The following is a 270,126-nucleotide window of genomic DNA, read 5'->3' as shown; positions in this document are numbered from 1 at the left end:
TGTTAGCCCCTAGCAGGAGGTACAGAAGACTGAAGTCTCACACCACCAGGTTCAGGAACAACTGCTTCCCTTCAACCATTCAGTTCTTGAACCAACCTGCACAACCTTAATCACTACAGTTTAGCAACACTGTGACCACTATGATCACTTCTCACTTAAATGGAGCTTGTTTTTTGTTCTAATTGTGTTCTTTCATATAAAAATTGTTTACTTTATGCTTAATTTATGTTTTTCTTGTGAATGCTGCTTATATAATCCTATGTGCCTGTGATGCTGCTGCAAGTAAGTTTTTCATTGCACCCGTGCACACATGTACTTGTGTGTCTGACAATAAATTCGACTTTGACTTTGACTACACCCTGTGTGAAATCCCGTGAGAAAGGGCAGAGAGAGAGAGAGAGAGAGAGAGAGAGAGAGAGAGAGAGAGAGAGAGAGAGAGAGAGTAGATCACAGAGATGAGCCAGACAGGAACAAGTTAAAACAGTCCCCAAGAACTGGGGCAAAGAGCTTGTGTATATCTTCTTGATTGGAAGGTCACAGCTACAACCTCCTGGAAGATTACAACACTGTGCGTATCTTTGTGAGTTGGTACAAAGTCCGGCACTCACCGAAGTTGATCGAGAAGCTCAGGAGCAGCAGAAGGACTGGAGGGTGAGCAGTGAGCAGGAACCTGGTGAGTATTGCCTGCACGCAGTCAGATTGAAATATTGCATCAAAGGGACAAAAGTCAGTCAAGTCAATTTGTGGTATGTCACAGAACAATTCAGGGGCACGCTTTCTTATTTATGGTTTAAATGGTTTATAGTTTAAAGAGATATGTTTATAAAGTAAATCTATTGTACCATGAGATTTTGATGGTGGGGGTTAAATTTCCAGTTTCCCCTCCAAAGACATAGACTGATGCACGGTTCAGCTCCCTGGGTAAACCTCACCGAGCACATGGCTGAGCAGAGTCAAAGGTTACTGTTTAATCAGGCAAGACATTGAAGGAGGGGTGGGGTGGGGTGGTGGTTAAGACCACAACACAGCTCCGTCCTGGTGTCATTACAGTTCAAATTCTTTCCACCAGTGGTCACAGGATAGTGAGCAGCAGCAAGAACGTGGGATCAAGTTTTCATATTATTCTAGGTGGCTCCTCCTCCAAATGCTCACAAGACTTCCTGCCTCGGTTTCAGCTCCTGTTCACGCCAGATGTGTGTGTGTCGGACCCTGTACACCTCGTGTGTGTCCCAGTGTGGGACCCTGTACACCTCGTGTGTGTGTTTCGCAGTGTTGGACCCTGTACACCTCGTGTGTGTGTTTCCCAGTACTGGACCCTGTACAACCCGTGCGTGTCCCAGCGTCAGTTCCTGTACACCCTGTGTGTGTCCCAGTACAGTCCAGATGAAATGTCTCGACCCATAATGTCGACCATCCATTTCCCTCCACAGATGCTGCCCGACCCGCTGAGTTCCTGCAGCAGTTTGTTTTTTGCTCCAGATCCCACCATCTGCAGTCCCTTGTGTCTCCATCCTGGGGAATCTCCTCTGCACCCTCTCTAGTACAAACACATCCTTCCTACAGTGTTGTGACCAGAACTGTGCACAGTTCACCAGATGTGGCCTAACCAATGTTTTATAATGTTGTACCAGATCTCCCTGCTCTTATATTCCATGCCCTGGCTAATGAAGGCCAGCATCCTGGATGTCTTCTAAGCCAACTTATCTCTGGCTGCTGCCCCCTTCAGGTATCCTTGGATATGTACACCAAGGTCCCTCTGTTCCACAGTACTTCCTACCATCCTACCATCCATTGTCTCCAGCCTAGCCTTAATAGTCCTCCCAAAAAAGAGAGATTTCAGGATTAAGTTCCATCTGCCACTTCTCTGCCCATCTTAGCAACTGATCAACATCACCCTGCAGCCAAAACCGACCTTCCTCACCGTCAACACCAGCACAGGTCTTTGTTTCAGCTGCGAACTTACCTGAAACATTCGCGTCCAGATTGTTTATCCATAATACAAACAGCATAGTCCCAGCACCGATACCCGGTGTACACCACTGGTCACAAGCTGGCAATTTTAAAAACCAACCCTCCACTATCATCCTCTGACTCCTACCACCAGGCTCATTTCACATCCAGTTTGTCAAATTTTCCTTGTCCCCGTATGTGTGTGTGTGTCCCAGTGTCGGACCCTGTACACCCCATATGTGTGTCCCAGTGTCGGACCCTGTACACCCCATGTGTGTGTCCCAGTGTCGGACCCTATACACCCCGTGTGTGTTCCAGTGTCAGACCCTATACACCCTGTATGTGTCCCAATATCAGACACTGTACATCCTGTGTGTGTCCGTGTCAGACCAATACACCATGTGTATGTGTCTTGGTGTTGGCTTCTGTATATGCGTAGCACAAGTAAAAGGAAATGATTGTCTCCCATCTGAGTGGACATGGATCATTGAGAAAAGTTATTTTAGGGTGTGATTGAGAGGTCTCATTATTTTGAGCCTTACAAACTGATTGCAAACAGCCAATATCTGTATGGTTCTCTTCCCCACCTCCCAATCTTCTGCATTACTTATTCCACCAGGAGTTCAGGGACAATTCCATGCCAGAATCCCATTAATCAATCCCGGACCAATAACTCAATCTGTTTTCACGTCTGAAACTCTTGGACCATTCATTTATTGTGGTATCTCCAGTTCCACCCTTGTTACCTCAAACTGCCAACGCATCAAGTGAAACCTTCCCTTCTGCCTCAGGTTCTCTCAGTTCTTCTTTCCAATTAAATCAGATAACGTCTGCACAGAAATTTCATCATCACAGAGCTTTCTGATTTTCTGAACTTGTTCTCAAGTGATTAAAGTTCTGTGAAGTATCTGACTCAGCATCCCTGGCATGTCTTTTAATTATGGTTAATGGAGAACGAACTGACCATTGCTTTACAGTCGGTCCTGACTAATTAGCACAGAGATGCTTCAAATTAACTTTCAGTTCTCTGCTGTAAAGGCAAAGGCTGAAGGTTAATATTACTATGATATATAAAAATCAATACCAGTGTAATAATAGCAGATTTCAGGGAGACTAATTAACCCTTTCCTTTCATATTGACTTTGCCATTGTTGAAATGTGATAGCATTTCAGTATCTGATCTCGACTCAGGTGAAGGAATAGGAACCTGATAGTCACCGAACTCATGATCAAACTGTTTTATGTTCTGGTGTCTCCCACCGTGAGCACTGGATCCAGCTCTGGTCTCTCCCACCATGAGCACTGGGTCCAGTTCTGGTGTCTCCCACCATGTGCACTGGCTCCAGTTCTGGTGTCTCCCACCATGAGCATTGGCTCCAGTTCTGCCCCCCCCCCCCCCCACTGTAATCACTGGATCCAGTTCTGGTCTCTCCCACCGTGAGCCCTGGCTCCAGTTCTGGTCTCTCCTACTGTGAGCAATGGATCCAGTTCTGGTGTCTCCCACCGTGAGCACTGGATCCAGTTCTGAGATGAACACTTTGGATCATCTGGTCAAACAACCCACCACCTCCCTCTCCTCTCTGAGACACACCTCCATTTTGGCTCCACGATTGCACCTTCATCAAACAACAGATTTTTAAAAAAAGAATTTCTTTGTCATTTATGAAGAGAAAAGATTTGCAACCTAATAACATTCTTCGATGGAGAAGGCATTAATATACATTGAAAATCGATTCTTTCAGGAGAGGCTTCACTGAGAAGGTGTTCGTGTTTGGAGCAGTTTATCAGGAATGATGGTCGTAAATGTTTTCAAGGGAAAACTAGAGAGAAGAACATTATCTGGAACAACTGGAAGCAGATAGTTGGACTAAATTAATTTATGGCTGCTGAGCTTTATCTACAGGGCAAAGTCAGTAGTAATTGATTAGGGATAGGATTCAATTCCCCCCTTGGACTACAATCCTCTGGCTTAAACCTATTTCTATAACCATTCACAGGACGGTGGGCAGATTCCTACCAGGGATAAAGTGAGAGGTGAGAGACAAAACCGTATGTCAAATTAGAAGGAGTTGGTGGGAAAAAAAGGCGACTTAAAATCCTGAAAGCTTTCCGGGAGCATCAAGAGGACTGTAAGCAGCCTTTTCTGAAGCTGGAGAGAGCAGAAGATAAAGAAAAGCCAGGCAGAACTGAAAGGGAAAGAGCACTGACATGCTCATCAGTGCTGCCCACTCGGGTTCCTGGACTTGGTGCTTGTCAGAATGGTTCTCCTCAGTACCATCCCACAGCACCATCCTCAGGAGCAAGCCTGGGAGGAGATGCAGCCACAACTTTAGGCCACAACTGACCATTACTGTCCTGCGATGTACCAACCTAGCAAATGAGGCTCCATCAACCAATTTACCATGTGACGGGTGTGCTATTTAGTGTAGGACTGTGGGAATGCATTGTGAGATCAGAGAAATGCAAGAGAAAATGATATTTTTAATATTTTCAAATGAGAAGCAGCAAGAAACAGATACAACTCAGTGGAAACAACTGCATTTATTGATATATTTCCTGTAAAGTAACCCAGGCTGTTGGTTTACAGTTAACTATGGGCTTTTCAGAAAGAAAAAATTCCTCATAAGTAATGCTCATAATACCTCCCGCACACAATCCCATCTCATGCACCTTAATATTGGACAGTGAAATGTTTGTTCCAGAGTGCAAGGGAATGAGGCCCATAAAGTAATAATAAGTCACACAGACTGTGAGAAGTTGTCCCCAGTAGATCCATTGCTTTAGTGTATCTCCACAGAAAGAGTTTGCTGTGTTGCGAGAGGAAATTTTTATCCTCCCAGCTTTGCTCATGTGAGTTTGTGAATAGTTAGGCAAATAAACTAGTGACCAAAGAGCCAGAAGACAGCAGGATCCAGTCAGGAAACCAAATATATTGCTATTTGCTTCTGGCATGTTTGGGAGTTCACTGAGGATGAATCTCAGGGACACGAGATCAGGCCGGCTTACACTGGGTAAATACAAACGGTCCCCACTCACCTTTGGTTCATGGCCAGGGGACACAGATTCAACATGATGGATAACAGGGGGGAGGAGCAAGTTGTTTTCTGCTGAGGGTAATTATAATCCGGAGCTCAAGGACAGCCAGGGCTTGCAAAATTTGATAGGAACTTGAGGGAAAATAATTTACAGGGCTACTGAGAAACAGTCGGGGAAGGGGACTGACTGGATTTCTCTACAAGGAGCTGGCATGGACATGACGGGCCAATTGCTTCCTTCTGTATTGTAGTGATTCTACAACTTATGATTCTACACAAGTCGTAGAGTCATAGGGCAATACAGCACGGAAACACACCCTTCGGCCCAACTGGTCCACGCCGACCTGTCTAAGCCAGTCCCACTTGCCCGTGTTTGGCCCATATCCTTCTCAACCTTTCCTGTCCACGTACCTGTCCAAATGTCTCTTAGAACTGTCCAAGAAGGAGTATGGATATCGTGAAATGTGTGTTGGGAACAGCTTATATAACGGCTCACAGTATGAGCTGTTGACAGCACGCATTTCACGATACAGTGTCACACCCAGATCACAGGTCATGTCAACCACATTACAGGTAAGTGGTATATGTAACTTACAGCAGATGCACAAAATGGTACGAACAACATATGGTATATGCAGCATACTGCACAGGCAGTGTGCGGGTTGGTAGGTTAATTAGCTACTGTAAATTGTCCATTGTGCCAGCAGGTTGTAGAACTGATGAGAATATGGGAAGAATAGGTTACAGAGAATGAGGTTGCTCTAAGAGCCAGTACACACTTGATGGGCTGAATGGTTTCCCTCTCTGTCATAAGGAAATATGGGAATCTGGTCCATGCCACTCAAGGTGCCTGCAGCAGATAGCAGAGCACACGTGATCACACAGCACCACATAAGTACAGTGCAGGAAGACACGGCCACACTGTGTAGTGTGGACATACCACACGGCACAGCTTATGCTTGCTTCTTTCAGAATAAATCGATTTTTATGTGTTTTCTCAGAATTCCAATAAACATGAACGACTGCTTGGAAGAATCCGAAGTGCGAGAGAGAAGGAAACAATCCAAAGAAAACACCGCACAAAACGCTGTAGCAAATGGTAAGAATCTTCCTTAGATATGGGTCATGAAAGCAACATCACAGAGCATTAACCAAGTGCAGTAAACATAACTACTGTGGCTACAAGACCAAGTCAGAGGCTGGGGACCCTGTGGTGAGTGACTCACCTCCCGACACCCCAAGGCCTTTCTACCATCTACAAGGCACAAGTGAGGAGTGTGATGGGACACCCTCCACTTGCCTGGGTGAGTGTGGCTCCAACAGCTCTCAGGAAGCTCGATACCATCCAGGACAAAGCAGCCCACTCGATTGACACACCATCCACCACCCTAAACACTCTCTCACCAACACTGGCGCACAGTGGCTGCAGTGTGCACCATTAACAAACTGCACTGCAGTTACTCGCCCAGGTTACTCTGACAGCACTTCCCAAACCTGTGACCTCTACCATCTGGAGGAGAAAGGGCAATAGGTTTATGAGACGCCACCACCTGCAGGTTCCCTCCTGGCTGCACTCCTCTCCAACAACCCCTTCCCAATCACCCCTCTCTCACTCCTCTTTGCCCCCCTCCTTAATGTCAACCTCCCTCCCCTACAGCTGCCCCTCTCCCAATGCCCCCATCCCTTTCAGTCTTACACATCTCCCACGTGATTTCCACTTTGTTTTCCTTTCAGGGCATAGCTGAAGGCAATGACAGGGACTCGACTGTTTGAAGACCCTTCTCCCGGGACACTTCTGACGGCAATGAAGCTTAAAGTCCAACATAAAGTCCACCTCGGTTGACCCATTGTTTAATCATTCTCGCCCATAAATAATTCTTCTCCCTTTGCACCTTGATTTGGTGAGAGTTTTTATTCACACACTGGCACGTGATAACACCTGATAGCTGATGCACAGGGGAAAGATTCTCTGTCATGTTCTCTGCGTCCCATTGTTGCTGATTAGATAATGCACACTCCCGATTATGAGGTCCACTCACTGGAAAAGCCACTGATATGAAGGATAATTGCCAATACTTGTCAGGACCCTTAGAGCCATTGGGGGAGGAGCCTCTTACTCTGTCAGTCAGAGCTGAGTCTGATCCCAGGTCCCTGAGATGAAACCCCAATGAGGTGTAACCTGAAAGGGAACTTTCTTAAGCTGATTTTATTAACTTTTATTCACCCAGTTTTCCTTTCTTTGAAGGTTCTGCCGATCATGGTAATGACTTTGATCATCTAATGGCCTGGAAGAAACGCATTGAGGTAGGAATATAAGGCTACTATGGCTTTGCCCTCCTTAATTTAGGATTTCACGACAGAATTTGTAACATCCAGACTCCATACGGACTCCATATCAGCTTAAACTGGCAGGAATTGGCCATTGGAAGGATTTATTTGTTGCTTTTACATTGCCAGACTTAGGCCAGTATTATTGAGTCAGAGGTCTGCAATGCAAAGTGCGCTGAAATATGCTTATTGAACTGCTAGACTCACAATTAACATCGCAATATACTTGTGGCGCAAATTGCTGGAAATGCAAAGACTGACGATGCTGCAGTCGGAAACATTCTGCCCTGTGGTCGACATCTTAGTGAAATTTAAGAAAAGAGAAAGGAACAAGTTTGAATGGCAGTGAAAGAATTAAAACCAAATTAGTAGTAAAAAGAGAAATAAGGAGAGAGAAACAAAAAGAGTGGATTAAGAGAGAAGGAAAAGAGACAAAAAAGGAAAATTGCATTGATACAATGATAATGAAGTTGATTAATTAAAGCAATCATTATTCACAGCCCCAAAACAGAGGTGAGGAAAGTCCCCAGTGAAACTCAAATGCTGCTGTCATCTGTCCCTCCCAAGCATTGACACTCAGCACATTTTATGTCTTAAGTTACTAATAAACCATGCTACAACTAGATCCACCAAATAAAAGACAGCAGTTCTGCTTCGAACCACCTGCTTTTGCCTATGTAACTGGGCAGAAGTTCGGGAATCCCGAGCAAAGGCGGAAGTCTCAGACCTTTGCTCAGCTGAAGGCCCTAGGATAGGTGGAGTCCAGCACAAACTTCCACAGGCTGGGAAATCTCCCCGCCAGTCCCAAGCCAGGTTAACCTGGTGCAAGTCCAGTAGACCCATTGATTCTAAAGGGAAGGAACCGTTAGAGAGAGAAAGGATCAGTGTCAGCTAATTTCCTATTTTTGCTCTTGGAGTTAATTTAAATATATTTGATTGCTTTATCTAATTATTTCACAATGTCTTAATTGCCCTTTTTAAGAATTTTGATTCTTGGCTTTGATAATATTTTACATTTTTGTTGAGGTTTTGAATGTTTCTGAGTATCAGAGACATTCATATTCCTTGGCAATGTTGACAGCTGGTTAGCCTGCCTGTTTCATTCTGAAATGCCTTGCAATACACAGGGCCTTGCCAGTCAGCTGGGCACTGGCTTCCCAGCGGAAGAATCCACCCGGAAGCTTGCTCCAAGTAAGAGTGAGGCTCAGGCAGCTCACTGGTCAGCGGAAGATCTGGGCTGTGATTTTCTGAAAGGAATCTACCTCATCTGCATTTGAATGAGGGAGCCTCTTTTGAGTGTCACAACAGCGCCGTGAAAGCAATTGTCTTCCGACAATGGCAGGGGTGTGGACAGTGAGACTGGATGGAAAGACAATGGAAGGATAGAAAGGTTCTTAAAACCTCTTGTAACCTAAATGACCATGGCGGGAATCATTTGCAATTAGGTCGCAGATCCAGTGACTATGTGATTGCCACTACATTCAAGATGTTCAAAAAAATCTCAATTTCCCTCTACTTACCGTTCTCCCTTCCAGCTGATTCTCTCCGTTCAAGGGTCTAACCTGGCACCGGTTCAGTGAGCAGGTTCTGCACCATAGCTGTCGGGGAAGTGCAGTAAGGCTGGGTTCCTCTGCTGGACCTCATGTGGAACCCAGTGTTGGGAGACCAGCCAGGAAGTCATCTGCAACTGTGGGACTTCTGCATTCCCAGAAAGTCTGAGTCCTGGTGAATTTCTTTTAATCCTCCATGAATTGGCGGGATCTTTATGGATTGTTAATGATAGGGACAATTAAAGCATCATTCTGATCCGAGCAATTTCTAGTTTTTGCCTTTTCCTCTTCATTCCCATCTTGCCAACAAGTCGTCCATTACCTGTACATTACTTGCCCATTACCTACACATTACATGTACATTACATGCACATTACCTGTACATCACTTGTCCATTACCACTCAGTCGACCAGCCTCACAAGCTGTGAAACAGCATGTACTTGCTTGTTCCCATCTCATGCTCATCCTTCAGCCATCTACTTGTGATACCAAAAAGGCCAAGCCAGGCCAAAAGATGTTGTAGAGAAGAGGGTTAAATTGCAATGTGTTTATGTGTGGGTGAAGGCCTGTGTCAAGGACGTACAACTCAGAGTCCTCATAAAGGTAGATAACTTGCTTATCAGTCCATGAAACGCAAGGTCATGTTTGGAATCCAGATAAGGATTTATCACTCCTTGCAGCAGGAGTTTTCTGATCTCAGTGGTCTCCTCCACAGATTGTGTTGGTCACTCACTGGGTAATGGGAGGGTAAAGCTATCAATGATTGACAGCCCTGCATCATGTGACCTGGTACACTCTGGATCACAGGAAATGTGATGCCTTTGTGCCATGAATGTCTTCTAATGACATGTCTGCCCATATTTGGGTGAAAGAATTACCCTGCTCATGTCTATTCCCTAGCTGGGGTTTCTAGAACCAGGGGTCACCATCTTGGAAAAAGTGGTTGGCCATTTTCAGGACAGAGATGAGGAGAAATTTCTTCACCCAGAGGGTGGTGGATCTTTGGGATTCTTGATTCTAGAGGACTGTGGAGGCTCAGTCATTCAAGACAGAGACTGATAGATTTTTGGTTACCGTGGGAATTGAGGGTTAGTGCAAGAAAGTGGCGCTGAGGTAGAAGACCAGCCAAGGTCTTACTGAATAACAGAGCCGACACGAGGGGCTGAATGGCCTTCTCCTATTTCTTATGTAGATCCAACACCATTTTGGCTCCTTCCCACCAGGTGACCACCTTCTCCTGCTCCTGCCCCGATGGCAGACTGACCCACACAGAAGGCAGCCAATTCCAATGATATTTAAGTGGATGACTGCTGTCCAATTCAGTCAAGCCAAGCTGCTGGAGACAGTTTTCTGTAGAAGCATCTCTGGAATTTCCACCTGAGCTGAAACCTTGTGCCTCTTTTATTGCAGAATCAGCATTCAATTCCCTCATTCTATAAATCGTTCTGTCTTTCTGATCTCCTTGGGAAGACGGGATTACTTCCTTCTGTTAGGACCAGCTCCTCTGTGTGAGGACCATGCTGCTCCTTTGCTCCGTATTTAGGCCAAAATGGCAGCAGCTGAGTCAACCATGCATCGCAAAACAATTAACAACACCGTCACGTGCCGAATACATCTCGGATGTCTCTGTATTACTCACATGGAACTGTGCAATCCAAGGCTTTAGTTTGCACTATATGTGCACCGATAGATTTTACACATTTAGTCTTGTTGCATTTAAAAGGTTTAACATAATTGAATGTTTAGACCAAACAGACCCCCTACTTCTGTGAATTCAGGCAACAAATGTGTCTAAGTTAATCCTTGTAATAAGTTCAGCAAACTGTGTGACAGGAGAAACCATAACACTCATACTCCAGTGTTGACGACGTTCTGTTCAGGCAGAAAGGCCAGGCATTGTTACACGTGACTACAGCACGGACCAGAGTCGATGAAGTGAAGATGGCGCGATCCTCTGCCGGCGATCTTTCTATCTGTCCACATCACCTTTCAAAATGCCAAATGCGAGTTGTCGAACACAGTGCTGGCCACAGACAAACTGGGGATCTGGGATCCTTGGCAAATAACCTGTGACAATATTACCTGTGGCCAGGCTACCTGTGACCAGATTACCTTAACATTTAATCTCATGCTGACAGAAAAATTTTTTTGTCTCCGACCTAGGATATGAAAGTAGAATTATTGGATCAGTTCAAAGGTCACCTGACTGAGCTGCTAGACAAAACCATAGAAGAATCCATTGAGTCCTATTCACAGTATAAACAAGTGACCAAGTCCCAGGAGTCAGGACACAGAAACAGGTACAGAGAGCTTCATGCAGAGTGAGCTTTTTCCTTCTGTAGAGGCAGTGAGAGGGTATCACTATTGGTAAGCACTGATCTGACAGCTCAGATCTGACAGCTCAGATCTGACATGACTACAGCCGGTGAATGTATGAGTTGTTCACAAAACACCTTGGGCTTGAAATTCCTCTGTCACTGGGAGTGCGGTGGGACAGGACTGCCAGCTGTCAGCCGGCCCTGACCTTGACCACATCCAAGATCACAAGACAAAGGAGCAGAGGTAGGCCATTCAGCCCATCGAGTCTGCTCTGCTACCTCAACATCTGGAGATGTGGTCTTTCCCATAAAAGATATCCACAACATGGAAGGTTGTCCCTGCGAGCCCTCTCCAAGGTGAGGGGCGGGAATTTCAGGCTGCCGTCCCATCAGTTCTCTGGGGGAATGGGGCAGTGGTGGGTGATGTGAGTGGTTTTGGGAATAATCGTCCTGTCGTCCTGTTATCCTGTCTGAGTACGTGGCAGGGTCAGACCCAGCTCAGCTGTACTCTGTCACATCCCAGCCCAACAGAAATCCAGCTTTCCCCTTACGTGCCTCTCTCTGGCCCTCCCTTTTTACCTTTGATTGAAAAAGAAAAAAAGGTGTTTGTATCTGTGTAAGACCATGTGTGTATTTCTATCTGTGTGTATATATGTGAGTGCATGTGTGTGTTTCTACTTCCTTGGATCTCTTGCTCTCTTTACATACAAGGAATGATACTCCACAGAAGTCCTTATATATGTCTCTGCCTCTCTGTACGTTTGACCCTCGCTCTCTTTTGCTGCCTGTCTCATTCGCAACCATCCTTTTCACTCTCTCCACCTCTGCCCATCACATTCACTGTCTCCCTCAGCTCTCTCTCTGCCTACCTCTCTCTCTCCCTCTCTCTCTTTCTCACTCCCTCTCTCCCTTCCTCCCCTCTCTCTCCTCTCTTTCTCACCCTCTCCCTTCCTCCCTCTCTCTCCTCTCCCCCTCTCTCTCTCCTCTCTCTTTCCCCCCTCTCTCTCTCTCCCTCTTTTATAGTTCCTGCTCATTTTCCCCATGTCTTTTCTATCCATCTCTTGTTTTTCTATCCATTCACTCATGTCTCCTTGCACCATTCACTCTCCAGCTCTCTCTCATAGCTCCCCCTCCTCTCCAGCTTTTATACTACCCCTTGTACACTGTAGCAAACTCCCATAGTCTTAATAACCCCCCCTCTGTCTGTCTCTAACTCTCTCTTTCCAGCACCTCCGCCCCCCACCCCCCAGCCCTCGGTATCTTGTACAGCATTGCAGTAAGTATTGTTGATGAGGTGGGTATACTTTTAATAACATCATCTTCGTCCCAAGGGGCAAGAAAATTGCAACAGAGAAAGGAAAAGTCTTTGTGAATCGACGCTCAATCCTTGAGTAAGTATGAAAGGTATAACTGTGTGGTGTTACTGTGTGCAGTGTTACTGTGAGCGGTGTAATATTACTGTGACCAGTGTTAGAATGTACAGTATTGCTGTGAGCAGTGTTACAATGTAGTTTCACTGTGAACAGCGTTGCAATAGACAGTGCTACTGTGAGAAGTGTTACAATGTAGTGTCGCTGTAAGAAAGGTTACTATTTACAGTGTTACTGTGAGCAGCATTACAATGTACAGTGTAACTGTGAGCAATGTTACAATGTACAGTGCTGCTGTGAACAACATTACAATGTACAGTGTTACTGTGAACAACGTTACAATGTGCAGTGTAACTGTGAGCAGCGTTACAATGTACAGTGTTACTGTGAACAGCGTTACAATGTACAATGTTACTGTGAACAGCGTTACAATGTACAGTGCTGCTGCGGGCAATGCTACAATGTACGGTATAACTGTGAGCAGCATTACAATGTACAATGTTACTGTGAGCAGCGTTACAACGTACAGTGTTACTGTGAGCAGCGTTACAATGTACAGTGTTACTGTGAGCAACGTTACACTTTTGCACCAGTTTGCATTTTGTACAGCCTTTGGTGGGCAAGTGTCTTTTAACTCCCCTTGAGAGTGATAGCTGCAGCACCAAGCACACTCTTGTGTGTGATTATCACGGCAGGAGCCTCAGTAACACAGATGACAGTGGGAGAGGAGGTAAATTCTTTGCACATACACAGGGGGTTTGCAGAGATCTGGACTGAAAGGGCGGTGGAAGCAGACTTAATGATGACTTTCAAAGTGGAATTGGATAAATTCTTGGAAAAGAAAAAAAAATCTGGATCATTGTTTAGACTAATTGGAGAGCTCTTTCAAAGAACTAGCACAGGCATGATGGGCTAAATGGCCTCCTTTTGTGCTGTGTCATTCTAACTGGACACTAGGGGAATCGAGGAATATGGGGAAAGGCAGGGAAAGTGAGATGAAAGATCAGCCACGATCTATCGAATGACAGAGCAGCTTCAACGGGACAAATAGCCTGGCCTTGCTCCTAGTCTTTGTGATTCTCTTTGTGATACTCTCACTCTCTTTGTGAATAGAGAGTGAGAGTAAAGGATGGTGCATCTGACCAGCCGTCACCCCCGCCCCTCCTCACCGTGAGGTCGTCAGAGGAGATGTCAGTTGGAGCATGTGCCACCACCTGAGGACCACAGCCGTCTTGCTCAAAAGCCTGCACTACACCACATTTTATTTTTATCGTACAGGCTCATTTCAGACGGGTTCAGGGTACCTTGGCAACAGGAACTGGCACTGAGTCTGGTGTCGCACTGATTCCACAGGACACCCGACCAAATTCAGGGCAACGCCGTCGCAAAATGTGGGACCGAAAGTGCACTGGCACTGAACTCAATGAGTTCACCCTTTTCCTAATTAGTCACTGCTTCGTTAGGCTATGTCAAATTAGCTTCAGCATTTCCGAGCAGCTTGCTCCTATTTTACACTGGATTTGCAATTTTGGACAACTAGAAATGCAAACGAGAGAGCTCTTGAGGTTCTGGTATTCCTGGCTTGGCTGCGTATTGGTAATCCCAGGATATGCCGGAGTGGACATCACCACTCCTCACCCAGGAGATACCTGGCTGAGCCTGTCCCCAGGACTCTGAGCTGCAGGCAGTTGAAGATAGAAAAGCATTGATCCCATCAGGGGACCGTCAGCTCAGAGAAAACACTAAATAAAATAAAAAAACTGCAAATGCCCAAAATCTGAAATTGCAACAGAAACACTCAGCAGGTCAGGCAGCACCTGTGGAGAGAGAAACAGAGCCAACGTTTTGGACTCCAGACCCTTCATCATACTGCATAAAGCCTGCTGCGCAAATGGGGTAAGATCAAATTGCAAAAAACCAAAGGGAGGATTCTCCAGTGCTCTGTGTAAAGCAAACAGACAGCGAAAGGTAGGCAGAACTGCCTGTCCTTTTCAGACAGGCAGGTCAGGAACCTCTGACCCCAGGTTGAGTGGGTTACTTTGAGTGACGTCCTATTCTCATTGCTGCAAATTGGAACAAGGGTCAAGTTACTTCATTGCTGCATTTGCCTGGAACAGGCCCCAGTCCTTTGACATTATGTTCTTCCAATCCTGGCCTCTTGTGCTCCCCTGATTTTAATCGCTCCACCATTAGTGGCTGTGCCTTCTGTAGTGGAGACCCTCAGCTCTGGAACTCCCTGCCCAGATCTCCTCTCTTTGTTTTAAGGATTTCCATAAAGCCTTCCTCTTCGACCAAGCTTTCAGCCTAGTTTCATGTTCTCTTTGGCTTAGATGTCGGTCTCCTTCTGATTCTCCTTTTGCAAAATGCGCTGCGATGCCTTTCTATAATGAGCGCATCATATAAATTGTTCCCACCTCCTGCCGGGCTCTGTAGAAGTTTGGGCACTGGGTGTCCGTAAGGGGACCTATCCCATCAGCTTCTAGCTCCCGAGGTAGGATCTCTGCAGCTTCTTCACTACTTGACGTACTTGGCCAGGTTGTCTGATGTACTTGCCCAGGAAGTAACACAGCATGATCAGGGGGATCCCAGACATGGGTGGTTCAAGTTCAAGTTTATTGTTACGGGCATATGTACTCAGGATATAAATGCCATGAAAATGAGTTTTTTGCAGCAGCAGCGCAGTACGTTACAAGAAGAGGACAAACATAAGTTAAATAAACTTCAATTAACATAAACTATACATAACAAAATGAATATAACAACATTAGTGCAGGTTAAGAAAGAAGAAAAGATACAGTCCGAGGCAGTGTTGGGGTTTTCAAGTGGGTTCAAGAACCTGACGGCAGTGGGGAAGAAGATGTTGTTGAACCTTGAGGTGTGGGGTCTTCAGGCTCCTGTACCTCCCGCCTGACGGCAGCATCGAGAAGAGGGCACGGCCCGGATGGTGGGGGTCCCTGATGGTGGATGTTGCCTTCCTGAGACATCGCCTCTTGTAGATGTTCCTCGATGGTGGGGAGAGCTGTACCTGACCATTCCCGATACAAGGTGCAGAAAACCTGGGAAAAGCCATGTGGGTAATTTGCCAGCCAGCAGGCTGCAGCCCTGGGCATCCCAGCAGTCTCTGCCCACCTGACTGATGTGCATTGAATTGCCAGCACCTCGGTGGAAAGCAGGTGAAGCCAGGGTTACAGCAATTCCAGGCACAGTTCAGCGTCCCCCAGTAAACAGTCTCTGCACTCTCAGGATGTCCCAAACATGTGACGGCATTGAGGTGTACTCACTGTGGTAACATGGCTGGCAACCAGTGCACAGAAAGATCCCACAAACAGCAATGCATCAATGACCAGATAGCATGTTTTTTTTTGTCAATATTGTTTGTGAGTTAAATATTGGCCGACAGTGAAGAGAAATCCAAGGTGTGCCATATCTACCCTGGCTTCAGTGGGTAGATTAACACCTCATTTGAAGGATGGCCCCTCCAACAGTGCAGCACCGTATCAGCACTGCCCCTCCAACAGTGCAGCACAACACTCCTGTAGTATTCCCCTTCCAGAAGGGCAGCACACCCTGACATCTGACAGTGCAGCACTCCCTCAGTACCACCCCTCCCACAGAACCCACTCCCCCAGTACCACCCCTCCCACAGAACCCACTCCCCCAGTACCACCCCTCCCACAGAACCCACTCCCCCAGTACCACCCCTCCCACAGAACCCACTCCCTCAGTACTGCACTGAAATGTCAGCCCAAATTTGTCGCTCAAACCTTGCGAGCAGGATAGGAAGCAGACAACCTTCAAGCTCAGCAGTGGGAATGCTGTCTGTGAGCCACGCCTAGCACTGGGCAGTTTCCCATCCAGGAGAGGTTGATAGTGAACCGAACAGAACGCAGATCAGAAGCCTCTGGACATCCTTAGTTAGAGAAGAGCCCAGATAGTCCTGTGATTATTTGGGTTTGGTGGGAACACTCTTGTCTGGTGCATGGATGTGCTGACTGGGTCTCCTCTCTTCCAGCGAACTGTTCGAGAGTCCTCACATTCAGACGATTTATCACATGTTCATCGCCATGTTGATCGTTTTTGCCGTCAGTACAATGGCGGTTGAATTCATTGATGAGGGCAGGTGAGAGTGCCAACCTGTGGAGCCAATTGCTGTGACGGGCATCCCAGATACACAGGCCTGAAACGGGCTGCCCACACTCCATGCCAGTGTGCCTCGGCTGAGCACGGTCTGGGATTACTCGCCTTCTCCAAGTCAGAACAGGCGGGCAAAGGGCAGGGCAATCCTCTGGCATTGTTGGGGAGTTTGGCATGACCAGAAACAGCGTCAGAGATGCCTCAGAGTAGTGCCTCAGCCTGGCGCAGCTGCACTGCTGTAAGCCCGCTGACCCCCTAGGGGGAGCGCCCATGGAGGGCTGGGTGGGAACTGGAGGGCAACTTGTGCCCTTCAAGAAACGGCAGGTAACTTAATCATGGGTCGGTGAGGATGGGGGGGGATGGTTTATATATAGAATAAAAGATCCCTGGGAGTGGGTTACAGGCTGGGATTAAATCCAGTGGTTCGTGGTGTTTATATATAGAATAACAGGTCCCCGGGAGTGGGTTACAGGCTGGGACCTGACCCAGGGGTTTGGAGGGTTTATATATAGAATAAGGGGTCCCAGGGAGTAGGTTACAGGCTGGGATCTGATCCAGAGGTGCGGGGGGTTTATATATAGAATAACAGGTCCCCGGGAGTGGGTTACAGGCTGGGATCTGATCCAGAGGTTCGGGGGGTTTATATATAGAATAACAGGTCCCCGGGAGTGGGTTACAGGCTGGGATCTGATCCAGGGGTTCGGGGGGTTTATATATAGAATAACTGGTTCCCGGGAGTGGGTTACAGGCTGGGATCTGATCCAGGGGTTCGGGGATCTATATAGAGAACAACACAGCATAAGTCTTGCTGAGTTTGACAGCACCTTCCCTGGGATTCTGTGACCTGAGTTGTTCGGGATGGGAGGATAACTTGTTTATATTCCTCTTTCAGGCTAGTCCTTGAATTTGACCTGCTGGTTTATGCTTTTGGAAAGTCGCACAGGGTGATTTTTGCCTGGATTTGCCTCTTCCTGTACACGCTGATTGTGCCGTACAAAGCCCTGGATATGTGGGGAAGCTCATATCATCTGGTCAGATATCCTCGCCTCTCCACTCTGGCCCTTGGGTTGGTGCTTACGCTGTGCCAAGTCTGTGTCCTTGGATTCTATCCCATCTACACTGTCATTTGTTATGAGCTGCCTCCGGCGTCAAGGTTTATTGTGATACTGGAGCAGGTACAGCCAGAAGCCTCACTGCCGCTGCACACTGCTTGTCTGTGTTGTTGTCGGGTCTGGCGGTTTAAGGTCCACCAGTAAATGAGGCTTGCGTGACAACGGTGCACACACCATTAAAACAGGAGAATGTGAATTCAATGAACTAATACATAAGGTGAATGGCATAGATAAGGGTGAATGCACACAATCAAAAACCAGAGCGCACGGGTTTAAGGTGAGAGGAGAAAGATTTAAAGGGGACCTGAGGGGCAACTTCTTCACGCAGAGGGTGGTGTGTACATGGAACGGGCTGCCAGAAGTGGTTGAGGCAGGTACATTAACAACATTTCAAAGGCATTTGGACAGGTACATGGATAGGAAAGGCTGAGAGGAATACGAGCCAAACGTGGGCAGATGGGACTACATTAGGTGGGCACCTTGGTTGGGATGGACCAAAGGGACTGTTCCCGTGGTATGACTCAAAAAACCTGGAATAAGAAGTCGGTCTCAGTAATGGTGAGTATGGAACTACTGAACGGTCTTAAAGAGCCCACATCGGGATCACTAATGTCCCCTTAAGAAGCTGACCTGCTATCCTTACCTGGTCTGGGCTCTATGTGACTCCAGACCCATTGCAATATAGCTGACTCCCAACTGCCCAACAAGCCCCTGTCCCAGTAATTCCTCACACAGCTCTGCTGTTTTCTCAGGGTGTCCCCGAACTGGCCCCCACAGCCCTGTGTGTTAATCCCCCTTGGTTTGGAGGGGAACCTGCAGGTAGTGGTGCTCCCCTGCGCTTTCTGCCACTATACAGGTTGCAGATTTAGGAGGCGCTGCCAGTGTAGCCTTGGTAGGTTGCTGCGGTAACCGACAGCCGGTGGTGAAGATGGTGAATGGTGAGCCTTGTAGATGGTGGAGAGGCTTTGGGGGAGTCAGGAGGTGAGTCACTCACTGTAGGATACCCAGCCTCTGACCTGCTCTGGGAGCCATGGTGTTCATGTTGTTGGTCCAACTGAGTCTCTGGTCAGTGGTGAACCCCTGGATGGTGAAAATCAAAAAAAAACTGCAGATGCTCAAAATCTAGTAATTAGTAATTGGTTTATTATAGAACATAGAACCTAGAACAGTACAGCACAGGAACAGGCCCTTCGGCCCACAATGTTGTGCTGAACTAATTAAACACCTAACTAAACTAATCTCTTCTGCCTACACAATGTCCATCTCCCTCCGTTCTCTGCATATTCATAAGACCCTCTTAAACGCCTCTATCGTATCTCCTTCCACCGCCACCCTTGGCAGCGCATTCCAGGCACCCACCACCCTGTGTGTAAAAAACTTGCCCTGCACATCCCCTTTAAAATCAGCCCCTCTCACCTTAAATGTATGCCCTCTAGTATTAGAAATTTCGACCCTGGGAAAGAAATACTGGCTGTCTACTCTACCTATGCGTCTCATAATCTTATACACTTCTATCAGGTCTCCGCTCAGCCTCTGTTGCTTCAGAGAAAACAAACCAAGTTTGTCCAACTTTTTCACCCAGAGTGTGGTTCGTATATGGAACGAGCTGCCAGAGGAAGTGGTTGAGGCAGGTACATTAACAACATTTAAAAGACACTGAGACAGGTACATGGATAGGAAAGGTTCAGAGGGATATGGGCCAAACACAGGCAAGTGGGACTAGCTTTGTTGGGAATCTTGGTCAGCATGGACCAGTTGGGCCAAAGGGCCTGTTTCCGTGCTATGTGACTCTATGACCCTATGACTCTGTCACTCCAAGTATCCCTCACCCTGAACCCAGTGGTCAACCCTCTGCTTCTGTCACCTGAACTGAGCTGAAGCTAAGGCCTGGTTAAGTGCATGCTACTGTCCTGGAGGAAGTGTTGTGTTTAGTCACCAAGTCAGCAGAGAGATTTGACCAGCTTTTTATTGATGACTATTCAAGCACAATTTGAGTGGATTTTCTTTTGCACAGATTCGTTTAATCATGAAGAGTTACTCTTACATACGGGAAAATGTTCCAAAAGTACTGAAGGCAAAACTGTCAGAAGGTAAGAATCCAACTTACAGTGATCTCTGTCAACAAATGCAACTCACTGTCGGCTTAAACCCAGCTCAGGCTGTGGGGGCAGCCCGTGTGTGACCCGCTCGCTCACAGGGTGCCTAATGGTGCCAGTCCCAGGGCTACAATGAAGTTGGAAAATGCTGTTCCTGCCTTGGAAGTGTGTGATGGAACGGCACGGAGGGAGCTTCACCCTGTGTCTGACCCCAGGAGTGTGTGATGGGATGGTGTGGAGGGAGCTTCACTCTGTGTCTAACCCCAGGAGCGTGTGATGGGACGGTGTAGCGGGAGCTTCACTCTGTGTCTAACCCCGGGAGTGTGTGATGGGACAGTGTAGAGGGAGTTTCACTCTGTGTCTAACCCCAGGAGTGTGTGATGGGACGGTGTAGTGGGAGATTTACCCTGTGTCTAACTCATACCCTGGGAGTGTGCAACAGGATAGTGTAGAGGGAGCTTTGCTCTGTGTCTAACCTTGATATTGGACCATGTTTTTTTCCATAAAACAGTGTCAAGTTTATTGGCCTTATTTCTTTTGAAGGAGCAGATTGAGTTTGTATATGTTCAAAACCGTGATCGATTTTCTGTGTTATTTTTCCTCTTTCTGTTCAAACGTAATGTTTGCCTATAGATGTGTAGAGATCTTCCATCCTCTGTGTAAGCAATTAGCAGTTGAGTTTGTACAGGGATAATCTTTTGGTTAAACTCTGCCCTTTTGTTTGTACAGTGTGAACTCCCAGTAAACCCCCGAAAGTTCAAATTCCAGCTCATTCAAAGATGGTCCTTCCCTTCACTTCCACTCTGCCTGAACTCAATGACTTCACTTTCAGTAATGCATCAGCAATAGTCTCTCAACCCAGCCGAGACCTTGGATATGCTGTGTAACCCAGTAATTTCCCACTGTGAGCAGCTTTCTCTGCCCCCAGCCTGTCCTCTTCCCTTGAACGTTAATCGGTGTGTGACTGGGAGAGTCTCTCTGTGGTATCTAACACCACCTGTAGGCATCAGAAGGTATTATCTTATTTATGAACCTCTTCCTCCTTGTTCTGGTTCACTTTTCATAGTGTTCGATAAAAAAACGCTTCTCCTCACTCCTCAGTCTACACTTTTCTCGCACCTATTCCTGAGATATCTACCACTGGTATCCCCCCCCCTGTGTGAACCCAGACGTCAACTCCGATATTGTCCTCAGCCAGTGTCCATTCCTCACCTCTGACCCCGATATTGTCCTCAGCCAGTGTGGATACATCAGTTCATTCCAGACGCAGCTGACAGATGGAAAGTAGGGGCGTGTGGGGCCTGCTGGATCTTTCCTTTCCCTCCCCTGGAGCATTGACACAACATCTGCCACCACTCAATCAGAAAAAAGTGTGATAAATGTGGAGAATACCTCCAGGTAATACACCCCAGGCTTGCTAATGGGGAAAATCCTCATTAGAGTGACCAATATGAATGAAGTTGCAAGACTGAGACTCCATGTTAAGAAAGATGAAGGCAGTGTACCAACAAACGCAAGCTAAATGAAGTGCTGGTTTGTGACCTGATTTTTTTTCTTCTTTTTATTTGTAGGCAAAGTGCTTCAGATGCCAACGTTCTCCTGTTACCTTTACTTCTTGTTCTGCCCTACTCTCATCTACCGAGACTCATATCCCAGGTATGACTCGCCCTCTCACTAAAGGTGACTTTGCTCCTTCCCCAGCTTCCTTCCCTCCTCTTTTGTTGGGGCAAAGGGTGTCCTCCCCTGTGCTCATCCTTATGTTGTGGGCTCAAATCAGGAACTGTCTACTGTCATCCATTCCTCTCCTTCCTGCTTCTAATGAGTGCTTATCCAACTGGTCAGACACTCACCTCCCCCTGCGTAAAGAGATTTAAGTTTGAACAGCCTCTTTATCCTTCCTCCTCCAACTTCGGGGTGGGTGCCTCCTGTGCAGTCGGTGTTAAACATTTTCATTTACTTTGTCTGTGTCCCGTTTATGATAGTCCAGAGTCCCTTCTCCTTTGTGAATGCTCCCTGTTTATTCTGCCTCTCCTGGTAACCCAGGGGCTAATCCCAGCTCTGTTTGGTTGCATTCTGCTGCACCCTTGCCAGAACCTGGGTGACCTTCTCATGGTAAGGAGCTCAGAACTGTACTCAGTGCTCCAGATAGGACAGGACCAGGGCACTGTACAAAATCTCAAATTGTCTCTGTTCCTGATTATAGTGCCCAAGACCTAGTTGTTCTCTCTACTCTTCCCACACCGCTTTAGGTTTTTATCCATAATTATGCCACAGAATGGTTATAGCATGAAAGGAGGCCGTTTAGCCCATCATTTCTGTTCTAGCTCTGTGTAAGAGCAATCTAGCCAGCCCCACTCTCCCACTCTCTCCCCACAGCCCTGCAAGTTCTTTTTAGATACTTATCCAGCTCACTACTGAGCCTCTACTCCTCCCCTGACAATGCATTCCAGACCCCAATCACTCGCTGCGGAGACACAGTTTTCCTCGTGTCATTTCTGGTTGGTTCTTTTGCCAATCACCTTCACTCTACATGGCCTGGTTCGTAACCCCCTCCACCAATAAGAACAGTTTCTCTCTATCTTCTCTGTCCATTCAATAGCTTGATCAGTTCCCTCACAACCTCCTTGTGAAACTGACTGGGGTCTACATTTACTTACCAGAGCTCTCTTGCCTGTTTCCTGCCCAGCTTTCACTCACTGGGATTCTGTACTCCTTTGACTCACTGAAAATGTGTTTCCCATGTTCCTTTTAGTCCCCAGGACTCCGTTTCTAGAGATTCTTTTCAGTTCCCCAATACCCACCAGAGTTCAGTTTCCCACATCGCTTTCCTCCCTGGAAATCTGATTGCAATGTTTCTTTAACACATTATAACTCTGTATCTCACGGGCGTTTTGAACTCCATTTGCCATGCCCCTGATAGATCAGCAGACCAGAGGTTTCCCATGTCCCTGTTACTTACCAGGACAGATAAAACCATAGAACCATAGAACACTGCAGCACAGAAAACAGGCCATCCAGCCCTTCTAGTCTGTGTCGAAACTTTATTCCGCTAGTCCCATTTACCTGCACCCAGTCCATAACCCTCCAGACCTCTCCCATCCGTGTAGCTATCCAATTTATTCTTAAAACTTAAGAGTGAGCCCACATTTACCACATCAGATGGCAGCCCGTTCCACGCTCCCACCACTCTCTGAGTGAAGAAGTCCCCCTAATGTTCCCCCTAAACCTTTCCCCTTTCACCCTAAAGCCATGTCCTCTCGTACTTATCTCTCCTAATCTAGGTGGAAAGAGCCTACTCGCATTTACTCTGTCTACACCCCTCATCATTTTGTAAACCTCTATCATATCTCCCCTCATTCTTCTCCACTCCAAGGAATAAAGTCCTAACCTGCTCAATCTTTCCCTGTAACTCAACTCCTGAAGACCCGGCAACATTCTAGTAAATCTTCTCTGCAGATGTTTCCTATGTCCCTCTTACTCACCAGGACAGATGTTTCCCATGTCCCTCTTACTCACCAGGACAGATGTTTCCCATGTCCCTCTTACTCACCAGGACAGATGTTTCCCATGTTCCTCTTACTCACCAGGACAGATGTTTCCCATGTCCCTCTTACTCACCAGGACAGATGTTTCCCATGTCCCTCTTACTCACCAGGACAGATGTTTCCCATGTCCCTGGTACTCACAGGGACAGATGTTTCCCATGTCCTTGGTACTCACAGGGACAGATGTTACCCATGATCCTGTTACTCACAGGGACAGATATTCTCAGGCCCTCTGAGAAGTGTCAGGGTCCGGTTTCCCCACACTGCTCTAAAACTCACCTAAACTCTGTTACATGCAGTGGTGTTGCTGACAGAGACAGCCGGCTGCTTTCCTCCGCTAGGACACTGTTCCCCAAGTTCCATCTAAGCTCAGCCAGATTGTATTCCAAAGCTCCCGTCAAATGTAGGGGGACAAGTATCCTGCACGGCTTTTAAAGACACCAAACCTCCATAGCGTAATCTCCCTTTACACACCAGAGCTCCCTTTCCCACGCACGTTTACCCACAGGGCTCTGTGTCCCAGACTCCCAGTAAACTTGCTGGGACTCTGTTTCCCATTCTCAGCTGGGCTCTGCTTTCTCGCCAGGATGATCCCACACACTTCTGTTAAACTCACTGCAGCTGCTTCCCGCAGTCCTGTTGCTCACCAGGACTTTGTTCCCTGCACTCCTTTTACACACTGGCTCTACTTCCTGCCCCCTCTTTGCTGAATGGAGGTCTGTTTCTCATGTGCCTTTTAAACTCACTGGGACTGTTCCCTGTGCTGGGTTAACTCACCTGTTTCTGGCAGTCCTCTTACTCACTGGGGCTCCATTTCCTCGCCAGAGTTCTGTTTCCCACACTCCTCAAAAACACACTGGTGTTCGACTTCTGCCACATCTTTTACTCACCGTGAGACTGTTCAATTCACTCATTTAAACTCATTGACGCTGTTCAGTGCTCCTTTAACTGACAGAGACTCTAATTAATGAACGCATTAAACTCACTGAAACTTTGCTTTGCACATTCCTATTATGCACCAGACTTAATCCTGCGCTCCTTTTACTCGCAAGAAGACTTATTCCAGCACTCTGTTTACTCACCAGAACACTTATTCCTGCAGACTTTTTACTCACTAGGCTTATTCCTGCACTCCATTTACTCACCTGATTTATTCCTGCGCTCCATTTACTCACCTGATTTATTCCTGCGCTCCTTTTACTCACCTGATTTATTCCTGCGCTCCTTTTACTCACCTGATTTATTCCTGCACTCCATTTACTCACCTGATTTATTCCTGCGCTCCTTTTACTCACCTGATTTATTCTTGCGCTCCTTTTGCTCACCAGAGAACTTATTCCCACACTTCTTTTACTCATCCAATTTTTTCCCACACTCCTTTTACTCACCCACCTTATTCCCGTGCTCCTTTTATTCACCAGAACACTTATTGCTGTGCTTCTTTTGCTCACCTGCCTTATTCCTGCACACCTTTTACCCACCTGATTTATTTCCGTGCTCCTTTTGCTCACTAGCACATTTATTTCCATGCCATTTTTACTCACCCAATTTATTCCCGTGCTCCGTTTAATTAGCAGACCACTTTTTCCTGCACTGCTTTTACTCTCCTGCACTCCCTTTACTCACCCATCTTATTCCCGTGCTTTGTTTACTCACCAGAGTACTTATTCCCACACTCCGTTTACTGACCCGCCTTGTTCCCGCGCTCCATTTACTGACCCGCCTTATTCCCGCGCTCCATTTACTCACTCGCCTTATTCCCGCGCTCCATTTACTGACCCGCCTTATTCCCGCGCTCCATTTACTCACTCGCCTTATTCCCGCGCTCCATTTACTGACCCGCCTTATTCCCGCTCTCCATTTACTCACTCGCCTTATTCCCGCGCTCCATTTACTCACTCGCCTTATTCCCGCGCTCCATTTACTCACTCGCCTTATTCCCGCGCTCCATTTACTCACCCGCCTTATTCCCGCGCTCCATTTACTGACCCGCCTTATTCCCGCGCTCCATTTACTGACTCGCCTTATTCCCGCGCTCCATTTACTCACTCGCCTTATTCCCGCGCTCCGTTTACTGACCCGCCTTATTCCCGCGCTCCGTTTACTCACCCGCCTTATTCCCGTGCTCCTTTTATTCACCAGAACACTTATTGCTGTGCTTCTTTTGCTCACCTGCCTTATTCCTGCACACCTTTTACCCACCTGATTTATTTCCGTGCTCCTTTTGCTCACTAGCACATTTATTTCCATGCCATTTTTACTCACCCAATTTATTCCCGTGCTCCGTTTAATTAGCAGACCACTTTTTCCTGCACTGCTTTTACTCTCCTGCACTCCCTTTACTCACCCATCTTATTCCCGTGCTTTGTTTACTCACCAGAGTACTTATTCCCACACTCCGTTTACTGACCCGCCTTGTTCCCGCGCTCCATTTACTGACCCGCCTTATTCCCGCGCTCCATTTACTCACTCGCCTTATTCCCGCGCTCCATTTACTGACCCGCCTTATTCCCGCGCTCCATTTACTCACTCGCCTTATTCCCGTGCTCCATTTACTGACCCGCCTTATTCCCGCACTCCATTTACTCACTCGCCTTATTCCCGCGCTCCATTTACTCACTCGCCTTATTCCCGCGCTCCATTTACTTACTCGCCTTATTCCCGCGCTCCATTTACTCACCCGCCTTATTCCCGCGCTCCATTTACTGACCCGCCTTATTCCCGCGCTCCATTTACTGACTCGCCTTATTCCCGCGCTCCATTTACTCACTCGCCTTATTCCCGCGCTCCGTTTACTGACCCGCCTTATTCCCGCGCTCCGTTTACTCACCCGCCTTATTCCCGCGCTCCATTTACTCACCCGCCTTATTCCCGCGCTCCATTTACTCACTCGCCTTATTCCCGCGCTCCATTTACTCACTCGCCTTATTCCCGCGCTCCATTTACTGACCCGCCTTATTCCCGCGCTCCATTTACTCACTCGCCTTATTCCCGCGCTCCATTTACTCACTCGCCTTATTCCCGCGCTCCATTTACTCACCCGCCTTATTCCCGCGCTCCATTTACTCACCCGCCTTATTCCCGCGCTCCATTTACTGACTCGCCTTATTCCCGCGCTCCATTTACTCACTCGCCTTATTCCCGCGCTCCGTTTACTGACCCGCCTTATTCCCGCGCTCCGTTTACTCACCCGCCTTATTCCCGCGCTCCATTTACTCACTCGCCTTATTCCCGCGCTCCATTTACTCACTCGCCTTATTCCCGCGCTCCGTTTACTGACCCGCCTTATTCCCGCGCTCCATTTACTCACTCGCCTTATTCCCACACTCCGTTTACTGACCCGCCTTGTTCCCGCGCTCCATTTACTGACCCGCCTTATTCCCGCGCTCCATTTACTCACTCGCCTTATTCCCGCGCTCCATTTACTGACCCGCCTTATTCCCGCGCTCCATTTACTCACTCGCCTTATTCCCGCGCTCCATTTACTGACCCGCCTTATTCCCGCACTCCATTTACTCACTCGCCTTATTCCCGCGCTCCATTTACTCACTCGCCTTATTCCCGCGCTCCATTTACTCACTCGCCTTATTCCCGCGCTCCATTTACTCACCCGCCTTATTCCCGCGCTCCATTTACTCACTCGCCTTATTCCCGCGCTCCATTTACTCACCCGCCTTATTCCCGCGCTCCATTTACTCACCCGCCTTATTCCCGCGCTCCATTTACTGACCCGCCTTATTCCCGCGCTCCATTTACTGACTCGCCTTATTCCCGCGCTCCATTTACTCACTCGCCTTATTCCCGCGCTCCGTTTACTGACCCGCCTTATTCCCGCGCTCCGTTTACTCACCCGCCTTATTCCCGCGCTCCATTTACTCACCCGCCTTATTCCCGCGCTCCATTTACTCACTCGCCTTATTCCCGCGCTCCATTTACTCACCCGCCTTATTCCCGCGCTCCATTTACTCACTCGCCTTATTCCCGCGCTCCATTTACTCACTCGCCTTATTCCCGCGCTCCATTTACTGACCCGCCTTATTCCCGCGCTCCATTTACTGACTCGCCTTATTCCCGCGCTCCATTTACTCACTCGCCTTATTCCCGCGCTCCATTTACTGACCCGCCTTATTCCCGCGCTCCATTTACTCACCCGCCTTGTTCCCGCGCTCCATTTACTGACCCGCCTTGTTCCCGCGCTCCGTTTACTGACCCGCCTTATTCCTGCGATCCATTTACTGACTCGCCTTATTCCCGCACTCCATTTACTCACTCGCCTTATTCCCGCGCTCCGTTTACTGACCCGCCTTGTTCCCGCGCTCCGTTTACTGACCCGCCTTATTCCTGCGCTCCATTTACTGACCCGCCTTATTCCCGCGATCCATTTACTGACCCGCCTTACTCCCGCGATCCTTTCACTCACCTGCCTTATTCCTGCACTATGTTTGCTCACCAGACTTAGTCCCGCACTACATTTACTCACACACCTTATTCCCGCGCCCGCTTTACCCACCTGCCTTACCCCCACTCACCTTTTACACAGAAGACTTATTACAAAACTCCTTTTACTTACAAGAACACTTAATCCCGCGCTGCGTTTGCTCATCAGGGCACTTGTTCCCACGCTCCATTTACTCACCCGCCTTATTCCCGCGCTCCTTTTACTCACCAGAACACTTGTTCGCACACTCTGTTTACTTACCTGATGTATTCCAGCGCTGCGTTTACTCACCAGAGCACTTGTTCCCATGCTCCTTTTACTCACCCGCCTTATTCCCGCGCTCCATTTGCTCACCAGAACACTGATTCCCGCGCTGTTTTTACTCACCAGACTTATTCCAAAGCGCAACTTTACACTGCAGACTTAATTCCACACTCCGTTTATTCACCAGAACGCTTATCCTCACACTCTGCCTACATACCCGTCTTATTCCCGCGCTCCTTTTACTCACCCGCCTTATTCCCACACTCTTTTTACACACCAGACTTAATCCCCCGCTCCTTTTTCTCACAGAACTGTTGTTCCATTGCTCCATTTACTCACACACCTTATTCCTGTGCTGCGTTTACTCACCAGGACAATTATTCACGGGCTCCATTTACACAGTAGACTTCTGCTGACACCTTTTTACACTGGAGACATATACCTACACTCCTTTTACTCACCTGCCTTATGCCAGCGCTCTGTTTACTCACTCATCTTACTCCCACACTTCATTTGCTGACCCGCCTTATTCCCGTGCTCCATTTACTCAGCATACTTAATCCTGCACTCCATTTCCTCACCCGATTTACCCACACGCTCATTTTACCCACCTGCCTTACTCCCACACACCTTTTACACAGCAGGCTTAATCCTGCACTCCTTTTAATCACCAGAAACTTATTCCCGTGCTCCTTTTACTCATCCGCCTTATTCCCGCGCTCCGTTTACTTACCAGAACACTTATTCTCACGCTCTATTTACTCATCTTCCTTATTCTCGCGCTCCTGTTGTTCACCACAACACTTATTCCCGCGCTCCTTTTACTCACCCGATTTATTCCCGCGCTCCTTTTACTCACCCGATTTATTCCCGCGCTCCTTTTACTCACCCGATTTATTCCCGCGCTCCTTTTACTCACCCGATTTATTCCCGCGCTCCTTTTACTCACCCGATTTATTCCCGCGCTCCTTTTACTCACCAGAACACTTATTCCCAACTCTGTTTACTCACCCACCTTATTCCCATGCTCTGTTTGCTCATCAGAACACTTACTCTCATGCTTCATTTACTCACACGTCCTATTCTGCGCTCCTTTTACTCACTGGACTTATTTCTGTGCTCATTTCTGACACCTAATTTATCCTTGCGCTCATTTTACTCATTGTAATACTTATTCCCGTGCTTCATTTACTCACACATCCTATTCCCGCGCTTGTTTTACTCACCCACCTTATTTCCGCGCTGCGTTTACTCACCAGAACACTGATTTCCGTGCTGTTTTTACTCACCAGGCTTATTCCAATGCACCATTTTGCACAGCAGACTTAATTCCACACTCCGTTTACTCACCAGAACGCTTATTCTCGCACTCCATTTACTTACCCGCCTTATTCCCGCGCTCCTTTTACTCACCAGAACACTTGTTCCCACTCTCCATTTACTTATCTGATGTATTCCCGCGCTGCGTTTACTCACCAGAGCACTTATTCCACGCTCCTTTCACTCACCTGCCTTATTCCTGTGCTCTTTTTTGTCACCTAGTTTATTCTTGTGCTCATTTTACTCATCACAACACTTAATCCTGCGCTCCATTTACTCACACATCCTACTCCCGTGCTCGTTTCACTCACCAGAACACTTATCCCCATGCTCCATTTACTCGCTGGAAGACTTATTCACACACTCCATTCACGCGACAGATTTATTCCCGCGCTCCTTTTACTCCACAACTCTTATTCCCACGCACTGTTTACTCACCAGAACATTTATTTCTGTGCTCTTTTAACTCACCCGTCCCATTCCCATGCACCTTTAACACACTAGGATACTTATTCCCGCCCTCCTTCTGCTGACAAGAGGTATTCCTGCATTTCTTTTACTCAACACATTTGTTCCCGCGCTCCCTTTACTCACCAGAAGACTTATTCCCACGCTCTATTTACTCACCAGATTTATTCCCGCGCTACTTTTACTCACCTAATTTATTCCCACGCCCCTTTAAGCTCACCAGAACTGATATTCCCGTGCTCCTTTTATTCACCTGATTTGTTCCTTGCATTCCTTTTCCTCACTGGACTTATTCCCATGCCCCATTTACTCATCAGATTTATTCCCACACACCATTTAGTTACCCAATTTATTCCTGCTCTCCTTTTACTCACCAGACTTATTCCCGCGCTCCGTTTACTCACCTGAACACTTATTACTGCACTGGTTTTACTCATCAGACTTATTCCCTCACACGTTTTACTGAGCACAACACTTATTCCCGTGCTCCGTTTACTCACCAGAAGACTTATTCCCGTGCACACTTTACTCACCAGAACATTTATTCCTGTGCTTCTTTTACTCAACTGATTTGTTCCCATGCTCCTTTTACTCACGAGACTTATTTCTGTGCTCCATTTACTCATCAGGTCTATTCTCATGCACATTTTACTCACCTGAATTATTCCCTCACTGATTTTACTCACCAGATCACTCATGCCCGCGCTCCATTTACTCAGCAGAACACTTCCGGGATAAGCAGGGAGTGTAGGACATGACCAATACTGCAGATTACATTGAGTTCAAATAACTTTGTTATGATTGGATGCTTCGAAGACTTTCTCCCCTCAATAAACTTGAACACCAGATGAACCTGTCGCTGCAGAGGCGAAGTGAGAGAACACTGTACTGTCAGCGGTGCTGTCTGTTTGCACGAGATTTTAAACTGAAATGAGTTTAAACATCAATGGTGATATTATAAGGAGCAGGTGAGATCTCCCTGCTCTCCTGGGGCAAGCAATTATTCCTCAGTCATGGGTGACCTCATTTCTGTTCATGGGGGCTTGCTGTGCGCAGTTTGGCTGCTGTGATTCCTACACTGCAGCTGCAGCTACACTTCAGAAGTACTTCATTGGCTGTTAAATGGCTTGAGGACTTCACAGGGTCATGAACTGGGAGCCTTTCCTCTACATTTCTTGAGCAATCTGTTTTATTGTAGGACTCCAAAGATCAGCTGGAAGTATGTGGCACTGAACTTTGCTCAGGTGAGAATGATATGAGGTGCTTTTACTTTGCGTGTCTTCTGTCGCAGAGGGTGAAGAGCTGGTCACAGCTCAGATGCCCAGCTTCACTCACAAGGATGGTTCACTTTGTATGGTTGAGGTTGGAGGGGGTGGAGACTGGTGTTGCTCCACCAGCTCCCCCCACTCCTGAGGTCCCCAGCGACTGCCCTAAGAAGTGGCATTGGGGCCTGTAATATTGATGGAAACATGGCTGGGTGTCAACTCATGGCACACAACACTGCATAAGGGACACATGTGGCTTTCTGATGTCCAGGGTTGTTACAGGGAAATGTGGCTGTAAACCCCACTGAGGTGATTACAGGGTGACTAGTTATGGCGGGATGATTCATTAATTAATTGCAGGCCAATTAAGTACACTGAGTTTGTGATTTTTTTCTGATTTTTGGGATTTGGGTGTCAGTGGCAAGACCAGCATTTATTGCCCATCCCTAGTTGCCCGTGAGAGGGTGGGGGTGAGCTGTCAACTGCTGCAGTCCCTCTGGTGAAGGTGCACCCGCAGTGCTGTTGGGCAGGGAGTTCCGGGGTTTAGACCCAGTGGCGGTGAAGGAACGGGGATAAATTTCCCCGTCAGGATGGCGTGTGATTTGAAGGGGAACCTGCAATTGGTGGTGTTCGCCTCCACTTCCTGCCCTCGTACTTCAGTGAAGAAGAATTTGTGTGTTTGGGAGGTGCTGTAGAGTAGCCTGGGCAGGTAACTGCACTACATTTTGTAGACAGTGCTCACTGCAGCCACTGTGGTGGATGGAGGTTAGGGGACTGTAATAATCAAGAAATGATTGATTGCATGTTGATTGATTGACATTGTTTGATCGACTGCAGAGTGATGTATTGATTGCAAAGGGATAAATCTATTGCTGTGTGATTGAATTGGATGCAACTAATTGATTTAGGGTAATTGATTTCAGAGTGAAAGATGAATTGGGGAGTGATGGTTTTGCAGGGTGCAAGTTGCAAGTTGACTAGTTTCCAAGTCAAAGTCAAAGTCAAGTTTATTGTCAGACGCACGAGTCCATGTGTGCGCAGGTGCAATGAAAAACTTACTTGCAGCAGCATCAGAGGTACAGAGCATCAGATACACAACGTGCACAAGAAAAACATACGTTATACATATTGTTTACAAGAAAGAACACAATTGGAACAAAGAAAGTCCATTGTAGTGCAAAGTGGTCATAGTGTTGCTGTACTGAGGTAGTGATCAGGGTTGTGCAGATTTCTGGATTAATGAGTGATTGCAGAGGGTGTGCAGGCTGAATGATTGAGTTAAAGGAAGCAATGGCTGGTTGGGAAATCCATTCATTGAGGGGGACGCGTCCCGAGGAATCCAGCTGCTCGGAAGTGAAGGAAAGGGGAATGGCGGCATTGAAAGGAGTGCCAGTCTCTCTCACTCTGCTGTAAACTCCTGATGCACTGGACTGTAGTCACTGTGTTCTTTGCTCACAGGTCCTCGGCTGCCTCTTCTATTTTTACTTCATCTTAGTGAGGCTCTGTATCCCAGTGTTCACCAACATGAGCAAACAGCCATTCAGTACCAAGACGCTTGTCCTGTCCATATTCAACGCGACATTACCAGGTACGGACAGTGGGTCTGCTCAGGTACAGTGAGCACCCCACCCAATGGACCTTGTGTCAACGTGGATCAGCGAACGAGGAGGAGCCTGGTTGTAAGATGGTTTCAAGCTGGGCTTGAGAATTGAGTGTTAGTTGGCTGGCACTGCCAATTAGCATGGCTTGGATTGTGGGGAATGGCCAGTTATTGACAGAAATGTAACGATGGTAAAACGTCCCACAGTGACAGTTCAGTCAGACCCATAAACCGCCAGAGAGCAAGGTTGGAAACACAAGAGATGCTGGAAATCTGGAGCAAAGGCTTCAAGGAGGGAGAGGTGAAGAGCCCAAACAGAACAGTGGCCGTCACAGCCCAGTCCCATTGAGTCCTACCCTTCCCTTTGAGCCTTTGAGTGTCCAGTTGCTGGTGTAATGGTGGGGAGGGGGGGGTGGTTGTAGGGTGGCTCAGGATGTGGCCTCCGTGTTTGGGAGGTCAAAGCCCAGGTCTCAGCCTTGTCTGTGGTGGAGGTGAGGTTCTCTTCCTTCAGGCCCAGAACATGGCCTCTTTCCCCCCATCTCCAAGTGTGTTACAGCCACTGAAGTCACTTTGGAAGTGTTATAATTCAGGAAACACAGCAGCCCACTGCTGTGTGATAACGGCCAGGGAAAGTTTTACCCTATTTGTGTTGAGTGAGGAATAAACATTGGCCAGCGCACTGTGGAGAACTGTCCCACTCTCCCTCAAAGAAATGACATGAGACCTTTTTCACTGGAGCATAGAGGACACAAGAGGAGGACATTCAGCCCATTGAGTTACTATTGTCGGTCTCTGACCCCACCCAGCCCTGGGAACATGGCGTTCCCTTAGTACGGTGTGGGAGTGTCACCCTAATTACTGCCACATTCAGGTTTGATCGGAACCTGTTCCGCACGTCCCAAAGCAAAGGCACAGACTACCAGCTGGCTATTCCGGCAATTAAAGTGACACCACCCACGTCTCAGTGGGTAAATCCCCCACCCGTGGGCTACGAAAGTCGTTGGGTGTGTTCTGGCAGCTGATCTCATCTGTATTAACAGGAGGCGGTAACGTCAGGCATGGTACCGTGAGTTAGGCCCACTATCCTCCTGCATGAGTGTCAGGTAAGGACAGGATCTGACTCTGGTGTGACGCATCATGCAGTCAAATAGCCAGCAGTCATAAGACACACTGCACTAAAGTCAACAGTCAGAGCCTTCAGAGCAGAGGGAACTTAGGAGAAGGGTTGAGCCCGTGGGTTCACTCTTTGAATCGGTCTCATCTGCTCCAGGCATCTTCCTGCTGCTCCTGTTTTTCTACGCCTTCCTCCACTGCTGGCTGAATGCCTTTGCTGAGATGCTCCGTTTTGGAGACAGAATGTTCTACAAGGTAACGGGGTGACGGGAGGGTGGAGGGCAGGGGACAGTGGGCAGTGAGCAGTGGGCAGTAGAGAGTGGGCAGGGGCAGTGGGCAGTGGACAGTGGGTAGTGGGCAGAGGGTAGGGGGATGGTGGGTAGGGGACAGTGGACAGTGGGTAGTGGGCAGTGAGCAGTGGACAGTGGGCAGAGAGCAGTGGACAATAGGCAGTGGGCAGTGAGCAGTGGACAGTGGACAGTGGGCAGTAAGCAGTGGGCAGTGAGCAGTGGACAGTGGGCAGTGAGCAGTGGACAGTGGACAGTGGGCAGTGAGCAGTGGACAGTGGGCAGTGGACAGTGGGCAGTGAGCAGTGGACAGTGGGCAGTGAGCAGTGGGCAGTGGACAGTGGGCAGTGAGCAGTGGACAGTGGGCAGTGGGCAGTGAGCAGTGGACAGTGGGCAGTGAGCAGTGGGCAGTGGGCAGTGGGCAGTGAGCAGTGGACAGCTGGACAAAGGGAACTGATCCGGAGGAACAATTGGGCTGGTGGAGAGTGTGGGGGGTGTGGAAGGGTGTGAGGGAGCAAGGTGAGGGTGTGGGGGTGGGACAGGGAGCTGGACGGGTGTGTGGACTGCATGGAGGGTAGGATATGAGGGAGGAGGAGGGTGGGGGACCATGTGAGTGGAGGGAGGGGAGGGCGAGGGGAGGGTGTGAGGGAGAGTGGATAGAGGGGATGGATATGAGGGGGAGAGGGAAGGGGATGGAGATGGAGGGTGTAGTGAGGGTGGAGGGGAGGGAGTGGGTGGGTCTGGGACGCTGTGAGGTAGTGTGAGGGACAGTGGAGGAGAGAGGAGGGTTTGAGGGGAGGGTGGAGGGGAGGGTATGGGGGAAGGGCAGGGAGCGGGTGGGTGTGAGGGAGGGTTGGGCGACGGAGGGAGGGGAAGGGAGTGAACGCTTTCTCCGTCTCTTGTGGAGGAGGGCTGTTCAGGTGGAGGTTGAGGGATGACCTGACCTCTGATACGTTTCCCCCACCCCCCTAAAAGCCCCATGTGGTTACCATGGTGATTCACTCTCCTCTCCTTGCCGCAGGATTGGTGGAACTCCACCTCCTTTGCCAACTACTACCGGACCTGGAATGTGGTGGTTCACGACTGGCTCTACTGCTACATCTACACGGATTTCCTCTGGGTAAGGAGCACACCGAGTAAACAGCAAGGAAGTTCAATGGAGCAAACCCTGTGCTTCCCCTCTCCCCCGCCTCCCACTCTGCACAGGTTCACCAGGGCATCCCTGGGAATCCACGCAGACATCTCCATTTAGCTCCACATCGGGACTTCACATTAATAGACACGTAGCCTGTGGATTTACAGATGTCTTAAATAACACTCACCATGATTTACACGTGTGTGCAGATTCACACAGACTCAGGCTGCGCCACAGAATAAGGCGCACACATGTGAATGCGTGCACACACGCACACACAAGCCTGCACAACACACTTGCATACACACCCTGGTAGTGAATCTCAGCAGGCTATTTGACTATAAGAGGCGGCACCAGCAAACCTGATGGTCCCACTGCAGCAGAGTGACCAGACAACAAGCGATGGTGTGGACTGGCCGCTGTAGTCCTGGCCATCGAGACCAACGTGCCGGCTGTGATCTGCTGAGTTAGGCCCGGCTGTGATCTGCTGAGTCAGGCCCGGCTGGATACAGAACAAGGCACCCTCCTGCCTGAGCATTCCACCACTCAGCCGCCAGGATGCAGCCACGTATCGTTTCCAAATAAGCACGCACCTGTATTTCTGTGCAGTTAGAACACTAACAAAGATCGGGGTCGTGCATATTCTGTTGCAGATATTTGGCAGGAGGTTTCGAGCGGCTGGAATGCTCTCAGTCTTCATCCTGTCCGCGGTGGTTCATGAGTACGTCCTGACCCTGTGCCTGGGCTATTTCTACCCAGTTATGTTCTGCCTCTTTGCCATCTTCGGAGGTAGGTGATAACATGCAGGATTGCGAGCGGTAACATCACCTACGATGTGAATCCTAACCAAGGCCAAGCTGTGCAGTCTCCTTCGGCTCACGTTCAGTGTGCTAGCAGGGAGCTGGTGGCAAGTGCTGGTGTGTAACTGACTTCAAGTGGAACACCACACAGATGCAGATGGTGCCTGTTGTGGTGCTGAGCTGTGCAGATCTGAGGTTCTCAGATACCACTCCTTGCCTGGCATTACTAAGCTGACCCCGGGAGTTGAGGTGGGGGTGGGTGGGCGCTGACAAAATGACTCAGTGCCCCGGGGTAAGAAGGAGGACAATCCGCCAGGGTTCCTGTTCCTTATCAGTATCGAGATTGGGCAGAGTCAGGACCTCCAAGCGAGGTGGGGAGAACGGAGGTGGCTGCTTCATGGAGGCTGGAATGGAGGATTAGTCACCTGGTGATAAACTGGTCAGAACAGATTCTGAGGGGGGAGCATCCTGACTGATCAACTGGCTGGACACCCTAGGGCAAGTGACATTGCTGCGGCATACAGAAGGCATGTGGCTATGTCCCACACAATGGGCTTTTGTTAAACCAGACGAGAGCCTCAGGGGTGTCAGCCTGGGGGGAGGGGTTCTTGTCACCTTAGACTTGACAGGCACAGTTCGCATTCAGCTGAAGTTTATTCAATTCATCTCAGGAACACAGAACACAGAACAGTACAACACAGGAACAGGCCCTTCAGCCCGCAACGTCTGTGCCGACCACGATGCCGATCCAAACCAATCCCATCTGCCTGGACACGGTCCACATCCCTCCATTCCCTGCCTGCTCACGTGTCTGTCTAAATGCCTCTTAAATGTTGCTATTGTATCTGCTTCCATCACCTCCCCTGGCGGTGGGGAGTTCCAAGCACCCACCACTGTGTAAAATACCTACCTTGCAAATCTCCTTTCAATTTCCCCCCTCTCACCTTAAAGCTATGCCCTCTAGAATCTGATATCTCCACTCTGGGAACAAGACTCTGATTGTCTTCTCTATCAAAAGCAAATTAAACATCACTCCGGCCATTTTTTGAATAGCTTCTAGGGATGTGTTTTGGATGGGTGACTTGGCACCAAGGAAAAATGAGTGACCACCTCACTTACGTACATTTAGATTTGGCCGTCATGTATGCTACCAACTGAGAAGAGTAATCAGACCCACCGTGAGCACTGGCTCCAGTTCTGGTCTCTCCCACCCTGAGCACTGGGTCCAGTTCTGGTCTCTCCCACCGTGAGCACTGGCTCCAGTTCTGGTCTCTCCCACCCTGAGCACTGGGTCCAGGTCTGGTTTCTCCCACTGTGAGCACTGGGTCAAGTTCTAGTCTCTCCCACCGTGAGCACTGGCTCCAGTTCTGGTCTCTCCCACTGTGAGCACTGGCTCCAGTTCTGGTCTCTCCCACTGTGTGGTTCGGAGTGATGTTGACACATCGCTGGATACGTGCAGAGGCAAAACCCAGAATCACACGTGAGGTAATTGGATGCTTTAATCGAGGGGAAAGAAATGCCTTTCTGGGTGAATGAGTGGCCACTACTTCCATTACTTGTAGTTTTCTCTTCCCCACAGTATTCTTCAATTTCATTTTCAATGACAACAGAACGAGTCCTGGATGGAACATCATGATGTGGGTTTTCCTGTTCATTGGTCAGGGGATCCAAGTGTGTCTGTACTGCCAGGAATGGTACGCTCAGATACACTGTCCTGTCAAAGAGGTGAGTCTGGGCACAGCAAAGGACACAAGTCCTGTACACACACAGAGACAGACAGGCAGACACATTCAGGCACACACAGACAGACAGACGCACACGCGCGCGTGTGCGCGCGCACACACACACACAAACACCACATGCACAAACACCACACACACAGACACACCACAAACATACACACCACACACACAGACACACCACACACGCACAACACACAACACACACACAAACATCACACACAGACACACAACACACACAGACACACAGACACACACAACATACACACATGCGCACACACACAAACACCACACACACAACACACACACAAACATCACACACAGACACACAACACACACAGACACACACAACATACACACATGCACACACACAAACACCACACACAGACACACCCACACACACACACACCCACACCCACACACACACACCCACACACACCCACCCCCACACACACACACACACACACACACACACACACACACACACACACACACACACACACACACACATACACTTCACACTCTAACAGTTTATCTTCTTTTATTCAGAGAACCTTCTGGGAGCTGGTAACACCACGATCCTGGTATTGTCAGTTGGAAGCCTAACCACATGTCTGAACATGGCATTCAACAATAAATCTGTTGTTCTTTGATCACCCTGTGAGGGAGAGGGTGGGGTTATTGACTTTTGATTCTCTGACATTGTTCTGTGTTATTTATGTAAATCAATAATTTCCATCGTCTGTTGCGCTGTGTACCGTCCCTGCTCTTCGCCGATGGCGAAGGTGTCTCCTTCAGAGCAGCACCACCCCTTCTGCTTCCGTCAGTTTACAGTGAGCTCAGTTGCCACGATGACCACACAGTTGCCCATCCTCAGTGTCCTGAACAAGGGAGGGTCCCCAAAAAACAAAGTCAACCAGGGCTTCTGCTGTCGGGTGTGATCCAGGGTATTCTCCACAGGACTGAGATCAGTTATGATTCCCATGTGGTCAAATAGCCAACTGACTTGCACAAGGATGGCTACTTAGAGTCATAGAGCAATCCAGCACAGATACAGGCCCTTTGGCCCACCCAGTCCATGCCAACCACAGTGCCCACGCAGCTAGTCCCAATTTCCTGCGTTCGGCCCAAATGTCTCCAAGCCCCACCCCTCTATGTACCTACTTAGTGAGGCAATGGAGTGTTGAAAGCCTGTAAAAGGTGGTAAAGCCCAAACCCAAGCAAAAGGGAGAGAAAGAAGCCTTTCACCGTCATTCCTTCCCCAGGCCAGAGAGAGACAACTCCCATCTTTGGCATCTCGCTGAAGGTCCCATGGAATAGCTCTGGCAGGATGGCGTGATGAAAGGTTACCCAGTCTGTCACACGAGGCCATACGAGGATGAGCTCGGCAGACGTTTGGACTGTAAGCCGATCACAAGGGGGTCAGTCGCTAAGATGGGTGAGGCGCAGAATCAGCCATGATTGTGTTGAATGGGCTGGGGCAGACTTGAAGGGCCAAATGGCCTCCCCTTGCTTCTTACATTATTATCAAAAGCTGCTCCTCCCACGTGGGTCCACGCCATGGAACTGACTGGGTTCTGTGTGAACTGGAGGTACCCTGGGGAACAGTGACGTGCGTAAATGAGAAGTGGGGATTGGATGCAGCACAATACCACAATATTTCTTGAGTTAAGGTCTGATGGATGCATCATTAATGATAATACTACGGATTTTCAATAGTATGAACAATAATCTAATGCATATCAGTTTCTGTACTTTGATCAAAGGATATCAGTATGTTGTGAATGTGCCCTTGAAAATGTTTTTCTTGTTATCACAGGATATTCTGTGAATATAAATTCTCCAGATCTCACACTTCTTGTGTTTTGTTTTCTGGAAAGAAGGAGCAGGAATAAACACAGAAAACACTGGAAATACTCAGCAGGTCAGGTAGCATCTGTGGAGAGAGAGAGAGAGAGAGAGATTAGAGAGAGAGAGAGAGACAGAGAGAGAGAGAGACAGAGAGAGAGAGAGAGAGAGAGAGAGAGAGAGAGAGAGAGAGAGAGAGAGAGAGAGAGAGAGAGAGAGAGAGATATTGTTTGGGTCAGGGTTCAGGGTTCAGGATCAGGGTTGTGGTGTGAGGGCTCCTTCTGCTGGCAGCTGCCCAAACTCATTCACAAAGCCAACGAAGACTCTGGCAACCGGCACAAGGCCCAGTCTCACCCACAGCTCCAGCCCGTCTCTCACTACGTGTCACGAGCTCTCCCAAGGGCAAGAGGTGGATGGTCAGCAGGGAGTAGCCACAGATAGAGAAAGAGAGAGAGAGAGAGGGGGGGGGAGGGGAGACAAAGAGAGGTAGAGATAGATAGGTAGATAGAGAGAGAAGGAGACAGGACAGGTAGGGGGAGAGAGAGGTGGACAGAGATAGAGAGAGAAAGAGTGAGAGAGAGGGGGGAGAGAGATAGATAGAGGGATAGATAGAGAGAGGTAGAGGGAGAGAGGAGTACAGTGAGATAGATAGAGAAGGAGGGAGAGAGAGGTGGGAGAGAGAGAGCTAGATTGAGATAGAGAGAGAGAGGGGTAAGTGAGTGGATGGGATGCAGGGCTCTGTTCTGGATGGGCCTTCACATCGAGTTGATGAGCTGATTGGCTTCAAAGGTGGAATAAAGATTTGAATAATTCACAGATTGCCCCATGAGCAATAGATTTTGTTGCTGGCACACTGTACATGGAGATCACACTGTACACAGAGGTCACACTGTACATGGAGATCACACTTTATACAGAGGGAACACTGTACACAGAGGTCACACTGTACATGCAGGTCACACTGTATACAGAGGGCACACTGTACACAGAGGTCACACTGAGGCACCAGAAGGCCAGAGGCTGGTGTTCCTATTTCACCAGGTGCGGCAGGGGAAGGCAATGCTTCCTCAGCTTGTTACAAGCTTGCAGTTGTTTTACTTTTCACAAAAGACATTGAAGCAAACTGGTCGAGTTTTTAGAACTCTTCTTTCAACCGAGTGATGAATGTAAAGCATTTATAGTGCATTATAAGCTCATCACTGAATAGCAGCAACTCTTCCCATTGGCTGTGGGTCTTCGGTTCGAAGAGCAAACATCAGTCATTTTGCCTGCGAGATCATGGGCAGATCGTGCTGAACTGGAACCCGGATGCAACCCTAATAAAACGGTGATACCGGTCAGTGATACCGGACAGGCACAGTGGGCACACAGTGGTGCAGTGTCACAGCTTCAGCGACCCAGGTTCAATCCTGACCCGGGAGCTGTTTCTGCGGAGTTCTGAATGTCAGAGGAGTCTAGCACTGGGGAAGGACTGAGATGAGGAGAAATTTCTTTGCTCAGAGGCTGGTGAATCATTAACGTTCTGTACCCCGGTGCACTCAGTCATTGAGTTCATTCAAAACAAAGGTCAACACATTTCTAGTTATTAAAGGAATCATGGGTTAGAGGGTGAATGGTGGTAAAATAGGACATAGAACATAGGACAGTACAGCACTGGCAGGTTGTGCTGATCTTGTTGCCAATTTATACTAAATGTCCTCCTCCTGTGTACCATCCATGTCTCTCCATTCCCTTCATATTCATGTGTCTGTCTAAAAGCCTCTTAAACTCCACCAAACTGCCTGCTTCCACTGCTACCCCTGGTAACCCATTCCAGGCACCTACCACTCTCTGCGTAAAAAACTTGCCCCTCACGTTGCCTTTAAACCTCCTCCCTCTCACCTCAAAAACACATCCTCTGGTGTTTGACATTTCTACCCTGGGGAACAGACTCTGACTGTCTACCCTATCTATGTCTCTCATAATTTAAAACAAACCTCTATCAGGTCTCCCCTCAGCCTCCAACACTCCAGGGAGAACAGCTCAATTTTGTCCAACCTTTCGGAGATCAACCATGATCTGGTTGAATGGCAAAGCAGCCATGAGGGGCCAAATAGTCTCCTGCTCCTATATCGTATGTTCTAATGAATCTCTGAGCCCCACAGATTTGGTCCCCAGATCTATTGGTGCGTACATGTCCATTCAGTTAAATCTCTCCCGGCCCATGTTTGAGGTTGAGGAAGCTGCACCACACCCACCCCACCCTACATTACCCCCCCAAGAAACGGGTCAATTCAGAGCTCTGTGCCCCTACCAGCCACGAATGGCGGTGGACAGTTAAGCAACAGGAGGAGGGAGCTCCAAGGACCTCCCCTTTCCCAGTAGTGGTGGGGGCCAAGCATCTGAGCGGGGGAGACAAGACCAAAGTAGTTGTGCCCATGGTGCGTAGTGAATCATCCATTAAGTCTACGTGTCTGTGTCAACTTGATATGGTGTAATGTGTCGGAGGCGCAGGTTATTGTTGCTTTGGGTTACTGAAAACAACGGTAAAAGCAGTGAAATGACCCCTACCATGTCAGACTTCAAGTTGTTAAATTGGTTTATTATTGTCACATGTACTGAGGTACAGTGAAAAGCTTTGTTTTGCATGCCATCCATACAGATCATTTCACCACATCAGTTCACTGAGGTAGTACAAGGGAGAAACAATAACAGAATGCAGAATATAGTGTTACAGTTACAGAGAAAGTACAGTGCAGGCAGACAATAAGGTGCAAGGGCCACGACAAGGTAGATTGTGAGGTCAGGAATCCATCTTATCGTACTAGGGGACCATTCAATAGTCTTATACCAGTGGGATAGAAGCTGTCCTTGACCCTGGTGGTACATGCTTTCAGATTTTTGTATCTTCTGCCCGACGCGAGAGGGGAGAAGAGAGATTGTCCGGCGGGTGGGGTCTTTGATTATGTTGGCTGTTTTACCGAGGCAGCGAGAAGTGTAGACAGAGAGTCCATGGAGGGGAGGCTGGTTTCCGTGATGTGCTGAGCTGTGTCCACAACTCTCTGCAGTTTCTTGCGCTCACGGACAGAGCAGTTGCTGTACCAAGCTGTGATGCATCAGAATAGGATGCTTTCTACGGTGAACTGCCCCAGTTAAACAAGTGTGTGCAATATAGGTAGTGAGAAGTGTGTGCAATGGTTTGGATTACTGAGTTTTCAGAGGTACAATGCTTCACATTCATAACAAGGGAATGCTGAACAGAGAGCCTCAACACTAATCCTGTAAGTTCACAGCTTTAATTAATGTTTGTTAAGAACTCAGCATAACGTAACAATGTGATCGTGGGGTTGCTTGGCCAAATGCGTGTTGTGATTATTTGAATGTAATTGCTATGTAATACACAGCGGGGGGAAAGGGAGCTCCTGTTTGCTCAAGTGGTTGTGATAATGTCAACTATAAGGCACGTCAATTAGCTCACTGGGCTCCCAGCTTCCAGCCCTAACAGGCATTCCACTTTCCCACTAAAAATGGACCCGTTATCCACTGTTTATTCATGCAGTTGCTTTAAGTTTCTGGTGACCAATTATTAACTCTTATCAGTCTGTTTACCTCTCTCTGTCCCTCTTGGGGATCGAATAATCTGCTCCCGTTGCCCTGACGTGTTTGCTGTGCAATCAGTGTGAGTGAAAGGTGTGTTCCAATTTCCTGAGAGGTATTTAATCTGTTATTTGTGTTGAAGCTGCAGTGTTCTCTGATTTGTTAACTCAAGCTGTGCTGCCCCTCTCTTCGGTTAACATGTCCTTGATGCAAGTTGTCCTTGTATAGTTAGAACTAGCAGAACATACAAAATAGAGTGGAGGAAAACACCTTTATATTTTACTGTTATATTCCAATATATTCACTCCCATGTGGGTGAGCAGCAGACTTTTCTGTTATGCTGTGGTGCCTGACTTTCTTTTGACTGCTGGTGTGTTTCACTGTTGGCTTCTGCTTGGATCAGTGGCACCACTGGAAGTCATAGAAATGGGTTCAAGCCCCTCTGAGTGCTTCAGTATTTAACTTAAGCTGTTACCGAGGGAGTCCTGCATTACAGAAGTGCTCTCTTTCAGGTGAGATCTTAAACTGAAAGCACATCAGCCTGCTCTGGTTCAGAGTATTGATTTTCACTTTTTTAGGTATTTCCAAGGCTATTTTGTCTCCATCGATATTTTTCTGGTTTATACCTCCTAGTTGCATTCTCAGGTCCCTCAAAGCTAATTTTCTTTTCTATTTATTTGTTAAAATTTTCTCTTAATTCTTTTGAAAACATTATTATAATTATGTTGTAATCCTAACTGCCCAAATACTCCCTTCTTTAGCTTCTGACTATGACTTGGTCAGGATGACTTTGCAGTATTTCCCAATAGATCCAGCAATGCTTTCTCTCTTGTTGGACGTTTGATGTATCAGGTAAGCAGTGTGTCCTGTGCACACAGTAAAAACTTTCTTCCCTGGACCCACTTTTGCTGCCTTTTCATTGCAGCTTATTTGAGGATGGTTAGAACTCCCATGTTTATTATTCTTCATTTTCTATTCATTTCACACATTTGATTACATATTTCTTCCCCAGCCCCCCCCCCCCCACCGCCCCCACTTTCTTTCAGCTGTTAGGCAGTGTTTGGTTTACACTGACGAGCTTGGTCTCTCCCATCCTATTTGATTTTAATCTATTTCTAACCTTCCATTAGCTGTGTCCCTCTACTGATATTACGTTACCTCTGATCACTGCAGCTTTCCTCTCCCCATCTTCTTTTCCTTTCTGATTATATGTTGAGATTCTGTGTTTAGATTTATTTTTAGAACATTTTTAGAACATAGCACAGTACAGCACAGGAACAGGCCCTTCAGCCCACGATATTAAACTAATGACACCTAATCCCTTCTGCCTGCACATGGTCCATATCCCTCCATCCTCTGCACAGTCATGTGACTATCTAAGAGCCTCTTAAATGCCTCTGAACATACCTTTATTAGTCACACGTACATCGAAACACACAGTGAAATATATCTTTTGTGTAGAGTGTTCTGGGGGCAGCCCGCAAGTGTCGCCACGCTTCCGGTGCCAACACAGCATGCCCACAACTTCCTAACCCGTACGTCCTTGGAATGTGGGAGGAAACCAGAGCACCCGGAGGAAACCCACGCAGACACGGGGAGAATGTACAAACTCCTTACAGACAGCGGCCGGAATTGAACCCGGGTCGCTGGCGCTGTAATAGCGTTACGCTAACCGCTACACTACCATCTAAACATATAAACCTGCAGTGTTTAAATTCAATCCTGCTCGTGGCGATGTTGTTTCAGTTACTTTGTTACAACTGGTTCCTCGCTATGTGATGTTGCCTTCAATTCCATAGTCTTCTTCTGAATGCAATGTATATTTGCTGAACAGATAGTTTAATATTTGCTGTTGTTACTTCATTCTGAGAACCTTTATACTTGTTTTCTAAGTATGTTTGTTCCCTGCCTTTTTATGTGGCTATTAGTGTTTACCTTTGTCTGAGTTTCAGTCTCATTTCTGCATTCCTGTGTCATTTTACCACATCCATCTGCCTACACTGCCTTACTTGCTTAAAGTCCTATCCAAAACCCACATAACATCCTTTCTGCCAGGGCAGAGCTGCATAATTTTTTTTGCAGAGAGGGTCAGGTTGACAATCCAAATCACTTCTGAGGATCAGTTATGTGAATTGTCTTTTACTTTAACCATGCAGATATTGATATTTTTAATCAGGTACATTAATACACAGACTCTAAAGTGTATTAACCATTCCTTTTCTGGTTGCAACTGAACAGCAACAGGACAATAATGGTTTCTTCATTTTAAATGCATTGAATTATTACTTTTTTGTGTTTTGACAGCATAATTTGATTGAATTCATTTTGAAATCCTTCGCTAATCCTGAAGACTAAATAAGACTCTAGATTTTTGATCCTACCAATATCTCAACGTAGCTCTTAATATATCCACTCTTTTACAAATTAAACAGCGCTTTGAAAAGTATACTTAACAAGTTGGAATTATTTATTTTCATTTTACTATCAAAAACTTTCCTGCAGCTTTCTTTCCTTACCTCCTCTCCAAATTTTATCTTTGTTTGTTCTTTGCTAGGTCACCATCCAGCTCTTCAAGTGAGTCAAAATTAACTTCCTTTCATGGAAGTCTGTTCCATTTATTTATGTTTATAAACTGGCAAATAAATTTTGATAATCTTCTGTTTCTGCAAAGCTATAAAACATAATGATAAAAGTATTTCTCTCTTTTATTACCTACTGTTAGAACCTAAATGTAACTTGTATGTCGTGGAATGTGTTCACAATTACAGTACTTTTTTTATGAAACAGGAAAAGGTTTACAATAAACGCAAATTATGTTACAGATTTTGTGGTACCATTATCCAAGGTGAATGTGAATTATGGTTCTGAAAGAAAAAAAATACTTTGGTTTTCAATCACCCCAAGGCCTGGTGCTCAACATTAATTTGTTCTGTTTTGACTTTTGTTTGCCACCATCCTCCCTAAGCATTTTCAAATCAAGATACTGAAAGAGGTGGAACTTGTAGAACTCATGATTACCCATACAAAAAAAATTTCCACGTAAGTCTTGCCTCCTGAACTTACTGATACACAGAACAGTCCAGCAGAGGAACAGGCCCTTCAGCCCACAATGTTGTGCTGAACTAATTAAACTAATGACACCCAATCCCTTCTGCCTGCATATGGTCCATATCCCTCCATTCCCTGCTCGTGTGCCCATCTAAGAGCCTCTTAAACCCCTCTATCGTATCTACCTCCACCCCCACCCCTGGTAGCACATTCCAGGCACCCACCGCTCTCTGTGTGAAAAAACTTGCCCCGCACATCTCCTTTAAACTTTCTCCCCTCTCACCTTACATGCATTGCCCTCTAGTATTAGACTTTTCGACCCCTGGGATAAAGATTCTGACTCTCTACTCTATCTGTGCCTCTCATGATTTTATAAACCTCTATCAGGTCTCCCCTCAGCCTCCGCCGCTCCAGAGCAAACAACCCTGGTTTGTCCAAACTCTCCTTATAGCTCAAACCCTCTAAACCATCAACAAAAGCAAAATACTGTGAATGCTGAAAATCTGAAATAAAAACAGAAGCTTCTAGGAAGCCTTTTCAAGGCAGGCAGCATCTGTGGAAATTCAGAGCTAACGTTTCACATCAATGAACCTGTGACAAAAAGTCCTCGACCTGAAACATTACCTCTGTATCTCTCCCCACAGATGCCACCTGACCTGCTGAGTGTTTCCAGCAGATTCTGTTTTTACTATAGTTAATTTTTCTGAAGGTTGTTTAGCAAGTTTATGTATATGTTGACAGAGGAACCAGAGATCACCAAATTTACACAGAGTTTAACTAATTAAACCAAACATCTTATGACAGAAGAGCAGGAGTGCACTTACCACCAGTAAACCGCTGGGCCACTGAACTCTCTAGCCCTTGTTGCATTGGGGACCTAAGGGCCGGGTTTGTGCTGGGACACTGGTCCCACTCTGGCACAGGTTGAGTCTGTCCCGAGCTAATTTTCCATCCTACTGGTGCCAGTGTCCCATAAAATGGAGCCATTCCTTCCCACAGCCACCTTCCTGTTTTGTTTATCTCTGAGTTAATTAGACCTTCATTCAAGGAGTGTTATTGAACAGCGAGACCTTGGGTACAAGTACATAGTTCTTTGAAAGTGCCGACACAGGTAAGACATCTTTTATTAGTCACATCGAAACACACAGCAAAATGCATCTTTGCGGAGAGTGATCTGGGGGCAGCCCGAAAGTGTCGCCAGGCTTCCGGCACCAACATAGCATGCCCACAACTTCCTAACCTGTACATCTTTGGAACGTGGGAGGAAACCGGAGCACCCGGAGGAAACCCACGCAGACACGGGGAGAACGTACAAACTCCTTACAGACAGCAGCCAGAATTGAACCCAGGTCGCTGGCACTGTAAAGCGTTACGCTAACTGCTACACTACCGTGCAGAGTGGTGAAGAAGGTGTACGGCATGCTTGCCTTCATCGGCCGAGGCACTGAGTGAAGGAGTTGGGACGTCGTGTTACAGTTGTACAAATACGTGGTTAGGTCGCACTTGGAGTATTGAGTGCAGTTTTGGTCGCCACGCTACAGGAAGGATATGATTAAGTGAGAAAGGGCACAGAAAAGATACGTAAAGATGTTGCCTGGACTAGAGGGCTTGAATTATCAGGAGAGGCTAGATAGGCTGAGACTTTTCTCCCTGGAGCATAGGAAGTTGAGGGGCGACCTTACAGAGGTTTATAAAATCACGAGGGGCATCGATAAGGTGGATGGTCACAGTCTTTTCCCCAGGGTAGGGGAGTCTAAAACCAGAGGGCACAGTTTTAAATTGAGAGGGAAAAGATTTAAAGGGGATCTGAAGGGCAAGTTTTTGACACAGAGGGCAGTATGTGGGACGAGCTGCCCGAGGAAGTGGTAGAGGAGGGTACAATTACAATGTTCAAAAAAACGTTTGGACAGGTACATGGATAGGAAAGGTTTGGAGGGGCATGGGCCAAATGCAGGCAAATGGGATTAGCTTAGATAGGCATCTGTGCTGTATAACTTTGAATCTATGAGTTACAGTCCCCTTTTTACCTGCACTGTCATATTTTTAACCTATCCTACCACCCACTCTAGGCTTTCCTTTCTTCCAGGCCCTGTATTTGCTTCAAACCTGCTCTCCACTAACACCTTCTGCTTCCAATGGGTAGTGATCGACCAGAAACATTCACTTTATCCCTCCTCCACAGATGCTGCCTGACCCCCTGAGTGTTTCCAGCAGTCTCTGTTTCTACAGCATTTCAGATTTGTAACACCTTTGACTACTTTGATTGGAAAAAGAGAAACAAAGGACTCGCAGATGCTGGAATCTAGATGAAAAACACGATGATGCTGAAGGAACTCAGCAGGCCAGGCAACATCTGAGGAGAAAAGCAGGCGGTCAACGTTTCTTGAAGAAGGGTCCTGACCCGAAATTTTGACCGCCTGCTTTTCTTCACAGATGCAGCCTGGCCTGCTGAGTTCCTCCAGCATCGTTGTGTTTTTCATTTACTTTGATTGGAAGCTGATTTTCCCCTGTAGGTATCATTGTTATATTTTCTGTGAATCAAGGCTGGGGCCTTTAGAAACTTTGGAGGTGAAATGTGCTTTCACATTCCAAGTGAGCTGGGCTGTCTGTTTGTGAAGCCACACATTCTCGTGTGTCAAATTTTTTGTGCAGATGTAAAACATAACAAGGTCAGCAGGAGTAGGTGTAATCCTCATGTTAAACACGTTACTGAAGACAAATAATTTATGCAAATTGTGAATCTCTAATCTCTAATTTCTGATCTCTAATGCCATGTGCCTGTGATGCTGCTGCAAGTAAGTTTTTCATTGCACCTGTGCACACTTGTACTTGTGCATGTGACAATAAACTCGACTTTGACTTTGATCCTAGTGGATATAAGCTATATTCCAATGGATTCCACAGTTCTGCACACACAGATCATCAAAATTAATAAAACCACCTATAGAAGCTAAATGTGTGGCCTTCTTTACTGTTGTAACAATAACATACGTTTATAATATTATAAAATTATGAGAGGCATAGATAGGGTTGACAGTCAGAATCTATTTCACGGGGTAGAAATGTCAAGTACTAGAGGGCATAGCTTTAAGGTGAGAGGTAAAAATTTAAAGGAGATGTGTGGGGCAAGTTTTTACACAGAGAGCGGTGGGTGCCTGGAATGTGCTGCCAGGGGTGGTGGTGGAGGCAGATACGATTGTGGTGTTTAAGAGGCTTTTAGACAGACACATGAATATGTAGGGAACGGAGGGATGTGGATCATGTACAGGCAGGAGAGAATTAGTTTAGTAATTGGCATTGTGTTTGGCACAGACATTGTCGGCTGAGGGGCCTGTTCCTGTGATGTACTGTTCTATGTTCTGTTCTCATGCCTAACCTAAACCTGAAGAACAACACCTCTTCTTCCATCTGGGCACCTTGCAGCCTTCCAGACTCAATGGCGAACTTTCCAGCTTCAGGTAACTCTCTTTCTCTGTCTGTATCAGGACTGACCATTTCTGCTGCAAGTCATTCGTCTGTGATGTTGGCTCAGTGTGTTCCTCTGCGTTAGTACTGCCTGACCTGCTCAGTGTGTTCCACAGCCCTGCTATTAGCAACACATCCCTGTCTGTGTTATCACCTTCTCACAACCCCCATTAGCCCAATTGACTGTATGACCCCTACAACTTATCCCCCCCGGCAACCCTAGTCTCACCCCATCACATACATTCCCTTTGTCCTATCCGCCTCTCCTGCCACCTTCTCTGCAACTTAAAACTTCCTTTTTATTTCTCTTTCTCATCCTGATGAAGGGCCTTCAACCTGAAACATTAATTGCTTCTATCTCCACAGATGCTGCCTGACCTGCTGAGTGTTTCCAGCATTTTCTGCTTTTATTGGCCTGAATGAAATGTTGTCCTTTGATGCTGGAACTTCTATATCTAAATCTAACAATGCATCTTGCGTAAGCAAAAGATAATCACAAATAAATCCAACATGAATTCAGGAAATATTTCTTTATACCGAGTCAGGGAACCAGGTGGTGAGATGGACCTTATAAGGGCTCAGTTATAAGAATGAATAGTTTTTAATCAACACTTATAATAATGTGGCAAATGTGTGTTTTGGGTGGTCTGACAAAAGAGTTTGGGGAGCCCTGGAGATCCATTTAAAGGAAGGTAGGTCTAGGATATGGAGGATAAAGGAATGGAAGGTTATGCTGATAAGTTGAGCTGAAATCAGGCAGGAGGATTGGTTGGTCAAAATAGCCTGTTTTTACTCCTTGACTAATAACAACCACACCATGAGAGAAAGCCAAAACACCAGTGGACCAAAAGTGAAAGGAAGTCACATTAAACTGTCTTAAGAGAAACATTTCCACCAATTTTGACACCGCACTTCTTGGCAGGGTGTAGAGTTGACACTTTTCCAGCAGAGGGCACAACAGTATAAGGATGGAGAATACTGTCCTGCTGCCGCTTGTGGTTTGAGACTGACACAGGGCTGCAGACAGGGGAACCGTCTGCCCAGAGCTCGCCGTGACAGTGGTGCTGTCTCTCCTCGGCTGGTCAACAATGAACCAATGGCACCAGTAGATAACTCGCTCAGCATTAAAAAGATATTGCGTCCTGATCCAGTGCATCAGTAGGAAAGTGTTTTACTTCACACTGGTTACAGTCAGACTGCAGCCTTGCTTGAAGCTAAAGGAACAAGGAAATTTTGACCTGGTTTATCACTATCTGACAACCTCCCGCCCTAACACCATGATATTACAATTGAACTGGCCTGATGCAATTTTGCTTCAAGCTCCCATTCTTTCAGTTAAATCTATTTAAAACCCACTGAAATTTGCAGAATGTGAACTGTGAACATTTCCACTGTCAACAGTATGATAGAGATGGTTTTCTTCAGGTAGATTAATGGGACGTGCTTGCATAGACCTCCACTCAGGATCCACTCTGACACTGCCCAGTACAGAATAATTGGAATTGCATAGAAATCTTGGCGGGTTACAGAGAAGGAGGAGGGAGCCTGGCACTGTCTACAGTGCTGTTGTTTGGATGAGATGTTACATCAAGGCCCTGTCCCCCATCTGTACTCTCAGGTGCATGTTATAATATTTCTTTATTAGTCACATGTACTTTGAAACACACAGTGAAATGCATCTTTTGCGTAGAGTGTTCAGGGGGCAGCCCGCAAGTGTCGCCACGCTTCCAGCGCCAACATAGCGTGCCCACAACTTCCTCACCCGTACGTCTTTGGAATGTGGGAGGAAACCGGAGCACCCGGAGGAAACCCACGCAGGCATGGGGAGAACGTACAAACTCCTTACAGACAGCGGCCGGAATTGAACCCGGGTCGCTGGCGCTGTAAAGCGTTATGCTAACCGCTACACTACAGTGCCATATTCAGAGCTTTCACCTTTGTTTCCAAATCTCTCTATGGCTCTCCCCTCACTATTCCTGCCGTCTTCTCTAGTCCTCCAAGATATCTGCCTCCCTCCAATTCCGACCTCTTGTACATCCCCAAATTAAATCATCCCACCATTAGTGGCCATGCCTTCAGCTGCCAAGCTCTAACTTCTGAAACTCCCTCCTTAAACCTCTTTACCTTTTCCTCTGCTCTTTTAAGACACTCCTTAAATTCTGATTATTTGACCATCTGCCCTTGTATCGCCTTTTATCAACAATCATCTTCTGGGGCTTGCTAAATACTTACCAAAGCTGAAATTATTTAAATATTACTCAGGGACTGTGATTTATAAAGAAAAATAACAATATTGTTAAGGGGAAAAAAAAAGGTAAACTTAAATCAAATCAAATTGCTATGCCAAGAATCAATGGCTTACTCCAATCTCATTGGGTCTCAATGGTCATGGAAACCTTGAACCTGATATCAGACTCGGTATTCATTTTTGTTTGTAATGCTCTTGTGAAATGTCTTAGAAGTTTTCTTTGTTATGTCAAAGATGCGAGCTGAATGGATGTTGTTGTTGTTGATGGGACTATTTTAAAGAAGTGCAAGGGAATCATTGACAGTGAGCTGCCTGATAGTTCTCTCCCATTCAACAGCACGAGATGCAACACCCGTCCTTTCACCTCTTCTCTTTCCACCATCCAGGGACCCAAACACTTCCTCCAGGTGAAGCAGTAATTCACTGGCACTTCCAATCTACTCCACTGTATTTGGTGTTCACAATGTGGTCTCCTCTACCTTGGAGAAGCCAAATGCAAGTTGGGTGACCGCTTCACAGAGCACCTGTGTTCAGTCCACGGGAGTGACGCTGAGCTACCTGTTGCCTGCCATTTTAATTCACCATCCCACTCCCAACTCTGACCTTTCTGTCTGTGGCTTCCTGCCCTGTTATAATGAGGCTCAACATAAGGCTGAGGAACAGCATCTCATCTTCTGCCTGGGCACACTTCAGCCTTCCAGATGGTATTAAATTCTACAACTTCAGGTAACTCACTTTCTGTGTCTGTATCAGAATGGGCCAGGATATTCATCTGTGAAACTGGCTCAGTGTTTCTCTGTTCATTAGCAAAACCTGACCTGCTGAGCATGTCCTATAGCCCTGCATTTCACAGCCTTTACATTCCTCTAATTTGTTGAGTATTTCCAGAACTTGTCTTTTATTTCAGATTTCAGCAACTGCTGTTGTGTATCTGACAGTTTCAGCATGGTGGTTCCCCCATCTCCTACTACTTACACCTCCTACAGACAGATCAGGTGCCCACCCTATCACAGACATTGTTCCTTCCACCCCGCCACCCTTCTCTGCAACTTAAATTAGCTGTATTTCTAACTTCTGATCCAGAGGAAAGGTCTTCGACCTGAAACGTTAACCCCGTTTCTCTCTCCACAGATGCTGCCCGACCTGCTGAGTGTTTCCAGCATGTTCTGTTTCTACTTCCATTGTGAATCCTTTCTCACGTGCCTCGCCCAGCATTTCCTTTCCTCCATTTGATCTATGCTGGTGTCATTATTAGTCACGTTAACGTCCTGCTGTAAGTACAGGCTCAATGATCAATGTCAGAGTTACCCTAATCATGAACACACTGGTACATATGTCACGTTGTACAGGTTCAGCAGTTGTCTTCGGGTTAAGAGTTATCAGAGGCGGCACCTTCCCACCACCCCAGCCGGCCACGTGTCTTCCAGTCTTCCGCTCTCCTGGGCAGAACCTCACACCCCAGGGGAGTGGAGAGTGGGGCAGGTGGGTCGGAAAGTAGTGCCATGTGAGACATGAGGTTAAAACCATATAATCCTGCAGTCAGAGTACAGAACCATCATTTTGAAAGCAGGGATACAGCCGGCCGGTGACTGCAGCTACCCTTCCGCCAGTAGAGTTGGATTGAACCCCTCTCCATTAAACAAATGGTTTAACCCAAACTAGTATAAAATCCCTTGGAAGTCAGTGAAACTGACAAGGCGATAGGTTTCATTGGTTGAAACTGACAAGGCGATAGGTTTCATTGGTTGGCTCAGCCCAAGAAAACACACTTGTTGATTTTGTCTTCACTGGCGAGAATCCCGAAGTAACGCCGAGTAAACAACGCCTCCTCAGCAGTTCGGCGCCTGCGAAGAATGAATTCTACTTGGCCGATGAACGATTCCTACCCGGCGAAGGCTGCCGCTGCCCGGGCGGTCCTCGCCTGCTGTAATTACACCTGGCTTGTGAGCGATGCCGCGGTCGGGGCAGCCGCGCGGGACGAGCGCAGCCTCTACATCATGAAAGTGGTCCAGATCGCTGTCCTCTGCGTCCTCTCCCTCACTGTCATCTTCGGTATTTTCTTCCTGGGCTGCAACCTCCTCATCAAGTCGGAGAGTATGATTAACCTCCTGGCGAAGGAGCGGAGACCGTCTAAAGAGGTGGAGGCTATAATCATAGGCTCCTTCTAAGGTTCGGAGCAAAAGCCAAGACCAGGACCACAAATCATGGTCCTTGCTAAAGAGGACGATGGAACTTTAGACTCTAAGGAGGACTATTAACTTGCCTTGTAGAGTGTTTAAATCCACAGGAACGAGACAGCTTTGTAAGAGCGAGACTGAGTTTTAAAAAGTTTGTTCGCGGTGTTGCGGTGTGTGTTTGGGGTGTGGGGAAGATACGGACAATGTATCTGTTGGCCGTGAAGTGCCCCAGTGGCTTAGAAAATGAAATAAAGATTGTGGAAAGGATTACCAGGCGCTCTCAGATGGTCGCGTTGAATCAAAATGTACCATACTCTAGCGCGCCTGTTTCCGTGCAGAGTTCTGAAGATAAGTACTCGGTTTAAGACAAATGTTGACATGATTCATGCCACGGTATATATTTAGCTGCTTTGAAAGCTTTCTCCTGGTATTGAGTTGTGAATCATATCCCAAAGTTAGAATGCCTGCAATCCTCCGTATATAATGGGCTGTCTGGCTCAAACGAAGGCCATTCAGCCGTCGCACCCGTGCTAGCTCTTTGAAAGTGTACACCATTTAACCCCAAAATCCTGCAGATGCCCCTTCCCACCGCCTTCCAGTCTCTACCCCATTCCCATTGGATCACCTCGCATGGGTCGCGCCGTTCTCGCAAACCGAGAAAGCTCAGGCAAGAGCGGAAACCTTTCAAGAACCGGGCAGGAGTTGAAGTTACGTTTCAAGTGAAGCTTGAACCACGGGAAGGAGCAAGGTGTAAACTTGGCAGACACTCTGTCCTGAACAGATAACTTCTCCCAAGTTTAAAGGTCTCTGCAGCCGTGAAAAGGAGACGTTAGGGTTGGGAGGACTGCTGCTGCCATTGCTGGGCAGATGCTTGACATCCTTCCAGACTCTATTTGTTAACCTGCTTAAAATCCAATTGGTTCGCGGCACCGTAGGAAGTGGTAGATTGTTAAGTGAACGCGGTGCTCCGTCAGATACCGCGGGCGTTTATATTTTAACTCGCTCAGTCCGCTTTTTAAGGTGACGATTATTGTATTCTGTTGTGTGTTTCTTAAATAGTACTACTGATTTTCAAAAATCATCAGCATATTACAATTCCCCTGTATTTTGTGTTGAAACCACTGACAATAAATTGATCTGTCGATTTTGAATTATCTGGCATATTTATTTGAATAATTCTTTTCATAATTGTTTGAATTATCTTTCTCTGTGTGTCTGTCTCTCACTGGAACCCTGACATCGCCTTTAATAAAGTTGGACCTGAAAACGATGTCGATTTCCCTCCGCTGGCAGTGACCTTTATAGATCACTGCTCAATACTGAGCCACTCAAAGTGACATAAAATTAACACATGAATAACTGGTGCAATGTCGCTGTTGATTGGTGATGGTCATAAGTTTCTATTCTGGATTCATAAACAAGTTTATGGGGTGAAAATGGATTCTCGGGATCGAGGGATCAGTTGCTTCCCATCCGGGAGATGGATCGAAGTCAACAAGCACAAAACCGGCTCAAAAACTATCACATTAAAAAATATAAAACTTTTGTATAATTTCTAGCACGTCGAAGAGAAAGAGGAGACTTCCTTTGTGTAAAAAGGACGAGAAATCATCGGTCCTTTTCACAGAAGTAGGCCATCCGACCCGTCAATCCTATGCTGGCTCTCTGGAAGCAGAATCCAGTCAGTTCAATTTTCCAGCTCTGTCCCCAAACCCCTCCAATGTTATTTTCTCTGGTGAATCTACTCAATACCTAAGAACGGATACAGTAGCATTGGAGACAGTCCAAGGGAGATTTACTGGCTAACTCCTGGGATAGAACATAGAACAGCACAGCACAGGAGCAGGTCCTCCGTCCCACCATGTCTGCGCCAAACATGATGCCAAATTAAACTAAATATCTTCTGCCTGCACGTGAATCATGTCCCTCCATTCCCTGCATATTCATGTGTCTAACAGCCTCTTAAACCCCTCTATCAGATCTGCCTCCAACACCACCCCGGCAGTGCATTCCAGACACCCACCACTCTCTGTGTAAAAACTTGCTCCGCACATCTCCTTTAAACTTTCCCGCTCTCACCTTAAATGGATGTCCTCTAGTACTTGACATTTCTACCCTGGGAAAAATATACCGGCTGTCTACTCTATCTATGCCTCTCATAACCTTATAAACCTCTATCAGGTCTGCCCTCAGCCTCCGCCTCTCCAGAGAGAACAACCCAAGTTTGTCCAACCTCTCCTTATAGCACATAACCCTCTAATCCAGGCTTTATCCTGGTGAACCTCTTCTGCACCCACTCCAAAGCCTCCACACCCTTCCTGTAATGGAGCGACCAGAACTGCACACAATAAGATGAGAGGGTTGTCCTATCAGGAGCTGCTAAACAGATTGGGTCTGTATTCCTTAGAGTTTAGAAGACAGAGGGGTGATCTTATTCAGACATACCAGATCCCAAGGAGGCTTTGACAGGGTAGATGTCAGAATGTTTTCACTGGTGGGAGAGTCTTGAACAAGGGAACATAGTTATAAGGGGAGGTCATTTCAAATCAAGGTGTGTAGAAGTCTCTTCTCTCAGAGGGTGGTGAATCTCTGGAATTCTCTGACCCGGAGGGTTGTGGAGGCCGGATCATTGGATATGTTTAAAGTAGAGGTAGATAATTTGTCAAATGGTTGGGACATTGAGGTGTTATGGGGAACTGGCACAGAAGAGAAGTTGAGGTCTGGGGCAGATCAGTCATGACCATAGTGAACGGTGGGGCAGGTTTGAAGGGCCGAGTGGCCTCCTCCTGCCCCTATTTTGTTGTGTCCTTGTGCATTCTTGTGATTGAATTACCTTCAGGTCATGAATTCTGTATCATGGCCATCTGCACAGAATGCTTAACACTGGGTTACATATAAAACACCAAGCCTTCTGCTGTAGTTTTTAGACATTCAAAATACCAGTCCTGCAGACAGCCAAAATTAAATGGTATATGTGCGATGTGGAGATGCCACAGAAAGAGCAGCTGCAATGCTACCATCCATCACACAAAGTTATTATGCTTCACACGGCAATGCCATCATAATCAGGTGTAATAACCAGCACAGCATTACGCCAGCTGTAACTTGCAATCACACACAGCATGCAACACCAGCAAATAACCTTATGCAATGTGATTTGGCTGATCTGCTTTATGAAGTTGGCTTTTAGAGCTTAGCATCAAAAATGAAAATCAAAAGCCTGCAGATGCTGGAAATCTGAAACAAAAACAGAAAATGCTGGAAATACTCAGCAGGTCAGGCAGCATCTGTGGAAACTCTCTCTCCATTCCCCACATGTATTTGTCTTCAGCCTGAAATGTTAACTCAGTTTCTTTCTGAAATGAAGTTCGTTTGATTATTATTTTACGATCGACAGTCTTTAGGATAGGGGTGCTCATTTGTGATGCCCTCTTATGCCCACTAGCTCAGAACATTAATGTCTTCACCACTTGGATGACCAGCACGTTGTGGGAAACACCAGGTTTCCTCATTCAGGGACTAAAGACCTAGCCTGGCCAACCTCTCCCTATAACTCAGGCCCTCTAGTCCTGGCAACATCCTCGTAAATCTTCTCTGCACTCTTTCCAGTTTAACCACATCTTTCCTATAACAGAGCGACCAAGACTATACACAGTACTCAAGTGTAGCCTCACCATCGACTTGTACAACTGCAACATGATGTCCCAACTCCTGTACTTGATGCCCTGATTGATGAAGGCCAGTGTGCTAAACACCTTTTTCACCACCCTGTCTACCTGTGACGCTGCTTTCAACAAACTGTGCACTTGTACTCCGAGGTCCCTCTGTTCCATTACACTCCCTAGTGCCCTACCATTCATAGTACAAGTCCTGCACTGGTTTGACTTTCCAAAATGCATCACCTCACACTTATCTGTATTGAAGTCCATTTGCCACTCCTCGGCCCGTTTCCCTAACTGATCAAGATCCTCCTATAATCTATGGTAACCTTCTTCACTATCAATAACACCTCCTAATTCGGTGTCATCTGCAACCTTACTGATTGAGTCTTGTACATTCGCATCCAAATCATTAATACAAATAACGAATAACAAGGATCCCAACACCAACCCCTGTGGCACACTAGTCACCGGTCTCCATTCAGAGAAACAACCTCCAACCACCACCCTCTGCTTCCTAACTCCGAGCCAATTTTGAATCCACCTAAGGAGCTCTCCCTGGATTCCATGGGACCTCACCTTCCAGACCAGCCTGCCATGTGGGACCTTGTTGAAGGCCTTGCTACAGTCCAAATGGACAACATCCACTGCCCTACCCTCATCATCCTTTTTGCTTACCTCTTCAAAGAACTCTAAAAGGACTCTATAAATTCTCTGATGACACCACTGCTGTTGGCAGAATCTCAGATGGCAACGAGGACGTGTACAGGAGTGAGATAGATCGGCTGGTTGAGTGGTGTCGCAACAACAACCTTGCACTCAACGTCAGCGAGACCAAGGAACTGATCATGGACTTCAGGAAGGGGAAGTCGGGAGAACACGCACCAGTCATCATTGAGGGGTCAGCGGTAGAAAGGGTGAGCAGCTTCAAGTTCCTGGGCGTCAGCATCTCAGAAGATCTATCCTGGGCCCAACACATTGATGCAATCACAAGGAAGGCACGCCAGCAGCTCTACTTCATTAGGAGTTTGAGGAGATTTGGTCTGTCACCAAAGACTCTTGCAAATTTCTACAGATGTTTGGTGGAGAGCATTCTGACTGGTTGCATCACCGCCTGGTATAGAGGCTCCAATGTGCAGGATTGAAAGAGGCTACAGAGGGTTGTAGACTCAGCCAGCTCCATCACAGGCTCAAACCTCCCCACCATCGAGGACATCTTCAAGAGGTGGTGCCTCAAAAAGGCGGTATCCATCACTAAGGACCCTCACCATCCAGGACACACCCCCTTCACGTTACTACCATCAGGGAGGAGGTGCAGGAGCCTGAAGACCCACACTCTACGACTTAGGAACAGCTTCTTCCCCTCCACCGTCAGATTTCTGAACGGTCCATGAACACTTCCTCATTATTCCTTTTACGCACTATTTATTTATTTAGGGGTAACTTATAGTAATTTTTATGCCTTGCACTGCACTGCTGCCACAAAACAACAAATTTCACGACATTTGTCAGTGATAATAAACCTGATTCTGATTCTGAAAATGTTTGTCAAGCATGACTTTCCACACACAAAGCCATGCTGACTTCTCCTAATCAGACTCAGTCTCTCCAAATGCTGGTAGATCCTGTCCCTCAGAATTTCCTCCAGTAACTTCCCCACTACTGACATCAGACTGACCCTGGCTTGTCCTTGCTCCCCTTCTTAAACAACAGAACAACATTAACCACCTTCCAGTCTTCAGGAACTTCACCAGTGGCTAACGATGAAGTAAAAATCTCCGCAAGGGCCTCCACAATTTCTTCTCCAGCCTCCCACAATGTCGGAGGATTAGCTCGGTCAGGCCCTGGGAATTTATCCACCTTAATGCGTTGTAAGGCTGCAAGTACCTCCTCCCCGGTAATATAAACGTCCTCCAAAACATCTCTACTTATTTCCCTTATCTCTTGAGCAATGATAATTTTCTCCTCAGTAAACATCGAGAAGAAACATTTGTTAATTTGTGGTCTCAGTGGTAACACTCAGCGGGAGCACAGTTTGGAGACTTAGGATTGGAGGTTCCCATCCTGGCCTCTGTTCCTGAGCTCCCAATGCATGCTCAGATCTGGCATCATATCAGGGCAAATTCCTAAAATAGGCTGACAAGTAACTGGCATCAGGTTTAAGGTCAACCTTCAGTCTGCTGCACATCTGCCTTACTGAATTAGAACTACCAAACCCACTAGAATCACTGCCAGCCTGCATGTGCGTTAGACTTTGCAGCAACCAATACATTTTAAATATAACATTCCATCATTTGAACTGCTTGAAATTAGGATCAAACCATCAGTGCAGGGTTTAGTATGAGTTAAGATTTTAATAATTATCAAAACAGGTTGGGACTTTATTCCTTGGAGGGTCAGAAACTGAGGGGTGATCTTATAGAGGTGTACAAAATCATGAGGGGCATAGATAGGGTGGATGCACACAGTCTTTTTCCCAGGGTAGGGGAATGAAAAACTGAAGGGCATAGGTTTAGGGTGAGAGGGGAAAGATTTAAAAGGGACCTGAGGGGCAACTTCTTCATGCAGAGGGTGGTGGGTGTATGAGAAAGTAGATGAATACAGTAATGATATTTCAAAGACATTTGGATAAGTACATGGATAGGAAAGGTTTAGAAGGATACAGGCCAAACATGGGCAAATGGGACTAGCTGGGTGGGCACCTTGGTCGGCATGGACCATTTGGGCTGAAGGGCCTGTTTCCGTGCTGTATAACTCTGTGACTCTATGACTCTAAAAACAGAATTAGATTTTAATGTAGCAATCCACCTTCTCGATGTCTATTATTAGGAACACAGTGACCTGTGAATTTCAAAGTTCTTAATTGATTGAACTTTCTGCTTGTATGCAGCTGCCAGTGTGGGTTTGTGTTGTGTGGGTTAGAGCCAAAGATATTCTTTGGAAGCCTGATCACTAATTCTGCCTGTCACTGGCCAGACCTGCTCTCATCCGTCAAACCAACCACTGTTCTGGGATTGTTCTGGAAAGTGAAGATAATCCTGGAGATATCATCTCTCCTGCAAACCCTCTCCTTCCACTCCTCTACCCTCCTCTTATCTTATCTTATCTTATTTTATCTTATCTTATCTTATCTTACCCTGTCTCCTCCCCCCACACCTCCAACTTCAAAATATGAGGACATCTATGCCAGTAAGTCCCAGACTACTCCCTCCGTGACTTCACTCCCTTCCCCCAGTTCCCCAGCCCTCGTCCCAAACTCACAGCTTCCTTTGGTTTCTCTCCCATCCCCTGATGAGCCCTCCGAGCTCATCCTGTTCACAAGACCCAACTCCTGCTATTCCTGCTGAACCGCAGAGGCTTCTCCCTCTGGTCCCCCTGTTAGCGAATACAGTTAATGCTCCTGTCTCCTCAGGTAATGATGCCCTGCCCCTTCACCTCTCTCGATGACCCTTCACCCTGTCCTTTCCCTTCCACCCTCCCTTCCCTCCCTTCCCTCTCCAAAGTCCCTGAACTTTTTGTGACTTCCGAAATCCACACCCACCTTTGCCAATGCTCCTTGTTTAAGCCCCCTCCCCGCTCAACCAGGGCTCTGTCCCTGCCACATTAATCACAAAGATGATCTCTCCCTCTGCTTAGGAGTTTCAGGAGATTTGGTCTGTCACCAACGACTCTTACAAATTTCTACAGATGTACGGTAGAGAGCATTCTGACTGGCTGCATCACCGCCTGGTACGGAGGCTCCAATACGCAGGATCGAAAGAGGCTGCAGTGGGTTGTAGACTCAGCCAGCTCCATCACAGGCACAACCCTCCCCGCCACCGAGGACATCTTCAAGAGGCGGTGCCTCAAGAAGGCGGCCTCCATCATTAAAGACCCTCACCACCTGGGACATGCCCTCTTCACGTTACTACCATCGGCGGGGTGGTACAGGAGCCTGAAGACCCACACTCAACGTTTCAGGAACAGCTTCTTCCCCTCCGCCATCAGATAAGATAAGATTAGATAAGATACCTTTATGAGTCACATGTACATCGAAACACACAGTGAAATGCATCTTTTGCGCAGAGTACTCTGTGGGCAGCCCACAAGTGTCGCCACGCTTCCGGCGCCAACATAGCATGCCCACAACTTCCTCACCCGTACGTCTTTGGAATGTGGGAGGAAACCGGAGCACCCGGAGGAAACCCACGCAGACACACGGGGAGAACGTACAAACTCCTTACAGACGGCGGACAGAATTGAACCCGGGTCGCTGGCGCTGTAATAGCGTTACGCTAACCGCTACACTACCGTACACTACCGATTTCTGAATAGTCCATGAACCCATGAACACTACCTTGCTATTCCTCTTTTGCACTATTTATTTATATTTGTAACTTCTAGTAACTTTATGCCTTGCACTGGTGCTGCAAAACAACACATTGCACATTACATAAGTCAGTGAGAATAAACTGATTCTGATTCTCTGCTTCCCTCATCACCTTTGACGTGCTGACCACGCCATCCTCCTCCCCATCCTCTCCACCACTGCCCAGCCAGCTGGGATCGCACTCTGTCAGCCCCGTCTTATCTATCTAGCCGTAGCCAGAGAATCCCCAGCGATGGGTTCTCTCCCCCTGCTGTTACCTCCGGTGTCCTATCCACCCAGAAACACACTGTCAGTTTCCCCACGTGCCCTGCCTGCACCTGGCTCGACCCCACCACCCCCTCTCGCCACCCCTTCACTGTCTCCAATCTCAGACAGCTGGGGCAGCAGACGTTTGCCCCCCCCCCCCCAAATAAGTATTGGGGAACCAGAGGTTGTCACCTCAGTCCCAGTCACAGACTCTGTCCCCGAGACACCAATTCTGCCGTGTGAAATAAACGTATTTACATCAAAACCACAACACAGGACAAACGGATTAACGGAAGGAAACACAGAGGGTTCACACTTGGGGAGAATTCTTGTTCAACTTCACAGAATAAGATAGCTTTCAGTGGAAACTTTTTTGAAGGGCAGTGTCATTACTCATTCCTTCCCTACATTGCTGTAATCAAAGTACCTGTGCATAGACAACAAAATCTAGAGAAAACCAGTGGGAGATATACTCGCAATAAGCCACTGAAACAATAATTTGTCACAGAGTTGTACCGCACAGACACAGGCCCTTTGGCCCATCAAGCCCATGCCGACCTTTTTGCCCATCTACACTAATCCTATTTGCCTGCACTAGGACTGGATCCTACTGTACATTGCCTATTTAAGTGTCTGTCTAAATGTCTCTCAAATGCAGCGATTGTATCTGATTCCATCGCCTCTTCAGGCAGCACCTTCCAGATATCAGCCACTCTCTGCGTTAAAACACTTGCCCCTCAGGTCCCCTTTGAAACACCTTCCTCTCACAAACCCGTGCCCGCTTGTTTTTTGTGCCTACCACAGGAACGGGGGCCACCAAGCACTACAGGGAGAAAAGGGAATTATCACTTCTTCTGACTATGCAAGGGGACAACCCCGATCTCTCAATAACCATTTCAGACCATCAGGGAAAATGACTCTGCCCAAGATGTGGTGGTAGAAATGCAGGTTTAATTGAGAACTCAGAGAAAACTGCAGGTGCTGGAAATCGGAAATAAAAACAGAGAATGCTGGAAACACTCAGCAGGGCAGGCAGCATCTGTGGAGAGGGAAAATAGTTAATGTTTCAGGTTGAAGACCCTTTGTCTCTTCTGCCTGTTTCACTCTGTTTCTCGCTCTACAAATGCTGTCTGGTCTGCTGAGTGCTTCGAGCATTTTCAGTTTTAATTTCAGGATTAATTGAACTTGTGAGTCTTGGATTCCCTTGCTCCTTGTTTGCCTTTGTCCTGGTCCAAATACTCTTGAAATCTAAAAGCTACCGAACAACAACCAGTCTCGTTTTATCTGTTTTGAAAGCTAGATGAATTTTTGTGTTTTCCATACTTCAGTGTAGACAGTTCTTACTTAATCTTTATTTAGTCTGAGGTTTCCACACGTGACTGGAGTGCATTGGGTTGATTTTGGTACAAATCAGAAAAGCACTCAGTGTACTTTTGCAGTGACCTCTTCAGCTTTAAACTAAGTTTTACAAAAAAAAGCTGTGAATAAACGGGCATCAATAGCAATATTCCGCTGTAGACACAAAGCCATTCCCTGTAACCGTGTCCCTCACTGTTATATGTACCTGTCGTGTTCTTCATAGGCAGTCCCTTGAGGTTGAGGGGGACTTGCTTCCACTCCAGTTCTGAGAGTAGGAGATGTCTGCCTGTGAATTTGTTTAATGTGGGGTGGTCATTCCACACAGATGTGACAGATTGAGGAGGTCCAAGACAAATGGAGACCAGGCCCTGCTGTACAGACATTGCACACACACAGTGTGTGTGTGGATCAGCATGCCTGTGCTCCCACACTCACACTCCAAGTACCGACAGACACACTCTGACCACCCTGTCTGAGATCAAAGTGCGTCTCTTGATGGACTGACAACCTGCCCGGTGGTCTCAAAGGTTTTGAAAGGTTTTGTTTAGAAAGTGTGTGTGTGTGTGTGTGTGTGTGTGTGTGTGTGTGTGTGTGTGTGTGTGTGTGTGTGTGTGTGTGTGTGCTGCTCTGTGTGTGTGTGTGTGTACGTGTATGTGCGTGTGTGAGCACATGTGCAAGTACGCATGAGTATGCACATGTGCATGCATGTTTTTGTGTGTGTGCATGTGGGTGTGCACATGTGCATGTATGTTTTTGTGTGTGTGCATGTGTGTGTGCACATGTGCATGTATGCATTTGTGTGCGTGCATTTGTGTGTGTAGCACTTGTCTTTGTTTGTGCATGTGCATGTATGCACGTGTGCATTACCCTGTGGTGCACCCTGACAGATACATCACGCTCACTCATTGGTGTGCCCTCTGTAGGAAGTTCCATCTTGTGCTGTGCATAACAGAGGACTCTCTGATCTACGGACTGTTCCCGGGGACACACACCGAGACAGGCATCATGCTGCTGGAAGATCAGCAACTCAGTGAAGGACGCCCTTTGGTCTGCCCGAAACTTGTTATTCTTCCAGCACGGCGAGATGTCCGTAGGGAACGCTGCCGACTGGTACATTCCAGGCTGCAGGAGTACGTGCTGAGGGACGCACTGAAGCTCGGTGCAGCCAATGCAAAGGCTCGGTGGGGAAGGAGCACTACCGCACATGGAGGGGCCCCTCAGACAGTGAAAGGGTGTATCACGCCAGGGGGCCACATGAGTGCCAATGGTGCAATGGTTTTAAATACTAAGTTAACACTACTGAATGTAATGACCATGAATGCAAAAGTTTTGGACTGTTTCTTCTTTTTTTATTATAAATAAAGTTTATTTTTGAAACATGACCCCGTCCACCCGTTAGCTACCTGACTCCCTGCCTTTTCACCATCTGCAAGGCACAAGCCAGGAGTGCAATGGAACACAATCCACTTGCCTGGATGAGTCCAGCTCCAGGTTGCTCGACACCATCCAGGACAAAGCAGTCCACTTGACAGGCACCCCATCCATCACCCTGAACACTCCCTCCCTCCACCACCAGTGGCTGCAGTGTGCACCGTCTACAGAATGCACTGCAGTTACTCACCCAGACTACTCCGACAGCTCCTCCAGGAACGGTGACCTCCACCACGGAGGATCAGCACACCACCACCTGATGATTCCCCTCCAAGTCCACACCATCCTTCACTGTCACTGGGTCTAAACCCTGGAACTCCCTCCCCAACAGCCCTGCGGGAGCTTCACCAGAAGGACGTCAGCTGTTGAAGAAGGCGACTCACCCCCACCTTCTCACGGGGCAGTGAGGGATGGGCAATAAATGCTGGCCTTGCTCACGATGAAATGAATAAATGAAAAACGGGACAGTGGTTCCTCTCCAGAACCTCATGTTGCTCAGCTTCTTCGGTTTATCCGCACACACTGAGCTTGACACCCAAAAGCTCAGTCTGTCTGTTGGTGTGATGATCTCTGCCTCTGTCAGTCCTTCAAGCTGAGCATTAAGGGCAGGCACATTAGTGTGGCGGTCAGTGTAACGTTATTACAGCACCAGCGACCCGGGTTCAATTCCGGCCACTGACTGTAAGGAGTTTGTACGTTCTCCCCGTGTCTGCGTGGGTTTCCTCCGGGTGCTCCGGTTTCCTCCCACATTCCAAAGACGTATGGGTTAGGAAGTTGTGGGCGTGCTGTGTTGGCACAGGAAGCGTGGCAACACTTGCGGGCTGCCCCCCAGAACACTCTACACAAAAGATGCATTTCACTGTGTGTTTCGATGTACATGTGACTAATAAAGATATCTTAAAGTTAAACTTAGTTTCTGACAGCGCCCAGGAGACGCTCAGAGGTTGTACTACCCTCCATTCTCTGATCAAGCTCTCGGCAGTACTTTCCCTCCAGTAACATCAGACACACCTGCAGATTCATCCAGCAGCCACTTCTTGCTGACTGCACTCACTGTAACCACAGTGGCCTGTCTGCTGCCTGGAGTGTTATTGGTTCCATTTACTGGGTCACACGAACACCAAAGATTGGTGGTAATTTCCTTCAAGTACAACAACCTCTGCTTTGTACTTTCCAGCCTTTGAATTTTCAATTCCAGCTTACATTTGGCAGATGCTACTGCAGTCACACAACAGTACATTGTCAATACTTGTCTCTTTAAGCTCCTTTGCACTTTTTAAATTGGTGAATTGGTTTATTATTGTCACATGTACCGAGGTACAGTGCAAAGCTTCGTTGTGCATGCCATCCATACGGATCATTTCATCACATCAGTGGGATGAATGTGGGATAAAGGGAAGAACAGGTTACTGTCACAGGATTTCAGGATTTCTGTCACAAGATGCAACAGGATTTCTGACAGCAGTTTGAGGTCTGTCAAATCTGCGTTTGAATTCTGCACACAAGTCCCTCAGATCTCTGGTGACAATTTATTGGTATTAGAATTTTTTTTTAATTGTCACATGTACCGAGATACAGTGAAAAGCTATTGTTTGTGTGCCATCCAGGCAGATCATTCTGTACATAAGTACGTTGAGGTAGTAAAAGGAAAATAAAATGCAGAATATAGTGTTACACTTACAGAGAAAGTGCAGTGCAGGTAGACAGATAAAGTGCAAGGGCCACAACAAGGTAGATTGGGAGATCAAGAGTTCATCTTTAGTGTATGAGGTGTCCGTTCTAGAGTCTGATAACAGTGGGATAGAAGCTGTCCTTGAGCCTGGTGGTACGTGCTTTCAGGGAGAGGGGAGAAGAGAGAATGTCCGGAGTGTGTGGGGTCTTTGATTATGTTGGCTGATTTACTGAGGCAGTGGGAAGTGTAGACAGAGTCCATGGAGGGGAGGCTGGTTTCCATGATGTGCTGAGCTGTGTCCACAACTCTCTGCAGTTTCTTATGGTCACGGGCAGAGCAGTTGCCGTACCAAGCCATGATGTATCCAGATAGGATGCCTTCTATGGCGCATTGATAAAAGTTGGTGAGGGTCAAAGGGGACATGCCAAATTTCTTTATCCTCCTGAGGAAGTAGAGACGCTGGTGAGCTTTCTTGGCCGTGGCGTCTACGTGGTTGGACCAGGCCGGACAATTGGTGCTGCTAACTCCTTGGAACTTGAAGCTGTCAACCCTCTCGACCTCAGCACCGTTGATGTAGACAGGAGCACGTGCACCACCCCCTTTCCTGAAGTCAATGACCAGCTCTTTTGTTTTGCTGACATTGAGAGAAAGGTTGTTGTCATGACACCATTCCACTAAGCTCTCTACCTCCTTCCTGTACTCCGACTCATCGCCGTTTGAGATACGGCCTGCAACGGTGGTATCATCTGCAAACTTGTAGATGGAGTTAGAGCAGAATCTGGCCACACAGTCATGAGTGTATATGGAGTAGAGTAGAGGGCTGAGGATGCAGCCTTGAGGGGCACCAGTGTTGAGAATAACCTTGCCAGAGGTGTCACTGCCTATCCTCACTGATTGCAGTCTGTTGGTTAGAAAGTCAAGGATCTGGTTACAGAGGGAGGTGTTAAGTCTCAGGTCTTGGAATTTGGAGATGAGTTTGCTTGGAATTATAGTATTGAAGGTGGAGCTGTGGTCAATAAACAATAGTCTAACATAGGTGTCTTTACTGTCCAGATGCTCCAGGGATGAGTGTAGGGCCAGGGAGATGGCGTCCGCTGTAGACCTGTTATGGCGGTAGGCGAATTGCAATGGGTCCAGGTTGTCTGGGAGGCTGGAGTTAATGTGTGCCATGACCAGCTTCTCGAAGCACTTCATGATGGTGGATGTCAGAGCCACCAGTCAGTAGTTATTAAGGCACGTTACCTTGTTTTTCTTAGGTACCGAGATGATAGTGGTCTTCTTAAAGCAGATGGGAACCTCAGATTGAAGCAGGGAGAGGTTAAAAATGTCTGCAAATACCCCCGCCAGCTGATCCGCACAGGATCTAAGGACGTGGCCAGGGACACCATCGGGCCATCACCTTCAGTTTAGTCAAGAGTGTGTTGACTGTCTCTGACTTTGAATCTGTTCACTCTCCCATTGCATGGTGAGTTGCTGTGATTCTCAAAGGGCTTGGGAGCTTCTTGCAGCATCTCAGTGGTAGGTCTGATTGTTCAGTAGAGCTCCCATTGACCAAACACATCCAGGAACATCTTCACTTCAATAAGAATGCTGAAAACACTCAGCAGAGCAGGCAGCATCTATGGAGAGGGAAATAGGGCTATCTTTTCAGCTCACGGACCCTTCATCAGAACATCACCTCTGCTTATGCCTCTTTATTAGCTGTTGCCAACTTAATATGGAGAAAAGATTTGGCAAGTGACTTGTCTCAAAGTCCAGCTGATGAGGCAGCTTTAACTGCTCCATTCTCCAACACACAGGTGCATGGTATGTTATCTGATGGAAGGAAACTAAGTTTGGTATTTCTAGCCACAAGGCCCAAGTATCCACCAAGTGTTCTTACAATCAGGTTATTCCTATCGAGGTTTGGTCACGCGCCTGTTTTAGCAGACGGATTCACAATCTGTTTCTTTTTCATCAGCATTCCTCAAATGTAAATTAGCAAGACCACATAATGAACATAACATATTAAAACTACAGCCTAAGTTTGTGCTACATTATCCAGTAACTTATTCTTCCTTATAGGAAAGTATTCCTAGTCACATCCTATGGCGTCTTGGTGAGTCGTGTTGGAAGATGCCCTGAAGCTACTTTCAAGCCTCCAATGTGGTCATCCTCCATTCTGAAAACACCTTCTGACCTTGAAATGCTTGATGCTCACAAGGTTTGCATTACCATGAGACGGGGATGATACCATCAGACCATATTTTGCTTGTCTAGAATTTCCTTCCTACATTATCAACCACACTGCCAACCGACAAATTTCTTAATTGTGACCTCGTCACTTAAGTCCAAGTGATTTATGGAATAGAAAGCAAGGGCCCTGATACTGAGCCCTGTGGAACCCCATAGCACACAACCCTCCGGTCACTGAACTTCCCATTATCAATATCCTTTGCTTTCTCCTACTGAGCCAGTTTTTAATCCAGCTTCCCACTTGTCCTTGGATCTGGTGGGTTTTTACTTTCTTGTGCCATCTGACTTCGTCAAATGCACAGTAGTGTAGCGGTTAGTGTAATGCTATTACAGCGCCAGCAACCCGAGTTCAATTCCCGCCGCTGTCTGTAAGGAGTTTGTACGTTCTCCCCGTGCCTGCGTGGGTTTCCTCCGGGTGCTCTGGTTTCCTCCCACATTCCAAAGACGTACGGGTTAGGAAGTTGTGGGCATGCTATGTTGGTGCCGGAAGCGTGGCGACACTTGCGGGCTGCCCCCAGAACACTCTACACAAAAGATGCATTTCACTGTGTGTTTCGATGTACGTGTGACTAATAAGTAAGTATCTTATCTAAAGTCCATGTTCATCAAATCAAATGCTCTACCCTCATTGGCTCTCCTTGTTGCCTCCTCAATAAATCCAATTTAATTTAATTTGACCTTCCCTTAACAAACCCACTCTGACTGTCTGTGGTTGACCTGAGCCTCTCTGAAGGCTGATTTATGCCATCCATTAGAATTCTTCCCAACACAGGGCTCAGAAAGGCTTTAGAGTGTTCTGCTCACACAATCCATGCAGAGTGCTGCCAGCTGTCCGGAATTGCCCCAGACTCTCTGGTAATGTAGGAGGGGTGCCAGGAGCTTGGACGGCTGGTCTATGTCATAAAACTCTGGTTCGTCCGCATCTGGAGTATTGCATTCAGTTCTGGTCGCCCCATTACAGGAAGGATGTGGAGGCATTGGAGAGGCTGCAGAAGAGGTTCACCAGGATGCTGCCTGGATTAGAGGGCATGTGCTATAAGGAGAGGTTGGACAAACTTGGGTTGTTTTCTCTGGAGCGTCGGAGGCTGAGGGGAGACCTGATAGAGGTTTGTAAGATTATGAGAGGCATAGTTTGGGTAAACAAACAGTACCTTTTTCCCATGGTTGAAATGTCTAATACTAGAGGTCATGCATTTAAGGTGCGAGGGAGTAAGTTCAAAGGAGATGCGCAGGGCAAGTTTTTACACAGAGAGTGGTGGGTGCCTGGAATGTGCTGCCAGGGGTGGTGGTGGAGGCAGATACGATAGAGGGGTTTAAGAGGCTCTTAGATAGGCACATGGATATGCAGGGAATGGAGGGGTGTGGATCATGTGCAGGCAGAAGGGATTAGTTTAATTAGCTGTCATTGACTTAATTAGTTGGGCACATCAGTGGGCTGAAGGGCCTGTTCCTCTGCTGGACTGTTCTATGTTCTACGTTCTATGTCACAAGAGGTAACTGATGAAGGGGAAGGTTGAACTGATTTTTTTATATATGTAAACATTTATTAACTAAAAGCACTATAGAAGGACAACCAGTGTCAATACAACTACAACTAATACAGAAGAGAGAAAATAAACTAAGCAGCTACATAACTGCAGCAAAATAACGCTAACTAAACATCCGCTAAACGCACCACGCAACACTTCAGAGAAGAATCGCATTCTCATCGTCCACGTCCCACCGAGTGCGGAACTCAACCAGGGTGCCCACAGAGACCGCGTGCTCCCTCTCCAAGGACACCCGCAAGGTTGAGCTGATCTTTCACCGACACACACTCGGAAAGTGCAAGCACTTCCACTAACTTGAAGGCTCCTTTGTCCAAGTTACAAGGTCAGCTGAGTCCAACAGTCCCTGGCTCTGACTGTGTATTTCTGGTGTCGACCAAGTAACTGAAGATCTCACCTTCAACATTTCTCTGGCCTCAGGCAGTCAACAGTGACCAAAGCCATTTCTCAACTCACCGTATCTTTGATTTAATAGAGTGCCTTGCAGCAAGCTGAGTTACTGAGCTGTGGCAGGCATTCGTCAAAATGCTCTGTGTGCATACAGACTCTGAGGTCACTCGCTTGGTAATACGTACTGGCTTTTTATGGATCCATCCAAATGGATGGGAATTTGCAGAGGCAGTATACTTTCAATAGTATGCTACTGTCCTGGACTTGACTAATCTACCCTATTGAATACAAGTACAGAAGCACTTAGGGTCATAGAGTTAGGGAGCTACAGCAGGGAAATAGGCCATTCATCCCATCGAGTCCCTGCCAACCATCAACCATTTACACTGATCCAACCCTAACCCCATACTTTAATTCTCCCCACATTCCCATCAACTTCCCCCAGTTTCTACCCCTTACTTACACACTAGGGAGCAATTTACAGGGGAAAGTTAATCTACGTGTCTTTGGGATGTGGGTGGAAACCGGAGCACCCGGGAAAAACCCACGCAGTCACCAGGAGAACGTGCAAACTCCACACACACAGACAGCACCCGAGGTCAGGATTGAACCTGGGTCTCTGGCGGTGTGAGGCAGCGGCCCTACCCGCTGCGCCACTGAGCCGCCCTACTTCAGGGGTGAAGAGCTGACATGCATGTAGCTACGTGCAGCAGTCATTGTGGGCAATAGGGAAGAGAAGGAGATAATGGTACTGTTACTGTAGATAAATAGCTTGCCTGAAACCCTGGAAGTATTTGGACCACTGTCGATGCTCAGTCAACACAATGCCCTTGTGATTTGGCTCCATTGGCAAGCTCTCAGCCTAACCACAGGAGAGGCGACCTACTCCACTGTGTGTGGGGAGAAGCATCCCCAGTCATCACTGAGCAACCTCTTTCAATTTGACAGTGACCATGTAGCTTAAAGGTCAACTGATCTTCAACCTAATCTCTGTGCGAGCTGAAATGTCATTGTCCAGCAGAGTTTAACACTGCAGGAATTCACAAGTAGCTTCAGACCAGGGTGTCCAGGGACGTGTGGTGCAGCTTTGGGCTGAAGGCTGTGACAAATCACTTTTCATTGTTAAACTAGCACCTTAAATGTGAGCTTGGTCAGGACAGAGACTTGGTGATGGGGAAGAGGATGAGCTAACTCCTCACTCAAACATGTTGGACGAGAATTGTGCCTTGGACAATAGCTCAAAGAAGCCACTGTCACAGGGCCGGACAGTACAGACCCCCTCTGGTCTGTCCCCGGAAGGGTGAACTGAACGGGACCTACAAAAGGCAACTATTGTCCAAGATGCATTTCTACTTCCTGGTAACAGCACTGATCACACCTGGGCTGGCCAATAGGAAGGCACAGGTTGTGGGCGGGACTTGTGTGGGGGGATGTGTGGGTGGGATGAGTGGATGGGCTGTGTGGGGGGCTTGTGTGGGGGGATGTGTGGGTGGGATGAGTGGATGGGCTGTGTGGGGGGCTTGTGTGGGGGGGATGTGTGGGTGGGGCTTGTGTGGGTGGGGCTTGTGTGGGTGGGGCTTGTGGGGGGGCTTGTGTGGGTGGGGCTTGTGTGGGTGGGCTGTGTGGGTGGGCTGTGTGGGGGGGATGTGTGGGTGGGCTGTGTGGGTGGGGCTTGTGTGGGGGGATGTGTGGGTGGGCTGTGTGGGGGGATGTGTGGGTGGGCTGTGTGGGTGGGATGTGTGGGTGGGCTGTGGGGGGATGTGTGGGTGGGGCTTGTGTGGGTGGGCTGTGTGGGTGGGCTGTGTGGGGGGATGTGTGGGTGGGCTGTGTGGGTGGGCTGTGTGGGGGGATGTGTGGGTGGGGGGGGGGGGGTGCTTGTGTAGGTGGGCCCAAAAGAAGCCCCAGTTACAACAGAAGATCCCGGGAGCAGCTCAGATTCAGTGGGTCAGAGTGTCTCCTGTGAAAGTGCCGACTGAGGTTGTAGGAAATCAGATGAAGTTAGTGAACGGTGGAGAGAAAAATATTGCCCAGGATCTGTCATTTACCCATGCCTGAAATCTGACCATGACACTGCCAAGGTCATTCTGAAAAAAAACAGATAAAAGCCAAGAATGTTTTTTTCCAGAAAGCCAGCTGTTCAGGCCTTGATCCCAAAGGGTTGGAGGTCAGGGGGAGAAACAGTAAGTACAAGGAGTCATACACCACCGTTCCTGTGCCACTCTTGAGAAGAGCCCAACTAACGCCAGTGGGAGGCCTGACCTCTGGTGCCCAGTACTGGGCTGTGTCCCGCTGAAGGCCCAGGCTGTTGCCCAGTCTAAGATTGGTCTCCAGTGCCCAGGCTGGGTCCTGGTGCCCAGCCCTGACATTGGGTGGACCTGATAGCGAGGTGGTGGGGGGGAGAGGCTTCAAGTCCTTCCCTGGAGTCTTCGGCCTCAGCCTCCACGGTACTCCTCCAGGTAACCAGGGTAGTGCAGACACCAGAGACTGCAGATGCTGGACTCTGGAGCAACAAACAATCTGCTGGAGGAACTCAGAGGGTTGGGCAGCAACTGTGGAGGGGAGATGGAGTCCTTCATCGAGATCCTTTATCGAGGTGACCATGTCACTGCTCAGTCCTGGGGATTCTAGGGACCCTGTCCCAACAGGAAAATTGACATCATTAATAGAACATGGGACAGACAACTTTAGCTTCAGATGCAGCCAATCCAGGCCTGTTGGAAACCCCACCGGTGCTCCAGGGTCAGGGTTTGGAACAGTTGGTTCGTGTCGAAGCTCCCTCTGCAGTACAGGCACACTGTCAGCCCTGACCACAGAGGACAGAGGTCTTTCCAAGCCCCACCTTGCGCCTTTGGGAGGGAGGTTCACAGATAAATCAGGCGCTGTAGAGAAGGGGGTGACGGACAGATTTCGGGAAGCCGGCCGCTGACGTGCTCCCCAAGCACCAGATCCCAGGGATCCAGCATTGACGGATGAACGGGAGGAGCAGGGCAGACCAGCATAGCCAGGATTTAGTCTGGAATTCCACACAGGATTGTAATGCCAAAGCAGGAGGTTTCGTTGCCCCGGGAACTTTGTGCATCAAACCCAGCCTGAAAGTTATTGAAATGAGTGACAAACAATCTGCAAAACAATTACCAGAGCCAAGATGAACTTGACAGAAAGAGACAAGGAATCTTTGCTCTAAGCATCTCTCTTAATTAATGGATTTGATATAAATATCATGAGATGGTTCTCTTTAACGATTACTAAATCAGACAGGACAGATTGAATCTTTCAGTGTTGCTAAATATAGAATGAGTGGTACACAGGCACATTGTGTGTGTATTCAGCTATTGATAGATGTGCTTGAGAGCCATCTGAAGACTTGTAGGCTGATTGCCCAAGCCTTGCTGCCAGAGGCAGGCACAGCAGGCAGTGCTTCTTCCTCATGGTTCCAGAGACCCGGGTTCGATCCCCACCTCAGGCACTGTCTGTGTGTGGAGTTTGCACGTTTTTGCTGTGACCGTGTGGGTTTCTCCCTGGTTGCTCCGGTTCCCTTGCACATCCCAAAAGACGTGCGGGTCAGTAGGTTGGCCGCTGTAAATTGTCCCCCAGTGTGTGGAGTGGCCGGGGAATTGGTGGGAGTTGATGGGCTTCTGTGAGAGAATAGGTTACTGGGAAATAAATGGGTGGATGGGATTGCTCTGAGAGCCAACATAGACCCAATGGGCCAAATGGCCTCTTTCTATGTTTAATATGAGAAACTTCAGCTAGGCCGTCCTGTACATACCTCCATCTTGGATTGAATTGGCTCTCGTCTTTCGCTGGGTGGATCACTGCAACTTCCTCCTAGTGTGTAAGTGAGTGGTATTTTCGGGGGGGGGAAACTAGATAGTGGGGTTAGTGTAAATGGGGGCTTGATCGTTGACATGGACTCAGTGGGAAGAAGAGCGACTGTATGACTATAATTCTCTGAAAAGTAGGGAGTTGCTGATATTAGAACATAGAACATAGAACATTACAGCACAGTACAGGCCCTTCGGCCCACAATGTTGTGCCGACATTTTATCCTGCTCTAAGATCTATCTAACCCTTCCCTCCCACGTAGCCCCCTATTTTTCGATCATTTAAGAGTCTCTTAAATGCCCCTGATGTATCTGCCCCCACAACCTCTGCCGGCAGTGCGTTCCACACACCTACCACGCTGTGTGTAAAAAAACTTACCCCTGGCATCCCCCTTATACCTTCCTCCAATCACCTTAAAATTACGTCCCTTCGTGTTAGCTATTTTCGCCCTGGGAAAAAGTCTCTGACTGTCCACTCAATCTATGCCTCTTATCATCTTGTACACCTCGATCAGTTTTGCTGCTTGTAGCTGTGGTTGAAGGGAGGGAGGGCCACGGGTGTCAAGGGCTGGGGCAGGGAGGGAGGGATGGTCACATGACTTTGGCTGCTTACAGAATAGCATAGACCGAAACAAAAGTAGAACTTGAAATATAACCAGAAAATGCTGGTAACACTCAGCACGCCAGCCAGCGTCTGTGGAGAGAGAAACAGCATCTCATGTGGTGAGCTGTTTCCAGTTTCGATGAAGGGCCTTGGACTTTAATCGTTAACTGTTTCTCCCTCCACAGACGCTGCCTGACCTTCTGTGTATCTCCGCTACTTTCTGCTCAATGTGGAATGAGAACTCCCCCTCTCCCCAAGCTGGGAAAATGGAACATGACCCAGGGGGAATGAAAGATCCCATGGGATCTTTCCAAGGGAAAGGTACTTGTTGGTTAGCATGGACGTGGTGGGCCAAAGGACCTGTTTCTGTGCTGTTCGACTCTATAACAATCCAAGCCCTCAGGAGGCCCGGGATAGACTGGTAACCGTACCCCATCCACCCCTCTTGCCACAGGACTCAGAAGGGTCAACAAGGCTGTTGGATTTTCCTGGGACTTCCAGAAACTAAAGACATGGCTGGTGGCGAAAATCCAAGAGGCAAATCACCTGGGCACGAGATGGGAATTTAGACTTAGTTATCTTCTCTAAACAGGTTTTTAAACTATCAAACTTTTAGAGATGTGGGAAGAAAAATCTATTTGCCTGATTAAGAATCATCCTGAGCTGCTTCGACAGGCAAGTGTAGAAAACAGAGGGGAGGAGGGTTGGGGGTGCAGTGGGGAAATGAGGGCTGACACATTGTGCTTTAAGAATGATGGACTGGTTGTGGTTGGGGGTAGTTGTTCTGCTTGGATTTGGGTGGGGATTTATTGTGGTGGGACTTGCATGTGGGAAGGGTTTGTTCTGGGAAGGGGTTAGTGTGGGAGGGACTTGGTTTGGGCAGGATTTACTATGGGTGGGGCTTAGTTGTTGAGAGGATGTGGGCAGGGTGTTTGTGGGTGGTGCTTGTGGGTGGCTTGTGCTGGGCTGGGCTTGTAAGTGGGCAGGGTGTGGCTTGCTGTGGGTGGGGCTTGTGGTGAGTGTGGCCTGATGTGGGTGGGGCTTATCATGGGTGCAGCTAGTAGAGGGTGTGGCCTTTCGTGGGCAGGGCTTGTGGCAGATCTGGCTTATCGTGGGTGGGGCTTTTGGTGGGTGGGGCTTTTGGTGGGTGGGGCTTGTGGCAGGTATGGCTTACCATGGGCAGGGCTTGTGGTGGGTGCGGCTTGCTGTGGGTGGGGCTTGTGATGAGTACGGCTTATCATGGGTGTAGCTTGTAGTGGGTGTGGCTTATTGTAGGTGGGGCTTATCATGGGTGGGGCTTGTGGGTGTGGCTTGTGGCGGGCATGTCTCGTGGTGGGTGTGTCTTGTGGTGGGCATGGCGTGTGGTGGGTGTGTCTTGTGGGCATGGCGTGTGGTGGGTGTGTCTTGTGGTGGGCATGGCGTGTGGTGGGCGTGGCTTGTGGCGAGCATGGCTTGTGGTGGGTGTGGCTTGTGGTGGGCATGGCGTGTGGTGGGTATGGCTTGTGGCGGGCATGGCTTGTGGTGGGTGTGTCTTGTGGTGGGCATGGCGTGTGGCGTGTGCGGCTTATCACGGGCGGGGCTGTGGGTGTGTTGTGATATGGATGTGGACAGCAGTTGGTTTGGCCCTTGCTTCTGCCTCCATGGATTCCTCCCGATGTTTCTCGAATGTTGCTGTTGGCAATGGGATCTCCTCTCTCCATACTTAATTAAGCTTGTTAATGTTTGTGGTCAGTGGCAAATCTGCAGCACTCCCCATGGCCCACCACACTCTGGTCATTCCACCTCTGGAGGTTGGGTGCCCAACATGGGAAAATCGTCAACAAAATGGAGCACCCGTTGTACAGGAACCCAAGAGGAAGCACAAGTTGAACACAGTTGTGTTCTCGATCTCCAGGATGTACAGAGTGCTGAAGCAACCTCTATTTTTATTCTTTTCAAACCCTCCCCAATTTGATTAGATCTTAATGATGGAAAACGTGTCGTCAAGCCACAAATCAATAGCTGTTAGATTGCTGGAGCCCTTAGCGGCGGGGAGAGTTAGAAGCTCGTACAGATTAGACCCACATTATGTCAGTGTAAGCATGGCCTGCTGCTCAATGCTTCGTCTGGGTTGAGCTTTGATTACATAAACCTGGCAAGGGGTAGGGGTGGGAAGGGCAAGGGTGCATTAGAATGGTCTGACAGGCAGTACGCAAAAGAATGTTTCAACTAAATTACATGCAAAGTCTTGCAAAATATAATCTTCATGACTAATGCCAGTACATGTGAGGAGCAAATGAGATTAAAATAAAATTGCCTTGATCTGAATGAAAAGTCCCTCTTCGTAAATACAGAAAGAATCACTAAATCCCTTCAAATCCATTTAATTAACCTGACCTCATCCACACATGGTAATATCTGATTATTCATCTCATGTCCTATACGCTGACTTATGCCGATGTCGATGCACTTAACACGTGGGTTACATTAAGCGACTACTGAGGCATCATCATCTGTATCACCTACAGATCTGGGAGTGTGTTACTTGCCCAGGTTCTGGGACATTGCAAGATCTGAGGGTGGTTGCCTGGAGCAGAGAAGGTTAAAGGGAGTTGGAAGAGAGGGGTTCGGTTCGGTTTCAAAGGGTTTTCGTGGAATAACTAGGGACAAACTGCTTCCACTGGCTGGGGGGGGCAGTAACTAGGCACACAGTTCAAGTGGCAGACCAGAGGGGGAGTGAGGAAAACTTCCTCCAACTGAGTGAGCTCCTGTGTTGTGGGGTGAGCTGGCAGCAGGAGCAGGCCCCAAACAACTTTCAAAATTGGATAAACACTTGAAAGGGACACCTTGCAGGGTGGTGGGAGAAGGGCTGGGGTGTGGGACTAAATTGGATCGCTCTTTCAAGAAGCTGGTGCAAGCACAGTGAGCCGAACGTTCTCCGATGGTGCCGGGTCAGTCCATGCTTCACTGTATACCCTCACCTCCACAGGACTGACAGGGATCTTCCACCAGTCGATGATAATAGATGCATTTAAGAGACTCTTAGATAGACACATGAATGATAGAAAAATAGGGGGCTATGTGGGAGGGAAGGGTTAGATAGATCTTAGAGCAGGATAAAATGTCAGCACAACATCGTGGGCCGAAGGGCCTGTACTGTGCTGTAGTGTTCTATGTTCTATGCACTGGCCAGTGTCAAACCAAACTTTGGGAAGGTCTCTGTGTTATTCCCTGAGGAGACAACAGTGCTTGCCATGACTCAGTGACAGAACGCTCCCAAATGGTGCTGTATTCCTGTGACCTTTTCCCCAGGGCAGCGAAGTCTAAAACTAGAGTGCACGGGTCTAAGGTGAGAGGGGAAAGATTTAGAGAGGACCTGAGGGGCACGTTTCTCACACAGAGGGTGGTGGGTACATGGAACCAGCTGCCAGAGGAAGTGGTCGAGATGGGTACAATAACAACATTTAAAAGGCACTTAGACAGGTATGTGGATAGGAAAGGTTTAGAGGGATATGGGCCAAACGCAGGCAAATGGGAGAAACAAAGGACCGCAGATGCTGGAATCTAGATGAAAAACACCATGATGCTGGAGGAACTCAGCAGGCCAGGCAGCATCCGTGGAGAAAAGCAGGTGGTCAATGTTTTGGGTCAGGACCCTTCTTCAGGACTGAAGATAGGAAAAGGGGAAGCCCAATATATAGGAGGGAAAAGCAGAGCAGTGATAGGTACACAAAAAGAGGGGAGGCGGGGTGGGCACAAGGTGGTGATAGGTAGATGCAGGTAAGAGATAGTGATCGGCAGGTGTGGGGGAGGAGGGCAGAGCAGATCCACTGGGGGATGGGTCAAAGGTAAGGAGAGAGAGGGGAAAAAAAGGCTAGGAAAGGGAAGGAGAGAAGGATGGTGGGGGGGGGGGGGCAGGAATGTTGTGGGAAGGTGGGTGGGGTTTACCTAAAGTAGGAGAATTCAATATTCAAATGGGACTGGCTCAGGAAGGCAACTTGGGCAGCATGGATGAGTTGGGCCGAAGGGCCTGTTTCTGTGCTGTATAGCTCTATGACTTTATGATATGCCATGAAGCATTAATTGTGGGCTGGTTGAGCTTCAGACTGAGATGTACCACTATAGACGTCCACACTGCAGGAGAACAGCATAGACGTAATACTGAACTTTTACTCTTCATGGAGCAATATAGCTGTGACACCACAGGATGCAGTTTGTAATATCGCAGGGTATAGGCAGTCATGTTGCATCATGTAATATTGTAGGCTGTGATACTGCAGGGGAGGGTATCAAAAGCCGAGTTCCCGAAATTGGATTGTTGTTGGTTTGTGGCAGATCTCCTTACTGGGTCAGAGTTCAACCACTAGCAGCTGATATCTGACATTCATTGCCTGTTTGCACCTTCCCATCTTCACAAAGTCTCCAACAAGACAGAGTGTAGCCACTCACCTTGAACATTCAATAGCACTATTATTGCCAAGACATCAGGGGTCACCACTGATCAGAATCTTAACTGGACCAGCAACGTAAATACACGAGCAGGTCAGAGACTGAGTGACCTGTGGCAAGTGACTCACCTCCTGACACCCCAAGGCCTTTCCACCGTCTGCAAGGCACAAGTCGGGAGTGTGATGGAACACTCTCCACTGGCCTGGATAAACATAGTTCCAATAACTGTCAAGAAGCTCAACACCATCCAGGAAAAAAGTAGCCCGCTTGATTGGCACCCCATCTGTCTCCCAAAACACTCCCTCCCTTGACCACTGGCGCACAGTGGCTGCAGAGTGTACCATTTACAGAATGCACTGCAGATACCTGCCCAGGCTACTCCGCAGCCTCTCCCAAACCCGTGACCTCTACCTCCAAGGAGAAGGGCAGCAAAAACATTGGAACACCACCACCTGCAGGTTCCCCTCCCACTCACACACCGTCCCAACTTGGAAATATATCCCCGTTCCTTCATGGTCACTGGGTCTAAATCCTGGAACTCCCTCCCCAACAGCACTGTGGGAGCACCTTCACCAGAGGGACTGCAGCGGTTCAAGAAGGCAGCTCACCCCCACCTTCTCACGGGGTGATTAAGGATGGGCAATAAATGCTGGCATTGCCACTGACACACATATTTTTAAAAACATGTATAGAAGGGACAATTATCTCTTCTCAGATCTTTCCTTTGACTCCAGAGTCATGGATAGCTGCCTGGTGGTTCAGGGAGTGATAGAGGGCACCCTTGTGGCAGCATCGGTTCCATGGAGAAACCCTGATCAGTACTCGAAGCAAATGTCCATCAGTCCCCGAGCACATGCGCACCATCAGAGGTTCCTCACAGTCGATACAACGCACCTGGGAAGCTCACACTATTCCACGATGGTACATCTCAGCGAAAACTAAAAGTACTGGCTGGGGGCTCCCACTTGTGGTAGGACATGCTCTGGATCCATGATCCTCCATGTGGCACGATGCCACCTGTACCTGCAGTTCCCCATCACAGTGCAACTTGGCTGATGAACAGTCCGTCACTGTGCCTTTCTGGAATGAGCCATCCAATCACAGCTGATGGATTCGGAAAGGTGCTGCACCACGGATACCAGGAACCATTTTCTTGACAACAAACATACAGGAAACGTAATGCACTTTAATTAAGCTCGGCAGATTAACTGTTTTTTTTAAAGCGCCTCCTGATCGATAATAGTTCTCACCACAGCTAAACCCTGGGCAACTTTCTTTTATTGTTAATCCATGTACTGTAACAAAGAAGAACTCAGTTGTCATTAAAGGAGCATCAAACTGGCTGCAAGAGAAATCATTTGGGATTTGAAAATAGAAGTTCCTCGTTAACTGTAGAGCAAGCTTCCGATCTCCGCATTCCCAGTTGACTCCACTCCATCTATTCATACCCTAACTAGATAAGGTTATGCTCATTTTGAAAAGAGTCTCAAGTCCCACATATACCACATCTTCTGCCAATTAACAGCAGCCCTTCCACCACCAGGGGTATTGATTCTGAATCTTGCTACAGAACCAAGATTCCATTGAGAATGTCATTACCATTGATCCATCGAGGCACCTTTATGGAATGAATTACAGCGTCTGTCTGTTTGCAGCATTTGGCTACATGTCCTGACATTGAGCATTTACTGAGATTTTAAGGAATTAAAGCATTTTCACTGTCTGACAGGTAAGTAACACTGGAGGAAGTTAAAGAAATACCAACGTGAATCAGTGGAAGTCTTTTTTCTTCAATGTTGGAGACGAGCCAATAATCCAAACCAGTGACACTTTTGTTATTCAGGTACAGGCAACCCCAGCGTTACATCAGTTTGGGTAATGGAAATTTGCCCTTACGGAATTTACAAATCACTGCCAAAAAATTTGAGATATGGAATAAAATTCACTCTTTTGGAATTTATGTGGAAAAACATAAGTTAACACAAAATGGAAAGAAACAGCAGTTGTCCATTTTTATTTCTAGTCACTCAATACTGTGGGACAATAACACCTGGATATGACGTCACTGCGTCGATTGGGTCGGCAGTCACAGCCCAGTCCTTCCTCTGCCATGCCCTCTCCAGTGCGAGGTCACGTGAACAGACGTCTCAGAGTGCAGTGCCGCCACGCCCTTCATCTGCGGGGTATTTTGTCTGAGGTGCTGCTTTATGGGGAGCCGCAGTAGCCATGGCCAGCTTCTTAAAGCGACCCCTCGTCCTTTACTCCACTTCCATTAAGTCACCACGCTTTGACCTGCTGCCCCTCTGAACGCCTTTTGCGCCACCTTTCTCCCATGAACTCCGATCCTCGAATCCCATCCCTTTCCCTGGTATCCCCACTTCCTAAACCCTTTCCTAATCCATGAGCATTGTCCATCCCCCCGAGTCTTTGGTTGGGCTCAAGCTGATAAATAACGGCAGTAGGTCACTTTGACATCATTGATAAAAAGACTTAAAATGAGAAAAGCATCCCATAGGAACGCATCTAGCTTATATCATGGGATTCAATGGGAAAAGGGGGTTTGCGTTACAGAAAATTGCGACATGGACAGTTTTTAAGGAACACAATCTCTCTGTAATGTGGGGCTCGTCTCTGTAGCTTTTCCCTCTCATATTTAGAGAGCACTAAATCGTACATGGTTAAGTGGGATGATCACTCCTGGTACTGCACATGGCCGGTCTTCCCTTGTCCCAAGATACAATAGCAGAAAAGTGTAGAGGAAGAGATACCCGTGAGTGGGTTTAAAAGGTCCCAAGTCGCTACCTCAAGGGAGTGTAGGGGGTTATCCTCCATCTCCTAACCAGCATTTATTATTTGTTCAACATGAAGCACGTTATTGTTCAGTGTCAAACTATGGGATCTTGCTGTGCTGCACTTCCAGCAGCTAAAACTGGAAGTGGTAACAGAAAGGCTGCCACAGGAAATTCACTACCAAGGGACTTGAGGAGCTTGCAGTGAAAATTCCTCTCAGACAACAGGCCCCAGGGTGCCCTCAGGGCCTGATCTGTTCTGATGTCTCGGTCTCTCTCCCAGAAAACCGCTGAACGCTGCCTCTTCACCTCAGACTCCGTCAACAGAGAGGGATTCTGGAGGATCCTTCTCAAGTTTGGCTGTCCCCAAAAGTTCTTCAGGATCCTCCACTTGCTCCACGATGGCACACAAGCGGTGACTCCCACCAACGGATCTCCCAGTGACGAGGGTCAAGTAAAACAGTGTCGTCACACCAGCCCTCTTATTCATGTTCCTCGCTTCTATGCTCCATCTCCTTCCAACAACCTGCCTGTCGGAGTGGAGTTACTCCACAGGATAAGCAGGAAACTCCACCCCAGAACCAAGGTCACTTCAACCTCAGTCACAGGCGATGTATCTTGTATCAACACACAATGCTGGAGGAACTCAGTGAGTCAGGCAGCATCTATGGAGGGAAATGGACAGTTGACATTTTGGATGCCTTGTGGATGTTCACAATGAGAGGCTGAACAAACAATTGTAGGTTCATCCATGAATTATATTGGAGAAGAGGCCTTGCTATAAACATCCAGTAGTCTAAGGTCCCTCACTAAACTGTCCCTGTCACAAAACACCGTGCCCCACCAGCCATCAGCTCTCCCTGTTTACCTGTCTGCCCATCTGTCTATCCCTCTGTGTACCTGTCAACTTATCTTGCTGTCTGCACGTCAATCTGCCCACGGTTCTGTCTGTCTCGCTATCATTTATCTATGTACCTACCTGTCTGCCGACCTATCTATCTAATTATCTGTCTCAGTTCATCTATCTGACTGTGTGTCTATCTATCCATGTCAGTGAAAGGTAACTTGCACATTCAGCAGCCAGTTAGGAAGACAAATGGTACGTCGGCCTATATTGCCAGAGAATTTGAGTGCAAGAGTAAGGATGCATCGTGATTACCTGGAGCCTTGGTGAGGGACTTGGCCAAGCCCTGCTTTTTCCTTTATCTCTTTCTCTCATCTCCCTCTTTCCTTCTCTTGTACCTTCTCTCTCTTTCTATCTACCCCCCCCCCCCCACTATCTTTTTTTTCCTTTTTGTCTCCCTCTCTCCTTTCTGGATCCCAGCAGTCACACCCCTTGCCTTGATCATAGAGCTCATGCACAGAAGATAAGATTTCTTTATTAGTCACATATACATCGAAACACACACTGAAACGGACCTTTTTGCGTAGAGCGCTCTGGGGGCAGCCCGCAAGTGTCGCCACGCTTCAGGCGCCAACATAGCGCGCCCGCAACTTCCTAACCTGTACGTCTTTGGAATGTGGGAGGAAACCGGAGCACCCGGAGGAAACCCACGCAGACACGGGGAGAACGTACAAACTCCTTACACGCAGCGGCCGGGATTGAACCCGGGTCGCTGGCGCTGTAATAGCGTTACGCTAACCGCTACACTACCGTGCCTTTTAGGAGATGAGGAAACTGAAAAGCAACAGCCTTTCTAGCTGGCATTTAATTAGATTCACCAACCTGATTTGGACAACATCCTATATAATGAGGCAAAGCAGAGCAGCGAGTTGTGCTAGAAAAGGACCTTGCAGCTGTATGCTGTGTCCTATTACCCAGGAAGAAAAAATATGTTCAGGAGAAGCGCGCAAACACTGCTTTGGCCAAAAGCCTTCCACAATATAAATGACATGAGATGCCCTGATTGCTGATTTGAAGATGCACCACAGTTTGGGCCAACCATTGGAATTACCCATGTAAAGTTCTACGTACAACGGCAACAATGCGTTGAATGTTAGCTTGTGGATTAGTTGGTGAGAGTATTGTTAGAAAGGTTGAGGTTAAGATATTGTGGCCATGGAGGAGGGTATACAAGGAAAGAAGGGTGTTGAAACATCATTCTTTAAGTTAAAAGACTCAACAGATGGTTTTCAATAGAGCTGTAAATGCAACAGGGAGCCCCTGAGATCCAGGTAAGGCCAGCGTACTTTTCCTCTGGAGAAATAAAATAAACACACTATACGAGCTGGAATGTAGATAAAGGAAAGGAAAATGCTGGTGTCCACAACCTTAGTAAGGTTGGTGGAATCAGAGAGGGCTTAGCAGAAGAAGGTTGTCCCAAAATGTCTGGAGTGCTGCCAGAGATAAGGAGGTCAGGACTACACAAAGGAGGATTTGGTCAGGGTGCGTGTTAGTGACAGGCTGTGGTAGTTAAGGTAGTGATGGACAGGGGACATTTGCCAACCCCTTCAATGAGCGTATTATAGTTCCTAAAGGGTGAACATCAGGCAGCTCCATCACGCTGGGTGGCTTCACACCTTGATTTGATTAAGAAAAGGAAGACAGGGAGGTAGAACCCACCGTTGCCCAGGGCCGATGGTGAGAAACCGCGCTGTTCACTGCCTGACTGACCAACCCATCGTGAGTGAATCACCACATGTGTTAGGGGTCTTATGTCCGCTTTGTGTTCTTTTGTTGTGACGTTTACAATAACTGTCATTTCTTTATGAACCAATAAAAATACTCCATTTGGGTAACCTGTGGCATTTTGAAAGAGGTAAAATCCCACACCCGTGCCTGCTGTATTCTGCTGGGAGGCACACAGTGGATCCACCTGTCTACAGATTGCTGGGAGCTTTTATTTATATAACTGTAATGTGCCAATTGCTTTGTAAACCACGTTGATCAATGCTCAATGTTCAGTCCCGTTCAAAACTCCTCAGCAAATGAAGCAGCCCATTCCTGCCTGCGGCAAGACCCAGACAACATTCAGGCATGGGCTGATGAGTGTAAAGTGACATTTGCACCCCCAAAGGTCCATCTCCAAAGAGGGAGGGTCTATCCCCACCCAGCCGTGACATCTAATGGCATTGCCATCGCTGACTCCCCCACCGTCAACATCCTGGAACTCAACTGGCTACAGTAGCAGGTCAGAGGCTGGGTCCCTGCACTGAGTGACTCACCTTCTGACACGCCAAGGGCTTTCCCCCATCTACAAGGCACGAGACAGTGTGATGGGACACCCTCCACGTGCCTGGGTGAGCGTGGCTCCAACAGCTCTCAACAACCTCGACACCATCCAGGACAAAGCAGCCTGCTTGATTGGGACCCCACCCACCACCCCAAACACTCCCTCTCTCCACCACCGGCGCACAGTGGCTGCAGTGTGTACCGTCTACAAAATGCACTGCAGTTATTTGTGCAGGTTTTAATGAAGGTTTTAATTGAAGGTTTTAATGAGCATCTCAAAGGCAGAAAGAGGGCTGGTGAGTTCGGGGAGGGAATTCCAGAGCTTGGGACCAGGCAGCTGAAGGCACGGCTCCCAGTGGCAGAGCCATTGCAGTCAGGGGTGTGTAAGAGGCCAGAGCTGGAGAACATGGATCGCAGGGCTGGAGAGAGTTGCAGAGAACTGGAGCCAGGAGGAATTGGAGGAATTTTAAAGCAATGATGAGAAGATTAACATCGAGGCATTGTTAGACCAGGAGCAGGGCAGATCAGGAAGTATTGAGAAGTGTCGGTGGACAGGCTTTGGTGCAATGTAGGACAGTAGAGTTTTGGAAGAGGTTCATAGAGGGTGCAAGGTGCATAACTAGTCAGCAGATCATTGGAGTTGGCAAGGAGAGAGGTAACAAGTGCGTGAATGAGGCTGATGTTAGCGGGTGGAAGCCTTGGTGATGGAGGGGAGAAGGGGGTTGGTCTCTCACTATGAGACCTATCGCTTTACCTCTTCCTCTTTCATGCTCTGGCATGGTGGTACAACTGGCAGAGCCACTGACTCACGGCTCCAGTGACCTGGGTTCGCCCCCGACCTGTGTGGAGTTTGCACGTTCTCCCTGTGACCGCGTGGGTTTCACCCCGGGTGCTCCGGTTCCCTCCCACATCCCAATGACATGCGGGCTGGTGGGTTAATTGGCCGCTGTAAATTGTCCCCCAGTGTGTAGACTGGCAGGGGAATTGGTGGGAGTTGACGGGCTTCTGTGAGAGAATAGGTTACTGGGAAATAAGTGGGTGGATGGGATTGCTCTGAGAGCCAACATAGAACCAATGGGACAAATGGCCTCTTTCTATGTTGTAAGGTGATATGAGAAACTTTAGATAGGCTGTCCTGCCTGTACCTCCCTCGCCCTGCACCCTGAGATTGAGTCAGCACTCGCCTATCGCTCTCATTCCTCTGCAAGGGTCCCAAAGTATAAAAACCTCAAAAATAGGAGCAGGAGTAGGCCATTCAGCCCTTCGAGTCTGTTGTAAAATGTAAAAGTCTGAGTAAAATGCCACTCAACATGATCATGGCTGATCCCCTATCTCTATGCCATATCCCTGCTATCTCCCATGTCCGTGAAACCTTTTGTGCCGAGAAATCTATCTCTTTAAATATATTCAGCAGCCTCGACAGCCCTTAGTGATGCAGAATTGCACAGGATCCCCCTCCTACTAGGTGAAGAGATTTCTCCACCCCTCTGCCCAAAACCTCCCATCCTGTAACACGTTGAAATCCCACAGCATTCACCATCCTCCCTTCCTCCACCAGCCACGAGCTTTCAAATCAAGTTTCACCGTCACTTCCCAACGTCAATTTCTCTCCTTCCCACACTCCAAACCACGAGGTCTCCTGAAGCCGAACCTCTGTCTTTCAATTTAAAAAAAATGAGTTTTGTTGCTTCTTGAGGCAATGATGTCATGGAACATTGTAAGCCTGTGCCAAACATATGCTTTCAAGGAGGGCTAAGGAGGTAAGCTATAATTCAGATGACCCATCCCAATAGAAGGTCAAGTAATGTTTGAACTATCATTCTTCCTTTAAGAAATGATGTTGGGGCAAATGTTATCTGACCACAGGGTTATAGAATTTCTGAATACCATGTTCTTAGCCTGAAATAAAACCAATCCCAGTAACCAACTGGACTTAACTATTACAGACCAGCCTAATCTGTCTGCTAATGCTTTCCACTTGCTGTGTGTTCTAACCATAAGAGAAGCAGGCAGTTATAAATCTCTGAAAGATAGGGCCTCTGAAAGATTTCTCCTCTGTTTCTACCATGGAGAAAGAAATGAAGACTTCAGAACCAGGGAAACTTAATGGGGAGAATGGGGAGGTTCTGGGGATAGTCCGCATTACAGTAGAGGAGGTGCTGGACATCTTAAAATGTGTGAAAGTAGACAAGTCTCCAGCGCCTGACCAGGTATATCCAAGAACACTGTGGGAGGCTGGAGGGTGGTGAAGAAAGCTTTTGGCACGCTGGCTTTCATTAGTCAGGGCATTGAGTATAAAAGTTGGGAGGTCATGGTGTGGTTGTACAGGACGCTGGTGAGGCTGCACTTGGAGTATTGTGTTCAGTTTTGGTCGCCCTGCTACAGGAATGATGTTCTTAAACTGGAAAGTGTGCAGAAAAGATTTACAAGGATGTTGCCAGCACTTGAGGGACTGAAGTATAGGGAGAGGTTGGACAGGCTCGGACTTTATTCCTTGGAGTGTAGCGACTGAGAGGTGATCTTTTAGAGGTGTATAAAACCATGAGGAGCATAGATAGGGTGAAGGCACACAGTCTTTTTCCCAGGGCTGAGGAATCAAAAACTAGGTTTATGGTGACAGGGGTAAGATTTAACAGAAACTTAAGGGGCAACTTTTTTCCACAAAGGGTGGTATGTATATGGAACAAGCTGCCAGAAGAAGTGGTTAAGACAGGTACAGTAACAACATTTAAAAGACACTTGGACAGGTACATGGATAGGAAAGGTTTAGGAGGTTATGGGGCAAATGAAGGCAAATGGGGCTAGTTTGGATGGGCATCTTGGTTGGCATGGACCAGTTGGTTTGAAGGGCCTGTTTCTGTGCTGTATTACTCCATGACTCGATGGTAGAAGGCCTTAAGCTCTTTTAACCTATAACCTCTGTAAATGTGAGTGCTTATTTGTTATTGGTCTATCTGTTATCTCAGTTTATGGAGACAGGAGGACTGTTCCTGCATTAATGGTTACACGAAGTGGCTCCCTCTGCAGGATAACAAAGCTCTATCTCTCTATAGAGCAGGATTTTCAAGGCTACATTGAAAATTGCACTAACAAGCACTGGGAGGGCAAGTGATTTGTGGTCACATAGAAAGTAATATTTCTTACTGCCCTTCATACCTTGGCACCTTTGGAGTGGTGCCAAAGGAACTGGAGAGTGGTGAATGTTACTCCCTTGTTTCAAAAGGGAGTAAGGATAATCCCAGCAACTAAAGTGAGGTCAGTTTATCCCCAGTGAGATTCTGGGAATATTGATCCGGAACAGGATTAGTAGTCACCAGGAAGAAAGTGGATTAATTAAGGCAAGCCAGTACTGATTTGTCAAAGGCAAGTTGTGTTTAACCAGGTTAGTAGAATTTTTTGATGAGGTAGCACAGAGTTGATGAGGGTAATGTAGTCGATATGGGGTACATGGACTTGCAGAAGGCTTTTGATAAAGTGCCACATAACAGGCTTATCAGCGATGGTGTAAAGGGGACATGGGTACCAGAGATACGAAGCTGGCTAAGTAACAGACAACAGAGGGCCATGGTGAATGGTTGTTTCTCAGACTGAAGGAAGGTGGTAGGGCCATTGTGTTTTTTTTGTGTATTAATGACCTAGAGTTGGGAATGTGAGCCACAATTTCTAAATTTGCAGAAGACACAAAACCTGTCAGTATTGTGAACCGTGACGAGGATAGCAATGAGTTGCAGCCGGACTTAGACTGGCTGGTGGAATGGGCAAGCATGTGGCAGATGAAGTTCAATGTGGGGAAATGTGAGGTGGTGTATTTTGGTAGGGAGAGTGAGCAGAGGTGATAGAGAATAAAGGATACTGTTCTGAAAGGGTGCAGCAGGGAGCTGGGGGCATGTGTGCACATGTAGCAGGGCAGGTTGAGAAAGTGGTCAACAAGGTAGACACAATTCTGGGCTGTATCAATAGAGTATAAAAGCAGTGAAGTCATGTCAAACACTTATAAAACATTGGTCTGTTCATCTCTGGTCACCTCGTTATAGACAGGATGTGAAGGCATTAGGGAGGGTCCAGAGGAGATTTACAAGAATGGTTCCTGGGATAAAGGACGGCAGTTACAAGGATAGATTGGAGAGCCTGAGACATTGAAGAAAAGGCATTATCCCTGTGGCGGCCAATGTGAATGGGTGGTTGATGGTCAGCACAGACTTAGTGGGCCAAATGGTCTCTTGCTGTGCTGTGTGACTCCATGACCATCAGACTGAGCACTAGGGTCAGTGTTAGGAAAGCTGAAGCAATACCACACTGCAGGGAAGGCGAGTTAATACGTTTGAAAGAAAAGATTAACGATCTTGCAAGACAGCAACATTTCTGCAGCCTCTCTGGAACATCTCTGGAACACAGACAGATACCTTTGTTATGAAAAGTTGCTGTGATTCCACAAAATAAGAGCACAGTGTGGAACCCAATCCTCAACGCACCAGCGGAAAAATCCCGGAATATCATTTAATATAAACAGTAGGTGATTTATTTGGTCACTGTAACCATTCGCACAATGCAAACACCCCTGTATTTATTAAACAGTAAATCCTGCAACTCTGTGCTCAATGCCAGATGAGATGTATCAGCGTTTTTCAATTATTCCATGTTTTTTCACAAACGACATTGTGCATGAAGGTCACTGTTTGGGTTACACAGTGGGGAGGAATGTCTCAAACACAAAACTCTGCTCCATGAATGAAGTTCAGTACTAAATGTGCACATTTTCTTTTGTAAGACAGGTGAATCTTGGCATGTATGTTCAACAACAATTTGCATTTACATTGTAGCATAAAATCTTACAACGTGGTGATGAAGAGCTTCCGGGGGGACGGTAGAATGCCCTCCTCAAATTCGGCTGCCCAGAGAGGTTTGCCTCCATCTTACGGAGACACAAGAGATTGCAGATGTTGGACTCCCTGGTCTACTCTTTGTCCATCGTCATGGAAATCTGTCCCATTCAAGTACACAAACAACTCCCTCTGCACAGGTTCTCCATCAAGTCCCCACCACCTGCACAGTCCAGATAACAATAGCTCGCTGTGTGGAAGAAGATCTTGCTAATTACCGGAGATTCTTTCTGTTCGTTCCACGGAGAAATGTCCAGCCCTTCTACTCTATTGAAGTTAACACATGAAATGTGACCACTTGTTGCTGGTTCTGGAGGACTGGGCTGTGCCCTAGAAAAAGAAGAACAAAAGAAAGACACATTTCAACCTGTAAAATGACCCAATAAAGCTTCCATGTCTCATCAAATGGTATTCCTAAGTACTCCTTGATGTGGTGTACATGCACAGCAATCTCAGGCATGCACATATGCAATTGGACCTTAGTCCACACCACACGTACATCTCCTACCTCCAACGTTATTTAAATAGTTTTTTATAATTAAATAGATTGTTCCACCCCAGTGCAAGCACTTATTTTGAAAGGATATATGAGCTCCCGAATGTTTGAGTGGGGTTCACTCCAAGAACAGGTCTGGTTGATTTCCACATCTATTAAGAGTTTCCAATCTCTTATGGCGTTATTGATCCTTAATGCAACATCTGTATGGAAACAAACTCCACAGTTTCATTATGATTTGCTGCGTAAATGCAGGGATCAATATTTAATGCAGATCAATACAGCGCTGAGCTCATTTCCCCTACTTTATTTGCTGATAATTTGGGTCTTGTGATAGTAAAAACAAATAGTTCCTCTGTACAGTCTGAACTCAAAAACCAGCTCTCAGAAAAAGCTTGTGAACAGGAGCTTGGTTGGAGAACAATCAGCAGGCATATCACAGCCCTCGACTGTTTATTTCCCTCCACAGATGCTGCCTGACCTGCTGAGCTCCTCCAGCGTTTTGTGTGTTGCTCCAGATTTCCAGCATCTGCAGCCTCTTGTGTCCTCGTATCACAGTTCATCACATTCCCGGCAATCCCAGTCCTGCCCTGTTGGGGGCGCCTCCTTTCTGCCGGCACATTTAAACAATGCCCAATTACCCAGGGCACTGCCTTGAAGGAAAACTGTGGCGTTCTCCCAGTGTCCTGGCCAATACTTACCTCTCAACCGACACCCAAAACATTGCTTTGTTGGACCATTCTGTGCATAAATTGCCAGCCATGTATTCTACATTCAAATAAACAGTGATTGTACCTTAAAAGTACTTCACTGGTTGGAAGATGCATGGCACATCCCAAGGCTTTGAGAAGACACGATATAAATGCAGGTTCCTCTTTTCTGGGCCTTGATTTGACATCTGATTCACCTGCCTCAGAGTAAATTTGATGAGTGATCTACTTTCGGCAAACATCGCTGAAGGTAATTTGTGCGTTGAACTGGGTGCAGTGGGTAGAGCCACTGCCTCACAGCTCCAGAGACCCCGGTTCGATCCCAACCTCTGGCGCTGTCTGTGTGGAGTTTGCACGTTCTCCCTGTGACCGCGTGGGTTTCTCCTGGTGCTTTGGTTTCCTCCCACATCCCAAAGACGTGCGGGTCAGTTGGTTAATTGGTCGCTGTAAAGTGGCCCCCAGTGTGAGGGTGAGTAGTGGAATCTGGGAGGAGCTGATGGGACTGAGGGGAGAATAGGTTACAGGGAACATAGGAGAGGAACGGGACTGATGGAATTGCTCTGAGGTCCATCATGGACTTGATGGGCCAAATGGCTTGCTTCTATGTCATAAGGAAATATGGAAACCAAAAAAAAACTGCAGAGGCTGGAAATCTGAAATAAGAACAAAAAAACGCTGGAAAACAGATTAGTCTTCAGTAACAGAGTAAGTGAGGGAGAGATGGGTAGAACACAGGGAATATCTTGGATAGGGTGAGACCAAATGGGTTAATATTGCAGTTAGAATTAGATTAAGCCTCTTTGTCTGTGTTGCTAACAGCAGGGCTGTGGGACGTGCCCAGCAAGTCAGACTATACCAATGGAGAGCGGAAAAACTGAGCCAACGTCACAGGCAGATGACTGGCAGAAGTTGTCGGTTCTATTACAGAGAGAAAGAAAGTGTGAGTAACTTGAAGCTGGAGAATTTAGTATTGAGTCCAGAGGGCTGCAACTCTGGTGACCAAGGAGTGGGTGTGTAGATGGTATTTTTTATCTGGGAATGTTTAAATAGAGAACAGATACCTGGGAGTAAGTTGATATACATTTGGGAATGATTATAGGAAGAGCAACAAATATCAGAGAGTGAATGTACAGGCAGCCATGTGGAACTGAAAATTATCACACAGGGAATAACTTGTAAAACATAATTCCCTTGTGGATGTTAAAATAAAACTGGGTTATAATGGATCTAGGAATGACAATATTTCACATTTTCAGTCACTTCTAGGCACACAAGCTGCAGAAACATACCTGGGATTTTGAATGGGTTCTGTGGATCTTAATGGAAGCAGTCTTTTGATATTTCACTACCTCGGGGTAGTTATTTTTTCAGTCTATTTCTTTATTTGTTCATTCATTCTTCATTTATTTGATGATACAATTAGAAGTATGCTTGGCATCGATGGATGTTGTTAACAAGAGGTTACCAACAACAACCTTGCCCTCAATGTCAACAAAAGAGCTGGTCATTGCCTTCAGGAAAGGGGGCGGTGTACATGCACCTGTCTACATCAATGGTGCTGAGGTCGAGAGGATTGACAGCTTCAAGTTCCTGGGAGTGAACATCACCAACAGCCTGTCCTGGTCAAATCACGTAGATGCCATGGCCAAGAAAGCTCACCAGCACCTCTACTTCCTCAGGAGGCTAAAGAAATTTGGTTTGTCCCCTTTGACTCTCACCAACTTTTACCGATGCACCATAGAAAGCATCTTATCTGGATGTATCACAGCTTGGTACAGCAACTGCTCTGCCCAGGACCGCAAGAAACTGCAGAGAGTTGTGGACACAGCCCAGTGCATTACGGACACCAGCCTCCCCTCCTTGGACTCTGTCTTTACCCCTTGCTGTCGTGGTGAAGCAGCCAGCATAATCAAAGACCCCACCCACCCAGGACATTCTCTCTTCTCTCCTCTTCCATCGGGTAGAAGATACAGGAGCCTGAGGGCACGTACCACCAGACTTAAGGACAGCTTCTACCCCACTGTGATAAGACTATTGAACAGTTCCCTTATACGATGAGATGGACTCTGACCTCACGATCTACCTTGTTGTGACCTCACACCTTATTGCACTGCACTTTCTCTGTAGCTGTGACACTTTACTCTGTACCGTTATTGTTTTTACCTGTACTACATCAATGAACTCTGTACTGACTCAATGTAACTGCACTATGTAATGAATTGACCCGTACGATCGGTTTGTAAGACAAGTTTTTCACTGTACCTCGGTACAAGTGACAATAATAAACCAATACCAATACCAATACCAGTACCAATACCAATGCTACATCTGGCTGAAAGGAACTGAAGGCAGCATCTCAAATCACATGCATGGGTTGGCTTTTGGCTCTGATGCCAAATTAGAAAGCTGTCAGTTGACATTAGAATAAGTCAAATGGTTTCTTCCTCATTCCTCCTGATCTGGGCTCAAGTTCTGTCTTTCAAGACCACCTCATGTTTCATATTGGATGATCGCTTTGTGGAGAACTTGTGTTCAGTCTTCAGGGCTGACCCTGAGCTGCTTGATGTCTGCCACTTGAATTCACTATCCCACTCTCACTTTGGCCTCTCCACTGTTACAATGAGGCCCAACACAAGGCTGAGGAGCAACACCTCATCTTCTCTCTGGGGAGTTGCAGCCCTCTGGACTCAATACTAAATTCTCCAGCTTCAAGTTACTCACACTTTCTTTCTCTCTGTAATAGAACCGACAACTTCTGCCAGTCATCTGCCTGTGACGTTGGCTCAGTTTTTCCGCTCTCCATTGGTATAGTCTGACTTGCTGGGCACGTCCCACAGCCCTGCTGTTAGCAACACAGACAAAGAGGCTTAATCTAATTCTAACTGCAATATTAACCCATTTGGTCTCACCCTATCCAAGATATTCCCTGTGTTCTACCCATCCCTCCCCCACTTACTCTGTTACTGAAGACTAATCTGTTTTCCAGCATTTTTTTGTTCTTATTTCAGATTTCCAGCCACTGCATTTTTTTTGGTTTTCATATCTCCTTATGACATAGAAGCAAGCCATTTGGCCCATCAAGTCCATGATGGACCTCAGAGCAATTCCATTAGTCCCATTCCTCTCCTATGTTCCCTGTAACCTATTCTCCCCTCAGTCCCATCAGCTCCTCCCAGATTCCACTACTCACCCTCACACTGGGGGCCAGTTTACAGCAAACGAATTAACCTCCTGACCCGCACTTCTTTGGGATGTGGGAGGAAACCGGAGCACCCGGGGGAAACCCACACGGTCACAGGGGAGAACGTGCAAACTCCACACAGACAGCACCGGAGGTTGGGATCGAACTGGGGTCTCTGGAGCTGTGAGGGAGTGGCTCTACCTGCTGAGCCATTGTGCCATCCCTCTGCACCTCTTTCTGTGATGGAAGGAAAAGGAATGTGGCTGTAACTGAGGCTTAAAGAGTAGTGGATGGTGTTGGCATCTGGATCGGATAAAATGAGCCAAGGGCTGCTGTGTGGATTCGTCAGGAGAAACTATGAGAGTCAGACTGTGTCTGTCAGCCCTCAGTCAGACCACTGGGCCAGGCTGGTGTTTATGCTTCACACAGTCCTCCTCCCACCCGACTCTTCCCCTCACACTATCAGCACATCCTCCAATTCCTTTTTCCCTCAAGTGTTTCTCCAACTTCCCCTTGAACGTGTCGATATTACTCACCACAGCTGCATTCTCACTGCTCTCCTGCCACAGAAATTTCTCCTGAATTCCCCATTGGATTTGTCCATAACTGTGTTACATTCATGGTCTCCCGGTCGCCGTTTCCTTGCCTACCCTCAATTAGGTCTCTCATTAATAGAACAAGATGAAAGTCGCCGACAGGACATGTGAAGTGTGGGCCGCCATTCCACAGGAGACCAGAAATACCGGCTGAGCCTCCTCATGCATTTGTTCAGCATTCCTCTGTCCACCATTATAGAAACCGAAAGCCAGTTTAAAGTGAATGAGGTAGTGACTTGCTTAAAATAGTGGGCAACAGTCATTCAAAGATGTGAAGCGTTGGTCGCTAGTCGCTGCTGGCATTTAAACCATGAGAGGAAATGCCAAACCTTTATAAGTCAGTGGGTGACCCCAGGAGGAATTTTGTGTCCAATTCTGTCCAGCACAATGCAACCTTGAAGAGGCTGCAGAGAGGTTCACGGTCACAGAAATGAGGGAACACTGTCATGTGGAGAGCCTGGAGAAGATGGAGTTGTTCTCCTTAGAGCCACTGTGTCACAGCCCCAGGGACACAGGTTCGATCCTGAGCTCGGGTGCTGCCTGTGTGGAGTTTGCAGGTTCTCCCTGTGACCGTGTGGGTTTCCCCCGGGTGCTCCGGCTTCCTCCCACATCCCAAGGATGTGCAGGTCGGTGGATTAATTGGCCACTGTAAATTACCCCCGGTGTTGGTGGCTTGTAACATTAATGGGAATATGGGAAGAATTGATGGGCTTTTGCGAGAGAGTGGGTGACAGGTAAATAAGTGGGGGAATGGGATTACTCTGCGATCTGTCTTAGACTTTAATGGGCCAAATAGTCTCCCACGTTGTGAGAAAATATAAGGATGGCAGGAAGATTTAATACTATCCAAAATCATTAAGGGTTTTGATAGAGTAAATAAGGGCAAACTGCTTCCTTGCTGGCAGCAGGGTCAGTAACAAGAGGACACTGGAGTTGGGAAAACTGGGAAAAGAACCAGATTGGAGGGAAGGAGAACTGGAACACACTGCCTGAACACAGTGAGGCAGCAGACCCAGCGGGAACCTTCAAAGAAGTCATTGGGTGAGCATCTGAAAAGGAAACATTTGGAAGGCTGTGAGGAATGTAGCGTGTGCGAGACTAACTGAATCGCTTTCTCAAAGTGCTGTCACATGTATGATGGGCAGAATGGCCTGCTTCTGTACAGTACCGTTCTGTGATTCTCTGGCAGCAAAGCACAGTAACCACACCGTCGAAAAGAAAATACTAAGGATAGACCTAATTTACCTCTGGCAATTATAATTCCCTGTGTCACTCAGATTTCAGTGTCTCTCTCTCTCTCTCTCTCTCTCTCTCTCTCTCTCTCTCTCTCTAAGTCATACACAGAGCAGAAAACGATATAAATTACTTGTACATTTAAGTGGTTGATGCAGATCAAGTTATGCCTCGTCCATTCTGAACAAGACAGGTTGAAGTTAATCGGTGCTCTGTGGGGTTACATTTGTGCAGGGTCACACCATCACAGGAGTACTCTATACAGTCCAGGTTATGGCAGAATAAGGGTCAAAGCAGCCCTGGATGTGGTGAATTGAGGCTGTTTCCTGGTGCTGGTGTGGTGAAAAGCAAGGGCCGGATTGAGCTCTAAACTCGGCTAACTGCAGAGAGTTGTGCACATCATGCAAAACAGCCTCTCCTCCATTGACTCTGTCTAGACTTCATGCTGCCTCAGTAAAGCAGCCAACATAACCAAAGGCCCCTCCCTCCCCAGTCATTCTCTCTTCTCCCCCCTCCCATCGGGCAGAAGATACAAAAGCTTGAGAGCACGTACCACCAGGCTCAGGGGCAGCTTCTATCCTGCTGTTATCAGACTCTTGAACAGACCTCCTGTATGACAAAGCTGAACTCCTGACCTCACAATCTACCTCGTCATGTCTCTTGCACTTTATCTGTCTACCTGCACTGCCCTTTCTCTGTAACTGTAACACTATATTCTGCATTCTGTTATTGCTTTTCCTTTTGTACTACCTCAATGTACTTATGTACGGAATGATCTGTCTGGATGGCGCGCAAACAAAAGCTTTTCACTGTATCTCAGTACATGTGACAATAATAAACCAATTACCAATTAATGTGGGCAGTGGTTCTGTAGGGAAACCTCTGTTGTCCGCAAGGGAGGTCAAGAGCCGAAGCAGCTGAGTCTCTGCTGAATCCAGTGGCAGCTCTGATTGGTACTGACCAGAGGGGCCAGATGAGAAGTGCATCTGGCTCCTCAGCTTCATGCCAACCATTTGAATGATGCCTTCAATAAAAGGCTTGGGCTAAGATTTTTTTTTAAATTTCACTTCATATTTACATTTTAAATTAATTCACAGTAATTCAATATATTTTCAATTATATTTATTATTTTTAAATGTTTTACAATTACTTCAATCCACCAACTATTTATCAATGTCTCTGACTATCAGAGACATTTCGGAAGTGTGCTGGACAGCAGCAATGCTGGAGTGTGGCCTCAGGTTACACCACCGGAGGCCGAGGTGGCACTTGTGAAACGTTCTACCTCACGGAGGGCCACGGGATGGAGGGCTGAGGTACGGCTCATCCTGAGGTAAGAGCGGCTGCGGGGTTAGAGATGTGTGGTGGGGGGTCAGGGAGTGAGAGCAGGTGGGAGGTTAGGCAGAGCACAAACAGAGCCAACATCCAGAAAATCCCTACAGGGGGCTTAGTGATAAGACCATAAGACATAGGAGCAGAATTAGGCCATTCGGCCCATCGAGTCTGCTCTGCCATTCGATCATGGCTGATTTATTTTTCCCTCTCAACCTCATTCTCCTGCCATAAACCTTGACACCCTCACTAATCAAGAACCTATCAACCTCCGCTTTAAATATACCCAGTGACTTGGCCTCCACAGCCGTCTGTGGCAATGAATTCCACAGATTCACCACCCTCTGGCTGAAGAAATTCCTCCTGATCTCTGTTCTAAAGGGACGTCCTTCTATTCTGAGGCTGTGCCCTCTGGTCCTAGACTCTCCCACTACTGGAAACATCCTCTCCACATCCACTCTATCCAGGCCTTTCAATATTCAGTAGGTTTCAATGAGATCCCCCCTCATCCTTCTGAACTCCAGCGAGTGCAGGCCCAGAGCCATGAAATTCTCTTCATACATTAACCCTTTCATTCCTGGGATCTTTCTTGTAAACCTCCTCTGGACCCTCTCCAATGCAAACACATCCTTCCTTAGATATGGGGCTCAAAACTGCTCACAATACCCCAAATGTGGTCTGACCAATGCCTTATAAAGCCTCAGCATTACATCCTTGCTTTTATATTCTAGTCCTCTCGAAATGAATGCTAACATTGCATTTGCCTTCCTTACTACCGACTCAACCTGCAAGTTAACCTTCAGGGAATCCTGCACTCGGACTCCCAAGTCCCCTTGCACCTCCGATTCCTGAATTCTCTCCCCATTTAGAAAATAGTCTATGCCTTTATTCCTTCTACCAAAGTGCATGACACGTACACTTCCCTACGCTGTATTCCATCTGTCATTTCTTTGCCCATTCTCCCAACCTATCCAAGTCCTTCTGCAGACTCCCTGCTCCCTCAACACTACCTGCCCCTCCACCTATCTTTGCATCATCCGCAAACTTGGCCACAAAGCCCTCAATTCCGTCATCCAGATCATTAACATATAACATGAAAAGTAGCGGACCCAACACCGACCCCTGCGGAACACCACTAGTTACCGGCAGCCAACCAGAAAAGGCCCCTTTATTCCCACTCTTTGCCTTCTGCCAGTCAGCCGACCTTCTATCCATGCTGGTACCTTTCCTGTAATACCATGGGCTCCTATCTTGTTTAGCAGCCTCATGTGCGGCACCTTGTCAAAGGCCTTCGGAAAATCCAAGTAAACAACATCCACTGACTCTCCTTTGTCTATCCTGCTTGTTACTTCCTCAAAGAATTCCAACAGATTTGTCAGGCAAGATCTCCCCTTAAGGAAACCATGCTGACTTCAGCCTATGTTATCACGTGTTTCCAAGTACCCCGAAACCTCATCCTTCATAATGGACTCTGACACCTTCCCAACCACTGAAGTCAGGCTCACTGGCCTTTAATTTCCTGTCTTTTGCCTCCCTCCCTTCTTAAAAAGTGGAGTGATATTTGCAATTTTCCAGCCCTCCGGAAACATTCCTGACTCTGGTGATTCTTGAAAGATCACTTCTAATGCCTCCACAATCTCCTCAGCAACCTCTTTCAGAACCCTGGGGTGTAGTCCGTCCTGGGGTGACATCCACCTTCAGACCTTTCAGCTTCCCAAGCAACTTCTTCTTAGTAATAGCGACTGCACTCACTTCTGCCCCCAGATGATAAGGTGTGTACGCTATCCACCAGCATAGGGAAAGTAGAATCTGTGTATAAATGGTGCCTTTCATGTCCTCAAGCTGTCCTTAACACACTGTAAAAACTGGTGTATGAGTTGCATTGATGGGTATTTTTGCAAGAGGCTTGGAAGCAGATTGGGTGACTTATACGCCAGTGCGACTTATACACCAGTGAGACTTGTACACCAGTGAGACTTGTACACCAGTGAGACTTATACGTCAGTGAGACTTTTACAATTTTAATTTACAAGATACCATTGAAGTGCGGCTACTGTTGAAGTGAGTGATATGTTATAGGAGGATGGTGCACAGCAAGATCCCATAAATAGGAATGAAATAATCAAAGTGATGATTTACCACAAGAACTCCCCAACTCCTTTAAAACAGTGCTGTGACACACTCTGAGTGTGCAGACAGGGCCTCGGTTTACTGTTTTATGTGAAAGACAGTACTTCTGACAGTGGAGCACTCCCTCAGCACCATCCTGGAATGCCAGCATGGACCCTTGTCCTCATGTCTCTGGAGTGGGACTTGAACCAATAACCTCCTGGTTCTGAGCCAGGAATGCTGCCCCTGGTCTGAGAGAGGTTTCTGGCGAGTTAGCAGGCATTTTACACCACACCAACTTTTTCTGTTCCATACAAGTCATTGGCATAGAAAACCGGGCCTGATGTCAAACAACTGCTGACCTGCTGCGTGGGCTTTGCACTAAAATAAATGGGTAACTGGTTTCATTCAAATGGCACCTAAAAGAGTTTGAGTCAGCAAAGAACTGCAGATGCTGGAAATCTGAAACAAGAACTGGAAGCACTCAGGTAGCATCTGTGGAAAGAAACACACTGAGCTCATGTTTCAGGTCAGTAACTTTTCATCAGAACAGTTATGATCAGAAAGTGGGGAGAGAACATCTGTGCTCTTCTTCTGATCGGCCTGTGGGATCTTCTACATCCATGTGAGAAGCTAAACAGGGCCTTGGTTTAACATCACAGCTGAAAGATGGGTCGTCTGACAGTGCAGCACTCCTTGTGCTGACATTATATTGGCGTTGGGATTGGTTTATTATTGTCACCTGTACCGAGATGCAGTGAAAAGCTTTTGTTTTGCACGCCATCCAGACAGATCATTCCGTACATAGAACATAGAACAGCACAGCGCAGGAACAGTCCCTTCGGCCCACAATGCTGTGCCGAACTAATTAAACTAGTAATTAAATGCCTAACTAAACTAATCCCTTCTGCCTACACAAAGGGTGGCACAGTAGCATAGCGGTTATTACAGCGCCAGCGACTCAGGTTCAATTCTGGCCACTGTCTGTAAGGAGTTTGTACGTTCTCCCTGTGACTGCGTGGGTTTCCTTCGGGTGCTCCGGTTTCCTCCCACATTCCAAAGACGTACGGGTTAGTAGGTTAACATGGGTGTAATTGGGTGGTGTGGGCTCATCGGGCTGGAAGGGCCTGTTACCGTGCTGTATAAATAAAGTTTAAAGCTTAAAAATTTAATGTCCATTTCCCTCTATTCTCTGCACCTATCCAAGAGCCTCTTAAACACCTCTATTGTATCTGCCTCCACCACCACCCCTGGCAGCACATTCCAGGCATCCGCCACTCTGTGTGTAAAAACTTGCCCCGCACATCTCCTTTGAACTTTCCCCCTCTCACCTTAAAGGCATGTCCTCTGGTATTAGACATTTCAACCCTGGGAAAAAGATACCGGCTGTCTACTCTATCTGTGCCTCTCATAATCTTATATCAGGTGATAGAAGCTTCCTGATACAGGGTTTCAACCCGAAATGTCGACAGTTCCTTTCCTCCCACAGACGCTGTTTGACCCATTGAGTTCGTCCAGCAGATTGTTTGTTGCTGCAGATTATAGTGTTGCAGTTACTGAGGGAGTGCAGTGCAGGTAACAAATAAAGTGCAAGGGCCACAACGAGGTAGATTGGGAGATCAAGAGTTCATCATTTAGCGTAGGAGAGGTCCGTTCAAGAGTCTGATAACAGCGGGATAGAAACTGTCCTTGAGCCTGGTGGCACGTGCTCTCAGGCTTTTGTATCTTCTGCCTGACAGGAGGGGGAAAAGAGAGAATGACTGGGGTATATGCTCAGGAGTTGGAACATGAAGCCATGAGCTCCTGAGATGGAGAGTGCCACTCACTGTCACCGAGGTCACTAGCCTAAGGCTCAGAACGATCATATCACACTCAGTGCCTTTAGAGTAGATGGGGGTGGCAAATGAAATAAATTGGAGCAATTAAAATAAACAGAACTGCCAGAAATCTACACCCAACAGTGCACAGCAGGGTGAAATAAGTCACAGGTAGCTGCTAACTGATCAGGTAATTACAGACGAGCTGTAAGAAGAGAAGCATGTGATTTAGAAGTGACCCTTTGTGTGTCAGTCCGACGTGCATTAGTAACCTTGGGAGAATTTATCACTGCAAGATGGATGTGCATAATGTACAAAAGTCTCACTTCCCCGTCACACTTTATACATTACACCCAGCGCCTCTGCCCACTCCCAGCTCTCACTGTAAAACAGCTATGAAAAGACCAGGACAGATCAGCTGTGTCTGCTTCATTCCAGCTCTCTGAAGGAATTCTAAAGTGTAAGGAGTTAGAACATAAGAAACAGGAGCAGGAGGAGGCCATCTGGCCCGTCGAGCCTGCTCCACCATTCGATAAGATCACGGCTGATCTGGCCGTGGACTCAGATCCACCTAGCTGCCTTTTCCCCATAACCATTAATTCCCCGACTATGCAAAAATCTATCGAACTGTGTCTTAAACATATTTAATGAGGTAGCCTCCACTACTTCCCTGGGCAGAGAATTCCACAGATTCACTACTCTTTGGGAAAAGCAGTTTCACCTCATCTCCGTCCTAAATCTACTCTCCCGAATCTTGAGGCTATGTCCCCTAGTTCTAGTCTCACCTACCAGTGGAAACAACTTTATCTTATCTCGCCCTTTCATAATATTATACATTTCTATAACATCCCCTCTCATTCTTCTGAATTCCAGTGAGTATAGTCCCAGACAACTCAATCTCTCCTCATAGGCTAACCCCCTCATCTCTGGAATCAACCTGGTGAACCTCCTCTGCACCACCTCCAAAGCCAGTATATCCTTCCTCAAGAAAGGAGACCAGAATTGCACGCAGTACTCCAGGTGCAGCCTCACCAGTACCCTGTACAGTTGCAGCATAACCTCCCTGCTCTTAAATTCAATCCCTGTAGCAATGAAGGCCAACATTCCATTTGCCTTCTTGATAACCTGTTACACCTGCAAACCAACCTTTTGCGATTCACGCACACGTAAGGAATTGGGGAAAAAAATTTTTGCATTCTTTCTTTGGGTCTTTGCAGTAAAATTCCAGTTGCAAGTGTCTCCGGGAGGGCCACCACTTTAACGAGATACAGAAGAACAATCTCGGACTGAAGCAAGTTTAACTCAAGCTGGAAATTTGACCCAGTCATTGGGAGTGGATTACAAGAAGAAGAAGAAGAAGAAGAAGAAGAAGAAGCTTTGAATTTAGTAGAACATTGCCTCAAAGAGTGCAGTGAAACCAAATTTAACATCCAACCACAGAAAGTGACTTTACCATTAAAAGCTCGTTCAAAGAGATAGGTTTTAAGGAATAACTTAAAGGAGGAAGGAGAGGTGGAGAGGTTTGAGAGAAGGCCCATCCGCTAATGGTGAGCGATTAAGATTGAGTTTGAGCAAATGGCTGGACTTTGAGGACGGAGGGATCTCAGAGGGTTGGGGAGCAGAAGAGATGACGGAGGTATGGAGGGGGTGGGATCGTGGAGGGATTTGATCACAAATTTAAGTTTGTGGTGTGGTGCAGGTGGAGACAGGGATGAAGAGATGGCGACTGGGCTGCAGAGTTTTGTGTGTGTGTCAGAGGGTGGAGTCTGGGAGATGGCGGCCAGGCAGGGTGGGCTGGAATAGTCAAGTCCACAGGGAACCTACATGCAGGTTCTAGAAGCAGCAGAGGTGAGGGAAGGGTGGAATCAGCCAATGGCGTGGAGGTAGGAACAGAATGTGTCACTGAGGCTGCAAGAACATGGTCCCAAACTGAACATGAAGCCCAATATGACACCAAGGCTGTGGACAGACCGGTTCAATGTCACCGTTGTCAGGGAGAGGGATGGAGTCGGTGTCTCGGGAACAGAGTCTGTGACAGGGACTGCGGTGACGGCTTCTGCCTTCCCAGTACTTGGGGGGAAATGTCTGCTCCCGCAGCTGTCTGAGGTCGGGGACAGTGAAGGGGTGGAGAGAGGGGGTTGTGGGGTCGAGGAGGTGAGGGGGAGGGGAGAGGGGTTTGAGGAGGTGGGGGAAGGGGGAGGGCTTTGAGGAGGTGAGGGGGAGGGGGAGGGGTTTGAGGAGGTGGGGGAGTGGAGAGGGGTTTGAGGTTGGAAGGGGGGTTTGAGGAGGTGAGGGGGAGGGGGAAGGGATTTGAGGAGGTGGGGGAGTGGAGAGGGGTTTGAGGTTGGAAGGGGGGGGGTTTGAGGAGGTGAGGGGGAGGGGGAAGGGATTTGAGGAGACAGTTTGAAGGAAAGCCAGGATAATCCTTGTATCCCAGGGCGATCCTGGTACAGTTAGTGGGTTGGTTGATGAGCAGACCAGTTAGTGGGTCTTGGTCCAGCCGTGTCTCAGTGAAAGGCTGAACCAGTCGTCTGCCATTTCTGTCCGTCTGGGACCCTGGAGCAGACGTGGCGGCTGTGGTGGGAGAACAGGGCACCAGGGCACGGACGGTGGGGTCAGGCTGTGGCAAGCTGAACGGTTGCGAGGATGGGTGTCGGAGAGCTTCACTGGGGGCAGACATGGTTGGGGGGGGAGGGGGGAGTTGGGAGGGGGGAAGCAGGATGTGGTTGAGGGGGTAACGCAAGGAAGGGAGCAGAGAGGACCCCACCCACGGCTGAGCCAATGGGAGAGGTAAAGCCACCAGAGATGGCAAGGTGAAGGGAGGTCAAGTGCAGGGAGAGGTTGAGGAAGTGGAGGGGGGATCTCAGAGGGTGAACTAGGGGCTGAATTCAATGCCCAGCCTGAGAGAGGGAAGGTGTGAAGGTGTCCGACTGAGAACAGGGTGGTGGAGATCGAGGGTTTCCTGTAGAGGTTTGCACAATCTCCTGTCACACCAGGACCAGGTGCCAGCTGGTACCAGGCAGTTTTATGTTACATGAGCGAGAGATCAGGCTCTGCCCCATACGACGATGGTGAGGTAAAATTCAGGCATATTTTACGATCATTCGTTCCTGTTCTCAGTGTTGCTGGATGATGGCTTTTAACAGCGAATCACAGCCTCCTTCGTCCCACTGATCCCCTGAGGTCTCTGTGCTCATCCAATCCAGCCCTGCATTGTGATCACTCCAGCACTGGTGGCCATACCTTCACCTACCTGGGCCCCAAGCTCTGAGCTCCCTCCCTGGACCTCGCAGCCCTTCTCCCTTCCTTTAAGATGCTTCTCAGAATCTTTCCCTTTGACCAAAATTTTGGTTTGTTTTCCAATATCATGTCAATGTCAATTTTCCAATATCAATGTCAAATTTTGGCTAACAACAGACCTGACACCATATAAATGCAAATTACTGTTGAAGTGAATAGATACCTGTTTTAATTTGCATTCTCTGTTGATTTTATGCATTTAAAAGAGTTTGTACAGTACTGTTCCAGGCCTTAAGAGTTTCACAAAGCACTTCATAACCAATGAAGTAATGAGGTCAAGGCCAAGAGTCCAGCCCATGTACCTGAATGTCTGGCTGCAAGTTCAAGGCCTGAACGTGAGTGATGGACCGTCAAACCCCACATTCCGTTAACTGCACCACTAACCTCAGGTATTGTTCAGTGGACCACACCTCCGACAGTCTGCCGCCGACACGCTGTCAGGACTCAGCTCATGTGCTCCAATGCAGGCACACATAACCACAGCCACTGCGCACACACATGGCCAGCCATTCAACTGTGGGAGGCACATCACCCAAACACATTGCATAGTGCGTGGTCACACACTTCCCTCTCTCTTGCAGGATGAAAAGGCACATAACCAACAGCAGGAGCTAACCAGAGGAGGGGTGGCTTGTCCAAACCCTCCCTGGAGAAGATGCCCCTGGTTGTTACTGCTACAGTCATTGCTGAGGCAATGGACCAGGGCAGTGCTGAGACCGTGGGTGACAGAACCCTCATGCCCGATGACGCATCCTCCTCATCCCACAACAGCTTCTGATTCACAAAGTGCAGATGCTTTAAGCATCGCTCTCCCTGCTGCTCCCTCACAAGTACCAAAAGGCAAGGTTGCATGTAGGCCTTGCCATGGAGGAAGACACTGACGGGGCAGCAAGGGTCACAGCCCAGCGCATCACGGAAACCAGCCTCCCTTCCATGGACTCTGTCTATACCTCTCGCTGTCTTGGTGAAGCAGTCAGCATAATCAAAGACCCCCCCCCACTCCAGTCGTTCTCTCTTCTCCCCTTTCCCATCAGGTAGAAGATACAGGAGCCTGAGGACATGTACCACTAGGCTCAGGACAGCTTCTATCCCACTGTGATAAGACTATTAAACGGTTCCCGTATTCGATGAGATGGAACTTTGACCTCACAATCTACCTTGTTTGACCTTGCACCTTATTGTCTACCTGCAATGCACTTCCCTGTAGCTGTGATACTTTACTCTGTATTCTTGTTTTTACCCTGTACTACCTCAATGCACTGTGTAATGAATTGACCTGTACAATCGGTATGCAAGAAGTTTTTCACTTTACCTCGGTACAAGTGACAATAATAAACCAGTTTACCAGTGTAGGCTACAAGGGAAGGCGTAGGCTGCAGGGCAGTTCAGCACTTCCAGCACTGTGCACCTGCTCACTGCACACCCATACAGTATTTGGCTTGACCCACTCCACAAGTGTGTGAGTGTACAGTCCACTGGAAGAACTCAGCGGGTCGAACAGCATCTGTGGGAGTGAAGGAATTGTTGACGTTTCGGGTCGAAACCCTGCATCAGACATCCTGCATTAATTCCTTTCCCCCCACAGATGCAGCTCAACCCGCTGAGTTCCTCCAGCAGATTGCTTGTTGCTCCAGATTCCAGCATCTGCAGTCTCTTGTGTCTCTCTGTGTGAGTGTACGTTTTGCTTCCCACCTCACATCACCCATGGGAGGTGGGGGCAGTGGTAGATCTTGGGGAAACTGACCTGAATTTCATGCATTTGTTGATTTCACGTAATTCCAAGCACAGTGCAGGTAACAAGAGCAATGCAAGGTAGCCTTAGTTGCCAAGGAAGGAGAATGACTATTAAATGTCTGAACAAGCTGTGTATCCATATTTCCATATGGTGTGGTAGGAGGCCATTCGGTCCATCAGCTCTATGCCATCTCACAAAGCAATCCCATTGCACCAATAATTTCCCCTGTAATCTATCTCTCCACATTCCCATCAACCCCCCCATCCCCAGATTCTACCCCTCACCTACACACCAGGGACAATTTACAGCGGCCAATTAACCCACCAACTTGCACGTCTCTGGGATGTGGGAGGAAACCGGAGCATCCGGAGGAAACCCACATGGTCACAGGGAGAACGTGCAAACTCCACACAGACAGCGCCTGAGATCAGGATCGAACCCGGGTCTCTTGAGCTGTGAGGCAGCGGCTCTACCCGCTGTGCCACTGTGTCGCCCATCAGGCTGACCCAAGACTTTGTCTTGTGAAACTCCTGCTGGGCGATCAGTGTGGGAGGTAATAGGGTGCCCACCACACCCACGTCCTGCTTTCCGTTCAGCACTTTGCCCAGATGTTGCACATCTGTATGCATGGGTTTGAAGGGACCGATTTTCTGCCGAATTCACAGTCTTGTCTCTCAGTACATGATTACAGCTGTGGTACCAAGTTTCAGCAGGGTACTTTTGAAATATAGGCTGTCTCCAGCTCTGTTCCTGTGTACTGACTTCATGGCCATGGTGATCAAAGGATTATCACTGGGCCAATGATCCAGCTGCCTTCTTGCTTGTTTCTATGACAACAATATCTGTTTGATTTATTTGGAAGACTGAGTCCTTTCTTCACAAACCTATGGCCTAAATAAAGAGCAGTCTGTTAAATTTAGCACCGCAAATGTAACTCTGGGTTTCTTATAGCAATGGAACCAACTGTAGAACTCCATGCTGTCTTTTAGTTTCTTTGTCTAAACATGCTGGGAGGCAATCTGAAACAAAGAGTTTCTTCGCCTGAGGGGTTTGGCTCCGTTCTCCATGAACTGTGTCAACCAATTGACACGGCCTTGGTGATGTCCAGATTCACGACAAGGCCTACCTGGAGAGTGGCGAGGATCTGTGGCAAAGCTTCTCACAAAGCTACCAGATTGAAGGTTTATCAGTAGCAGATGTGAAACAAAACCTGAAAGCAGGTAGACAGGGTGGTGAAGAAGGCGTTTGGAATGCTGACCTTCATCAGTCAGGGCACTGAGTATAGAAGTTGGGATGTTAAGTTGCAGTTGTACAGGACGTTGGTGAGGCCGCACTTGGAGTACTGTGTACATTTTTGGTCACCCTGTTTTAGGAAAGATGCCATTAAGCTGGAAGGAGTGCAGAAAAGATTTACAAGGATATTGCCGGGACTCAAGGGACTGAGTTGTACATTAGTGGGTGGTCTAGATGGGTTTCTGGTCAATGGTGACCCCAGCGTGTTGATGGTGGGGGATTCAGTGACGGCAATGTCATCGAATATCGAAATGTAGTGATTAGGCTCCGTCTTCTTGTCAGGCACCAATGTGATCACCACCAATCAGCCCATGCCCGAATCTTGCTGCACGTGGTGCGGAGTTTACTGACCCAAAACTGACGGGGAAAAGTGTGTCACTGATTGACTTTCAAATGTAATGGTATTGTTTTAAATATGATTGTTAACATTTGACTGTGCATTGATAGCAACTTACAGAGAAATTCTCCAACTCCTGGGATTGCTTCTGGTTTAGAAAGTTTTGATTTCCATAAAGAATATAAAACACTGCCACCTCCTGGTACAGTTGGGATCAGCAGGCCTTCACCCTGCCCTGGGGTGGGCTGCAGGTTTACACTGGAAGCTGTGTAATGTGGGCTGAGATTATTCAGAACGTGGCCGAGTAACCCACTCCTGCTCCTAACATAACCTCAGAGCACTACCGAGAGAGCCACAGCTGACACTGTTCACCTTTAATATTGCATCAATATTCCATAAGCTGGTGATGGAGCCATTATCACTGGGAATGAGCAAGGGGTTGGAATTGGAGAGCACAGAGATCTCGGAGGACTGGAGGAGGTGGCAGAGGGAAAAGGCCATGGAACAGTTTGAAAATGAGGATAAGAAATTGAGATCTGAGGTGTGTCATAACTGGGAAGCAGTGTAGGTGGGGCATGGGTGAATGGGCGGTAGAAGTTAGGACACGGGGCAGCAGAGTTTTGGATGAGCTCAGGCACGCACAGATACTCAAGCAATTGTCTGTAATCACTTGCCCAGTAAAGTGAGGTCCCAGCTCACACTGTTGGTTTTACAGAAACAGCTTCAATGGTTTGTGGGCAAAACGTTCAGGGCTGGTTAAGGCCAAAAGTCAATATATCAGGCCTGCACACTGTCACTCTCACACCGCTTTCTCTTACATTCCAGCAACCTCTCCTGGTAGCCCGTCCTACCGAATCAGACAGTTCAATGATTTTGTCCTGCAGCCTCATGGCAGAACACAGGCAAGTGGGACTAGCTCAGTAAGGCAACTTGGTCAGCATGGCCGAGTTGGGTTGGAGGGCCTGTTTTCAGTGCTGTATAACTCTATGACTTGAATAGCAACCGTCTGATGAGAAGGACAGTGGAACTTGTTACTGCAGTCTCTTCAATTCATTAAGGCAGCCCTGGTACAGAGAGCCCACTTAAAAATGTCTAGCTTTGCAATTATTCTCAACCTTTTCTCCTGACCCTTGCTGGTGTGGGATTTCTTTTCTCTCTCCTTCAAAATACCAAAATTCAATTGTTAAATGACACTGTGGTTATTTTCTAACTTTAATTTGATACAAAACATAACACTTTGTACCAAAAATAGAATGGTCTTCATGCAACTTTTTTTCTCAAAGAGTACAACTTGGACAAAGAATTGATCAAGGGCTTTGTCTGAGAGATGTTGTTTCCTCTCTTGCGCTGTCCTGTCCTTTGGAAGTCACATGGTTCTCACACAGTGCAGAAACAGGCTCTCTGACCCTGTGAACATCACGTATCCTTCTATTGGTATTGGTTTATTATTGTCACTTGTACCGAGGTACAGTGAAAAACTTGTCTCGCATGCTATTCGTACGGGTCAATTCATTACACAGTGCAGTTACATTGAGTTAGTACAGAGTGCATTGAGGTAGAACAGGTAAAAACAATAACAGTACAGAGTAAAGTGTCACAGCTACAGGGAAAGTGCAGTGCAATAAGGTGCTCAGTCCATTTGTGAACAGTGGGTCTGTAGCCTTCTCCGCCTTGTCAAGTGCTCATCTAGATACTTCTTAAGTGCTTTGCTGGCTGCACCACTGTCCTGTTCAGTTGTCCCATGGAGCTGGCACTTGTACTCTCAAAGCTCACATATAGCGTTCCTGTCCTGGGGTGTTTGACAGCATGAAGTTGCTGCAATTATCTCCAAGCAGAAGAAAGCCATTGGTGCCTCGAGACTGCTCCTCTGTTCCATGAGATAATTACTGACTGGTAAACAACTGCACTATACGTATATCGCCAGGGAGCAGGAGGAGAAAGGGAGGTTGGAGAAGGGGCAGTGATTTACATGGAGGGTCTTCCCTGAAATAGGTTGATGATGGCAGATTTGAAATGTACAGTGGAAGGGTGGAGGGAAGCAGTGACAATGGGAGTCGGGAAGGAAGGTGGGGTGATTGGCACTTCAGTGGGAGTGGAGTCAAGGAGCAGACGGTGGCTCTGATAATACTGCATGCATTACACTGATCATGATTGTACATTGGCCAGAAGAACATTGATGTACTGGGAAGTCTTCAGAGAACCTCGGGGTGCTGTCTGCCAGGAGTCTGCACGTTCTCCCTGTTCCCCCCACGGACGGGTATTCCGACTTCCTCCCACATCCCAAAGATGTGCGGGCCAGCAGGTCAATTGGTTCCAATAATTTACCCCTAGTGTGGATGGATGGTGAGAGATTCAAAGGCATGTGTGAGAGAGTAGCTTATGGAGAAGTTCATGGGGAACGGGATTGATGGGATTGCTCTGAGAGCTGGCATGGTCTCAGTGGGCTGAATAGTCATTCAGAAAGATGAACTATAGTAAGAGCAGCAAGGGTTGTTTCAGGCACACATTCAAGACTATTCTGCATTCCAGAGCTCAGTATTATAGGCCAGGATATGGCCCCATTGGTGACCATTCCCATGGAGCTGACTCCTCCACCGGATTATGGATCTCCCTGTCAAATCCTTTTAATATTTTAAGTGCCTCTTGCAGATCAGCCCTGAATCTTCTAAACTCGGGGGAATTACAAGCTGGATTGACGGGAGAAAGTTAGTATGTGGCATCCAAGATGAAACACATGAGCGAGACGTGGAGGGAGGAATGTCGGGAGTACCCTGTAGTCTGACCTTGGCTAACTACACTCTGCTCCCGACTCACCCTTTTTGGATGGATTAGAATGGATGTAAGGAACAATTGCTCTGCCCAAGACCGCAAGAAATTGCAGAGAGTTGTGGACACAGCCCAGTCTATCAAGAAATCCAGCCTCCCCTCCATGGACTCTGTCTACACTTCCCGCTGCCTCGGGAAAGCAGCCAACATAATCAAAGACCCCTCCCACCCTGGACATCCTCTCTTCTCCCCCCTCCCATCGGGCAGAAGATACAAAAGCTTGAGAGCACGGACCACCAGGCTCAAGGACAGCTTCTATCCCGCTGTTATAAGATGACTGAATGGACCTCTTGTACAATAAAGATGAACTCTTGATCTCTCAATCTACCTCATGGCACGTAAAATAAAAGCATTTCTCTGTATCTCGGTACATGTGACAATAATAATAAACCAATAAACCAACACTAAGGGGGGACCCATAAAAGGAAGTGCTGGTGATTGAGAACTTTATTGTTATTTTAAAATAAATTCCTTTCCCACATTCAAATGGGTTACTTGGGTTTGGGTCCTGCTCAGGATCAATCACTCGCCTTTTATTCCCCACTCAAACCCTCTTTTATTCCCACAAACTGTGCATAAAACCCTTTACAAGTTTACACATCCTTGATTGTCCTGGCTTCTTCTAGCTCTTCAGGAGTACAGCCACGGGGAAATCCTCCCGATAATTCTTCTTGTGAATCACAGTGTGAACAGTTCAGGGTAGCACCTCCACTATCATCAGCCACTTTCTAAGCCCTTCTAAACATCTCCACCCCTTTCTCTGCTTCCAGACTACCTCTCGCATTGAGCTCTCGGTCACTTACCCTAATACCTTCCTCTGTGGTTTGACATCTATCTTTTGTTTGACAACACTCTTATGAAACTTCTACAGGACATATATAAGTGGAAGCCTCCCCTCCATGGACTCTGTCTACACTTCCCGCTGCCTTGGTAAAGCAGCCAACATAATCAAAGACCCCTCCCACCCCGGTCATTCTCCCTTCTCTCCTCTCCCATCGGGCAGAAGATATAAAAGCCTGAAAGCACGTACCACCAGGCTCAAGGACAGCTTCTATCCCACCGTTATCAGACTCTTGAATGGACCTCTCCTACGCTAAAAGATGAACTCTTGATCTCCCAATCTACCTCCTCGTGGCCCTTGCACCTTACTGTCTGCCTGCACTGCACTTTCTCTGTAACCATAACACTATATTCTGCATTCTGTTTTTCTTTTTACTACCTCGATGTACTTATGTATGGAATGATCTGTCTGGATGGCGTGCAGAACAAAAGCTTTTCACTGTATCTGGGTACATGTGACAATAATAAACCAATTCCAATTCCAAACAGTAGCAGAAACAATTGGCAGGAGTGTGGCAGGGTTTTATGAACAGTACTCTGGCTGACAAACACATTGTGACTATGATACTGAGGGCTTTGCAAGGTTTAAGCCATTTTGCTGTGACTTTGGGCCCCAATTGATTATTCCAGAGACACCCTGGGCTAATGGAGCTTTGCTCCACCCCTTTCTTCCTCACTGAATATGCAGTGTTTCAAGTTCAAGTCAAGTCGAGTTTACTGTCATGTGCACAAGTGTGGTGAGGGACAGATACAATGAAAAACTTGCTTGCAGCAGCATCACAGGCACGGAGGTGCAGACAACACACAGAATATAAATTGTACATAAATTATACAAGAACATAGGCAAGAACAGGTTTGTTTCTCCAATAGGTTTATGCTCACCGTTACTTTAGCAAATTGAATTTATTCCTTAGCTCTCATGGTGGGATTTGGATATCTCCAGGACTCTGAAAATGGTCCATCATACCTCCACACCTCGTACTGATATCACACAATCTTGACTACACCTCAGACTCATGATTAACAACAGGAGCTTTGCCATCAAAGGAATATGGACAGGGGCAACATTTTCACCCAGAGGGTGGTGAGTACATGGAATGAGCTGCCAGGGGAAGTGGCAGAGGCGGGTACAATTACATTTAAAAGGGATTTGGAACAGGGACATGGATAGGAAAGGTTTAGAGGGATATGGGCCAAATGCAGGCAAATGGGACTGGCTCAGGTCAGCAACTTGGTCGGCATGGACGAGTTGGGCTGAAGGGCCTGCTTCCGTGCTGTGTGACTCTGTGAATCTAAATGAAATATGACTTTGGTTGAAGGGGAAGGTTGGGTCACAAAGAAACTTCTTGCATTAAAAGGATAAAATAATTGCAATAAAACAACTTCCATTTATAAAGCACATTTAAGAGAGTCAAAGGTCCCAAGGCCTTTTATCCTTCAGGGAAGTCTGTGTTAAACATTGTAAAACAATGGTGAGGCTGCAGCTGGAGCACTGTGTGCAGTTCTGGTCACCGCACGACAGGAAGGATGTGACTGCACTGGAGAGGGTGCAGAGGGGATTCACCAGGATGTTGCCTGGGATGGAGTGTTTCAGTTATGAGGAGAGACTGGACAGGCTGGGTCTGTTTTCCTTGGAGTGGAGGAGGCCAAGTGGGTACTTAATGGGGGTGTACAGAATTAGGAGGGGCATGGATAGGGAGATAGTGAGAAACTTTCCCTCATGGCAGAGGTGTCCAAAACTAGAGGGCATGGGTTTAAGGTAAAGGGCAGGAGATTTCGGGGGATCTGAGGAGGAATTCTTTCCCCTGTGGGGGGGGGAGGGGGTTGGGGGGGGGGTTGGAATTTGGAATGCACTGCCTGAGGGGTGGTGGAGGCAGAGACTCTCACAGCATTGAAGAAGCAATCAGAATCACCAAGGCATAGAAGGCCATGGATCAAGTACTGGTAAATGGGATTAATGTAGGTGGGTGCTTATGGCTGGCATAGACATGTTGGGGTGAAGGGTCTGGCACGATGGATTTCCAGGTGACCCGAAACGACCCAGGAATGGTTGTAGGCGCGTTTCACTAAGCGCTGAAATAAACAGTGATACCTGAACTAGTTCCTGGCTTTTGGGATGTTTTGTTGAACTGTGATGCAACCACAATTCGGCCCTAACTCAAGTGAGTAACACTCTTACCCCCAGGTCCGAAAGTTGTCTGTTCAAATCCCACTCAGGAAACTTGGACACATAAATCTAGGCTAGCTGTCGAATAAGTATCACTGGAGAAGCCCTTGTTCAGTTGGGGCATCGATCCAAGACCCTGTCAGTTTCTGCAGGAGGACAGAGAAAGATCCCAAGGGTCTCAGATCTGAAATATTAACTCTGTTTCTCCCTCCACAGATGCTGCCTGACCTGCTGAGTGTTTCCAGCACTTTCAGTTTTTATGTCAGATAATTCCAGCATCTGCAGTTTTTTTGATTTTCATTAACTGCCAAATGATCACATTCACCTACCTTCAGACTGATCAGTGAAGCCTTATCACTCGAGTGGACAATTCTCCGTTTCCCAGCTATGTTGATGACTCTGCCTCCAGGTTTTCTGGGACATGCACTTCCCAGAATTCCAGTGTTTAACCCTTTGGGGTCCTCTCAGAATTCAATGGCGCAGTGCTGCCATGGTGAAAGAAGGAATGAAAGACACAGTTAGAGTAAAGCGGTTCTGGGGTTCAAGGAGCTCGAGAACTCGAGTTAGAGCGTGAGGGGAGTGGGGAGTCACAGGTGACAAATATTTTCATTATATCAGTGGGATAACAGGAGGATTTTGCCACAGAGAGTGAGAGATGGCACTGTCTGAAGCAGCTCAGCCAAGTCGAGTGGTGCACAAGCTTGCTTGTGTGTGGCGAATTTCAGATGAGGGAGACAGTTTGTGCTCAAGCAGCAACTACATGAAGCCTTATGCTTGCTATGGGCCTCATGCGAAGCCAAACCAGCATAGGAATTATACTATGAATGGTGGGGCACTAGGGAGTGTAATGGAACAGAGGGACCTCGGAGTACAAGTGCACAGTTCATTGAAAGCGGCCTCACAGGTAGACAGGCTGGTGAAAAAGGTGTTTAGCACACTGGCCTTCATCAATCAGGGCATCAAGTACAGGAGTTGGGACATTATGTTGCAGTTGTATAAGTTGTTGGTGAGGCCGCACTTGGAGCACTGTGTACAGTTTTGGTCACCCTGTTATAGGAAAGATGTGGTTAAACTGGAAAGGGTGCAGAAAGATTTACGAGGATGTTGCCAGGACTAGAGGGCCTGAGTTATAGGGAGAGGTTGGCCAGGCTAGGTCTTTATTCCTTGGAACATAGGAGAATGAGGGGCAACCTTATAGAAATGTTTAAAATTATGAGAGGCATAGATAAGGTGGACGGTAACAGTCTTTTCCCCAGGGTAGGGGAGTCCAAAACTAGGGGGCATAGGTTTAGGGTGAGAGGGGAAAGATTTAAAAGGGACCTGAGGGACAACATTTTCACACAGAGGGTGGTGAGTGTATGGAACGAGCTGCCAGAGGACGTGGGTGAGGCAGGTACAACAGGGCCATTGAGGAAGCACTTGGATAGTACATGGAGGGGCGGGGCTTGGAGAGATATGGGCTGAAGGCAAGAAATTGGGACCAGCTGGATGGGCACCATGGTTGGCATGGACTGGTTGGGCCGAAGGACCTATATCTGTGCTGTATTGCTCTGTGACTCTATCGTGCTGAGGAGTACATTAGACAAAGACTGGTCTCGTTAAGGCCTCAAAAACATATTCATTAATGCACCAGAGGTGCTGCCTTATGAATCGGACATTAAATCAAAGCCCTGTCTGCTCCAGAGGGTGTGAAAGATCCCATAATATTATCTGAAGTACAGTGGATATTATCTTGGGTGTCTTGCTTCAATCAGCATCAATAAAATCTCGCCATTGTTGCAGTGCTGTTTGTGGGAGCTTGCTATGCACAAACAAGTGGCTGGGTCTCCTGAGATCCTGAAGGGATAGGGAGTTAGTGCACGAACATGGCACTGAGGTGAAAGATTAGCCATGATCGACATAAATGGTGTAGCAGGCACAAGGAGCTGGATTGGCTGTTTCTGCTGTTTTTTTTAATTTACAGCATGGTAACAGGCCCTTCCGGCCCAACGAGTCCACGCCGCCCATTTTAAACCCATATTAACCTACCCGTATGTCTTTGGAATGTAGGGGGGAAACCAGAGCACCCAGAGGAAACCCACGCAGATACTGGAGAACGTTATTTCTAATGTTCTAAAATGCACTATAAAAATGCATTCCATTGACTTCAGTTGAGTGAATTCCAGGGGAGGAGTCGTTGAGAAGATAAAGCACATCTTGAGCTGTTGACAGAATGAATTTTTCAGCACACTATTCCTCAGATACCTTTTCCAACCAGATGCTCCTTGACCAACTTTGACCAGCAGAGGGGAGTGTTGCACTTTGGCTTGTTCCAGGCTCTGCTCACCACTAGACTATCTCAAAGAAATCAGAATCCAGTCTTTCAGTTCAAACATCTGAAAAAATAAATGAAGATCAAAAAAACTGCAGATGCTGGAAATCTGAAATAAAAACAGAAAATGCTGGAAACACTCAGCAAGACACAGCAAGACTCTGTGGAGGGAGAGTTCTGACAAAGCGCCTTGGACCTGAAAAGTTAACTCTGTTTCTCTTTCAGCAGACGCTGCCTGACCTGCTGAGTGTTTCCGGCATATCCTGGTTTTATTTCTGAAAAGTAACTTGCCTAAATTCAGTATCCAGACTGAAAAAATCTGAAGTTGTCCAAATGATTCACCCAACACAATCCAACTTTCCACTTCAGGGGGTGACCAAGTTAAATGAAAATACTACATCTTCCAGTCAATTTAGCCTTGAAGTCTTCCACAGTGGGTGGTGGGTAGTTTGTGAGGTGGTGCACTCCTTCTGCTGCTTACTCGTGGTCTCTGTGTGCTCCTGATGCATGGGCTCAAGGTTCTGGACACCATCCCCAATACTCCTTGCCCACTTTGAGCGGGTATGGGTAAGAGATTCCCAGGAGGCAGTAGGGATGTTGCATTTCTTCAAGGAGGTTTTCAGTACATCCTTGAATCTTTCTTTCTCTGCCTGTTAATCTCTTCCCATGATAGTGAACATAGAACATTACAGCACAGTACAGGCCCTTCGGGCCCACAATGTTATGCCAACATTTTATCCTGCTCTAAGATCTATCTAACCCTTCCCTCCCACGTAGCCCCCTATTTTTCGATCATTCATGTGTCTATCTAAGACTGTCTTAAATGTCCCTAATGTATCTGCTCCCATAACCTCTGCCGGCAGTGCGTTCCACACACCCACCACGCTCTGTGTAAAAAAACTTACCCCTGACACCCCCCTTATACCTTCCTCCAATCACCTTAAAATTATGTCCCCTCGCATTAGCCATTGTCGCCCTGGGAAAAAGTCTCTGACTGTCCACTCGATCTATGCCTCTTATCACCTTGTACACCTCTATCAAGTCACTTCTCATCCTCCTTTTCTCCAAAGAGAAAAGCCCCAGCTCGCTCAACCTATCTGCATAAGACAGAACAGAGTGTCTGTCGCGGGAGTCGGGAGTCTGGTGTGCAAACGACATAGCCTGCCTAACGTTGCCAACTGTAATTGGGGTCTCAGTGCTGGAGATGTTGGTCTGGGAGACAACACTGACATTAGTTCACTCATCCTGCCAGTGAATCTGGAGGGTCTTGCAGAGACGGTGTTGCTGATATCTTTCTAGTGCCTGGACGTAGCTGCTGTAGGTGGTCCAGGTGTCCGTAGAATGGAGGAGGGCAGGGATCACCTGCCGCCGGGATAGACCAGGAGTTTTGTGCCAGGACTGAGTTCTTAATCTTCAAATACCGTTTTCCTCAGTCAACCAAAGGGTGCACTGGGGGTGGTGGTGAATCTCGTCACCAGCAACACACAAGATGCTGGAGGAACTCAGCGGGCCAGGCAGCATCTGTGGAGGGAAGTGGACAGTCGATGGTTCGGGTCAAGACCCTGCATCTGTCCAGATGTTTAGCCTTGAAAGGATATAAATCAGTGATGCTTCTTGTAAAAATTGTGTATAATTTATGTTTATTTCTCTTCTGAACGTTGTGTATCTGATCCTAAGTGCCTGTGATGCTGCTGCAAGTAAGTTTTTCATTGCACCTGTGCACACATGGACTTGTGCATCTGACAATAAACTGACTTGACTTTTGAAACAGTAAAGGCTATTTCTCGAGCATTTGTTCATGTTGTCAGTTAAACTGATTCACTCATCAACCAAAACCTCCATCCCTACCTCCCGTTTATACCGGTCAGTCTGCCCAGCTTTGACAATCACTTAGAGAGGTCTTCATATTTCTTTCTGATGATGCCAAACTCCGAATACAGGTCATCCTTCAGTTTTCGGGAGTTGGTCTTACATTGGAACCACGGCCCTTTCCCAAATTCCCACACAAGGAACACAAGACAATGGGAGCAGGAGGAGGCCACTCGGCCCATCAAGCCTGCCCCGACATTCAATATGATCACGGCTGATCTGCCCTGGGACTCATCTCCCAGGAAGCTAGGTTCATGGCAATGAAAAAGGAAGGTGGGTATTGTGTCTGGACGACTGATCAATCCCACTTGTTTGTGGATATGTAATAGAATATGCTATGATTGGGTAATTTGGAGGAAAACCCCTCAATAGTGTGGTTAGTGATAGATGAATTTGAATGTGATATTGTCATTTCCCATCCGGCTGCAATTTACAAAAGAAACCAAAAGTTGATGTATTTGTTTAATTATCAAAAATACCTGATTTTCCCAGCAGTGATAATAACTGAAAACCCCATGCTTAGTTTGCCAAAGTAAAATCTGCAAAAGTTCAAGCTGTACGAAGAAGCCTGATCGCCAGCACCAGCCGTGGAACATCAAGGAGGCTGGCAAAGTGACAAAGGAAGAGGGCTGTGGTTGTCGGAGCTCAGGCATCCCAGCCCCACGACATCACTCCAGAAGTTTCTCAGGGCAGTGTCCAAGGCCCAACCTTTTCCTGATGAGAGCAGCGCCAACAGTTCTCAAGAAAACTCGACACCATCCATAACAAAGCAGCCCACTTGATCGGCACCCAGTCCACCACCCTGAACACTCCGTCCCTCCACCACTGATGCGCACAGTGGCTGCAGTGTGCACTGTCTACACAATGCTCTGCAGTTACTCACCCGGGCTACTCCGACAGCACCTCCCAAACCTGTGACTTCTACCTCCAGTAAGGACAGGGGCAGTAGATAAGGAAGCACCGCCACCTGCAGGTTCCCCTCCAAGTAACACAACATCCTGACTTGGAAGTACATCTCTGTTCCTTCACCGCCACTGGGTCTAAACCCTGGGGCTCCCTCCCCTTCAGCACTGTGGGAGCACCTTCACCAGAGGGACTGCAGCAGTTCAAGAGGACGGCTCACCCCCACCTTCTCAAGGGGCAGTTAGGGATGGGCAGTAAGTGCTGGTGATGCCCACGTCTCATGTATTATTAAAACTGCTGTATTCCAACCTGTTATTGCATGGAAGATATCAGAGCAATTAAAAATATGTCCCGAAGGAGCTATTGAACTGTCATTGGACAAACTCTGAGCACAAACTGTTGTATCCTAGCCCTCGTGCTACACACTTGGAGATAAATATTTACTGGCCCTTGGCAATATGTGCTGTGAACACCACCAGGCCAACCCCTCTTGCCCTGCCGCCAATCCTCACCCCACCACACTGCCCTCCCCCCAAAATGGCTACTGGATATACTGGTGTTCAACTTCCTACTGAAGATTTAACAGATAAATCACAACACTTAGACCAGACAGCTGGATTTATAATAATTATATAATAATATGTACAGAATTGTTGAAGAGACTGAAAGCCTCAACTTTGGCATAGTTTTTTTTAAAAACAGCTTATTAAAAAAACATTGAACATTGGAAATAATTCAACTATTTTTGTACACAATTATGAAAAGATACAGTAAGCTACAAGATTGTAGAGTTTGGAATGAAATGGAATGGTTAAAATACAAACTAAATACTTGATACGGGATACATGGAAAAAAAGACAAGAAAATAAAGTGGTAGCTTTATGGATTTGTACAAGGAAGGTAGGGATTACTTGAAGGCTATTTTCCCCAAGTCCACAGCTTATTTCTTTTGTAATGACCACTGATGGGTAGACTTACCAGCATCCCTCCTCACTGTTCTTTCAGCTGTTCTATTGGATGATGACATGAACCTAGTTCATGATGCAATCCATGACATCACTGAAAGATTCGATTAATACTTGGGGTGCAGGAGAAGTAATATATATTGAAGTTTTTAATTTTTTCCAACCGTCATTTAAAAATTTTTGCTATATGGGTTAGTGCATTAGGAAATGAAAGGCCAATGAATTACTTTGAAACCATAACAAACATCTTGCTTTAAATAATTTTGTCGTCTTTGGACAGCAATGTTTACAAACATAATTTAAGGTAAATGCTTTCCAATAAATAAAACTGCTCTCACGACAGGTTTAGGACACTGTAATCAGTAAACCAGCTGATAATATATCGATTCTCCATCAGCAGACCCAGCCCCTGCCTTGGGAACCTCTCTGGAAAAATTGGGAGATTTAATGGTCACTGATTCATGTTCCAAATGATTGCAAAGGTTAATTTGCATTTTGATAGGACTTGTTGCCACACTGGAGAAAGCTGGCTGCACCCGCTATAAGGTTAGCTCAATTTAGAGACAAGGTTTTGGCCTACTCAGGCCTAAGGCAATCTCTGTAATATAGCAGCATAATGGGCTTGAGAACAGGCTAGAAAGTGAGAGAAAAAGATTTAGAGAGAGACCCATATACACACACAAGGAAAACAAAGAGAGAGGGAGGCCACATTCCCACTTTCAGGAGTCTACACAAGCATCAGGCCTTACTGTGGTCAGGATGACATGCAGAGTCAAGGTGAAGCTTCAACACTGCGCTACCACTAAATTAGATTTCCATTTTTCGTAAAATGGAACAAACCAACAACTGTCCAGTGAGTACTGATGCTCACTCAATAGAATAAATGTTGCACCCAAACGGTGTTCGGGGGAAAGAGCATCACAAGAGAACATCGCAATAAGGTTCAGTGTCATGCTAACATCTTCAGTAGAACCACGTGCAGCAAGGGCGAGGTTAACCAGTCTGGGTTTCTGCAGAGCTGCCCGATACTTGGTCATAGTAGTCATGGGTTTTTTTTGAAGTCTTTTAAAAACAATGAAAAGTAAACAATGTCAAATTTGTACAAGATGCTAGCTAGACGGCAGCTGGCCTGTTGTGTGGAGTTCTGAGCCTCCCATTAAAGGATAGATATTAGAGTTTTGGAAAGGGAATGGGAAGATTCATTTGAAATAGTTGTGGGCCATTTCATAAATTAAAGCTTTTGTCGTTGGAACAGCAAGGGACGGGCTATCACAGTTTCCAAAATTGTGGAAGGGGAGTAATTTTCCTTTTATTCATTCATACACAGAACATGGGCATTGATGGCAAAGCTAGCATTTATTGCCCATCTCTCAGTGCCCTTTGAGTGCCGTGGTAGGGCTGTTGAAAGTTGACCAAATGGAGTCACATCTAGGTCGGGCACCATAAGGATGGCAAATTTCCTTTCATGAAGGACACTGATGAATTAGATTTTGTTTTAAATAGAGGTTTGGTAGTCTTGCGGTTGTCATGGCTGATCCTTTTATTCCAGATAATAAAGTCCCCAGCTGCTTTGCTGGGGGTTGCGAGTCCAGCAATCTCAGGACATGCTGCTCAATATTGCTTTGTATATTTGTGAAAATGGGGTCACTGACTATGGACTGTCATGGCAAGAATGAGGAGGAAATTGGTCCACTTATAGGAAAGTGGAACACAGAACGTATCATTGAAAAGGGAACTGGATAGGATTCGAAACGGAAGAGATAAAAACTTATGGGAGGAGCAGAGAAACAGGATACACGGATCTAGTTATGAAGCAAACACTGAGACAGGCCTGATGGGAAGAATGGTCTCCTTTGTGCTGCAAATGGTGACAATGTATTTAAACATTAAAAACCTGGGTTAGAATGCATGGCTGATTTTAAACATGGTCCCATACAAAATCATTTTCACCTCTTCTGCAAAATGATACAGGAGAAAACTGTAACAATAAAATGGCATCTGAATACCTTCTATTTACATGTAAACCTTTGATTCTTGGCCTTCAGTTTAAGACTATAACCTTCCTCTGAGTGGAATGTGTTCGATTCCCTAAACAGACTATGGACAGCTTCCAGGAATTTATTCCATGCTTAAAAGCAATGAAAAACTTTACACAATAAAGCATAAATTTAGTATTGCCTGAAAAAAAATGAGGATCTGTCAATCTTTAAATTGCTTTATGCTTGCATTTAGGTAATAACGAGTACTCTGGGAACCATGAACTGGACAGGTTGATTTGGATAATTGCACAGATTCTGCCAGATCTTTGCTCACCCACTGTGCCCACTCATCATCTCATGCCAATCAGTTTCTGGGACTTCACCCAAGCGGACTCCCCCTTTCCCCCACCCTGAGCAGCAAGAAACTACTGGCTATTTAACCACCAAGAACCCTATGTGGCTCCAATCAGGAGAGATGCTTCATTTAAGTGAGTTCAGCAGAGATCATTGGCCTTGGCACGACTCATTGACGGGTCTGACGCTGTCAGTGCGGGCAAGGGAGTAGTGCGAGGTGGAGAATGCCAGGCACAATCCAAGGGGTGTATCATGGCATTAAGGGGTTTTGGCTTTGAAGTGCAAATGTTCCTATAATGCAGGATCAGAAATCTTTCTTAACTGAAAACCATAACACTCACAATGCTCACAATGGGCCAGCCAATTCCCAGGATCCTATCCAATTCCAACAGGAGAGGCTGCACTAGTTCACAAAGGAAGAGAGAAAAAAAACATGGAATAAGCATCAAAACAATTCCCAGATCTCAATGGAGCCAATTCTGATTGGACATGTCCTTCTCAGTTCACTGCAGTTACTTTGAACCTGCTCTGTGATTACTTTAAATCAGGACACGTTGGGTCAGGAATGTGCAGCAGCTCATTAACTTGAAGCTACCCTGTGGAACACTAGTAACGGGGTATAAAAACTTGCATTCAATGTAATCACCCCTTGGCAAAAGATTAACCTTTGAACATTGCAGCAGTGGTAAGCAAATGGATAACCCAGAATAGACTGGATGTAAAGCTCTAGATAAATCTATGTAGTTAAAGATTCGCATCCTACAGATTTCTTGAGCATCTCCAAAGGACTGAAAACCCATAGTTAATACAAAAGGAGTTTCATTTACCAAGGAAAATATGTCTTTACATTCATGCCAGAATAGACTACATAGGTCTAAATTTTCTTTTCATCAAGTGTTCCCTAACAGAATGGAAAGAAAAATCTTGCTCCTTTGTTAAATATCTTCCCATACAGGATAAGCTGCAAGAGTAGCTGGAGCCTTTGTTCCTGCTTTGAATATGGTTCCCAAGTAGACCCAAACACTGAGAGGGCTTATTAGCTAGAAATGCTCAGAAATTCCATGTGGGTTTAAAATCAATGCAAGAAAAAGACAAGGAGTACAAACTTGTCTGGTGTTGTTTGTGCTAAGATACAGTCATGTTTGCGCATTGAACTCCCCTTCTGAAATTTCAGAGTATTAAGGCGCATATTGACGATACATTGTACATAGCGTAAACGACACAGGCAAATTTCTACGCCAATGGCTCTGCCAAAGAAGGCAGCTGCCATTTTACTTTGGCAATAACAGATGGTAAAGTTCCTTTGGAGTTGCCACAGAAGGCCAATTCTACAGTAATAACAGAAAAATACCTTAAATTAATCAAGAATACAAGCACAGTAAAAAAATACTTCACAATACTGACGTGGAAAGGCATTCAATTTTCACGGTGCTCCAAGTTTGACTGGATGGACACTTCTCTTCAAGTTTTTTCTGTCCTATTAACAGATGCTCCCTTCCCACCCAACCTCCAGCAACATTTTGAGGGTTGGGATGTCAAAAGCATTGTAGGATAACTTTCTCTCGTTAGGCAGTGAGCAAGTTCTGTGGATTGGTTCAAAGTAAAAGTTTACTCCCCCACCCTCCCGCTTCAGTTCTTGCTTTGCTCTCTCAAGGTTTTTCTCCACACAATGCCATATCTTGTGCGCCCGTGTGTAGTGGATTAGAAGATACATGTTCAGGAAATTCCTCATTTCGGAGTGTTGTAGGAGCCGATGAAGAGTTTATCCCAAGATGCTCCTCAATGGAACAGTTTTTAATAACACTGGTTTTGGTCACAATTTCATCACCTCCCCTATCCCTCCAATCTGACCCAACCCCACCCAAGTCTTTTCTTCAGAGGTGTTTCCATCCATGTCGCATCATTGCATCTGCACGTCGGTATGGTTGATTTCTAAGATCTACAGGAGACAAAGCAAAGAGAAGGGTAAAGGCCTTTGGCACCAGTAGCTTCATTGTGTTGATTGGACAGCAAGAAGCAATCAATGTCAAAGCAAAGCAACTCTGCAGGGACGCGAGGCAGACACGGCGGCAACACGTCAAGCTCCACACAAGCAGAAGTTCAGCAAGCAATAGCGACTGACACCTTTGTGCACACATTTATCCAGCTAACGGGTGTGGGAAGTGGTGATTGAATTGAAGTGGACTGCTGCAACAGGTGTTTGGTATCAGCTGGGCACAATGCAAAGCTCCCCTGACATTACACTTAAACAGCCCCAAACTCTTTTCTTTTAGCTTTAGAGTTTCAATAGTTCAAGAACACCCTACACTGCTGGTCCTGAACTACAAAAGGACTACCACTCTTGTGAACAGGCAGCATTGCTGGGTGATCTGCCTCCTATGAGAGAAAAGGAAACTTACTCGGGAGGAAAGCAAAGCAACTCCGTAATTCACGTCAAGCGGGCAATCCCTCTGCCTACTTCATACCGGAGGGTGAGGAGGGGCGGGCAGACATCACCACTCAACAAGCTGCTGCCCTCACGTGACTGCTTGCGTCTTGTCCGATTGTGACACGCTAACAATATGCTCCATCTAATTGGCTAGAAGCCAGCAAGGCGTGCTCTATATCAGCAGAGCAACAAAGGTGAATGGCGGAGGCGTTGGATTGGGAAGTTACCTAGAGTACACTGCAGGTATCTTCTCAAGGGCAAGAGGTATTAGGCTGATTTATTTTCTTAATGGAAAGGGAGAGATAGGATGTACTCAGCACCCAGGAACTGAAGGCATTCAGCCCCTTGAGCACCTTCTGTTGTTTAACAAACTGATTTGTACCCTAACTCCACCTGAACAGGTATTACTGCCTTAATACTCATTTATCTGAAGATTTACAGAAAGTATCCGACATTCCCTGCCCTGCTTTTCTGCAGTTTCAGTCCTCTGCTTTGAAACAACTTGGGTACAATCTGCTCAGAGACCTACATTCATGTCTTGCTGCAGAAATAAAATGACTTGACTGGTAACCAACAGTCTCAATTTGTCCCATTATCCGATCAAAAAGAGGCAACCTTCCAAAACTCCCTTCTTGAAAGAAGGTCAAGTAACGATCAAGTACAGATCCCACAATATCGTATTCTTGAGCTGGCATTCCAACACTCCAGAAATGTAACAGGGAAGATATTACTACAAACAGATGATATCCCAGCTTTCCTCTGAATGGGGAAATTGGTCTAGTACTGAGCCACAAGGGACAGAGAATCCAAGGTTCACAACCCCTGTCGACTCAGGGAGCAGTGGGTTCTCAACATGGGGAAAAGCAAAGGGCTTTCACAATGTCAAGATGTCACAAGGTCCTTTGAAGAATGTACTTCTGGAGTGAAATCATGGTGGAGTATAGGAAATGCCAAGTTGTGCTCTTCAGCCTTGCACAAATATATGGCACCCCTTCTCAGTGATGTTGGATGTAGGATAAATATTGGCCATGATACCAGAGAAACATTCTCTTCAAATAGTGCATTGGAATCTTTTAAGTCCACCTGAGAGTGGGTCCTTACTTTAACAGCTCATGTGAAAGACAGAACCTTCAACAGTGCAACACTCCCTCAGTAATGTATTAAAATGTCAGCCTAGTTTACATGCTCAGGCTTCTGGGAGTGAGCCTTGGAAACCACAACCCTCTGACTCAACAGTGTGATGCCCTCAGCTGCGGCTGAGAATGGGCAGAACAACAAAAAAATCAGCCAGGGTATCTACCAATGAATAACCACTGCTCTGATGCCTGCCACAGTTCAATAGACTATTTTGTGGGGAAAAGTTAGTGATGCATCATAACCAGCTGATCAGGACAAGGCAATCAGCAGTCACGTAATTGATTTCATCCTACTCTTAGCAGTCTATAATAATTCGGGAAAAGGTGCCTGGAGTTGCCTTTGGATGTCAAGGACCTACTTTATTCTGTTATTAGAGCACTACACTGGCCTGTGAAAGAAAGGAGTCTCAGAGTTGCCTCAGAACACTGGGTCAATCAAAACACCCATGTTTGAGCCTCAGTGGCATTTGTTCAATAATTTCAACCGGTTGCCAGGAATTTCTTAAATTGTTTGAGGAAGTATCAAGCAGTCACGTGTTGGAATGGTTACCCAAGGCAGATAAGTTGGGCTAGAATGTCAAGCAAAAGCATTTCAAAGCTGCCCCCTAGTCTTGCCCTCCTCCGAGGAAGCTTTCTTGATGCTTGAGCCACATTAGCATTTAACTTTGAGCTCGGGACGTAAAAGCTGCTCTCACAACTGCTGCAGGGTGCATAATGACTCCTTACTTGCATCAGAGAATTTGGAAGATTATGGATCATACTCTTCCCTTTCACTACAGAAATGAAGAAAATGAAAATGAACGAATGATGGTGAGGAAAGAGGAGGTAAATTTCTGGGGAAGAAAGGGAAGGAATTGTGTGCGTGCCAGTTTTAGCCGGAATGACAGCATGAAGTGAGAGTGCTGAAGGGAGGAGACAAGCCTGTGAGAAGTTGGAATTCCTTTTATAGTCCCAGAATGGGAAAAGCCTTTCCATTTGAAAAGGTGATGGTAAGATGTCACTTAAGACAACACATTCAATTCTTGGTACAAGGAGAAGCAGAGGTTGATGAAAATGATTTATGTGAGGAGAATAAACACAAGAGCAATGGAAAAATATGAAATCAGACACACAAAGAGAGAACGTCATTCCTTGGCCTACCTGAAATACTTGCCTCATAAGTTATGCCATCACAATGGCCTACAGGACGAGCTTCTAGTTAGCCATCCCCAAAGCTCCTTTGCAATGGCTACCAAGATGCAATACTCATTCCCCATCTCGAGCCACCCCACTCATTCTCCCCTCAACCCAAGCATCAATCCAGGAGAGCTTGCATTGGTAGCTGGATGAGCTACTTTAATGGCTGGGTGAATCCAGATCTGGTTAAATTTATGCTTCAGTCTTGCCACCTTCTGAAACAACAAGGGCTCTTTTTTGGGAATTCTAAAAGGAAGACTGTCAGACGGATCAGGAAATGAGCTTTCAGAACAACAGCAATGCAATGAGCAAGAAAAAAATATATAAACCTGTCACAGCTGCAGACTGTAGAGGGCAGAAACATTAACAATTGGACTCTTCACACAATGTTGTTTCACAGAAGAACCGGGAGCCACGTTTAGCAGTTCGGGCTGTGAAGGGGACACTCTTCAGCACTGCAGGAAGAAGATTATGTAAGAAGGGAGAGAGAGAGAGAGGGAGAGAGAGAGAGAGAGAAGCAAAAGGATTGGGGGAAGGGAAAGAAAAAGAAACCACATCAAATTATAGCATTGGGAACTGCCTCGTTATGCTGACAATGCAAAAAAGCAACACATGCAATGGAAGGTGAAACCTTTGTCAGAAAGACCATCACTTGTTGGATCAGTGCTGAATTATAAGCAAATACGCAAGGCTGGAACAGTCTCACTGAAAATGAAAGGCCTGGGATGCTGGATTGGAATAATCCCAAAGAACTACCTTATCCAGGGCCAACACACTGCACCACTGAAAATGGAATGGAGCTCTATCTCCACGAATCCTACCATCCATGAACTTATATCGTGCTGTGTTGGCTGGCTGGTTGCTGATTGGAGGACAGATAATTATCCATACGAAAAAAAACTCTCAGCCATTTCATTAACTTTATGCACACCAGGGTTGATCGCACTCCCAATATCATTCTCTTGTCTTTTGTTGAAGCTAAAAATCACAGAACAAGAGAGGAGGGGATTCAAAACCACTTTCACATGAGGTAGGGTCTGTGTTGAAGCCTTGAGGAAGGTCTACCCAGAGCCTTGGATTAAGGAAGAACTGGGTTGCAAGCAATGCCTTGTAAATGTTACCTGTAAATTACCCACTCCTGGCTGGCCTCCCGTCTTCAACCCTGTGGGAATTCTGCTGCCCATTTCCTCACTCACCCTGAGCTTGCACTGATCCCAGGATGAGTTACACTCCAACTTCCAAAACTTTTTCCTTGGTCACAGAAACATAGTCATTAAACATTAATGGCACAGAAAGAGGCCATTCAGCCCACTGCATCTGTACCAGTCAACAAAGGGGACTCCGGCCTAATCCCACCTCCAGCCCTGCAGCAAGGATTTCCTCCTCTCCCACCCTTTCAGGCAGTGGGTTTGAGACCCTTACCAGCCTCTGAGGGAACAAAATACTTTCCTCATTCCTCCAAATCCCTCCACGACAAATTTCACAACCTATGTCAGGGATAATAAACCTGATTCTGATGGTTCCTGCCCCTCCTAAACCTCTGGAAGCTCCTGCACCTTTCACACCTATCCTCCTTTGATCCCGGACTCTGGATTTTAAATAACCCACCAACGGCAGCTGTGGCTTTACTTGCTTAAGTCTGAAGCTTTGGAAGTCCCTCTCTAAACCTCTCTTTCCCCTCCTAGCCACTAACCCATAACCAAGCTCAACAATGTTGCATTCAGAGTCCCTGAGTGAGAAAAGTGATCAGTGTTAAACGCAAGCTATTACTAAAGATTCAGAATCTAATAATTTCTTTTAAAAATATTCTGTTGCGCTTTTTAATTGCAGTGATATGATACAACAGGCTGCTGCTGAACCAGCCTTTGTATCGTGATTTTGTGCTTTGCTGTGAATCCAGAAAACCTGTGCTTATTTTGCAGGAATGAACTGCCAGTCATAATTGAAAGCTCATGCATGGAAGTATTAAAGAGCCCAGACATTTTCAATGCCTTCAGGTATTCATTCAATTGGGAACAGCATCCAGACAAGATGACAGAGGTTCCACCTATCCAAATAAAACAGTAAAACATATCCCTCTTCCCTCCTACCCCTGCCCGTCACCAATAGATGACCCACTTTGAAATGACATCAGAGATTTAAGCACCAACACCAGGTAGCTAGCAGAGTATGAGAAAGAAATCAGACAGAAATGCAGTCACTTCATACACACATGGATTATTCATGTAGTGACAGCAAAAAGAGGAGTTAATCTACCAGCTCTAGGGTCTGATCATAGCTGACTGGGGTTTCAGAGTCTGAGACACAGGGAATTTTGGATGGAAGACTTCAAAGCCAAGCTGAACTGCGGGTGACCTGTCCCCTCCTAACTCTGTATGGGGCAGAATTGGCCCACGTCCCTCACTCTTGGACAGGAGAGCAGACACACAGTGAGCAGGTCAAGCTTGCAACTAACGAGCAGCAGTTGGCAGCGATTCAGAGGCTGGATTAATGGACTGGAGATGCCTTTCCCAATCCTTTAATTCAATGACAACCAATTGATTAGATTCCCAAGAACAAATTGATTTCAAACTACAGGTGCCTGCGAGAGGCCTCTACTGGGGTCCCTTCCACCTCTGGATGGTGCCATTAATATTTAAACACAATATCAAGAAATGCTTGGCCATGCAGGCAAGCAGTTAAGCAAGGCAATTGGTTTGAGCAGAATGAAGGAAATTCCACTCGATCGAGGCTGTTAATCTTGGCACTCAAGTCAAGTTTGCAGCTAGAAAATTAAGGTCAGTGGTTTTGACAAACAGCTCAGGGAAACATTCCAAAAAAACTCACTGGAACTGAATCAAATGTACACAAATGTGCTGCCCATCACACTTTGGCAAATTATCAGCCTTGAAACACTCAGGGGCTCCCGCAACCTACCTAAGCTGACCCTGGACATATCTTCAGGCTTTACCTGTGATGATGTCTTCAATGGTTCCATCTTTCCCTTCATACACCGACGGGTGATCTTTGACCTGACGTCTTCGCAACTCAGCAATGAGCTCCTGTTGTTGCCGTTTGTTCCTCGGGCACGGAGACTGCAAGAAGCGTGGAAAATCACTTTTACTGCAGAGCAGGGAATGAGTGTGCTTGCTGGTAAATGCCCAGAAGCCAACACCAAAGCATAACTAAAAGCTGAGATGGAAGCTAATTGGAAGGAGTGAAAAGCATGATGTCGAGATCTGAGAGGCTGGAAGCATAAAACATGCAATCATCTCAAAGCTTTTAAGAGATTACAAATTTGTGTCCAAGTCAAATAAAGAATTACCCAGGCTTCACCACATCTTTTAAAGACCTTGGCACAAGAATACTGTAAAACTTTCAGTGCTGATCACTAAATGATAGATGGTGCAAAAATGAAACAAAGTACACAAACTGTTTCGATCTGTTTACAAATAAAGCAAGGTTATTGGCCATTGGATTGCCTCGGCTCAGGCATCACATGACCTTTCATTTTGAAACTAAGACCCTGGGTCCAACTTGGAATGTAAGGATTCAATGTGAATTATGAGTTGGTGGATTTGTGATTTAATTTGCTCTGATAAACAGATTGTCAAGCTGTTATCACGTTGTTGCTTGTGGGAGCTTTCTCTGCAAATTGGCAGCTGAATAACAATAACTGCACTTCAAAAGTATTTCATTGGCTGTACTCTGGGTCAAGAAAGTTGTTCTGGAAATGCAGGTCTTTCTTCCTTCATTCTTTCTTTAGAGGTCGACTGCATACTTTATGGAAGTATCACTGCTCCATTGTCCCAGTGATGGTCAGTGGCTGGATGATAATGTTGTAACATCCCTTTTCATTATTAAACCAGTAAAACATGCACCAGGTACTGGGCACATTCTACAGCATTCAACATCCAACTGGAATGCCACATTTGACAGTTCAAGATTTGGCTAGCACAAAGAATCCCATCACATACACAATGAACATGGCCCCCACTTGTCATGGATAATTTTTGAGGGTGAGGAAGCTTTGACCCCACAATTATCCGATGGGTGATGTGAATCCAGTGTGGGGCAATCAACGATTTTCCCTTTGAAAATGCCAACAAACTCAGGTTGATCCCGTTCTCCAAAAGGAGCAGGCTCATGTGTTGGGACAGGTCTGCTGATACATCTCCCAGGTGACTATTCCTTATCCACGAGCTTGAAATCAGTGGTTCAGTGCATAGGACTCTCCCCTTAGACTCAGAAAGTTCTGGGTTCAAGACCCACCTCAGAGATTTGAGGGCACAATCTAAACTGACAGTCTAGTGGAATAATGCACCCTCCTTCAGATGAGATGTTCTCTCAGGTGGCTCCAGTGGTGTTTTGAAGAGAAGCAGGTGAGTTCTCTCCAGTGTCTTGCCCAGGGTTTACTCCCCAATCAACATAACTAAATCTGATCACCTGATCATCATCACATTGCTGTCTGTGGGGAGCTTGCTGTGCACAAATTGGTTGCCAGGTTTCACATATTACAACAGCGAAAGAAAAGGTACCAATGTTTGAAAAGTGCCTTGGGACGTCCCGGAGGCAGGGAAAGGCATGACAGAATCCCAAGTTTGTTCTCACTTCTGACAACAAATTTGTTACCTGACCCATTATGACTGATCCCAATCCTTCCAAAACACAACACACATACAGATGCCCATTCCAGCAGGAGTCCCGAGGAGCAATCAGCCCAAATAACCTCCTGTGCCTGAAGCCAATTGCTTCTGTTCTCCCACTGCCTCTACCCCTCGCTCCCCCAGCCTGCCAACATCTTCGGTCACCTGGCTAATGAAGAGTGGAGGTCAAAGTGGTTTGCGTGGCTCAAAGTGCAGCAGTGAGATCAAAGTGCGTGTATTGTTTACCTTTTGGTCCTGTTGAAGCTTGGCTTCCTGTGCAAGCATCTTCTCTCTCAAAGCTTGTTCCTGCTTTTTCCTCAGCTCGTTTTCCTGTTCTGCTTCCTGCAAACGGATTGAAAGAAGTAATCTTAGCATTCCTTTGTTCTGTATTTCCACAGATCATCCATCAGTGGCTGTGAATGATGTGCATAAAGGTGTTCACTCTGTCCCTCCTGTGGGCAGAATGATGGACTTCTCCTCAATAACCAAAGCTCACGAATCACCCACAGAATCCTGCAGCAAAGGAGGAGGCCATTCAGCCCATCTACCAAAAGTGATCAATTGAGTCCCAATATCTTTGCTTTTCACATAACCCTGCAATTTTTGTCCTCTTCACTTAGTCAATACTCCTTTGAAGGTTAATGCTGCATCTGTCTCCACCATTCTTTTAGGCAGTGTCATGGAGTCATAGAGAAGTACAGCACAGAAATGTGCCCTTCGAGTCCATGCCCACCATCAACCACACATTAACACTGATCCCACATTAATCCCATTCTTTTATTCTCCCCAAATTCCAATCAACTCCCCCCAGGTTCTACCCCTCACTCACACACCAGGGACAACTTACAGCTGCCAATTAACCTACCAACCAGCACATCTTTGGGATGCGGGAGGAAACCGGAGCATCCGGGGGAAACCCATGCGGTCACAGGGAGAACGTGCAAACTCCACACAGACAGACATCGCCGGAGGTTGGGATTGAACCCGGGTCTCTAGAGCTGTGAGGCAGCGGCTCTACCCGCTGCGCCACTGTCTCGACCAAATCACACAACTTGCCGTGTTAGGATGCTTCCCTCTGGAATTATATGTTCTCTGATTACCACTGTCCTCTGCCAGTGGAAAATCTTTCCCCATTTACTCCATCAACATACTTCGGAATCTTAAATGCCTCAATGAAATCTTCCCTTAACCTTCTCTGCTCAGAAGAAGAAAGGGTCTAGGTGGGGAGGGAAAGGAGAGAAAGAAAACAATTTTTTTTATTTCTGAGGTAACTCCAGGCCGACAGTCTGAGGTGAAGGCAGACCATATTGTGGTTTCACCATCTCAAAAGTATGCCTGCTGAATTTTTTGGGGGTTGTTGGCCTAATCTCACAATAATGGTTCCCCACAACATCATGCAACAAGTGCTGCCATTCACTAAGCAAAGCCTGAACAACAGGGCCTACCAACTGGGTTGAGCTGCTTCTCTCTCACTTTTCCTTTTTTATTCCATTTACAGCTACTGATGCTGCCAGATAAAAGTCGTTTCAGTATTTAATGTAGAGAAATACCATGCAAAACTTAAAAAAGGCAGGTGGATAAATAATGTTGAGGCCAAAGACTCATTAACCTCTCTGCCACACATGAATGGCTGCCTACCTTTTGGATGGCATCTGAAAACATGTCTCTATGCCCCGTAACTACTGATTGAAGGCACAACAATGGTAAACAGATGCAAAGAGAGAGCAGATCAGTTCCAAAATCTTACCTTGTAGGACTTCACAAAACGGACAAAGACTGGGAAGAACACAGATGGGGGTGTAGTCTTGGGATTTTCTCCAAAATACTCAACCACTTTATTATATGCTTCCTGTACAGGGCAGAAAGGAAATTGGGTACCGTCTCATTAACCTTTCATCTCCACCAAGTTACGGTTGCAACAGTGGTCAGCCTTTTTTCAAAAAAAAAGTAGCAGCCATCTTCCACTCCCTTGCCAGTAAAGGTTAAAGGTTGGGGGTCAACAGCTAGGCGTTATTGCAAAACGTCAAGAATTAATGACCTCCTCTCTTCATTGCTGTTTTTAAGGTTTCCTTGCAGTCTCTCCCTCACTTTCTCACCAATAATGTTTATTCAAAAACTTGGCTGAGAGTTCTCTGAAGTCTGTAACATTTTCCCACACATTCCATTTTATCCCAGTCCCTTCCCACCCTTCAGGGAAGAATTATGCAAAGGATTCTCTGCTAAACCCAGTGCACAGGACAGTGAGGAACACCCACTTCACAATTTATTTTACGTATCCTGTATCAGGGTGTGAATCAGCAAACTATTGTTCAGTTTGTGCTGTGACTTTTGAAAAAAATAACAGCAAATTCTTTTAGAAATCTGCAGCACCTCCTATTTCTTGTCAACTCTCCTGGAATGTTTTGGAGTCCCCAGAAATTACACATTCATTTCCAAGACATGACTGTGAGCTAAATCTCAGGGGAAACATCAGCGCGTCATTAAAAAAGGAGTTTCATTTTCTTTGAAATATTGGAAATTGGATAAAGTGCTGTTTGACTAACAATTAAGGATGATCCAATTGGTCATCAACTATTTAGAATGCAGCATTGGAAATATAGGAAAAGGAGGAGGACATTCAGCCCTTCAAGACTGTTCCATATTCAATGAGATCATGGTCGATCTGCTTTTTAACTCTTTACCCACTTTTTCCCCTATTTTTCTCAATACCGATATTTTTGCTCCATATGCTCCATGTGCCTGACGTACTAATGCATGGATGGTCACAGATGCATCCAATGGCATTCAGTGCAGTTCCAGCCACCACTTTGGGATGTTGAACTGTGTATATCGTTTGTGGGCCACACATGCAGAAACAGGCCTTCACAGCAAAGACAGCCCTACTGCTTAAAGGGGTCCCGTCTGAGCAGGCCAACAGACTAGGAGTTGGAGCTGGACTCAGCTCAACCCTTTTAAGTAATTCACTTTGCCGATCATCCCTTGTGGTCCCCAGCTGCCACACTAACGGTAACAATCTCCAAGCTTGCATCCTTGACCCACCTCCACCATCCTAGACTGACAACCTCTCGGCACCTGACAACCCCTCCCCATCCCAACCACCGACCCCCCCCCTTAGTTCAACTTCCAACTCCCCACTGATCCTTGCCAGCCAACCTGAGCCACCAGGTTTCTGCTGGACAGCACAAAGGGAAGGCCTTTCCTCGTACAAGGCCAATTCAGCAGCACCCAAGGCCTTGGGCTAAGTCAACAGCCCATGAACAGTTTATGCTGTGGGTAGAAGTGGAGGGAGGTAGGGAGGGAAGGAAGGACTTTCATAAATAGTCACACCACAAGACCTTGGAGCTGTAGTCATTCAACTGACTCAGAAAGCCATCTTGTGCACAACAAGGTCCCACAATTCATAATGCAAGGAGGGATAAGCATTGGCTAGAGACATGTGAAATAGTGGGAAGGGATCCTTTGAATCCATGTAGATGGGGCCTTGGTTTAACTTCTCATCCCATGTGTTTCCATAAGCCATAACCCCCTTCAGTATATAAGTGGCAATCATTCTGCTGAAGGAATAAAACAAAGTAAATCCTAACCATTTATATATTTAGGCCTTAGACTGAATCTGAGCTCAAGGCCCTAGGCATGAGTGCAGGGAATATAACTTAATGAAGAAAAGGACGCTCAGTGGCACATTCCACTTGCCTGCGCAGTTTTGGAATCTCGCTGCAGTTTTTCCAACTTCCCTTCATTTTGTGACAGGAAATCCTTCAGCACCACATTGTGCTCGTGCATACTGCTCTCCCGCTTCACCAGTTCCATGTTGTGGCCCATCTCCTTTACATCCAATAGGACATTTTCCAGCGAAACTGCAGGAGGAAATGAAATGGTCAGGAAAAGACCCAGAAGCCATCTTTATCAATGTCCGTCCTGTTGGCAAAGAAAACCCCCACGAGACTGGAGAAAGCTTTGAGTAACATAATCCCTCCCTCACTATTGCACATCTGTGTCAAGAAATTCAAAGAGATGATCGATGCACTTCCCACCCAAAGGCTACTTCTTCCTTTCAGAAAACCAGCTGGATTCAATGTGAGGCCATCTCGGGTAGTCATCATGTAACGCGTTGGGTTATGATGTCCTATCTTACTCTAACAAGGCACAGATGGTTGTAGCACTCAGTACAGCAGCACTCCTCCAGTGCAAGTCCTCATCTGCACCAATGGTCTCTCATCCCCTCCAAAGCCACTGGGGCACAGTTCAATGGGTGCCAGCCACTCCACCAGTATGTTGTTCAAATGAAGGTTATGTTATGTGAGAGTTAAGAGACAGTGATACACGCGCGCACATTTGTTATGTCAGGGTTTTAACATAGTCATGGTGTGTTCCCTTCTCATTCCATTGCCTCTAACTGGGTTTCTTCAATCTCAAGTTCCTTTCTCTAGACTCAAACATATCATTCAGCCACCCAGAGCCGGGAGGTGTTTTCTGCAAAAACAAGTTTGATTCTGTTTGCTGTCCATTGCAGGACTGCCAGAGAAATGGATGCTCAAGGTATGCCACACCAAGATAAATAGGAAAGCATCAGCCAAGGGTTGAAAAGCCAGGTGCACATCCATAACAGGTCTGAATCGAGGCCTCTGACACAATATGGAAAGCAAACAATCGTCCGCTGGATTCAAAATGTTGAACACTGAGAGATAGCTTGCAAGGAAAGGCATGGGAGCAGGAAAGCTGACTGAGGTGAAAAAAGATTAACAAAGAAACCACAAGGTTCCTGGTGGTGCCCAGTGCCGAGAACAAAATGGCTGGCTCCATCAACAATGTACAATGTCGGGTGCACTGTGCTTGCTGCTGACAGCAAATGCCCTCTTCAACTCCAAGAAGGAGATGTCAAGCACCATCTTCTGGGATTTGTACAAAGTTGTAGTGTATATTGAATGTGTATACATCTTTAAGAGCTACATGTGCAATGGGGTATGACTTTTGATATATTTTTGTTAAATGCTTGTTCCCCATCAATAAAGGATATTTGGCCAGATGCTATATCCTGTTTACTAGCCTCACTAAACAGCAACTTGGAGAGGAACCCAGGCACACTAGACTGACAATGGGTTTGCAAGGCTGCTGCTGAGGAAACAGCTGGGCAGAAACCAAATGTGGGGGAAAGGAGAACAGGGTCTCTAGACGGTGCAGTACTGATGGCAGGCAGTGTATGTGTTGGTGACAAAAGCAGGAGAGGTGGTAGCCATTGGCTTTGTACATGGAATGGGTGGAGAAGCTCCTGAGAGTCCCAGGGCGGTGGACAAAGAATAGAGTGAAGCTTTTACTAGTAGTAGGGCCAGAGGTGTACAAAATGCTAGTGGGTTTAATAGCATCATGAACCATGGATGAGGTCTCTCACAGAGATACTGCAAGAATTCCGATTTTAATCCATCACCAGAGAACATAGAACATGGAACATAGGACACTACAGCACAGTACAGGCCCTTCGGCCCACAAGATTTGATGCATCCAACTCGGGACATGAGGAGACTGTGGCAAATATACCATCAGGATAAAGAAACTCGCTATAAAGTGCAGCCTTCTTTTTAGACTGGGCCCTGTGGGAGTGTTTGGTGGTTGGACTGGGAAAGAAGAACTGTTGGACTGGATGGATCTGAGAATTGAGGCAGGTTGATCATGAGTGTGGAATTGCCAAACGTGAAGCAGTTTTGCTCAGGACGCAACCAGGGGTGCAGCTGGACATTCACATTTTTGCAGCCGCTCGGGTTTGGGGCATGTTGTGTTCTGAGGATACCTGAAGCACTTTCCCTTCATGTCAAATGAGGAGGAACTCTGCGAGTTCTTGGGAGATAGGCTGTTGGCTTGCCAATAGAGACAAACGAATTCCGTCACCTATTATGGGGATGGGCCAGAACTGTGCACCTACATTCATGGGCGTTGGTTGGATCGAATCGCTCGAGTTGAGAGAGTGTGTGTTTGAAAGAATCACAGCATCCTGGAGACACTCAGACATTGGTCCTGCCCAAGCCTAATTGAGTACAGGAGTTGGGACATTATGTTGCAGTTGTATAAGTCGTTGGTGAGGCTGCACTTGGAGCACTGTGTACAGTTTTGGTCACCTTGTTATAGGAAAGACATGGTTAAACTTGAAAGGGTGCAGAAAAGATTTACGAGGATGTTGCCAGGACTAGAGGGCCTGAGTTATAGGGAGAGGTTGGCCAGGCTAGCTCTTTACTCCTTGGGACATAGGAGAATGTAGGCAACCTTATAGAAGTGTTTAAAATTATGAGAGGCACAGATAAGGTGGACAGTAACAGTCTTTTCCCCAGGGTAGGGGAGTCCAAAACTAGGGGGCATGGGTTCAGGGTGAGAGGGGAAAGATTTAAAAGGGACCTGAGGGGGACTTTTCCACACAGAGGGTGGTGAGTATATGGATTGAGCTGCCAGAGGAAGTGGTTGAGGCAGGTACAATAGTATAATTTAAGAAGTACTCGGATAGGTACATGGAGGGGCGGGGCTTAGAGGGATATGGGCTGAATGCAGGAAATTGGGACTAGCTGGGTGGGCACCATGGTCGGCATGGACTGGTTCGGCTGAAGGGCCTGTATCCGTGCTGTATTGCTCTGTGACTCTATGACTCTAAGCCCGTCACTGGTCAGTGGGCTCCAGAGGGACCAAGAAATCTCGAGCTTGTGGAGTGGCCACACCAGGACCACCAGCACTAACAGGGCACCATGGGGAATGAGAAATCAGTAGCAACTATTCCATTATCTGGGAAGGGGAGCCAAGGTGTGCCTGGAGAGGAGAGCCTGGTGAAAACTGGCAATTCTCTCCGAGGAAGTAAGTGAGATGATCGTGGTACAGGCAGCAATGGCCTGGCACCCATACAGTTGGAGTATGAGGAGACCAAAGAGGGCGAGGTAGCATGGGTTGTCAGGCCAGAGAGACAAATGAATGCAAGATTTTGTTTTAAAAGGGGGAAGTCAGAAGTTGGGTCAAAGCAACAGTTGCCAACACAAGAGAGGGACAGAAGATCTAATGGTGTGGAGACAAGGGCTGTGCTGGAATTACACCACACCACATGGAACGGAGATATTCCCCCTCCTGGAATGAATTGGGAACATTAGTGAAGCATAAACCTGCCACAATATCGGAAGAGTTTTTTTAAAACACCAGGATTTGCAGCGTTGACCATTCAACCTTACTGTGCTGGAGGGTAATTAAGTCAAATGCTGCTGTAGAATTCAGGAAGAGGGTGACCGCAGTAGCAGCATCGGTGGAGGCTACCACGAGATGAAGAGATGTAATGGAGCACAGCGGCAAGACGGCCAGAAATCGAGACCAAGGTGAGGTGCCCTGGAGTGATGCACAGTCCCTGCTGAGTCATTTGAGTCTAGGGTACAGTGGAGACAGTAATCTTGCCTATTTTCTGGGTGAGGGGAGTTGTCATAGTCCTCAGCAGCAAGCAGCGAAGGTAAATTATTTCGATGACAATAGAAAGCTGCTTCATTGGGATGCTTGCACAAAGGCTGCATCTTTGGCAGAATCCACGGGGCAGCTGCAGGTGAGGAGCTCGATATGGGATGACGCACTGACGCGGTTTCCATTAGCTTGGACAGTTCTGCTGTGGGGGGGGAGTTACTGCCTGGGCTCCTGGAGCAGCATGCGGTGGGGGGGGGGTGGAGGGGGGAGATACTACATGGGTTCCTGGAGCATGGTTGCGTTGGCTACAAGACTTCTGCTGTCCTTGGAGCTGCTGCGTGGCCTGAACCAGGCTTGGGTTGAGCTGGGTGACTTGAAGCAGGAGATATCACTATGTAAAGTCTGAAGACCTCAGGCATGGACATGCTGACATCAGCTCAGTACACCATGGCCAAGGTACGGCTCAGGACGCTCAGGACCCTGATGGCTGAGTTGCGCTCACTGGAAATCATCCTGAGCGGGAATGTCAGCACGAAGGCTTCCCACCACCGAAAGGGTCCGCAGAGGAAAGGAAAGGTCTAGTGCTCACGAAGAGCTGCAGTGAGAGTTGCATTGTGAAACAGAGTGTGCCTGAAGGCAGGAAGATGGGAACCAGTAAGACAAGTTAGGAATTGCTACCATTGGGTTTGTGCTCTTTGGGAATATAGAGTCAGAGAGATACAGAACGGAAACAGGCCCTTCAGCCCATTGAATCCGTGCTGACCACCAACCACCCATTTACTCTAATCCCATTTTATTCTCCCCACATTCCCATCAACTCCCCCCACACTCTACCATCCACCCACACACTGGGGACAATCTACAGCGGCCAACTAACCTACCAACCTGCATGCCTTTGTGATGTGGGAGGAAACCGGAGCACCTGGAGGAAATCTAATGCAGTCACAGGGAGAACGTGCAAAGTCCACATGGATTGTACCAGAGGTCAGGATTGAATGTGGGTCACCGGGACTGTGAGGCAGCAGCTGCACCACCATGCGTATCTTGTGAACAATTTGCAATTGCAATTATTATTGCAGTTAATTGGCCTTTATTAACTTTTGGGAATTACAATTGATGTTGAGAAGTGTGTGCGCTGTACTGTATTCATGGGTTTGTACAGTGAACTAACTCTTTAGTACAAGATGTAAGACGTCATATACGAAGCCTTTTGGAGAAGTTATTCTTTGGGTTTATCTGTATCCAAGGTATATAGTGTTAAGTTAGTAAATATGCTGTAGGTTGAAGTTGCAAATTTTAGAAAATGAGTAGACTGTTTAGTAATGTTCTAGTTGCTGAGTGTGAAGATATGTGCAATATAAATAATTATTTGCATAATTGTGTACTGTATGTAAATAGTTAATTGACAGAATAATATGTGGATTGTTATGCATTTGTTCCTTTTTTCAGGGAAAGCTGAGCAGTGTTGCTGTGCACAATGTGGCATGACTTTTGATATATTGCTGTATCAGCCGCTGCTATTAGTTGGGTGTTGTTCATCATTGGTAAAGGATGTCCTGGTTGAAAGCTCTATCCTGTTTACCTGCCTCACTGAACAGCACTATAGTGAAGGAACCCACAGAAGTCAAACTCCGACCATGTCTTGTTGACAGGAGACAGCTGGAGGAGAAAATTGGCACAAACCTGCTGCAGCTTTCTCAACGTAGTGCAGCTCATTCCAGAAGGTAGCAATGTTGGAGTACTTCCTCTTTACGATGATTGCAATGTAGTGTAACAGGGTCAGCTTTCGATCAGTGGATTTGGTATCTGAGAGCTGGACAGACAAAGGCGTTTCAGAGTCAATAGAGAATCGTTTTGCCTTTTATTCCTCTTCACCAGTCATCTTTTGCAAACATCAGATTCCTTGTGGAGTATCACATTGAGAAGAAGCAGCACTGTACCTTGCAATCATTTCCCTCCTTGAGCCAAATTGACTCTCCACTTTAGGGGGTGACTCTTCACCTTAAGAGGTCCTGCCCCACAAGTAGCCATGGTGTGAGAGTAACTCCGGTAATCAGTACTCCCCCAGGGTCTGGTGCCGCCTGGGTGGGGGTGCAGAGGAGATTTTTGCCCCACATCTCAGGTATGTTTTACACATTTGAATTCAGGCACAGGAAGGCCGCCAGCTCCAGAAGAGTGGTTGGCCTAATTTAAATGGCCAGGACATGGCATCACCACTGGAGGAAGTAAACTGCTTTGGGCCTCTGAGAGAGGAGTGCCTTGGGCGCCCTCCCCCGCACCAGTCCTCACCTTCCCTCCTTTCCTCATCCCCATCCTGGATTTGCAGCTTATCTTAAAGTTGGAAACGGGTCTTCCACAAAACTGCCGCATGAACCTAAATATGCTGAAGGCAGATCTTTGAATACTTGCTTGTGCCCCTCTCAAACCAAGAGTGATGCATACAGACCCCACTCTCTCACCGTTTTTTGATATCTGTTCATTCACAGAGTGTGGACGTCACTGGTAATGCCAGTATGCCTGATTGCCCTTAAACCTCCAACACCAGCCTCTATTTTTGTTTTTAAGAATCACCTCCTCCTTGGTGACATCTCACAGGTCAGAATAATATGATGCGAATAATTTGCAAACAGCTAACCCTTGAATGGCATCCGTGCTCATTGGATTGTATGTTGATTCTGCTCCCCCAGTGTGAGAATGCACACTAATGCTCAGTCCTGCTTGGACATCAAGGAAGAGCTTTGATGTTGTTATACGAATTGCTCAGAATTCAGATACATCTGCTTAATCTTCCAACAGGTGAATTTGCGTGTTGACTATTTCAATTGTTGCATGTTGCTTTGCAAAAAAAGGAGCTCTTTTTGGTTCCAACTTAACCCTGCAAATAGGAGGCCGTGCACTATAATTCACTGGCCACATTTAAATCTTTGCTTAATTGTAGACAGCTAATCCTCCTTGCCATCCATCTATGCGTTCCACACCCTTGAATGCAAAAACAGCTTCAAAGACTTGGCAGAGTACCTCAATAACTTTATTAACAATATCAGGATGAGCCAGAATTCATTGCCATTTATTGTTCCAGGAGCTGAGCGGTATGCGGGTACATTTCAGAGGGCGGTTTGGAGTCAACCACATTGCTGAGGGACTGGAGTCACACATAGGCCAAGGTGGATGAGCTCGGCAGATAACCTTCTCTGGAGCTCGCAAGCAGCTCAGATGGGCTTTTGCAACGATTCAGTCACCATTACTGAATATTCAGTACAGAATGGATTTAGAATATAGAACATAGAACAGTACAGCACAGGAACAGGCCCTATGGCCCACAATGTTGTGCCGAACCAATTACATGAGTAATAAAATGCCCAACTAAACGAATCCCTTCTGCCTACACAACGTCCATATCCTACCATCTCCCTCACATTCATGTGCCTATCTAAGAGCTTCTTGAATGCCCCTATCGTATCTACCTCCACCACCACCCCTGGCAGTGCATTCCAGGCACCCACCACTTTCTGTGTGTAAAAAACTTGCCCCGCACATCCTCCTTGAAATTTTCCCCTCTCACCTTAAATGCACACCCTCTGGTATTAGACATTTCAACCCTGGGGAAAAGATACCGGCTGTCTACTCTATCTATGCCTCTCAAATCTTATAAACCTCTATCAGGTCTCCCCTCAGCCTCCACCATTCCAGAGAAAACAACCCAAGTTTGTCCAACTTCTCCTTATAGTACATGCCCTCTAATCCATATTTCTTAAAATGAACAGCTGCAGTGGTAGATTAACAGCCCACAATATAACCACTGCTCTACCCTATCCCTGGTATGGGATAGGCACACTTCAGTCAAGAGGAAAGACTGGATAGATTGAGTTTGTTTTCCTTAGAGTGAAGGAGGCTGAGGACAGACCTGACAACCGGATACAAAATTATGTAGATCGCAAGAAACTTTTCCCCATAGCAAACATATCTAAAATAAGAGAGCATAGGATTATGCTCAGGGGTATGAGGTTTAGAGGGGATCTGAAGAAGATTTTTTCCCCCCAGAGGGGGGTTGGAATCTGGAACGCACTGCCTGAGGACGTGGTGGAGGCAGAGACTCTCACAACATTTAAAAATCATCTGGACAAGCACTTGAATCACCAAGGCAGAGAAGGCTACGGACCAAGGGCTGGTAAATGGGATTAGAATAGATAGGTACTTGGTGGTTGGCAAGGACATGGTGGGTTAAAGGGTCTGTGTCTGAGCTGCATGACCCTGACTGTATGGAATCATTCCCAAGTTAAATAGCAGTACAAACTTGCCCTTCAAATATTTTGAGAGTGTGGGGTGAGGGCTATACAGTAGTCTTTTGGCTCCAAGCTGAACTCGGCAAAGATTAGCCATCCAGTTAAACTCTTCTCATAGACATGTTCTTGGATTCTCATGACTGCCAACAGAAGATGACGCGCCGCCAACTGGCAAACTCATATTTATTTAAATTAGTTTGTTGTTGTAATTTAGTGGAAAAAGGGCACTTTTCAAAATATTTTACACAGAAACAGATTTCCAAAAAATGTCTAAGTGGAAATAAAATAAAGTTGTGTCTGCTAAAAGTATGAAATGAATAGAAGACAAACTACTTCCCATATAACTTGGGTACTCCACTGGCGAGCTTGGTCACTGTGCAAGGGAAGGAAGAGGCCATTCAACCCCCAGAGCCTATTCTATCCTTCAGTTCATGTACAGCTGATCTGTGCCATAACTTCATTTTCCAGGCTTTGTTGCAGATCCTTGATTCCCACTAACCAACAAGGAAAATCTATTGGACACACGAGAGACTGCAGATGCTGGAATCTGGAGCAACAAATAAACTGCTGGAGGAACTCAGCCAGTCAGGCAGCGTCTGTGGGGGGGGAATGAACAGTCGACATTTTGGGTCGAGACTCTTCATCTGGTCTGGGATCAGTCGACTGAACTGAGGTCTTGAAAGCTCCAATTACCTTTCAATTGGAGCTTTCAACAACGAGTCTCAGACCTGGAAAGGTAATTTTGTTCCTCTTTCCACAGATGCTCCCTGACCTGCTGAGTGTTTCCAGCATTTTCAGTTTTTATTTCAGATCTCCAGCACCTGCGGTTAGTTTTTGATTTTCATCAACTGTCTTTCAGCCTTTGGCAGGTGAGGGGCATGGTGGGGGTGATGGTGGGGTGGGGCAAGTTTCTGATTTTCACTCCCCTCTGTTTCCCCATCTCCCTGAACTCTACTTGCATGATTACTCCAAAGGCCCAGTCACATTTTGAAGGTATTGACCGAATCAGCCCCTTGACCTGGCTGGGTGATTGGAAAGAAGTTACAGGAGGTCACTTAAGGTAGAAAAGGACCAGGAAACAGCTAACTCCCGTAAAAGGGACACAAGTACCATCTCTGAAAAAATAATCTGCCTGCACTCTGCCCACTCGTTCACTGTCAGACGCTGTCTGAACCACTTCCAGCAATGCCTGTTTTGTACAATCCCTTCTAAAATGTGCTGATCACAGACTGAAATATTGGCAAACACTTGGATGCTTTTTTAACACTCTAGTGCATGAAATAAACAGTTGGGGAGCACATCCTGTTTCAGTCGGTAATGCTCAGAACACAAATGAATGGAATGTGATTTTGATTAACTGAGTTGCTATATTTAGACCCAGTTATGTGTTTGTCCTGAAGGGGGAGGGGGAGACCAGGCAATGACAAGTCTGCCTTTATGTCTCCAGAAGCTGGGTTGAGGCTGGTCATATTCTCTCTCTCACTCACTCTCTCTCTCCCTCTCTCACACTCTCTCACACACTCCCTCACACACACACACACACACACACACACACACACTCTCTCTCTGCAAGGCTTCTCTACAAACCTGAGGTAGCTGGGAACCTGGACCCGGGTAGCTTGTGCCAGAAACAAGATGCTGTGCCAGCTGAAGCTTCTGACACAAGGCTGAAGGCTCAGCTGGAGTCTTCACTAAAGTCACATGTCTGCTGACTCAGATGACCTGCATTGTGGGCCCAAAGTAGAAAGATTTCCCATTGCCCCCCACCTCTGCCTTTTGCCACAGGGCTCTCCTGTCAAGTACCAATAACACACAGGACAGGACGTCAGCCAAGCTGGAGAAAGAATGTAACAGCAAATGAGGGAAGTCACAACAAATGCTGGCTTGAGCCCCCTTCACAGCGGCCCATGAGATTAGTAACTACGCGCTTTACCTCATAGGGGGCTGGAGCACTCTCCAAAACTGTACACTGAAAATATGACAATGTTAATAAAGAGTACCCACATGAAACAGATTGCACCAGCCTTTTGAACAAGGGGCATCACCAGTACAAAATGCTGCAGAGAGGGTGAATGGAATAGTGTACATACCAGGTCCAAGCTTTGTAGTTTGAAGCCATACACAGCTCCTCGTTTACTGCTGTTCATGTAGTTACCGAGTGCCAAAATAATCTGTCAGGAGTGGGGGTGGGAAAAGATAGGAACATTATTGGAAACATTACAGAGTGCAAACTTCACAAAAGACAAGAGCTCCATATAAACTACTGCAGCATTGAAGGCAGCTGTGATTTCAGTCTGCACTGTCTGAGTTCACAGCCACTCTAGGCACATCCCTTTCTGGGGCAGATGTAGGCCAAAGGCACCTGTGGGTTACCTTCCCCTGCCCTCAGGCATTGCTGCTCAGTTTGTCGCTGGACAGTGTCAGAGCTGCTCCCGGCACTATGCCAACGTGTGGCTGTACTTGTTGGAGGCGAGACTTAAACCTCGGCCCTGTCTAACCTCCCAGGGTGGAGGCAGAAGAACCACGGTCACTGTTTCCAAGACAGCAGGGGAATGGCCAGAACTGGCATGAACTTGGTATGAGTGGCCATCTTCTGTGCTGATAATACTTCATTATCATTCTATCAGTTATTGCCTGAGGGAGCTTGCTTTGTACAATATGGCTGCCGTGGCTACTCCCTTACACGTCAATGAGAGTTTGTGGGCCGCAAAGCACTTTGGGACATCACAAGGTCATGTAAGGTGCTATAGAAATGCAAGTGCCTTTCTTTCTCTGCCATTGACAGATGGGTGATTCTGGCAAACAGCAAATGGCCATCAAATGTACCCTATACATGGCTTCTGCAGAGCAGTGCCTGGTAATTTAGCATGGGTGAATAGATTTCTCATGAAGATCATACCGTGTGTGGGTCTATAAAGAAAACACTCACCTCCAACATTCCCTTCAACTTCTGTGAGGTCTTAATAGATGCTGAGGCTGCTATTATTGCATTCAATTGCTAAAAGAAAAGTTAGAACAAATAAATCTTACCGACATCTCCACACATGTAACCCATCTCCTAATATTATTATAAAACCTATTAGACCCGATCACACTGATTGCTAGTCAGCAGTTCTGTAGCTGAGTCAGACTTGCGCATCTGTGTACTGCAGCGCAGAAGTACAGAATGCACTGAATGTCAGATGATGGTCACTTCACCAAACCCAGGGGGCAGATTCTAACCATCCTGAGCTGAGGGGCCAAATCCACTCGGTATCTAGCCACCCCAACTTTATGCCAGCCGTAACTGGTACATCTAAAGCAGCCCTGTTCATTTGAATACGATCATCGACTCTCATTGAAAAGGTAAGTGAACTTAAATGTGATTTTCTTCTCTTTTGTTTTAATTAATTTACGTAAGGAAAATGTGTTTTGAAATAAGTTATTTCCAAAAATTTAACGTAAGTGTAAGTGTTTGAATTATCCAAATGTCTCTGATCATCAGAGAATTTTGAAAATAGTGGAAATACCTTGTGACAGAGAAAGGTGTCTGAAAGTTAGTCACAGGCGAGGGCGTCTGGTTCTGTCATCTGAGGCCTCGTTGAGGCTGATGGGACAGCTGAGACAGCAAGGTATCGAGGATGTTAAGGAGCACTTGGCCACTTAAGGTAAATGTGACCACGGGATGAGTGTGGAAGAGAGCCCTTGAGTACAATTCAGACCATTGTTTGAGGGATTCCACCAGGAAGTGGAAGGTTAACTTTGATGCACACTCAAAGGTATCCTGAAAACTGCAAATGGCAGCTAAAGAGGAAGATGGAGGTGTGGGTACCAGGAAGGGAGGAATGGCGGGGTTAGAGAAGGGTAGGGGAAGGGAAAGGAGACAAATGACAGATAGCAACAAAAGCTGATAAGTTGGAGAATGATGGAGAGATTCGGGAGACAAACTTGAACAAATAAAGGAACTCAAGTCATTTACCTCCAAGTTAAAACACCAAGTAGCTGGGCCTCATGGTCTCAAAATCTTTAAGGTTCGGCTACAGAGGGCAAAGGTCACAGCCTACTGCCATCATTGGCCAAAAGTACGTAAGGCATTACATGAGGTCATGACCCTGGGATCTTCCAGGTTCATACACCAGGCAACAATAGATGACATACTGCCCACCGCTGGAGCTTCATTCATGTTGCTAACGTCACTCCACTACTTTTTAGAGTCATAGGGTCATACAGCATGGAAACAGGCCCTTTGGCCCAAATCGTCCATGCCGACCAAGATTCCTATCTTAGCAAGTCCCACTTACCCGTGTTTGGCCCATTTCCCTCTGAACCTTTCCTACCCATGTACTTAACCAAGTACCTTTTAAATGGTGTTAATGTACCTGCCTCAACCACTTCCTCCAGCAGCTCGTTCCATATACGGACCACCCTCGGGGTAAAAAAGTTACCCTTCAGGTTCCTATTAAATCTCTCCCCTCTCACCTTAAACCTGTGCCCTCTAGTTCTTGATTCCCCAACCCTGGTAAAAAGACTGTGTGCATTCACCCTATCTATGCCCCTCATGATTTTATACACCTCTATAAGATCACCCCTCATTCTCCTATGCTCCAAGGAATAAAGTCCCAATCCGCCCAACCTCTCTCCATAACTCAGTCCCTCGAGTCCCTGCAACATCCTCATAAATCTCCTCTGCACTCTTTCTTGATCTTAAAGACTGGGTATACAGTACCCCACCACCCGCACCACCACTCCTCATCTCAAGATAAAGAGGCCCTACCGGATTCAACATCTGGATGTTTTCGGCGAAGTTGCCAACAAACGTCATGATGGTCATGCGCTGGGAGAGGCGTTCGATTTTGCTGAAGTGCATCATGAAGCGGTCCTCGTTGGACAGGTCATCCAGTGGCTTTCTCTCCTTCTCGTACTGCTTCAGGAGCTTCACCTCATTCTCCTGGGGTAGGAAGCGATTCAAACACTCCACAAAGTCGAGGGGCAGGGTCTTCAAATCGTACCTGGAAGAGGGGAGTCGACGCTTTAGTCCAGCAAACTAAATTCAGATCACAAGTCTTTACACCTGTAAGTAACACAGGGGGGCAAATGAGGGGGGCGGGGGATTAATTTTCATGCATGTTGTAAACCTGTCATTTCAAGAGAGCTGCAGAGCCCGCATTTTTTGCCTGGCGTTACAAAATGGCTGCTTGCTGATATAGCGCTGAATTCATGCCTTGCCATTGTTAAGCTTGCAAATGCAGGACTAATTGGCTTTTGAAGTCCAGCTTGTGTGAGCTTTTGGGGTTTTTTATGCAGCACCCTCACTTGGCGCACATAGCAATTATTTGGTTTTCCGAGAGCGCAGGGAGTCACCCAGCAGTACCCAAGTTATAGTTCGGACCCAAATTGCGGTGGCTTAGACTTGATCAATGGGCTTGCATCTATTGGGTTAGAATCGCACAGATAAGTGCCTGTTTCCCTGGGACACAGATGATGCACACATTTCCAAAGCCAATCCAATACTGTCTGAACAGAAAGAGGGTTAAAGGTAGCCACTAGTGCTATTTTTGCGCCCCTTGTACATTGCAGTTGAGAACAGATGCAAAACTCACCAACACTGTGATAACAATCACAGGCCCAGTTATTGCATGAGCACTCTGCTTTGAATCAGTCATCCTAGGGAAGGATGCACTTGGCACCAAGTGGCAGTTGCTGTTGGCACTGAGCAACACCAATGCCACTTTCCACCTTCAAGCAGAATAGGACAATTTTCCAGCCCATTGTCAGGACTGTCCTGGTTCAGAAGATTGGATCAATAATGGCTGGGGTGAGGGAGGGAGTGCCATTTTCACTGCATAACTCCCACAACATCTTTGAAACAACTGCTTCCAAGTATGATCCCAGCTTCAAAGAGGTCTTGTCGTAGAGGGAGAGGCAGAATCCACACGTCACACCAATGAAGATGGCTCATGGGTTGTACCAATGCAGGAAGATCGAAGATTGCAGCAGCAGCTCCTGGCATGTGATAACCCTTCCCACCAAAGAACCTAATTGTTAGCCGCTTCAAATGTTGAACACTGGAACCGTGTCTATACGGCTTTCCATCCAACCTTTAGCCTCATGGTTTGCTCTCATTAGTTGTTACCACAGTATTCAAACTGCCTGTCCCCAAGTACCGTTAAAGGAAAAAAATCCAAACAATACGAGTTTGGCTCTGGTACTTTTTGACTGGAAATCGCTGATGGCCATATTACTTGATGGAGAATTGATGTATCCACAAACCACTCCTACTTTGGTTATTACATGCCAATAGTAATTTGCTTGCTGTAAGATGAGAATGACTCCCTCCAATAACATACCAGGAAAAGGAATGCCTTCTGAAAAGGTGAACTGTCCATCTGGTAAGATCACCAAAGGTAATTTCCGAGCTTTTAGTTCTTTCATTCTGCATTCAGTGAATGTCACCAGCATGATCTTGTATGTAACCCTCTGCTCGTGCCTCATGTGTATTGTGTGAGCCATCATATTATCCTGGAAGTGGGCCACCTGGTTTCCCTGCTGGCCTGCTATTACACAGGATGTACACAGTCCTGCCTGCCTTCTGGCACAGCTGTCCTCGGGGCTGCACGAGTCTTGATTTGGACCACGCGTGGTCCTACAGAAGAGTCACTCCTTGCTGTTACCATTGGGCATCCATGCAGTCAGTGAATTCCCTGGGTGTAAGCATTTTCCAAGTGAGTTAGAGGTGGCAAAGACTCCATTTAGGAGTGGAGAGGCATACAGTCACCAGAGAATCCATGCATTCACAGAGGTTGCCTGCACTGTGCCCATAAGCTATGCCCATGAGGTCTCCACTGTGGGTGCCACTCATGTGCCAAAGCAGGTAACTTTTCAACCAGAACTGTACAGATCAGGGTGACAAAACACCTCCACAAGTATGGCTGGAAGCTTTGGCGCGCTTGCAACTGGATGGTACAAGTAATCCTACCCAGATGGCAATCTCCATTGGTAATGAGGCTCATCGAAGTTGTACATCAGGGCTAATAATTAAGCAGGGCATCCAGCAAGCCCAGTTGCGGGGGTGCAGGTGTGGGGGTCAAAGGGGAGCCAACTAGCTTGCCTCATGTCCTTCCAGCAAGCTGAAGAGTGATTAGAAAGGGCCTGCAGAGACCAAGCGTCCACTCAGCCTTATGGAGAAAATGGAGGAAGGGATGTTGTCATAACACAGGTGAAGAAAAAAACTGGTGTTAGAAGTGCACAAACCTGTTATTTTTTTAAAATGTTAATGGAAATTTGAATGCCTTTCGTACTAACATCGCACCAAACCTCACTGCAGTAAAAGCATTTGGCAGTGACACATCAGGCTGGTAAATGTATCAGAGAGCCAGGAGAAGACCAAGAAGCGAAATAAAAATAGTGGCTCCCAACGTCCAATGAGATGGACAGACTTATGGAGCATGCAAATACATTTACTGTCAACAGAGCTGGTTGGGAGTCAGTGGGCTGAGCCACTCAAGCCATCTGGTGTTGGGTGACATGGAAACGGTTACTCAGAAGGGATAGGGTGAAGGTTTTGCGTAGCCAGTGGGACTGTGGCTGAAACTTTACAAGCCCAATGATTCCAGGCCTCGGACAGTCACTGTGGACTGAATGGTGCCCTTCTGTGTGGCGGGGAGGTGGGGGGCAATGCAATGGGAGGGGTGACAGCAGGGATTGTGGAGGCAGCGGGGATTGGGGGTGGAAGGAATGTGGGGGGGGGGGAGTGGGGATGGGACAGCAGAGGCCGGATGTGGGGCGGGAGAACGGGAGAAGCCAAGTGCAGGATTAGAAATGGGGGCGAGGGAGAGAATAATTCACGTTGAAAGTATTTGATGGGGCTGGTCACAATCCCCCATCCCTAGCCCCCCTGAGGTACACCCAGATGATCAAGCCCAAGTATTGAATCCTTCCAAGCAAAGGGGATACAGGCAGAAAATTGGAAGCCAATCCTGGATTGGATGGAATGGAGGGATGGGGTAGGGCTTGGGAAGGTTCAGCAAAACGATTACACAAATGCACGCAGTTGCCAGCCCACACTTCACACAATCAAAGAGGTCTGAAGGCTTTACAACGTACATTTGAATGGCCCTGCAAATCTCTTCAGTTGTCTTGCCAGCCTTGCGCAGTGTAATGGCGAGATTCTTTGCTCGGTTGGCTTCGAGCAGCGTCACTTTACTCAGTGCTTTCTGCGCACTTTTGCTTTTCTGACAGGAGATTTCAATGGAGGGTCCCTGGGCTTTCGTCTTGAAGAGGTCTTCAAATTCATCCAGGTCAAGCTCCTACAGCACAAAGTGATTGGATAAATACCTTCATTATTATTTCACACTTGGCGGTCTCCCATACTCACAGGCAATCTCTTTTTTGCAAACTGTCACTGAATCCTCCTCAGGGCACGTGGCCAGCTCTCTCCACTCTCTCTATTGCTACACCTCTGAGGCACCTTCACTGCTCCAACTGACTGGATGACTCTGATAACTCCTCCTTTGTGCAAAACACTCTGTTCCATTGTGGCATCTCTGCCGCTTTCCATTCCCACTGCCTCCATCTCCCTCACAAGCTGGAAGGAAGTAGGATTGGGTAGGGGGCAGGGTGAGGAGATGACTGGAGAGGGTTGGACCAGGCCATGTGGAGGTTGGAACCTGGCGGGGGACAGGGCCTGGGGAAGGGAAGGAGAATGAGCAAGTAACAGTATGGGAGCTTGGGAGAGGGACATGGAGATGCCTGGAGGGGAACGATGGGGGATGGTGGTGAGGACAGAAGATGATGGCATGGGGATGGAAGAGACATAGGTCCAGAGTTCCAAGACCAGGCTTGAAGGGAATGGAGGGGGTGTGTTGCTTAGAATTTGGTTCTGAGTAGGCCAGAGGTTGTGAGTCCAATAACACCTTGATCCTGAGGTTGGGCTTCTCGGACAAACCCCCTGGAGTTGGTTGGGAAGCAGAATCTTAGGGTTTGGGCTGGGAGGAGCAAGGCAGTAGCAGGGACAGGTCACTCAGGACAGGGCTCGAGTTTGGGGAAGGGAGGGGGCTGTGGGTGGAAATGTTACCGAGATCCAGGTGGAGAGAAACATGGACTTTAACAAGCATGGAGGCTGCCCGATCAAAACCATCAGGAGCAAGACAACGAGGTGTTCTGGAGAGGAGCTCTGACACAGAGAGCGCAACATGGGGCTAGAAGGCAGAGCTGGGCCTGGAGGCGCAGCTCAAACCTCACTACAGCAACGATGGAGCAGAGTGGGGCAGGTTTGGGTGCAAGCTGGAGACTTCAGCAAGAGGCTGTTCCAAAAGCAAAGCTGAAAGAAAGTGGGCAAAGGACAATGGAAGGGGGAGCATGGCAGCCATAAACAAGTGGCAGGGCCTCAAAGATCTAATTGACCCAAGGTGTGGTGTTGTGTTTGAACAGGGTACAGATTCAGAATGAAGGGACGCCCCTTTAGAACTAAGATGACGAGGAATTTCTTCAGCCAGAGGGTGGTGAATCTGTGGAATTCATTGCCACAGACGGCTGTGGAGGCCAAGTCATTGGGTGTACTTAAGGCAGAGATTGATAGGTTCTTGACTGGTAAGGGGGTTAAGGGTTACAGGGAGAATGGGGTTGAAAAAGAATATCAGCCATCATTGAATGGCAGAGCAGACTTGATGGGCCGAATGGCCTAATTATGTTCCTATAGGTGATGGTCTTATGGTCTAATTGACAACGTTAGAGGCTCACTCCGCAATGATAGATCCAAGCGCTCGGAAAGGAATGGGATTCACGTGCAGTTGAGGGTTTAAAGCAGGCAATGTTCACACGCTGGCTCAGAGAGCGTTTCATTTCTTGGCCTCATTTTACATTCCACCCCTTGAGACTCCCACCCAAACCTGCCGCGAACCACTGCTGGAGAGAATTTAGGCTGCAGGAGGCCATTGTTGGAACTCATTCCCCCGCAAGCTGACTGGTGAGGGGTCTGAGGGGTGGGGTTTGCAGTCTGGGTTGAGGGGCTGGGTAATTATTTTGAATGCAGCCCACTGAGTCTCGATCCACCTCCCAGCAGACGAGGTCTTGTGGGAAATTCACCTACTGCCTCCCCTCTCAGGCCTGGGAGTGAAACTCCATCTGTCTGATCAGAGACCAACCTGCATAGCTAAAGGGGACCCTGCTGGCCTGAGCGGAGCAGGGGTGTCCCAGCCTCCCAAAACTTAAAATTACAGTTGGCCATAGGATAGGAACAGAGTCAATAAGAAGCTGTCTTAACAGCTTATCTCAGTTTCCACCAGACACAAACAAAGAGTGCTGGAAGAACTCAGCCAGTTAAGCAGCCTCTGTGGAAAGAGAAACAGTTAACATTTCAGGTCAAAGACCTTTCCTCGCAATTGAGAAAAAGAGGTACGGTCTTTGTCCTGAATCATTAACTTGTTTCTCTTACCACAGATGCTGCTATGACTGTGTTCTTCCAACATTTGTTTTTGTTTCAGATTCCAGTATCTGCAGTTTTACTAGCTTCTACCATACTTGTGGGTGCGGTTAAAGTCAAGACGCAGATTGTGGTTGGATATTCTATACTAAGCTCAACCTGATCAAGGCATTCGCATTTCGCTTTGGTTGAAGTTATATTTTCTTCCATTGTATGGGTCCCCAGTGGAACTCACCTCCCCGACATTCAGTTCCGCTCATTTCAAATGAACCAAATGTGCAGAAGGAGAGAACCAGTAGCTGATATCCTTGCACACATGAACTGTTGGCAATCAAAGACTGTTCTCTCCTCCAGTGTGTGTGAGCCAGATTTAGCACTGAGTAGATGCCAGGTATTGACTAATGCCTCACAGCAACCCGGAAGGAATGTCCCTTCTACCACCCCCCAACTCTTGACGAATGCTGCTAAATATCTTGAACAACTGCCAGTTCTAGCTCTTCATCCGTTCTGGGTCAATCTTGCCAAAGATAGATAAAGTTGCAGCATCTTCCTCACTGTACTCTAACCTCATTGTTGTCTACCTTCCCTTTGCACCTATCCCATGGTCAGTGGATATTCTGTGTACTTTTGTATGGCTTAAAATCAACATCTAGCCACAACATCAAACCCATATGGAACAATTCTTGGGCTGTTGAGGTTGATGGTCAAGACTGGGGAGCAGAATAAATGGGAAAAAAGACCACTGCCCAAAATAGTAATGAAAATTGAGCAAAGTCAACTATAACGGCCTCGATGAAAGGTCATTGACTCAAAACATTAACTCTGTTTCTCCCTCCACAGATGCTGCCGAACCTGCTGAGGGTTACCGGTATTTGCTGTTTTTATTACAAACTCAACACGGCTGTTGCATTACTCATTGGGGCCAGGCAGGGGCAACAGGTGAACAAGCATTTGTCCCAGGCCCTTTTTCTCTGTTCTTGTGGCATGACTTAACTTGTTTCCTGTCGTCTCATCTGCACCACAGAGATGGGGAGGGGGAAAATACTCAAGTCAATCAGCCAGCTTACCTCTAATATCTTTTCGTCATCGATTTCAGTGAAGACCGTCCCATTGATCTGGTTGGGTTTTAGCGCCATCCAGTTAAATACCGGCAAACGGAACTTTGTTTTAATTGGCTTCTTGATCCGAATGGCTGAAAGGAGAAATGGAAACATTTGACTCAGATCACAGTACGAAAGGCTTTTGGGCCAGCATTTAAATTTAACAACTGATCTGACATCAATTGCCATCTGTGGAAGAGAGTTTCAAATTTCCACCACCCTCTGCGTGTAGGAGTCCTTCCAAACTTCATCCTAAACCCTGGCTCTGACTTTCAGACTTTGCCCCCTGACCAGTGGAAATAGTTTCTCTCCACTTACCCAATCAGGCCCCCTCTATACCTTAAAACTTTGATCAAATCACACTCTAAATTTCAGAGAATACTTCACTTTGAGTCTTTAAAGCAGTGCGTCTGATTGGACAGAAAATTGGTCAGGCTGTTTAACTGTTATGGGATTCTCCTCTCATTGTTGTTCCCAGATGGTGTTCCATGCCCAGCCACTGGAAAGGAAGATTCCACAAGCAGCAGCAGCAACCGTTTGAGAAGAGATTCTTTGACATACAACTCCTGGCTGCAGTAGCACAGTGCCTTAAGAAACCTTCATATCGTGCCTTCACTAAACAACCCCAAGACACTGAAAAGCCACAGATAGAGCTATTGGGGCAGGTGACCAAAAGATGAGTCAATGAGGGAGGTTTTAAGGAGGTCCGAGGGGAGAGAGAGAGAGAGAGAGATAGAGAGGCAGAGGGATTTAGGGAGTAAATTGCAGAGTTTAAGACTTTGGTAGCCAAAGGCACAACCGTAATGGACAAAAATTAAGAGGTCAGAGCTTTGGGTGGGAGGGGTGGGTGGTAAGTGGGTAAAGTTTGGTAAGGCTGGTTGGGCTGGAGAAGGTTACAGATAAGCAGAGACAGCATTTTCAGGAGGCAAGGAGATTAGACAATTACAGCAAGAAATATTATCTTGCTGCAGCAAACACAATCTATTGGTTAAGTGAAGCAGAAAGAGCATGTGCCATGTCAAACACAGCAGAGCATGGCACGGAAATGCCCGCTATAGCCATATCTTTTATTTTGTCTTTGGTAAAGGTCGTTTAGCAATCAATAACATTACTTTATAAAACACATAGACCGTTACCTGACAATCCGTGGCTGAGAATAACGGATAGAGAGCTACCAGGTAATGGAGGAGCTGCAGGTGGTGGGGGTGGCGCAGGTGGGACTTGACCTGTAGGAAGAGATGAATGTTATTAAACCCCTCCAGTCTGTGCCTGCCCTGGGAAAGTGTACATACCTTGCTTTTAACTATATCCCCTCATCAGAACTAAGGGTAGGGCCTGAACCCCAGCAGTGCCACGTCTGGATTGTAACAGGCTGGAGGCATTGTAAACAGCAAAGCTGTCTCAATCAAAATGTATCCATGTTGTCCCCTTGGCAGTCATCTCCATAATGTTGGCTGAATCAGTGGCCCATTCTGGTCAGCAGGTCTTTGAACCCAGGATGGACTACAGGAAGGGGAAGTGAAAGCACCCCCCAGCCTCTTCCAGCCACCCCAACCACATAGCGGTGAAGGATGGTAACAGGCCAAGCAAGTGCAATTCTGGTTGAAGTACTTACACCAGCTAAAGGAAGCCTTTAAGCTCCATTCACATGTTAATTCATCTGAGTAGATTTATCACTGTGTCACATTAGTACTGAATCTGGCACCTTTAATCAATCCAGAAGATTAGACCTCATGCAAACACAATGCCAGTTCTGAGGAAGGATTTGGAGGAGGGTTAGTGATTATTTTTTTCTCAATTCATTCACAGGATGTGACTGTTACTGGCCACTTAAGACCCATCTCAAACTAATACTCAGGCTGAGTGATTTGCAGGGCCGTTAAGAGTCAAGCACAGAGGATGTCTCTGCGGTCACCCATGGGCCAGACTAGGTAAGGACAGCAGATTTCCTCCCCTAGTGAACTGGGTGGGATTTTTCCAACAATCCCGTCACCATTATTGAGATTCACAGTTTATTCCAGGTATCAAGTAAATTTAATTTCCCAGTTGCCGTGGTGGAATTCGATTGTTAGTCCAGAAGCCTGGATTACTGGTCCAGTAACTTAACTGCTATGCAGTCATACAAGCAGTGAGGTTGGGAGGCATGCAAGTTCTATCCAGGTGGGATCAGCTACAATGCCGGCCAATTCCCAAATGACTGACAACTCCCTCCCCAAGCCACCTGTACTGCCGCAATGCCCAGTCTGAGGCAGTGCCATGGGGCGATTTGCCACTGGCACCTTGTAGGAGTAGGAGGCCTACTCCCCACAGTACTCACCCAAGCAGCTTAGAGTAATCTGGTCTCTGCATAACAGCAGGGCTAGTGAGGGAGTAGTGAAGCTGCAAAACGCGACTTGGAAAAAGGGTGCAAATAACAGGGAAAGCTGGTGCTCTTTTCTATGTTTCCAGATTTCTTTATGTCATAAAAGGAGGCCGTCTGGCCCATCCAGTCTATGCCAGCCCACAAAGCAATCCTTTTCCCTATAACCTATATTCCCTATGATTCCATCAACACCCCCCAGACTCTACCATTCACCCACCTATACTAGGGACAACTTAGTGGTCAACTAACCTACCAACCCGCACATCTATGGGTCGTGGGAGGAAACTGGTGCACCCGGGGGAGACCCATGCGGTCACAGGGAGAACGTGCAAACTCCACACAGACAGCACCAGAGGTCAGGATTGAACCCGGGTCGCTGAAGCTGTGAGGCAGCGGCTTTACCTGCTGTGCCACTGTGCCAGTTAGGGAGTAATATTATGAAGAGTTTTCCACACCCTGACTCTAGATGCATCCCTGGCCCACAATGTGGACCGACCTCGCAAATATAGGTACACGCTCTCATACTTTGGTTGGATCTCACAAGTACACAGATCCACAGATAGTAAATCAGCAGATAACAAAGACACAGTGTAATACCAATGTAATTAGTCTCCGATTTGGAAAATGGCGAAGGTTCCTCCCACTCATTAACCAGGACAGAGGGGATGTCCAGCTCAGTCCCTGTCTGCACGTGTTTTTCTCCTCTCTAATCATTTGGGATTTCCAATTGCAGCGTTCATGTTACATCTGATTCCTTGCAACCTAGTTCCAACTCCTCCGCTGAAGTAAAAAGGTGTATCAAGTCATATTTACATTTCATTTCCTCTGACTAAATTCAGTAAAGCTGTTTAATTAATTAAGAAGGCAACTTAGGCAAGGTAGGTGTTTATTTTAAGAAAGTGCTGGGTAACGGCTTTGAACATTGCTGACTTCTGATCTCATCGCAGCCATGTGTGGAGTAAGGCAGAGACAGGAGACCTTCATTTTCTCACTGCGGACAGGGCCACTGTTGACACACGAGGCCCGGACTTACTGAGTTTCAAAACTAATTTCAGGCAGATTACAGGCCAGCCTCACAACCTGATGCATGTTTTGGAAAGGGCAAGAAGGATTGTGTGGTTTTTGGGAAGAATTTAAGTCAAGAGTAAAAATTAAAGAGGGGGGCTAATAAGGGGAAGACTTCAAGGTAAGGGGGTTGAAGTCGCTGGGACTATGAAGAGGATCTTAGGAAATGTTTACCATGATGAGGCTTCAAATCCCAGGGGATTGAAGGAAAGGAGTAAACTAGAGTAGTCTACTGGCATTGTTTTACACTAAGGCACAACTAGAATTAGGGAATGTGCTAACAGAGACTGAAGCAGGGCAATTAGGTGCAGTTGTGGAGAGATAGACTTGATGTAGATGGTGGAAAAATATAGAATGGACTACAAACACATGAATTAGGAGCAGAAGTAGGTCACTCAGCTCCTCGACGCTGTTCCGCCATTTAATAAGATCACATCATTTAATATGGTCTGCGTGTAACCTCAACTCTGCATTCTCATCTACCCAGAGTAGTCTTGCTTATTAAAGTCCCCTCCCCGGTTGTCAAAGCACTCAAAACAGCTGGGCCATCATCTAACTACCTGTGTAGTGCATGTGCGAGAGTTTGGTTTTCTTTGAAAACTGAAAGAGGGTGAATATTGGCTCCAAGAACAGGTCAAGAGCACTGAGGCCAAATCAGGTGGGCTGTATGCTTGGGGGCTGGGCATGAACAATATAGGGAGGTGTGAGTCTTAAAGGAAATTTGAGAGCTTGCTCTGCTATTCCTAATATACTTCCATACTTTCTATTTTCTTTTAAATACTACATAACTTCTACTTTCTTCGTAGTTTAAGAAGATTTGGCATGACATTGAAAGCTCTGACAAACTTCTGCAGAAGTATAGTAGAAAGCATTCTGACTGGTTGCCTGGTAAGAGAACTCCAATGCAGGAGGCTACAGAGAGTGGCAGACTCAGCCAGCTCCATCACAGGTACAGCTCTCCCCACCATCGAGGAACATCTACAGGAGGCGATGTCTTAGGAAGGCGACATCCATCATCAGGGACCCCCACCATCCAGGCCGTGCCCGCTTCTCAATGCTGCCATCAGACAGGAAGTACAGGAGCCTGAAGACCCCACACCTCAAGGTTTAACAACAGCTTCTTCCCCACTGCCATCAGGTTCTTGAACCCACCTGAAAAGCCTCAACACTACCTTGAACTATATTGCCCGCAACTAGCACTGATGTCATTATGCTTTTTTTTTGTTTATTTTGTCATTAAGTTATGTATAATTTATGTTAATTTAAGTTTACGTTAACTTATGTTTGTCATGTTTGTAATGCCCTGTGCTGCTGCTGCAAAAAGCTGATTTTCATGGCATTTATACCCTGAGAATATGTGCCTGTGACAATAAACTTGAACTCTATTGCCAATCTATACAGCAGCATCTTGACTCCTGTGAAAGGTGTCCATCCATAGGTAGCCAATGGCCTAATTTAGTCTTGTGTCCCAAAGCCACCATTCAGACGGGCCTAACATTTTATTGGTGGATCAACTAAGCGATGCCATCCTGCTCCAGCCAGCACAAGCAGGCAGCATTGCAGACAGAAGAGGTGAGGGGACATGGGTGCGTGCAGTTTTGTTGTGGGCCAGGAGGAGGAGCTGGAGGACACTCTGGGCCTCGCCTGCCTTGGGCTTCTCCCTCTCCTACCAAGTTCCATCACTTTGCCGGCGGCAGGTTTCTGTGGGCCCCAGGGTGTTGTGCAGACTCTCACTACACCCACTCCTGCCCGGGGACCTTTCCCACCAGCTTCATGCACGATCGGCAGATGCAGAGGAGACCTGGAAGCTTAAAATCTCATGGGGACTGAATGGACCCCTTCAGCTCCAACAACCAGCACCCACACCTAGTTTCAGGACACACATCCTTCCCACCCACCTGGCCTCTGTGAGTGGTGAGCGCTGCAATTTTACCTGGTAGTGGAGGGGCTATTGGTGGTGGAGGAGGGGTTGGGGGCGTGGGTGCTGCAGGGATGCTCTGGATCAGTTCTGAATCCATGGAAGACCGAGACAGTGTGATCGGATCTCCGTCCAGACAATCCCCAATGGATCCGTGCTGCAGGTCGGCCATCTGCCTCCCCAGGTGAAACTGCCGCTGGAAAGCCTCCTCCTTCTCTTTGATCATCTTTCGCAAGGTGTGCACCTGGCTGCTGGCATCTTTGTAGGTTTCCTGTCAGGGCACAAAGAGTTGTCATGGGTGGCAGACTGCAGTCAAACCATGCCTGGCGACTAAACTCCTGTATCACCCCAAGAGCAGAGCTCCCCCCCAACCAGGTGCCGGGTGGTCCATGCAAGCCACCTGGTCGACGACAACCAGAGTCACTCCACAATGGGCTTCAAAGAAATGCCAGCCAGGAGCTGAAAAAAGTGCAGTGTCCTTAACCTTATTTCTGGCCAGCCAGTGTTCATTCATTAAAAGGCTTTTTTTGGATGCAGGCAATGGTACGGAGAACTATGTCAAAGATTGTTAAGCAGAATTTATTCATCCATGGGGCGTGGACATCACTGGCATTGGCAATGATTTATTTCCATCCCTAATTGCCTCTGAACTGAGGAGACGGTGAAGAGTCAACCACATTGGTGGATCTGGCTAAGGAGGCCAGATTTCCTTCCCTGAAGGACACGAATGAACCTGACTGGTTTTCACAATAATCCAGCGGTTTCATGCTCACCATTACTGAGTCTAACTTAATTTTTGTCTAAAATTCCAGATTTATTTAATTATTTGAATTAGTTCCCCAGCTGCCATGGTGGGAATTGAACTCCTGCCTCTGGGTCAGCAATCTAGGTCTCTGGTAGCCTACATACAAAGAAGCCTGCTTTTGGAGCCCAGATTTTCATTGGGACTTACACCATCTTCAGTACAGGGAGTCCTAAACATCACAAGGTAGGTAATTGTGAATTTAAGTGTCAAGCCATTAATTAGACCCCTTGAAGTTGTGTGCAATTCTGTTACCCTCACTGGAAACAGAGGGCAAGTATAACTCAGTACCTCCTGGGATACAATGGCAGCCACTGCTGTCCACAAGCTTCTTGGTTCTTCTGTTAAACTGAGACTTCAGCAGCCCGCTGACCCTGCCCAATCCCAGCCAGCAGACCCTACCTTAATTGTTTCCAGTTCGTTATCTCGATGGAGTAACTGCTTTTCCAGTTCTGCCACCCTCATCATATTTTCATTCTCCAGTTCCTGAAGCTTCTCTACTAACTGGGAGGAAAGATAAGAGTTTCAGCTTCAATCCATATGAAACAAAGCCCCGTTCTCTTCTCAGAATGCACACATACATTTGGGATGTTGATTCAGTACGTTTAGGATTGCGCAACTATTTGAGGTACAGTTCAGCCAAAAGCACAGATCCTGACATTCCTACATTCTGGATGGTTGAAAGTGCAACCACAACAGGACTTTCTCACTGGTGGCTGGTCTGTCTCCAGATACACATTCAAATTATACCCCAAAAAAATCCTGAGGTGGAACGTAGGTGTGGTGTATGGTGTACCCAATGTGCTAAGTCCTCAATGCTAGCGAGGGATATGGACATGAACTTTTCACCCATAACAAAAAAAAACATAGGTACCACTAAATCTGGTAGCAATGACACTAAGGCTGCAGTGACATGCAGTGGTCAACCCCTCCACAGATACAACTTATATGTAAGTTTCATCTTGTATCTTTCGTCTCGTATGTTTCAGCCTGTCGAACCAATTGCTCCAGACCCCAGCTCCAACTGCAAACCTACTCATGATACCTGATCCATGAGTTTCCCAACCCCAGCTCCAGCCACACACCGACTATTGATATTTCACTGCTTGCCAGCAGAAGAAATCAAACGCAATCCATCTCATAGCAAACAGGACTCACTGGGTAACAGAGGACGGGGCCCTGGAGAATCACACTATCTACACACCAAAACATTGCTGACCTTATGAGTACGTGGATCTGCAAATAGCAAGTCAGCAGATAATGGACACTTAGTATAGTAACAACACAGGGGTAATGTACCTGCAATTCTACTTCTCACTGAATGATAACAGTTCTCCTCTACAGAGCCATGAACAAGAGAAGCAGGAGAAAATCCCTTTTATCCTCCTGAATGTTTTCCAGCACCCACCTGTTTTTTATTGCACCTAGATACTAACAGAGTCCCACTGAATTCCTCTGGTTTAAAGATTTATTAACTGCAAGCTTATAGGCATAGAAGGCAAGCTTCTTAGAACAGTGAATGCATCACTCTGTTCTAGATGAAAAATTGTGGGCAGAGGCTCCCATCCTAAAAAGTCAGTGACAATAATCAGCCTGTTATGTCTTTATATGGGAGACGGTAAGAGACAAGAACACAACTCAGCTGCAAGCAGCTACTTCACATCTTCCCTTTTGTTTGCCAAATCCTAGTGTTTGTCTGACTCTGCACTTGGGTTAAAATGGTTAAATCTCAAAAGCCCAACAAGCTCGGATGAAAGGCAATCGATCTCCTATTACACCCTTTTATACAGTCCCAACCCAAGTATCAGCAAGGCTCACCTATCATCACAGTCTCATGCCAAAGTCACAAGGTTGGGATTTCAAGTCCCACCTCACCAGAGTTGAGGAGTCGAGTGACTTCCTCCTGCTCCTAATCTGTATGTTTGTAAAAAGCCCATGACAATAGTCATGGTAAGAGGCCAGAGCACGACATAGCTGCAAATAATTGCTTCACACATTTGCACTGAGATAGTGCTCCACTGTTGGAGGTGCCAGGTATCAGGAGAGACCTTAAACCGAAGCTCTACCTGCCTTTCTCAGCCAGGCAAACCTGTTCCATTTGAGCTGAAGCCTTCACCACAATGGAAACCACCAGAGAGTCACACAAAGGGGAGAAAGGTCAGAGGGCAAGGTAACAGATCATACACTCACGTGTGACATGTGCTCTTCCAGTTCATCCACCTTCTCCAAGGCCGCATTCTTGGTCTCAGCATCCTCGAGTAGACCACCCACATCAAACACATTGTCAAGGTAGGCCTGGATCTGAACCTGGAGCTTATCGCTCTCCGTGTGCTTGGATTTCTGGGGGGTGGGGGAACCAATTGAAACCATCATTAGGGATGCAATAACAGACTGTAGTGTCCTCTGAGTAAATAGTGTGCATTTCCAAAGCAAGAGTGGAAGGGTGACAAGGCCATTGACGTAGTGTGGAATTTGAGGAATGCTGATTTAAAGGGCTTTGAAGCTGCACTGAGCAGAAGGGAATTTTCTACCCACACATATCGGGTCATTTTGGAGACTCTGCACAAAAAATTGGCAGAGACTACAAACTGTCTGAATTTGACTGTAAACAAGCACTCTGCCATTCTTGGAAGGGACTTGCTATCTTATTGAGTACGCCTTCAGCAGGACATCTTACATGACTATTTAATGGATATCATAGGTGGATTGTGGCCATATGTCTGTCTTCCATATTTCCTCACAATATAGGAAACGGCCATTTGGCTGATGGAGTGTACGCCAACCCACAGAGCAATCCCACCATTCCCATTCTACTGCTTATTTCCCAGCAACCGATTCTCTCACATGTTCCCATCAACTCCCCCAATTCTCCAGCCATCTCCTACACACTAGGAGCAATTTACAGCAACCAATTAACCTCCCAACCCACACGTCTTTGGGATGTGGGAGGAAACTGAAGCGTACGCGGTCACAGGAAGAACATGCAAACTCTACACAGACAGCACTGGAGGTCAGGATTGAATCGGGTCTCTGGAGCTGTGAGGCAGCAGCTCTACTGGCTGTATCACGACATGATTACAAGAAGTGATTACAGTCACTCTCAGCTTCCTGACCTCAGGACCATTCCAGGCTGCTGCTGCTGCTGCTGACCTCTGCCACATTTCACAGTTTGTTGCTCACTGCTGCGTTATGGAGGTCACCCCAAACTCCATGCTCAAGGAGAGGAGACTCCATCTACTGCTCCTCCAGCCCTCCGGTAGCAGGAGAGTGGGCACGGGGATTTGTCTCCATTGCCGGCTTCCCCAAAGTACAGATGTTCAGAGACTGTACTCGTCCTTACAGAGATCTCCCTGGCAACCTCCCCCCAGCAACACTGGGCTGTAACCCTGGAGGGTCACTATGACCTCCGTGCACTTTGGGATCAGTTCTTCACCAGCCTGTCCCGGCCCCTCTGATCCCCTGGGAACACTCTTCCATTCCCCTCCCGTTATTGCAGCATTCACCCATTCAGTTGCAACACTCTCCTGTAGTTGGAAGAGTGCAGCTGGTACTGTGGTGTGTCCCTCTTAGAGCTGACTGCAGTGATCGCACCTGCTGGTCTACATGCTGGCAGCTGTGAGAACTTGTAACATGTCAATAGGGAACACTGGGCTGAAACGGCCAATGTTAGTTGAAACTGGGAAATCTGACAGCACTGTTCTCTGAACCTCACAGTTCAAAACCTCACTCTTTAATTGACTTTCACAAGCAGCATTAGAGTGACCCACAACCCTACTTTAGTGCCAAAATCAGCATGGAACAATTCCCAGGCACAAATCTTTTATCTGCTTTATTTGCTGAACTCGCTGTAAAATGCATTTCCTTTGATCAACATTTCCAGCGAGGCATTTGGATTCATGGCAAAATACTCAGACAGGATGCAACTGTCCCAGAGCATCATTCAAGCAGTGTTTTGAAAACGCCGGCGATTACCAGGGGGACGTGCTTCTGTGGATCACTAAGTGAACTGTGTCAGATTAAGTAGTACACTGGGACAAAAAATTTCCAAAGTGAGGGTTCAAGATAAGAGGGGGCATTATAAAACTGGACAACAAGACCTATTGTGCAAGAAATTGGGATTAATCACACCCTTTTTGTTTAGACACTATGAGGGCTCCCAAATAATGGCTGTACTATACAATGAGTGTTCAAGCACTACAAGTATGGGGAGTAACTAGATCTCAATCTTCATGCAACACTGATTTGATGCCAACGCTATCATTTTGGAACTTTATTACAGATATGAGACGACTGTCTCCTTCACTGGTCACTGGCTCAATCCTGGCTCCTCCAGGGAATTCGGACACATAGGCAGCTCATGCCCCTCTGGTCCCCTCCTGCTGCCTCTGGGCCACCTTGTCCCCCAGACAGGGAAATGCACGACTGAGCACCTTGCAACATGTTTGGAGGATGTGCCTCTCAGGGTTGAACGGCCAGCTATGCATGTGAGCTGTGGTATGAAGTTTGCAGAAGGACTGTGTATGTGTGCGTGCAGTGGAGCCCATGAGCTGAGTCCTGATAGTGCGTTGGCAGCAGAGCATTGGAGGTGTGGTCCACTGAACAGTACCTGAGGTTAGTGGTGCTGTTAACGGGATTGGGGTTTGGTCCATCACTGACCTTGACCACTGGTGTTAGGGCATTGAACTTGCAGCAATACCTTCAGATACATGGGCTGGACTCTTGGCTTTTGACCTCCTTGGATATCTGCTGTCACTGCCTGCTGACCTTGTGTCTGTAGGGGCTCCCAGTCCCTGTGGATACAGGACATTCCTCCTCCTCCTCCAGAGTCGGGGTCCAAAAACTCCAGACCCAGTCCTCTCTAGTGTTGTGCTATTGGTCTCTATTTCTCTTGGTCAGATTCAATTTTGCATTGACTTCTACCACCTGATTCAGCCACAATGAACCTCCCCTTTAAGAGGTGAAGATTAACTTTAAGCAGCACAGGCCTAGCTTGCACTGGTGCAGGACACTCAGCACACCGACAATCCTGCCGATCTATCCAGCCAACACAGTTAGTTAGCAGTCAACACAAAGTTGACACAACACATGCAGTGGCAGTCATCTGGCTGAGGTTAATTGCACCTTGCCTGTTTTCAGGGGCTTTATGATTTAGTGTGAGGGGGGCTGACCACTGGCTTCAGTACTCCTGCCCTTGGGGAGGGGTGGGGAGGTGGTAGAACAAAGTAAGGAATCGCCAGAATTAACTGGAACCATGAGAGAAACAAAGGACTGCAGATGCTGGAATCTGGATGAAAAACACTGATGCTGGAGGAACTCAGGAGGCCAGGCAGCATCTGTGGAGAAAAGCAGGTGGTCAACACTGCGGGTCAGGACCCGCCTGCTTTTCTCCACGGATGCTGCCTGGCCTGCTGAGTTCCTCCAGCATCGTCGTGTTTTTAAATGGAACCACGATTACCAGCACTGCATTGTGCTCTTGCAGAATGATGCTCCTTCACACTCACCTCCAGGAACTCGTCCAGACCCAGTTTGGTGAATTCGAACTGCAAGTGGACCCGGAAATTCATGTCCTCCACAGAATGAACCACGATGTTGATGAACTGCATGCATGCCACCTGGCAGAAAGCAAGGGGAAAGAGAAGGGACCTTAGAGGTGACATCAGAGTAACTTCCACTGCAGCACTGATTTAAAGGCAACTCTTATGAAGGTGTGGAATGCACTGTCTGAAAGGGTGGTGGAAGGAGATTCAATGATAACTTTCAAATGGGAATTGGATAAATAATTGCACGACAATCTTTGCACCTGCACTACAATCCTTGCATCATTCTGTTGCTTTGCACTGTTGTTGTATTTATTATTGTACTTATTATTACCATGTATACTGTTTACTCTGTGAGCTTCATGCAAGCAAGGAATTTTATTGCACCCTGGTGTATATGACAATAAACTAATCTGAATCTAAATAAGTGAAGGAAAGAAAATTGAAGGGCTGTGGATTTCATTGCATTGTTTCCTCAAAAGAGTCAGCACAGGCCTGAGTGACAGAACAAACTCCTGCAGCATTGGAAGGGTTGATGATCCTGCATGCATTGTAAAATGGACAATAATGGCCTCCAAAATAAAAACTGGAAAAATAGTACATGATATTAATGATAAACCAGTCAACACTGATATAAATTGCAAATCTGATTTTTTTAATAATAAAACCTGCTCTCCCACTTAAAGTAAGTAGAGGACAGCAAGGAGATTGACAACCTGTGTTGATCACCCCACAATTTCAGCTGATCCTGAACCAACACCATCTCCAGCTCAGCACTCAACTCTTAGTCCTATACTCCAGTTAAACAACAGTCGATCTGATCCCACCTTCTACAGGTCCATGTACTGTATCTGCAGGGCACACTTGCTTACAATGACTGCCAATGAAATCCGAATCCTACGACACCCATGTCTAATCCACTGGACTCGTCCTTTCTCACTGACAGCTTACGTAGCCCCTGCAGCCTCTCTTGGAGCCCACCAAAGCTCCAGCAGCAAGTGGTAGTACTGGCTTCAGTCCACGGAGCTGGAATCTGTTCTTCCCACCTACGGCCCCACAAGCTCCTCGGCCAAGCTTCTGGGCATCTTGAATTTTCCCATCCCAATTCTGTAACCATTTTTCTCATGTCTCTGTCAAGTGCCTTGACGCAGCCTGCTACACTGTAAGCACTTCAAAAGTGCAAGTTGTTGTTACTGAACTCCATTGCCCAACCAATTGAGAACCTTTGAGAAGATATAGAATTTCCCCATGAACCTCTCTGCTTCCCTCTCCTAATATTCTCATCTTGCAGCCTTTATTGGCATGGATCCTCACAAGGGGCAAATAAGGGCCAGGAAGTCACTGTCAGCCCTCCCTCCTATCCAAAGACTCTCAGCACCAGGAGCTGGACCTCACACCCTCACCCCTATTAAGGAGCCTTTCCAACTCTCACCATGAAATCTATGTTGGTGTCTTCATTGCGAAAATATTCCATCAGGTTCTCAAAGCGATGCTTTTCTTTGCATACCTAAAAAGAAAAGAACGTGGTTAGGGTATAAGCTTGTGGGCAGCAGAACGATTGCCCCTCTTGTGTGTGTTATTATCACCCCCTGAGATTTTTGGCTTCACTGGTAACTGCCCCTTTGATTCGGCCCATATCTTCACCACCCTCAATCCATCTCCACATGGCCTTATCCAGCCCAGACTGGGACAATGGGGGAGGGAATGAGAATAAATACCCTATTTTCCAAAAAATATGGCATATGTTGTTGAAGGACCAGTCACGTTTAGCATTACGATGAGGTTCCTAGTGGTATTATGGTATAGGATTAGATGTTAAGGTGTTTGAGGGGTGGGTTTGGAGTTGGGGTGACCTTATGTCTTGACCCATGGCTCAGGAATATGTCTTGGGAGATCAAAGTGCAGGGTTTGTTCAGGGATGTGTGCTTTTTTTCAAAATCTATTAAGGGGCACTGAATAAACCAGTTCATAACAGGGAACTAATTTCATTCTTGTCTGCCAGTCAGGCCAATTTATTTTCGAAGGTTAGCTTTTAAGTCTGTCTGTATTTATCTTAATTATATTTGGTTTGTACCATTTAGTAATTGGATCCACAATTTTTCAATCCAATATCTTTCTGAACAATTATGACCTGAAACTTAACCCGAACAGGGATTTAAGCTGTTGGATCTCAGATTAAAAGTCTGATGTTCTGTCATCTGAGGGTTAGGGCTAGGCTTGACCTTTTACTATTTCTTAGCAAAAAGGAAAACAGATCACCAAAAGAAGGAGAGAGAAAGCTAATGGCTGTCGTACCCTCTGATATATGAGCTGCAGTCCAATTGAAGGGAAGCAATAAATTCGTATCCAACCTGTGGTTAAACTGGGAAAACTGATCAGCATTGGTCCTGATTAATACAAAGCTGAAGAACTGGGGTAATACAGTGACACAACTAGTAGAGCTGCTGCCTCACAGCTCCAGTGGCCCAGGTTCAATCCTGACCTCCCGTGCTATCTGCATGTTTGCACATTCTCCCTGTAACTGCATGGGTTTCCCCCGGGTGCTCTGGTTTCCTCCCACGTCCCGAAGACGTGAGGGTTGGCAAGTTAAATAGTTACTGTTATTTGCCCCTGGTATATGAAAATTATAAAACTGCAGATGCTAGAAATCTGAAATAAAAACATAAAATGCTGGAAACACTCAGCAGGTCAGGCAGAATCTGTGGAAAGAGAAACGGAATTAATGTTTCTGATCAATGAACCTTCGTCAAAACTGGGAAAGAGTAAAAAAAACTTGTTTTCTCTCCCAGTTCAGGTCTTCGACCTGAAATGTTAACCCTGATTCTCTCTCCACAGATGCTGCCTGACCTGCTGAGTGTTTACAGTATTTTATGTTTTTATTATATATGCCCCTTGTGTAGGTGACTGCAGGAGAATCAGAGAGGTCAGGGAGAATAGGTTGCATGGAAATAAGTAGGGAAACGGGATTGCTTTGTGAGCTGGCATGGACTTGATGGGCCAAGTGGCCTCCTTCTATGTTGTAGGGGAATATGAGAACTCTGAGCAAATAAACAAGAGCAAAGAGTAGGAAGCAGAACTTCAATGCAAGGAAGCTGACCTTCAGAGCTCTGCAGACTCTTCTTACAGCCAGTGTGTACTGCAGCAGACACAGTCTTCTCCTACATCCCCAGGTCTTTGGAGGCACTGATGTAAATGCTCACTGACAGCAGCACCAGAGACAGCCAGCCCTGATGGACTGCCCGTGCATGCTTCACATTTGTACCCTCAACGCTGAGCCAGTATTTCGGCTGCCCTGACATGGCCTGAAGGTAATCACGTGCGCGTCAGATCCCAGTGCTCAGAACTCCACCAGCACTATCACCCCACACCCCACCCTAACTCAGGGAACCTCCTCCGCTCCGTGGGAGTGCAATGCACAGTTCTTGTCACAACATTGCAGGAAGGACGTGACAGCACAGAAGGCATTTACAAGGATGTTGCTGGGACTGGAGAGTTATAGTTAAGAGGAGAGACTGTCCAGGCTGCGGTTGATTCCCCAGAGCAAGAGGAGATTTAACTGCAGTGTATAAAATTATAAGATGCATGGGTGCAGAGGTTTTGGATAACCGGTGAAAGGATTGAAAAGGAATTTAGGAAAGTACCTCACGCAATGAGTGATGGGGTCTGTCACTCACTATCAGAGTGGTGGAGGATGAAAGTGTCACCTGGGTGCCCTGGCTATAATCTGTCGGGTTATGGACCAAGAGCTGGGAAGTAGGAGTAACCTAAACAGCTCCACTTTTGGCTGGCATTGGCAAAATGGCTTCATCTGTGCAGTGAATACCTCCGATTCTACGACATTGATTAAGAGTGGCAGCTCCTCCCCTTCCCACTGAATGCAGGATGAGTTTCCTTCATCGTAAGGTCGGGCGTTGCCACCAGGGACCACAGAAAGGTCTTGCCCAAGGGGGAGAGGGGAAATCCCCCTTCAGGATGGTCAAACCATACACTGGCCAGCAGCAGCAGCCTGCTCTGTCCCAACTTCTCACTGGGGACAGGATCGGTCATAGGAAGGATGAGGTCAGAGGCCCCGCGTTCATTCCCCTTCACACACAGAAGTCAGCACCGAGGTGCTGGGAATTCCTGAGTCCGGATGGAAATAAAAGCTCTTGTACCTCTTTGAAATGGTCGAACGCAGAGAGAATGATCTCATGCCCTCCTCTCACGAGACAGACTGCTGCTAGTAGCTCCAGTACCAGGGCTTTGGTTCTGCAAAATAAAGAGGGCCCTTCTTTACTAGTGGGGAACAGCGACTGGCATACACAAAGAGGATATCAAATTCACACTGTCCCAACCGGGGGGTTCTATGGTACAATGACATTGGGACTGACAACTAACCATGGCAATTGTCACCTTCAGTGGATCCCCAGACACGATAAAAAAAGATATCTTTATTAGTCACATGTACATTGAAACACACAGTGAAATGCATCTTTTGCATAGAGTGTTCTGGGGTCAGCCCGCAAGTGTCGCCACGCTTCCGGCGCCAACACAGCACGCCCACAACTTCCTAACCCGTACGTCTTTGGAATGTGGGAGGAAACCGGAGCACCCGGAGGAAACCCACGCAGATGCGGGGAGAATGTACAAACTCCTTACAGACAGTGGCCGGAATTGAACCTGGGTCACTGGCGCTGTAATAGCATTACGCTAACCGCTACACTACCGTGCCTGCACGAGGTGAGGATTCACTGGGGGTGGAGAGGTTTGGGAACCACAGGCACAAGGTCATCTAACACCCAGACCCTAGCCCAACTTCACACCCCAAATTACTCACAAACATCTTGCAAAGTGTTATTCCCTGGTTTGTAGCTGGATTGTAATCAGAATGAAACAGAGCAGTATTGGAAGGGAAGATGATATCTCAGCGGTGGGGGAAAGGGGAGGTAATTGTCTGAGTTAAGGACTGGGAGCCTTGCCCATTACTGCCGTCCATCACAGGAGGCTCCTCAGCACCAGGGTGCAAGTGGGAAATCCCCACCAGCCTTTCAACTGCAATAGCTGGGTGGTTAAGCCGAAGGATCTCTGCGTGACTACCCAGCTGTGTCCCTCTGGTGACTCACTAGCAAGCACTAGAGTGGCAAAGTTGGCACTTCCCTCCACCCGTTAAAGAGCAAGAGATTGCACATTCAACCATTAACCATTTAGCAGCCTGTTATTTCTTTATGCTGTTAAGGCAAGACCAGCATTTGTTGCCCAAGCCTGACTGCCCCTTGAGAAGGTGGGGGTGAGCCACCTTCTTGAACAGCTGCAGTCCTTCTGGAGAAGGTGCTCCCGCAGTGCTGTTGGGGAGGGAGTTCCAAGATCTAGACCCAGTGACGATGAAGGAACGGAGATATATATCCAAGTGAAGATGGTGTGTGAGTGGGAGGGGAACCTGTGGGTGGTGGTGCTCCCCTGCACCTGCTGCCCTTCTCCTTCTTGGAGGTATAGGTCGTGGGTTTGGGAATTGTCGGGCTATCCTGAGTGAGTGACCGCAATGCATTTTGTGGACGGTGCACACTGCAGTCACTGTGTGCCGGTGGTGGAGGGAGGGAGTGTTCAGGGTGGTGGAAGGGTTGCTGTCCTCAACGAAGCCTGCCAATGCCCAGTCCCACCACGACCCAACTGAATGGTCACATTGGCTCAGTGGCCACGTCCAGTTCAACTGCCCAGACCCACAACATAAAGAGTGAGCACTAGGGAGAGAGATCAGACAGCTCCAGTGAGCTGTCGAAGTTTCACCCCCAACATCAGTTTGCACTTTCCAAGGAGAACAAGGGAAAGAGGAGACCAGAGTGTATTGTTATATTGAGTGACAAATTGCCCGAGTACGTTGGCATGAAGAAATGATTCACGATGAGTGTGGACAAAAAGGCTCAAGGTGCTGGTTTCTTACCTGGGATTTTTGTTGTTCAGGCTAAGTGCGATTTCATTTACAGCATGTGGGTGTGACATAACTAAATTGAAGCCGTACTGAAAACAGAAGGGAGAATGGGAGGAGACATCATTAGATCTTCAAAAGACACCTCTGTTTTACTGAATGAACCTATTGCACTAATTGAGTAGAGTCAACAGACACATGTTCATTGCAATGATATACAGTGTGGATGGGAAGCAGGCTCTTTTATATTTGTTGTTTGTAATGTATCATGTTTTTTCTTCAGTTAATTGGAAGCTTTGAGAAGTCCCAGTTTAAATTTGCCATACCTGGTAGTTCATTACAGCCCGCAAACACATGATACAGACGTGGACGTCGTCCTTCTGGCTCACGAGTCTGGAATTCTTCAGAAATTTCCTGTCAGGCAAGGTGCTGTAGCTGTGGAAGACACTCAGTGTTATTCCAGTCACCAACGGACAGGCTGCATACCCACCATAACACAGCCACCAGGACTAGCACCTTTTCCAGATGGTGACAGGACAGTGACTCCCATTTCTCTGGCGACCTAGATGACTAGAACAAAACTGTGTTAAAGGTATCCACACTAAAACAGTTTGCCAACGCTTGCAGCCAAGATCACACACAAAGTTCGGCCTGCTTAGATGAGGCATACGATAACTTGCTTTAACATAGTGCCTCTAACACAACAAAATGCCCTGACATGCTTCACAGGAACATTATGAAACCAGGACAATAAGGATAAGGACAAGGGATCAAAAGCTTATAAGAGACACATGTCCAGGGAGCGGATTCCAGAGCTTAGAAGCCAACGGAGGAGTTCCTAAAATCAGGAACTGAAGAGTCTGCACTGTTACAGCACCCTTCATAACCTCAGGGCATCCCAAAGGCATTGACAGACAATCAATTATAGTCAGTCTACTCATAAAGTGTAGTCACTCTGCAATGTGGGAAATGCAGCATCTGGTTTCTGCACAGCAAGCTCCCACAGCAACATGACAACGGCCAAATAATCTGTAGCGATATTGCGTGAGGTCAGGGTACTGGAGAGGACTTCCCTTGTCTTCCTTCGAAATGGTGCAGCAAGATCTCAAACATCTGCAGCAGGTGAGGCCTCTGTTTAATGTCCCATTTGACAGACAGCACCTTCAGTAAGGCAGCACTCCCTCTGTACTGCACTGGGAGTGCCAGCCTAATTCTTCTGCTCAATTTGTTGGAGTGGGTCTTGAACTCCTGGCTTTCTGATTAAGGACGGAGAATGGTACACACTTTGCCACAGTTGACACACCTCAAGGCCTTAACCCATAGGTAGAGAAGTGAAAGTTGGAGGAAGACACTTAAATATGTCCCTCAATCCCCTGAGGTCCCAAACACTGCAAGTCAAGGGCAACAGCCCCACATCCTGACAAATTACAAGATTAATTCCTCTCGCAAGTGGAAAAAAACAAATCCTTTTGGAGCAAGAGCAAGAACAAGAAAAGCAATAGAGCTCCAACATCATTGCTTCAGTGAGATTCAAACCAAGCAGCAAACAGGATTAGCCAACACTTGCATTCAATTAATAGGAATTGTCTCAATATTACAGGGTTGTCTGGGCTCAATGCAATTTAAGGCTTCATTTTACAAGCATAAAACCAAATGCAGCATTCAATGCTCCTGCCTTCTTGCATCTTGCTGAGGAAGTGCCCACATGTAGAGTGAAGCAGCTAGGAGTTCCTGGAACAGAGACAGACGAGAGATCTTCCGAAAATAGCAAGGACCCAAGAGCAGCAGGACGAGCCTCTTCCCGCCCTCTCTGGTGCTGTAGTTTTCCCGGTCAGGGGACAGGCTTGCACGATGAGAAAGGGAAAACACTCAGGCACAAGAGTGTTTTTTGGGAGTCATAACATCAAGACTTAAGAAATTGCTTTCTACAAGAGTGTCACAAGCTTGCTTTGAAAACAAGTGACAAGCTGTCAAAGTCCGAGTTGAGATGAAGAGGTTATAGGGTGGGTGGGGGGCTGGGAGGTGCAGCCGGGGGGGGGGGGGGAGAGGAAGCGATGGGGTTGGGGATGTCCTGACAGAACCAAGGATTGATGAACTTCTCAGCCTTTGAAGGCTCGACATCTGTTGGCATCAAGGTGTCTCGGAGCTTGATGAGCATAAACCTGTTAAATGCAGTCTGAGTCAGCTGAAACTCGATGGTTAAGCCCCTTCCTGGAACATTTCAGTGAATGGCCCCACACTGGCAACACAACGTGGCTCAGAGCAGCTCTGAGATCAATGGTGAGCCAAGTGCTGGCATTTTTAGAGCAGGGTGAATGAGCTAACCTACATCTGGCCCATGTTTACAGCGGGGAACATCCTGGGGTTTTTATCCTGCTCTTACAACTTCCTTCCCTTCACCCCACTCCTCTCCATGATACCCCTTTGTCACATTGATTCTCCAGATAAACCAACTCCCGGTCTGAGGGGTTGATTGCTGTCTGGCTTTACTTAGTTCATTCTCAGGACGTGACATCACTGGCAAGACCAGCATTTATTGCCCATCCCTAATTGCCCTTGAGAAGGTGGGGGGCGAGCTGCCTTCTTGAACTGCTTCAGTCCTCTGGTGAAGGTGCTCCCACAGTGCTGATGGGGAGGGAGTCCCAGGATTTAGACCCAGCTGTGATGAAAGACTGGCGATGTATTTCCAAGTCAGGACGGTGTGCGACTTGGAGGGGAGCCTGCAGGTGGCGGTGTTCCCATCTGCCTGTGTTCCCATCTGCCTAAAGCCCTTGTCCTTGGTTTACAGAGTAACAGGTTTGGGAGGTGCTGTCGGAGTAGCTTGGGTGAGTAACTGCAGTGCATTTTGTAGATGGTACACACTGCAGGGAGTGAGTGTTTAGTTTGGTGGATGGGGTGCCAGTCAACCCAAGTTGGGATGGTCTATGACTTGAGCGCTCTGACTTGACTTTCTAAGTGGGATATTAAGGGTTTGACAAGTGCTCCTATAAGGCTGGCTAGAAATGGAGAGCTGCAAGTTGCTGGGGAAGGGTGTTTAATTTTTAAATTATTACTTGATTGGACAGCTTTCATCTTCATTGCTCCACGCAGTAATCAGACTGTAGACTGTAAGGCTGGACAGTGTTTCGTGTTCTTCCCCCAACTCATCCTGTTACATACCATCACTGTGATGGATGTTGAACCGAGAAGGTGAAAAGACCAAAACCCAACAGTGTCACTGTGTCTGCCAACGGCGGATGCACACAAAAGGGGACAGCAGCCCGTGCCATGTGATTGGTGGAAGGGGCAAAGGACCACCCACAGGCAATTAGTCAATTGAGCGGAGTTTTGATCCATCACTATGGCCCCTTGTTGCACCACCAGAGTATCTAAAGACATGACCATATGTTGGAAGGAAAGCACTATGGAGAGAGCAGGAAAAGAAAACACATGCTGCATAAAATGAAGGTCATAAATAACCCACCACTGTCGTCTCTGTGGTATTTAGTGTCACAATCTCAAAAACCAAAACCACAATTATAAAATTCACAATGGAGCCAAAACAACCATTGGAGACGCACCTAAGGCCAAACACAGGTCTTTTTGACCACACGGCCATCGGAATTGAGGAATTCAGGGCAAAACAGTGCAGGATGACTGACCCGAGTGCCTGTTTTGATTAGACTCCCTACCTGTGCTGCTGAATGCCTTTGCAGTCCAGCTCAACGTTACTGGGGCCAGCTGTGTGGGACCAAGACCCAGGGGTTGTGCAGAAACCAATTATAAATCAAAGGTTTTGCTAGATAGCTGTCACTGCTATTCATGTCACTTACACTGAAGATAGCCAGGCTCTTCCAGTTTTAGGCCAAGCACAGACTCCTGCTCCATAGGAGGTTCACATGAAATTGCACCACAAGAAATACACATGAAATAGTTTCAAACTTACTTTGATGTTAAAAAAAAGTGAACAAATTGGCAGGAACTTTGGGTTGGCTCAGTGCCATTCCAGCTCGGCTTCCATGGACGGGTGTACACACACACTGATAGAACCTAAGGGGAGCATTTCAGAGCACAAGTCGAGTGGGCACACAGTACCAAGCCCACCTTCTGAAGGGCAGTTCACTCCAGCACATTATGAAGGACCAACATGAGACAGTGAAGAAATCCACCGCCAGGACATCACTGCACCCCCCTCCCACTGTGCTGGGGAGGGAGGAGGAGGGTGAATCAGAACCTTAACAGGAAGAAATGTGCTTGGAAGCAACCATTGGGAGTTGAGATGTGTTTCTGCTCGTTTCTCTCTCCCAGTGAAAGTGTAATAAGGTTCATCTGTTTAACATATTACCTCCACCCCACTTCCAGCTCCACGTAAGAGCCACACAGCACAGAAACAGGCTCTTTGGCCCACCAGGTCCACACCAATCACGAGGCACACTTTTACAAGAATCCGATACTAATCCCCATTTTATTCTCCCCACATTCCCATCAATTCCTGCCCTCAGGTTATACAACTTATCTATCCACTAGGGGCAATTTACAGCAGTCAATTAACCTACCAACCTGCACACCTTTGGGATATGGGAGGAAACCGGAGCACCTGGGGGAAACCCACACAGAGACAGGGAGAACGTGCAAACTCCACACAGACAGCACCAGAGGTCAGGATTGAACCTGGGTCTCTGTGAGGCAGTGGATCTACCAGCTGCACTGCTGTGCCTCCCCTGACCTCGGTGAACTTCATTTTCCCCCAGCCTGTGATGTAACACTTCAGTGCAGTAGAAAGATACAGTACATCTCCAGGGAAACCAGTATTACTACACTTGCAAAGCACCAAAGGCCATAACCCTACAAGAGAGAAAATAAATCTTAAAATTAAACATGTGGGAAGTATAAGAGCTCTGTCCCAAGGCAACTGCGATACACGGTTCCTTACTGATTGGCTGGAGGTTTCGTTGGGCCCACGTTCCATGAAATGCAGGTATCGGCACAAAACTTCAGCAGCACAAACAGGAGGCAACAGGCAAGTTATCAGCACATTGTAAAGCCAAGATTCCAGGGATGCAGTGGTTTAACTTCTGCCCACTTCCACCTCCTTTAGTATTAGCGAGGTTCAAAGCTACTTCTCTCTTCATAATGGATCACTGGCAATGGCCCTGTCCCTTTAAATGATCTGTCAAACTGGAAGCACAATGGTTTCGACAAATAGCTTGAGAAGGCGATGAAACCTTTCTTCATAAAGTCATGTATTAAAAAAATTGTTACGCAGCCCCCATTTGTCTTCAAGTTTGACAGTTCTCATATAAACACATACCACACATATACCACACACGTTACATAAATACACATTAAAACAGGTTTTAAAGGAACATTGCCACTTTTAGTGTCCAAACATTTTTTGTTTGCATCTTGCTGGATTTGGAGCCAAGTGGATTGCTGGGAGTGACTTATTCCACTACAATCTTGTTAAGTACAAGCATTTCATTAGTATCCTTTGAACTTTAAGTTCAGATGAGTAATGCACTCATTTCTTTATGTTTAATATAGTGACTGGGAGTGGGATTGATGAGATCACTTGTTTCACATTGCAACTCTGGTCGAATCTATTCATGGAGGTTTCACCACAAGATCTTCCACTTCCAACTGCTCTACCCACCATGCTTCCTGTCAATCAAAATGGTGACTTGGGGAAGGCCATCAGGGTCTTGATGACTGGAGCTCTTTCAGGAAAGCAAAGGAGGGAATTATGGCCCTGGAAAGGGCTGGCCTTGATCCACCTGACTGACACATGGAAAACATCCTTTGTCACTAATGTCCTTCAGGGAAGGAAATCTGTTGCCCTGATCCAGTCTGGTCTCCAGACCCATCAATGTGGTTGATTTTTAAATGCCTCCTCAGTCAGGGGCAATTAGAAATGCACAATAAATACTGCATTGCCAGTGATGCCACATCCTGTGAATGATTAGATCTTAAAAAATCAATCAAAATTAATTCTTTATCCGAGAGGACGAGTAGCTGGGTAGATTCAAGACAGAGAGTGATAGATCTTTAGATATTACGGGAATCAAGGGGAATGGGGTCGGTGGAGGAAAGTAGGGTTGAGGTGAAAGATCAGCCTTGATCTTATTGAATAGCAGAGCAAGTACAAGGGGCCTAATGTCCTCCTTCTGCCTCTCCTTCAGATTTCAGCCACTCTGGAGAAGCGACACTTCCATTACTGAGGCGCTCTTTTAAGGAGAGCTGTACTTACACCCAGTCCTGCTAGTTATCTTGTTTTGCTGCACAAGAGCCCGGGGTGTTGGAATTAGAGTGGGGAGAGAAAAAAGAGAAAGGCTCGCTTTAATTTGCCACGCTGCTCTCCAACAGGAGGGCCCTGACAGCAAGAATTATGGACGTGTCCTTACTGACTGCACGTCTGCTTCACGAAGTACCCATGTGTGCTCCAGATGCTCGCGTTAGTCTTTGCCCCTCGCCAACCCGCAGCAATAAAAGCCAGGGCCAGGACTGGACTGGTGATTGTAGCACAGATGGTGGGTGGAAAGAGCAGAGCGGGCTCACAGAGTGAGTGTGGAAGGACAGTGGAAGGCCTCCCTTTAGCTGGGCATTGCAGACAGGTGATTGAGCCACAAGTCTGGGCCATTAAAACAATTGCAGTCTGTTGATGTGTAGATGCTGCACTAATTAGACTGATTACATAGATTGATCTCGTTCTTCTAAATAATCTAAATCTGTGTAGTTAAGGTGAAAGAATGAACCCCTCTTTTTCCCTTGAGGCACCCCGTGCCACCATCTAGTACGCTCAAAGTGAGATGCAGCATTGGGGCAAATCCAGAGTAAAGCTCTCTCCAGGAAAGGACCTCAACCCCAGCCCTGGATGAGCATCCTCTGCTGTACCATTGTGAGGTTTCCTTTCTGTTTGTTTCCATCTGACCTCTCTGAAAAAAAACTGGTAAATTGGGAGAATGTTGCTTTGTGAACTTTATGTCCACTAGGTCCTGGATTGAGATGACCCAGGGTCATTCCTTAAGACCCCGACGTCAGCTTGGCCTGAATTTGAACCAAGTGCCCGAGTATAATCCATGGCAGTGATATTCATTGAGAGGCTGCAAAGATGCTGACAGCACTTTCATTGAACTTTCTACAATAATCCTGTTTTTTTTAAATTCATTTTTTCAGTATCAGCTGTCGACGGGCAAAACCAGTATTTATTGCCAATCCCTAATTGCCCCTGAGAAGGTTGGTGGTGAGCTGGTGACAACTGAGTGGCCTGCCAGCCCATTTGAGGGTCAACTACATTGGTGAGCCTGGAGTCACATACAGGCCAAACTAGGGAACTACGGCAGATTTCCTTCCTGAAGGATATGAGTGGACCTACTGAGCTTTCACAATTTTGTGATCGGCATCACTGAGGCTCGTTGTTTTCCAAATTCAGATAATTAACTGAATTATAATTCCACAGCTGCTGCGGTGGGATTTAATTTCAGGTCTCGGGATTGTTTTTATTCTGGGTGGGGCTGGGTAGGTGACCCCGACCCTTCTGTGGCTGAATCTAGGTACCCATTGCATCCCTGGCGTCTGTTAGAAGCTGAGCAGTACATACCGTAGGATAGATTGCCTGGCAGAGCGAGAGAGACTGTTGCTGAAAGCCAGGGGCAGGACATTGCTCTGGTGCAAATCTTCTATAGACCTGCCCCAGGGTTTTGACTTGTCGAGTGCACCATCATCACCATTCTCCACAAGGTCAAAGTCAAACCTAGGTCACAATGGGATAAAAATCTCTTTTGGTCACCCCCATCCACAGTCAGTTATCATGTTGCCCCTTTGAGGACAGAGGCTCCTATGCATCTTCTTCCGTTTTATCAACAGGAAGAGTACACATTTGTTAAAATGGTTGCTGCTAAAAATTTAGGCGAGGATCAAGGAGCTTTGCAAGTTAGCCGATATGGGATTTTTATTTTGGAAGATTTGCACACACTTTTTGGACCTTGCTGTCATAACACCAACACTACCATACTATTTGTCACTGGTGGTCATGCCCCAAGAATAAAACCCTTAGAATCATGCCCTGGCAAGAGCCAATTCAAGGCAGGTCGGTTTCCTGCAAAATCTACATTGCAGCTCAAACCCCTCCTGGTAGTTGAAACTGACTTCAAAGGGACCAAATTTCAGGAGGAAGGGGAATGTACAACAGAAGGTCCATATTCCAATGCAACCAAAGACAAATTTCTACCCGCTGGCCATTTCCGACGCACAAAATGTACCCAGGCATCATAGGCAAGGGAGTTTCCACTGTGGAAAAGTCCGGAAATGTGGAAAGTTGGCACATCGACAGCAGCAGCTGGATGGTAGAGAGCATTTCGGAAGCAATGCACATTCAAAAGATCTGGTTACCGAAAGCGTTGAAGAATGGCGAGAGGCTGCGATGGTGAAATGGAAAACAGAGTAGTAAAACAAATGTCATTAGTAGTTAGAAAGCCCCTCTGAAAAAGAAATCCAAGCAAATTTACCAATATAAGCTCACAACTAGAACCTCCAAACTTTCCCTTCCTGTGGGCTGCTTGGGAGTGTGTCATGAACTCTGTGGTGCCCGCATATAAAATTTAACCTATGGTCCCAGTAATCCCCACGCATCTCCAGCTGCTGATAAACAAAGCTTGATGTTCTGGTTTAAGATTTACATGAGGGAGCTGCCATTTTGAGGGATGTGCCTCTCATCCTCTGAGTTTTGCTGAACAAACCAGTGAGTGTAAAATGTAACCCAAATAAGAATTGACTAGCCCGGGTTTTGCAGACCAGAATGTGGGTAGCTCCAAAACCCTTGGTATGTGGAAGAAGAATTTAGAACTGGGGGTCACTGTTTAAAAATAAGGGGTGGCCCATTTAAGACAGAGATGAATCAGTTTTTTTTCTCTTACCAGGTTGAGTCTTTGGAACTCTCTTCCTCAAAGGGTGGTGGAACAGAGTGTTTGAATCTTTTTAATGCACAGGTAGTTAGATACTTGATAGGGGTGAAAGGTTACTTGGGTTGAATGGTAATGTGGAGTTAAACTACAATCAGATCAGCCATGATCTTATTGAATGGCAGATCAATCTCGAGCGGCCAAGTGACCTAATTCATATGTTTCCATGTATATAACCAAATTAAGGAAGGTTAGCTAATCCATGGAAGTCTGCTGTGGTGGAAGACACCAGTGGGAAGCCCAAGATGGATAATGGGACTACTGCAAATCGGAACGCTCCCAGGACCTGATCACATGAAGATGCTTTGCCTCTATACCTGGCCATTAAGGAGCAATGGTATCTCACAGATGAGGAAAGCCATTTAGCCTAATCCATCCGCATTCAGCACTGCACCCTCCGACCTCTTTGGTTAAACTGTCAGTGGCAGAAGCAAGATGCCCAGGTGCACAAAGTGTAGCTGGTGGCTGATGGGAACCAAATCTGTTCACAGATGGTGAATCCTGCACAGATGGTGACAGGAGAACCCTAGCCGGAGATGGATACAGCAATTTACACTGGAATTTAAATATAAAATGCCACAGATGTGCAGAAAAGTAACACCCTCCTTGTTACTGGGCCACCCAAGAGGTAAGAGAGCACATTTCCGCACAATTCACTTACCGCAAGAGTATTCAAGGGACTTTAAATTGTTTAGGCTGCTTTAATGCATCCACTCCTAACATCTGTTGTGCCCAACTTCTGTTGTTGAAAGATTTCAAGGACAGCAAAGATAAGAGATGAAAAGCAGAGAATGATGTCTTTAACAGAATTAAAATTTTAAACATGATGCGTGAAACAACCAAGATGGACAAGTGTGATACCAGATAACTCTCCTCAGGCTACTTACATGACTGCACACTGTGCAAAGGAGAGATAGTCCACCAGCACATTGAGACCCTGGTTTTCATCGTTTAGAAACTCTCTAACCCACCTAGAAAAGAGTAAAATAGAATTAATTAATGGACTGTCAGCCTTGTGCACATAAGCTGATCCTGTTTCTTTGATTTGCCACTATTATGTATGGCGGGAGTAAAGACATATTAATATCTACCAATGCCAAGTAACTGTCTCCAACCCACCAGACCTTGGGAATGAACAGCCTGCGTGGCCTAGAGGTGATCATAGAATGTAGAACAGTACAGCATAGGAAGAGGCCCTTCGGCCCATGATGTCTGTACCAACCGTGATGCCAAATTACATTAAACCTATCTAACTGCACATGGTCTAGATCCTCCATTTCCTGCATATTCATGTGCCTGTCTAAATGCTTCTTAAACACCACTATCGTATCTGCTTCCACCACCATCCCTGCAGCATGTTCCAGGCACCCACCACTCTCTGTGTAAAAAACTTGTGCCGCACATCTCCTTTAAACTTTCCCCCCCTCACCCTAAAGCTATTCCTCTAGTATTTGACATTTGACCGATCATGGTGTGGTCTGGGGCCTACTTGCCTTTTTTTTACTGCTCTCCACTCATAATGTGCAGCTTGTTGTCTGTGCCGGGTTTCATTGCTCTTTACCCCCGGGCACTGAGTCTGCTTGCGTCATACCTCACCCGGAGATAACCTCCAGGCCATCTCTTAGACCAACTATTTCTACTTCTGTAACATCGTCTGACCATCCCTGCCTCACTCATCTGCTGCTGAAACCCTCACTCACATCTTTTCTTTTCATTTAGATGCGACATGACAGTATTCTAACACATTCCTGGCTGCCATCTATCAGTCCATCATCCATAGCCTTATATAGCTCCTATATCTTAACTTACATCAAATCTTATTCACATTAACTTCTATTTAAGCAAAAGCTCAATTTTAAAACTCTCATCCATGTTTTCAAACCCCTCCATAGTCTCACTGCTCCTTCGCCTGGTTTTAGACACTCCACTATTGGGGGCTATGCCTTCAGCTGCAAGTCTTCCCTCCCTGAACATCTCTGCCTCCTTGGGATCCTCCTTTAAACCTATCCCACCTACTCTATTATCTCCTGAAGTGGAGATGACTGCAAAGCATGTGAATGTATGCTACATTGGTCTTTTGTAGTGCAAGGGGTACCAAGTCAAAGATATAAAAGAAGATCCATCATCAGCTGATGTTGTTGCATCGTTGGACAGATATCCACAATGCATCCATCCCTGGGGCAAGATTCAGATGTGGAAAGGCAGAGCTGAGGTTACAACACATCAGTTGTGATCTTTTTGAATGGGAAGGCAGGCTTGAGAGGCCTACTTTTGCTGCTCATTTGTATGAAACTCCTGTGAGACACGTTGGTGGTTTGCTGACATTAAAGGCACTACATGAGTTGTTGGTTCATATTCAGAAGATAAAAAGGGAATAGGATGACGAACCAGGATTACTCTGATATAAACAGGATATTAAAACAGAAGGAGAAATGGTAGGACAGAGCTCTTGGAAGGTGGCAAGGCTAAGAGAGGGTGAGAGGGCAAGACCACAGAGGGATTTGATAACATGAGCAAGGATTTGAAACTGGAGGCGTTTACTTATAACATTTTAAAAAGCCAACTGCTACAAGACAGATGAGACCTCTCCCAGTAGACCTCTCCCTGGATCTGAACCCAGAGCAGGAGCTGCTCCAGTGTATCCTGCCTCTTTTGAACAATCACAAGTCAATCCATTTTCATTATCAAGAAGCAGCAATAGACTGTCTGTTCTGATTTGGAGGAAGCAGTTCATTTCCTCCCATCACCCCGCCCCCACTGCTCCACCAGCTCACGCTAGCAATGTGAAGCCCAGGAGCTGTTTTCCACATCTGTGCTGGCGCTGTGCACAGTACAGTGTATGGCCATTTAACTCCAGCCTGTTGATTCTGAATGCACCTATAGCCTAAAATAGCGAAGCCTGTAATGGGCAGGAAATGGAGTCCAAGCATCAGATAGGATGTGTGTTGCAGGCAAGCCTGTTCTTTTTTTCATGTATAGATTTGGCATGACTTGGACTCACAGATGTTGCTGCAGTTCCATTTATTTGTTAAAAAGAATTATTCCCCTCTTGGTTGGCCAACACTACCCTGATTTAATCCTGCAACCTTTACTGCCAGCTTTTATTTCCACATGCCATCTAGGCAAATGTGATGCGGTCCTCCATTTTACTGCATGTTATTCCCTTCAGCAACGTATTTTGCTCTGATTTGATTAACCATGAATTAAAAGAATTCATAGTCACCCAACCAAAAATAAAGAGCAACTTTGTTGATTGGGTAAACACTGCAACTGGCGTGGTAACTCAGGCAAACAGACAGGGAATTGGAATTGGTTTATTATTGTCACTTGTACCAAGGTACAGTGAAAAACGTACCTTGCATACCATTCATACAGATCAATTCATTACACAGTGCATTGAGGTAGTACAAGGTAAAACAATAACAGAATGCAGAATAAAATGTTACTGTTTGTATTACATGTATAAACATTGATATATTAATCTGTATTAATTTGAAAACTAATAAAAAGATTGAAAAAGAAAGAAAATGTTCCAGTTACAGAGAAAGTGCAGTGCAGGTAGACAATAAGGTGCAAGGCCATAATGAGGTTGATTGTGAGGTCAAGAGCCCATCTTATCGTACTAGGGAACCATTCAATAGTCTTATAACAGTGGGATAGAAGCTGTCCTTGAGCCTGCTGGTATGTGCTTTCAGGCTTTTGAATCTTCTCCCCAGTGGGAGAGGGGAGAAAAGAGAATATCTGGTGGGAGGGGTCTTTGATTATGCTGGCTGCTTTACCGAGGCATCGAGAAGTATAGACCGAGCCCATGGAGAGGAAGCTGGTTTCCGTGATGTGCTGAATTGTGATCACAACTCTCTGCAGTTTCTTGCGGTTCTGGGCAGAGCAGTTGCCGTACCAAGCCATGGTGCATACAGATAGGATGCTTTCTATGGTGCATCGATAAAAGTTGGTAAGGGTCAAATGCAACATGCCAAATTCCTTTAGCCTCCTGAGGAAGTAGAGGCGCTGGTGAGCTTCCTTGGCTGTGGCGTCTACGCGGTTGGACCAGGACAGGCTGTTGGTGACGTTCACGCCCAGGAACTTGATGCTCTCAACCCTCTTGACCTCAGCACCGTTGATGTAGACAGGTGCATGTACACCGCTCCCTTTCCTGAAGTCAATGACCAGCTCTTTTGTTTTGCTGACATTGAGGGAAAGGTTGTTGTTATGACACCATTCCACTAAGCTCTCTATCTCCACAGGGCCGAGTCCTAATTTAACTGCAGGCTCGTGTCGAGTTAATCCATTTCAGACTGCTAATGTGCTACCATTGGCCTTGACAACTCTGGGCTCAGGAGGGGAAGACAGAAACCATCTGGGGTTAGTGACCCCTACAGTCAACCAGCAAATCCTACTGGGAGGTGCCAGTGTGTGGATGCCAAGGTTGGGGGAAGGGGGACATGGGGAGTGGGAGAGGGTGACATGGGGTGGAAGATGACAGGGCGAGACTTGTCTGTGTTGCCCTTCGCAGATGAATATCCCTCTGGAGCTGATCCATGAAATATGGTCATTTAGATGTGGCAGAGGTGGAAATGGATCCAATAGGATTCAATATTTCTGTGTGGGAGAATGGAACTGCGAGACAACAAAAAAACAGCTCAAAATGAATACGCTGCTTCCAGTGGAGTTTCAAGCACTGGACAATTGTCTCCAACCCACAAGGCAAGGATGCTCCTCTGATAAAGATGACAAAAGTCACAAGAGGATCTGTGGGTCAGCTCTCCCTCACTGTGGTCTCCTCATCATGCCTGCTGTCCCCCATTAACTTTCCCAGCCTTTAGACAAGCCTGGGCTAGTACCCAAAGAGTATACCACCTGTTCCCAGGAGACTCCCATCACTTCTGCAGGGTCACATCGTCCACCTCGGTTATCTGATGGGGATCGAGATGGACAACCAAGGGTGCATCTTCTCTGTATGTAAAGATTGTCACTTGAGGCCACAACACAATGAGGCCGACAGAGCTCCACCCTCCTCCCTGTCCACCTCCAGGGCCTCCCACTCAAGAGGGTGCAGATCAGATGGAGGAAAGGGAACAGGATACAGAGGTGGGGTGAAAAGAAGAGGTCAACTACAAGTGGGACTAACGTGCGTCCGTTTGGGAACTCACATCCTATGTCAACAACATTCCAAATTATTTTTATTTTGGCATCTTCTCCTTCAGTCCACAAAATCTGTTTATGTTATACACAGCGTTTAACAATCCTTCCCAAGCAAAATGGATACATGTTTATCTGCAAACAGATACACACTGCCACCTGTAAGGGGATACAGTACCCCTGTTTAGACCACACTTTTACCTTGCACAGTTCCCATCTCCAAATTATAAAAGTAAAGGATGCAAAAGGTGGAACAAAAAAGACTTTAAGGATAATAGCATAACTATGAGGTTGTAACAAGCATCAAAGACTGGAGTTCTTTTCTCTAGAAAAGAACAAGCTAGGTTGAGAATGAGGGAGGGCAGCCAATTAATATGTAACCTTAATGTGTGACCTTCCTGCAAATGGGTTCAGTTCACAGGCCACCCTGATGGCAATTAGGCGCAATTTGTCAGACTATGCATTGGATTATTTCCAAATGATTTAATGAGGACTGTGATGTTGTTCTCCAATGCAGATCCTTTTCAACAAGGAAAAAATCCCTCCAACAAGGGCTCAGCATAACCCAGCCCCCTGCCCCAGTCTAATTCAGCGCTGCCATGGATCCCAGATCCTCGTGGGGTCTTAGTGCGCCACACATTGTTCTGATGAGGAGCTGCGATGAGCTGAGCCAAAGACCACAGCCCCTTGGACAGGAACTTGCGTGGGAGCAGAGGTCTAGCCAAACAGGAAATGCTTATAATTTTAAATGCAAGGTCTTAAAAAAAAATATAGTCTTCGAGATATACATCTTGGACCGATTGGGGCTGATGTTTTGGCAATGAATAGAAATGCAAGATGCCATTCCAGTAATTATGACCATCCATCAATGCCTGATACGTGGGCTGAACAGTCTAATAGTGGGAGTATCTGAAGCTTCACAGAAATGCAGAGAAGCATGGAGTACAGCATAGCTCACTCAAAACATCAAGGGGGATAAAATTGGATGCTGGTAAAAAAACAGGTGCATGGAAAATGATGCACAATTAAAACCGTCTGGCTTGAGCTGTGCTCCCACACAAGGAGCCCAAAGCCGTCAGTGGCGAGCCCAAGCTGCAACCGAAAAAGGAATTGCATTGGAGCTGGAGATGGTGAAAGTGGGTGCAGTGGTGAATGCAACTTAAGTGGGCATGGCGCAGAATGGGAGAGAGTGGGGCACTGCAGGCTTTGGTTGAGGAAGTGGAAAGTGCATGTACTCTGTCCTACTCTAAGAGGGGATTGGAAAGTTCTCATGGCAGAAATTATAGAGGCAGTGGGAAGTGGATGGCCATCGAGTCAATGCCAGGAGTCAAGCTGCAAGGACCTGGATGCAGTTTCAATAACCTTACAGGAGTGTTAAAATCAGATCATGCATCTTCAAATGCCATCCTCCACCAACTGCTTAGCTGGTTGCAGACGTGGCTCTGAGCATTTTGTCCTGCTGTATAAGCCCTCTCACTCTCGCAGCCAAACTGCACTCAATAGGACATGGGTATTAAAATAGCCATACCTGGAAAAACTAATTATAATAAACCATAGAATAATTACAGCGCAGTAAGAGGCCATTCAACCCGTCATGTCCACACCAGCTCTCTACCAGAGTGACTCACTCATTCTATCTCCTGGCACCTTTTATCATAACCTTGAAAACTTTTCCTTACCAGATATTTATCCAATTCCCTCTTGAAGGCCAGATTGGAACCTACCTCCCACCACATCTGAAGGCAGATTCCAACCACATGCTGCAGAGAAATGATTTTCCTCAGGTCACTATTATTTATCTTCCCCTTTATTTTACACCTGTGACCTCCAGTATTCAACCTCCACCAAAAGGAACAGCTTCCCACTACCCACTCTGTCTGGACCCCTCATCATTTTATATACTTCCATCAAATCTCCTGTCAGCCTTCCCTTCAACGTTCCAACCTCTCCGGTCTATCCTTGTAACTGCCGTCCCTCATCCCAGGAACCATTCTTGTAAATCTCCTCTGGACCCCCTCTAATGTCTTCACATCCTGTCTATAACGAGGTGACCAGAGATGAACAGACCAATGTTTTATAAGTGTGTGACATGACTTCACTGCTTTTATACTCTATTGATACAGCCCAGAATTGTGTCTACCTTGTTGACCACTTTCTCAACCTGCCCTGCTACCTGTGCACACATGCCCCCAGCTCCCCGCTGCACCCTTTCAGAACAGTATCCTTTATTCTCTATCACCTCTATCACAGCAGCAGCATCTCCCTTGCAACTCAGTGTGATGGTGTGGAACATTCTCAAGCTTTCTACCATGGTCCTCAGGCAGGGAATGGGACCTCCACCTCAGGGTCACAGTTATACCCCAACAGTATCTTATCTGAGTTGCAGAGAGTTGTGAACACAGCCCAGTCTATCACGGAAACCAGCTCCCCCTCCATAGACTCTGTTTACACTTCCCACTGCTTTGGGAAAGCAGCCAACATAATCAAAGACCCCACTCACCCCAGATGTTCTCTCTTCTCCCCCCCCCCCCATCAGGCAGAAGATACAAGAGCTTGAAAACATGCACCACCAAGCTCAAGGACAGCTTCTATCCCACTATTATAAGACTATTGAATGGACCTCTTGTATGATAAAGATGTCATGGCCCTTGCACCTTATTGCTCCTTACTGCACTGTCTCTGTAACTGTAACACTATATTCTGCATTCTGTTGTTGCTCTTCCCTTTGTACTACCTCGAATGTACTTATGTTTTGAAATGATCTGTCTGGACAGCACGAAAAACAAAGTTTTTCACTGTATCTCGGTACGTGTGACAATAATAAACCAATTACCAACATGCTCAGCTCTGCGAGTGGAACACACAGTATTAGCTGCATCATTGAGGTCTAATTTGGCAGCACTGCCACCAGACCAGTACTGGATGAGAATTGCCATCGTAATCCAATCCATTCACAGCATACTCTACATGCATTGGTCTGCACGTAGCAATGCTCTCTCTAATTTGGCGACCAAAGGTGTGCCCACAAGCAATGGACACCATACTGGAACCAATTTCAGCATTCAATGTACCCAAAGGACAGCACCACCCAGTGGAGCTTTGCATCTCAAGACTCCGGCAAAGAGACCTGTTCAGAGCATCGACCCGCCTTTCTCTCCCCTGGATGCTGAGTGGACAATGAGCTTGAATTCCCAACAACAATGCCTGTGCCCTGATGTAATGCATTATCAATGCAGAACTTTGACAGCACGCATTACAGACGGGTCACTTTAATTTTTGACAGGGCCACTGGAAATGAAAGACATAACAGAGGTTACAGGCAGCCATGCTAAAAGCAAAGCCCATACACAGAGGGAGGGCACTGGGTTCATTTTCTAAACATTGTACACATTCCAAGTGTATTAAGGCAGGAACTTCCAACAGGAGTTGTGCAACAATCCATCAGTCCTCTGATACAACTGCTGTGAGTGGGCCTTCCTAGGCCAGATGCAGGCACACAACTGATCTCCAAACATCCTGAAGAGTGGTCTGTGCGACAATGCAATGAGTGCCTTGGTAGTCCGCCATCTGTGAGGGGATTGTAAGGCAGGAGCAGTGTTATCACTGCATCCCAAGGATTCAGCAGTCTGCAGGAAGCCAATGTATTACAGATAATGGGAGGCTTTTCCTCCCTGCTATTTAAGCCCAATCTGCTGTGTAATTGAGGCCGTACAATGGCATTTCCGAAGTATATTTCCACCATTTACTTACTTATTAACTCCACCCCAACCACCACCCCCTCATCCCGAATCTCTTGCAAACCGCCTTCCTTTTCATTTCAACACCTCCCCTCCCCAGCTTAACCCTTCCACTGCCTTTGTCATTTGCCAGTTTCCAGACCTGCAGTTATTATTATTATTTATTTTGTTTGTGCAGTAATTGGTCATAATGTCGCATCCTGACTGGGGCTTTCCCACCCATATAATGCTCAGAAAGAGAGAGAGAGAGAGAGAATTATTTTACCTATTTTACTTACAACAGAGAGACCTTTAGCCCATTGAGTCTATGCCAGCTCTCAGAGCAATCCTATTCCCCCACTAATCTCCCTGTACCCCATTCTCTCTCACTTTCCCATCAACTCCCACTGATTCTCCTACCCCTCACCTACACATTAGGGGCAATTTACAGAGGCCAATTAACCCACCAACCCGCACGTCGTTGGGATGTGGGAGGAAACCTATGCGGTCATAGGGAGAACGTGCAAACTCCACACAGGCAGCACTGGAGGTCGGGGTCGAACCCGGGTCACAGGAGCTGTGAGGCAGCGGCTCTACCAGCTGTGCCACCGTGCCACCCCTCGATGCAGTGATCCACAACCCCAGGGCATCACGAAGGGCTTTACAGCTGATGAAGTATTTTTGAAGTGTGGTGTCTGTCGTCGTGTGTGAAATGTGGCTGCCAATCCACGCACAGCAAGATCCCACTGGGAGCAGTGTGATCATGACCATGCTGAGCATTTGATAATTAATGTCCAGAACATTGGGGCTATCCACCCCGCCCCCGATATCCCTCGGAAAGGAGCCATGAAATCTTTTACATCCTCCTAAGAGGGCAGACAATGATTTGGTTGCATGTTTCTTTGGACAGTACAACTCAACTTAGATTTTTCTGTGCTCGTGATTCTGCAGAAGGACTCAAACCCCAAACCTCCTGACCCAGATGCTGCTCACTGAGACTTTAAAGAACCAATTACCATATGCTGGTAATCACGTGGAACATCGAACAATGTACAGAGCAATGCTTGATGCATATCATGCTTTGCTACAGGAAGTGGTTGAAGCAGAGACCATTGTATCTTTTAATGATAAAATGGTTTAATATTGAATGATAGGAAGGTGTGGAGAGAAACAGCAAAGTGGAGCAGGGGATTGATTTTGTATTTACTTTAGCAAAGAGCTGGGCACAGACAGATTGAGCCAAATTGTCTTCTTCTGTGCCATGAGTTTCTATGCTTCTAAGTTTTATCATGACTTTAAAATTGCTGAGAGACTGGTTTCGAAGAAAGTGCAAGAGCTGTGTCATCTGTGGCTTCGTGATAGCGCTCTCCCCTTTTAGTTAGAAGTCCCACATCAGAGACTCGAGCACGCAACCCCTTGCCTGACACCCAGGTGAGTACAGTACTGAGGGAGTGCTGTACTGTTGGAGATGCTGCCTTTTGGTTGAGGTATTAGGAGCACTGCATTATTTGGAAGAGCAGAGGAGTCCCTGTGGTGTCTCATCAACACCGCTCCCTCAACGAACACTCAAAACAGCTTCAGAAAATACTAGAAACACTCAGCAAGTCAGGCAGCATCTGTGGAGAGAGAAACAGTTATTTTGTTTCTCTATTCATAGATGCTGCCTGATTTGCTGAATATTTCCAGCATTCATGGATACATAAGGTTATTTTGCATGGAAACAGGCCCTTCAGCCCAACTCGTCGATGCTAATCAAGATACCTACCTAAGCTAATCTCACTTGCTTGCATTTGGGCTCATATCCCTCTGAACCTTTCCTATCCATGTTCTTATCCAAATGGTTTTTTTTAAACATTGTAATTGTACCTGTGTCTACCACTTCCTCTGGCAGCTCATTCCATATACCCACCACCTTCTGTGTGGAAAAACTTGCTGCTCAAATCCTTTTTAAATCTTTCCCCTCTCACCTTGAAGCTATGCCCTCTAGTTTTAGACTCCCCTAACCTGGGGAAAAGACTGAGGCCCTATCTATGCCCCTCATAATTTTGTAAACCTCAATAAGTTCACCACTCAGCCTCCTTCACTCCAGGGAAAACAGTCCCAGCCAGTCCAATCTCTCCTTATAACTCAAACCCTCCAGTCTCGGCAACATCCTTGTGAATCTTTTCTGCACCCTCTCTAGCTTAATGACATCCTTCCTGTAGTGTGACAACAGCCTAACCAACAATTTGTACAACTGTAACATGATGTCCCAACTCTGACACTCAGTGCCTCGGCCGATGAAGGCAAGCATACCGTACACCTTCTTCACCACTCTGTCTAACTGTGTTGCACTTTCAGAGAACTATGTACTTGTACCCCAAGGACTCGCTGTTCATTAACACTCCCCAGGCCCCTGCCATTCACTGTATATGTCCTGGCCTAGTTTAATTTCCTAAAATACATCACTTCGCGGTTGTCTGAGTTAAATTCTATTAGTCATTCCCTTTGCCCACTTTCCAGTTGATATTATTTTCTGTTTGTGTTTCAGATTTCCAGCATTTGCAGTGTTTACTTCAACCCTATATATATATATGTGTGTGTGTGTGTGTGTGTGTGTGTGTGTGTGTGTGTGTGTGTGTGCGCGCGCGCGCGCACAGAGAGAGTGTGTGCATGAATGCATGTGAATTGGAATTGGTTTATTATTGTCACTTGAATAGGTACAGTGAAAAACTTGCCTTGCATACTGTTTGTACAGACCATTTCGTTACACAGTGCATTGAGGTAGTACAGGGTAAAACAATACAGAATGCAGAGTAAAGTGTTCCTGCATTACAACCATGACAATATTTCAGAAATACTGTACATCACTGGCTGCAATGTGCTTTGGGACATCCTGAGCCACTACAGAAATACAAGTTTTTCTTTACTCTCTTCTGCATGAGAAATTCAAGGATTCCATTTCGTGAACATAAAAACCCCATTTATAAATCAGCATTCCAGATACACTGCTCTACAGATCTGTTTATCAAATGTTGGCAAAGGCATGATGGGTCAAATGGCCTCTGGAATGGTTCATAATTTATTTACCATCCTGAACCTACTGCCCTCACTAATTACTGGTCTTGTAAACTTACAATTTGTGGAATTGAAACAGGCTTCCGCGGATATCCATCCGCTTTGGTTACATTTTTGCTGCTGAATCCCAGCTGAAGATGTGTCACCTCGACAGGCTGCTCCACAGCACACATTTCATTTCTGATGGCATGTGCTGTCTGCTTACTCTTCCTGTTGAGGAGCTGTTAGAGCAGGAGTGACTGAAGGTTGACCAATCTCAGTCCGAGATCAAATTTCCAAAAGTGGAATGCATTCATCTCCTTGCGACTATCCTCCCAATCCCTTTCTGTTCCCTGGGCTGCAGCTCTTCAGCAGCTTCCATTAGTGGAATGGTGACATGAGGGGATTTGACTCTGTTCCTGCTCAATCTGCTGCCCTGCACCCAGGCCCATCCCTTCATCAATCCATCCTCACTATGTACCGCTGTTTCCCGGCCTCTACCTCACCTTCCCCCCCAACCCCCGACCTCAGGGGCAGAGGTAGGCCATCCAGCTCCTTGAGCCTGCTCTGCCATTAATCAAGGTCATGGTTGATCTCCTGCCTCAGATCTTCCTGCCTTACCCCCACATCTCCTTGATTCCCTTAACATCCAGAAACCTATTGACAGTTTCGAATGCAATTCAACGAGTGAGCCTCCACGACCCTCTGCGGTGGAGAATTCCGAAGATTGACCACCCTCTGAGTGAAGAACTCTTTCTCAACCTCGGCCTTAAATGGCCTTTTATTTTGAGATGGTGAGCCCTGGTCCTCGGCTTCTCAGCCAGGTGAAACATCCTCCCTTCATTCTGCCTGTCAAGCCCTTTAAGAATTTTGTAAGTTGCAATAAGATCTCCTCTCCTTCTCCTCAACTCTAGAGAACCAGGTCTAGCCTACTCAATCTCTCCTCATAAAGCAGACATTACAAATTTTCACTGTCATGCCATTGACTCTTTGATATACAAGCAGTATATATAATGAGCGGTACAATTCTCCATCCATAGGAACACATTGCACTGACATTTCCGTCATTCCTTTTGCTCAGCCTTTAAGATTTATGAAATTTCACTTCAGAAACATTTCCAGGAGGGCATCCCTTTTTTAAATTGTACCTTGTGTGCAGCCACTCCTCAATCTCACCGGCCCACTGTAATCACAGTAAGTAACCTTTACAGCCGAACTCAAATCCTCTTATAATAAAGACCACATACTATTTTGCCTTCCTCTTGCCAGCTGCATCTGCATCCTGGACATTAGATCTTTCCATGGCCTTTGTCCTCCCCAGTTCTCCAACATCTCTTCAGCTCTTTCCTCTCCCTTGGCACCAACTCAGGCCCTGTGTGCCAACCACTCTCTGACAATGAACAGAAGAACCTTCAACCACCTTGGGACAACTGTGTACTATTCTCTGCATCAACTCCAAGGCTGCCAGCCCCTGAGTGTTTCCACTGTTTCCTCATGTTACACTGCCTTGCACCTGCTGGTGCTCACATGCAGCACTGCCACTCACCCGATGTAATTAGTTCGGAGGGAGATCTCCAGCTCCGCAGCACTTTGGTGGATTCCTGCACGTCGGCGTCTAGACTTCTGCAAATGATAAGAAAGGGTTGACTGTCAGCTGATGCAGATCTGGTTAATTCTCATCTGGGTGATGAACAGAGGGATCGTACTAAAGGAATTGAATAATGGTACACATACTGGCCCTGCGGCACAGATAGTGGCCATTTTCAACCATGCACATAATTATGCCCAGCTTCCAAACACCTTTGTGCACTCACCCTTATTCCTGCACTCTATCCCCTCTCTTCCCAGCTTTCATCCCTCCTTCCTCACTCTCCCTCCCTTTCTCACTATCCATCCCACCCTTCCTCACTCTATCCCCTGCCACCTTCCCCCCCCGCTCAATTCTTCACATCCCCCAGCCTCAATCTCTATTTCATTCCTCACCTCAATCCGCCTCCCTCTGGCACCCCTTCCTCCCCCCACTTTCTACTCTCCCTCCCATGCCCTCTCTTGCTCACCCTCCCTCCCATGCACCCTTCTTCACTGCCTCCTTCACACCCCCTTCCACACTTCCTCCCCATGTTTCCCTTTTGCTTTCTCCCAGAGCTCAGAAAAGGTAGAAATGGAGGAAGAATGACCAATAACTGCAGGGATTAACACTGAGGGGTATCATGGTGCTAAACTGGATTGCCTGAGGAGAAGCTGTATTAGGGACGTGTGCTCTCCATTAATTCCAGAACCATGGCTATCTCTGCATCCCTGAACTACATCTACTTTGATGAACAGTCCATGCTGTAATGGAGGAAATTCAGCATCCAGTCCTGCATGCATCCAGATCCCACATATTCAACTAGTTAGGGTTCTTCTGATTGACATACTGGGGAGGTCACAAGGTAGAACTTCCCAGAGGGAGGCAGGTATTGCCTCAGTTTAATGCCTTATCCCTCATACAAAATCAGCCTCACAGTCCCAGAGGCTAAAGAACGGCTCGAACATGCTCCAAATGTTATTCTTAAGGATGCTTGTCCATGTGTTGCCGCAATCTCAAGAATGTGTTCCTCCCCATAAAAAAAATATTTAGTGGTGTATTTTTAATCATAGTTCCTTTTACCTTCCTGGTGACTCCTGGATCCAGATAGCTCTTGAGTTTCTGGATGTAGGTGTGTGGAGGGTTCTTCACCTGAAACCGTTCCTGATCACACAAATGGAAACAGTCAGTCAGTCATTCAGGTTCAAACACAAGAAGCTGATAAACATGTGATGGATAGATTTCTGATCCTTTAGAATTCTCTACCCTAGAGAGCTACAGACACTGAGACCTCATCATTCAGGGCAAGAGCAAAAGATTTTAGAGCACAAGGGGAGTCGAGGAATATGGGATTGGGCAGGAAAGTGGATGAGGTGCAGGATCAGCTGGGGTCTGAATCGAAACAAAACGAGAGAGTGCTGGGAAACATTCAGCAGATCAGGCAGCATCGATGGAGAGAGGAACAAGGTCAACGTTTTGGATAGAAATCAGTTTCTGACAAAGGGACTTTGACCTGGAACATTGTTTCTCTTGGAGTGTTTCTGTCAGTCTCTGTTTTGTTTCACCTGCAGTATTTTTGTTTTTGCAGGATATTGGTTGAACAGCAGGGCAAGTTCAAGGGACTGAATGCCCTTCTCCTACTCCAACTCTTGTGTTCTTACAACACAAGAAACTGGGGAAAATGGAGTAAAATAAAAAGTTTGCTTCAAGTGTACCTGGTCCAGCAGTGTCACTCATGCCTAAATTTACATCAGTCCCATTTTCAATATGGAAAATAGGATCCTTCCACCTCACAAATAGAATATTGAGCTTACAGTTTAAGAACTGGAGGGGGGAACACGGGTGTGTGTCAGGTTGTTATGATCTGGAATGTGCTGCCTGGAAGAACTTCTAACAGGAATTGGAATGGAAATCTTTGCATTCAAGGGGTCAGAGCAGGAACTACCTCTTCCAGAAGGCCATGGAGAGGCACATTGGGCAAAATAACTTCTTGTGTTTAAGTCTACATCATAATAGAGAGACACAGACAGTAGCTCCTCCCAGAAAGGGGGCATCTGCTCCTGGAGAACAACTACACAGGTGCCAGTGCTGCAGATATTTGAATGCAGGAGGAGTCACAGCCAGGTATAGTCCCGCCCCGCTCCATGCTCACATGCAGGCTTTCCACTGCGAGACAATGCAAAGTGGGAAGTTGGAGGGCAGAAACCCTGGTTGATTTCTTTTCTGCTAGAGATGTCGAAAACCAAAAGTAGAGACCACCCCTTCTTCCGCCAGCCTGTCAGCAAGTGGAGAACAGGTTGCTCCAAGATCGAACTTGCACCCACGTTTTGGTTTGCGCAGCCTTATGAAGTGCATCTGCTCATTGGGCACTACAAGCAGACACGATTGAACCTTTAATAGGCAGATTTTATAAAACCATGGCTTGATGTTCCAGAGGCAGCATACTTAGTTAATAGATGAACTGAGTTAAATGGACCCTGTCCAATCTTAATTGCATCACTAATGGTAGCCGTGCCTTCTGGAGCTGAGGGCCCAAAGCTCTGTAATTCCCTCCCTGAACCTCTCTTCCCCTCTACTACTCTCTCTCTCTCTCTCCCTTTAAAACCAACCACATTAATGATACTTCCAGGATTCTTCCCCATAGTCCTCCTTGGTTGGAGTCCATTTGTGTCTGCGAACACTTCTGTCAAGCACTTTGGGGGCACTTTCCTCTGCTAAATGTGCCATATCAATGCAAGTCATTGTTTTTTCTTGTTGTAGTCAATTGGGCTGTGGAAGCAGAATGGATGTGTCAGCATCCCTTTCCTTAACAGGTTGGGCTGATTCCTGGAACAGAGTCTGGGAAGCCTCACCCCTTCAGAAGCACGCTGGAAAACACAGGTGAAACTCCCAGTGAGTTCCCACCCATTGAAAGTGAAGGGCCAGAAATTCACCAGCACACCCCTGTGATTGATGTGCCAAGTTCCTGTCCATTGAGACTTTCCAGTGCAAACATGCATCTAAAATCTTTGACCTCTCGCCTACCCTCTCACCCACCACCACCTCCACCGCCCCCCAGCCCCCCCCCCCCCCCCCCAAGTGCTTTCCAAATCTTCACCTCACGGTACCTGTCAGGCTGACCAATCTCTCACAACCTTATCACCAACGTCTCAGGCCTTCCACCATCTGAATCAGAATTCAAATGATGTGCCATGTCTGAGCCCTGCTAATTTTTTGGATAGCGGAATGAAAGGCCAGTTGGATTTTTAATACTCCAGAGGATTGCACAGAAGACCAGCCTGGGTGCAAAACTCCACAGGGTGGCACAGTCTCACAGCTCCAGCGATGGTTAATTGGCCAATGTAAACTCGCCCTGGTGTGTAGGTGAGTTGTAGAATCTGGTGGAGTTGATGGGAGTGTGGGGAGAATAAAATGGGGATGAGTGTGAAAAATGATTGCTTGGTGGTCGGTGTAGACTTGATGGGCTGAAGGGCCTGTTTCTGTGCTGCATGGCTCGATGAATCTATGACTCTGTATTGAACACATGGCAAGTCTCACGTCACCAGAAGAACAGAGACACAGTGGTCTGGAAATAGAAGCTCATCAAGGCAAAGCCAAAAATGAGAGGGGAACCCATCCCCACATCACCCCTCGCCCACCTCAAACCAATCGTCAGGGGCTCACTGCATTGCAACCTTTAAGGTAGATCTTGCCAGATTCCAAGTACCTGATCACAGATGAGATCCCATTTCTTCTCGTTGTCATACTGTCGTAAGAGCCGCGCTTTATCTGGAGGAAGATTCATAGAATTCTGCAAAGGAAGCAAATAGAGAGCCATGTTACTTCCCAGTGGCTACTCCTTCATGCCCGCCCACATAACACCACGCATTGTCCAAGAACCCGAGCACACTTCTGCCTTGTCATCCAGGCATAGGAACGGCACAGTGGGTCAACTCCCCATGAAAGAAACTGCCCGATGCTCAATAAATCAATGAAATCAAAAACTTCACCTGCTTCAGTAGCAGACAGTGAATCCCCACACACCTGCTCCTTGAATACCGCCAGCCACTGGGACTGGGACAGGCTCTGCCCAGCCTTTGGGCCCAGGACAGGTTGTGGCCAGCCACTGGGCCGGGGGTGCCAGCAGCACGTGCAATACTCACGGCAGTCCCCCAGCAATGTAGGTTGGCAAGGGTACAGGCAACGAGCGAGGCACAGGCAACGAGCGAGGCACAGGCAACGAGCGAGGCACAGGCAACGAGCGAGTGGGACTTGCCAAGCAATAAGATAAGGGAGACAAGGTGTCCAAATCCCAATCACCAGTTGCCCACACGATTGAGGCAGAGTTTACGAATTCAACAGAAGAAGCTGAACCTGTGTCTGTCAGACGACAGTGCCCAATCTGAAGCATTCCTCTGCAACATGCTAATCCATTTAACCAGGCTGACAGCCCCTTGGCACCTGTGCCATACCTTCTGCTAGCCTGATTGTTCATCACAAAAAAAGTCAGATTTGCAGATACCCTCAAGTCATTCGCACCCATTTTGCTCAACTAAATGTTAATGTTAATCAATTTTGTACAGAGAAATGTACAATTCCGGAGACCACAGTGCTCCCAACACCAAGTGCCTGCATTGATTGAGAACAAGTGAATTGTTCTTTTGTATTCCACCCTCAAATATCCTGGAGAGCTGCACAGAAGGAGATGTTCTTGTTGACATAGCACCCATTCTATGCATGTCTAAGTAATACAAATGAAAGTTAATCAATTTCTGGTGCTGATGAAGACAAGATCGTTTATTCTGAACTACCCACTAGAACAGGCTGGTAGGTTCTTGGTTTTACCTCTGGCTTGAAGAATGTCACTCCTCAGAGCAGTAGTAAGCCCCAAAAGAGAGACTGAATGCAGAATATAGATGGAACCCAAAGCTTTTTCAACTTATGTCACATGGATTCAATTGTAAGGCAGGTGATGACAAATGCAATAAGAGATGTTGCAGAGGTTGGATACAGTCAGAATGCAAGATATATTGATCATTTTTCTACAGAATGGATCTTGGTAAGAGTTATTTTAAAACATTCTCCCTCACTAAAGCTTGCTTGCCAAGGGTAAAGTTCCTTAGAACAGTCCCATGCTGGATATAAACCCAAAGCCAAAGTGTCTGGCTGGATGGCATCAGCCGAGGGGCCTGTTATAATGCTTTCCAGATCACTTTCACACCTTAACAATTCAATTACCTCAGGCTCTTAAGTTTTGCACAGAGCTCAACACGAGCATGACCCACGTGCAGACGGTTCTGACGCAGAGCCCTACCATGCTCAACAAAGAAAGTAAGGCCTGGGCTGGGAAGGGCTTCCACATCAGCTGGGTCCGGGAGCAGTTAGCCTTCTTTTGAGGTTTCTGCTGGGGTGGAGAGGTTCAAGATGCAGGAAGGCAGTCAGAAGCCCACCTGCTTCAGTGAAACAAAGTAACCTGTTGAAGCAGGGTGGCATAGGAAGAAGAAACATCGCTGTTGCACCTACCACATCCTCAGCCAATAAAGAACTTTTCAGACTGTCCTTGCTGTTAATGTAGGAAAAGTGGGTGCCAATTTGGGCACAGCAAGATCTCACAGTGACATGATTGCCGCTAGGTAACCTACGTCGGTGATGCTGATTGAAATTCAAACGTTGACTTTTAGTCAAATACACTACCATCAGAATCTTGTACTTTCACCTCAGAGCGTGGATGGGGCCTTGGTTTAACTTCTAACATGAGGAGCAACACTCCTGAAGAGTACAGCAATCCCTCAGTAGCACACTGACAGTGTCAGCATGAATATTTGTGCTCAAGTCTCTAGAGCAAGACTCAAACCCACAACCTTTGGACTCTCAAAGTGAGTGGCACTGAGGCATGGATCATACCTACATATTCATTAGTTTACATTATTTTGAAATAAGTTCCATCAAATGAATGCAACTAGAACCGGCGCTCTATTGCTGTGTGAAAGCAGCTCTGCAACTAAAAAGCAGAAAATGGTGGAAACACTCAGCAGTTCAGGCAGCGCTTGTGGAGAGGAAAACAGAGTCAATGTTCCAGGTCAAAGACCATTCATCAGAACTCAAAAAGTAAGAAAACGGGTATGTTTTAGGTTGCAGGGAGGGTGAAAAGATGGAGAGGGAATGTCTATGATAGAATGCAGAGCAACGTTCTACACCTGCAACTCAGTCTTTCCCTCTCCACAAATGCTGCCTGATCCGCTGAGCATCTCCAGAATTCCTTTTTGTTTCAGATTTCCAGTAGCTGCTGTATTCTGCCTCACATAGTTCCAGTGTTGTTTTATTTCCCTCTGCTGCCCTCATTCATTGCCTCCTCCAGACAGATCACCTCTGATTAACAAGCATTCAGCACCCTCCCTTAGATGGCATCAACAGTGTTTGTCACCTGGATTATCCAGGTCTCTACCCTATCAAAGACTTTCCTTCTGTTATCTCCAACCCTACCCCATTCTGCAACATATAACATGCTTGCTTTCTCACTTTCCAAGTTGGTGATGAGAGGTCCTCGACACCAAAAATTAAACTCGGTCTCTATCTTCACAGATGCTTCCTGACCTGCTGAGTATGTCCAGCACTTTGTTTTTGTTTCAGATTTGCAGAATGAACTCCTCAGTCTGCTCTGAGGAGATTGCAAACACACGGAGGAGTGCCGGGAGGATCTGGTCCACAATCACCAGGGTGTTTCGTTGTTACACCCTTGCTGCCTAAGCAGATATAATGGCATGTGTGTCAATTCCCAGAAAAGTAAAGCATTCAGACAGTCTGTGAGAGTAAGCGAGCAGACTGAGCCAAAAGTGTCAGTGCGGCAGAGCTGAATTCAGTCTGGTCACCATCTGGGTTATATGCAAAGGAGCAGCCCAGTCTGTCTGGCACAGGGGAAGGTTGCACCTGCTGGGACCAAGGCAAGGCCAGTGCTCATCTCTCAGCCCTGATCTGGGCAGTAACAGCCCAAGAAGCAGCAGGATTTCAACTGATGCCTGTTCCTCATTTGGGGTAATCAGCTTTTGGGGTTTCTCCCAGTCAACCAGCTGGGACTAGATTTCTTCTTATGATACAGGAAGCCATTCACCCACTGAATCTATGCTAGCTCTCACAGTAATCCCATTCCCTCTCTTACTTCCCTGCAACCTATTTGCTCTCTCATGCCACCTACACACGGGGGGCAATTTACAGTGACCAATTAACCTACCAAACCACATTCCTTTGGGATGTGGCAGGAAACCAGAACACCTGGGGAAACCCACAGGGAGAAAATGCAAACTCCACAGACAGAACCCAAGGTCAGGACTGAACTCTGGAACTCTAGCTGCTGAGCCAGTGTGGGGATGCAAGACACCCAAAGCCATTTGTCCTGGGCTAGAAGGATCCCAATAATTGGGAGGTAGCCCTCCTGGCTTTCTGGCAAAAAAGGTACTAGATATAGCCAGAGGGTTGGACAACCTTGGAACTTGACCCTGGACACCATCCAGCCGTTAACAAGGCATTCCCTTGCCCAAAGCCTTACAAATCAATCCCAGCTCCCATAATCTATTTACTTGAGTCTAAACTGAACCAAGAAATCCGAGCCAGAGACTAAAAACAAACATCAAATTCATTCGGATCAAGTGTCAAAGACGGAGTGAAGCCAAGAGAATCAACTTTACATTGTTCCCTTAAAAACAATACCTTGATAACTCAGAGATTTGCTGTCATCAGTGGTTGAGCTACGCATAGCAAGCAAGTCCCCGGTTCAGCCTGCATTGGGACTGTGAGCTGGTCTCAGCCAGTGCAGCAGTTCCCCTGGATGGGGGATGCACACATGAAAGGGAGCTTTGCCCGTGCCAGGGCGGCAGAGAAGCGCTCAGGAGCGAGCTAAATTGAGAGCGTGCATGCATGAGCGAAAGTGAGTGTGCTTGTGTGCAAGTGAGTGAGTGCATGCACGGTTGTGCGCAGGCGAGTGCATACATGGAGATAGGCGAGTGTGTGTGTGTATGGATGCTTGAGAGTGACAAGGAGGGAACACGGTTTGACCCCAATGACACACCCTGCTTTAAAATCCCCCCTCCATTCGCCCATCAAGATCTGCATACGTTGAGTGGCCACCTGACCTCAGTGAGGGACGGCATGTCAGGGTGTGCGCATGAGGTGCCAGATCTCAGCCAAGGCTCCCGGGGACTGGCAGGGGTGACCAGCTGAGAGGCAGTCAGTCTGTCAGGCCAGCTGCAGAAGCTTGGCATCGCAGCTGCCACAGCAAGAAGCACAATAACTCAGAGGCATCCCTACCAGCATTTGCCACCAACAGCCTGGGCAAGGTACTTCAGTTTTGCCTTTAGGAAAGGATTAAAGAGACTTCAACATCACTGAGAACACAGTAAAATGGTAGCTCATCGTGGATTATTTAATACAAGCAAGTTATTTCCTTCATGGTGACACTACCTTCACTTTCACTGACCCACAATGGCTCCCAGTTAAGCAAAGCCTTAACTTTTTGCTCTCATTTTCTTGCTCTCATTTTCAAATTCTTCCATGGTCTCATCCCTCCCCTTCTCCAATCTCATCCAGCTCTTTAGCCGTCTCAGATTGGTGCCCTCCTGAACATCTCAATGGCATTCCTCCACCACTGGAAGCCGTGCCTTTGGCTGTCTGGGTCCCAAGCTCTGGAACTCCCTCTCCACCTCTCTCACCTCCACTCAGACACTCCTTAACATCTTCAACCAAGGAATAAAAAACAGAGAATGCAGGAAATCCTCTGATGAAGGGTTGTCAACCCGAAACGTTAACTCTATCTCTCCTCCACAGATACTGCCTGACCTGCTGAGTGTTTCCAGCATTTTCTGTTTTTATTTTAAGTGTCCAGATTCTGCAGTGTTCTGCTTTTCAATTGCTCTTTTACCAAAGTTTCTGTCACCTTTCCTAATATCTCTTCAAATGGCTCAGGGTTAAACCTCCTTCAATACCAATTCTGTGAAGCACCCTGGGACACTTTGCCACGTTACAGGGACTTAAATGCAAGCTGCTGTTGTTTGCAGAAGTCATTTCCCAGATTAAGACTTCCATCATTTAGAGTAGCGGATGTGGTGCTAGTCAAGTGGGCAGCTTTGTCCTGGATGGTATCGAGCTTCTTGAGTGTTGTTGGAGCTGCACTCACCGAGGTAAGTGGAGAGTGTTCCACCACACTCCTGCTTTTACCTTATTGATGGTAGAGAGGCTTTGAGATGTCAGGAGGTGAGTCACTCACCACAAGATACCCAACCTCTGACCTGCTCTTGTAGCCTTGGTACTAATGTGGCTGGTCCAGTTGATTTTCCGGTCAGTGGTCACTCCGGATGTCGATGGTGGAGGACTTGCTGACGGTAATGCCATTGAATGTCAAGGATAGGTGGTTAAACTCTCTCTTCTTGAAGATGGTCGTTGCCTGGTACTTTTATGACGCATATGTTACTTGCCACTGGCTGAAAGACTGGCTGAAAGAATTGGGTAGACTCTTGATAAGGAAAGATATTTGCAGGGCTATGGGGAAGAGGCAGGGGTATAGGCCTAATTGGAGAGCCCTTTCAAAGAGCTGGTATAGGCTCAATGGACAAGGTGGCTCCCTTTGGTACTCTTAACACTGGATTTATTAGTCGTTCTTACTGAAAGGTAGCAACGGGTGGATATGAGGGAGAGACGATTATTCAATACTACCTTCAGGACCTCCTCGTAAGTAGTCTCAACAGCCTCCAATATCATGAAAGAAAAAAAAAACATTTCCTCACTTTAGAAGTGAGACTTTCAAAATTGTCTAATAATGCAAACAGCATCATTTCCTGTCTAGTGTGCAGTGGAGGTGGGGGGGGGGGGGTTGCAGGGGGCTGCTACTTCAGGCCACACACTGTGTACGTCTCACAGAGCGTTCCAGGGGCATGAGTAACTGCCACAGAAGGAAGCCCAACTGGTGCACTTTGCTTGTTCTTTTAAAAAACAAATGAAAACTGTTGCTAATGCAGGAGGAATGCAATGAGTTTGAAATTCTAATCAAACCCACTTCAAGCCCACGATTTGGCTCAGTCAAAGGGATGTATGAAGCACTTTGCCGAGGGCAGTGCAGATCTGGGTTTGTGTCGGAACAGCACGCCGCCTTGAGTGGAGTTCACTCCCTCCTAGCCCAGCTCCATTGGTTTACAGGAGCAACTCCGGTGTCTTTTATCCGGCACCTGGCACATATTGGAGAGACACTCTGAGTGAGCAGCAGGTTAAGTCATTAACTTGTGTCCATACTCTGCCAAGCCGTGCATCCAAACTTGATGTTTGAATTGAAAGAAGCAACCTGCATTTATATAGAGCTTATATCACTCAAACTTCGCAGGGGGGGGGTCCAGCAGATGAAGAACCAGGCTTGGACAGAGAGGTGGGATTTATGGAACACCTTAAGAGAGGGAAGAAAGGCAGGAAGGTTAAGGGAGGAAGCTCCACAGCAGCTGAGCACACAGACGCCAATGGTGGAGGGATTAAGTTCGGGGCAGAATCCTCAGAGGATTCCATTTTTACATATTTTATAACAACATAAGGAAGCTGTTCAGCCCACTGAGTCTATGCCAGCTCACAGAGCAATCCCATCATCCACTAATTTCCTCTGTAACCCATTCTCCTCAAATTCCCAACAACTTCCCCCAGATTCTACCACTCACCCGACACACTAGGGGCAACTTACAGCAACTAATTGACATACTGACCCGCACATCACTGGGAGCATTGCGGGAGGAAACCAGAACACCCAGTGGGGGGGATCCCCCGCAGTCACAGGGAGAAGGTGCAAACTCCATGCAGACAGCGCCGGAGGTCAGGATCGAACCTGGGTCCCTGGAGTAGTGAGGCAGTGGCTCCACCCGCTGCACCACTGTGCCAAGTTGGAATAGGATACAGAGATGGGGAGATTCAAAGCCACAGAGTCAAGTTTGACAACAGAGGTGAGAGTCCTTTCAACGATCCTGACCTCAGGAGCGGACAGCATCCACTGACTTGGGAAAGGAAAGCCACACTTTAAATAGTCAGAGTATTTGGCTCTAGGAAAGGTTATTAAATGATCCTCAGGTGGCAGGACAGACAGTCCTTGCCCCTCTCCGTCAATCCCAGGCCAGAAAACACACACTACCTACTGGAACAGAGCAGAATCAAGCACAAAGGTGATGCCCTCTGCAGTCAAACAACTGGCTGATACTCACTGTCCTAGCAAAGGTCAGTCACTAGGCCACATTAATGAGTGGTAGCCCACACAAGACAATGGGAAGTCAGAACACTTCAGTGGTTGGAATAGTTAGTACTTCAGGCTGGGGTAAAAAATAACCTCCAGGTAGCAGGACTGGCCCCTTCTGTGTCCCTCTCATGATGAAAGGGGGAATAAAAATCACAACCGCCTCACAAACCTAGACGTTATTTGAGAGAATAACTTATTTTACTGCAGCTTCATCTGCAAAGGGAGGTGGAGGAAGAATACAAGGTTGTGGGGGGGTGGCTGGGGAATGGGGGGTACAGGGGAAGGCATGACGCTCAACCTCTGCAAGAAGCTGGCACCCACACCTCACAGTAATGAGGAGAGAATGCCCTTCTTGCCCAGTCTGTGATGGTTTTGCCACTCTGACTACCTGGCACTGTGCAGTCGTTTACAGTCGCTCCTGGCCCGAACAGGGGTTGGATTACATTTCCTTGATCAACATGTTTATATGAAGAACACGCAATTTATACAATTTCCAACCCCTGTTCTCTGCTGCAGAATGAGCTGGATCAGCCAATCGTTGGTGAATGGGGCCTTTGTCTAAAATTAGCTCAGTCTGACTAGAGAAAGAAAAAAATCCAACAGCAGCCTAGCCGAATTTGGAAAACCCAGGAAGGTCACAAAGACCGAAAAGTGGGCATTTTGGAAGCTAAAATGAAGTCTTAGCCTTTACAAAGAGCAAAGGTCACACTTTCCCACAGAGTACTGAAACCCAGACTGGATCTGAAATGTTAACAGAGCAGCTTAAACATAAGCCAGTATTGAGAAAGGAGTCTTTTAATTTTACACGTTCTGTAAACTGAGAGAGAAAAGAGAGAGAGAGAGAAGAGAGAGAGAGAGAGAAGAGAGAGAACAAGAAGAAATGGGCACAATATCCCTTTGTCGGTAGCCTGGCATGGAGAGTTGAGTGGCTGGCATTGTGTGATGTGGTGCTGAAGTACACACATCAGAAAGGTCCCACAGTTTGATTTTCAGCCTGTGTTGTGTTTGTTGATCTTGGCTGGGACAACTAAAATTAGCTATTAATACCCTGCAGGCAAGATTTGGGGTCGGGGATCGAGACAGAAAGTAAAAGAGAGGGAGAGAAAGTGAAAGAGAGGAGAGAAGGACGTAGAAAGTGAAAGAGAAATAAACAAAGAGGAAGGAGAAAGACAGGGGGAGGGATAGAGAGTAATAGAAAGTGTAAGAATGGGAGAGAAAGAGGGGGAGGGAAAGAGTGAAAGAAGGGATGGGAAAGAGAGGGACAAAAAGAGGAAGAGAGAGAAAAGAAAGAGTGTAAGAAAGGGAGAGAAAAAGAGAGAAGAGAAAAAAACAGGAGGAGAAAAGTGGAGCAAGAGGGGGAGAAAGAGAGGGAGAAAAGAGGGAGGGAGAAAATAAATCAGCCAGGGCTCTAGTACCTCTTGCTTGTGTGCAGAGTTGATGAAGAGTAGAGTCCAGCAGGGCCAGTGCTTCCAGCTCCTGTTGGCTATATTCCTGCAGGTTTCACCACATAAACCTCCCGACACAACAGGCTAAATTGTATATAGTCCTGGCCAACAGCTGTGCAGAGTACTCTCTGCAATGTCCTCGCTGCCCAGCTCATCTCTGACTTCCACACCAGCAAACTCCAAAGCCAAATCAGAGACAAGCTGAGGTCAGTTGATGGCGGACCTGTCCCGCTGCTCTGACCGTGGACTCCACACCAGGTCCAGAACAGAGCACAAATATCCTGAGCAGAAGGGCTGGATACACTTCACATCTGGTTCCTCAGCTTTACACCAGGGATGGCTGGCATACATAACCTTTCAATCAATCAGGGTTGTGCTAAGAACAGGTAAGTGTTCTGATGAAGAGTCACAGACTGGAAACCTTCACTGTTTCTCCTCCTACAGGTGCTGCCTAACTTGCTGAGTGTTTCCAGCATGTTCTGTTTTTCTTTCAGAATTCCTACACCTGCAGTTTTTTTAAAATTTCAGGTAAGTAGCTTGTTCATTTTCCTTTATTTTACTTTTGTCTTTGTTCTTTCTAAATTAATTTCTGGCAGTTTAAGGTAGTTCATAAAAACTTCTTTTGGTTTCACTTTCCAATAATCCACCATCTGAGACCCAGTTGTTGCATGCGACCTGCTCTGCCTCAAAGGCCAGCCACAGCGGGAGACCTCGAGCTCAACTGAAGCTGCAGAACCACATATGATCAATATGGCCATGGGAAGAGTGTCGGTGGGAGTAGGAGAACAAGAGCGGCTGGTGGGCTGGATCAGGCAAGATCCAACCTAGTGTCTTCTATCTGTGGCTATTGTAGGAATGAAATCAAATACAAATATAAAAGAAACAAAATTAACGCCACAATTTTTCCTTACAGTGGTTATCTTGGAGATTCAATCCTGAAGGCTCCAGAACAAATAGTTGACCATTATTCAGTAAGACCTGGATAGCCATCTTTGAGACCATGTGACCAAGAGGGGTCACTGCTCATCAAACTGTAGAGATGTAGCTTCAGGACAGTACATTTTGTTCAATGTCTTCAAAGACAGCAGGTAGCAAGGCTGAGCAAGGTAGGAGACAAAACCTGACAAGGCAATCATAGTCACTAGAGATGGGCGCAGGGGAGAAAGGACTGTCCGACAAGGAGTGAGGCCCTTTGCTGCATCACAAGGCCTGTGTTAAAACTGAGGTGGGGTCCCATGGACATCACCAGGACCCCCCAAGTGGCATTTGTTCATTTACAGGGCACATGGCCAAGGAATCAACCAGCGTGGAATCCAAATCCAAGACAGCAGAGGGCATCATTTAAAAAGGCCTTGGGCCTATTGTCAACAATCAGGCCAAGATCAAGTCGCCCATTATTTCCCTCCTATTTCTCCGGCAGCTACTTCTTGCCCCATTATTGGTCCACTTACAGTTGGGAAATTTGACCAACAACAACCCATGCCTTTGTATGCATGCAGGGAAGAAGAAAACCACCAAGATGGCCAGCCTCACGTTGGCTGTAAACATTGCTTTGAGGCGCCGTCAGCATTGTGTGAAGACTGCTTGGTCTTTGAATTTAGGCTTTTACGTTGTTGCTGTTTACTTTGACCTATTTTCTCCCAGAGGAAGTGAGGACAGCCCTCATGGGGGAGAATGGTTGGCTGCTACAGGGAAACATAAGACACAAGTTTCTTTCACAAAAGTAGATGGAGTTGAAACCATGCGCTGGACAGAATTATTTTCCCCCAAACCCGAGGCTGTGTTTTTGCCATAAGAAATGCATGCCCGACCTGTATCTTAACTCCTTATGGTGCTTTCTCAACAGTTCTTTAAATAATAACAGCTCTCTGCTCATCCTCATGAATGGGTTCCTGCTCACTCCATGCACAACCCTGGAGACTTTTGGTCAGCAATGTATTTGCATTTATACGTTTCAAGGTCTCCTCCACTGTTCTGATGGAATAGCTTTTATTATATATATGGTTGGTTTCATTACACTGTATCCCAATATATACTGCAGGATTTTAGGAGAGATAAAGAAAGCCTTGGCTTTAAATAATGCCTTTCATGCCCTCAATATATTGTATGCCTGGCAGTGGCACAGCTGGTAGAGCCACTGGCTCACAGCTCCAGTGACCTGGATTCGATCCTGACCTCGGTCGGTATATGTGTGTGGAGCTTGACCATGTCAGTGGGTTAATTGGCCACTGTAAACTGCCCTGAGCATGTAGGCGAGGAGTAGAATCTGGGGGGAGTTGATGGGAATGTGAGAACAGATTGCAAGGGAAAATATTGGGAGGAATGAGATTACTCTGTGAGCTGGCATGGACTGGATGGGCCAAAATGGCTTCCTTCTGTGCTGTGCGAAATATGAAGTACCTTTTTGCTGAAAGGTAATTGTTGTTGTAATGTAGGAAACACAGCAGCCAATTTGTACACAGAAAGCTCCCCACAAACAGCACAAGTAGTAAGAGTCAGCCATATGGCCCCCTGAGTCTGCTCTGCCTTTCAACAAACCATGGTTGAACTGACTTTGGCCTCAACTCACTTTCCCTGCATACCCCAAGGCACTCTATTGACTAAAAATCTGCCTGCCTCTGCCTTGAGTATATTCAATGACTCTGCCTCCACAGCTCTCTGCAGTGGACAATTCCAAAGGTTCACCAAACCCTGAGAGAAGAAGTCCTGTCATAAATGCGTGGCCACTTGTTCTGAAACTATGTCTCCTGGTTCTGGACGCCCACATTAGGTGAAACATCCTCTCACCTGTCAGTCAGAATTTTATATACTTCAACACGATAACCTCTCACTCTCCAAAACTTCAACTTCTGCTCAAACTCTCTTCCTATGTCAACCCCTTCATCTCAGGAATCAATCCAAGAAATCTTTTTCTGCACTGCCTCCAAAGGAAGTCTACCCCTCCTGGACAATAATGATTCCTTAATCCACAGTGTGTCATTATAGATAGCTGAACACCTCGGGAGAAGTTTGGGTGGTGTGGGGAGTGGGCTTTTGGCAGGGTGTCTGCTAGGACACAGTGGGGTGGAGAGAGGATGGTGACCAGCAATCCAGGTGGTGAACCTGGAGAGAGCAAGCCACTGGTGGCTGGAGTGTGGGGGAACAGAGTGGGAAGGGAAGGGGGAAGGGGAGGAGGAACTTAAGGAGGAGGGAGCTGAGATGAAGGGAGACAGGGACAGCAAGGGTAGGGACCAGAGCATGTGGGCATGGTCGAGTGAGTATGTCTGTGTATGCATGTCTACATATGTGTATGACAGAGCCTAGTCCCTGGTTATCTTGGACCCCCCCTTTGCCACTGGACCAAGACTTCGCTCTGTTGAGGCTATGTACTCTAGCTGTTCAAAGACCACACCACATTAGATTCACACACAAGCATATTCCACACCTCAGAAATGGAGTTGGGCAAGACATCCTCAACAAGGGATGGTTGAAGAAGAAGGGTATAGATGTGTCAGGAGGTCATGTGGTGAAACCTTCAGGAATATGGCCAACGGGAGCTGGCAGCACTGGCCCTGAGTTGGACTCTACTCTTCTTCAACACCACACATGAGCAAGGGGTACTGGAGCCCTGGCTTAGTTTGCAGGCTCTTCCCCTCACAGGCAAGAGGTTTGAGATCAAGACACACTCCAGAAGCTGAAGCACAATCTTAGTTAACACTTGAGTAAAGTACTGAGGGAGCACCGCGCTGAGGGAGGGGCGGCACTGAGGGAGCACCGCGCTGAGGGAGGGGCGGCACTGAGGGAGCACCGCGCTGAGGGAGGGGCGGCACTGAGGGAGCACCGCGCTGAGGGAGGGGCGGCACTGAGGGAGCACCGCGCTGAGGGAGGGGAGTGCACTGTTGAAGCGCCAGCCAACTTTAAAAGGGTGGCACTACTTGACCTCTTCAGGCAAAGATGCCCCTGATACAACTCAGCGGAGGGTACAGCCGATCTAATGGTTCTGCCCACTATTCTATTGCCATGCCCCCACTCCGACCAAGCTCTTCTTGGTCCTACAGACCAGCTCAACAACAAATGCCACTGGACTTTGAAAGTAACTCTGTGCATGAAATTCTCCACGGCATTCTGATGACCCCTGTGATATCGAAGCAAATATCACTTCATTTTCTTGAGTAATCTACAGATTTCCAAGCTGCTTCACCCCTAGGCTGCCATGCGACACTCCTTTGCTCCACAGGCCTTGTGGTCGACACCATACAAGCAGTGCTGCAAGGGTTAAAAAAATAGAAGCCAGCAGAAAACAAGACTGTTTGTGCAGATAACAAAAAGCCCATTCAGAACATTTTGGTCAAATACGGAAACTGGTACTTCACTTGGTCTCCCACCATCCCCATTTCGGAAAGCGTTATCTGAAGTCAAATGAGGAAGTCTTGTATAATCCTTACACACAAATGTACATGCCTTTTGAGCATTCTTTTGCCATTAAAAGCAAAGCAGCATTAGATCACTTAGGCCTGCAATGCTGAGTTGCTAACTCACCCTCCCCAACGATGCAGACACAATAGAAACCAAAAAAAAAGAGGAAAAACAACCTCTTTCCCACCTCCATGGGAGCAAAAGCCCTGGAGATGCACATGGGTGTACGTACTGTACAAACTTGACCCCTCCGCACACCTAAAACCTCAGAGAGGCAGAAGGGAATCTGTGCCGAGACTGTTGAAGAGATTACGGATGTGGGAGGGACACTCCAGTCAGTAAGGTTGGTCCGAGTGTCCCACCACACCTCCTCATGTTCCAGAGTTATTTGTTGCTTGGGGTAACTCAGCACCATCCCACTGCTTATGTCCAAAGCCCATTCCAGAACCCCGTCACCCTCTGTGCAAAGTAGTTCAATCTAAACTCTCATTTTATGGATTGCGCAGATCAGTGATTGTATTAAATATATATGTCTTGATTGTATCTGTACACTTTATCACCCAGTGTCCTTCCAGAAGCTCACTCTGTATTCCCCTTCTCCCTGTAAATATTCCCAGTTTCTGCAGCCTCTTCTCTCCTTGAGGGGTCTTGATTCCAGCTAACGATTTAATTGCACTTCATCACTCATTTCAGCGTGACCAGAACTGCACACTAGTACCACTCCTCACTCAAACACACCATCACTCTTGGAAAAGTGACAAACTATAGAGGTTCGACACTGGAAATTAACAGAGACCACTGGAAATACTCAGGTCAGGCAGCACCTATGGAAAGAGGAACAGTTAAAGTTTCCAGACGATGACCTTTCAGATGCTGCCTGACCTGCTGAGTATTTCTAGCATTTTCTCTTTTTATTATCATGGTTTGAAAGGCTAGGCTCTAATCTACTGGGTCCACAGCTGAAAATCCAGTGCATTCCCTTTACAACTCGTATGTATTGTCCTGATGGGTTCACCAATATCTCCCAGTGACCAACCTCCATTCCCTCACATATCCCTCACCTATATTTCAATACTAATTTAGCTTGTATTGCCCAGATGGAGCAACATTTGCCCCTGTTGGCCCAGTTCTCCAAGCTATCCTGGTCCCACTGCAGACTCTTTTAGTTTGCCATGTTGTGCACAACTTAGAATTTTTGTTCCTCTTCCCATTCCCAAGAGACTGATGTGCATAGAAAACAGCAACAGACCCCTTATTCTCCAGCAACTTTGTGGTTACTACTTCTTTCCTTGTACATGGAAGCTATTGAGACCCATTTCTGCTGCCCACATATTCATGCACTTGTTAAGAGGTCAAGCTTTTAACAGCGGTAGAGGCATGAATACAGGCATAGTTCCAAGAGAGGCAGCTCCTTCTTGTTGGAGGGGAGGCACACGCAGGTGAAAGGAAAAGGTTAAGGTCCCACAACACAGCTCGAGCTGCACCCTCCCACTCCCCTAGGTGATGAAAAGCAAGGCGTTGCAGCACTACCGAACAGACGGTCTAGATGGGGGAGTGTGCCTGTCGTAGCATGAATCAGCCTGGTCAGGACAACTCATGGATTTAGTATCAATGACGATCATCCACTTCCAGGAAATGAAGTTGCCATGGTGACAGAGGAGTTTCCTTGCCAGGGCTTGGTCAGCTGGATGCTGTGTGATGGAGGGGAAACACAAGACGGGTGGGGCAAGAGGCAAGCACAAGATTCAGGGCTGACGAAAAGCACAAAATGTTTCTGTCGGGCGAAGGGTGGGGTCTTGGAGAAGGTGCACAACATCTAAGCCATAAATGGCCTCAGCAACTGCTCTGTGTTCCTGCTCTCAAAGTCACAACATGAAAAAAGGAAGAATGGAAAATGAGTTTTTCTCTATGACTCATTGATCATAAGGACCCACAAGAGGCTTGAAGCTTAATAGGACACTAAAAGTAACTCAAGCAAGTTCAAAGATCTGCTTCAATTTAAGAGGCCAACTCCAAAATCCTTCAGCCACAAACAGAGAGATCCCTGTGGGTGCCCAATTACTGTTGGCCAAGTCCTCAATCTTTTGATATCTCAAAGTTGCACAGTCAAATATTGTTGGACCCAAATGAGCATGTGACCAGTTTGAATTAATCACTAAAATAACTGTTTGTACATGTCTTCCAAGCTGCCAACTGGTACTGCCCTTTTATAATAACTAACCACCATAGCCAATGGATAAACAAGGCAAGAAGTCCCAATGTTTGATTCAGCCAGCAATTACACTAACAACCCTCAAAGCCACAAATGCCTGCACCAGGCAACTCCACGTATACTCAGTTATTACCACACTCTGCTCAAAACAGTGTTTTCACTTTCAGTGGCTTCTTAGCCATTTCAGTGAGCAGATTGCATCACTTGCAGCCCAGAAGATGCACTTGTTCAAGCATTTACCCTGCACAGAATTACACAAACTAGGGACCTACATCCGCCCAATATTCTATGGTCTGTGTGTAATCTGGCGCTTTGCGCTCTAATTGGTCTAGCAGAATATCAAATGGCAAAATGAGCTTTTACATGCAAAATTAACTCTGATGTTTATTTAAAAACTCCAAGAGCACAGCAAAACATTGGAGAGCATCTGATGATGATGAGAAAAAATAGCTTCTCTTCGAACTAATTAATGTCGTTGATGTTTGCAATCCTCAAAGGAATACTTGATGGAGTGGCCAAGCGTGCATTATCTTGACACTCCTGGTTGGACAGTGTGTGAGGACTTCCCAAGAACTGGAAGATTTGGCCATGTTGCAAATCCCTTTTCCCTATCGCTCCAGCACAATTTATTTTCATTGCCCCTCCCAAAATGAACTTCAGAGCTCAGAGTCCAAAGTAACAAAGTTGTACATTGAGTTCCACCACTGAGAGGTATGGAACGAAGGGGCAGATGAGAACATTGAAAATAAAAGCACCCAATGGGTGTTTAAAAGGGTTCCCCTGTTGTGTCCTTATAACACACCCAGCCCATGTAATACATGAAAACAAGAAATAAACTGTTGGAAACACCCAGCAGGTCAGGCAGCATCTGTGCAGAAACAGTCAACATTTCTGATGAAGGGTCTCAGGTCTGAAACTTTATCTGTTTCTCTCTCCGCAGATGTTGCCCGACCTGCAGAGAGCCTCCAGCGTTTTCTGTTTTTATTTCATTGCTCTTACGATTTACATTTCAGCGAATGACGGGGTTAAGCATGACATACGACCTCCGTAAACCTATCGGGGACGCCAAGCGACAATACCAGTCCAAAATCGAGTCCCAGACCAGCCGTCAGTTGTGGCAGGGTTTACATGCTATAACGGGCTACAAAACGGAGTTGGACAGCATCGCCAACAACAGTGCATCCCTTCCTGATGAGCTTAATGCATTTGATGCGTGTTTTGAACAGAAGGGGATTGGTATGTCACCACCCACCCTGACAGCCTCCAATGCACCTGAACCCAGGGTCACCATTACGGACACAAGATCAGTCTTCCAGAGAGTGAACCCGTGGAAAGCATCTGGCCCAGATGGTTTCCCTGGCAGTGTCCTCAGATCCTGTGCAGATCAGCTGGCGGGGGTATTTGCAGACATTTTTAACCTCTCCCTGCTTCAATCTGAGGTTCCCACTTGCTTTAAGAAGACCACTATCATCCTGGTACCCAAGAAAAACAAGGTAACGTGCCTTAATGACTACCGACTAGTGGCTCTGACATCCACCATCATGAAGTGCTTCGAGAGGCTGGTCATGGCACACATTAACTCCAGCCTCCCAGACAACCTCGACCCACTGCAATTTGCCTATCGCCGAAACAGGTCTACAGTGAACACCATCTCCCTGGCCCTACACTCAGCTCTGGAGCATCTGGACAGTAAAGACACCTACGTTGGACTATTGTTTATTGACCACAGCTCCACCTTCAATACTATAATTCCAAGTAAACTCATCACCAAACTCCGAGAACTGGGACTCAACACCTCCCTCTGCAACTGGTTCCTTGACTTCCTAAACAACAGACCGCAATCAGTGAGGATAGGCAGCAACATCTCCAGCACAATTATTCTCAACACTGGTGCCGCACAAGGCTGCGTCCTCAGCCCCCTACTCTACTCCCTATACACTCATGACTGTGTGGCCAGATACTGCTCCAACTCCATCTGCAAGTTTGCAGATGATACCACTGTAGTGGGCCAAATCTCAAATAACGATGAGTCGGAGTACAGGAAGGAGATAGAGAGCTTAGTGGAATGGTGTCATGACAACAACCTTTCCCTCAATGTCAGCAAAACAAAAGAGCTGGTTATTGACTTCAGGAAAGGGGGTGGTGCACATGTTCCTGTCTACATCAATGGTGCTGAGGTCGAGAGGGTTGACAGCTTCAAGTTCCAAGGAATAAACAGCACTGGTCCAACCACATAGACGACACATCCAGGAAAGCTCACCAGCGCCTCTACTTCCTCAGGAGGCTAAAGCAATTTGGCATGTCCCCTTTGACTCTCACCAATTTTTATCGATGCACCATAGAAAGCATCCTATCTGGATGCATCACGGCTTGGTATGGCAACTGCTCTGCCCGTGACTGCGAGAAACTGCAGAGAGTTGTGGACACAGCTCAGCACATCACGGAAACCAGCCTCCCCTCAATGGACTCAGTCTATACTTCCTGCTGCCTCGGTAAAGCAGCCAACATAATCAAAGACCCCACCTACCCTGGACATTCTCTCTCCCCCTCTCCCATCAGGCAGAAGATACAAAAGCCTGAAAGCACGTACCACCAGGCTCAAGGACAGCTTCTATCCCGCTGTTGTAAGACTATTGAATGGTTCCCTAGTACGATAAGATGGACTCTTGACCTCACAATCTACCTCATTTAGACCTTGCACCTTATTGTTGGCCTGCACTGCACTTTCTCTGTAACTATAACACTCTTTTCTGCATTTTGTTATTGTTTTACCCTGTACTACCTCAATGCACTGTGTAATGAATTGATCTGTACGAACAGTATGCAAGACAAGTTTTTCCACTGTACCTCGGCACATGTGACAACAATGAACCAATTTCCCAATATCCTGGAAAACTAGGAAACACAGTAACCAGTTTAACTGGTTCTTTGCCAATTTAAACAAAACTCCTTGATCAGAACACTAAACCCAATTTTTCCCTGGAAATGACAGGATTTTAACAGATTATGAGCGGAGGATCCATAATGTTTTTCAACATTCCCAGTGCCAGGTATAAAGGTATCGCTTCCAAGCTGGTATTGCACAGCCCCCTCTCTGACCAAAGTACCTGGCAGCCTCCATTCCAACGTCAGCACCCATGGAGACAATTCCCTTTCTTTAAAGCTGCACTTTACCCTCAGAAACCCCACCAGAACTTGTTCAATTCCTTCCTTGTCCAACAGGAATGGCAGGGGATAAAACCCTTTACTGCTTGGACTTGCTTCAGTGGCCTAAGCTTGTTTAAGCTCATGTTACGTAAACAGACTCTCCTTACTGTACACTGGCTCTCTCATTCCCATTGGGAGCCCTTCCACTGAACTACAACCCACCAATAGGAGAAGTGGGTTACTTCTCCCTCTCCTGGATCCCCACTTGAATCCACATTTTATGGCCATGCTTTTTTGCCAACTGAGACAGAACGAACCTTCCTGCCTAGCCTCAAGCAAGTGTTTACTTGTGGGAACTGAAGAGAGCTCTCACGTTTGGGAGAGAGGTGGGGGTGGGAGTGAGACAAAGAGACAAAGGAAGAGAGAGAGAGATAGAGAGAGAGAGATATAGAGAGAGAGAGGGATAGAGTGTGTGTGTGCTGGCAGAGTCTCACACAGCAGTCAACCAGTTTCCTTTTGTCAAATGCTCTCCCAAGTATACTAACTGTACATCAGAGGGCCATTGGTATTCTAGTGCACTGCACCAAGTCACCTGGGGAATAGTTTTCCCAGAGAGAAAACAGGAATTCAAATTCCAGCTTTCTGAAAGGGAGGCCAATATTTTCTACCACAGAAACATTAGTGGACTCCCCTGTTTTTAAGTTGTTATTGGACAGGAACACAGGCCAATGTAAAGTCTTAATCAGCTTTCTCACAATGCAGTAAAGCTGTCCCGGCATTTGTAAATCAGAGTGAATTATGTTTTACCATTTTAAGCTGCTTTTGGGTTTACAGAAGAGTTTTACTTAAATGCTGAGGTGTGGCACTAGCCTCTTTTTAAAAAAATTGCAGCTCAGTCTGAGTTATCTAATTATGCAGCTTTAACAAAGCACAGTACAGACGGCACAGTAGTCTTGTTTTCAGGGAAAAAAATAAAAGAAATTTTTAAAAGGAACAGCCAAAATCAACAAAGCACAGCTGTAGAAAATTAACGAAAACTGATCCCCAAGCTCAGACCGTCAGTAAATTGCCTGCAAATTCTGCTCTCTGCATCCCTGTACTTTCTGAAAATGAGGGAGTCATCTGTGGAGTTCCTGCAGGCAAAGGGCAAACCCGCTGAAGTATCAAAGCTTTTGCACCAGAAGCCATGCCCATTTCCCCTCTGCCAGGGCAGCCTCTGCATTTGAGAGCCTTCGGTCGTGGAGAGGTGCATCAGGGAAACAGGCCCTTCAGCTCACTGAGTCCATGCCAACCATCAACCACCCATTTACACCAATCCTACACTAATTCCAATTTATTCTCTCTGCATTCCCATCAACTCCCCCCAGATTCTACCCCTCACCTACACACTAGGGGCAGTTTACAGTAGCTAATCAACCTACCAACCTGCATGTCTTTGGGATGTGGGAGGGAACCGAAGCACCCAGGGGAGATCCATGCCTGTCACAGGGAGAACGTGCAAACCCCACACAGGCAGTGCCGGAGGTCGGGATTGAACCCGGGTCTCTGGAGCTGTGAGGCAGTGGCCTTACCCGCTGCACCACTGTGCCACCCAGTCTGTGAGGGACTTGGAACTCCCCACTTCAGTTCTAGGTTACGAACATCCCCAAATCGCCTCACGTTCCCCACTGTCCCACTGCACTGAATAGACAGCTGATTGAATTTGTGTACGGTATATGACTAGACGTCATGTCTAGGGCTAAAAATATGGACACTGCAGCCTTGCCCCAAAGGAAAGTCTGCTTATCAGTTATCATATGGCCGCATTTTATGCACCTGTAACACTCTGACCTCTGAGCACTAATATCTTAACTTGGCAACTGGAAAATGGAAATACAATGTCTTAAGTAATTTGGCCCAAATGAGGATGGGGGTGGAAGGGGGTGGGTGGGACATTTACACTTGCGCCAAATGCGGCTCAGGCCCCCGAGTCACAGGTTCATGGGTTCAGTCCCGCTCCAGGAACCAGAGCAGAAAATCCAGGCTGGCGCACTCGGTGCAGTACCGAGGATTGTGCTCCTGGAAAGTGTGGTCTTTGAGATGAGACATAAGAACCTAAGAAATAGAGTCAGGAGTAGGCCATTCAGCCCCTTGCATCTGCTCTACCATTCAATAAGATTTTTTACCTCAGCACCACTTTCCTGCGCTAACCCCAGTATTCCTTGATTCTCTTAATATCCAAAAATCTATCAAAAATATTTTTGTAATTTATAGTAATTCTTACGTCTTGCACTGTACTGCTGCAGCAAAACAACAAATTTCATGTCATATGTCAGTGATAATAAACCTGATAACCTGATTCTGATCTATCAATCTGATTTGAGTATACTCAGAGACTCCACAGCCTTCTTGTGTAGAGAATCCCAAAGATTCACCACCCTCTGGGTGAAGAAATGTCCTCTCATCTCTGTCCCAAATGGCCGACCCCTTATTCTGAGATGGCGACCCCTGGTTCTGGACTCCCCAGCCACAGGAAACCATCATCCCAGCATCTACCATGTCAAGCCCAGTCAGAATTGTGTTTGTTTCGACGAGATCACCTCCCATTCCTCTAAATACAAGGGAGTATAGGCCCAGTTTGCTTAATGTCTCCTCATAAGGCACTAAACCAGGGCTCCATCTGGTCTTTTGGTTGGACTTAAAGATGTCTGGCACTATTCCAAGAAAGAGCAGAAGAGTTCTCTCCATTGTGCTGAGGCAAATATTTATTCCAAAACCAGCCACATTGAGACAGATACCCCAGTCATTTATTCACTGTTGTTTGCACAAAACGGTCATTGACTGTACTTTAAAGCTACTCCAGGGGGCTGAAAGCACTTTGGGGTGTCTTGAGGCTCTGAAGGACATGAAATAAAAGTTAGCCTTTATTAGCCTTAAGAAGGGCAATAAAGCAACCCTGCTCCAGAGTGGTATCAACGGGATGTTGGCACGGCTGCGCCAGGGACATGGACCTTATGCAGCCAACTGTAAACCCTTCCACAGAGCCCTGTGGGTGACTGGTTATAGGAGGTCTCAGGAGTTTTACAAGTCAGTGTGGGCAGCTGCGAGGTGCATAGCCCTCCAGAGCCTGCACTCCCGACTCCAACCGAACACCTTCCGAAGGGAAAGGAAATAACTGAGGAAAGAGGAGGTCCTCTTCAAGATCAAAACACCAGCCTGAGTGTGAAGGCAGAAGACCTGTAACATTCTGAGTGAAAATTTTGCCTTCATGAAAGAGGAGAAAGGTAAAGGCATTGACACTAAGAAGGAAGAATGTGACATATTGCAAATGATGGCGAGAGCATGAAGCTTTTGAAATTGCTGTCTCTTTAACCAGCTTCACAGTCAGGCAGCGCCACTTTACTGAGAGGAGACTGAATGGATTTGTCCTGATTTATGTGAACAGGATTTAACTGGGAAATTTTCCATATTGTCAGGTATATGAGGAGAGCAGAAGGGAATGAGGTCAAGTTGGTGTATTCTTTGTGTTGATTCACTCACTACCTGCCACGGACCCTGAATGGTGACCATGTCCTTCAGGACTTGGCCAGCTCAGTCAGTGCTGGTGTTACCAAGCCACTCTTGGTGATGGACATTGAAACCCCCCCCCCCCCCATCCAGAGTACATCCTGTGCCCTTGCTACTTTCAGTGCTTCTTCCAAGTGTGTTCAACATGGAGGAACATCGACTCATCAGTCGTGGGAGGACGGTAATCAGGAGGAGGTTTCCTCGACCGAGGCATGGAATCTGAGAGTGGGGAGGTCATGCTAAAACCGATTAAAACATTGGTTAATCCACAGCTTGAGTTTTCTGTATAGCTCTGGTCACCACATAACGGGAAAGATGTGACTGCATTATACAGGGTGCAGAGGAGATTTTTGAGGATGTTGCCATGCCTGGAGAGTTATAGTTATGAAGAGAGACTGTCTAGCTTGGGGTCATTTGCTCCGGAGCAAAGGAGACTGAGGGGAGATTTAATTGAGATATTGAAAATTATAAGAGGCCTGGACTGTGTAAACAGAAAGGCCCTAGTTCCCTTTGCAGAGAAGTCAGTGACCAGGGGCACAGGTTTACATTAGTCTGTAGAAGGATTAGAGGGAAGTTGAGGGAATTTTTTTTCACCTGAGAAATGGAGGGGGTCTGAAAATCACTGCCTGGGAGGGTAGATGAAGGGGAAACACTCACCACATTTAAAAAGTGCTGAGATGACAACTGACTGGTAGCTGACAAGCAGAAGTGGCCAAAATAGTCTACTTGTGACCAGTTCAGACTCAGTGGGCAGATTGGCTTCCTTTTGAGTCATAGGTTTCTATGATTTTACAAGAAATTATTATACCTCACTTGCTTTGGGGCCTATTGTCTGCAAAGCCTTTCACACCCTGGGTGCTTTGCTCTTCTATTGCGACTCACCGATTGCACAGGCAAAAAAAACAACACAAAAATGGTTCCAGCTGAGAAGAGAAGCCTTTCTCGCTCCCTTAAACCCAATTTAAGTTACTCATTAGCTCCAATGCATCACAGACCTTGCCCTGACCACAATGTTACTGGGTATAGCACTGAAAAGGGGCTGTGGGTCAGAGAGGGGGGAGATCTATGGGTTAGCACTGCCTTGGCAATAGACCACTATGAGACATCCCGATACAACCCAGAGAACGGGCAGATACTTGCGCCTTTGCTGCTGACCACAGATATCTCAACCAGAAATATGGCAGGTGTGTGCCTGCCTGAGTGACAAAGGAACTTTACAAAGCTACGGGAGGCCAAATATAGTGCAACGTTGGGAAAAGGCAGAAGTAGCTTTGGACCAAAAGGCCATAAGGGCCTCTGCTTCTAACAGCAGAGCTGTTCCCAATTAGCAAACTGAGTAACCCATTGATTATGGCACTCAGCAATCTTTGGATCAGCATTTATCTCACTTGAGAACACACCACTATATTCCACGCAGTCAAAAACATGTACAATCAGTGGACACTCCTTCAGCGAAAGCCAAACCACAACTGCCACGCAACATCAATTTTATTTCCAGCTCTCTTCCTCCACTCTCCTGAACATTGCTTCCTCACCCAAGTGGTGACAATTCACTGTGGACTTGGACCTTGTCTCAACTCCCTGAACTGGAGTCTTGGCTAAGTAAGTCTCGACTGCACAGCAGCATATCCAACAGAGCGATGCTCCGATGGTACTGTGCCAGCCTCGATTGTGTGCTTGTAGGGTTTGAAACCCTGACCTTCTGACCTGCCAGGAGCGTGCGGCTCTGACTGATCCACGTCTGGCAGGTGAGACTGGAACAAAGAAACAGCAGAATATAGTCGGTATCCACAGCGTATCTGCCAGAGAACAGTGTCTCACAACTTTGCAACGTCAGTCCCACAGAAAGGAGACCCAATACTCAAACAGATTTCTCAGACAAACTGGCTGGCTCCGACTACACCAATTAACAAAAGTTGCCCCTCCTGTAGCTGGTGCCAATTGCTGGAAGAGCGGTTTCCTTCCTTGGCATAAATGCCAACAAAAGCTACTTTCACTTGTAACTACTAACAGCCATCTGGTATCAATTAGAGTGCAGCTGACGAGGGCAAAGACTTGTTGCATTTGCACAATCCACCTTGAAGCAAAGGATGCTTGGAGTCATCAGCTGTAGCTTTTACACAATAAAGTCGCTGTAGCCAACTGGAGGGGCAAAACTGTACCTTCCCCACCGCCTGGGGAATTCCTACACACTTCAGTTTTAAGTGACCATGGCCTTATCTTGTAATTATGTACCTTTATTTGTTTGAGACTCTCCAACAAATGGAAACACCTTGATAGGTATTCTATAATTTCCCCTCTTAGGATCTTATATCTGTCAAAAAGATCACCCCTAATTCTTCTCAACTCCAAAGAATAAAGGTCTAACTTCCTTAATCGTTTGTAATAGGACAACCCTCTTACCCCAGGAATTAGCCCTCTCTTAGACATCAGACTTCATGTGTTCAGAAGGCACAGCTGTCCCTTGGGTTTAACTGACTCTCTTCCACTGATGGGGTCAAAGGACAGCTCACTCACTACCGAGCTGGATTTCTGATCAACTCCTTTCATATTGCACAATCTGTTTCAGTGCAGCCAACCCACACCCCCCACTGCATACATTTTTTTTAAGTAAATAAGTCTGAAAGATGTATTTCTTTTGCCTCTTCCAGAATAAGCAGCAACTGCCCATTGTGTAACCCCAGTAAAAATCTGACACCTCAACTGGATGAGCTACAATCGTGCAGTGCAAATGGAACAATCTGTGGAATAGTCACTGCTCCAAAGTGCTTCCTAAATAAACTGCAGATATTTCAGCTCCTTTGGCTCTGCCCTGTAGTCTAAACAAGAGCTTCAATCTACAGGCCACGTCTCATAGCAACCGCAGTAGCAGCTTAAACTTGTCAAGTAAGGAGGGAGAAGCGTCACACTAATAAAACAAGGCACCGGAAAGGGGATTCAGGGCTTCAAAGGCGATCTGGGTCTCCTCACTGGATCTGGGCCAATGAGTGGCTGGATGGCAGTGTGTTCTACTCCTTGTTCCTCTCTCAGCTCAGGCTAAACATTCTCAAGTTTGGACCCCAGCTCCCCGACCCAAGCCTGAGAGGTCCCGGTCTGGATTGGGTGGACATTCATATGAAACATTTGCATTTGGTTAGGTGAACCTGAGAGCGGGCTCATTCCTGATTCGCTGAGCATCATCATGCGTACTCTGTTCTTGATCAACAGCAAGTTACATGTATCGTGGCAAAGCCTTTAATCCCGCTGCTTTTCTGCAGATACCTTCCAGTATGGAAAACGTTATATATCCTCCAGCTCGGATTGGTTCCGCTCTCAATTATTTTTTAACCTGGGTAGGCATCCACTCACAAATACCTGTGAGGAAAGATCCCTCCCCTCTCCCTTGGGAGCCCCCCTTGACTGAATGAGCTGCAACATAGCCACCTTCTGCCATTCTCTCCTCCACTTGCTCTGCTCAAAGGTTTGAGTTGAGTCTTGGGAAGAAGCACCAGTTAAGCCAGAAAGATTCAACAGGCACCAAACCCAGGCCTGTGACTGATTAGCCCAATGCAGACAGTGCCTCAGTATGGACTTCCTTGCATCCTCGGCATCAGGTCACACAGTTCCCCACATACTGGGGCCACTGTAACCATGGGTAATGATGGGAAATAAGCAACACTAAATTGGTCCGATATAAAATGGGTGGACTATTCAAATGCTCCCCAGTTGACACCACAAAGTCAAAATTACCCCCAATTGTTGGGGCAGTCATTTGTATTTGGGGCAAATTGGGAGGCTACTTTGTTCCAGAGACTCCCAACCCACACTGGAGGGGCTCATGGCCTGTGGCGACTGGGTCAACACAGTCTGGTAAAGGTGCTCCATTTACCCGAGGAGTTCAAGGAAAAGCAACGCTGGCTTCCGTTCGTCCAAACTGCATCATTGCCTGCACCCATGCGGCAAGTGGGAGTGAACATAAGGCACGTGGCCCTGGAGGTCGCAGGTCACCACGTGGCTGTGCGAAGCCCAGATGTCGCCCTGCCTCGTTGCAAATCCTAATGCAGTCTTCGTCACTTTGCTGCTTGCGCGCATACTGGCAGCCATGCTTCCTGCGTTACAACAGTGGCCACATTCCAGAAGCCCTTCATTGGCCAGGCAGTGCTTTGGGACGTCCTGAAGGAGGCTACGGGAAGACGCTTCACCGACTCCAGGCCAACCTCACTGTGCCGCTGAATAACCACCCTTCCTTGACCTCTACACAAACCCATCTGCACAATGCATTAGTCTGAGTGTCTGGCCAGCTGGATTCCAATTGCACACAGCCTGCAGTTGAAAGCACAACACAGCGATCTCCAGACATACTGAATTTCAAACAAAATCCAATGTTCACAGTTAATCAAAGCCTGCAGAGGTTCTGTGGTTTCCTCTCACCAACTACCTCCGCTCCCTGCCTCCCCCACCCCCCCCCCACTCACCTCCTCAACCTCCATAACACCCCACCCCCCATCCCACCTCTTCCCAGGCATCTCCCATGTTGAGCTTCTGGGCAGCAAGCGTGTGCCTTTGAAGGGCGAAAACTGCTTTCAATACTTGAAGGGTTAATGGCCGGAATACTAAACTGGGATTTTGGTTGAGAGGCTGTTGGGAGGTGGGGAGAAGGTTAAGAAAAGCACACATAAAACATAAAAAGAATTTCGATCTGAAATCAAGCTTTGCCCTTTTTATTTCCAGCTTCCTGTCTGCTGCTTTCAGCAGGACCAGCTTGAGCTAATGCTCAAGCAGTGAACGAGCGGATGGAATTTTTTAAAAATTAGACAGTATATTGTGACCACATAATGCAAGATCCACAATGGTTTTCTGTTTCTTTGTTTTAAAAAAAATGTGCAGAATTCAAGCAGGACTTTCAACAGCCACATCTTATCACGAATTCCCAGCACAGCCTGAAACCAAAAGGCCATTTGGTCCATTAAGTTCACACTAGCTTGTCCCAAAAGATACTCCCATCAGCTCCCTTTTGCACCTCATCCTATTTTTTTCTTCTTTGGGTATTTATCCGATCCCCTTTGTACCTACTATCAAATCGGTTTCCACCACCCTATCAAGCAGTAAGCTCTAAATCCCAATCACTCGTTGCATAAAGACTGTTTTACGAAAGGTCACTTCTGCTCCTTGGGTCAATCGCCTCAAAGCTGCATGTTCTGGTCACCAATCCTTAAACTGTTGCAAGCAGTTCCTCTCTATTTCCTTTCTTCTGCTCCTCTTACACTGTTTTGAACACCTTTGTCAAATTTCTTCTCAACTCAAAAGAGAGCAATACATGCAAAAGATTTCAGAAGCTCACAGCCACTGGAGCTGCTGCCTCACCGCTCCGAAGGCCCGGGTTCAATCCTGACCTCGAATGCTGTCTGTGTGGAGCTTGCACATCCTCCCTGTGACCACATTGGTTTCTTCCGAGTGCTCTGGTTTCCCTCCCACATCCCAAAGATGTGTTAATTGGTTGCTGTAAATTGCCCCTAGTGTGTGGGTGATGATAGAATCTGGGGGGAGTTGATGGGAAAATGAGAATAAAATGGGTTAGAGTAGGAATAGTGTAAAAACAGGTGCTTGATGGTCAGTGTGCACTCAGTAGGCCAAAGGGTGCTCGATCACTCTACATGCTGTTAAATAGCTTGCTCCACATCCACCTGCCAAGCACTTGCGAGAGTGGATTGTATTGAAATTTGAAGCCCAAGGAATAGCAATGCCAGCAGACCAACACAAAGCACTATCACCCTGTGTCCCACCAATTTATGGCAACTATTGTATTTATGCAATGCTGGGTTGAAAGGTCAAAGTGTAGGACACCAATTGGGTTACAGAGTGGGAAAAAGATGATGATGGATACCATGAATTTGCAAGGCAGTGCAAAGTTTGTGTTTACAAAGCCTTCAAAGAGCAGAATCTAGTTTCACGCTCAGAACAGACCTGTGCGATCTGAGCATCTTCCATGTGTTAATCCCAAACGTTTAATTAAAGGCTCAGCTGGAGGAGGCACCTCCAGTGCAGCGTCAGAGAGGAATGACAGTTTAACAAGGAGCATCTCTAACTCCCAGTTTTACGGTTTCCTCTGAGTGAAAAATGATTGATGACAATGCCAATAAAAATCATGAAGTCATCCTGCCCCTTCCAGGTGGTTTCTCACTCTGGAGAGATCATAGGGTCATTGAGATGGGCAGGTTGGTTCCGGTACCCAGAGCCATTCATCTTTTAACTACTTCAAACCTTTAAACATTTCCTCCATCATAGGACCAAAGAAATACAAGCAGGAAGAGGCCATTCAGCCCCTCAAACCTGCTCCATTATTCAATACAGTCGTGGCTCATCTAAATTTCCTCAGGTCCACTTTTCCTCCTCCTCCCCATAACACGTGATTCCCTCACTGATTAAAAATCTGTCTCAGCTTTGAATATATATAAGGATTTGGCCTCCACAGTCTTCCAGGGCAAAGAATTCCAAATACTCTCAACCCTTTGTGAGGAGAAATTCTTCCTCGTCTCAGTCTTACATGGTCACCTCTTATTCTCTGACTGTGCTCTCTGGTTCCAGGCTCTCCTGCAAGGGGAAATATCCTCCCAGCATTTACCCTGTCAAGCTCCCTAAGAATCTTGTGTTTCAGTGAGATTACCTCTCATTGTTCTAAACTCCAGTGAGTACAGACCTAACCTGCTCAACTTTTCCTCATAAAACAATCCCTCCATACCCGAGATCATCCCAGTGAACCTTGTCCGAACTGCTTCCAATGTTAACATATCTTTCCTTAATAAAGAGACCAAAACTATTTACAGTACTCTGGATGTGGCTTTACTGGTGACCTGGACAGTTGTAGGAAGACTTCCCTACTTTTGTACTCCAACCCCCTTGAAATAAATGCAAGCCTTTTTGAATCCCTGCTACATCAAAGTACCCAAGGCCTGAAGACAAGGAGGGCAAAGTGAAGCCTGCTGCTAGATTTAGGTCAGCACTCTGACTGGATGTGTTCCTGGGAGTTTTCACATGGCTTCTTGTTTCCAATTACCTTGCCTAATGAAGCAACCGTTTTACCCTTTGCCAGCACCTTTTTAGTCAATAAATCAAAGTAGATCATGGAAAAAAAACATAAGAATTTATTTTGGCCCAGGAGATTAATGTCCCATTCCTGGAGACTGCTGGCAAATCCTTGGGTAGTAACCCAGCTCTTGCACCACAAAACAACAAGATTAGTTACTTTGAAATTTTAAGAATGCACACACTGAAATAGAGGAACTCCCAATCTCCTGGCTGAATTGACCTCAAATGGAGAGTAAAATGGGTGGAGGGCAAAAGATTCTGTCACAGGGGAAAGTAAGAACAATTAAAATGGTTTCCAGGTTGCAAGAAAGTTGCTAGGGAGTGATCTCTAAATCTGACAGTGAAAGTAGGCCTTTGTGGCTTCTGATAGGAAGCTCTGGGTGACACAGGTTCATCATCAGCACAATGCCACCCACCAAACCTGCCATAGCTCAGGCCAGGGCCAGGGCCAGATTATGGTCTTTCCAGCTCTAGTCACCATCTGGGAACAGTTAGCATCACACAGACCAGAGGCTGAGGCTGGGAACCATGGGCTTACAAGTCTCAGTACCAATCTGGGGCTTCCTTTGCCCTCTTGAGGCTTTGACGGGACATTAGGTTGGATAAAATGCAGATAGGACAGGTACTAAGGGTGCATTTTGATTTATAGTATTTTAATGTCACTGTTAAGTAAATGACTACTTAACAATGTTTTAAAAAGGGGCCCCATTAGGAATTTCCTCACACAAACAACCCAGCTATGTGACAAGGAGTTTCAGCCCTGATCTTGGGTTAACAGCACTCCAGTATCAAAAGTCCTGGTTAAAAATGCCCCAGAAAACTGCACAAGGACAATTGCCTACCAGACCTCAACCAGTATAAAGGCCCCTTTCTGAGCAGTTCACCCCTGTAAAATGGCATCACCCTTGAACACACTGAAACCCTACAGAAGTGGCCACAAGTGCTGAGCCATTCAAGGTCATTCATGGGGGTACCAAGAGTCAAAGCATTAGCAACAGATTTGCACCCTGCAATTGGCTGGCAGGATACAGACCTCAGTTCTAGCATGCTCATCAACTGCCCTCAGTAGCCTGCCCATTGCCACTCTTGTTGAATTCCCCTGCCCTGCCCCCAGACAACATCAACCCATGATTTTTGGATATTAAGGGAATCAATAAATCTAGGGTTAGTGCAGGAAAGTGGTGCTGAGGTAAAAGATCAGCTATGATTTTGTGAAAGGGAAACATGCTTAACCAATTTATTGGAGTTCTTTGGAGAAGCAACATGCTGTGGATAAGGGGAAATGGTGGATATGCTATACCTAGGTTTCCAGAAGGTATTTGATAATGTGCCACATCAAAGATTACTGCGGGAAATTAAAAGGTTCGGGTGTAGAGGTAACATATTGCTGTGGATAGGAATGTGAGTGTCCTAATGCATAACTGACAAAAGACTACTATGCAGGTACAGCTAGTAATTTAGGAAAGCTAACATAATGTTATTGTTTATTGCTGGGGAAGTCAAATATAAAACTGGGGAGGTTATGCTTCAGTTATATAGGGCACTGATGAGCCCACATTTAGAGTACTGTGCATAGTACTATTCCCCTTAGTTAAGGAAGGATGTTAATATGTGTTGGAAACAGTCAGAGGTTTACCAGACTAATACTCAGAAAGGGCAGGTTGTCTCATGAGGAAAGGTTGGTCATGCTAAGCTTGTATCTGCCAGAGTTTGGGTTAGAAGAGTGAGAGGGGACTTTATTGAAGCATAGAAGATGCTGAGGGGTCACGACAGGGATCTTTCCTGTGGGATACTCGAGAACTAGCTGTCACTGTTTAAGACAGAGATGAGGTGACATTTTTTCTCTCAGAATGCTATGAGCTTTTGGCACGCTCTTCCTCAATGGGTGGTGGAAGTCTTTGAATATTTTTAATGCAGACAAAGATAGATCCCTGATAAGGGGACTGAAAGATTACTGAGGTAGGCAGGAACATGTAGTTGACGATGCAGCCAGATCAGCCATGATCTTATTGAATGACAGGTTAGCCTCAAGGGGATGAGTGGCCCAGTCCTGCTCTCAATTCTCATGCTTTTTATGTTCCACATGATCTTCCCAGCTGGGAGTCTTCGCGTGACCTCACAACATGCCTCCTTGGGTGGTACTCTCTCACCTCTGAGTCAGAAGGTCGTGGGTTCAAGTCCCACTCCAGAGACTCGAGCGCACAGATCTAGGCTGACGCTCCAGGGCAGTGCTGCATCATTAAAGGAGCAGTTATAAATGTTAAAGCTAGGACTTGCCAGATAATTTGGGGGGGGGGGGGGGGGGGGTGGTGGAGTTGTGACAGATCCTCACTTCAAAGTAGGAGCTATTCCTGATGTCCTGGCCAATAATTATCCTTCACTCAGCACAGCAGCACAGTGGCAGAGCAAGTAGAGCTGCTGCCTCACTGCTCCCACACCCTGGGTTCCATTCTGACCTCCGGTGCTGTCTGTGTGGAGTTGGCTGGTCAGTCATTGTGCACAATATCCGGTGTTGCCCAAAAGGTTGCAATGGAATCCAACTACAGCCTCGGGGACGGAGGCTCTTTGTCAGGCAGGTGGTGATGGGAAGCCCTTGGTCTGTTGGTCAATAGCTCCTGTTTATTCAATAAAACAAGGGTTAAAACTCGGCTTTGGAACTTGCAGTAGTTGGGAGTCTCTCACACAGAACCAATAATTCCTATTCTGCAAGGGAACAGAGAAAACTCCCACTGCTAAATAAGCAGATCCAACCTGCTTTTAAACTTAAATGCAGGTTTAGAGCCACGGACTGGGTGCAGATTACATGCAGGCTGCTAATTAGTGTCACAGCATATCCAGTTCTCTGAAATGATTTGCCCATTAAGGGGAAGAGGCCACTGCTGACCAAGGCTCCTGAGATAATTTGATCAGCCTTCAAGCCAGGGCTTCTCATGTGAAAAAAAAATCAGAGGATGGGCTGCGCCATAGTTGACACTTGTGTGTGACACCAGTGCAGGCTGCGAGGCAATGACACACAGTGACACTCTCACACCTGAGCATTACACCAAAGAGCACGTGGACAGGTAACTGAGGACAAGTAAATTGGGTGTAAATGGGGAGGGGATGGGAGAGGGAAAGAGGGTGGGATAGGTACTTTACCTGCCTAGTTCCCTCCATCACAGCATTGTTACTGGAGGCAGGACTGGCAGGGCCTCAGGCAAGAGACCAGACCCACCAGTTCCACCTGCTGTGCAGCCAGGCACAAATGTAGTTGAGTAGATAAGCACAAGAAATAGGAGCAGCAGTAGAGCATTCAGCACCTTGCGCCTCAACACCATTCAGTTAACTGATCCTTTGCCTTGTCCACTTTCCCACCCCATCCCCATTCTCTGAGGATCCATAAATCCATCATTTAAAGCCTTGTATATTTACCAGAATCCAGCCTCCACAGCTCTCTGGGAGAGAGAATTCCAAAGCTTTACAACAAAAGTGCCTCTTCTCATCTCAGTCCAAAGTGGCTGACCCCTTATCCTGAGATTGTGCCTCCGATTCGAGACTTGCCAGCCTGAGGAAGCAGCCTCTCAGTACCTACCATCGATCCGTCTCAGAATGGCATCATTCTCAGCGTGATCACCTCTCATTTGTCATATAATACACATCGGTCTTGCTTCCCCTCTCTCCGTCCTTGCAACCTCCCCAAAAGCAGGGATCAAGCTGCACCAACTCCAAGGCAATTGCATCCTTCCTTTGGTACAGAGTGCCTAAGGTCTGGCCTCACCAGAGAGACTGACTGCCAACTGAGTCTGCTCGGACCAGTGCGGGAGCTGGAGTGGACAATGACGTGCAGGGTTTGCCAAATGCCAAATCCTGCAGGAACAGCAGAACGCCATTCCAACAACCTGCCAGATCCCACAGGACTGCAGCCCCAGGACAAAGTGAAGGGCAGTAGAGCCCAACCATACCAGACAGCTTCATCCCCAACACTAGGCAATGAGCTGTCCACTGTAAGACTGGAAGCACTGGGGTCTCCTACTGACCAACACTCCCATTACTCATTAAACACTCTGCCTCCCATCAGGACACCTCACATCAAACTAAACCGGCTCCACTCAATTCCGTCCTCTCACTGAGGCTCCTATTTTCTTTCCTTAAGACGGAACGGAAGCAGTAAGCCATAGGCAGAGATTGTGGGTCGCCAGTGACCAGACCCCCAATCCTCCGACTGTGTGCTACCCTGGCAGTGTGGAATTGATGTACAGTCCCCATCACTAGTAACTTCAGACTAACTTCATGTGTTACAGGACAGAAAAAAGGCCAATTTTGCAGATGGGCCATTCACTACCAGTGCACAGCAGCTGCAGTGTGCACCGTCTACAAAATGCTCTGCAGTTACTCTCCCAGACTACTCCGACAGCACCTCCAAGAAGGACAAGAGCATGAGGCCCACGGGAAACACCATCACCTGCAGGCTCCCCTCCAAGTCCCATGCCATCCTGATTTGGAAATATATCTCCAGTCCTTCACTGTCACTGGGTCTAAGTCCCGGGACTCCCTCCCCAACAGCCCTGTGGGAGCACCTTCACCAGAGGGACTGCAGCAGTTTAAGGGGACAGCTCAACCCCACCTTCTCAAGGGAAAAAACAGGGATGCACAATTAATGATGGCCCACGATAGAACGGAGCCTGCTTCCACAAAATTACAACTTCAAATGAGGTTAACAAGCAGCAGGTAAAAAAAACACACACGTTCTTTCATTGGCTTATACCCCTCCAATGATCCCCCCCATTCCTCCCTTCCTCTGGTGACCGCCCTCTCACAAGGTACGGTGACACTGATGCTCTTATTAAAGTGATCAAGGGACTATCCTGACGGTTATCGGCCATCACATCCACCTTGGATTCAAACTTTATCTGATGGCTTTGTATGCACCACTGGGCAATAATCAGGGACAAAGGATGCTGGCTGATCTTTCCCCTTTAGAAGATTGGGGCCAATTGAAGAGCTCTAATCCCAGCCCTACCTTCAACTGATCGACTCAGTGCAGATTCCAGGCACAAATGCTTGTTCTTTCCACTAAAGGTTTGGTAATTAACTCAGCAGAACCAACCCCACGCAGAATCCCTGTGTGCCCCATTGGACAAGGGATAAGCACGGGAGGTGAATTAGCTTTGAGGATTTTGATGCTGATTCTGGAAAGTGTAGGTCTTGTAAAATGGTGAAGTAATTTCTCTTTTCAAGCAAATATTCACAGCTTTACCCAAGAGGAGATTAGTTTACCTCCATGAGATCCCATGGGATAGCCCCGTTAACGGTTCTTCAATGTGGTTAGTGCCAACACACACAACCTTGGGGAGAGGGGGGGGAGAGAGAAGAGGGGGGGGAGAGAGAAGAGGGGGGGGAGAGAGAAGAGGGGGGGGAGAGAGAAGAGGGGGGGGAGAGAGAAGAGGGGGGGGAGAGAGAAGAGGGGGGGGAGAGAGAAGAGGGGGGGGAGAGAGAAGAGGGGGGGGAGAGAGAAGAGGGGGGGGAGAGAGAAGAGGGGGGGGAGAGAGAAGAGGGGGGGGAGAGAGAAGAGGGGGGGGAGAGAGAAGAGGGGGGGGAGAGAGAAGAGGGGGGGGAGAGAGAAGAGGGGGGGGAGAGAGAAGAGGGGGGGGAGAGAGAAGAGGGGGGGGAGAGAGAAGAGGGGGGGAGAGAGAAGAGGGGGGGGGAGAGAGAAGAGGGGGGGGAGAGAGAAGAGGGGGGGGAGAGAGAAGAGGGGGGGGAGAGAGAAGAGGGGGGGGAGAGAGAAGAGGGGGGGGAGAGAGAAGAGGGGGGGGAGAGAGAAGAGGGGGGGAGAGAGAAGAGGGGGGGAGAGAGAAGAGGGGGGGGAGAGAGAAGAGGGGGGGGAGAGAGAAGAGGGGGGGGAGAGAGAAGAGGGGGGGGAGAGAGAAGAGGGGGGGGAGAGAGAAGAGGGGGGGGAGAGAGAAGAGGGGGGGGAGAGAGAAGAGGGGGGGGAGAGAGAAGAGGGGGGGGAGAGAGAAGAGGGGGGGGAGAGAGAAGAGGGGGGGGAGAGAGAAGAGGGGGGGGAGAGAGAAGAGGGGGGGGAGAGAGAAGAGGGGGGGGAGAGAGAAGAGGGGGGGGAGAGAGAGAGAGAGAGAAGAGGGGGGGAGAGAGAGAGAGAGAGAGAAGAGGGGGGGAGAGAGAGAGAGAGAGAGAGAAGAGGGGGGGAGAGAGAGAGAGAGAGAGAGAAGAGGGGGGAGAGAGAGAGAGAGAGAGAGAAGAGGGGGGAGAGAGAGAGAGAGAGAGAGAAGAGGGGGGAGAGAGAGAGAGAGAGAGAGAAGAGGGGGGAGAGAGAGAGAGAGAGAGAGAAGAGGGGGGAGAGAGAGAGAGAGAGAGAGAAGAGGGGGAGAGAGAGAGAGAGAGAAGGGAAGCGAGGGAGAGAGAGAGAGAGAGAGGGGAAGCGCGGGGGAGAGAGAGAGAGAGAAGGGAGGAGAGAGAGAGAGAAGGGGGGAGAGAGAGAGAGAAGGGGGGAGAGAGAGAGAGAGAGAAGGGGGGAGAGAGAGAGAGAGAAGGGGGGGAGAGAGAGAGAGAAGGGGGGGAGAGAGAGAGAGAGAAGGGGGGGAGAGAGAGAGAGAGAAGGGGGGGAGAGAGAGAGAGAGAGAAGGGGGGAGAGGGGGGGGAGAGGGGGGGGAGAGGGGGGGGAGAGGGGGGGGAGAGGGGGGGGAGAGGGGGGGGAGAGGGGGGGAGAGGGGGGGGAGAGGGGGGGGAGAGGGGGGGGAGAGGGGGGGGAGAGGGGGGGAGAGGGGGGGGAGAGGGGGGGGAGGAGAGGGGGGGGAGAGGGGGGGGAGAGGGGGGGGAGAGGGGGAAAAAGAGAAATTCCTGACCTTGGTGCCTTGGCAGCGAAGGGCACAACTGCAAAATGTGGAACAATTGAACTCAGGGGTGTTCAAGGGACCTGAATTGAAGAAGCGCTGCGCAAAGTTTGCATGTTAGGTCATGAAGTTATTGGCCACTGTAAATTGCCCCTAGTGTTTTCGGTGACTGGTAGAATCTGGGGAAAGTTAACGGGAATATGGGGAGAATAAAATAGGATTAATGTGGAATGAGGGTAAATGAGTTCCTGATGATTAGCCACAGGGCCCGTGTCTGTACTCCATGACTCTAATACTCTCTAAGTAGTCAAAGATAAGATCTGCATCATGAAAGAAATGGTTTCTCCCTCCGGTCCAATAAAGTGAAGAAGGAAGAGCAAGGACCAGAATCCTGAAGGAATCATTATCAGATGGGTCGCCAATGAACCATGGATAGCGTTGATGGACATGTGGCTGATAACAAAGCCCATACATTTTAGATAACTTGTACTTCACATCAAGGGAGGCAGGATGGCCAAATGAGAGCGTTATCTTAGGTGACAAGCAGGAAGTTTCAGAGGCAGAAGCAAGCAGGTTTGGCGGAAGACTAAACTTTGTTTCAAAGGATGTCACTGGGGGACATTGGCAAGGCAAGTCAGCCTGGAACAACTGAATCGTTTGCTTGCTTCAGACCACCTTGGTTTGGGAATGGAATCACATGTTGCCCAGGATCATAAGACTTGGACTTGACTTCTCTGGCCTGTATCTCAGGCCTCTGGATTATGATGGAACCACCATAGTACCAGCCAAGCTGAATCTGGTCATGAGTGCACATCAAGGTATCACGGCCCTGTACTTAGCCCAAGGCAGCCAGAGACGATGATGGGGTCACTAACGAAGTTAAGGTGTTGTGTAACCTAAAGGTAACTTCAGCTTTGTCAACAATAAACTGGGTATCAATGTTAGACTGATAATACCAAAAGTATGGGAGCAGCTCATTTCCTGGACAGAATGGCACTGCAGAACTTTCATCCAAAGAGTTCTGTGCAGCATCTGTGGGTTTCCTTATGTTGCTGCAAGTTTTGGTGATTAGATGAGGTACAGCCATAAACAGAAGATCCTTTATTGAAGGCAATAACTCTCAGCTAACAGCAGTGCCTGGTACAACAATGTATCATATGACATTGTAGACCAGTTCTTGGGCATTAACCCCTCAATTAATATCGGGTTAATGCCCAAGGCTGCCTGGTGTGGCTGCAGCACCTGGTCAGTGAAGCCCCCTCTACAGCCGCTTCCCATCACGGCCAACCCCATCTTTTGGCCCTTTATGGACCGAGGGTTCCCCACTAAAGGCAAAGCACTACCTGTGACCACATAACACAGCTCTGTTGTTCTTGCTGCACTCATCCAAACAAGTGCCCCATCACACTCCTGACTTGTGCATTGTAGATGGTGGAAAGGCTTTGGGGTATCAGGAGGTAAATTAGTTGCCACAGGATTCCCAGCCTCTGGCCTGCTCTTGTAGCCACTGCATTTACATGGCTGGTCCAGCTGAGTCTCTGGTCAGTCCTGTACCATAGTGGATGGAGTAGACCAAACAGGTCACATGTAATAGGTCACACTGTACAAATATGTATCTGCTCCTTGGTACAGCTGAAGCAGGGAAGGGCGAGTGCAGAAATATGTGGTACATATTGCAGGGGAGATGGAAAAGTCTTCATTCCTGATACAAATAATTGGCTCCAGTGTGTTGCCTTCCAGATGGTTGGCTTCTGAAGTGCCCCATTTCAAATCCAAGCCCCAATCCTACCATCCAAACTGAATTTAATCGCACACAGCACTTTTACTGAATTGGCTGATAAGCATCCAATTCAAATTGCAATCTATTTTGAACAAAACAAAAAAATGCCAAACCCACTTCCTCCCTGCACTCGGCCAAAAGCAGCACAAGCCACTGTAAATCACGCAGCACAACAATAGCTGAGAGAAGGTCACTGTGGAAGAAACACAGCCATTTCCAAGGGCCAGGGACTCCACCCGACCCGGGCCCTCACACTGCCCACCCCTACCCCATGGGACAGCCAGGCGGTGACCCCATACCGCCCTCTGATGCCAGCTGCAGGGCTCGGATGTCACTGAACAGCTGCGTTGGTGGCAAGACAGTTCTCTGCTGTCAGCATTAAAGCAAGTTGCATGAAACAAAAACATTCAATCAGAGTTCGACTTCTTGCCCTGAAAATTAATATTCCACTCCAACAAGACTTGACACTTTGGTCAATAATAATTATTTGTTTTTTTTATAACAAGAACAGATGCATTTACAACTTGTGTATTGTTTGGCTATGCTTGCACATTTCCTTTTAAGAACATTGTACTTCTTCCTTCAGTCTATTTCGTTCTGAGCATGCTCAGTATTTTGGGTGCGGCAATGTAGAAAGCAGTCATTGTTTCCATCATGCTTGGCAGTTAATCTTCATAATTAATTACAAATACAAGGGCTAAAAGAGTTTACGACCATTAAATGTAGGGATGTCCTCCTCCATTCAGAGGCTGGTTAATCCAGATGACAGAAAGAGTAGCCACATCTCTTGCATATGTATGTCTAATGGAAAAGGGAACAGCTGCACATGCTGGTAACACTCAGCAGGTCAGGCAGCATCTGTAAAGAGAGAAACAGTTAATGTCTCAGTTCTGATGGAAACTGACCTGAAACGTTAACTCTCTCACCACACATTGTGCCAGACCCCCTGAGGATTAGTACATCTTATGGAGGTTTGATATGCTCCTTGTTGCATCCATCCCATACCACACCCACAGCTGATGAAGACTATGTATAACACTGGAACAATTTTGCTCCCATAAAGCCAAAAGGAAAAATTAAACATAAAAATGGGAAGTCTTGGAAATACTCAACCTGAAACATTCACTATTTCTCTCTCTACAGATGCTGCCTGGCCTGAGGAAGATCTTCCGGCATTCTGTTTTTATTTCAGATTTCCAGCATCTGCAGTATTGTGCTTTTGGAGAAGGAAAATGCTTTGGGAGGCACCATGGCCTTCAGACATCCAGAACCAAATGCAGATGTTTCCCTGAAACACGTGCAAAAGTCCAAGCTGGGAGAGAAGCATTTCTATTGATGCAGACCAGGAAGGGAAACATTGGCCCAGCCTTCAATCACCAGCACTGGATACCCAGGAGAGAGGGGTGAAGGCTTTGTAGTATCACCATGTAAGAATTATGAGGAATATTTTAACACAATCACTGCAGAGTAAATAGCAATGGGTTTTCTGATTAACCCTCGGAGAACCTGGGTTAGTGGACTACCCAACTGAGTTCACATGAAGAGGTCATTCAGCCCATGCAGCTCTTTGAAAGAGCTGGTGACTTAGTCCAATTCCTCTGCACTCTCTCCACTGACCTGCAATAATCTTCTTCTGTATGTCCCTTGTTAAAGTTACTAACAAATCTGCTTCCACCACCTTCCAGCCAGTGCATTCCACTTCAGAACAACCCACTGCTAATGGAGACACAAGAGATTCTGCAGATGCTGGAAATCTGGAGCAACACACACAAAATGCTGGAGGAACTCAGCAGGTCAGGCAGCATCTATGGAGGGAAATAAACAGTCGACGTTTTGGGCTGAGACCCTTTATGGGATTTAGCCAGTCCTGATGAAGGGTCTTGACCCGAAATGTCGACTGTTCATTTCCGTCCATAGATGCTGCCTGACCCACTGAGTTCCTCCAGCATTTTGTGTGCGTTGCTCCACTGCTAGTAGATATCTCTCCTCGCTCCCCCTCTGTTTTTTATTGAAAGGTAGTCCTGTTGCTCGTTTTTGCTCCAACTTCACCACCAGAGGAAATACAATAGAGAAACCAAATCATTTCCTTTAATAATTTTAAATAATGAGATCAGCCTGGTGGATTATCTGACAATAAAACAGCGTGGCTCAGCGGCACTCTCACCCGAGTCAAAAGGGTCTGGGATTGAGTTGCACTCCAAAGACTTCAGCATGAACGCTCTGGTGCTACCCTGTTGGAGGAAATATCTTTTGGATGGGATGGAAGGACATGAGTCCAGCAGCTTTCTCAGGTGGACCCAGGAGGTTCCATGGCACTACTTTGACAGGGTGGCCTGGCCTGAGATAAACCTGAAAAATTGCTGGAAACATACTGTATTATATGGTCATGATCACATAGCGACTTGTGGGAGATTGCTATGCATAAGTTAGCTGTATGCCAAAATTACTTCGTTGGCCCTGAGTCTTGTTGGGCATCCCGAAAGGTACAGTTAAAGAGTTAGGAAAATGGAAGTCTCTCTTTTACTAAAGAGAATACAAGGGCATTTTTTGCTGCAGTATTATCCTGGTGAATTAGTAAGGCAACCCCCTCAAAGTTTTTCCTCTGTCCAATGGGCTGAAAGCTCACTTTGGTCAACCATTCGATACATCGAAGAAATCTTCCCCAATCCCACAACTCAACAAGATGGCCAACCTGCACCAGGCTGCATTGTGCATTTAATTTCTGGGTTTGCAGCAAAACAAATGTGAGCTCGGGACACTTATTTTTTGAAAAAGAAAGAAAAACGGAAGAAGTAGTTCAGAGAAAGTCTACAAAAGGAAAATTTCTCACAGAAAAACTTGCCACAGTTAGGCCATGGTTTGAAGCACAATCTCCTATTTAGGTGGGAGCAGGACTGTCCGGGTTACAGTATATGAGTTCCAGATTGTTTATTTGCCCCTACTGTGTGAAGATCTGGGGGAATTCTTTTCCTAACAGCTAAAAATGCTTTCATTATGCCCCTCTTGCCCTCTCAAATTTTCTACTCTCCACCCCCACTCACCAATTGGATTTCATTCTAAACTGACTCGAAAGCTCCAGTTACCTCATCTAAACACAATGTAATGAAAACTACCGTGATAGAAATCACAGGAGTTTCCCAAGGTGACAGAAATTTTCTACAGGGTAAAACTAAACCCCTCACTTTTATCAACAATCGTTCTCCCCTCTTTTCAGAAACGAGGTGGGATCTGCAAGATTAGCAGAGGTAATTTGATTGTTGCAATAGAAAAAAATCAGGTGAGCTTAAAAGTTAATGATAAGAGACAAAGCCTGCTGGCCACAGGGACACACACTCCACATGGACCTCACCGAGTTCAAACCCCAGGCCAGATAGGAATGTGCACCTGGTACAACTAATAGGGCCTTCCTTGCAAAATTTCACCTTTAGGCAAGTTATTGGCATCTGTTCCAATTCTAAGAGGCAGCAATGGCTTACTGCTTGCCCACCAGCATGAGAACTGCATAGTCTTCTCCTCCCATGACGTGCCATTGCTCTCTCGCCCTTCCCAACACCCTGTCTCCCTTCCACAATGCCCCAAACCTTCAACTCTTCTCCGACACCCATCTCCCTCTCCATTCCCCTTCCTATCTCCCTCTCTCCTGTCCCTGATGCGTCTCCCCCACCACCCCCCACTGATCCCAGCTAATTGGCCAGCCGACACTGAAAAGCTTCTGCCTTAATAGCTGCTTATGTCAAGTATCACCATGCAGGAGCATGGGGCAGAAAGGCAGGCTCAGGGGTGCAGGGTGCTGACAAACATGGTCAATTAAATCAATGCCCCTCTGGCATTGGCAGCCAAGTTAACAACAACTGAACTTGTGTGATGATCCAATTCTCAGATAACTAGAGTGCAGAAGAATCCCATCTGAGACCAATGAAGTCACCAAAGAGTAGCAAACACAGAGCCTCTTTCATCGAGTGCCACAGGCCCACAACTTGTGAACTGTGCACATGCCCCGGATCAACTCTGCCTCCCGTGGAGTGAAAGGTTGGATTGAATCACAAGCTGAATGCCAACACAAACTTAAGAACGTTCTCAGCTGGGCCAGAGGTGCCTAATTTATGGCAACAATAGTCTGCCTCGGAATAAGGGGCAGGCCGTTTAGGGCTGAGATGACGAAAAATTTCTTCACTGAAAGGGTAGTGAATCTTTGCAATTTTCTACCCTGGAGGGCTGTGGAAATTCAGTCATAGAATTTATTCAAAACAGAGGTCGATGGATTTCTGGATATTAAGGGAATTGAAGGATATGGGGGAATAGTGCAGGGAAGTGGCACTGAGTTAGAACATCAGCCACGATCCTGATGGAGACACAGGAGACTGCAGATGCTGGAATCTGGAGCAGCAAACAGTCTGCCGGAGGAACTCAGCAGGTCGAGCAGCGTCTGCAGGGGGAGAGGAATTGTCGATGTTTCAGGTCGAAACCCTGCATCGGGACTCATGCGTCCTATTGCAGGGTTTCGACCTGCAACGTCAACAATTCCTCTCCCCTCCCCCACAGATGCTGCTCGACCCAGACGATCTCGATGAATGCAGAACAGATTCAAAGGGCCTAATAGCCTACTACTGTCCCTATTTCTCTTGTTCTTATGATAATCCTCGCTTACCTGTTACCATAGATCCTGTCGCATTTTCTCAAACATGACAGGGAACTCCCCATTTGTCTTGGCCAATGTTCTTCCCTCAACCAAGATGATCAGAGACTTCTTGCAGCTATCATGGGGAAGTGGGAGGAACCTTGATTCACGCAAAATGACTACCATACTTGTCCACAACAACTTGCATTGATTAAGCAATGGTTGATGCAGGCACAGTGGCGGTTAGCATAACACTATTACAGCGCCGGCAACCCAGGTTCAATTCCAGCCACTGTCTGTAAGGAGTTTGTACGTTCTCCCTGTGTCTGCGTGGGTTTCCTTCAGGTGCTCTGGTTTCCTCCCACATTCCTAAGACGTATAGGTTAGGAAGTTGTGGGCATGCTATGTTGGCGCCAGAAGCATGGTGACACTTGTGGGCTGCCCCCAGAACACTCGACGCAAAAGGTGCATTTCACTGTGTGTTTCAATGTACACATGACCAACAAGATATCTTATCTTATATCTTATGCCAATAGCTACTTTACAGGAGTGTTACCAGACAACATTTGACACTGAGTCACATAAGGAGGTATCAGAACATGGCTAAAAGACTGGTCTATGAGGTAGGTTTCAAGGAGTGTCTTAAGGGTTACGACAGTGACAAAGAAGTTAAAAGAAGGAAATCCAGAGCTCAGGGCCCAGGCAGCTGACCCTGGTTCTGACATAGGGTTCATTGACCTGAAACATGAACTCTGTTTCTCTCTCCACAGACACTGTCTAACCTGCTGAGTGTTTCCAGCATTTTGTATTTTATTTTAGATTTCCAGATTCTCCAGTTTGATTTTAAATCAGTGTTGGCTGGACACCAACCTACGGATTTAAGTTCGTTGTAAAGAGACCAGGGGGGTAAGGTTTTTTTTTAAATGCTTTCTCAATATGCTGAGTTGCTGCGATCTGCAGCGGACTCACTGAAAAGGAGATGTGGAAGCAGGTTCAAAGAGCCAGCAGACTCACAATGGGCCATTCTCACTCCTGCTGGCTGTCAGTGACTTCTGCTGGAACACCAGGCTGGCTGGGCACAGACTGATGGCACAGCCCAATCCTCCAGAGCCAATTAGCCTGCCAAATGTCACAGGTCACACATCGAGCAACTGAGTGGGTGAGGTGCTGGACAGCAGATGATACCTGCTGAATCACATTACAAACATATGAATTAAAAGCAGGAGGCGGCCACTCGGCCCCTCAAGCCTGTCCTGTCAGCATGGCTGATCTAGCCATAAACTCCACAACCCCAACCACCCACAGTAACCTATCACTCCCCTGCATTGTAGGAGACAGCACCTCCCAGACAGGGAGGGAGATTACCCAATGGTGGGGGCCTGGGAACAGGAAAGCAGAGAAGCAAACTTACAGAATTAGTTAACGGGCAGAGCAAACACAGCCGCACCAATTACACGTCGGTCTTAACTGAAACAGACTGCGTGCTCTTCTCATTCAGCAGCCTGGCAATGGACAAGTGGGGAGGTTAGAGGAATCACAGCAGCAGGAAAAAGAGCTTCAACCCTTTAACCCCCACCAGCTGGTGACTGCACCCACCTGAAGTGAAAATCTGGACACTCCACCCCAGCTCCCTGCAGACTCATTTCAGTCACACAGCCAATGAGGAAGTTATAAGGGGGATGTCAGGGGTAAGTTTTTTTTTAAACAGAGAGTGGTGGGTGTGTGGAACGCACTGCCAGCAGAGGTTGTGGGGCAGATACATTAGGGACATTTAAGATACTCTTAGATAGACACACGAATGATAGAGAAATAGGGGGCTATGTGGGAGGGAAGGGTTAGATAGATCTTTAGAGCAGGATAAAATGTCGGCACAACATCGTGGGCTGAAGGGCCTGTACTGTGCTGTAATGTTCTATGTTCTAATCCACCCTCATCATTAAGCTGCTCCATGCGCTAGAGGATGGCTTGCACCAGCATCACCTCGCACTGATTGTGACGTGACTGCACCTTTAGTCACTGACTATCTGGGTCACGTAGCACCAGTGGCTTCCTCGTTTCCTCTCACAGCTGTTCTCACCTGTCTCGCTGAATGCACAGCAGCCCACATCCTGCCCCACGCCAAGTCCTGCTTGCACCGCCACTCCTCTGCTTGCCAAACTCCACTCCCCCGCCACCACTCACTGAAGTCAAGCCCTCACTGACAAATTGCCTCTCCCCCACCGTAGCCTCCCAACCTCTGGAAGCTCCGAGCGGCGCTCACTGCCTGCGCCTTTCAGTCTGTTGGGCGCTGGCCTCTGCACCAAACTGGGTCGAGGGCAGAACGTTCGGCTATCCTGCAGTGTCATACAGGTTGCAGAAAAAAAAACTATTTCCTTCAGAAAGAAAGACGGATTTGCATTTATATAGCACCCATCATGACCTCAAGACTCTTTATTGTCTCATCTGACAGTGCAGCTCTCCCTCGGTTCTAAGGAATCCCTGAGAACATCATCCTATGTTGGGTTTGGATTGGAACAGACCCCGAACCACAAGCTGCCAGTTCAGAAGTGAGTGTGCGGCCCATTGAGCTACAGTAACCAGCAGTGCTAAACGGTATAACCTCATGGTTTCTTGTGGTTCCCTCATCAATCATATTTTCCAGATGTGATGTGAAACTGCTCTCTTCGGCAGACATAAATGATCTCACACATTATCTCAGGCCAGCACAGTGGCACATCTGGTATAGCTGCTGCCTCACAACTCCACAACCTCCGGTGCTGTCTGTGTGGAGTTTGCACGTTCTCCCTGTGGACCGTGTGAATTCCCCCGAGTGCTCCGGTTTCCTCCCAAGTCATGAAGATACCCAGGTTGGTAGGTTAATTGCCCGCTGTAAACTGCCCCCAGTGTAGGTGGGTGTTAGGAGAATCTCAGGGGCATTATTGCTCATGTGAGAAAGAATGCGTTACAGGAAATTAGTGGGCAATGTGATTGCTCTGAGAGCCAGCATAGGTTTGATGGACTGAATGGCCTCCTATATTATAAGAAAATCTGAGAAACCAACAAAGGGAGCAAGAGGTTCCACGGCCACTGGCCTGATCGAGGATTAATCCGAAATTCAATGAAGCAGTCAGCTGAGTGGTGGTAGGAAAGTGAAGGGGGAAAACGAAAATATGGGGGCTGGGTGTGAAATAAGTTCATAAAGAAAAGATTTGTTTGTTGTCATGACTGACTGGGATAATTCAGTCACCCTCTCGAGGGAAAGTTCACCGAGGAGGTGGGAAAGAGCAGCACAAAATAAGGCGGAAAGCTATTTCACCAAATGTCAGGCAGATTTAAATGCTGCCCGCGCAGTTAATGCCCGCGTGTTACTTCATCCAAAAGCAGGGAAGCTCTCTCTGAAACTCCAAATGTCAGTCGGGGCCCACGACGGGTGGGGGCTGGTTTCACGCAGTGCAACCACGTGGAGGATGATGCTCGCCGTGTTGAGTTGGAATTTACAGATGGGGGAGAAGGAGATGTGGGTGCTAGTGGAAGACATTGTACCTCACATCATCAGTCACGTCTTGTGTTTGACCATGAACATTTTCAGGCAGGCCTGTCACTGGGTGGGCTCGGGGAAGGAGCTACAAACTTCATGTGGAAGTGAGTGGCAGTGCAGTCTGTGGAGCATGGGCAGGAGTTGGGCTGGGGACTCAAGTGCCCAAAGAGCCTCTAGGTTTGCTTAGCCTCTGCATTAATCAGCTCATTTTGTTTGAAGTTGCCAACAGGGCTTCTGAACCAGAATTAGTCCCCGGGCCTGAAAGTACACCAGTCTTTGTTCTCCGACAGTTCTCCAGTGACACCCTACTAAAATTTTCCAAAGTGTGCACTGGCAGCTGTGGAAAGTGCATGAGACCTGGATTTAAGCCCCGTCACAAGTAGTCCTACCAATACTTGAGTTGGAATGTCCAGCCTGTAAGGGTGGTGGAAGCAGATTCAACAGAATCAGATGGATTATTTCTCATTTTAACTTCATTTCCTGGAATGTGTGGATTACTGGCAAGGCCCTCTTGCATTGCCCATCCCTAAATTGCCCTTGAGAAAGTGGTGGTGAGCTGCCTTCAATGGGCTGAACATCCTCCTTTAGTTCTGCAGTTAAACAATGAGGAGTGGCCTAGTGCAGAACAGCCACGGAACTGCATCCCAACGAGACTCAACACAGAGCAACACACACACAAAATGCTGGAGGAACTCAGCAGGTCAGGCAGCACCTGTGGAGGGAAATGAACAGTCAACGTTTCGAGCTGAGAGCCTTCATCAGGACTGGAAAGAAAGGGGGCAGAAGCCAGAATAAAAGGGTGCCTGGCTACCTGTGACCTGATCATGTGACAGGTTCAGGTTGGGTATCAAAAAAAATCCATAACCCTTCAGGCTTGGGTCAGATTGGGTTTTAAAGTTATACCCAAGCAAAGTTCTTCAGTAACTTCAGGTGAAGGTTGGTGGTGGAGGAGAAAACAAAGGGAACGTTATTACTAGGAATGTACTGCATGGGGTTCCATTAACTGACACCCTGCTCACCACCTTCTTAAGTCAGGTTCAATCCGTGCACTCTCAGTTGCTTGGATGATCAGTCAGACGCTTGGATGTATCAGTTCTTATACAGGGGTATTGCAGAGTTAAGACATAGAGCCTTGGTGCATTTGGCTCTATCAAATGCTAGTAGTTGATGTTGGATTGTATGAGACAGAAGTGCTGCCGTAGCCATATAAGGAAGCTGGTAAATTTCAATTGATGGGTACCCGTGGTTCTAGCTAGTGGATGTGGTCATGTCACACTAAGCTTAGATGATGACCAAATTTAATGTCTAGAGTCCTGGACTTCTGCTAGTTGAAACATACAAGATTTCCTGTGGTTTCTGCTACCATCCCCAAACCACTGAAGACGATAAGGTTAGGGATTTAAATCAAAATAACGTTTAAAGAAATATTTACATATCAGCTTTCTCCTAAAGGCAGTCTTCCAGTGCACCCACACAAAGGGTAGGTGAACAAATCCATTAAGTATCAAAAATAGCATTTTAGATCAAGAAAAGGGGAAAAGCCTTGGTTCAGTCATTTGCAAAATATAGAACTTGACTCAGTGTCAGTTCACATGCTTGTGGATTAGCTCAGATCCGTTTCACTACATGGACTCTCTAAGCCATGACAACATGGACAGCAGTTCAGGCCAAGCCCAATGAAACTCATTTCTTTTTCCGTACCATTCCCACCCTCTTTCACTTTGCCCCATCACCCCTTTTCTTACCCAATTTCTCCTGCCTTCGCAGTTTTGATACAGGATCGCCAACTAGTACTGTTAACTCGTTTTTCTTCTCTCTCTCTCTCTCTCTCTCCCCCCACAGGTGCTGCCTGACCTGCTGACTATCTCCAGCATTTCATTTCAGATTTCCAGCAACTAGTGCTTTGTATCACAGTTCCCTCTATCCTCTCCTACTCATCTCCTTCTATTTAAACCTCCTACAGAAAAATCAGCTGTGATTAACAAGCCTACATCATCCTTTCTCAGCCAGTACCACCACCACTATTGCAAACATGTCCTTTGTTCCTTCCGTCCCTCCCCCTTCTCTGCAATTTGAAAACATGTTCGATTTTCCCCATTTTGATGAGGGGTCGTTGACCTGGAACATTAGCTCTGGTTCTCTCTCCACAAATGCTGCCTGAATGCTGACTATCCCCAGCGTTTCCTGTTTTTATTTCCGATCTCCAGCATCAGCGGGTTTTATTGCAGTTTGCTTCCCATTTCTTTGCTCCCGTCCCTTCTTCCCCTGCGTCTTACAACTAGTCACAGATCTTGCCTTTTCCTGCTTCAGACAAAGGGTCATTGACCTGAAATGTTAACTGTTTCCTTCTCCACAGATGCTGCCTGACCTGTTGAGGATTTCCAGTGGTCCCTTGATTCCTGCTCAGTCTATCGTGGACCACCTGATTTCAGCCAATGTTGAATGGGATAACTGCCCTGGGCGCCTGTGCCTGTATCTGATAGGAGAGTGGGGAAATCATTCTGCGTTCCCAATTACTCTGGTTTTCAAATTCTTCCACCCTTTCTCCTCCCCTTCTCTGGCCTCTCTTCCAGCTCTGCAACCCTGAAGATCTCTGCCGTCCTAGTGATCAAATATGATCACTCCACCATCATCAGCCATGCCTCTAAGTATCTGCCCCCAAGCTTGGAATTCTCTTCCTGTTGCATCTCTCTTTCCTCCTTAAAGACTTTCCTTAAAACCTACTTTGGACCAAGCCTTTGCTCAACTGCACTAATTTTAGTGCCACAGTTTCTTGCCAACTGAGATGCTTTGGTGCCCTAAAGATGCTAATAGCAATGGAGGCTTCTGCTGCTCTTGTTGGTCTATCCAGTGATAGGTGTTGCACAGTGAACATTGAGGACTGGGTGGTACAAGACTTTGATGGGATGCCTTGTGTGGCCAAATAGCCAGCCAACACCTGCCTTCAAAGTCAAAATGTGAAGAACGGTCGTTTCAACCAGATGGGGAGCTACGTTACTTTACGCCACCACCAACCTCCCAGGCCTGTCCATCAAAAAGATTTGGGGAGAGAATTGGGTGGGGTGAGAAAACTTACTTGATCAGGGCACATGGACGTGCTCAACATTTGCATACATCCCATTTACTTGTCATGGACTCTGGCATCACAGGACTTTTTTTTAAAAACAGGTTTTTTTTAAATGAGCATAAAACCTAACAACTCCACGTGTTTGCCTCTAGTTGAGAGGCAACACTCAGCAACAGCACCCACCTTGTGTCCTCTAACCCAGACCGAAAGGTAGAAAGCAACACCTCATAGCCAGAGCAATTCCATAACTTCTCAAAGCTACAAAGCCTTCCTTGCGAAATGCAAGAAATACATCTATAGTTACTCATCCTTCTTTTGCAATTGATCTTGTGAGTGGGGTAGGGAAAGGAAGGAACTGAACTGAACAGTTGATGTGTTTTTATCCCCTATTTCCATTTCCAGACTCTTTATTCATTTTTGGGATCCGGGCATCGCTGGGATTTATTGCTCATACCCCAATGGGAAGGGGGGGGGGGGGGGGGTGAGCTGCCTTCTTGAACCGCTGCAGTCCTTCTGGTGAAGGTACTCCCACAGTGCTGTTGGGGAGGGAGTTCCAGAATTTTGACCCAGTAACAATGAAGGTCTAACGATATATATTTCCAAGTCAGGATGGTGTGTGTGAGTGGGAGGGGAACTACAGGCAGCGGTGTTACCTTGTCCTTCTTCATGGTCGAGGATGTGGGTTGGGAGGTGCTGTTGGAGTAGCCCGGGCAAATAACTGCAGTGCAAGGTGTAGCGTGGTGCACGCTGCGACCACTGTGCGCGGCGTGGAGGGAAGAGTGTGTTTCGGGGGTGTGGGTGGAATGCCGATCAAACTAGCTGCTTTGTCCTGGGTGGTGCCAAGCTTCTGACAGCTGGGCCACTCCATCCTGGATGTGTGTTGAGCTGGCTAATCTATAGCATACCATGTTCTTTGTAAGCTTTGTTCCAGATTTGTTAAACTTGAGTTTAGAAGATGAGGGGTGATGTTAAACTGTTACCAGTGTTTGATAGTCTCTACTTGTCTACTCTACTTCCTCTGCTTAGATAATAGAGGGGATACCATCTTAAAAGGGGGAGCCAGACCATTTGGGAGGGAAATTTGGAAGCACCATTTTCAGGGAAAATGTCATGGAAATGGTGTGCATTTCTATGCCCCAGAATGGCTGTGGATGCTGGGAAGGAGTGCAGGGATCAATTGAAGCGATCAAGGCTGATATTGACCATTCTTTGATGGGCAAAAGCGTAAAGAGATATGAAGCCAAGACACCCAGGCATGTTGGACCAGGCCTGCTGGGCTGATTGGAGCACTTCCCACCCCCAAAACCCCTTCCACCCCAAAACTCTTATGTGCAGCCAGCACATTACCTTCACAAGATAAGCCAGGAAACATTATCATACAAAATCTGGCACTGAGCCATTGAGAAACATCACCAAGGTTGGCCAAGCTCTTCCACCCATCAAGGAGGAGATAGGGGCTGAGGCGTCCTGGAGCCTGGGTGGCTGAAGCTGTGGTGCAGGCCGCCAGAAGTGGAGGGGCACCAAGACTGTGAGGTGGCATGCCGAGGAAGGGTAGTGTGAGAGGAAGGGACAGGGGTGCACAGATGGATCCCACAGCACAAAAAACAGGCCAGATGTCCTAACAAACGTTCAGTGTCGTTAATGCTCCCAATAAGCCTCCTCCCACCTTACCCATCTCACCCTAACAGCACAGAACACCCTTCAATTTTTATTAAAATAAACTTTATTGGTTAGATATACAGTTCGCCCCCTCACCCCCAATCTATGATAATCGCCTCGACCACTCGCTGTGGCAACAGTTATGTATTTTAAGCTATTTTGGTGAAGGTTCCTCCTCAGTTACATCTCTTAGTGACTGCTTTGTACCTCTGGTCCCAGGTTCCGGTCTTGCCCACAAACGGAAACATGTCTGTCTCGACCCTACCAAACATCTTCATAATTTTAAAGGTCTTTCGAACAGGATGAAGTTAATTGGAACTCAGCACGATCGAGTGAAAACAAAGTGCAAGGGTGCACAGCTTCATTCACCCTGCCGCAGAACCACGGCAGTTTCAGACACCACAAATGACCCCAAGCAGAACGACTTTGCGAAAGGAAGCCCCGACATGCAGTTAGTTGCAGGAGCTCGCCCACGAGGGAGAGGTGCAGATTTTCTGCTGGTGAGGCAGGATTCGAGGGCGCCCTCGCAGTTTCAGTGCATGTTGACAGGAAGCTGCTGATGAAAAGCCTGTTGCTGAAACGACCAGCCATTGTCCACACATGACAAGACAGACAACGGCAGAGTTTCTCTTCGCTGTCTTGATGAGCAGACCGAAGAGATTTAAAAGCATTTTGCACAGCCTGGAAACCACGCTTCCGACCACCCCCCGGGAGTATCTGCAGCGCCGGTGAGTGGCGCTTCCACAGAATCTGCCAGCAGTGGGGAATTCTGGCCTGTCCCACTTTTCCCGGTGAACCCCGCCCTCCAACCTCCTTCCGGAACCCACCGCCTGACAGACGACCCCTGACCTGCGCTCAGGACTCGGCCAGAGGTGCCGAGCGAAAACAAAGTCACCCGGATCGCAATGCCCACACTGGCTTTCCAGTGACTTAGCATGGGGTCTGCGCCTCGTTTCACAAGCTCAGGAAATCCCAAATCTCTTCATGGCCAACAAAGTACTTTTTGTATTGAAAAGTCCAGCCACAACTGTGATGTAGAAAGATCGCGGCCAATTTTCTCATGTGATAGTGGTGGGGTTGGGAATAAATACTGTCCTCTCCAGCCGCGACTCCCAGGAGTATTGAGGGCTGTTCCAGTTGCCTGCTGCCAGGGTTAATAGTGCTGAAGAAGTGTTGGAGTGGGGTTGGGGAAAAGGATCCAGTGGTCAAGGCAACATTGAAACCTACAGAGTGAACTGGGATGAGATCCTGGTGAGGAATTTTGAGGAACTTGGGACAAAATTGAAGTAGAAAACTTCACCCTTTGTGTTGCAATTTGAAAAGTGCACAGGTTGGTGTACGATTCAATAGGTAAAGCAACTCAATACACAGTTGGGAGGTCAGTGGGTCAAAGAAAAAAGGGGTTCAATTCATGACGCACTGGCAGTGGTCCTGGGTGAAGAGGGAGCCGTTCTATTGGGATGGGCTCCACTTAAAAAGATGTTGGAGACACAAGAGACTGCAGATGCTGGAATCTGGAGCAACACATAGTCTGCTGGAGGAACTCAGCGGGTCGAGCAGCATCTGTGGTGGGAGGACAGGAATAGTCGACATTTCGGGTTGAAACTCTGCATCAGAGTTGAGCAGGTTGTTGCTAAAAATAGGTTGGGACTGGGATCTAGATTATTCATATAACTAGGGCAGTAGATGGAGCTTTCAACTAAAAAACTTGGTGATGGGTTCGGGAAGGAAAATTACAGAAAAGAGAGGACAAGGCTATAGAGGAAAGTAACAGTATACAGAATGACAGAAGGGATAAAGTTTAATTGCAATATCACATATGTGATATGTCATATCAAGGAAAATGCTAAAAAGTTAAAATTAAAGGCATCATATTTGAATGTGAGAAGCATAAGATAGACAAATTAATGGCACATACAGAAATTAATGAATTGGATCTGAGCTAATACAGAAATTTGGCTCCATGGTGACCAAGGCTAGTAATTAAACGTGCAAGGGTACCTGACATCTGAGAAGGACAGCTGAAATAGATAAGATGAGGGTTGTAGGGAAGGTGGAGGGGGGAGCAGGGTTATCTCTGATGATAATAGGAGGAGAAGATTTATAATGAAAAATGATCTTGGCTTAGACGAACAGGAAGTGGAAACAGTATTGGAGAGAGGAAAGAGACAACTAGTCAGCATGTATTGACCTTTAAGGTTTACATGCCCCTAATAGCATTAACACAATTAGAGAAAGAATGAATTAAGAAATACATTTGAAGCAAATGTGAAACACAAATAATTGTGAGGGATTAAACTGGGCAAAGCAATTTGGCAAGTTGGGATAATAAATTCATCCGATGAATTTGGGACAGCCTCCTGGAACAACATATTGTGGAACCAACAAGGAACAGATTATTTTGAATCTTGTTTTACATGATGCGACAGGGTGAATTAGTGATTTCAGAGTAAGGGATCCTCTGAGGGAAAGTGATCACAAAATGATAGATTTATTTTTTATTCAGTCTGAGAGTGACACAATTCAATTGGAAACTAATGTCTTTATCTTAAACAAAGCCAATTACACAGGTATGACGGGTGAATTGGCCAAACTAAATTTGGAGGTTTCCCAGTAGATAAATAATGGCAAACATTGAGAAATATTTCATTCATGGAATATACATTTGTTGAAATAAAAACTCCATAGCAAAAGTGATCTATCCGTGGCTAACTAAGAAGGTTAAGTATAATGTTAAGATTAGAAAGAAGAGGTTTATAATGTTGCCAAGAGAAGTAAATGTGAGAGTTGGGAAAGATTTTGAAAGCAGCAAAGGGTGACCAAAATATTTTTAAAAAGATGGACTATGAGAGTAAATTGGTAAGAAATTTAAAAAATTAAGAGATGCAATTATGTAAAAAGAAAGAAAACTCCTAGAGACAAAGGTGGGAGAAATTGTAATTGTCAAATAAAGAAACGGTTGAGGCATTAAACAAGTATCTTTTATTGTGTCTTCAATGAAGAGATACCTGCGGCAGAAATAATGTCTAATGACAGTGAGGAACTTAATTAATATCTGTAAAGAGAAAGTACTGGAGAAATTAAGAGGACTATAAGTTGACAATCTCCTACATCTAATAGCTTGCATTCCAGAATTCTAAAGGGGTAGTTGCAAAATTAGGAGATGCATTGGTGATGATCATCTAAGATTCCATAGTTTCTGGAATAATCCCTGCAGATTGGAAAGTGGAAAATGTAACAGGAAAGGAGGGAGTAACAAAATAGGAAATATTAGCCAATTACTCTGACATCAGTTGCAGGGAAAATGCTGGAATTCATTATCAATTACTTGATAATGTGGCTCATGAAAAACAGATGCTGGAAATCTGAAATAAAGAACAGAAAATGCTGAAAACACTGTGCAGGTCAGACAGCACCTGTGGACAGAGAAACAATGTTGTTTCAACTATGTTTCTCTCTCCACAGATACTGCCTGACCTGCTCAGTGTTTCCAGCATTTTCTGTTTTATTCCTGATAAGCTGTCACTTAGAAAATAGTAACATGATGAAAAGAGGGTCAATATGTTTTTATGAAAGGGAAATTGTGTTTGACAAATCTGGAAATTTTGAGGATGTGGCCAGCAGTGGAGATTAGGGGGAAACCAGTGAATGTAAATTTGGATTTTAAAAAGCCATTTGATAAGGTTGTTACTAAAATAAGGGATCATGGGGTTGACAAAACTACATTAGCACAGATAAAGGATTAGTTAAAAGGAGCAGAAATATAGATAATAGGAATAAGATTGTTTTTAGATTGGCCGGTTGTCACGAGTGGGGTGCCACAGGAAACTGTCAAAAGGGCTGTGCTATTTACAATCTACACTAATGACAGATGACGGTTACAGAATCCATACATTTGCTGATGATGCAAATCTAGGTTTAAAAGTGAGTTGTGAGGACACAAAATGTCTGCACAGGGATTTAAACAAATTAAATCAGTGGGCAAGAAGATGGAGTATAGTGGGTGGGGTGATCCATTTTGGTAGGAAGAATTGAAAATCCTTTTTTAAAATGGTGAGAAACCTGTAAATGTTTGTGTACAAGGGGACCTAACTCATAAATGCAGAAAGTAAACATGCAGGTAGAGCAAGCAATGAAGGCAGCTAACTGTCTGTTGACCATTATTGTACAAAAGTGAGGAGGAGGTCTTGCTAAGATTGCACGGAGTTTTGGTGCAGCCACATTTGGAGAATTGTGCACAGTTTTGGTCTCCATGCTGGAGGAGGAATACACTGGCATTGGAGTTAGTATAGCAGAGATTCACTGGATTGATTCCTGGGATGAGGACTTGTCCTATGAAAAACAATCGAGTAGGATTGGCCTCTATTATCTGTAGCTTAGAAGAATTCATGGGGATCTCATTGACACATACAAGGTTCTGAGTGGGGTTGAGAGGGTAGATGAAGAAAGACTGCCTCCGTTGACTGGAGAGTCCTGAATGAGGAATCACAATCTCAGGATGAGGGGTTGAACATTTCAAATGGAGACAAGGAGAAAATTCTTCATGCAGATGATCATGAATCTTTGGAATATTTTCCCCCAGAGGGCTGTGGATGCTCAGCCACAGTGTATATTCAAGGCTAAGGCTGATAGAATCAGACTTGAGGGGCCATAATAGACTACTCCTGCTATCATTTCACAGGAAGCTCCCATAAGCAGCAATGAGATAATAACCAAATAATAACTTGCAGTTGGTTAAGGGACATATATTGAACAGGAGAAACAATAAGTCACCTGTTATTCCAAATAATGTCATATGATCTTTTACATCCATCCAATTGGACATAAGGGGCCTTGGTTTAAAGTGTCATTTGAAGGATGGTACTTCCAGACAATAAAGCCAATGTCTAACTAATTGGAATGCACTTCAGTTAACCAACCTCTTGGAACAGTGCAATACACAAAAAGTGCTGGAGGAACTCAGCAGCTCAGCATCTACAGAAGGAAATAAACAGTCGACATTTCAGGACGAGACCCTTCATCAGGACTGCAAAGGAAGAGGGCAGAAGCCGGAATAAGGTGGTGGGGAGGGGGAGGAGCACACGCAGGCAGGTGGTAGGTGAGTTCGGGGATAGGCGAGTCCAGGTGGGGGGGGGGGGGGGGGGGGGAAGAGGAGGAGCACAGGCTGGCAGGTGACAGGTGAGTTCAGTTGAGAGGGGGAAGATGTAATAAGCTGAGAGGTGATAGGTAGAAGAGGCAAAGGGCGAAGGAGGAGGAATCTGGTAGGAAGGGACAGTAGACCATGGAATAAAGGATGGAGGAGGGAAGGAGAGGAGATGGGCAGGTCATCAAGGCAGGGGAAGGGAGCCACAGGAATAAGTGGACGGGGGGGGGGGGGGGGGGAGAAGGGGTGGGGTTAGCAGAAGTTAGAAAAATTGATGTTGAGGCCATCAGGTTGGAGGCTCCCAAGGTGGATATGAGGTGTTGTTCCTCCAACCTGCACCTGGCCTCAATATGGCAGTAGAGGAGGCCGTGGATAGACATGTCAGTGTGGGAGTGGGATGTGGAATTGAAGCTGGTTGCCACCGGGAGGTCCTGGCTGTTGCAGCAGATGAAGCCAAGGTGCTTGACGAAGCGGTCACCCAATCTGCATCGGGTCTCACCGATGTACAGGAGGCCACACCAGGAGCACCAAATGCAATAAATGACACCCTCAGACTCACAGGTGAAGCGCTGCCTCACCTGGAAGGATTGTCTGGGACCCTGAATGATGGTGAGGGAGGAGGTGTAGGGACGGATGTAGCACTTAGTGCAGTTGCAGGCATAAGTGCAAAACTGTTTGCTGATTTGGACTGGGATGACTGCCTAGACTTTGTGCTCAAGTCTCAGCCACGAGAATTAAACCCACAGCCCTTTCACTCATGGAGAGTTGCCAAGTGATCCACAGTCGACACCTGGACAACATCTGCCAGCAGGACATTTAACTGGAGGGAAGGGGTTGGAGAGGAACACAGCCAAGCCTGATTTTATGCATTCAACAGCCATCAGAAGTCACTGCAGCAGGGACCATGGCTGATGCTTATTCCCTGATAGTTCTGACCAAAGGTGCATATCATACCAGCCTTAGAATGGAGATCAATCACATCAATAGCAACCAACAACCAAACCTTGCTGCTTCAAAGACTCTGCTCAGTTCAAGTACCATGACAATGCAGTGATCAAAGACTGTATTCTTTGCTTATGAAATTACTTTTGCTTAATAGTAATACAATCCAAATAAGGAGATTATACCCCATCAGAAAGCAGCCCTATTACTGCTCTGGTAAAGAGCACCACATGCTGAGAGGGAGTTTCCACTTGTGTGCTGCATCAGGATTGAAATGGATACAACAGCCTGCAGTTAGCTGTGAAGATACTCACTCACTCTGAGGATCCAATTATTAAACCTAATCTTGAAAGTTGGCAATAGTTTCTGCCTCAACCACTAACCTGGGGAGTGAATACCCAGAGACATTGAGTTCTGCGTGCAAAGAGGTTTCTCTTGCTGCCAATTCTAAATCTCTCCTATTTTATCTTGGATCTGGAGTCCCTTATTCTAGAAGCCTCAACTTCTGGGAACAATCTGCTTCTATCTCCACTGACCCACCCTTCCATCACTTTAGAATACTCAACCACATACACAGAGCCAAAGTGTTCAGTGACAAATGAATCAATTGCCCCATGATACTGAAATTTCAATGTGTCTAAAATAGCGGAAAGAATCCTTCAGTGACCAAGATGCAGATATGAGACAGAAGGACATGTTGATAGAGCAAGATAAAGGTGGCCTGAATGTAGCATGGATCTCCTGTAAAATTCGACATAGTTCTCTGAATACTAATATACCATTGTTAAATTAGAATATTCAATATGCTTTGGGCAATGTTTGCACTGGAGTTGGATGACCCAAGAAGGGTTAAACTATTCGAGTGAAACTTCCATCATCACCAGCACCCGTATGTTTGGGACGGCTGCTCTGGGGCCTGATCACATGACAACACAATAAACAAATCCACTTTTACAGAGCGAGCAAATCTGACAAAACTGCCCCAGGAACTGAAACCTAAGAAAGAGAGGAGATCACACAGCTCTGAGTCTGACCCACCATTTGATTAGGTCATAACTGATCTGCATCTTTAATCCACTTTGGTTCTGTAACCCTTATACAACAAAACATTGCAGTGCTGACATTTTTAATTGAACCACACGTCTATAGGACATGTGCTCACACAAACAAGCACCCACATCTATCTTCACCTCAACTGTTCAGGGGGGTTGATGAGGGGGTAGGGAGAAGTTTCCCAGATTTCCGTTATCCTTTGTGCGAAGAAGCAATTCATCCCAAACAACAAATGATGGGCTGCTCCATCTTTATTCTGGACGTTCACCCTCTCAAGAGGAAATGGTTGCTTTTTACCCACCCTATCCAATCCTTAAAATCATCTTAAGCACCCAAATTATATCAGCCCTCAAGAGAATAAAAGCACTGTGGTGCCTAAAGTACTGCCCTTTTCCAGATCTTGCATTCTTCATCTCGAGGGGGAAATCAAACAAAGAACACCCACTCCTCTCTCATAGGAAACACCTGCATTTGTCGTCAGAGCTACTTTCTGACATGTGATGGCTTTTTAGCCAATCATAATTAAAAAGACAGATTTCTTGTAGCGCTTTTCAGGAGGTCCCAAAATGCTTGACAGTTGGTGAAATATGTTTAAAATGTTGCAAGACATGCAGCAGAAGATTTGCACACAGCAAACATTCTGCAGTGTGACATGGACCACATAATCTGATCTTTATTTTCTGATTTTAATTGAGGGATCAACCTTTTCCAGGACAACATAGCATCATACAGTGCAGAAACAGGCCCTTCGGCGCACCATGTCCATGCTGACCTTCAAGTACCCATCTACACTAATCTCATTTACCAGCATGTGGTCAGAAGCCTCGGCAATTCCAGGGCTTGTCCAGACGCTTCTTAAATCTTGTGAGAGCTTCTGCCTCCACTGCCCCCTCAGGCAGCCCAATCCAGATTCTAACCACACTCTGGGTGAAAAAGTTCTTCCTCGGTCTTCTCTAAACCTCTTACCCCTTACCCTGAATGCATGTTTGCAAGAAAATGAATAGCAAGTCATCAAATTCAATCTGGAATGAAGTACCAATCAAAAACTAGTTCACTTACACACTGAGAATAAGATAACTCTCACCTGACAGTGCAGCACTCCTTCACCACTGCACTGTGGTGTCAGCATGGACTTTTGTCTCCGGCGTTTGGCTTGGAGGTGAGTGTGTTACGCGCAGAGCCGCAACTGACAGCACAACGAAATCAGTACAAATCAACCACTAAACTGCCAGTCTTCCCAGGCATTTTCATGGCTCGACAGACGGGTTATGTCAACTGGCTTTGGCAGTTTATAACACTCCCAAGACACACAAAGGAGCCACAAGGCACAATTTACCCAAAGACTGAACTTTTGACTTTGGCTAAGGGTGGGAATAATTTCCCAAAATGAAACCAGTTGCACAGAAACAGTGGAACTTGCTTCCAAGAATGTGCAAAATTCAGCAGGACTGTTTGGATATGCATGGAACCAAATGAATTCTCTGCTGTGGATGAGAGACATGTATAGTAAGGTATGCAGGCCACTGCAGCATCCAGCAGAAAGAACAAAGCCATTTCAAGCACAAATAACTTTTCAGTGCCCAGTCAGACCCCTCTTTTCCAAGGTGCCCTCTCAGGCTGTGAGTGAATAGCCCCTCTCAAAGATGTCTACAAAGGCAACCAATTATTCTGAGCCTAGGAAACCACATACCCTTTTGCACACCTCTTCAATAAACCAATGCAAGTCTCTCACAGGTGATCATCTGGAGAAGAGTTAGCCCACTCTCTGCAACAATCAGACAGGATGGTTTCCTCCGCCTACTGTGCTCCTCTCATTAAAATGTGGCCAGTGCTCTCCAGTGGGTTAAATAACAAAGACTCATTTCATATTTCCTTTGGGCATATAAGGGGCGACTTCAGCCCACTGAGTCTCTGTCAGTTCGCAGAGCAATCCCGTTCCCCCACTAATTTCCCCTATAACCTACTCTCCCCACATTCCCATCAATCCCCACCACACCCCCCCCAAATTCTGCCACTCACCTGCACACAAGGGACAGTGTACACTGGCCAACTAACCCACTGACTGGCAAATCCTTGGGAACGTGGGAGGAGAATGGAGCACCCAGAGAAGACCCATGCCACACAGTCACAGGGAGAACACACAAACTCAGACAGCACCGGAGGTCAGGATCAAACCCAGGTCCCTAGAGCTATGAGGCAGTAGCTCTGTGCCACCTATTTGCATTTATGTAGCATCTTTTACAATATCCAAAGAGCTTCACAGTGAATGCAGGAAAAATGTCAATGGATTTGGGCACAGCAAGCTCCCACAAACAGCGATGTCACCAAATAATCTGGTTTAGTGATACCGGTTGGGGGAACAATTATTGGCCGTGACTTAGGGGACTACCATGCTTTTCTCTAAAGTATCATGGGATCTTTTATGTCTACTGAAAAGTATGGCTTTAGTTTACATGGCCACACTTTCAACACAGTCACACTCCCTCAGTGATGTGATGGTCTGGATGATATCTGGACATCTATGGTGTGGGACTGCAAACCACGACTTTCTGACTTAGTGATGAGATCAGTGCTACTGAACCTCAGCAGACAGTGGGTAGATTTAAAGGGGAGTTGATGAGTATGTGTGAGAGTGAGTAAGTTGCAAGGCTTCTGGTTGGAATGAGACTGATGAGATTGCTCCCCCTAGGAGCCGACATGGACCCAATGGCCTTCTTCTGTGTCATAATAAGTGAGGAAGATGTGCTACCCAGTGAACTTTCAGGTTTGACACCTTCCTTCTAGCCCAATGGCTGTTCACAACTGGGCCCCCATTTCTGTTCACTGTTAGCAGTGAACCTTCAGCTCTGGAATTTTCTCCCTAAACTTCTCCACCTTTCCGATGTATCTTGAAATCCACCCCCACTTTCCTAAACGTGGCATAGTACCAGGTTTGGTAGGCAGAACTTTGGGATGGTTAAGGTGCTGTACAGATGCAAGTTTATACAAAAGAAACAACAGCCACACTAACCTCACATGAAACCACTAACATCATGGGGTAGAGCCAGGCCATTGAAGGAATACAAAGCAGCTGATCCAGACTAAGAGTCAGATCCCACTCTTGCCTAATGCTCAATGCAAGAAATCAAATCTGTTCAAAGCACAGCATGTTGAATAGCCCAAAACAATAGCACGGACCTAGTAATTATCAAGCTTTCAAAACTCGATGCGATAGATGCCAGGCCTCGGATCCCTCCCCCTATGCTGGGTTCCTCTCTCTCCCTTTACTTTCTCAAGACTTTTTTTTGGGGGGGGGGGGGGGGGAGGGGGTGGTGGGTAGGGGAGAAAACAGGACAGGAGAAGCCAAAGTTTCCTAAATGCTGTTGAGTGACCACAGTCCATTGCTCCTTAATTCAATATTAAGGTTGGGGGCAGAAGGAAGGGTCAAACCTTAAGATTCACTGGGTGGCACATTTTTCTCACTCATAATGACACAGTAAGAGGCTATTTGGCTCCTCTGGTCCATGCCTGCTCGCAGGGGAGCAATCCCGTCTGTGTTCCATAATACTCACTTAAAATCATGCAGGGTTACTAGTCTCGTGTAGCCCAAAAGTAGAAGGCTGGGGCTTCACAAGCACGTAATCGAACAGAAAGCAACACTGAACCCATGGAGCAACACACACAAAATGCTGGAGGAACCAGCAGGTCAGGCAGCATCGGTGGAGGGAAGTGGAAGGCCAACGTTTCTGGCCGAGACTCTTCATCTGGACTGAGTTCCTCCAGCACTTTGTGTGTTGCTCCAGATTCCAGCATCTGCAGAACCTCTTGTGTCTCCACCAAACCAAGGGAGGATACTTTAGAGCGGGTGATAAAGATGCATGTTTTAGTATGCATCTTAAACAGAGGAGAGAGGGGCCAAGGGGCTTAGGGAGGGAATTCCAGAGCTTCGGGTCTCAGCCACCAATGGGGGAGTCATTAAGTCTGAGGATGAAGAGACCAGATGGAAGTTCTGATGAAAGATCATCAACCTGTAACATTAAATCTGTTTCTCTCTCCACAGATGCTGCCTAACCTGCTGAGTGTTTCCGATATTTTGTTTTTATTTCAGATTTCCAGTATCTGCAGTTTATTTTTAGTTTTCAGAGTGGGGGTGTTGGAGGGTTGTAGGGCTGGAAAGATTAGAGATGGGAGGGGGGTTGTGAGAACAAGATTAGAAAAGGAATGATAATCTTGAAGTAAAGGCACTACCACACCAAGAGCCAAAACACAACTGCTGGAGGAACTCTGCATCCTGAAATCTGAGTCCCAGTGCAGGGCTTGGCCCCAAAACATTGACAGTTCCTCTCCCCCAACAGATACTGCTCGACCTGCTGAGTTCCTCCAGCAGATTGTGTGTTGCTCCAGATTCGAGTGGACAGTCAGAGACTTTTCCCCAGAGTGACAATGGCTAACACAAGGGGACATAATTTTAAGGTGATTGGAGGAAGGTATAGGGGGGATGTCAGGGCTAAGTTTTTTTTTACACAGAGAGTGGTGGGTGCGTGGGGGCAGATATATTAGGGACATTTAAGAGGCTCTTAGATAGACACATGAATAATAAAGAAATGGAGGGGGATGTGGGAGGGAAGGGTGAGATAGATCTCAGAGCAGGATAAAATGTCGGCACAACATCGTGGGCCGAAGGGCCTGTACTGTGCTGTAATGTTCTATGTATCTGCAGTCTCTGGTGTCTCTGCTGGAGGAACTCACGGGTCAGGCAGCATCTGTAGAGGGAAGTGGACAGTTGACGTTCCTGAAACGTCCACTGTCCATTTCCCTCCATAGATGCTGCCTGACCCGCTGAGTTCCTCCAGCGGTTTTATTTTCGCTCCAGATTCCAGCATCTGCAATCTTTCTGATAGGCGAACTCGTCTGGGTGCAGGTTGGGACACCGGGCGGCAGCAACAAGCCGTCCCCAGCCCAGAGGTTAATAAACCAACAATCCAAGGCAATGGCAATCTCTGCATTTCATCACCACCACCCCCTCCGACCCTCTCCCACAGCAACGCACCTTCACACCTCCTCCCCCCCCCCGAGCTCCCACCCACAAAACTATTACGGAAGATGAGCAAATGACATCAACAAAAGAAGTGGAATCTCAGAGAACGAGCACAGATTATCCGACCCATCAGCGCATCTCGGCTGGTGCACTGATACCACTCATTTGCCATCTGTTATTGCGCTCAACACTTGCCCCGGCATGGTCCGGCCGTGACAACTTTGTTACGGAGCTGAGATTGTACCCAACTGCAGAAACATATCCGGATTTCTTTCTGAAAGACCCTGCGGGACTCGGCGCTTACAACACCGAGGGGAGAGCGTCGGAGGGAGGGGAGGGGGCAGAATTTACTTCACAAGGGACCTTAAAACTGCAGGCGTCTTACATTTGATAATGCCTCCCCCGCCCCCAAAACAAAAACAAGTCACCTCCTCGGTTTGTACCCTGACAGCAACTTTTAAAGCAAGAATATTAAACTTTTAAAAAAATGCTTCCAGTTCAAACCCAGCTCTTTTCCCTAAGAGACCCTCGGTTAGTAAACTGTGGCCTGTGGGGGCGGCGCGGGGGGGGGGGGGTGAGGAGAGGGAAACAAGTCACAAAGATAGCGGATAGCTTGTTTTCCTCTCCTTTCCGACATCTGCCTTCCGTGACTGTAAATTGAACTGTCAGCCGTCTGAATAAGAATCTGGCTTTCAAGTGTAAGTGAGAGCTGAGATACACACACGCCAGTTACCAGAGTTCAGTCATGTAAGCCGAAGCACTCTGGGGTGACAGCGCCGTTTGTCTGCATTTGGTTCCCAGTAAACGCAGCAAAGGAGCCCCTTTCCCTTTAATTCACTAGAAAATGGTGACCGTTACTGTCTGGGGGCGGGCGAAGCCAGATTGTTAATTCTTCACCGATTCGGAGGCAAAAGAAACGGCTGATCCACTGGCGCATTCGAGTTCAAAAACGACGCCGGTGAAGGACCAGGGAAAGGAAATTGATGAAAAGAGTCAAAACTCCACTTACCAGAACCATCGCAAACCTCTCCTCCAATTCGCATTGTTCGGGCATTGGCAACTTCAGCGGCATGGTTTGAGCACTCAAATTCGTCTGCACATCCAGACTTCCAGTGTTTCCCATCTCATCCGGGGCAATACAGAAGAAATTCAAATTCCCCTTTTTGCGTTAATTTCCCCTTGGGGAGGGGGGGGCACAGAGTGGGAGACTCCCAAGGATTGATCTCCCGCAGTGTCCGGTCTGTCCGAAACTTTTCAAAAACTTTGTACACATGTTTTCTTCTGAGGGAAAAAAAATACTTGCCAAAATATTTTTTCCCAAACTTAAAAGTTATTTTAACTCTTCCTCGCCGTCCTCAGAAGAAATCAGTTTCCAACAGTTGGAAATTACCCCACAGGAATCATTTCAGCAGCTTTCTTCCTGACTGTCTACCTCGCTGTGTAGTAAGGACTCCCTCGCCCCATTCATTGTTCAGCGTCAGTGTCTCGCAGCCTCTCTCCGCTGAAAGCAACGAGGGAGCGTGAACGCGCGCCCATTCACTAACTCAGGAGGAAACCTTCTTCCCCATTGGTCCGCGCCCGTTGTCAATCACGCTTGTGACAAAGGAGGGAGGGGCCAGTGGCGACTCGCTGAGAATTGCAGTTCCGCTCATTGTATAGAGGACATTCACCTCTGCCATATTGGTCTCTGGAAGGTTGGAGCGTTGTAGGGTATCCGTGCACTGAAACAATCTGCACCATGAGGATTAGGAGGAGAAAAATATGCTTCTTTAATGATTCTACATTGGCCTCCGGTTAAGTAATGTCTCCGTTTAAAACATTCTCCAAACACCAAAAAAAAACACTTGAGATGCTCAGGAGGCCAGGCAGCATCTGCGGACGGAGAAAACAGAGTTAACGTTTCAGGTCGATGGCTTTTCGACAGAACTAAATGCTCACTCTTACTTTCAAATCCTACATGGTCCTCGCACCTCCCTCTCACTGTAACCTTCAGCCTTACAACCCTCAGCTATCCGCACTCGTCTCGGCTCTCAGTCACCCTGGATTTCATGCTCCACCACCAGCAACAGGGCTTTCAGGCTCTGGAATTCCCTCCTTAAACCTCTCTGTATCTCCCTTTCCTTTAAGAAATTCCTTAACAACTTCTGACCAAGGTTGTTTGTCCATCTGCCCTAATATCTTTTTTTGGCTTTTTGACACAAATTTGTTTGATGACACTCTTGTGAAGCACTTTGGGATTCTGTTTTCTGTATATAGGTGGCCATATAAATGGAGTTTGGTGGTGTTGTTTGTCTGGTTTCCATGTCTCATTTTCTCCACTCTTTACCGCTGATCATTGACTTGATTGTTATTTCTGAAAAACCCTAACACTACCTCGGACTATATTTCTTTCTCTTTCTCTCTCAAGTTGCACTACGTTGTTGTTTATTTTGTTGTGTAAATTTGTATAATTTATGTTAATTTAAAGTTTATGTTAACATAGTGTTTGTAATGTACTGTGTTGCTGCTGCAAAAAGTTAATTTTCATGGCATTTATACCCTGTGAATGCATGTATGCCTATGACAATAAACTTGAACTTGAATCATGGTGACACCAGGGCAGGATGACATTCAGCCTATCAAGTTCATGCAGACTCTTTGCAAAAGCAGTTCAGCTGGCCCCACTCTCTTGCACTCTTCCCAGAGCCCTGGAATTTTTCTTCCCAGCACTTAAGATGTTCCTTTTTGAATGTTACCCACTCAATCTGCCTCCCTAGCCCCCACTCTGGCTGTTGCATTCCACTCACTGTGTGGAAAAGCATTTTCCTCAAAAACTAAAAGTTTTCTTTAGTTCCTTTCCCTTTATCTTCATTTGTTTACTCCCATTTCCCACCCCTCAACCTTCCAGTTACCACATGTTATCAGCAACACGAAATTCTGCACTGAGGTCGACTGTTCCTAAATTACAAGCTGCCAATTGAATTCACTCCCCTCTTGCTCTCCACTGCTGATGTTGACGATATTGCACTTCCTTGATCCACCGTGCCTCTGTATGCAGGGGACAAGAAAGATCTTTTTGGCTATTCTCCTCTTCAAATCACCCAAACCATCACGATGATTACTTGGATTCGGCATGAGTTGTTTTTCTGGTTGAGGGATTGTAAGTTGTGAGATTCAATAAACTGGCTGAGTGAGTGGGCAAATACAAGACAGATCATCATAATGTGGATGAATGTGAAATTATCCCTACAGTAGGGAAAAAAAAAACAGGTTAGACTTACCATAGAGGGAGTGCAAGCTGATTTCTGGGATGGCAAGACCTTCCCATGAGGAGAGACTGGATCCAACTAGACCTGTAATCATGAGAATTTAGAAGAATGATAGGAGACCTTACTGAAACATACAACATTTTGACAGGCTGGGTACCACAGGGGAACGATGGAGGCCAAGTTGCCGAATATATTTAAGGAGGAGGTGGATAGATTTCTAGACACAAAAGTCATCGATAGTTATGAGGAGAGAGCAGGTACAGGGCATTGAGATAAAGGATCCGCCATGATTGTATTGAATGGTGGAGTGAGCTCAAGGGGGTGAATGACCTACTCCTGCTCCTATTTTCTATGTTTTTATGGTTCAGCATGTTCTTCCACCAAGCTTAAGAGTGGCTGTTACAGTTACCCCTCCCCTCCACTGTGAGAAACTGTTGGTCATTATCCCCTGCTCTCTGGTAGTCTCACCCCAAGCCATCTTGGCCATTCCACTCCCTTCCTTGGCTTCCAAAGTCTCAAAAAACTCTTTTCTCTGATCACATCTGACATTTACTTCCAGTTCCCCCTTCTTTCCAGGCTGGATGTTCACTATTCCTAACTAGATACCCTGGAGTATCTTCTTTTCCAAGTCACCAGTCCTATGGCAACTGAGGTATCATGAATGCTGCAACAACCATCCTCCATGCCGCCCTGTGCTTGGCTGGCATTGTTGGCCCAGGCCATGCCTGATTTGTTGAGGTTAATGGTTGCTTTGAACTATAGGTGATTCCTGGTGGTCCCGTCTTCTGTCCATGTAGATGTGGCTGTTAACTCACAGCAGCCTTATCCACTCTGGACCAGCTAGGGGCACTTTCTTTTAGCTGAAGAATAATGCAAAATGCCCGCTTCTGTCCAACTTTAACAATATTGATGTGCATATTAATGGAGGGACCACCACAGAGAGGCAGAATTGGTGGTTGTAAACAAAATGCAGCTCTGATATTCCTTGGACCAAGGTGTAAGGGTACTAATGCAATGTCACTTCCTTTCCGTTGGAGTCAGTTGCACCATATCTGGTAATTTAAGGGCAGTCCCTGTAGACAGAAAGGAGTTTCTGTGGCATGTACAGCATTTGGTCACTGCAGTGACAGGAGATGACTCATGGGGGAAATCCTGATTAAAGGCTCAGTTTCTAATATAGTGTAATTCATGTGGACACTTCCCTTATGTTTGTTCTTTTCATTTCCTAACCGAAAAGACCAGGGGGCATTAGTATTTTAGGAAAATGATGACATTTTGTAGCTTGGCAGTGGGACGAGGTTGTGGATCAGATCATACTTTGTAGTATGTTGTACGGTACTGTTCTCTTGAACAGAATTGACTGAATTTGATACAACCTATTCTGCACCATTTCCCTAATAGCACTTTAACTGCACTTTCCTAGCTCCCAAGTAATTTTTAATCACATTGTGTATTCTGCGATTTGCTACACAAGCTCTGAATGTTATACAGGCATGTCCTTTTCAGATATAGACATATTTTAAATGTGCTTGGTTTTCCCTCCCTATGAACTTGTGCTCATCCAAAACTCTGCTGTCTGTGTCCTAATGCACAGAAGGTCCTGTTCACCCGCCACTCATCTGCTTGCTGATCTGCTTTGACTCAGTCTGAATTTTAAAATTTTCATCCTTGTTTTCAAATCCTTCCATGGTCTTGTCCCTCTCTATCTCCGTAATCTTCTCCATACCCATAACACCTTTAAGATATTTGTATACAGAGGATTTTGTGGGGGTGAACTACAGGGACTCAGCCACTCCCGCAATAATCAAAAGAAACGTTAATGGAATAGGTTTGTGCTTGCAACTGTCTAATATGTGTGAATTTAATGTGACTCTCCAAAAACAGTCAATTTAAATTCCTGCAGCAGCCCCTATTTGCGCTCCTCCAACTCTGGCCCTGGCTCACACTCCTGAGTTTAATCTCTCCACCATTGATGACTGTGCCTTCAACTGCCTGGCTCTAAGCTCTTTAATTCCCTGCCCTCACCTCCCTTGCCTCTCCATCTCTCTTCCCCCCTTCAAGATGCTCCTTTCAAGTTTTTGGTCCCCTGCGTTTACATCCCCTGATGACTTTCCTGTGATACACCTTGGCATACTTTTGATATATCAAAAGTCTGAACATATATAGAATCATAGATGCTATATAAATGCACATTGTTGTTTTTATTATTACTTAATATGGGGTGGCACAGTAGCACTGCAGGTAGTGCTGCTGTTTCATAGCTCCAGTGATACGAGTTTGATTCTGATCTCGGGTGCTGTCTGTATGGAGTTTGCATGTTCTTCCTATGACCACATGGGTTTTCTCTGGGTGCTCCGGTTTCCCTCCCACAATCCCAAAGACTTGCTGGTTCTGTAAATTGCTCCTGTAAATTGCCCCCTAGCGGCAGATGAGTGGTCGGAGAATCAGTGGATGTCAATAGGCAGGGTGAGAGAATAGGTTACAGGGAAATAAGTTGGGGAATGGGATTGAGGGGATTTTTCTGTGACCTGACATGGAGTTTGATGAGCTATATAGCCTACTTCTATGTCATAAGGAAACATGAACATACAGTACCATAGAACCATAGAACCATGCAGCACAAAACAGGCCCTTCGGCCCATCATGTTGTGCTGTCCATCAAACCACCCTCACACTAGCTAACCCCTTCCTCCCGCATATCCCCCCATCCCACACTCCTCCATATGCCTATCCAACAAACTCTATATGCCTGGCTCATGTTATGTTCCCTCTGCTGGCTGATGTCAGTATTGCTGCCTTTACAGTCAGCAGCACATTTGGGGAAGTTTTGTAAAACACAGGGGGAATTGTTTTCAAAAAATCTGAGAAAAAAAACCGCAGTGCAAATCTCCAGGTTATTTTATAAATGTACAATTATTACTACAATGATAAGCATCAAAGCAACTGGCAAACTTCTCTGAGAAGATCCCCTGTTAGTCACTGAAGTGCCAGTTTGGTATTAGTCAGGTTATTTAAGGAGATTCCAAAAATATCACCAGGAATTATTTTATGCATGTGAATGAAAGTAGATTCAACAGTAACTTCCAAAAGGAACTTGAAAGAGCTATTGGGAAAGAGGTGAGTCCATCTGAGCTAATTAGTTTAGTTCTTTCAAAGAACTGGCACAGGCATGATGGGTTGAATGGGCTCCCACTGTGCTCTGTAATCGTATGAAGGCAACCTTCCTTAATGCAAAATTTAGCCAGTGAGTGACTCATGCGGAGTGTTAAAGCTGAGCTTGATCCAGTCCTTAAAACACTAACATATACTGGCAGCTGTTATCAGACAGCAATCAGGCACATGTTTTCCCTCTCCCTAAACCCTTTTCCAGGGCTCTCTTGCCTCAACTGCTTCCTTGCCTGATCCAAGTAAAAAGTTGGATTGTGATAAATTATGGGGCTGGATAACTGAGGTGAGTGATTATGATTGTAAGTGATGCAAATTGGACACCCTAGTCTATAAATTTGTCTGCACAAATAAATCAATGTTTGCAGACAAAATTTACATCAAGCAACTCTATGCATATTCCTGGGAGAATTCATGCCCGTTGTTACTGTGGTGCGGTCTTTTTTGGTGCCAGATTTTCTTGTGCTCTAGCATTGTTTTTTTGGTCTTTAGTTCACCCAAATGACATCATTGGTCATGCAACACCCAAATTTTGTCTCCAGTGAGAATTTGCAACACATCAATGACTGGTGTTGTTTGCTCACAGAAGAAGCTGCTTTTATTGACATTACACAGCTGTGTTATTGAAGGGCCAGATACATTTGCTCTTCAGGAATAGTCAAGGAGATGCCAAACAAGCTTCATGTAGACTGGCCCAAACTGGGATCCCAGTCATCATATCCCCAGGTGATTTCAGCAGCTTTCCTCTCGATGTGTAGTGATAGAAATTTCCCACAGGAATCTTGCAAATAGAGGAAAGGTTCCCTGTTGATCAGATGAGAAATGGATGAGAAACAGGAGAAAGACACCTGATAGAAGCAACCAAAACCTTCTCCAGCTAGTCTTCACAGTGAGACACCTTCTAGTAACATTTCTTGCAGGAGCAATGTCTACGTGGACCACTGTTCCACAACATAGTACTCACTTCCATCTGTGACCTCAGCAAGCCTCCAATACAAGCTTGTGCAAGAGCCTGAACTGCTCTCAAAGTCAGTGAGGGTCACCCTCACTCTCAGAAACTTTGCCCAAGAACTCAAGAAATTGTATAGAGTTGTGAACGCAGCCCAGTCCATCACGCAAACCAGCTTCCCCTCCACTGACTCTGTCTACTCTTCCTGCTGCCTCGGGAAAGCAGCCAACATAACGAAGGACCACTCCCACCCCGGACATTCTCTCTTCTCCCCACTCCCATTGGACAGAGGATACAAGAGCTTGAGAACACATACCACCAGGCTCAAGGACAGCTTCCACCCTGCTGTTATCAGATTCTTGAATGGACCTCT

General features: G+C 46.9%; 3 protein-coding genes across 4 annotated transcripts; 2 read left to right on the top strand and 1 right to left on the bottom strand.

Annotated features, from left to right (window-relative positions):
* Window positions 1–428: 428 nt before the first annotated feature.
* On the top strand, window positions 429–39,733 carry LOC127566999 (sterol O-acyltransferase 2-like). Its single transcript, XM_052009603.1, has 16 exons — window positions 429–673; window positions 5,987–6,084; window positions 7,231–7,289; window positions 11,028–11,164; window positions 12,514–12,573; window positions 16,565–16,672; window positions 17,579–17,861; window positions 19,813–19,888; window positions 21,466–21,550; window positions 31,128–31,173; window positions 32,653–32,782; window positions 34,065–34,162; window positions 35,216–35,314; window positions 35,983–36,118; window positions 37,709–37,854; window positions 38,418–39,733. Exons 2-16 carry the CDS (start codon window positions 6,000–6,002, stop codon window positions 38,472–38,474), a joined length of 1,605 nt encoding a protein of 534 aa, XP_051865563.1. The 5' UTR covers window positions 429–673; window positions 5,987–5,999; the 3' UTR covers window positions 38,475–39,733.
* A 14,039-nt stretch (window positions 39,734–53,772) lies between these two features.
* LOC127567022 (protein reprimo A-like) lies at window positions 53,773–55,324 on the top strand. Its single transcript, XM_052009645.1, has one exon. It carries the CDS (start codon window positions 53,907–53,909, stop codon window positions 54,219–54,221), a length of 315 nt encoding a protein of 104 aa, XP_051865605.1. The 5' UTR covers window positions 53,773–53,906; the 3' UTR covers window positions 54,222–55,324.
* A 65,180-nt stretch (window positions 55,325–120,504) lies between these two features.
* LOC127567000 (formin-like protein 3) lies at window positions 120,505–263,874 on the bottom strand. Of its 2 annotated transcripts, XM_052009605.1 has the most exons (27): window positions 263,401–263,874; window positions 199,435–199,518; window positions 196,812–196,892; window positions 195,708–195,784; window positions 183,158–183,241; window positions 180,911–181,063; window positions 173,661–173,769; window positions 173,350–173,426; window positions 171,587–171,680; window positions 168,865–168,939; window positions 167,397–167,507; window positions 164,086–164,235; window positions 162,298–162,399; window positions 161,109–161,364; window positions 156,885–156,974; window positions 155,716–155,840; window positions 152,332–152,534; window positions 149,003–149,237; window positions 147,179–147,247; window positions 146,340–146,420; window positions 141,650–141,779; window positions 136,243–136,410; window positions 134,301–134,398; window positions 132,800–132,895; window positions 130,879–131,002; window positions 128,258–128,383; window positions 120,505–125,127 (listed from the first exon to the last, which is right to left on the bottom strand). In XM_052009605.1, the coding sequence occupies exons 1-26, from the start codon at window positions 263,512–263,514 to the stop codon at window positions 128,292–128,294; spliced, it is 3,078 nt and encodes a 1,025-aa protein (XP_051865565.1). In that variant the 5' UTR covers window positions 263,515–263,874; the 3' UTR covers window positions 120,505–125,127; window positions 128,258–128,291. The 2 variants fall into 2 exon arrangements, with proteins under 2 accessions (XP_051865565.1, XP_051865564.1); XM_052009604.1 differs by lacking the exons at window positions 196,812–196,892; window positions 199,435–199,518; window positions 263,401–263,874 and having other exon boundaries at window positions 173,661–173,763; window positions 195,708–195,737.
* Window positions 263,875–270,126: the final 6,252 nt, after the last annotated feature.

The sequence above is a fragment of the Pristis pectinata genome, chromosome X, assembly GCF_009764475.1.
Source record: "Pristis pectinata isolate sPriPec2 chromosome X, sPriPec2.1.pri, whole genome shotgun sequence".
Taxonomy (NCBI): domain Eukaryota; kingdom Metazoa; phylum Chordata; class Chondrichthyes; order Rhinopristiformes; family Pristidae; genus Pristis; species Pristis pectinata.
Note: the sequence above shows the minus strand (reverse complement) of the source record. Positions and strands in the feature narration are given on the sequence as shown.

Excerpts from the sequence above, each read along its gene's own strand:
- LOC127566999 (XM_052009603.1), top strand. The coding sequence starts at position 6,000 with ATGAACGACTGCTTGGAAGAATCCGAAGTGCGAGAGAGAAGGAAACAA. Across the intron at positions 7,290-11,027 it reads CCTGGAAGAAACGCATTGAG|GATATGAAAGTAGAATTATT; the intron begins GTAGGAATATAA and ends TCTCCGACCTAG. Across the intron at positions 31,174-32,652 it reads TGGCACTGAACTTTGCTCAG|GTCCTCGGCTGCCTCTTCTA; the intron begins GTGAGAATGATA and ends CTTTGCTCACAG.
- LOC127567022 (XM_052009645.1), top strand. The coding sequence starts at position 53,907 with ATGAATTCTACTTGGCCGATGAACGATTCCTACCCGGCGAAGGCTGCC.
- LOC127567000 (XM_052009605.1), bottom strand. The coding sequence starts at position 263,514 with ATGGGAAACACTGGAAGTCTGGATGTGCAGACGAATTTGAGTGCTCAA. Across the intron at positions 171,681-173,349 it reads CTGAACAACAAAAATCCCAG|AACCAAAGCCCTGGTACTGG; the intron begins GTAAGAAACCAG and ends TTTATTTTGCAG. Across the intron at positions 156,975-161,108 it reads AATAGCCCCTCCACTACCAG|GTCAAGTCCCACCTGCGCCA; the intron begins GTAAAATTGCAG and ends CTCTTCCTACAG.